This window comes from Micrasema longulum, unplaced genomic scaffold, assembly GCF_059751315.1.
Source record: "Micrasema longulum isolate JH-2025_06_02 unplaced genomic scaffold, ASM5975131v1 h1tg000225l, whole genome shotgun sequence".
Classification (NCBI taxonomy): domain Eukaryota; kingdom Metazoa; phylum Arthropoda; class Insecta; order Trichoptera; family Brachycentridae; genus Micrasema; species Micrasema longulum.
In genome coordinates this window covers 12,911-301,268 of record NW_028277430.1, presented here as the reverse complement: position 1 = coordinate 301,268, position 288,358 = coordinate 12,911, and the positions used below count along the sequence as shown (strand labels likewise).

Genomic DNA, 288,358 nt, shown 5'->3' with positions numbered 1-288,358 from the left:
CCTATAACCTACTTCCACTGTCTATAAAAAAAATTAGAAACGAGAAAATGTTCAAAGAGGCTATAAAAAATGGATAGTGGAGCTAGGTAGAAGTAAAATGGATTGTCTCATTCGCCTAAACCAATATTGAATCAACTGCTCCACAAATGTATAGTTTAAGTTATGTTTTTGTTTTTCTCATTGTACGTTTTACAATATAAATAATGTAGGTGTACATAAATTAAATATAAATTTAAATACGTAGTGTTTAAAACTGTCTGAATATTTTATGTATTAAGTCTTCTTTGTTTATTCTCAGATGTAAAAGTATTTTAAAAAGTTTATTGTTAAGCGTCCTCGGCACGGGTAACCCCAGTGAGGTCATTTTATTTTTATTATCAATCTTTATTTATAATGGAAAAAAAAAATTAAATAAATAAAATATTGTAAAGGAATGAAAAATTTAAAAATGTGTATGGGACGTTATGACGGCAACTCTTTAGAAAAGAAAGGTGCTCCAACCCTGGCCATGTGACTAACGTAGAATCGGATACTGCTGACCGACATAGCGTCTTTTACTCTGAACGATTTTTCTAGAAAAAAAAACATGGCGTTGAAATCATTGGTTACGAAGTACACACTATAAATAAGTCACATTTCCAACAATAAATGTATCACATTGTTAAACTGTGGTCAGTAATATCAATAAGCACGCTTACTACTATTATCATTATTACAGATAACTTACATAGCACCACTTTCGGAACAATAAACCTCAAGGGCGCTTAGTAATAAATTAATTATTTTAATACGAATAGAATTGAGAGTGATTAAAAAAAATCTGGAACAAGTAGAATACAAATTTCATTTGCTTATAAAGCTTCTTTAAAATTTCATAACCTTGATTCATTAACACACAGAAGAGGGATTTTCGATCGGATCCCGCCTTACAAAATTGTAGATAATAAATTTGATCCCCCAGAACTAATTAATATAATTACTTACCGTGTCTCCTCCAGACCAACCAGACTGTCTGATATTTTCTATATTCGTAATATTAAAACTTATCATCGGAAACATTCTACCATGCCTTGCATATATCGCACCCCTAGTTTTAGACTATGACAAGTCAAAAAATAGCATTCTGAGATAATTGAATTCAAAGTTTCATTTCTCCAAAAGAAACCAAAAAATGTATTAGGCTAACCGTGGTTTTTTACAATTTGTTTTCAGGATTTTTATTTTAAAATGCAATGTTTTAAAAAATAAAATATTACACGGAAATTGTGTTTATAGTCGTGTTTTTGAGATATTATACTCTAAAACTAGACAAATAAAATATTAAATCAAGATTTTGAGTTAACTTATCATGTATGTACATTATTATTGCACTAACAAAAGTAGGAAATAAGATAATTTTTCTTTAAGATATGGTGCTAAATAATAAACTTACATTATTTTGAACAATTTTATTTTTTTATTTTTGGGCAAAATAACCTATAAAAACAAAAAAAAATAACATAGAAACCATCTCACTAAACTTTAAAGGTTTAGTAATAAAACTGAAAAAAATAATAAGGACTTTTAAAGTCTCTTGCAAAATTACAAAGGTTTTCAGGTTCATCAATTAGAATAATTTTAATGATCGTTTTCTTCATAAGTCGATGGATTTTCTCTTGTTTAATGTCTTTTAAATTATTGTAAAAACTGTGGTATGGCGTAGGAATCAAATTTTTCTTGCATAGGCTTAAAAGATCTTTCTTTTTTTTTCATCAGAACTTGAATATGATGTGCATGTTGCACATTGGTCTTTTTTTTGAAGGTTGGAAACGCCCAGAATTTAGTATTAAAGATTGTAGAATACTACAACAATTTAACTAATGATATGTTATTTTGTTCACACTTTTCTTTGTATAGTCATATAGTGTTGCCAAATTCAAAGACCCATTCACTCTCTGGTAGTTTAGGCTCTCAGAAAATGGGATTCCACCTTCGGGATGCTATTGATGTGATCCCTAACATGTTGTTTAAATTCAGCATCAAATTTTTACGATTGTCATGTCTTCCAGCCAATTCAACAATATGTTTTCTTCTTAATGAACTCATCTTGAAAAATAAATAAAAAATTAAATTGTATGTAAGTGCTTAAAACAAAATCTTTGTACACAAATTAGCAAGTGCTTCAAAATATTGACCGTCTAAATGTAATGTGGTACCAAAACTCAAAATAAAGTAGTTTGTCCATTCCCGAACTATGATAATTCCAAATGTAATAGTCTAAAATTCATTAAAATGTTGTTTTCTGGTACAAGACTATAGCAACTCAAAATATCATAGTCTTGAAATATCACACAATATGATTAAAGAAAATTTAAAACTATATTTTCTGTTAGAAATTGAGAACTGTTCATTTAGACTTGTGATGGTTTTTGAGAAGGTAGTTTATGATATTATCAATACTTCTACATTATTAACTCAAAATCTCAGTGTTTTACTTGTCATAGTCTAATACTAGGGGTGCGATATGAAGCATTTAAAAAGAATTTAACACTCCATAAAATAGATACAGAAGAGAACTAATAGGCTTGATTCAGAATAATAGAGAATAGACGTTTTGTTTCTTTTCTTGCTGTTCATTCAAAATTCATTTAATCATTAAATCAAATACAATTTTCCATTCCTACTTTCCTTCAATCATCCTTCACCACTCCTCATCAATTTCCTTCTTTTCCTTCCCACTATCTCCTTGTTTTGTCCATATCTCTTTTATTTTAATAAATTGTATGTTCCATATACAGTTTGAACCGTCGTATAAAATATTGAACACTCTCGGTGCGATAAATAAGAGATGCCTCTGAGCAAAAGTCGTACGGGTTTTGGGTATGACATAATTCATGCTCTAGGAAAACCTCTTGCGGACATTTTGCTGAGACCTATAATTATTGTTTGACCAGAAGCGTTTTGGTTTTTGGCAAAGTTTTTTTTTTTTTAAGAAATATTTGCGTTTTTATGATTTACCCAGATATTTAATTTTGTGGGAAATTTTCAACGAGTTGCAAATAACTCACTATTAGAATATGGGAATCGAGTTGGTGTAGAGTAGGATTCGAACCACGGACCTTTGGTCCGTGAGTCCGAGACACTAGCACACAGGACAACAACCCGGTTCAAGGGTGGTTCTTTTATGATTTTATAATTATTATTATGATTGTTATCTTTTATGTTTTTTTTTTTAAATCCGTCTTCATTGGAGAGACGTAGAACTGAGATGGACCTTATATGCATTTTCAAAATACTTAATGCTTTAAGTGATGTCCCATCTCTGTTGCGATCAATTTCTTTTCATGTTCCCAACCGTGTCACCAGAAGTCAAAATCTGCTATTTATAAAATCTTCTAAGAGCAACTTTGGTTTTCATGCCCCAATGTCCAGAATGTGTAGATTAGTCAATTCGTCACACGACTTGGAATTATTTGGGTAGATCTTCCGGCTTTTCGTAGATCTCTTCGCGACTAAACAGTGTGGGATGAAGTTGGATTGGCACGGTTTAGCTCGAAGTGTTAGGTCTTTTGTTTTTATGAACATATTGTGTACAATTATTGTTTTGCCCTTGTTTGTCTTTGCTAAATAGTTTCATGTTCTTTTTGTTCAGTTTCTTGCATTTATGTTTCTTCATGTAACTGCTGTAATTGGCTTAGGCCGTATATATAACAAATAAATATATTTACTATTTTGTGTCCGAACTGCCTTATTTGAATATAATTAAAATGAATGTCTGGGCAACCAATGATATTAGTTAACGGTTTATCGGGACAAATATTTTTTATTGAAGACTACAAAATCTAAATAAAATAAATTACGTATTATGCGCTCAGTATCGTGGTTGAGAGAAATTATGGACTCGTACGTGATACGGATTTGATAAAAAATCATTGCATTCAACGGAAAATTGCGTTGTGTACTTTAAAGTAAAAAGAGAAGTTTGGCAAATTATGAACGGTACAATTTGCTTCCAATAATAGGGCTTCAATTAGAAAGTGACCAACTGCGTAAAAGACTCGTAAAAAAACTACAATTGACTCTAACTTTATGGAAAACGTAGAGCTGCAGCTTACAAGTATATGATTTTTATCTATTCAGGAAACATATTCATTATACATATTCATTTGACTTCAAAGCGGTATATGACAGTATCACGAGGTCGAAACTGTACGAGGCAATGGTGGAATTGGGGATTTCTAAAAAGCTAATAAGACTCACTAAGATGACAATGTCTAAAACACAATGCTTGGTGAAGGTTCAAAATAGCAAGTCAGATCCATTCCAGGCGTGCAACGGTCTAAGGCAAGGTGATGCAATGGCATGCCTGTTGTTTAATATTGCTCTTGGAAAATCCATAAGAGATGCAGGAGTAGAAACAATAGGAACTATTTTTAGAAAGACCGCCCAGATATTTGCCTATGCGGATGACCTCGACTTAATTACCAAAACTGTACCGGGATTAAAAGATGATTTATTAAAGCTGGAAATAGCTGCAAATGACATGAGTCTTAAAATAAATACATCTAAGACCAAATATATGTTTGCAAGAAAGTCACAAATAAACTATGTAAAACAGGCAATTGACGTTGCGTCACACCACATATACAATGTCAATTCCTTTAAATATTTAGGTACTGAAATGACTAATGATAACAATTATAGTACCGAGATTGGAGCACGGCTATCGGCAGCAAACAGATGTTATTATGGCTTGTTTAAACTTCTGGGATCCAAATTGCTGACTAGAGAAGCTAAGACCATTATTTACAAAACTCTGCTCAGACTAAAGAGATGAAAATATGGTATTAGTAATCGAAAGAAAAATATTAAGGGAGATATTTGAATAATATTCAGTACTCTGAATTCTTTGAAGAGCAAGTCACTTGGATAACGAAATGTTTTTTTTTAAATTACTCGGATTAAGGATTTCTGTGCAATTGTTACCGGTTCAAGGGTGGTTTTTGTGCAAGCTCCCCAACCAATTAGACCGTAAGTCAACGCAAAATTTGCCAGTGCATGGTATAGGTGTTTCAAGTCCGGGACTTTAAGGATATTTAAGTGGGATGAAAAAATGTATCAAGCGTTTAATTTTTGCAGTTATAGTTTCAATTTGTTCGTCCCACTTCAAATACTGGTCTATAGTTGTTCCCAGATATTTTTTACTTTGAACACAACTCAGTTTTTTTTTTATTTTCCACGTTATCCAGCCATCTTAATTTTGGTCTGCCTCTGCTTCGTCTGCTTGCCGGAGTGGTATAAATAATCTTTTTTGGGGTACGGTTATCATTCATTCTGTGCACATGACCCAACCATTGTAATCTTCTTATTTTGTTGAATTGTGCAATGTTAGATTCGCCATACAGTGCCTCTAATTCATGATTAAACCGTCTCCCTCACACTCCGTTTTGGTTGACAGCACCAAATATCTTCTTTAATATTTTTCTTTCAAATACTAATACCATATTTTCATCTCTTTTAGTCGTGACCCAGCATTCGGCACCATATACAATGACCGGTCTAAAGAGAGTTTTGTAAATAATGGTCTTAGTTTTTCTAGTGAGCAACTTGGATCCGATTTTGAAACAAGCCATAATAACATCTGTTTGCTGCCGATAGCCGTGCTCTAATCTCGTTACTATAATTGTTATCTTTAGTCATTTCACGTTACGAGAAAGAGACAATACAAAAAAATACACTGTTGGTGAGAAGAGCCGAGTTTGACATTTGCAAAAAGAATTCTATATTTGAAAATGAATTATTTTATGTTTTTGAGTTCAACCATTAACAAGTACCTAGGTACTTACTTATCAATGAAAAGTTTTTTCCAAGCTAATCGAAGGCAAGCCAACGTTCGGGCAGGACAACGTCTGTCGGGCACGCTAGTAAACTATATATTTGTATTAAAATATGTAAGTTTGTACAAATGTTTGTAGACAAAAGATTTATTGACAAACTCAAATATTGTAATAAAACCAACTGGTCCAAAGAGAAGTTTAAAAATTGGAAAATTGTTTTCAGGCGTTGCTTACTACGTGAAATTATTCAGTCAGAGGGATCTCTTTACAACAATAAAGGTTTCAGCTCTTTAAATTCACTTAAATCAACAAATGAAAGAAATTAATAAATATGGATGTTCAAACATAGGCAAAATGGTGAATGTTACACAGTGTGTAATTTGGCCACTGAAACCAGCCAATGACAGGTCATAAGCCCTATAAATGCCTAGACTTCCATATTCACTTTTCTAAGGTATTCTCCATCCCTCTATTTATTCCCTCTATGTATTCTCCTCCATGTTAATATATTTGTAAGATTTTAAAAATTTAAAACGTGTTTAATAATTAGGTTCATTTAAAGGTACTTAAAATTTAAATGCAAAACATACACTATTTCATTTAAATTATTTATTGACAATTCTTGATGGAATTCCAGATAGATTGGAAATTTTAGAAATAAATAGGATAAAAAATAATAGCCATAGAATTTGAATAAATCATCAGATATAATTCAAAAACTCACCCTTATTAGCCCCCTTAGTTGGCCCTGTACATTGTAATGAAACAATGAATGTTTTTCATATAATAGAATCTTCCCTTAAAGTACACCGCCAAACACATGTTTCAATAATTTGTCTCACTCTGTTTCATTGAAATATTGCGTATTGTATCTTTTTCAACTTATTTTTAAATGTACCTTCACTTAAGTTAATATTTAGTTTTACATAAATTATCCTTACACTGTATAATATTCACCAGTCTAAAGATGCCCATTAGAGGGTGAAAGCGCTAATTGTTCAAAATAAATAAGTGGAAGTGTACCGAGTATTTTAAAATTAATAACTTATATGTAAATAAAAGTAATTACATCATCGCAAATATACACATTTCGGGTATATATATAAGTTTGCGATTTGCGAGTTTTCGAGTTAGGCCAACATCTTGTTTCTGCGATTCATTATTAATTTTGAAAAAATCGTTGTGTATGTCGGAGTGTTGACATGGTGTAAAAATGAAAAGTGACATTTGTTTTGTTGTCCGCGTTCCATTCTTAATTCGATTTGAATCCCGGTGACGTCACGGTCGCCCATGGCAGCCCATGCGCCTACTGTGTCGTACAGATTTGGTCAGTTGGTCATGTGGAAACGTGACGTGGTGTGTGAATGGGGGTTTCGGTTCGTAACCGGGGCCTTGACATTGGTTATAGGCTGGTGTGATGCGGTCTGCACAATCTGTGAGCCATGCAGAGAACCATTCTCATTGCAGGCTAATTTTACTTTTAAGATCATTTTTTTGTTTATCTACCGCCAATTCATTTTTTTTTAAATCATCATTATTAAAATTTCACCATCAGCTCCCTGTGATGCATAGGGCACTGCATTAGTACCTACTCCAATAAAGAATTTCTGTGGTTTTTTCCCATTTAAAAAAAAATAAAATATTTTTATTTTTTCATATTTTTGACACACGAAAAATCATTCGTATCTGGTATGTTAATTATTTTTTTAAAACAATGCTTGACATATTTATTTATTTTATTTATTTATTAATTCATATTTTTTGCTAACAAACTATAATTAATAATAAAAATAATGTGACCTCACTGGGGTTTCCCGTGCCGATGACACTTAACAATATACTTTTTTAAAATTACATTTGAGAATAAACAAAGAAGACTAAATTAAAAAACAAGTATAATTAACAAATATTCAGACAGTTTCAAAAACAAGGTATTTATGTACATCTATATTATTTATATTACAAAACACACGATGAAAATGACAAAAATCTAACATAAGCTATACACTTGTGGAGCAGTTGATTCAATATTGGTATGGGCGAATAAGACAATCCATTTTATTTCTACCTAGCTCCACTATCCCTTTTTTATAGCCTTTTAAACATTTTCTCGTTACTAATTGTTTTAATAGATAGTGGAAGTATATAATAGATTTTAATTGAATAATACTCAAAATCCCTTTTTCGGAAAGTGGTATTAGTTTGTTTTTGTTTAAGTTGTCTTTATGTTGAGGATCTAGTGATTATATTATTTGAATGTGTTGTATTTTTGGGGTTATGTCTTTCATTTGAGTGAGAGTAGTTTTTTAATCTATAAGTGAGTACTGTTTTAGCGTATTGTAATAAGGTGCGATTTATGGAATATTTCTTCAGTAGATGTCTGTATCGGGGCTCTGAGTATGATTTTAATTATGGATTTTTGTGCAACAAATTCAGTATTTAAAACTGTGTCACTCGCACCACCCCAACCGATTATACCGTACTCCAAAATTGATTGGCACAATGCAAAATAAATCTTTAAAAGTTCCTGTACATTAATTATATTTCGAATTGTTTTGAATATATACGTTAGTCTTTTAAGTTTATTAGTAATATTTTCAGTCTGCTGTTTCCACTTTAAATTTATATTAATAATAACTCCTAAGTATGTGACATTGTCTGTCCTATCCAGTATTGGACAATACAATGAGCACTTTGAAGACAATTATTATTATTTAGTTTGATGTAAAGATAAGCATTTTGTGAATAGATTCTAGAACTGATTTGAATTGAAATGGAATGAAGTTAGTTTAAGATTTAGTAAGAGTTAAGTAATTAGTATCTAGCCATGCCTTTACTATATTCAGATATTTTTTGGATTTTTCATGTTCCCTTCCATGTCTTATCTTTGAACAATAGAACGGTGTCATCAGCAAAACTTACAACAGAACCATCGATGTTCAAATGGCACAGATCATTTATGTAGATTAAGAATAGGATTGGTCCTAGAAAACTACCTTGAGGTACTCCGTAGGTAATATTGGTTTGGTCACTTATTTTATTATTTATTTTGAAAACTTGTTTTCTGCCGTGCATATAACTTTGAAATAATTTTAGTTCTTTATTGTCGATAGACAATCAAACTAAGTCACATAAAAAAAATATATAAGTGAGAAATAAGCAAAAATATGTGGAAAAAATGTACATATGTATTTTGTACATATTTAAATTTTTTTTTATCATATTATTTAAATATCGTGTATTTATTTTTTGTTTCTTTAATTTTTCTCCGGGTGGTTTTTTTTATAGTTAAGTTAGCAGTTTTAATTACTATACAAATAGTGTAATTATATATTTTTGTCTAAAGAATCTTCACCGAGAAACCATATTAATAAAAAAAATAAAAAAAACTGTATGTTATTATATATTTTATTTTATTTTAGTATTTTATTCATACAAATACATACACATTACAGAAAAATATAATAATAACGTATCCCAAACTCTATGAGGCCAAGAGCCCTGTGTTGAGTTGGGATACAACTTAATGGAAAGTGGAAGCACGTACATTATTAAATGATAGCAAAAATATAAATTAAATATTATTACATAAACATGTTTAAATATAAAACGTTTATTTCAAAGGGTATCTGGACAACGCGCTTAGTAGTAAAAAAATATATGCAATATCTCGCAGCAGTCTCCTGCAATGGTCTCTTCCCTTAGACAAAATCCAGACTTGTACGCTCTTCCTAAAAATGGCTTTCGCTTTGGAGAACTTTATATGTTCATCCCGGACATTGAACACTCTTGGGGCCACAAAAGTGAAACTCCTCTGAGCAAACGTCGTACGTGCTTTTGGAATTAAAAAATCAAATCAGAGGAAAAGCTCGTACGAGCATTCTGCTGGGATCTCCTCTTGTAACCGCATGACCAGAAATGCGTCAATGACTCTTTAAAAAAAGTGTCTAATGTCCAGTACCTTCATGAATTGGGACAATGTTTCAGATGTAACTAATGTTGTTATTGTATTTAAATATGTTTTTTTTAAATAAAAACATTTATTTGAATAAATGTATTATCAGCGGTATGATTTTTAAAGTTTTGTAATTTTGAAATTACTCCGCGTGTGACGTCACAAGTTTTCTTCGGTGAGTTCTGTTGATCGGTGAATTGACTTTTTCTTATTCCGAAGAACTTGGTTTTTATGTAAATAAAGAAGGGGCGTCACTGACATTAGTGGGTAGATTATTCCACAATCGAGCAGCTACTACTGTAAAAGGGGATGCAAAAAAATATATTTAATTCTGTTTATGCGCTCTGTAGCTGCAAGATGTGCTGTAATCTACCCCCTATCTGTTATTAAAATCTATCATAATTTCTTGGAAACGAGGAATTTAAACCCTAACCCTCTATGCAAAATGTAAATGTAGCTGCCAAACGTGTTGGGATACTTATTTTACAAAGCATGGTAATTTTTACAAAAACAGTGCATTATAAATTACTTAACGATATATATTATAATTTCTGTTATTAAAAATCATTGTTTGACTCGTGTCGAGATAACGTCTAGTTCTGCGTTGGCTTGGACATGTGGAGTAAATGGACGGCGAAAGAACGACTAAAAAGATTTTCAATGCGGATGTCGATGGATGCAAAATAGACGAAAACGACATGGCATGACGAAACCCATCAAATACAAGATAGACTTGTCAAAAGCCGAAGTAATCGGGGCGCGTACATCTTCTTCTTCTTGCGTTCCATTGTCAGGTCCCCCGACGTTGGCGATCACTACAGCGAAAGCATCTCGGTCCTACTCTTATATTCTGCAGCCAACAACTGCCATATTGATTCCTGGGAGAAGATGACCAGAGTGGTTTCCCGTTGCCTTCTCTGGTGGATTTTTCTGTCGGAGTTACTTTCCCTTAGCTGGTTAGATTTGGTTTTGATGCGCCAGAAATTCGTCATTCATCCTTTTGTTATCTGCTGTGATCACACCGTTATGGACGCTAACGAGTTGAACTAGTCAGCAGTGTTGCCGGTGAAATGCAACTGGACGTTTGCCGCATTTTATAGAATCACACCCTCCAGCAACATGTGACTCTCTGCGACCCTGATGACAGTCCGTACCCCTTGCGCGCATGAGACGACTAATAAATGAAGAAGAAAGAAGATATTTATTCAATGACAGATGCATATGGCGTTCTATTTTTTCTGCCTACGGGGAAACGGTGTGTTGTTTCATTTGTTTGTTTGATTAAATCTCCTGCAAAAATCTCTTCATGACGCATCAGATATTTGGCCTTTTTACCCTGGATATATAAAAACGTCTTTCATTATTGTCAAATTTTAATAGAATAATCAGAGACCTCGAGCTTCACATTGAAAAACAAAGATATTAAGTATAGTTTGAAGTTATTATACATCTTTTTACCCGCCAGATATAAATGTTAACCGTTTTTCAGCCAGCATCACTGGGAATCGGGTAACAATAAGTTCACGGTAAACCACACAGCCGGTACCTACGTGCCGCGAACAGCGCACCTATTGACGTCACGTCGACAAAATGGCGGACGCGCGGAAGATGGCGTCACTTCCGGCGTGCAATCACGGCGCGGGATTTCTGACGGATGTTGGAGAATGTCTGATTGGTTCCCGCCCAAATTGTGTTTGCCTAATCTTAGCGTTGCGCGTTGAATCCGAATGCTAATTTAATAAATAATATCCATGGTTAGGTTTAGGTCGAGAAAAATCGGAAAATTTACTCAAAATACATTCTTAAATAATAACTGGTGTAAATTAATATTGTATAACTGTATAAAAAACTAACTATAACGTAGTAATGTTGTTGTTGATTTTCGCATAAAAATGTCTGCCTTAAAACAGGTTGTACCTAGTCAGACAGACTAGACATGATCCAGAAAAATCTATTACCTAAGTGTATATGTAGTAGATAAAGTAATTGTTATTTTGTTAATAAACTACTTCTTCTACTACTACTACCATCACGCCATTTTCCGTAGGGGTAAGCAGAAAGAATGGACCGCCACACACGTCTATCCTGGCATACATTGCTAGCTTCCTCCACATTCATACATCTTGTCATACATGCCCTTCGGTCCTGTCTGCTTTTGACATGACCAGACGTAAGATTCTGGTGTATCTGATCATGCTACGTCTTCCTTGGTCGTCCTCGTCTCACGTTAACGTTTATTTTCACCATATATACTTGTTTTACCATTATTTCGTCGTCCATTCGTTCTACGTGACCAAACCACCTCAGAGACCCTTTCTTAATCTTATCAATTATACTTGACTCAGATTTACACTCTCGCCTGATTTATATTATTATTAATAATAATTTTGTCTACATTTGTGTGCAAGTTTATGCACGAGTCTATTTGAAATATTAAACTGCTATGTTTGTCATCAACTAGACTATACCTTCTTCCGCATTCGGTGATGCATAGGGTACTGGATTTTTATTTGTTTTTTTTTGCTTTATTTTATATGCTTATTAATATCAACGAAATAATTTCAAATTAATTCTTTTTGACATCCCACCTTACCTACTCATTTTAAAATAGTCAATATTGCTCACAGCTGATTTATTATTTACATTTTTAATAGTATTTTTTTTATTCGGGATGAAAGATGATACCTGACTTGAATTAACAATCTTGCCTGATTTCATTGATTCTCATACATTCTTCGTACATCATCCTCATTCCCTTTCTACACCTAATGGTGCACCATTGGTACTGCATTGGTACACCGATCGCAGCGCATCTTGATATTTTTTGTTAAATGAAGGTAAGATGATCAGTCTTAGCATCAGGTACCAGTCCAGGAACTATGAAATATTCTGTTGTGAAAACACCCTTTTAAATAAATATTTCATATCAACCAATTCAAAAAAAAATTCATTTATGGGAAGATTACGAAATGTAATAGATTTAAAAAGTAGTATTCTTATATATAAAACAATAATATGTCCACACATAAATTACTGTTCTTCCATTATTTTTTTATGTAATGAAGGAGAAATTCAAAATATTAAAAAAATTCAAAATAAGGCAATGAGGATTTTACTAAAAAAAAATATATATTCTAATGTAGACAGAATGCACAAAGAAATTGGCTCGCTCACAGTAAAGCAACAAATTAAATATAATGTGGCAATTTTCATACATAAAATAATTAAGGGGATAAATTAAATAAAAACAGTGATAAAATTTAACCAACAATGTCATACATATGAAACAAGGGGTAAAAAAAAGATAAGATTACCAATGAGGAAAAAAACAGAATCACAAAACTCATTGTACAAGGAATTGAAGCTGTACAATGAGTTACCTGAAGAAATAGAAAATATAGAAATATTTTAAATTAATTAGAAAAAATATATAATTGAGAAATTTTGATAAAAAAATTGTAATATTATTAAAAGTTCATATGAGTTCTTAAAATGTTATGAACTAACTTAATAAAGCATAAATAAAACCATGTCATAAATATTTCATATCACAGGAAGGCTAACGCGCTGACCATTATACCAAGAGGCCGCCTCATTTGTCATTACTCAATATATAATATAAAGAAATTAACTAGAACACATCGTTCAATTAAATATATAAACCCCCATATAACTTTCTCGGTAGTATTTTTTTCAGTTGTGATAGTATTAAAAAGGATTCATTATTTATCATTTATTTGTCATTTATTTATTCATATATATGTACAGTACAAAATAAAATATCTTAATTCATACATATAGAAATAATTAGGTATATATAAAAAAAAACACATCAGTTTACATAATATCCAAAGAAAAATACGTTAAAAAAGTAAGAGAATCTTGTAACGAAAAACTCCCTCAGAGACGTGAAAAATGTCAATGTCCAAAGTGATTTATTTTATTTTAATTTTATTTTATTCAGAAAACATACAGTCATACAAAACAAGTATTAAAAACAACAATTTATTAACATAAAAAGACCAATTAAGTTTTCATAAATTAAAAAAATATAAACATTAAATGTGACACATTCAGCAACTATCCCAAATAATCGACCCCATGAAGAAATTTTCTGTACAAATGCAACGTGCAGTTAAAAATGTCTACATCAATACTGAGTCCGTTATAATTTCTACAGGTACGTCTAATGAATGAATTCGAGGTATAATTGTTTTTACAAGTTGGTACATAAAAAAGGGAATTTAATATAGTATAGCGAAGAGGAGAACGGCAACCAATATTTTGTAAAAGATACGGCGAATCAACTATATTATTGAGAATTTTGAAAAGAAAAATGAAATCATATGTAAGGCGTCTTTTTTGTAGTGATTCTATATTAAAATTGATCAAAGATGCGCCGTAATCATTTTCAATGTTGCCAAAACGATATTCCAGGCTCCTTATAAATTTCTTTTGAATGTTTTCAATTTGATTAATATTTACATTATATTTAGGGGACTATACTAATGAAGCGAATTCGAGTTATCTGATATTGTTATATGATATTGTTCAACATAGAGATAGCCCTTCCAACAGGCATAACCATTGGCAGGTTATAGGGCATAGGACCACAGCGCCAGAGTCGGTAGCGGAAAAACAGGGAAACAAAAGCCCCCAGAGAAACAAAAGACCGGAAGCGGTCTGAGATTTGAATTTGGAACCGATCCGTCATGGCGGCCGCGCGCCGTGCGCGGGAAAGGAAGAGCGGACATTTCGCTTGTTTTATTTTATTTTCACAATCACAGACTATCTGTCTATACAGCATGATTAACATTAAAAATATGTGTTAAAAAAATATTTACATTTTTTTTTTCATAAACATTTTTTGTTACTAGAGTTTTAAGTCATTATTTTTGTCAGGGTGAACGGTGCACTGAAAATCTATCTTGGCAAACAAACAGATTTATTTTTACATAAACGGTATTAATTGCCTTTAACATATATATAGAACATAAGTATGAAATAAAATATGTAATGAAAATCTTTGGGATCGTAGAACAAAGACACATGTAATTTTTTTTAAATTTTACTTGAGAGCGGTTAAAATATTTTTTGACACCATATGAAAAGTACAAAAGTAATCAAGTATGTTTAAATTTAATTTTTTAAATCAAAATGCTTAATTTAGAATAAGGTTTTGACACTTACTATACTTTTAAAAAATGCAATCAAAACATAACATTTTTAACTGCACATTACATTTGTTATTGCGATTATTTGGGATAGTTGCTGAATGTGCATCTTGAGTGGTTTATGCTATGTATATGTGCCGCATGTAATGTATATGTTTGTGTATGTTTTATATGTGCGTTCATGTGTGTGCGTGGATGGCTCGGAGTGTAAATTCGGTGTTTTTATTTATTTTAATTTATTATCTCCATGGGAAACGCAAATGTCAACAATTATTCTTTTTTCAGTTGAAATTCTTATTTATTTATTTTTTGTCACATTTAATGTTCATATCTTTTGCATAATTTATAAAAACTTAATTGGTCTTTTTATGTTAAAAAATTGTTGTTTTTAATACTTATTATGTATGACTGTATGTTTTCTGAATAAAATAAAATAAAATACAAGACTTGATATATCTCTCTTATTTATTAAAATGCTGTTGTTGTATTTTTTGTAATTTTCAAATGGACATTTCCGCATCGAATTAAGAAAGTAAAATTCATATAAATATGCAGGATTTTTTTTTTTTTTTAAATCATCCTTAAGGATGCGAATGAAAGTGATGCCAATACCAAAATAAATCTGTTTTACTGCGTAAGAAAGAGCACTAGAATAGAACTTTTTATGTAAAAATATTGTTGTTTTTAATACTTATTATGTATGACTGTATGTTTTCTGAATAAAATAAAAAATAACTTTACGTAAGAAAAATATTTTTTCAAAGGTTTCGAAAACAGGTATAAACTATTCATTTGTATTATTATGTTCTTTATAGTCAAACCTCTTATCTAGTTCTCTCCTATACACGTTTTAAGTTACTTTTTTTATTTACGCACCGACAAAACACATCCTCACACATTCATTCACACACATTCATATTCACACACATGACTTCTAACGTCGCACACATACAATTTTATTAACTCTTTTCTCATTTTTATTCTCGGGCTAATATGTGATAAAACGTGTGTATGATAGGAGCAAAAATATCGAGATCCGTGAACTACGTAAGGCTGAGACAAGCATTATCGACAGCATCAAGAAAGGTGCGAAGAGCGAATAGACAGCGAAAGAACGGCTTAAAGAATCTGCGATGTGAATGCTGATGGATGCAGAAAACTAGGAAGACTGAGAAAGACCCGGTGTGGCGTTCTATCGTCTCTGCCTACCCCTGCGTGATGGTTTGTTTTATTTGTGTAAATTTTGTCTTTCTGACGAAAAGAAGGAAATTGTGTCGTAAGATTTATCCTTCACATATTATAAAGACAGGTTCGTTATATTTCCTACTACATGTTCTAGTTAACTCTTTCCATACTGTGCCAAAAACAGCCGCGCGTTATGGTGCTTCTTCGGCCCGTTGCATTGCTGTAATCTCTAGCTGACTTCGTGTTCAATAATCATAGGATGTTTTTTCTCTGTATGGGCGACTCTATTAGGTTATTACTCTAAGATGCATAAACGATCTCTTCATTTATTTATGGCAAAATTATAGTATTTTTAATCTTATTGCTAGAAACTCGGAGAGTTACTAGCCGGCGTCTGACGCAAGCACTGGCAACTTTGCTGTTCGCGCGTGTGACGCATGAAATTGTCTCTGTCACTACCGAATACTCCTGCAGTGTCGAGAGTGAGACGTAAAGAGAGTGTGAGACAATTTTATATTCGGTACTTTGTTACTTCATACTTCGCAACATGCGACACATATAATTTTCTTTTGCATTGGTGATTTACATCCAATTTTTTATGTGTATGGATGTTAAAATTAAAACACATAATAATTTCTAATATTATTTATAAAATCCACAAAGACGAAACAACCTGTATAGTGAATAAACAGCAGACTTAAATTATTACTCTCCATGAAGGCATGCAAATTACGCGATCGAGTAAAAAAAATAAGCATTTGACTTGCGTATTTGATGGCATTTCGTAAATGAATTTAACATTTTTTTTACAGTGTTCATTCATTTTTTACCCATCTAACTAGTTCACCGAAAATTTCATCTGGAATAATTTGTATTAAATTGGTATAAAAAAAACAAATTGATGACGCCATGTTAAAGTACATAAATAATAATGTGAGAGAGGGAAAACATTATAAAAAAATTGAGCGGTGAATGGTATTAAAAGAGTTCTCTCGTTACGAGAACGTTTTGGCAAGCTAAAAATTGTTTTTTACTGTCTTAGAACAGGGTAACTTACCATAATTAGAGAGGCAATGTGACCTTATATTAATATTGTAATTTTATGTTTGTAAAATATGATAAATTAATTCAAATTAAATATCAACATGATTAGTTTCAGTGATCAAAGAATATCGGATTTATGAATGTATCGATCATTATGAATGAAAAGAATTATTGTACAGTTGAATCAAATTGTGGTTTGTCGGTTACGAGTGCTTACTCGTGTTGCTGAGAACCGGGGTTCGATTTGTGATTACTTTCAAGTTTATGACCGAATTTGTACGTGGGAGTTTGATATACAAAAGCGGTTATTTAGAAATGCGTACTTATTTTGTTTAAAACAAGTTATAAAAATACTTGCTTTTAAACGGGGTTCGAAAATTTCGTATTTATTTTTAATTTTTTTAATATTTTCGTTTTTTTTATTTTATATTATATCCTTTTTAAATATTTTTTATTTTATGGGAGATTTCTACATTTCTACATTATATATTTATATAAAATCCCTAGGGGGTTGATTCTAAATAAAACTCGAAATATTTCCAATTTTTGTAAAGAAACGAAGAAAGTTTTATTAAAGTGTAAGATTGTCGAGGCGTTTACTCGTGAGTTGTTACTGGCCAAATTGAAAAATTACAAACAGCTGTTTCTGCTTTTTACATCTAATTCTTGTGTGGAATATTTTTTATGGTTTTCTATCTGCCTACACCGCAAGGTATCTCGCCTCGTGTACAATCGCAGCCGCCAGTTGTGGTCGTGTGCAACTGCTCCTAATTACGCAGGCATCGAACCCACATCCTTCCTCGCCGAGGCGGTCACCTGTACCACTGCGCCACCCGCAAATTGCCAGAAGCCGCAAGGCTGTTCAGAAAATCAACGCAAGGTCGGAAGAAGCCAAGAAAAAATATTATGATTGATTTTATTGAAATGATTAAGAGTAACAATGGAATCCTTGGTTAATTTGATTGATGATTCACAGAAGAATCCTGAATCAGAATGTTTGTTTTTGGAAGGAATTAAGTAATAAAAAGAAAGAATACATGATTTTTTTTTTCATATGGGAGCTGCCTTGCCTTGTTAATTATTTACCTTGCTTGATGTACAATGTTTATGTTTATTTTATTTTTACTAAGCACTTTCGGCTTAAATTACATTTTATTTAATTTTTATTTTTCTGAGGTGGCCAGTTCTTTTCTTAAAAGCCTATTTAAAATACGAGAAAGAAATAAGTAAAATTTGAAGTCCAATTAAATTCTGACATAAATGTCAGTTTTGAATCCAAACGGCTAGATGCAGAGATAATATAGCTAAATACTGCCCCATTAAATTAGTTAATTAATTACCAAACATTTCTGGGATCTCTTCTTGTAACCACATGACCAGAAATGTGTCAATGACTCTTTTCAAAAAGTATCCAGTACCTTCATAAATTGAAACAACGTCTCAGATGGCAAAGTTAGGGGACATCGAAGCATCACTCAGAATGATTTTTTGTACATTTATTAGGGGGTTCGTGATGGACTCAGTGCAACCTCCCCAGCCCACTATACCATATGTAGCTACTGACTGGAAAAAAACTAAATACACAGTTTTTATATGGGTGCGCATCTTCAAAGTCCAAAACACCAAACTTCCGAGTTTTGAAAGTAAGTGCTTGAGACGAATATAAGGTATAAATTGGTTCGATTTTAAAACTAACGTTAAATTCCGAGAACGGACGCAGCAGCCTCCCATAACAAACGCCTTGATGATGCGGCGGTGGACCTGGCTTAGACGCGTGCTGTGCATCCCTCAGGAGAACCTAAACCCAAGTTGCCTTTTCTTTCAACCTGCGGGCTCTCGCCGTCCTGGAAGGCCGTCGATAACGACTTTATTCGGTGGAACTAAGATGCGCTGCATTAACGTGGGAGGAGACGCAAGTACTGGCTGCCGATAGGGATGATGTCCACATGCTCCACTTAGGAGCGGATGAGGAAAAGAAAAAAATAAATATATTGAATAATTCGGTTTTAGGATCAGTTTATCCTTTTTACTTTAATGTGTATAGAACTTGATAATATATTTTATTACGAGTATAACCTTGGTAGTTTTTAAGCGAAATCCTTGGCGTACAAGAGACATAGAGGCAAAAACGTTTAATGTTTCGCAAAGGCAACAAAAACGAGACACAATACATGCAATATTAAATACGTATACAAATGATTCGCACTTAGTATTATTGGAATATTAGTGCAAAATCTTGTGGACAAATAAAAATAATTTTATTGTACGTATTTTTTCCGATTAATCCGTGGTATAACGATCAACATAGGTGTAATGGGGAGTATTTTTAATAAAAAATATATATATATTTCGAATTAAACATAGGCATTTTTCCACCGGCCGGTTCAAAGCATACAAGCTTCTTCGTCAAGGTTTTACGTAACTGATTTATTTATTTGACGGACTTATGCAGTCCATTCTAACAATGGTAAATACAATTTCTTATAATAAATACAGGCACTAATAAAATAAAATACAATTAAATCAAATTAAAGCTAGGACGAAAAAAATTAAAATTACTACCTCAAGACAAGATTCGGTCTATCTTAGTGAATTTTTAAATCTATAAAGACTTACACCAAAAAAGTCCAGATCTTGTCTCGAGTTTACAATACGACACAATCGGGACATTGGTGCATGCAAGTGAATTAATTCCTTTTTTTTTTTTATCATGTTAACTAAATACTACACGTGGAACCAATAAATCAAGTGTTTTTTTCCTTGCAAGGGTGGGTGGTAATTTGATATCAATATTTTTGAATAAATTTATTTGGTTTTAATTATTTTTTTCTTATTATGAATCTATTATATAAATAAAACACGAGTGATTTATATAATAAATTACAATGAACTTCCATCAAGAATTTTCACTTACAAACTTAAATGTTTTATTATGAATCGCTTTTTTAATTTCTAAGATTTCTAAGTTGTCTAAATTTAATATTTTATTTTTAACATGAAGTACTTTTAATCTAGTGTCTTTATTGAAGTTATAATTATTTTCTAGCAGATGATTTTGCAAATTCAGAAAAATAATTATTATTTAAGCATCTTGTGTGTTCTTTTACTCTAATACTAAAGATTCTTTTAGTTTTTCCAATGTAGATTGAATGGCAATAATTACAATCATTACTTTATATTACACACAGGCAGCTTAAGTTGTTTTATCTTCCTGCTTGCAGAACCAAACTGCCGATGGTAATCCCAGTAGGAAGAGAAATGTCTTTACTCAACCGTATCTCTTCGAAAGCATCCTTTTTCTGGGGTATTTTTATTTTACCATCTTTGTATATTTAAATTTAAGTATTTTTTTTTCGTCTTATGTATGCATTGATATGTTTTTGAAATTTATAAATAAACTAGCAGACCCGACAGACGTTGTTCTGCTTGAACGTTAGCTTGCCTGCTATTTATTACATTGGAAAAAGATATTTCATTGATAATTTGATACCTAAGTACATGTTTGTGATTAAATTCCAAAACTAAAATTTATTAATATTCATATATTGAATTTGAGTAGATACTTGTTTATGGTTGAATTCCAAAACATAAAGTACATATTTTATCAAATATTGCGTTCTCTTTGAAAACGTCAAACTCCGGTCTTCTCACAAACACAGGGGTGTACTAGGTTTTAAAAAATACATATATATATTATTTTAATATTACCAAAAACCCAGTTAAAAGAAATAAATGTGTAAAAATCATTAGGAATTTTAGGAAAGAATCTGATTGAGATCCATAGAAAACAAATGCTGCTTGAAAACATTAAAAAACAAACTTTTTATAAACAAAAAAAAATCTTAATTTTTTTTGCAAATGCATTCTCCTCGAATGCAACCCTAGTAGATCGATGAATAATAGATTTATGCTCTTAACTTATTTTTTAAATATTCGATTGAATATTTTAATATCTACGAACACGCACAGCGCAAAGATCTATATTTCTCTGAAAACCGCACGTAAATCGGTTATGCTGTTTAGTAGGAATACGGTGACATCACACGTACAGAGGAATTATAAATATTATTATTATTATTATTATTACATGCATACAATTTATAAGGTTGAAATATTACAATAAAAGAATAGTTTAAAACATTTTTAAAAAAAGAAAGAAGCATTGACAAACATAGGGGACATCGAGACAAGATCTGGACTATTTATTTAGTGCTCGTTTAAATCGTTGTAAACTTAAACCAAAAAAGTCCAGATCTTGTCTTGAATTAACAATACGACAAAGACGGGTCATTGGAGAATTAAGGTCATAGTTTGTTCTATACTGATCGATGAACAGTACTTCATTGTTTCTCAATCTACGAGTCGTATATTGTATTTTACTTGTCCCAGTAATGATGGAACATCGATTATACCATTTAGTATGCCGAACATATATATGGAGTCAATATTAGTTCTACGTTTTTGTAGACTAGAAATATTTAACATTGGCTCTATTTTAGCAAAAGAATAATTATCTCTCTCTAGTCCAAGCATCCACACTATTTTTCGAAGCAAGCGATGTTGGATTCAATGTGATTTATGCGACTGCCATAGAATGGAGACCAGACCACGGAGGCATATTCTAGAAGAGGGCGAACAGTTGAGCAATAAAGAGTTTTGATTGTACAGACAACAACAAAATCAGAGGATATTCAGTAAATGAAGCCAAGTAATTTCAGTGATTTATTTACTGTTTAATCTATATGCTCGTTGTATGTCAGTTTATAGTCCAAAACAACTCCTAAATCTCTGATGGACTTAACAACATCAATTTTGGAGTTTTCTAATAGGTATTCGAAGAAAATCGGTTGTTTTGTTCTATGAAATGACATTATTTTGCATTTTAAAATATTTAGTTCTAATTTATTGACTTTACACCGTTGGTTAAAATAGTTAATGTCTGATTGAAGAAAAAACAGTCTTTAAAGTTTGAATTATTTTGAGAATTTTGTTGTCGTCCACGAAGAGCCAAAAACGAGAGTAAGAGGATGATTTAGCAACATCATTAATAAACAAATTGAAAAGCAGTGGTGCCAAATGAGCACCCTGAGGTACACTCGATGTAACATCAACACTGGTTGATAAATAGTTATTTATCCGAACATTTTGTTTCCTACCAGTAAGATACGATTTAATCAATGAGAGTAATGGATCTCTTATTCCCAAGGCATGTAATTTTTATATGAGAATTTTATGATCTACTTTGCCAAATGCCTTAGAAAAATCTGTATAGAGAACGTCAATCTGCTGACCATTTTCAAGTGCTTTGACAATAACCTGGGTATAATCTACCAGATTAAAGTGGTCGATCTGGCAGATCTTAATCCATGCTGTTCATCGATCAGTTTATTCTTAAACATGGGCGTGATTTTGCCAGCAATAATAGCAAAACATTTTAGGGATTATGATTCAACCAAATATTAATATCACAGTCAATTGTCACTTAACAGACGTAAAGAATCCGGAGTTAGCCGGACGCTGATAATCGCCGAAGGCAGGTAGGCGGTATGTATGTAAGAGTACCTCATAATAGATAATATAATATTAAACGATATTAGAATCGAAGCATACTAAGCGGTCTGTCATTGCGGTTGGTCGCCATGTATTTGTGTTTGCGCGTTATAATAGAAAATAGAGTAACCATGTTTTGTCTCAAAAATTTAATTGAAACTAATTTTTTCTTTAAATTTGGTGTTAACATGTACATTAGAGTGGGCCGATGATGTATGAAGTTTTTTATTTTTTTAGACATCAAAGTGAAAGGGGTCTAAAAAGTTGCTTTTTGGATCACATTAAACCTAAAAATTATTAAAAAAAATATTCCATACTACTTTTGGCCTTCAACCGAGGTTTGAAACTTATAAATTTATTTTATGTTCTCATCATCACTATGGCTGCATCATCTGCATGGTATTGCACATGCTAGGTTAATGACCTTATCTCCCTTAGTAGATTCACTACTTTATGTTTTATTCTTAAAAGCGTTTTAATTAATATGTTTATTCTGCTTGTGTAAGAAAAGGTTTTTGGCGTATTTTTGTTTAAGTAACATGTATTCTTGGCACATATTTTTTACATTTGATTAGCTAGACATTTATAATTAAGTAGTTTTAGTATTTCTTTTTTATGTTATTGTTTTATTATTATAGGACTACTTATGCTCTAAAGATAGAAAATCTCCATCTTAGAACAGGCTGTGCCATGTTAGATGGAGACTATCATAAACAGAGAACACCCCGTTTTTATTTTACATTAATTGGTTTAAGCTCGGGTTTCCTAGGACAGCGGTGCCCGTATTTTAACGGCCGTAGTGAACATTAATGCGGTTGACAGCCGTCGTAACGGTGACTAGAGAGTGGTTTCCTATAAAAATGGTGTTGATAACACCGTTAAAAAATAAAACCACTCTCTAGTCACCACTACGACGGCTGTCTACCGCATCACCGTTCACTACGACCGTTAAGATACGGGCACCGCTGTCCTAGGAAACCCTAGCTTAATACAGATTCCCTGTTATTAAGTATGTTTATTATTTTTTCGCAATAAGTTTGTAAATAAAATAATAAACAATAAACAATTTATTGTTGTGCTATATTTAGTTATAAAGGTATTATTTATTTATTGTTCTCAATATGTGTTATTTTTTTAATGTTAATGTTATTTATGTCCTGAATTGAGTTTTAATAACTTCTGGAAATGTAATTCAACGTATTATACTTGCAAAATACTTTATGAATAAAAAATAGAAAAATAACTGTCTGAACATTTTGTTAATTATCTAAATTGATAAAAAAAAAAAATTTTTTAGTAAGGATATAACTAAATCACATTACTAATTCGAACACGTTTTAAAACTACCGAAATGCAAAAAGTTTACACTCCGCGGAACTGATTCCGTTGAGCGCCTGGCGAAAATTGACGAAAACAATGGCTCATTAAAACAATGCTACCCATTTATTACAAAACAAAGTGCAACTTACGCCCTTAGATGCTTATTTCATAAGGTTTAATGCACATTATAAAATTTAGTTGGACTTATATCCAACTAAAATTTGACATAACAGCCGGTTTAACGCAAAAATATAACTTTTCCGAAAACTTCAAGCTCTTGTTGAGCGCCAAAAGTAATGTTAATTATTGATTTTAAATGGAATTGGCTAGTACTTACAAGCGTTGTGTTAAAATATTGTAGAATAAGGCTACGTATTGCGCAAAGTTGAAAATAATTGTTGTTTGAGTTGTTTTTTACAGAATCACAAGTAAAATAACCATTAATTATTATATTACTTCCAAATTATGTATGTATTTACATGTAGGTACAAATATATTTTTTTTTTTGGTAGCTTACTTATTTAAAAAGTCACCGCTTGCCACTGCTATACACATTACATGTAAATGTGATGCTTTACGATTTTGTTTCTCTATAACTCTTGGCCTCATAGAGTTAGGAATACACTATCATTATTTTTTTGTAATATGTATCTTAGTATGAATAAATAAAAAAAATAAAAAATTGAAGCTCTTTTACTTCACAAAAGTAAAAATATGAAAGATTTAAGGAAATGTGGATGTTCAAACATAGGAAAATTATGAATGATACACAGTGTGTAAAGTGGCCACTTTAACCAGCCAACGACAGGTCAATGGCCCTGTAAATGCCTTGACCTCCACATTCCCTTCTCAAAAATGTTTTTCCTTTGTCGCAACAAATTTAGAAAAAATATTTCATTATGTCCACTACTAGATAGTCTTAAAGATCGTATTCATCTTACTTCACACTTCCCATCTTTACAAGAACGACGTGACGAAAAGATCGACTTATTACCTCTATATACATAGTTGTAATATTTAGTCGTCACTGTAAAAATAAAACGGGATAAAATTGATTTGATTATAGAATTATATATTGGGCCGGTAGAAAAAATAATAAATAAGTGGATAAATACAAAGTAAGTGCTTCAAACATAAATTGTTTACAAAGTTTTTATTTTATTTTATATTTAACGCGTTATTTTACAATGTAAATGCGGAACCGAAAATAATTTTAATATAATTTGTTTCCCACGCGATTGTGAATTGGCGGTCACCGCATTTCGGCGCACCATGAGAAAGCGTTGCTACAATAAAAATACCAGTAGCTCCAATAATAACAGGTAAAGTATAATAAGGAATAAAAAACAGCGCGCCTAGTGGTAAAGTGGCCGGCTACCTATCTACGCAGAGGAAAAAACAAGACAAAAAAACCGCCCGGCAGTCCATTCATATTACTAGCGATCATAAAGATTGGTCGGCGCTACGCAAATGAAACATTACTTCAGAGACGAATAAGCCCGAGTGCAAGGAGAGCGCGTAATCGACTTTAAAATGAAACACCGTTTGCGTGTGTAAAAATGATAGTCAAATATGCGTTCATTATTTCAAGATTAATTTTTAATAATGATCCATTTAGTGGTCCCTTTTATCCTACAAAATTACATATTCAGTAGAAATAAACAACTTTAAATTTGTTTCAACAGAGGGAGAAAACATTTTTGAGAAGGGAATATGGAAGTCTAGTCATTTACAGGGCTTATGACCTGTTATTGGCTGGTTTAAGTGGCCACTTTACACACTGTGTAACATTCACCATTCTGCCCATGTTTGAACATCCAAATTTCCACAACTCTTCCATGGGTGAGATTCATCCGGCTGAATCTATTCACTTACTAGGAAACGCCTGATAACAACTTTTTAATTTTTAGACTTCTTCTTTTACCAGGTAGTTAATTCAACAATGTTTTTAGTATGTCCAAACGCTTGCAGACTGGCTGGGTTTCCTCACTAGGGAGTTATTTGTATTTGAATTTGTCGCAACAGAAAGGTAAAGCATTTTTGAGAAGGGAATATGGAAGTTTAGGTATATACAGGGCTTGTGATCTGTCATTGGCTGGTTTAACTTATAATTGTATTGGCTGGTTTAAGACAGGTTTTAGGCCCTGTTAATGTTTAGACTTCTAAATCCAGCCAGTCTGCAAGCATTTAGACATACTCAAAACATTGTGGTGTTGGAAGGGCTATCTCTGTGTTAAACAATATAGCTTTGGACATTGACATTTTCTCTGAGGGAGTTTTTCGTTACAAGATTCTCTTACTTTTTTAACAAATTATTCTCTTGATATTATTTATACTTATGTGTTATTTTTATATTTATTTATTTGTTTATACATTTAAAATGTTTGTATTCTTTTTTTATACATGATAATACAGGGGTGTTCAGTGCCGAGAAAAACATTTACAAAATGTGAAACATGCCTAAGATTAGCTATTTAACAAAGTTAACATAATAATAACAATAAAAAAACGTAATTAATTCAATTAACCTAAGTATCACTAACATAACAAACAATAAAAAACTTAAATAATCATAAAAACCATTACCAATTTATACTGACCAATAGAACAAATTTCATACACAGTACACACATTTTACTATTTGGCTTGATCCACTTATTGATCCGTGCGCAACCCGTCTCCAGTATCCAATTCATGATAGCAATTTTATATTATGAGAACTTACTAATTGTCCTTATGGATAACGGAAGTAGATTGTACACTTTAACCGAGTAGTAGGCCAATCCTCTTTGACCGAAGGTTGTATTTAAAAAAAAAAATTGCAGCATCAGGGTGGAGTATCTGGTAACTCTTGTATTTGTAACGGAAGGTAGAGAATAATGAGAATAATATATGCCTAATTTTACCCTTTTATTTAAATTATTTCGGAATGTATGAATTAAGATATTCCATTTTGTAATGTACATATATATGAATAAATAAAATTGAATTGAATTGAATTGTTGAATTGATTAACTGATAAAAGAATAAGTACAAAAATCGGAAAATTGTTTTTAGGTGTTGCCTAGCAGGTGAATTGGTTCAGCCGGATAAATCTAACACACATGATGAAGGTTTCAACTCTTTAACTTCACAAAAGTCAGCAGATGGAAGAACTGAGGAAAAAAGGATGTTTAAACATGGGCAGATTAGTGACTGTTACACAGGGTGTAAAGTGGCCACTTAAATCAGCCAATGACAGGCCACAAGCAATGTAAATGCCTAGACTTCTATAATCCCTTCTCAAAAATGTTTTCTCTCTCCGTAGCAACAAATTTAGAAATTATGATAAACCTACAATATTGCTTTTGACCTGATAAAGCTCAGTCTCCTCAAGTGAGGGTTATCACTAGAGCCCGCCCAGGGCACTGCAGATTGAACAAACACCTTGCTAGAATGAACCTTCCCGAAACTTCTAGATGTAGGTTCTGCAGTGCAGATGAGGAAACACCTATACGCATTCTATGTGAATGTGATGCTTAACATCATAAAAGAAGTTTCATCCTCGGGAGACCACTGGTTAAATCCGAGGATATCAAGGAGCTTCCCTACATAATTGCCGTTACTTTACGAATATGGGTTTGCAAGGGAAGACTTAGCAAAATGAGAACTCTTACTTTACACACAGTAGCCAGGCTCTTTAAAGAATTGAGCTTGGAGGGCGAGAACTTTTCTCGGGGACCCGTCACAATCGATCTTCACAGGTCGCAGTGACGTCAGGATCTTGTATAGCACTGACCCCCACCTTAAAGATTTCTCTAAGCAATCTTTTATGCAAAAGAGTGTAGTTATTTCACCAAAATGGGTCCATATCTCGGAATTCGGTTACAAAATCACCAAACTGAACACATTACAAGTACAAAGTATTTATTAGCTGTGGGTATTACTCCAACATTCGTTCGCTGACCGATTTCTATACAAATTCTGTGTTGTTTTGTCTTTTTTCTGCCCAAAAATAGAAAAAAAGCACAAAAAGCAAGCTTGTGCTTTTCCTTGTCAAGAAAATCACGATTCTGTATCAAAAAACTGTGGATTTCTAATACAAGAGGACCAGAATGAAAACAGCTTAAATCAATAGAAAAAATAATATTAAAATCTGAATTTAAAACATTTAAGTTTGTAAGTGAAAATTCTTGATAGAAGTTCATTGAAATTTATTATATTAATAAAAGACGAGTGATACTTTAATCCACAAATTTGGAATATTCAGTGATTGGTTTCATCGCTTTCGCAACATCTTCGACCAGTTTCGAAGATGTCGCGAAAGCGATGAAACCGGTAAATGGATTTTCCAAATTTGTGGATTAAAGCATCACTCGTCGATAAAAAAAAAAATAACAAAACACGTATTTTTTTACAATTTGCAGGGATACACCGCATCTATATTATGTATTTATTTATTCATATTTTTTGCTCACAAACTATAGTTAATAATAAAAATAATGTAATCTCACTGGGATTTCCAGTGCCGAGGACACTTAACAATATACTTTTTTTAAATTACATTTAAGAAAAAACCAAGAAAACTAACTTTAAAAAACGATGATAATTAACAAATATTCAGACAGTTTTAAAAACAAGGTATTTATGTACATCTATATTATTTATATTACAAAACACACACTGAAAAAAACAAAAACCTAACATAAGCTGTACACTTGTGGAGCAGTTGGTTCAATATTGGTATGGGCGAATGAGACAATCCATTTTACTTCTACCTAGCTCCACTATCCATTTTTTTATAGCCTTTTTAAACATTTTCTCGTTACTAATTGTTTTAATAGACGGACCGAACGCGCCTGGTAGGTAGTTATTTTTTATTATTCAAAATAAAAACTTGAACCAGTATATTTGTGAACCATTCGAATAACAGCTTGATCAGAAGTTTTGTCATCTAGAGTAAAAAGTAGAGTATAGGTCACAAAACATAGTATGCAAAATATTCTTCGTTCTCATAATTGAGTCCCTTTTTACACGCAGCAATAACTTATTTATGTATCATGTGTGTTTGGAGTACGTTAAAATTTTTATCGACTTCTATCGGCAACTGATAGTTTACGCTTTAGGTGGCAGACGTTCAAATTTATCTTCAATTTTATCTACAAAGTAAAATTCAGTTTTATGTATGAAAAATATCATTTTTTTGCAATTATTTTTTCTAAACATGTTCAGTCGCAAGTTACCGACGAAGATACTTCAAAATTTTAAACAAATATACAATAAATACAATGATAAATATAGATTTGGTAATGTATCAAAAATAAAAAACGTTTATTGGATTTTTTTTCTACTTTTTTTTTGAATTTGCAAGACCGTATATTGTGACGCGTTTTATTTTATTTTATTTTATTTATTCATATTTTTCGCTTACAAACTATAATTAATAATAAAAATAATGTGACCTCAATGGGGTTTCCCGTGCCGAGGACACTTAACAATTTAGTTTTTTGAAATTACATTTGAGAATAAACAAAGAAGACTAACTTAAAAAACAGACATAATTAATCAATATTCAGACGGTTTTAAAAACATGGTATTTATGTACATCTATATTTTGTCTTGTTAGGACATTTTCAAACTATCTTTAGTTTACGAAAGTTTGAAAATGTCCCAACGAGACGAAAAGCGTCACAATATACGCTCAACGCGCGCATCGTAGATCATTTTAGCCGTTCTTTTGCTGTCCGTTCGCTCTACATGTCCAAACCAACGCAGCACCCTTTTCTTGATTCTGTCGATAATGCATGTCTCAGCCTTACACAGTTCACGGATCTCGACATTTGTGCACCGATCATACATCGTTTTACCACACATTCACCGGAGGGATCGCATTTCGATAGCATTTAACCTACTTTCATCATCATTTTTTCAATTCCATACTTCGCTCCCATACATTAGAGTTTGCACTAGAACTCCATTGTGAACTGCTAGTTTAGCCTCCTGCGATAAACATTTGTTTGCCAAAGTAAATTACAGTGCACCGTTCACCCTGTTCCCGGCACTCACCCTCCTTTCCATCCCTAGTAAACATACTTCCCGGATACACAAATTCTTCTCCCTGATTCAGAATATCTCCGTTCACACTGATCTCACGTTTTGTTAGATTTTCATCCAAAGGAACAATAAAATAATTTTAAAAAGAAAGACCAATTACATATTTTACATTAATTTATTATGAATACAAAAGTTGAGGGGGAAAAAGTGTATCCTAAATTTTTTTTTAAGTTTATAACAGGGAGAAGACATTGTATAGTTCCAAATCTTTTTTTCTCCGTACCCCCTCTGCTTCCAAAAACATTTATATTTATTACTAAAAAATAATAATGTAAGTGAAACATTTAAAATGTTTCAATTTATTTCAAAAGAGAGGGAAAAACATTTTGATCAGGGAATATGGAAGTCTAGGAATTTACGGGGCTTATGACCTGTCATTGGCTAGTTTAAGGTCCACTAAACACACTGCGTAACATTCACCATTCTGCCCATGTTTGAACATCCACATTTCCTCAACTCTTGATTGATATCTGTTGATTTTCGTGAAGTAAAATACCTGAAACCTTTACCACATACTCATGTGGACATATTAAAACATTGTCATTTAAAGTTTATTCATCCGCGATGACAATTAAACATGTTTCAATTCATTTTAAATTAAAATATTTTATTTTTCAAACGGAAAATTCGACTTTACTTTATAGATAATTTGGCTGCCTCCGTGGTGTAGTGGTCAAGACGCTCGACTCACACACGGAAGGTTCCGGGTCTGATTCCCGGTGAGAACACAGAAATTCAAAGTGGTTTTTCTCAAGCCTGGGTTTCTGTGATGCAATTGAACGTAGTTATGCAGAAAGCAGCCAGCCATAGAAAAGTGAAACTGAGATAATGGCACCTTTGTGAAAAGAGTGAATAAACAAATCTCCACAACAGTTGGAATGTTTTTGACTAACAAATGATAAGCGAGGAATACATTAGTTTTTTTTACATTACAAACAAGAATTAAATTATGTATTTGACCAGTTTTAAGGATTTTAAAAATTTGTTGAGATTTTCTAGTGCTGTGGGTGTTTTATGCAAATTGAGAAATGCCGTTTTCGTGATGGACACCATTTTTAGAAGGTGATTTAAACAATTTTTGTATGAAAGTGGTCCGGCTATTTTTAGCAAGACATATAACTGAACGTAGTTATGCAAAAAGCAGCCAGCCATAGAAAAGTGAAACTGAGATAATAGAACTTTTGTGAAAAGACTGAATAATCAAGTCTACACTTTAACAAATGATAAACAATGAAAGCAGTGTTTTTTTATATGACAAACAAGAATCTAATTATGTTTATGACCAGTTTCAATAATTTTTAATGAACCGTAATATTTTTTTTATGCTGTGGGTGTTTTCAGCGAATTGAAAAATGAAGTTTTTGTAATCGACACCATTTTCAGAAGGTGATTATTCAGTTTTTTGTATGAAAGCGGTCTGGCTGTTTTTAGCAAAACATAGAATTGACCTCACTTCACCTGATAACATCAATGTCTCATTTTTTCAATATTGTGGACTGGCTGCTTTCTGCATAATCACGTTCAATTCATCACTGTTATTGGGCCTCCTGGTCTGTTGTGGTGTAAAAAAAAAACAAATCGGTAAGATTTATGTTTTCTTTAAAAAATAAAAAAAATAACTGTGTTATTCCCATTCCAATCGGGGCCTAGGCGCTATTAGGTTGTGATTTTTTTTTCTGTTACTATGTTTTATAGTTATTACAATTATTCACATTCCAAACGTGTTTACGAAACGAAATTTCATACAACATGCGATACGAGCGTGTCTCTGTAACAATTGGAAATTTTTGCGCATTCCAAACGCACGTTGCCAACACCCAATTAAGAGGCGTACAGTAGGAATGGGAGAAGGCACAATAGTCGATTACGAATAGAATACATTATATTGTATGGTGTTGTTATTGTTGCTTGGGAGATATATTTAGCGTAATGCCGGTTTTACGTGGTTCCAGAAATGGTACAAAAAGTGGCTCAAGATTTGAAAAATAAATATAGTGGACCCTACTTATAAACCCTGTATATAAACACGGTTTTTCGGGGCTAGACCGTGAGACTTTAGAGGAACATTCCTCATGGTAAGCTTTAAAAAAAATCGTGATAATTTTTTTTCAAAAATCATTTTTAAAAAAATTAAGGAAGTCTTTACTTTTTCGAACTTGCATCCCTTCCGCAAACCCCTACTCCACCCAGACAAAAAAAAATCAAAACGTATTTGACTAACGAAGCGATACGCATCAGACGCAGACAAGGGAAGCGGCTGGGTAGGAGAAAGGTAGGGGTTTGTGGAGGGACTGCTTGTCCGAAAAATTAAGGATTAACTACATTTTGAGATTAGAATTTTTTAAATTTTTATAAACGATTATTTTTCAAATTTTTATTAGGATGTTTTTTTAAACTTACCATGAAGAATGTTTCTCTGAAATTTCGCAGTCTGGTCCTAAAAAAACATGTTTATATATATATATATATATATAAATAAATATCTACAGAGCTCTACTTTTATCACTAGAGTACAGTTCCCGGCATTATATTCGTACATAAAATGAAGAATTAGAATGAGTATGTCGGCCATTTCATCAAAGTTGACATTGTAGAACGTCGTCTCTGTTGCACGATTCAAATTCGAAACAGTGCAGGCTGTTAAAGTTTTCAAACTTACAATTGTTAGCATTTTAAATAATAAATAACATTAAAAATAACTGTTAGTATTTTTTTAACTGATGACTTTATCATCATCAGCCGTCTCATGTCCAATGGTGAACATAGGCCTCCATATCTTCCATCATCCAACCACTTCTTGCAACCCGTCTTATATCATTAGACCATCTTGCCTGAGGCCTGCCGACACTTCATTCGAATGCATGCTTTCGTTTTTTTTATAACAAAATAAATAATTTAATTATGTATTTGACCAGATTTAATGATTTTATTGACAGCCACATCTAATATTAAATAAAAAACTTTACGAACTCTAAATGTATAAGGTGACATTAATTTTCATGACATTTGACACATCATGAAATTTTCTAAAGGTAGTTATTACAGTTTTTTGTATGAAAGCGGCCTGGCTGTTTTAAACAAAATATATAATTGACCTTTCTGAACTTGATAACACTAATATCTAATTTTTACAAAATTGTAGACTGGCGTCTTTCTGCATAACTTAAAACGCCTTTTTAAATCAATATTTTATGTCAACTATGTCGGAAATCTAACCCGAGACATGGTGAGCAAACGCGCTGACCACTACACCACGAGGCTGACACTAAAAGTATATTTTATGATAAGTGTCTTTTTTTATATGAAAAAATACCCGAAGCAATAAAAAATCGTTTCAGTATTTTGGCCAACAATAGTAGGTCACGCGAGCTTTGAGGTAAAATTTTATGTGCTGTGTTAAATGTCAGCAAACTTCGCTGACGACAACTCGTGACGTCACGGGCGGAGAATTTCAAAATTACAAAACTAATAATACACTAAAACAATTATACGCTAAATAAATACTTACGTCCAGATTCGAAAGCTACTCTTACTCAAATGAAAAACATAACCTCTACAATACATCACATACAAAAAATATAATCACTAGATCTTCAACACAAAGACAACTTAAACAAATACAAACTAATACCTCTTTTGGACAGGGGGATTTTGAATATTATTTCATTAAAATTTATAACCTAATTCCGCTATCTATTAAAACAATTAGTAACAAGAAAATGTTCAAAAAGGCTATTAAAAATGGATAGTGGAACTCGGTAGAAGTAAAATGGATTGTCTCATTCGCCTAAACCAATATTGAATCAACTGCTCCACAAGTGTATAGCTTATGTTAGGCTTTTGTTCTTTCATTGTGCGTTTTGTAATATAAATAATATAGATGTGCATAAATTAATTGTAAACATAAATACGTAGTGTTTAAAACGTTTTTATTTTTATTTATTTATTTATTTACACCTTTTATCAAAAATACAATTTTACGTTCACTTTGTCCAGCTAACAAGGGTACATACCCCGTTCCAAGCTAGGCAATTACATTCATATATATTAATGATAATAGTTGGCAAATTAATAGAGAGCACAGACTAATTAAATATTAACTTATTCGTATGCACATTTTTATACATATACATACGCACATACACATATATACACACATATATACACACGTACATACACACACACGTACATACACCCATACGCATACACATACATACATTCATAAAACATAGACAATTTATTTATAATGCGGAACTTCATGGTCTGAAAAACTGTCTGAATATTTTGTTAATTATTTCTGTTTTTTAAGTCTTCTTTGTTTATTCTCAAATGTAAAAATTTTTTTTTAAAGTATATTGTATCCTCGGCACGGGTAACCCCAGTGAGGTCACATTATTTTTATTATTGATTATAGTTTGTAAGAGAAAAAATATGAATAAATTAAAAATGAAAAACAAATAGGTTTCTAAATATTACGCTCTACTGAGGAAGTTGATAGTTTTTTTTTTCAAAAATGTTTGATATATTTTCTGGGATACCATCCGAAGTGTAAAAGCAATCATCTTGACTTTGCGTACTAAGCGTTTCCTTACAAAACTGTCGGTTATTACCGGTTCGACGAATCTTATTGGGGTAGGTAATGTGCAGTTCCTTTTTTAAATTTGACTTCCGAACGTCAGCCCATTACATTTAGTGTCCCTTTTTCCTGCAGTATTCTCGCAAAGCTCCATCCCACTCTTTCCGCAGGTAACATGGAACACATCTGGACAGGTGGGTTGTTGAACTTAGTTTGAAGTTAAATATCGAACGCGTTCTTAAATTCCATAGATAAAAGCTTATTATTAATAAAAATAAATGTATTGACTAAACGCTGTTTAAATTATATTAAAATCTGTGTTAACAAGCACAGAATTCACACAAAAGGATTTGAATTTAGATCAAGAGTGATTGATGCCTTAATACAGACGATTATTTACAGGAAGTGATAAGTGTTGACATTAGAAAAATATTGAATCAGATTGTGGTCCCGTGCTGCAGTGTTGCGGACTCTCGAATCAGAGGTCCTTGGTTCTAACTCCGCTCTAACCCAATTTGAATCCAATTTGATATAGTGAATTATTTACTACTCATGGAAAATGGCGCACAATGTTAAAATATTTGGGTAAATTATAAAATAGCTAATATTAAAAAAAAATGATAAAAAAACTACACGTATGCTGTTAAAAAAACAACTAGGCTGTTCGTTAAATGCTGGCATTCAACTGATTGGCTAAACCATTCGTCACTATTGTGTGGCTGTGGTGTAACGCGAGTCTACATAGGATAAAAATTTATAAAATAAATAAATTCCTTTTTTTATGTACCAACTTGTAAAAACAATTATACCTCGAATTCATTCATAAGATGTACCTGTAGAAATTATAATGGACTCAGTATTGATGTAGACATTTTTAACTGCACGTTGCATTGTATAGAAAATTTCTTCACGGGGTCGATTATTTGGGATAGTTGCTGAATGTGCATCTTGAGTGGTTTATGCTATGTACATGTGCCGCATGTAATGTATATGTTGGTGTTTGTTTTATATGTGCGTTCATGTGTGTGCGTGGATGGCTCGGAGTGTACATTCTGTATTTTTATTTATTTTAATTTATTACCTCCATAGAAAACGCAAATGTTAACAATTATTCTTCTCTCACTTGAAATTCTTAGTTATTTTTTGTTTTGTCACATTTAATGTTTATATCTTTTGCATAATTTATAAAAACTTAATTGGTCTTTTTATGTTAAAAAATTGTAGTTTTTAATACTTATTATGTATGACTGTATGTTTTCTGAATAAAATAAAATAAAATACAAGACTTGATATATCTCTCTTATTTATTAAAATGCTGATGTTGTATTTTTTGTAATCTTCAAATGGACATTTCCGTATCGAATTAATAAAGTAAAATTCATATAAATATGCAGGATTTTAATTTAAAAAAAGAATATCCTTAAGGATGCGAATGAAAGTGATGCCAATACCAAAATAAATCTATTTTACTGCGTAAGAAAGAGCACTAGAATAGAACGTATAACAAGGAAGACAGAGACGCGGTTTTGTGGCCGGTGTTTGTGTGAAATAAACAAAGACGAGAGTAGAAGTTCGTTCAATCAGCCGGGTATTGGCAGTAAGCGGGGGTGCACGCTCCTATGCACCATTGGGTGCGGAAAAGAAAAGATGATAATAACGGTAAAAAAATGTTATTCTAAGCGTGCAGAAGTAACCGCCATTTTTACAATTTGCACTAAAGTACTCGGTAATTATTTGACATTTCAACCAAAATGTTGGTTAGACAGGACATCAAATTGTAATTTAGTCTTAACACCTTAGGTCTTAACATCTTAGACATAACAACGAATCATTACATGTTGTATTTTATATAATTGTGCATTTTATCTAACCCTTATTTTTTTTTTAAATTCATACTTTATTTACTATGCATTAGTTATTAAAATAACTATATTTATAAATATAGATTCTTTTAATTTTAATATTCTTAATGCTGGTTTATGTTTGTAACATTTTAGATATGAGTCATATTCTATTATTTTTATAAGTTTTTTATGTTTTTTCTTGTATTTCGATTGTTTTTCAAAATATAAATATATTGTATCTTATGAAATTAATTATTATTTTTATTTACTTTGTATTTTGTTGTTGTTAATTATTTTGGCTTAACACGGGCACAGCTTAAAAAGCCGTAATATTTTATTTTTTTTTATTAAGGAAAAACAACAGTTGTTATATTTTAAGACTGAAAAGCACACATAATGAAAAAACTGTAATTATTTTTTAAATATTATTATAAAATACATAATTTACTGCCTTAGAACGGGGAAACTAACCCTAGTTAGGCAGCTAAGATGAACCAACAGCAAAAAAAATAATATATTTGTTTACTTTTACTACTTCATTAATTTGTTGTATAAATAATTACTTGTAAATTACTGTAATAAATATGTAAAAAAATAAAATAAGAATACAAAATATAAAAAATAATACATCCATCCAGTAAAAAAATTTCACAAATATAATGAGAGAACATGTAACACAGTAAAGAGAAAAATAATATATTATATAAGACATGAAAAAAAAAAAGAGATCGTAAGAGGGTTAAGGGATGAGGAAATAGAGTGGATAATGGTGAATATGTATACAAATGTCATTTGAAATTAGTAAAAAATAAATTTAATAAAACAATATGTAGGGTTTAAAAATAAAACCGTATAATTTTTGGCTATGTAAAGTGACATATGATTTATATAAACAAGTTTCTGTTTCAGCCGAAACTAGAACAAAAGCCGAAATATGGTTTCGGCTGAAAATCTTGTTTTGGTTGGTATTTTCTTATCTCTGATTTTGTAAGCCTGAGAAAAGCATTATCATCAAAATCAATAAAGGAGCTCTGTGCTGGTTTGGACATGTAGAGCAAATGGACAGCGAAAGAACGGCAAAAAATATTCATAATGCGAATGTTGATGGATGCAGACATAGAGGAAGATCGAGAAAGCCATGGCATGACCAAATCGAACAAATACTTGAAGATGGGCATGTTAACAGTCGGAAAAATCAGCGCGCGTGCATGAGAAGATGAATGAATGTAGAGGAAGCTTGATTTGTATGCAACGATAAAGTGGTGTGGCGTTCTAGTATCTCTACTTACCCTTACGGGGAAACGGCGTGATGGTTTGTTTGTTTGCTTGTTTGTTTTTTTTATTTTTTATCATTACCGCGCTTCTTCTACACGTAAAATCACTAAAATATTTTTCCCAACGCTGGCTGATGCAGCAAACTTCCGTCGTCATCACCAAAGTACTTTCAAAACGACCCAAAATTTTACCGGACACGTAGCTATGAGAAGTTACCTATATAGGTTTAAATTAAAGAATGATGACTATTGTCCGTGCGATGATATTTCTTCAATGAGTATCGAACATCTGTAATTTCAGTGCCCATTTTTCAGTTTACAACGCCATAATCTTGAAGCAGAATCCAGGAAAGATGGAATATCCTTAACAGATATCCACACTGTCGTTAAAAGTAGTTATCACGCGCCATTGTTCTTGGACTTTGCAGCAATAGTGATTGGACTCATAAAGGAAATAAACCAATATCAGTGATCGAACATCCCATTTCCAAGACAAACAAAAACGATTTTTTTCGAGTACCTTACTAAATACAGGGGTCCAAATATACATAAAACTAGTGGACACGACAGACGTTGTCCTGCTCGAATGTTAGCTTGCCTGCTATCATCTTGGAAAAATACTTTTCATCTAGGTACTTGTTTATGATTAAATTCCAAAACTAAAAATTAACCATTTTCAAAAAATATTGAATTTAAGTAGGTACTTGTTTATGGTTGAATTCCAAATCATAAAATAAATATTTTTTCAAATATTGCATTCTTTTTGCTAACGTCAAAGTGGTGTATTTATGTAGGAATACGATTTTTAAAAATGTATTGAATTTAATATCATTTTAGTGTAACCAAAAATCCACTAAAAAGAAATAAATGGGTAGAAATTTTAAGGAATTTAAGGAAAGAATCTGATTGAGATCCACAAAAAACAAATGCTGTTTGTAAACATTTAAAAACAAACTTTTTTTTAACACAAAAAAACAACATCTTTCCATTTTTTTGCAAATGCATTCTCCTTGAATGCAACCCTGGTAGATCGATGAATAAAACATTTATACTCCTAACTTTTTTTTTTACAAATTCGATTGGAGATTTTAATATCCACAAACACGCACAGCGCAAAGATCTATATTTCTCTGAAAACCGCACGTAAATCAGTTAAGCCGTTTAGGAGGAGTACGGTGACCTCACACGTACAGAGAAATTATATATATATAAAGAAAGATATATATATATATATATTATGGGGTTTGGGAAACATATGAATTCCCGGGCTCAACGTGTTAAGACATATTAGTTCAAAAGTAGGGGAAGGGATTGACAGGGGAGGGAAACAAGGTCGTTAGGAACCTGCCCGAACATCTGCTACAGGTCATATGCACTACCATACATGAACCCTCGACACGCTTTCATTCACCTGTTGAGAGGTTCGACACCCGAGCGTTCTGACGTAGAAACAGCTGTTTTGTTACGTCACAAAATAATAAATTAAAATTAATAAGAAATATATTTTTAAAAGTCATAGCTTGCGGATTCGTACATTCGTACATACATTTTGAAATTGTTTGATGTGATTGTTATGTTTTATTTATTTATTAATAACGGACATTGTCCATGTATACAATTTATAAGGTTTAAATATTACAACAAAAGAATAGTTTAAAACATTAAAAAAAAAGAAAAGAACCATTGACAAACATAAGGGACATCAAGACAAGATCAGGACTATTTATTTTTAAACTTGTCCTGGCGAATGACGAATACAGTTTTGAATATTGGATAAAAACGAAACGATTATTTATATTTTTCTTCAATTCGTTTCTAAAATTTGAAGTTTTTGCTTTCTTAAAAATATTTTTTTGTTTGCAACAGTTTTTTAGTTGCCTTTTTTCTCAATTTATTTAATGGTATTTTTTGTCTCTTTATTCACATCGTCTAAATTTTATTCATGTTCATTAAATTTTAATGCTGAATAATTATAATTACGTCATCATCGAGCTGAAACGAGCTGACCATAATATGCTTTTATATTTTCTCTCGAGAGAGGTGTCATGTTATTAAATATTTGTATATAACCACTTACCGACTTTTCTATGTCTACCGGTTTCGAGATATACCCATCTCTTCGTCAGGACACCAATCAAACCAACATGCAAAACCCACAGTACACCTTCACTCTAGTTGTTGCACAAAAATATAAAACCAACACGACATGCATTTTAATAAGCACATGCACTGATTTGGACAAACATGCACTGATTAAATTATGAAAATATTATTTTCGAATGTTGTTTGAGAAATAGTTAAAAAAGGGTAGTTGGTTTGCATGTTAGTTTAATTGGTGTCCTGACGAAGAGATGGGTACGTCTCGAAACCGGTAGACATAGAAAAGTCAGTAAGTGACTATATACAAATATTTAATAACATTTTGTGATATATAGTTCATTTGGTTATATTCAGTGTGTTATTTAAACCCTGTCACTTCCAAAACCACGATGATCGGTATGGGCAAGAAGACATATTAGCATATTTTGAAAAATATTTAGAACAAAGAAAATTGTTTAAAATAAAATATTAAAAAAAACAAATGGTTGCTTACTTCTGCAGGGGAGAAGTGAGGGGAGCGCGGCGCAGTATCAGACTCCCCTCTTCCCCCTTCTCGTTTCACCCCTTCAGAAGTAAGCAACCATTTGCTTTTTTGATATTTTATTTTTTTAAATTTTATTCATTCAAAAAAAATTTTTATCTGCCAATATGTCTTTTTGCTCATACTGATCATCGTGGTTTCGTATATGACAGGGTTTAAAGAACACCCTGTATTTATGTTTTTTATTTATAAATCGCTTTTTTAATTTCTTAGATTTCCGAATTGTCTGATTTAAAGAATTTCTAATCCAGTGATTTAATTGAAACTGTTTTTTTTTCTATCAGATGGTTTGTGAATTCAGAAAAAATATTATCATTTAGGCGCCTTAAGTGTTTTTTTATTCTAACATTAAAATTTCTTAAAGATAAATAGCTATTTTCCTTTCTTGGATCAAGACATTTCTTATTGACTTTTTCAGATTCTATTGAGAGAATTCAGAATAAATTTCTTAGATATATTAATTTTAAGATGGGTTTTTCTACTTATCAGTTAAATTATAACAAAATTTTAGACTCTCTTAAATTAACTAAATTGCAAGAACGAAGAACATCGACCGATCTTACGACTTTATATAAAATAATAAAACCAATGTTTGATACCCCCGATCTACTGAAGATGATTTCATTCTATGTACCACCTAGGTTAAGCAGAACATCTACAATATTTTATTGTCAAAATTCTCGAACGGTAGCTCAATATAACTCACCTATTGTTAGATTACAGAATACCGGGAATGAATATGCATCACATTTTGATATATTTAGTTTATCTCTGCCTAACTTAAAAAATAAAGTGACCAACATATTTTTATCAAAAAGAGCAAATCATCTTCAGAAGATTGGGTTGGAATAGTTATAATTTGATTGATTAATGTATTTTGATATTGTATAATTTCTTTAAAATATATATATATTTCAAGTAATTAATAATGTGTACAGTACGAGTATATTAATATTTCATACTCGATTTTTTTTAAATATTTTTATTGTTAAGCACTCTTTATACCACATATATGTAAATGGCAGAAATGCCGTATATAAATAAATAAATAAATATGTGCAGTGTACTCGGAGTCGTAAATGTATGTACATATATATGCTGTATTGTATATATGCCATGATACTGTTTTAAACCAATTTGCGTGATACTCCGCTGGTAATCCATAATACGAATGATAACGTACGTGATAAATATCGACGCGGTGACCACGTGTTAGTCAGACAGTGGTGCACTCTTGGGAAGAATTTTAAAAAGACATGCGGCGGAAAGGGGTTTGTCGAATAATTATTTGAATATTTTTTTGTTATTTTTATTTATTTAACACTTTATATACACATAACGGCGGGCATATTGTAAACTGCACGTCAGAAGGACTTTCAGTAGCTCAATCACAAATAACAATCGACTTGCTTAAAAACATACTAAGCATTCGAGCGATCACAATAAACAATAATGTACATGCTTAAGTTATCGCAGTCATAAGTCAACGCTCGTGTGGGTTTGTTTTTTTGTTTTCCTCGTAAATAAATACAGTTCACTGGCGAAAAATCGGCATTTACTATAAAAAATAATACAATATCTTGCATTTGCAAAAAATTAAGAATACGAAAAAGTGAAAATTAAATTACAATTACTATGGCGACCGCTTTTCTTGACATTTGGCTTGCCAACCGCCGGCTAAATGCAATAAATAGCATGATAAATAATACATAAAGAAATAAAAATATTCGTTTTGGAATATTTTCCATACTTACACCGGTGAAATTCAAATATGTGATTGTGCGGCAGGATTATACGTCGCAAAACGCAAATATTTTGACAATTAATATTCGGTGTTCACGGATGTTGCATTGTGATCGCGAATACGATAAACAACCATGGTGAAAAATTGTTATCAAGTCGCTTATTAGCACGCCGATAGTTATTTATGATTGCGCTGCAGATGGTCCTAGTTCCTATAAAAGACAATTTATCAAAAAAAAAATCGTAGGATGAATTGCCGATAGTAAAAAAAATGTTGAAAGAAAACGTTGATTTACATTTAATTTTAATTACAAAAAAAACGTCTTAAAATTAAGCTTTAACATAATTTGGAAAAAATGCCCACAAAGACTTTAGCGTCTGAGCGTGGGCCATTCCTTTTTTAATGACTTTAAAGTTTACAGCCTATAAATATGGTATGACATAACCATGAAAAAAAAAACAAAAAAATTAACATATGCTGATAGAACAAAAACGGGATTTATTTGCAGTATTTCATTATAAATTTTAATTATTTTTTTTAAAGAAGGTGTCTATCTATTCCTTCCATTCAAGACCTCAAACCTACTTTAAACGGTATCAGTGATTTAATGTTTTGTAATTCTTTAAGTAGAAGATTGAAGGATCTTGGACCCACATGCAAGGAGTGCCTCTGTGCGAATTTAGTTCTGCATCCTGGAACTGACAGTACACTGTCAGATCTACAGCTAATTATTATAATTATTACTAAATAATTCCCTATTCAAGCAAACATATTTCAGGCACTTAAATAAATATAATTTTCTAAAACTAAGGAGTCCACTCTTTACGTACAGTACATTACTAGGAAATAGTCTATGTTTTTTGTACATGATCTTAATAATACTTTTCTGTGCAATTTGTATTGAGTGACTATGCACGTCCAAGACTCCTCCCCATCCTATTATACCATATGTGATTGAAGTTTGAATTAAAGCGTAATATAACATTTTTATTTATTTTTTGCTTAAAATGTTTGTTTTAGCTACAAAAATATAAAAAATACAAAAACAGAGATGAATAACATTTAAGAGAAGGCAATATAGAATCTACCCGGTCCATGAAGAAGTATAGAAATTAAAAAAATAACATTTTCAGGCATCGCCTAGTATGCAGGTGAAATAATTCAATTAGATGAATCTCACCCGCATAAATAAAGGTTTTATCTCTTTTACTTCACAAACATCAACAGATGAAAGAATTAAAGGAATATAGGTGTTCAAATATGGGCAGAATGGTGAATGTTACACAGTGAGTAAAGTGGCCACTTGAACCAGCCAATGACAGGTCATAGGCCCTGTAGATGCCTGGATTTCTATATTGCCTTCTCCTTAATGTTCTTCATCTCTGTTGTAATATGTTAATATAAACAGCTCCCCAGGAAGTTGAACCCAGTCCTTGTCTACATAAATTTGGACAAACTCAAAATATTGTTGATAAAAAATTATGTTATTTTTCTTCAGTTTCTTGTACATATATTTCTTCATATAACTGATATAATTGCGTTTTATAAAAATGTTATCTTTATTATTTTTCATGTTGTCACCCTATTTGGGAAACGCTCGATAGTGGCAAAGAAAGTATGCTGTGTGACGATTAGTGACCACAGACTTATCTTTCCAACGCTTGTACGGAGCCCAGTTAGTAGTGACTAAAGCCAGCGATTTAAATGAGAGAGATTTTTACACAATATGATATTAAAGTAAAGCCAAATGAATGCAGACACCAAAACAATATTAACACACGTTTTACAAATGAATTTATCATTTTATTTTATTTTCATTTAAAACACACAATAAACGATTTTATTCGGTTAGGGTCCCGTGGCCGTGGCTAGTGTCTCGAACTCACTGATCAAAGGTCGGTGGTTCGAATCCCACTTTACTCCACCTCAAGGAATAACCCCCTAAGCCTCTATTTTGAGGCTTGTCAGCAGGTGGGATAGAGGGGATATGGAAGAAGGTAATGAAAAATACACCACAACACCCAGACCAATTGAGAAAAAAATATTTCTTGGATTTTTTTCTTGCAACTGGCGGGAATCGAACCCGCGACGCCAGTTTCACAGATAGCCGTCTAACCAACTGCGCCACGGCGCCTGTCAAACCTTGATTCCCATTTTCTAATAGTGAGTTATTTACAACTCGTAAAAATGGCCCTCAAAATTAAATATTTACGTAAATCCTCTTTCTTCTCTAACTCATATAGTGTTCATGGGGCTCGACTGTGGAATCATCTCCCATCCACCATCAAAGATGTTACTACATTATCTCTGTTTAAATCACGTCTGAAGAAACATCTCCTTTCTCTTCCTTAATCTCTCCTCCATTCCTTTTTCCTCTTTTTTCCTTTTTTCCGGTTTTCCCATTGAGTAATAGTTTTGATTTGAGGTAATTTAAAAACAAATACGTTTATTTTTATTTTTATACATCTTTAGCTTTATAATCTTTATTTTCTATTGAATTTGTTTTGTAACTTGAATAATAAAAAAAACTTTTATTTTATTGGTTGGTTGGAAGACATTTTTTGATTACAAAAAAGTTAAATAAAAAATAAATCATAAGAACATAAATATTTCTTTAAAAAAAAAATATAGCACATATATATTTTTTTTATGTCCTGACTCTTCTATTTACATTAATTATTTTGAGACATCGCTAGTGAAAACTTTGCTGCATTTTATGTTTAAAAAAAAGAAAATAATATCTTACTCAGAACAGGTATTTACTCTATGTCCAAATGCTTGCAGACTGGCTGGAATTCCTCCCTAGGGATTAAAATTTCATATTTAAATTTGATGCAACAGAGAAGAATAACATTTTTGAGAAGGGATAATGGAAGTCTAGGCATTTACAAGGCTTATTTTTTTATATATATGCATTGTGGGCATTTTTAAGGAAATATTTATACATAGAAAATTATTATAAAGGAAAGTAGAAAGGCACAATGGAATATAGTAGACTTTGTGGGAGTGGAAGCGGGAGAGGTGTTTATAATTGAATTCGATTCAGTGATCGTTTGAAAGAAGATAACTTGTTATCATAGAAATCAAGACTGGTATGTTTGTTGGCAGACCTAAAAATTCTGGGCATAGGGGAATGAAAACCATAGTTAGTTCTATGGTTATCGGTATGAAAGAGTATGTTTTTTCTGAGGTTTCTAGTTGGGATATTTAATTTTATTGAGCTCAGTGGTTCAGGCGCATCAGAGTGAGTTGAGAATTTTAAATAGGAGCAACTCATTAACTCATCAAACGTATATTGGTTTCTGGATAAACTCAACCTCCAGCCTAGCTTTTATGACCAATCATTGGCTGGTTTTAGTGGCCACATTACACACTGTGTAACATTCACCATTCTGCCTATGTTTGAATATCCATATTTTCACATTTCGTGGACCACAAATGAGGATGTTCAAATATAGGCTATAGGTTATAAGATTGATAAGGCCCTGTGTATTTAGAATTTGTGCGGTGTCGCAATCGTGGTCTTTAAAAGTCCTTGTCAAAAAATTTGGCAAACTTAAAATACTGTTTATATTATTATGAATAAATATTCAGACAAAGAAGGATATTATTCGGGATATATTGTGCGATTCTATTCATTTGTATAGCTTACGTCCTGTCATTTGGTGGTGTTATCACTTTATATGTGACACATTTCCGCCTATCTTATTTATTTATTTATTTATTTATTAACGGACATTGTCCATGTATACAATTTATAAGGTTTAAATATAACAATGAAAGAATAGTTTAAAACATTTTTTTAAAAAAGAAAGAAGCTTTGACAAACATAAGGGACATCGAGACAAGATCTGGACTATTTATTTAGTGCTCGTTTAAATCGTTGTAAACTTAAACCAAAAAAGTCCAGATCTTGTCTTGAGTTAACAATACGACAAAGGCGGGTCATTGGAGAATTTAGGCCATAGTTTGTTCTATGCTGATCGATGAACAGTACTTCATTGTTTCTCAATCTACGAGTCGGAGAATGATTCTAAGAATCCTCAATCATATTTTTTATGCTTAGTTGGACGTTCCAGATATTACTTATTTTCTTATCTATGTAGATCCTTTTCGATCTAGTTACAAAATTACTACAATCGTCGAGAAAATACGTTTTCATGTTAACGGCGGCAACTCTGAATTATAATAAGCTAACTCCCATTTGTATTTCTTAAACAAAAAGGGTTAATTCTTTAGTAAAAATAAACAGTATTTTCTGTTTGTCCATATATTTCAAGGACTGAATTTCACCCCCTTGGAATTATAATAATTTCTAAAAAATAGTTATATTTGACATTTACATTTTTTTTACAAATAGAAATTAATTGATGTAATATATTGATAACAATGAAATATTCTGTAGCTCAATCATAAATAACTATCAACGTTCTAATAAGAGAGGTGATAACATTTTTTTACCATGGTTGTTTATCGTATTCACGATCACAATGGAAGATCCGTGACACCTAATATTAAATGCCAAAATATTTACATTTCGCGACGTATAATCCTGATGCGCAATCACATATTGTAATTACACCTGCGTAAATATTGAAAATATTCCAAAATTGCTATTTTTATTTATTTATTTATTATGCTATTTATTGCATGAGAAGTCAAAATAAACAGTCGCCATGGTAATTGCAATTTAATTTTCACTTTTTTGGATTAGATACTCCTTACTATTTTGCAAATGCAATATATTGTATTATTTTTTATAGTAAACGCCGATTTTTCGCCAATGAACTGTATTTATTTACGAGGAAAACAAAAAAAAACTAACACGAGCGTTGACTTAGAGAATACACTCGCGATGACTTTTGACTGCGATAACTTAAGCTTGTTCATTATTTACATTTATTGCAACAGAGAGGGAAAACATCTTTGAGAATGAAATATAGAAGTCTAGGAATTTACAAGGCTTATGACCTGTCATTGGCTGGATTAAGTGGCCACTTTACACACTATGTAACATTCACCATTCTGCCCATGTTTAAACATGCACATTTCCTCAACTCTTCCATCTGTTGACTTTTGTGAAGTAACGGAGCTAAAACCTTTTTATGCGGGTGTGATTCATACGGCTGAACCAAATCACCTTCTAGGCAACGCCTGAAAACAATTTTCCAATTTGTATACTTCTTCTTTTACCAGGTAGTTAATTCAACAATGTTTGAGTATGTCCAAATGCTTGCAAACTCGCTGGATTTCCTCCCTAGGGAGTTATATATTTTTAATTTTATTGCAACAGAGAGAGAAAACATCTTTGAGAAGGAAATATGGAAGTCTAGGCATTTACAGGGCTTATTACCTGGCATTGGCTGGCATAATTCCTGACGACGAGGTAGTAACCTCGAAACCGGTCGAAGTGTAACTCTAAATTAAAGTGGTTTATACAAATTTATAAACATATAAGTGTAAAATGTCATACCACAAAGTAAAAAATGTTTTTGATAACAATAATATAAAAGAGTCAACTTTATTATTTAATAATTTATGTAAATGGCATACTTCAGATACAGTGCGTCTATTTTCAAGGGTAAAAATCCCATTTTGTTTGGCAGATTGGCTGTAAGTACAAAGCGTTTTATTGTTTTTATAATCTAGGTATTTTATACGCATTAACTATGGGGAACAGGAAACAAAAATGACATAAACAGACGACAACGACAGCAAAATAAAATACTGAAGCTAGTATATGACCCCCCTTATCTAACACCAACTAAAGAACTCTTTAAAGAAGCTTAACAATTAAATGTGAATGAACTTTTTTAACTAGAATCTTTAAAATTAATTATAAGTTAGCCACTGATATTATTGTGGACAAATATCAAAAACTAGAAAAAATTATAATAAACATGGACATAATACAAAAATATCAGAACACTACCACATACAACATTTCAAAACAAGACAAGGACAATCGAGACTAATAAATCAGGGACCGAAATTTTACAATAAACAACCAGACAAAACTAAACAAAAGACTCAGACAAACTTTTTAAAAGACGTCTAAAATATTATTACCAACAGAGTATGAATAAAAAGTATACACTTTTTTTGTAAAATGAATGTAATAATCCGTAAAGGTTCTTCTTCTTCTTCTTCTTATGGTTCATCTCCCCGATGGAGGTTGGAAAACATCGTTGCGATTCTTACTTTATTGGCAGCTGCCCTGAACAAGGACTGAGTGCTGCAATGGAACCAGTCGCGCAAGTTCTGAAGCCAAGAGATGCGCCTTCTACCTGCACTGCGTCTTCTTCCAATCCTTCCCTGTAGAATGACTTGTAAATCTTTTTATCTTTCGCCTCTCATCACATGCCCAAAGTACTCAAGTTTTCTTTTCTTTATGGTCTTCAGTACCTCTTTATCTTTTTCCATCCGTCGGAGAACATCGTCGTTTCGGACTCTATCCACCCAGGAGATAAAAGGGTTAATAAATAAATTTCAAATAAAAAAAAAACGAAAAATATATTTTTTAAACAAATCTAATGGGAGGTCTAAGCATTTACAGGGCTTATGACACTATAAATACTGTGTATCATTCACCATTCTGCCTTTGATTCAACATTAATACTTCTTTAATTCTTGCATCTGTTGACTTTCCAAAAGCAAAGGATGCAAAACCTATTTTGATGTGAATGAAATTCTCATGACTGAATAAAAGCTTTTACTTGGCAAAACCTAAAAAAAAAATTTTCACTGGATTTCTTCTTCGTTAGCCATTGCGCTACCTTGCATTATAATTTCGAGTTGAAGCAGTATCGCTTTTGCGTATTATTTACTCAGTAAGTACAGTATTTGCCCGGGGGTGCGATTACAACAAAGACTCGATGGTTTTATCTACTTTATGTAGAGAAATATGATATACCAACCCATAACGGGTTTCTCGGCAGTCGCTTTGTCATTATTCTTCAGCCTTGTGGCGTAAATAACGAAAAAATGTAAACATTTTACGTTTGTCTTTGCTACATGTTCTGATTGTATAGTTTCTCGCATAAATTTTTATTTGCGTTGTAATTATTTTATATCGTAAATGTAATAAATAATTAAAATGAAAATAATTTAACGATGTCTTCTAAATAATCAATCTTAACATATATGTATGTATAGTTTATGTTATGTTTCTGTTCTTTTATTGTGCGTTTTATAATATAAATAATAAAGGTATACATAAATGAAAAAAAATACGTAGTGTTTAAAACTGTCTAAACATTTTGTTGATTATCTCATTATAGGTATAATAAGTTTTTTTTGTATATTCTCACATGTTTTACATTTTGTAAAATGTTTCCCTCGGCACGGGACACCCCAGTGAGGGAACATTATTCTGTATAAAAAAAGAATACAAACTATGTAAAAGTATAAATAAATGAGACAATAAAATAAAAATCTAAACTTATAGAGGTAAAAATTCATGTCTTTGTGTCTTCATGAAGGTATGGGTGAGGAATGAGCACAGTGAAAAACCACAAAGTAAGTGCTTAAAGTATACATTTTATAAAATAAGATAAGCACAGTAAATGCCTGGATATTCTTATCCCATTTTCAGAATTATTCTCCGTTTTTATTGAAGTAGTCAATATAAAACGGTCATCAGTTTATTTTAAATAATTTTAATTAGTTTTAGTTAGTTATGGGAGAGTTGAATTGATTTGTTTTCCAACAATTGATTCAAACGGTTATGTAATCACTGGCAAATTAATGAGAATTTTCCTAATTAAACTTCATCAGAGAAGTTAATCAGAGTTAAAGGTCTTTTAAGGTCTAGTAATACCAACTTTATATTTATTTATCAAAAACATGCTAAATTTAAATACAAATTATAAAGAATGTTTGAGTATATCCAAATGCTTGCAGTCTGGCTGGATTTCTTCCCTAGGGAGTTATTCACAACAACAAAAAACAACACCGGGGAAGAGTTAGTTAGTGTTAGTAGTTAGTAAGTTAGTATAAGCACGTTTTGTATTTGACAGATGTGTTTTTTTTAAATAAAAATTTCATTAATAAACTATATTCTTTAGATTATTACGGAACACTTCTTTATTATTTGTTATTTTTCATTAATTTTGTATTTAAAAACCCTTTATAATTTTTTTTTAAATCACAAAAACATAATTTATTGTTGTAAAATAAAAATAAACTAAAATAGCGAGCTAAATTTTACAGGAAAAATTGACTAAGTTTTTAATTTTTTTATTTTATTTAAAAGTGATAATGTCCGTGCGGCTCGACTGTGGAATCATCTCCCATCCACCATCAAAGATGTTACTACATTATCTCTGTTTAAATCACGTCTGAAGAAATATCTCCTTTCTCTTCCTTAATCTCTCCTCCTTTCATTTTTCCTCTTTCCTCTTGTTTCCTTTTCCCATTGAGTAATCGTTTTGATTTAAGGTAATTTATAAACAAATACGTTTATTTCTATTTTTATATATCTTTAGCTTTATAATCTTTTTTCCTATTGAATATGTTCTGTAACTTGAATTATAAATTTCTTTAACTTGGCGGCCTCCGTGGTGTAGTGGTCAAGACGCTTGACTTACGCACGGAAGGTTCCGGGTTCGATTCCCGGTGAGAACACTAAAATTAAAATGTGATTTTTCTCAAGCCTGGGTGCTCTGTGATGTAATTGCAAAAAAAAATATAATAATAATAATAAAAATAAAATAAAAATAAAACTTTTATTTTATTGATTGGTTGGAAGAAATTGCCATTTGGCAATAATCCCGCCAATGTACAAATAACATTATGTACAAAAAGTTAAATAAACAAAAAATAAGTTTTTGAAATACGTTTATACTTTACATTAAAGTTGAAAGTACTGTACATATAATGTACAATTATCAACCACCTACTTGAAAAATCTGATCTTTGAGAAGCAATTGAACTCAAAACACAAAAACTCCCCTGAACATGATTGATTTTGTCACTTGGTCAATTTCTCTTGTATGCCTACGATATGTGTAAATTTTTGTATTTCTGGGACAGCGACGGGAAGGTTTGACCGTCGATATTTTAGTAGGTACGTCCAAATGTTTGTAGACAACGTCTGGAATGTACTACACATGTTTTCCATTTGTTTATATTAAATAATCACGCAAATAAATCGGTTTTTAATTTGCCGCCAAATACTGTGACGTGGCGTCGCCGACGACACGCGCTGGTGAAGTAATGTGTCTTGGTTCAATTTCTTTGCTCAGCGAAGGGTGGCTCTTATATTCCATGAAGGCCACAGGCAGTGGTCGAGTGGTCACTAACAGTACTCGGGTCGCGGGTTATGGGTTCACCTCCCACGCGGAACAGCAACGAAAATTTTCCGCACGACGAGCAACATTAATAATAAACGCCCCGAGTAACACATGAAACTTATGAAAATTCGATTATTGTTCTTATATTTATTTATTGAATGTTATATTTTAAAATAACAAACGTGATTTAGTTATAATGTATTCCTCACTGGGATGACCCATGTCGAGGCACTTTTCTACTTTTTTTAAAAATTGATAAATGACCTGTTAATTTTTTTTTTTAAATTAACTACCTATACACACATTTTTGTAATTTTTTTTTACAAAAGTTTTTTTTTTAAACTTGGTAAATTACCATCATCATCATTCTCTTTCCGCACGTTGTGGTGCACTGGATTAGTACACCAATCGCAGCGAACATCGATAATTTTTGTTACACAAAGGTAAGATGATCAGTCTTACGCTTCAGGTACTATATTTTTTTTAAAATAAATATTTGCGTTTTTTATGATTTACCCAAATATTTCAATTTTACGACCATTTTCAATGAGCTGTTAATAACTCACTATTAGAAAATGGGAATCTGGGGAAGTTGGGGCAGAATGGGCTTCGAACCTCGGACCCGTGATCCGCGAGTCCGCAACACTAGCCACGGGACCACAACCTGATTCTTGTGAACCTAAAGCGTAAAACTGATCATCTTACCTTTGTGTTACAATTTTTTTCGAGGTTCGCTGCGATTGGTAAACGATTGGTGATGAGGGAGAGGATCCAGCCAGTCAGCAAGCGTTTGGACATACTCAAGACATTGTTAGTTTTAGACATTGTTAGTTTTATTCGTTCATTCTTTTATATTTTGCTCTTTGAAAGGACTAATTTTATTATATATGTTATTGTTTTTGTTTCGTTGTAAACATTCGATATAATTTGTGATGCTTAAACTTAAAAGGCCTGATTGTGTAGTGGCCAGCGCCTTTGTCTACCATGCAAGAGGTCTTGGGTTTGATTCCTGGCATGGATGACCGAAAATATTTATTTTAAAAGATGTTTTTACACAAAAATATTTCTTAGCCCTGGACGGGCACCTTAAGCGTAAGACTGATAATCATGTACCATTGCAGTGCCCTATGCATCATTAGGTGCAAAAAGGGGATTATTAAAAATAAAAAATGAAAACCTGGGCAAAAAACTGCATTTTCCAAAAAACTTAAATTTTAAGTTGGGATTCGAACCCGCGATATTAACTCAAAACACTCGAAAAAGATGACGAATGGGAAAGTTCACTCTAGTAACCCATCAGTGGGTGGCAACTAGCAACCCGTGACTGCTGGCATTCGAACCGGGTCACTGTGGGTTCACACGTTAACCACTCGACTACGAAGCGCGCAACGTAACTCTCGCTTTCTTGGGTCATGCTTGGCGCTTAATTGGTCGGAGTACGAAGCGAATCTCATGCAAAGTACACCCGGTTTGAAACGCTTACGTCACAGGTAACATTATCTAGCAGAAATAGCCTAATTTTACAACAGGCCAGAACTCAACCACATAACTATCGACGTGCTTAAAAACATGCTAGGCATTTGAGCGATCACAATGAACGATAATGAACATGCTTAAGCTATCGCAGTCATAAGTCAACGCGTGTGTAATCTCTAAGTCAACGCGCGTGTCGGTTTGTTTTTTGTTTCCTCGTAAATAAATATAGTTCACTGGCAAAAATCGGCGTTTACTATAAAAAATAAAACAGTATATAGCATTTCCAAAATAGTAAGAAGTATCTAATACAAACAGTGAAAATGAAATTACAATTGCTATGGCGACTGCTTTTCTTGACATTTGACTTGCCAATTGCCGGCTAAATGCAATGAATAGCATGATAAATATTAAATAAATAAATAAAAATAGCAGTTTTGGAATATTTTCCATATTTACACAGGTGAAATACAAATACGTGATTGCGCAGCAGGATTATACGTCGCGAAACGTAAATATTTTGACGTTTAATATTAGGTGTTTACGGATGTTCATGGTCTACCTCTTCGCTCTCATTCTCAAGGTACTCTCTTAATACCCATACACAATTCCTCTTTCTTCTCTAACTCATATAGTGTCCATGCGGCTCGACTGTGGAATCATCTCCCATCCACCATCAAAGATGTTACTACATTATCTCTGTTTAAATTACGTCTGAAGAAACATCTCCTTTCTCTTCCTTAATCTCTCCTCCTTTCCCTTTTCCACTTTCCGCTTTTTTCCTTTTTCCCATTGAGTAATAGTTTTGATTTAAGGTAATTTATAAACAAATACGTTTATTTCTATTTTTTTATATTTTTAACTTTTTAATCTTTTTTTTTATATTGAATATGTTCTGTAACTTGAATTATAAAAATAAAACTTTTATTTCATTGGTTGGTTGGAAGAAATTGCCATTTGGCAATAAGCACGCCAATGTACAAATAACATTTTGTACAAAAAGTTTAATAAATAAATGTTCTATTGTGATCGCGAATACGATAAATAACCATGGTGAGAAATTGTTATAACGTCGCTTATTAGCACATCGATTGTTATTTGTAATTGAGCCACAGGAGGCCCAATAGGGAAATATCAGATACTTCGAATACCGATAAAAATATGTGAAATGGATTGAGATGTATTTTCAAAATCAAAATGGATATTCTGTAAAAATGTTTTTATATATAACTTTCAAAATAAAATTGCTAAAGTAAAACAAAAACGCGACATGTTTGACCTCGGCAATTGTGACGTCTAGATTCGTGACGATCTTCAATTAAAATTTGAACGGTCACCAACAAAGTTAAAAACTTAATCAAATCTGGAAGAATGACTAGACAGGTGCCACCGTTTTGTAGCAACAATTCACGGACAGTGTATACTTGTAATGCAGTATTAAATAGACTTCATGAACTCGGCAATAGTTATTCCCACGTATCTGATATATTTAGTGTAGGGTATTGTTCCTACAGAACAAACCTTTTGAACTTTTTCAAAGATAATGAATGGTAATTATATTTATTTATTCATGCATTTCATAATATTCACAGTTTTTTCTTCACTTTCCCTAGCTGTATGAAACAGTACTTATGATTTTCTTGTTGTTTTACTGTAGAATGTTTTAATATTTAAACTTTCTACTGAATATGCTGTATAATTTTTAGGTTATTTTTTTAAATATAAATCGTGTATAATTTTTGGTGTGATTTTTTTTAAATCTTGTTTTTAATATTCATGTTTTCGAAAAAAAAAATACTAAGCCAAATATGTTAATATTATAAATATTTGTAAAAGGCAGAATTGCCGTTTATGTTGATAAAATAAATAAATAAATAAAATAAATCGTGACGTATTTGGGGCGTAGCCAATAGAATGACCATTTTTGCGGGAATTCAAAATTACAAATTTAAAAATATATTTTATACTAGATACTAATAAGAAGGAAAAATTTTTTTTTTACTGGACAGCATTTCATACACCCATATTAGTTTAAAAAATATTTTTTAAAAAGTGATATTTCCCAATTGTGTTAATTTTTCACACGGGTACATACGAGCGTAATCCGACACATCCCGACCGCAGGTTTCGACTGAGCCGAAGTTTCGGCCAATTTTAGCCGAAACCGGAACCGCGACAGAAACTTCGGTAGGTCACTACCCTGGAGTGTTTTTTTTTGTATAGTTCAATCGTAGTCGTTATATCGTATCAACCACGCAGGGAATCGAACTCGAGATCTCTTGCGTTGTAGGCAAATGCGCTGACCACTAGACCGCGAGGCAGACATGATCTTAAAACGTTGTTTCTGAAAACTCTGTAAATAAAAGTATGCATGATTGATAGTAATAATGAATGCATACATCTACAAGTAAAATATTCCAAAGCCACCCGTTCTAACGGCCGTTGGGGTTAATTTGAAAAGTCGTTATTCTAAGTTTAAATGCCGATTCCATTCGATAACGAAAATGGCGGCACTTGTTTCCAAGGGGAAGTAAATTGTCTCCGGACTGGTTCTCAAACATTTAATTATTCATTTTTATTATATTATAAAAAAGCCTAAAACGTACCCTTCAAATTAGATTTTTGAAGAACTACATATACCTTCAATTGATAACATATTAAAAAAAGTATCTACCATACAAATTTTTAAAGAAAAAAAACCCCACTAATTTACAAAATTCTCGAAACCCTAGATTTCTAAATAATGAACACAAGTTTATGAATTTAAAATAAAAATCAACACTACTCTAGTTCAAAAGAAAAATAATTTATATTTAAAATAATTGTCCAATAAATCAAGTGAAATAAATAAACGGGGACAATAAGCATAACCGTAAAAACCATAAGCATATTTTATTATTTAATTTGATTTTTACACTTAAAAAAAAAAAGTTTTAAAATTCTACTGAATGTTTTGTATAATTTTAAGATTTAATTTTTGTTTATAAATCTTGGGTAAAAAGTATTGTACGCGTTTTTTTATGAAACAGCGCTTTATGATTTTCTTGTTATATTAATCCTTTAAAATATTTTATTTTCTAATTTGATTTTTTAATTGTTTTAAACATCTTTTGAATTTGTTACATACTTTTTGTTTCTAAATCTTGGGTAAAACGTATTGTACGCGTTAATTAAACCAAATATGTTTATATTAAAGTTTTGCAAAAGGAATTTTTGCCATATATGTTAATAAAATAAAATAACTGAGTAATTTAGGTAATTTATTTTTTTATTTATGGACTTATACAGACTATTTAACAATGGTAAATTAATTTCTTTAAAATACACAGGTACAATAGAAATAAAATATTGCTAAAGTAAATTAAAGCTAGGACAAAAAAAATAATAATGTTAACTACCTCAAGACAATCCCATGCTAAAAACGTTCACACAGCCAAAAGTAAAACTTCATTCGATATATTTTGTATTTATTTTTAACATTTTGAGAAGCGGTGTAAGATGGGGTGAGTGTAGGAACTAGAAGACAGTAAGTAGAGGAAGTTTGAGGAAAGAATTAACGGAAGAAAGAATCCGTTGGGTAGAGGAACCGATAAGAACAGGTAACAGGTGGGGAGTTCGGTAACCTTCGGCACACTTCGGCAAGGGTCGCGTAATGTGTTATAATATTATAGATGTTAATACTCCGGACGATTGAACTTAACTACAGTGTGTTAAAAAACATAACCTTAAATTTAATAAAATAATTTATGACGTTTTTAAAGTAACAATTGAACGCAGTTATGTAGAAACCATCCATAATTTAAAAAAAGGTTATGTTGGTGTTGTCAGGAGCAGTAAGGTCAATTCTATGTTCTACTAAAAACGGCCAAAAACTTAATCACTTTTATAATATGTCATTTTTATGTTATTGTATTTTAAGCACTAACTTTGTGGTTATTCAAAATTAAAGAAATAAATATCTATTGACTTTGTTTTTAACCACTTATTTCTTTTTACCGACCGGGTTCGATGTAAAATTTAATAATCACACACAATTTAAACCGGTCGGTAGAAAAATAAAAAATAAGCGTTTAAAAAAAAAGTTGTTTTATGCATGCATGTATACACGGTTTTTCAGGGCCAGTCCGCGAAACTTCAGTGGAATATTCGTCATGGTAGGATTTTAAAAAAAATCTAGTAAAATTAATTTAAAAAATCATTTTCATTTTTTTTTTAAATCTCGATATGGAGTTAATCTTTATTTTCTCGGACATGCATCTCTTTTGCAAACCTCTATCTCTCTCCGACAAAAAAAAATGCGATAAAAACGTATTTGACCAACGAAGTGATACGCACCAGACGCGGACAAAGGAAGCCGCTGGGTAGGAGAGGGGTTGGGGTTTGTGGAGGGACTGCGTGTCCAAAAAATTAAGGATTTACCATATTTTGAGATTACGATACATATTTTTTTTAATGACTTTTTGGAAAAAATTTATAAGAATTTTTTTTAAAGCTTACTATGAGGAATGTTCCTCTGAAGTTTGGCGGTCTAGCCCTGAAAAACCGTGTATTTATTTGACTAAGCAAATACGGGTTTGAGTTTATAAGGTAAATAAAATATTTTAAATATTATGATTACTTTTAAAAAGTGCATTTATTCCACAACCATCCTGTTATATTATGACTACCTGTTACGAGGAATTAATGAATAAATATACCCCCTCCAATCGTGTTGGTATAAATGGTGTAACAGGTGGAAGGGCAGGTGCCAAGTAACGAACAATATGTAAAGGGATGCATTTTTATTATCCCTCAGTTCATGATCTAGCAAAAAACACATCATGTATAGTATTATTATAGCTCATATATATATATTTATTATCTTAAACGTGTAATTTGGTTATTGGCGTTATATTAAATAAAAAATAATTATTTCTTTTGTTTTTTTGTTTTGTTTATTTTCATTATAATATTTATTTAATTCCTAATTTAAATTTTCTATTTTTTTTTAATTAAAATTTTTTTAAATATTTTTTTTTATTTTTAATTTAATTAAAAAATTTAATTTTAAATTTATTTTTAAAAAAAGTATATGTTTCGGCAATTTTTTTTTCAAAGAATGTGTCTATCCGTTCCTTCCATGCTAATCCAAGACCTCAAATCTACTTTATACTGTACCAGTGATTTAATGCTTTGTAGTTCCTTGGTTAGAAAATTGAAGGATCTTGGACCAACATGTAAGGAGTGCCTCTGGGCGAACTTATATCTGCATCCTGGAACTAAATAATAACAATAATAATAACTGAATAATCGACGCGCGTGCATGAGAAGATGTATGAATGTAGAGGGAGCGAGGTCTGTCTGCAAAGATAGAGTGATATGGCGTTCTATCCTCTCTGCCTACCCCTACGGGGAAACGGCGTGATGGTTTGTTTGTCTGTTTGTGTTTGTATCTTGTCGAAACTGGTCAATTTTTTGCGCGGCTTAAAAACTCGAGGAAAAATGTTAATTAGTTCATTGTACTCAATAACTCGTATCCTTGACGCTTGTACTCCGGTTCGGACAAGTCGTGTGTTGGTCCTCGCCGGGATTCGAGCCGGGGGAGAGTGGTCGGGGGTTCCCACGCGTCCTGACCACCGAGCCGCGACCGTTTCCGGTGACGGGTAGGAACCCGACACCCTGGGCTCGAGAAGAACCGATTCACACTGACTTTTGTGGTGAACGAAATATAGATCAAAGTGTTTTTACGTAACATTTTTCAATAGAGAATAACAATTTTTAGAAATCTAAGTAATGTAGGAGGCTTAACTTTTTTGTGAATATTATTTCAAGAAGAAAAACTAATGTGCGTATCACAACAGAGACTGAGAACATTTTAGAGAAGGGAAATTTTAATTTTAATAGTTTATTACAACGGGAAATTGGATGCAAAAAATGTTTTTTTACGCGCGATAAAAATTAGATTTTTTTTAAACTTGTCAAATTTTTTTGTCGTAAAAAAAACAAATGTGTGCATTTATATAATATTATTTGTGAAAGTAAAAATCGTTCCGGATCGTGTAGGATTATTCACTTTTTTTTTCACAAAATATATATAGTGATATTATCTCAGTTTTGCTTTTCTATGGCTGACTTTTTTTTTTCTTTATTGTTTCTTATGTAAGCTATGACCACCCGAAAACCTAAAAAAGCTAACAGTTTTATCTGCCTGCTTTATTTAAATATGATAAATATTTTTCCAAAACGCAAAAGGTTCCGTCACATTTTTTATTCTCTTTTATAAAAAATATCCAAATTGGTTCATTTTTCGGGTGCGGAAAACGGGACAGCCAAACGTCGACTTAAGTTAATCAAAATTAGCCCGACATGCGGTTGTCTTTTTTGCACAGTACTGAGGAGCCATTTGCGAGAGAGTGAAAACAATGTTAAAATACCTATTTATCGAAGTAGAGGTATATCGCTTTTTTAACATTTTCAAAGTAATAAAAGTCTATGAAATACTGAAAAGTGAAAAAAATTTTTTTGCTAATTATTCTTCATCATCATTCCCTTTTCGCACCTAATGGTGCATAGGTACTCTAATCGCAGCGTATCTTGATCATTTATTTTGTTACATGAGGGTAAGATGATCAGTCTCACGCTTCAGGTACCAGTCCAGGGACTATGAAGTATTCTGATATGAAAACACCCTTTTAAATAAATATTTCATTTCAACCATGTCTGAAATCAAACCCGAGATCTCTTGCATGGTAGGAAAACGCGCTGACCATTACGCCACGAGGCCGACAAAAAAAAGTAGCATAAAAAATATTTTTAAATTTGTAATTTTGAATTCCCGCTAAACCACCACGCCTCTAATACGTCACGAGTAATGTTTATTTGTTCATGTTCATTTAAATTTGTTTAGAACATTGTCACAAATCTTGACGTTACAACTGCCTAGGCCATACATGTTGCGTTTTTCTGGCAACGTATTTTTATTGTTTTTTTTTATTTATGTATGAAAACATTTCTCTACAATATCCATATTGATTTTGAAAATACAATTAATTAATCTAAACCCATTTTATATATTTTTATCGATAATCATAGCATGTGATATTTCCCTGTTATGATTTTCAATTCGCGACAATGTTATATTTAAATTTAAACGGTTACAAAAAAGTTCGAAACTAACACGAATCTGCCGGAGAAATCGCATTTCGACAGCACTCTGCCTACTTTCGTCGCTGTTTTTCCAAGTCCAAATGTTTTTCGCAAGAAGCAAAATTAGCAGTTCACAATGGAGTCCAGCTGCCCACTCTGATGTATCAATTATTTCAAAGTATGTGATCTTCTTAATATTTCTTTTTCGATTCTTTAAAAATCGAGTTTCACCGCGATCGGTGTAAAAATGCAGTTCCCTATGGACCAATGCGTTCGAGCAACGGAATAATGATTATGAATTTAAAGGAATTTACAGAAGAAGTTTGAAATCATTAGAGAGCTGATTTAGTCATTATAAAGAAGATTTTACCCGCGTTCTTTAATCAAAAGCAATGATAATTAAATATCGAATCACGACCAAGATAAACGAATTTGATTGGACGCAAATAGCTTTTGTTTGTTGAACCCTGCCAATGCGGTCAAAGCTGCTTCTTAAATCCCTGTTAAACATCGGCATTTATGGGAGAATATTTCAAATAAAATCAATTGATAATTTTGGTCTTTCCTAACTTAACGTTTTTCTAACGACCATTTTGGATTTTTCTCACTTAATATTTGACAAACGCGTGTAGCCATCAGATGCAGACAAGGATTTAACTTGTTCACCGATACTTGGTCAATTGTATATTTATCTACCGACTGAACAACTAGAGCGATGTGCGTCTTCTCTAGTGCCCTGACCTAGACATCGCTAGACGCAAGTTAGGCGCGTCTGTACTACATAATATTAATGCGGTAATAAGTAATATCATGCCGTGGGAAAGTGGATTATTGTACCCCGTCTTGCCCGCCGCTACCCCTTCAATTACTATGGGAACTTTAAAACTAAGAGTGCATTGTGTCGTGGGAATGGGGCAGTGCGGGTGAAAGTGGACGAACGCGATCAAATAATCATACGAAAATAGTACACATGTTTATTTTATTTATTTATTGATACATATTACAAAAAAAGAATAACCTTTTTTTCAAATTTCAAATTCAAACTTTTTATTTATTATTTATAGCAACATGGCAAATAACAAAGGATTTAAGACGTTAAATTGGAACTTTATATCAAACCAAGAACCCTTGAGCAATGGTTCGACATTATTAAGGTATAATACTTTCTAATAGCAAGAGTATTTGCCTCTTAAACATAGTTTCACCAATGTGAAAGATGTCGATCTCCAAAGTGATAATGTTCAGCTGCTTGACTGCTCTTCCCATCGGCATGACCAGAGGCAGGTTGGTTCTGGAAACCGGGAGGTAAAACAGTCTGTGCTGACGCTGTCGGAGATAGCCATCAGGAACATAAAAATTGATACTCTCTAAAATGGCCGAGTTATCGATGAAACCCCTTAACAGTCTGAAAAAATGGTTAAGTGTAGACCCATCCCTTCTAAGTTGCAAACTATTGGTCCCAAGCGTACCCAAGAGGAACCCAGTGGGATAGAGCCACGGATAACTACCATACTCCCTCATGTAGAGATACCATGAATTTGGACAATTACCAACACAGTTTGCTTATCGATCGTCTTTATTTATCTACTGAGCGGTTACAAAGCCGGATGTTTTAACGTCTCGATATGTACTCTCAGGGAAATAGCAAAACAGATGGAAAAAATACAATAACAAAATTATTTTTTTGTAGTGGTAACATTTTACGCCTAGATATCCTTATATGTTAATACGGCAGAATCTATGTTACATGAAGGTAAGGTGATCAGTCTTACGCTTCAGAAACTAGTCCAGAAACAGAGAAAAAACTCCATGTTAAATCACGTCAACCCTCCCAGGAATCGAACCACAAACCCTCAATATTGCAGGCGAACACGCCGACTACTACACCGCAAGGTGGAATTTTCAATAATCGATTTCATTTGGGATTTTTATCCGAGGGGTACCCATCGAGTCGAGAACACTCGTCCGGGATTCTAGTTCTTTTGCACAAACAAAACTGTATTCTCCATCCACATGGACTCAAAACGGTGAATGGTACACAGTGTGTAATGTGGCCACTTAAATCAGCCAATTACAGCTCTGTTAATGCCTCATCATCATTCCCTTTCCACACCGAATGGTGCATAGGGCACTGCATTGGTACACCAATCGCAGCGTATTTTGATTATTTTTTTGTTACATTAAGGTAAGATGATTAGTCTTACGCTTCAAATGCAAGTCCAGGGACTATAAAATATGAAATATTCTAGTTTGAAAACACCTTTTTTAAATAAATATTTCATTACAACCATGTCGGGAATCAAACCCTAATTTTCTAGCCGCTTGGTTGTGGAATAATCTACCCACTACTGTTAGAGACTTCTTTATTTACATTTAAGTCAAGATTGAAATGTTACTATATAAATATTTAAATTGTTTCTTTATCCTTTTTCTTTCCTTCCCATCCCCTCTCCTCTCTTCATAGTATGGTGTTAATTATTTTTTTTATATATATTTATTTTTGTTAATCTTTGCTTTTAATTTTTGTATAAAATTGTAAGATTCAATATGTCCATGTATTTATAATTTTCTCAAACTGAACGGTTTGGGTAGGTAGGAAGAAATTGCCTTAAGGCAATATGCCCGCCCTCATATGTATATTTATTGTACATGTATATAAAGTGTCACATAAATAAAATAAATAAACTCGAGACCTCTTGCATGGTAGGCAAACGCGCTGACCATTACACCACGAGGCCTGTTAATGCCTAGACTTCCATAATCACTTCTCAAACAAGTTTTCCCTGTTTTTGGCATTTATTTATTTATTTCAATTCTAAATCTCATATTTATTTTTTAATCGCATATTTTCAGAAAATAAAAATTCTGGCCCCGTGATGAAATATTCCCCGATTGCCCCTTTAACCTCCTAAAGAGTGCGATGGTGAAAAAGAGGACAATAAATGAAACGAAACGCGTTTACTAATGATGGGAAAACATGGAAATAACCTGTTACAATGAATATTTGAGGTTATCTTATGCCATCGCAGTCCAAGCGCACTTGACACTGAGCGCCTAGTCCAAACCGCGATTAGACTGGGACTTTTTTTTATTCCACAGTCAACAATATAATTAATTTATGAACTCCCGTTTGTGATTCTTACACCTTTATTCTCATGAATCCAATGGAAAGGATCAGGGTAATAATGGGTTTAGTAGTAAGACTTGTCAGAGAAGATTACACAAGTTTCTTTTTTGGTCGATTAAATCGACGACATCACAATATTATAACGATGTGGATAAAGAACATACGTATGTGTATATTTATGTTTTTTTCTTTTTAAAAAATGTTATTATTTTATTTTATTTTTACATCTAAGCATGTTTTTCATTCTTTATTTTAATTCTCAACTTTTAATTACTTTTACAAATTTTCTTCATTTTTTCACTTTAATTTTAATTTTTAAACAACTTCTATTTATGTTTATTTTCCTTGTCTTTTTTGTACTTAAATTAATAACCTTACATATAATTCAACAATATTTTGAGTTTGTCCAAATTTCTGTAGACAAGGACTGGATTCAACTCCCTGGGGAGCTGTTTATATTAACATATTACAACAGAGATGAAGAACATTTAAGAGAAGGTAATATAGAAGTCTAGGCATCTACAAGGCTTATGACCTGTCAATGGCTGATTTAAGTGGCCACTTTACAAACTGTAACATTCACCATCCTGTCTATATTTGAGCATCTATATTCTTTCTATTCTTTCATCTGTTGATGTTTGTGAAGTTAAAGAGCTGAAACCTAGTATGTTCTTCTACCCGTTCCGGGTCGCCATTCCAGGACTTTTTTGGCCCATCTAGAATCTGTATCATTAATGTATAAATCCGGTGCTCATTTGGCACCCCTGCTTTTCAATTTGTTTATTAATGATGTTGCTAAATCATTCTCTTACTCTCGTTTTTGGCTCTTCGCGGACGACAACAAAATTCTCAAAATAATTCAAACTTTACAAGACTGCTTTCTTCTTCAATCAGACATTAAATCTTTTAACCGATGGTGTAAAGTCAATAAATTAGAACTAAATATTAAAAAATGCAAAATAATGTCATTTCATAGACCAAAACAACCAATTTCCTTCGAGTACCTATTAGAAAACTCCAAAATTGATGTAGTCAAGTCCATCAGAGATTTAGGAGTTGTTTTGGACTATAAACTGACATACAACGAGCATATAGATAATACAGTAAATAAATCACTGAAATTACTTGGCTTCATTAACAGAATATCCTCTGATTTTACTAATGTCCGTACAATCAAAACTCTGTATTGCTCAACTGTTTGCCCTCTTCTTGAATATGCCTCAGTGGTCTGGTCTCCATTCTATGTCAATCGCATTAATCACATTGAATCAGTCCAACATCGCTTGCTTCGAAAAATAGCGTGGATGCTCGGACTAGAGAGAGATAATTATTCTTATGCTGAAATAGAGTCAATGTTAAATATTTCTAGTCTACAAAAACGTAGAACTAATATTGACTCCATATATATGTTCGGCATACTAAATGGTATAATCGATGTTTCATCATTACTGGGACAAGTAAAATTCAATATTCCGACTCGTAGATTGAGAAACAATGAAGTACTGTTCATCGATCAGCATAGAACAAACTATGGCCTAAATTCTCCAATGACCCGCCTTTGTCGTATTGTTAACTCAAGACAGGATCTGGACTTTTTTGGTTTAAGTTTACAACGATTTAAACGAGCACTAAATAAATAGTCCAGATCTTGTCTCGATGTCCCTTATGTTTGTCAATGCTTCTTTCTTTTTTCTTTAAATGTTTTAAACTATTCTTTTATTGTAATATTTAAACCTTATAAATTGTATACATGGACAATGTCCGTTAATAAATAAATAAATAAATAAATAAATCTGTAAATAAATTATTTGTTAGGGCTCTACTTTGGTACAAATTAATTTGTCAGCATGCATCGCACTCTGAGTATAAACTCAAGTTGGTACATGATTACAACACCAGGTTTACTAGTATGGAAGGGCTAGCTGTTCCTAGATACTGCAATAAATATGGCAAAAGAACACTGCAATACAGTATACCTAAAATATTTAACATGTTACCAAACAATATTAAAAATACTGAGTTAAATACAGGAGTGCGACGTTTGCTCAAATTATGGTTATTAGAAAAAAGTTTTTTGTATTAGTGATAGTTTTTAATTTTTCATAATGTAATCTGTAATTGTTTTTCAAGTAAAATTATTGTTAATGTAGGTTAAGTGTAAATATTCGATGTAATTTATAAGAACCTGCTGACGAGTTGTATGTATGCAACTCAGTTAGACATTAATTTAAGACTATTTTGTAAATATTTTTGGAAAATAAATAAAAAAAGATAAAAAATGTCCTAACAAGACGAAACGCGTCATATGTATCTAAAAAAATAAATTAGAATTAAATCCAATAAAAGTGTTTTATTTTGGATGCCTTGCCAAATGTTAATGTGGAATTCTACAAATTATCTGCATACATAATAAATACATTAATTATTCATTAAAAAACACAAAAATGCTTAAATCACCTATGCTTTTTAACGATAACAAGCGAAAAATAATATTTTAAAAATTAAAAAATGACGTTCCAGCGAAAAGTTCATCGAATTTAAAATTATCTGTTGTAATATTATACCGAGAACGTGGATTTACCGCGTCACTAGGCGCTATTAATTCTGCCGCTATTGTTTGTACGTGATATGTACAAATTTTCCTATCTACCGAATTATAATTTGGCAATTAAATTCGGCATCGACCTTCAAAGTCGACACTCGAAAAGGATGCAGCACTATCTAGATGTCCTTCCCTTCACGCACACATGTAAACAAATTAATTTGCTTAAATTTGAATTACGAATAGAACTCAATTTGAAATATTTTTAGTGGATGAAACGAATGTTTTTTTTATTATAAAGTTTATATTTGAAGCACTAACTTTGTGGTTATTCATTATAATAAAATAAATAAAACAACTTTTTTTTTAACCACTAATTTTTCAGTGATTTCAGAGATTCATCCGGCTGAACCAAATCACCTACTAGGCAACGCCTAAAAACCATTTTCCAATTTTAATACTTCTTCTTTTACCAGGTAGTAATTCAACAATTTCCATGATGTGTAACATCCATATTTCTTCAACTCTCCCATTTGTTGATTTTAGTGAAAGTAAAGAGATGAAACCTTTATTTATTTTTTTATTTTTTTTATTTATTGGGGATATCAACAGTAATACATGTAATACAAATATAACAAATAACATATACAGAGAATAAAACCAATGACAGATATCCACAGAAATACATTAAATACACGTACAATACATACTAGTGTGTTTGTGTGAGTGTAAGTGAGTGAGAGGGTGGGTGTGTGGGTGTTATATTGGAAAGAGGGTGTCAGGTATCGAAAATATAAATATATATAAAATATTAAGAAATAGAGATAAAATTTAATAAAATAAAATAAAACTTTATTATTGAAACTAAGTATAAGACAAAAAAGAATGTTTTAAGACGCGCATTTTAAATGTTATTTTTTTACAATCAAATGGATCAATAAGGGGAAAGTTCAAATTATATTCACTAGCAAAACGTATAAGTGGAGAGTTCTGGGCATAGTTCGTACGAACTGCTGGCACATGAAATAGAGAGCTCGACGTGTGACGGGTGCGGTAGCCGGGGACATTTAATGATAACTCTGACAAAAGAGCCGGACTATCAAGGCGTCCACTGAGTGTGTCATGAAGCACCCCCATGTCCAACAGTAGACGGCGATCTTCTAAAGTAAGCAAGTGGTGTTTTTTGCAGGAAGACATATAATTGAGATCGGTATACCTGCATCTCCAGTTAAGATGTCTAAGAAATGTCCATTGCATAACTTTGTTGTGAAGAGATGCATCTGACTGAATTATTTCACATACTAGGCAACGCCTGAAAACAATTTTTCAATTTTTAAACTTCTTCTTGGACCAGTTGGTTTCATTACAATATTTGAGTTTGTCACTAATTTTTTATTTTTTTTCACCGACTGGTTTCAAAGGAAATAAGTTTCTATGTCAAGGTTTACGTAACAAATGAATGAATTCCTATTTTATTTTTATCGTGTTCACTAAATACTACACGTGGACACAATAAATCAAGTCTTTTTTTCCTTACAAGTGTAGTAATTTGATATCAATATTTTCGAAGCTAAACAAGTTTTTTTTAAATTTCATTTTTGTATTTTGATTATCTCGAAACAAGTTTATTTACTTTAGTTAGACAGCCCAAACAACTTTATATTAGTGTATAATTTTATGTGCATGAGAAATAAATAAATAAACTTATTTCAATATTTGAGTTTGTCCATATGTTTGTAGACAAAAGACTGGATTTCACCCCCTCGGGAGTCATTAAGATCAACAAATTACAAGAGAAAAGGAGAATACCTTAAAGAAAGGAATATCGAAGTCTAGGCATTTACAGGACTTATGACCTGTCATTGGCTGATTTAAGTGGCCACTTTACACACTGTGTAACATTCACCATTCCGTCCATGTTCAAATATCCACATTTCTTCAACTCTTCCATCAGTTGACTTTTGTGAGTAAAGGAGCTGAAACCTTTATCATGCGGGTGAGATTTATTCGGCTGAACCAAATCACCTACTAGGCAACGCCTGAAAACAATTTCCAATTTTTATACTTTTTCTTTAAGAGGTAGTTAATTCAACAATGTTTGAGTATGTCCAAATGCTTGCAGACTGGCTGAATTTCCTCCCTAAAAACTCACTAATTTCTCAACTTTTATATTCCCCTATCAATGATGTTTTCCCTCTCTGTTGCAATAAATTCAAATATGAATGACTCCTTAGGGAGGAAATCCAGCCAGTTTGCAAGCATTTGGACATTCTCAAACATTTTTGTATTTTTTTTGGTTTGTTTTTGTATTTTGACTGTCTCGAAATCGGGTTATTTACTTTAGTTGGACAGTCTAAACTATTTTATATTTGTGTAAAAAATTTCATATATGAAAAATAAATATATTTTTTTTAACTGAATATTAATATAAATTTTCTTTTGTTTCAGATGGCTACCTTATCCGGCAAACTTTTTTTAACACCGTTATCTCATCCGCCCCAATGGTGCATAGGGCAGCACGTTAGGTACATGTCTCAGTCCAGGGACTATAAGGGCACTGTTAAAACTGTATTTTAAATGTATTCAAACGATTGTAGAGAATTGTAAAGATTAAAATTTATTGCAAAAAAGAAGGAAAACCATTTTCTAGAGGTCTAGGCGTTTACATGGGTTTATGACCGATATAAGTGGACACTTTACACACTAAATAGTGAACTGCATCGACCGCGCATGACAGGACTACGACAATATGAAAATTCGTCTATTGTTCATACGTGAACGCTGCAAAAATGAATACGCGACGACGTGCTTTACTAGCTACTTCTACTGACTACGAAAAATACTGTAATATGATCTATTGGAATTGTTGGAAGGTAAACTAAATACTGAAAAGGCATTTAAAATATATATTTATTAAAATAAAAGAACACTTAAGGTGCCTAAATAATAATATATTTGAATTCACAAACCATCCGATAGAAAAAAAAAACAATTTTAATGAAGACACTGGATTAGACATTCTTTAAATCAGATAATTCGGAAATCTAAGAAATTAAAAAAGCGATTTATAATACGAAAACATAAATAAAAATGAACTGTAATTCACTAAAAGTTATTTAATATTTGTACATAGCCACTTATCGACTTTTCTATGTCTACCGGTTTAGAGACGTACCCGTCTCTTCGTCAAGACACCAATTAAACCATCGTCTAAGTAACGATGTATGCAAGAAAAGCGATTTCCTTATGAATGTTGATAAATCGAAAATTATGGTTTTTGGATGAAAATATAACTAAATGTGACCAAATATAACCAGCGTGAACGGTGTCCACCCGGCCCGACATTCTGAATCAGGTAGAAGAATTTGTGTATCTGGAAAGTATGTTTACTAGGGATGGAAAGGAGGGTGAGTGCTGAAAACAGGGTGAACGGTGCACTGAAATCTACTTTGGCAAACAAATGTTTATCGCAGGGGGCTACACTAGCAGTTCATAACGGAGTTCTAGTGCCAACTTTAATGTATAGGAGCGAAGTATGGAATTGGAAAAATGATGATGAAAGTAAGTTAAATGCTGTCGAAATGCGATCCCTCAGGCGAATATGTGGTAAAACGATGTATGATAGATGCACAAATGTCAATATCCGTGAAGTGTGTAAGACTAAGACATGCATTATCGACAGAATTAAGAAAGGGGTGCTGCGTTGGTTTTGACATGTAGAGCTAATGGACAGCGAAAGAACGGCTAAAAGGATCTACGATGCGCATGTTGATGGATGCAGAAAACGAGGAAGACCGAGAAAGACATGGCACGATCGAGTTCATCAAATACTTGAAGATGGACATGTCAAAAGTAGGAATGATCGGCGTGCGTGCTTGAAAAGAATTATGAATGTAGAGGAACCGAGGTCTGTATGCCAAGATAGAGTGATATGGCGTTCTATCCTCTCTGCCTACCCCTACGGAAAACGGCGTGATGGTTTGTTTGTTTTGGTCTTTATTTTATTCCATTGCAATTTTAATTGAAATATAAATAATATTGATTTCTCAATAATCGTTAATATTAAAGAAATCAGTTTTGTATGCTCGTTTCATAACAGTTTTTTCTCTTTTCAAGGTACGATTTTTTTGAAATTACAATTGCATATTACATCAAGCCGTGACTAATGGCGTTTTTCACTATATTTCCAATAAAAATGGACATTTTTAACCGTTGACTTATATAATGAAGCAATATTCAAATATAATAAAACATTTTACATCAGAGATATGGAACATTTTTAAGAAATAAATATGGAAGTACACCGAAACCTCTTTTCTCGCTTTTTTTATATTTTTTATTAATTAAGTGAATTTTAACTAACTAACTAACTAACCATCACGCCATTTCCCGGGGGGGTAGGCAGAGAGGATAGAACGCCACACCACTCTGTCCCGGCACACTTCCTTTGCTTCCTTCACATTCATACATCTTCTCATGCACGCACGTCGATTATTCCGACTTTTCACATGACCACTTTCAAGAATTTGTTGTACTTGATCGTGCCACGTCTTTCTCGGCCTTCCTCGACTTCTACAACCAGACACATTCGCATCATAAATCTTTTTAGCCGTTCTTTCATCGTTCGTTCGCTCCACACGACCGAACCATCGCAAAAGACCTTTCTTAATTTTGTCGATAACGCTTAACTCGGCCTTGCATTCTGCTCTAATTTCGACATTAGGGCGCCTATCATACATTGTTTTTCCGCACATTCGCCTGAGGGATCGCATTTCAACAGCATTCAGTCTACTTTCGTCCCTTTTTTTCCAACTCCTTGCTTCGCTTGGTACCAGAACTCCATTATGAACTGCTAATTTAGCCTCTTGCGATAGACACTTATTTGCTACGACAGACTTTAAGGCACCATTAACTCTGTTACCGGCACTAACCCCCCTTTCAATATCCTTGTCCATATTTCCATCTCTAGTAAACATACTACCCAGATATACAAATTCTTCGACCTGTTTCAAACTATCTCCATTTACTACAATCTGTGAATTTTATTCAAGGCTAAAGGTATGTTCCTTTTAATTGTTCTGACCATAGTGTGAGGATCTGGTGGGATATTCGACTATGACCTCGTAAAGGGATTTCTCCGCATTTGTTTTTTGATTTTTATTTTATTTATTGGGGATATCAACAGTAATACATGTAATACAAATATAACAAATAACATATACAGAGAATAAAACCAATGACAGATATCCACAGAAATACATTAAATACACGTACAATACATACTAGTGTGTTTGTGTGAGTGTAAGTGAGTGAGAGGGTGGGTGTGTGGGTGTTATATTGGAAAGAGGGTGTCAGGTATCGAAAATATAAATATATATGAAATATTAAGAAATAGAGATAAAATTTAATAAAATAAAAAAAAACTTTATTATTGAAACTAAGTATAAGACAAAAAAGAATGTTTTAAGACGCGCATTTTAAATGTTATTTTTTTACAATCAAATGGATCAATAAGGGGAAAGTTCAAATTATATTCACTAGCAAAACGTATAAGTGGAGAGTTCTGGGCATAGTTCGTACGAACTGCTGGCACATGAAATAGAGAGCTCGACGTGTGACGGGTGCGGTAGCCGGGGACATTTAATGATAACTCTGACAAAAGAGCCGGACTAAGCGGAGAAAACCACCGGAAACTATAGTCTTAAAATATAAGATGATTAGAATGACAGTTGTCGGAAAAACTGACGTCATAATTTTGTACTAACGTCTAAGGAGTGATTTATATTGACACACAAAAAATCATTTGTATTTGGTATGTTCATTTATTTTTTAATACAATTCTTGACATATAAATCAACATAAATATATAAAATCAGCTTTAAAACTAAAAAAAAAACTTAAATAAATCTAAATTTATTTCAACAGAGAGGAAAAAATTTTTTGAGAAGGGAATATGGAAGTCTAGGCATTTACAGGGCTTATGACCTGTCATTGGCTGGTTTAAGTGGCCACTTTACACACTGTGTAACATTCACCATTCTGCCTATGTTTGAACATCCGCATTTCCTCAACTCTTCCATCTGTTGACTTTTGTGAATAGTAAGTAGAAAGTAGGTGATTTGGCTCAGCCGGATGAATCTCACCCACGTGATAGCGGTTTCAGCTCTTTTACTTCACAAAAGTCAACAGATGGAAGAGTTGAGGAAATGTGGATGTTCAAACATAGGCAGAATGGTGAGTGTGTAAAGTGGCCACTTAAACCAGCCAATGACAGGTCATAAGCCCTGTAAATGCCTAGACTTCCATATTCCCTTCTCAAAAAAATTTTTCCCTCTCTGTTGAAATAAATTTAAATATGAACAACTCCCTAGGGAGGAAATCCAGCCAGTCTGCAAGCATTTGGACATAATCAAACATTGTTGAATTACTACCTGGTAAAAGAAGTATAAAAATTGAAAAATTGGTTTTCAGGCGTTGCCTAGTAGGTGATTTGGTTCAGCCGGATGAATCTCACCCACGTGATAAAGGTTTCAGCTCTTTTACTTCACAAAAGTCAACAGATGGAAGAGTTGAGGAAATGTGGATGTTCAAACATGGGCAGAATGGTGAATGTTACACAGGGTGTAAAGTGGCCACTTAAACCAGCCAATGACAGGTCATAAGCCCTGTAAATGCCTAGACTTCCATATTCCCTTCTCAAAATTTTTTTTCCCTCTCTGTTGAAATAAATTTAAATATGAACAACTCCCTAGGGAGGAAATCCAGCCAGTCTGCAAGCATTTGGACATAATCAAACATTGTTAAATAAATCTAATTATTAACGACGTTCTTACAAGGTTACGTCATTTTGCAAAATTGATCAATGTAATTTGATTGAATTAAAAAATAATTCGTTTGATAATGTTCACGAAAAAAGTATAAATGTCTTATTTTTGGTAAATAATTGTATTCAACACACCATAATAGGCTTGTTTTTGCGTTTTTTTTATCAATTTTCGGAAACATAGTTTCATGTTTGCATGAAAAAACTGATAAAATCGATTTGATCGGTACATGATCAGTGATCAGTAATTTCCCATCACTATTGATATGAGTTTGACAGCTGTCGTTTTAATCAAGCTAAATTTTAACGACTATAATTCATGATAAGCCGGAATATTGACAGACATCAACAAACCTTCTTTACCACTTTGAGAGCGTTCGGCATTTTGTGTCCTGTTTTTATTTATTTCAACAATTACCTTTACTATTTTTACCATGTTTGGTAACCTCATGCGGTAAGTCCTTATGACTTTTTACTGTTACGATATACTCTAGGTCCTCATCAAGACTTGTACATCGCGCCTCCAACTGCATTCGCTCTAAACTGAAAATAGGACAATGCCTCAACAAATGAAGGACATCTTGGGGAATCTCTGTCAGCCACACTATTTTAACAAATTTACATTCTACATACAATTTTTTTTTTCGCAAGTGATTTTAGTTTGAAATCTAGGGTAGAAATGAGCGTGCAATCAATAAATATAAAGCGAGATAAAATATAAACAGATAACACTTCATTCAAATCCGAGCTAAAAAGTCGTCCCCATAGGACAGGGATTGACCAGCGGAGATAGCAGTATAGCCACATCGACTTTGACTAGCAAAAGTAGTAAAGTAAAAAGCACGGACTGTTAACATCGGCCTACTGTAAGTTCTATTGAGTATATCGTTCCCTTCCGCATACGCGTCACCTTTGTTTGTCGTTTTGCTTTACGGCCGACTAACTGAGCAGGACGGAGACAGGAGATAACTCACGAATTGTAACATATTAATAGGAAGTTTTTTCACATTAAAAAAGGTAAAAAAGTCTTGAGTAAGATAAGAACATTACGTGCCGGTGAAAGGTTATACCATCGCTTTCTCAATACGATTTGTGCAGTATCTTAGCATACATATAAGCATTTTAGTAATTGCGAGGAGAAAAGTAGCCAGGAAATGCTCGCCACAGACTAAAGTACATTCTATTAAACATAGACCAATTGGCCTCAAGTTGAGGTAACATATTTCAAATGCTAATGTTTACACTAATTATATACCTCAATGTAAATATACGCGATTTCTCTACCCTTGACAAAAACCAATAGATAGAATGATTCAAGAAATATGGATGTTCAAACATACGCAGTATAATAGATATTACACAGTGTGCAAAGTGGCCACTTAAACCAGCTGATGATAGGTAAGCCTATGCCTCGACTTCTACGTTCACTTATTAATGATTTCCTTTAAAAAAAAAAACAGTATGAGTTCTGACGATGCAGTAATCACCTCAAAACCGGTTCACTAAATTAAAATTTAAATTTGGGTTACGAAACGCTTTTGGTATTTAAAATAACAACTAGTTTCAACTTTTTTTAAAACGAAAAAATTCGTTTTTATAATTGACGCAAATATATCAATTTTGGGGGCTGTTTTCAGCGAGTTGTAAAGAGCTCTATTCCATAGAAAACTATTATCCAGAGAAGTGTCAAAAGGACAAGGTCGCGTGGACGTCAACCGACAAGATGGAGTGGCACAGTCACTGAGTTGTCAGAATCATCACTGACGAATGCCTATAGAAGAGCACAAGACCGGGCCAGATGGAGGGAGACTGTCCACAGATGAGCCATGCCTGGAGTCAGGCGTGATCACCATCCTCAAACATGAGGCACGGATTGAAGAGTAAAGAGCTCACTATGAGAAAATCAAAATCAAGTTAGGTGGAGTAGGGGTTGAACTACAGATCTCTGATCTGTGATTCCGCGACACTAGCCATGGGAACACAACCCGATTCAAAATTGTAACTTCCGTAAATCATAGCTTACAATCAGTTTCACCAAAATCCTCTTTTGAATTTTGTGAAATAAAAGAAGTGAAACCTTTATTGGTGTACGTGAGATTCTTTTAAATTATTTTACATACTGGAAAGCCTAAATCTTTACTTTAAATAACTTACAGATTACATAAAAATCTTTATAATCAATCCGAATTTATTGTACATACCAGTTAAAACAATGTTTACAAAATAGTGAACATAAAGTAAATAATTAAGAATGCGTTAATAAAAATGTTTGGTGATTTATTTCAGTAAGATACTTGTGTCGATTTCAAAAAGTGTTATACAAAAGCAGTCGTTATGTGTTATTGTTATGTCAGAATCAGTCACAACAGACGCAAGTGAATCACAATCGTTCTTAAGCCAGTCACAATTATTCACAAGCCAGTCACAGCTATTCCCAAGTAAATCATAGTTATTCTCAAGCCCGTCAGGATTATTATCAAGCCAATCATAGTTATTTTGATCCGGTCAGGGTCATTCCCAAGCCAGTCATAGTCATTCTCAAGCCAGTCAACGCAACACCGTAAAACTGGATCCATCGTGACATATGGAGCGCGTGATGGAGCTGCACTGCCACTCGCCCGGGCAGCAACAGCACACCATGCTCGAGCGGCACGACCTGCACGACCGGCACGTCTTGCACGACCGGCAAGATTTACACGACCGACAAGATCTGCACGACCGGCAAGATCTGCACGACCGGCAAGATCTGCACGTCCGGCATGACTTGCACGACCGGCACGATCTGCACGAACGGCACGAGCTGCACGACAGGCACGAGTTGCACGAACGGCATGATTTGCACGAGCGGCACGAGCTCCACGACCGGCACGAGCTGCAAGATCACCATGACATGCAACAGCAGCACGTGTTGAGCGTGCTGGGCGCTGGACTGGACACGAATGGCGATCTTATGGGACACCATAAGTTGATGCACGCGAACACACAGGATATGATGGGAGGGGGGAGCGGAAGCGGAAGCGACCCTGGTGGCGGTGGTAAGCACATTTTTTAATCAATCAAAATTAATTTTATTATTTTTAGGTATACATTATAATTTTTTGATTTTTTTTGCAGAAGATGGATACCATTCTCACAACAGTCAAAGCGGTGATGGTAAGTGTCTTTTTAAACTATATATTATTACTAGCTTTTACCTGCAGCTTTGCTCACATGGTATTGAGTGGCTCTCACATGGCTCACATAAAAATGAGTTATGTAATTTATTCGTTTTGTCATTTATTAAAAGGAAATTGTCCGATAGAATTCTTCGTTTTTTCGAGATAAAGAGTAGCTTGTATCGATTACCGGCCCTCCAAATATGACTTTTAAAAAAATACTACGACACATTAGTCCATGATAGCGTTATTCTGTTTACAAAGCCAAAATCTAATCAAAACGGAAAGCAGACCATACTAACGATAACAATAAAAATATATGATATGGATTTAGAAAAATTAATCGTATTTTCAAAATCTGAAATTGATGTGAAATGTTTTCATACATAACTTTTAAAAAGAAATTAATTAAATCATTTCTCTACAAAAACCCGATATGTTTGGCCTCGATAATATAAAAATATAACTTTTTTTTACATTTTTAATGTAATAAAGTTCTATAAAATACTGTTCAGAAAAAAAAAATTATAAATTTGTAATTTTGAATTCCCGTACAATGGGTCGTCCATTAGCCACGCCCCTAATACGTCACGATTCATGTTTATTTGTTCCTGGCCATAGAAAATTGTTTGGAACATAATCACGAGACTTGACGTCACAACAACCAAGGCCAAACACGTCACGTTTTTCTAGCAACACATTTTCACTAAATTTCTCTTTTACATTTATGTATGAAAACATTACTCCACAATATTTATATTGATTTTGAAAATACAATTATTTATTCTTAATCCATTTCGTAAATTTTTATTGGTATCTATTCATAGTTTGTGATCTTCTTAATATTTGTTTTTCGATTCTTCAAAATTCGAGTTACACCGCGATTGGTGTAAAAATGCAGTTCCCTATGGACTAATACGTTCGAGCAATGGAATAACGTTATATTTAAATTTAAACGGTTACAAAAAAGTTTGAAACTAACATGAATCCGCCTGAGAGATCGCATTTCGAAAACACTCTGCCTACTTTCATCCCTGTTCTTCCAAGTCAAAATGTTTTTCGCAAAAGGCATAATAAACTGTTCACAATGAAGTCCAGGTGCCTACTCTGATGTATCAATTACTTTAAAGTATGAAACCTGGATGTGTCATACTTTGTTTTTCCTCACAAATCCCTAGACGAGTTACTTAAAAAACTTTAAAAAAATAACGAATCATTTTTCGCACTGAAATATTGTTTTTACTGCTTTTTGCTTTACATCGAATAGTTAGAATTATTTTATTAGAACATTTCTTCATATTTAATTAATTTTGCAACTTTCGTCGAAATGCTGCGTTTGTGCTTATGATGGCAGAATTTACCTACATTTGAACGTATACAAAACGGAAGTTTCCATAGAAAGGACTTAGTAGTTTTTCTGATTAAAAATATGACTTTTAATGACGTCATCAATCCACGTCATCGCGCGCTTTGAGAGAAATCACTCAGGACGAGGGTGGGGGAATTCAAATTAACTAGGTACTTTGTTTATGTTGTATCTTGATGATTAATATGGGGTGGAGTTTTGTCACTTTTGGGGGTTATTTTCATGTTTACTGAGATTGTTAACTACTAAATATACATGTTTTTATACTTGCAACTCATATCTTTATATATATATATTTCTTCTGTACGTATGATGTCACTGAACTTTTCCTAAACGGCTTAACCGATTTACGTGCGGTTTTCAGCGAAATGTAGATCTTTGCGTTGTGCGTGTTCGTAAATATTAAAATGTTCAATCGAATCTGTACGAAAAAAGTTAGAAGCGCAAATCTTTTTTTCATCGTCCTACCAGGTTGCATTTGACGAGAATGCACAAATACAAAAAATAATAAAGGATGTTTTTTTGTGCAAAAAAAAATTTTGATTGTGAATGTTTACAAACAACAGTCGCTTTTTATGAATCCCAGTCAGATTCTTTCCTTACATTCCTTACAATTTCTTCCCATTTATTTATTTTTAAAATAATTACATTTTTGAAAATCACATTCATGAATAAAGTGCTCCCCTGTTGGTAAGAAGAGCCGAGCTGGAGTTCCGAAATTGATTTTTTTTTGGAATTCAATAATAAACAAGTACTTAGGTAGGTACCTACTTAAATTCATTATTTGAATAAAAAATATTTTTAGTTTTGGAATGCAAACGTAAACAAGTCCCTAGGTACCTATTTAAATTCAATGTTTGAATATAATCCAAAATCTTATGTCTGGTCATGTCAAAAGCAGACAGAACTGAAAGGCATGTATGACAAGATCGCAAGATGTATGAATGAGAAAGAAACAAGGAATATATGCCACAATAGACGTGTGTGGCGATCCATTCTCTCTGGCTACCCCTACCGGGAAATGGCGTGATGGTAGTAATAGTAGTAGAAATAGGATTACTAATGCATGAACATCTATATACTGGCGAGCTCATACTTATGAATTAAGTCGCAAAATATCTTTCACTCATTTAGAAGGTTGCAAAAATTCGTACCCATTAATACTAAATGCACCCTTACACAAGCATTACTACTACCCATTCTAGATTACGCTGATGTTTCCATGACTGATTTAAGCTGTGAACAACTTGATAAACTTGAACGACTTCAGAATACATGCACAAGGTACATTTTTGGTCTTAGGAAATATGACCACATTTCTGATTATCGTAGGCAAATGAAATGGCTCAAAATTATACAGCGGAGAGAGCATCACTCCCTCTCACTTCTGTTCAATGTACTTCATAGTCCTAACGCTCCTATATACCTCCGCAAAAAATTTCAACGCTTATCAGTTCATGGTTTACCTCTCGTTCTAATTCTTAAAGCACTCTCGTAAAACCCATTCACAATTCCTCTTTCTTCTCTAACTCATACAGTGTCCATGCGAATCGACTGTGGAATCATCTCCCATCCACCATCAAAGATGTTTCTACATTATTTATGTTCAAATCACGTCTGAAGAAACATCACCTTTCTCTCCCTTATGTCTCCTCCATTCCTCTTTCCTCTTTTATCCCTTTTCCCATTGAGTAACAGTATCGACTTAATGTAATTTATAAACAAATACGTTTATTTCTATTTTTATACATCTTTTGCTTTTATTTTTGTTTTCCATAGAATACGTATTGTAACTTGAATTATAAAAATAAAGCTTTTATTTTATTGGTTGGTTGGAAGAATTTGTCATTTGGCAATTAACCCACCAATGTACAATTAACATTATGTACAAAAAGTCGGTGATGCAGATTATAATATTTATTTAAAGACGTATATTATAAATCAGCATCTTATCGCAAGAACCACAAAAAAAGTATTACAAAATTCTCTTCTATATTCTAAGCTATTATTAAAGTGAAAAGGTAAATTTTATAAATAAATAATACAAGGTAAAAAGGATATGGTATTTTGAATTACATATACATACGTAATACAGCTTAAAATATTTTATATATAATACAAGATTTTAATATTTGAGAAATTAATATTCCATATAATATATTAAAATACTGGAAGCTTTTACTAAAATGTGTGCTTAATATATAGTACATAGTTATAAATATTGTGGGGGCTCGTTTGAAATAGATAAATGCATATATATAAAATGTATTTGAAAACTAGGGATGACCGCTGTACTTTAGAATTATAGTATGGAAGTATTTATAGAATTAAAATATTTGAGTTTGTCCAAATGTTTGTAGACGAAAGACTGGATTTCACCCCCTTGGGAGTCATTAAGATTAACAATTTACAACAAGGATGGAGAATACCTTATAGAAGGGAATATGGACGTCTAGGCATTTACAGGGCTGATGACCTGTCTTTGGCTAGTTTAAGTGGCCACTTTACACACTGTGTAACATTCACCATTTCGCCTATGTTGGAACATCTAAAATCAAGAAATGGAAGAATTGAAGAAATTTTTTTTTACAAAAAACATCGCCATCCCATTAAACGATGCGATAGACCCAGTATCCGTAATTTCTTTTGGCCACTTATTAAACATTTTAAGTCTTTATTGATACAGATTGTTTTGAGTTGCCTGGATTCTTGTTTAGGGGAGTCTGAAATCTTCACCCTCCCTCGTAGGATAGCGATTAAATTCGTTATTACGCAGAACATCACAAAACATGTATTCGGGCAACAATTTATTTTTAAATTTAAATATTAACAGTTAAGTATTTAACATGATCCAGCAAAGAAGAAGAACATTTTAGAGAAGGAAATAAGAAGTCTAGGCATCCACAGGACCTGTCATTGGCTGGTTTATTTAAATTTTATTTTTTTATTAGATATTAATAAAACATATAATACAAAAATTACATATTATACTCCCAGGAGTTATTAGAAACTCATTTGGGACCGTAAATAAAAAAAACAACTTTTTTGACAATTCATAACATCATACAAATTAATACATTCAGTGGCCACTTTACACACTGTGTAACATTCACCATTCTGCCTACATTTGAACATCTATATTCCTTCAATTTCTCCATCTGTTGACGTTTGTTAAGTAAAAGAGCTGAAACCTTTATTGTTTGTACCTTCATTTGATGTTACACAGTGTGTAAAGTGGCCACTTAAACCAGCCAATGACAGGTGATAAGCCCTGTGGATGCCAAGACTTCTTATTTCCTTCTCTAAAATGTTCTTCGTCTCTGTTGTACTGTGTTAATTTTAACAGCCCCCTAGGGGGTTGAATCCAGTCCTTGTCTACAAAAAATTGGATAAACTCAAAACATTGTTGGTAAAGTATTTTATTTAATATAATAATTTTATAGTACTGTTTTCATTTAATTCTGAAATTTACAAATTGGCACAACCCTGAATTTTGGCGTTGACACATCAAAGGATTCTCTAAAGTCAATGCAAATTGGCAGTTTGCGGTTTGTTAGACGCTCTCAAACAACTTAGTAGATTGGAACGGCCATATTGGTCTATGGGACCCCCCTGTCTATACTCAGGGATAGATAAGTGCTTTAATCTCCGTTAAGGGTGGGGAAAATATAATATTATAAATACAATATCTTATGATGGAAACAAAAAAAAAACAGTGATAAGCCCATTAAACATTTATTTTGAATACATGTAAACAAGAAAATTTTTAGGAATTAACGAATTTTTAGGTCCCGAAATTTTTAATGAATTTTGTAAAGCATTTAAGTTTTTATGTGAAAACTCTTGATGGAAGTTCATTGTAATTTATTATAGAAATAAAAGATGAGTGATATTTTAATCCACAAATTTGGAAAATCCATTTACCGGTTTCATCGCATTCGTGACATCTTCCAAACTTTTAAGGAAGGAATTCAATGTATTTACACAAAACAGAGATAAGGATAGAGGATTCAAAAGCGGAAGCTTTTAAAAAAAATTAAGGCATACAATTATTTTTTGTTTTTTAGGTAGCTTATTATTCAGTTTTAAACTTTTGTATAATGTGTTTTAACACTCTGTTTTTCGCCTTGTTAAATCTTACCTTTTTTGTATCTAGTTTTGTATGTATGGGGTTTTTTGTATTTTTTATTTGAACTTAATTTATTGACCTTTTCGGATTATCACATTCATTCAACAAAATATTTATTTTAAATTTTTTTGATACTATTTTGTTGGTGGTAACATTTTTAACATCTTTTGAAATGGTTGTTTTGAAGTGTTTTGTTTAGTTTTTTTTTATAGCTGATTTATTTTTTGTTGAATGTTATATGTGATGTCGTTCTGATATTCTCGTAGTATGTCAGTGTTTATTAAATTTTTCTAAAATATTACATTTTTTGTCTACAATAACACAAGCGACTAATTTACGAATAAATTTTTAAAATTATATTTGAAAACGTTTGGTTAAATTTGATTGTATATTTTTTTAAACAATTTTTTTTTTTAAAGAAATATTTGCGTTCTTATGTTTTATCCGAATATTTAATTTTGAGGACCATTTTCAACGAGTTGTAAATAACTCACTATCAGAAAATGGAATCAAGTTGGGGTAGAGTGGGATTCGAACCACAGACCTTTGGTCCGTGAGTCCGAGACACTAACCACAGGACCACAACCCGATTGGTGTTAGATAATGGAGATCATAAACCAACTTCCATATTTTATTTTGCTGGCTTTGTAATCTGTTTATGTCATTTTGGTGTTCTGTTCCCCGTGGTTTATACACAGGCTTGAAAAAATATATATTTTTTACGTTTTTGCAGCCAATTTCTAGATTTAAAAAAAATACTAATTATGCTATTTTTCTAATTGAATTATTGATAAAAATTGTCTATTTCAATTGTATGTCTATTGTTAGTACTAATTATTCTACATGTTAAATTTCAATAGGTCGTTCATCGTTTATTTTAGCATCTGTTTTATTCCATTTTTTTATTAAAAATGTTTTTCGTTTTTTTTTACAAAGTGTAAGTAAGTTTGTGTTTGTCCGGGCTATGTATAGCGTGTGAGCTCGCCAATATATGACAGTAAAAAAAATATTGTCTTTGAATTTCCTAGAGTTATAACCATCGAAAAAAAAGAAGATTGCAAACAAAATCAACAGACAATGGAAATTTTATGTGTATTATTTTAATAGATTGTTTATAACAGAAAAATACATAGAGAAATATGCATTTTTATTTTTTGTAATAAAAACAGTCTAGTAAATTCGAATAAATAAAAATACGCTTTATATTAACAATATTAATTAAAATGCAAAAATAACATTGAATACTTGAAAAATAAATATTACTGAGTGTTACAAACAAAATTTAAAAAACGGATAGCGATTAAAAGTAAAAACTATCTTTTGTTTAATTCTTATAGCGATAAATACATAAACATTATAAAACAGGAGTTATACAAATACAAAAATAATATTGTAACTAGGCGGCTACCTACACGGTTAAATTTCGAAACACCACGCAATTTCTTATCTCGGCTACGCTATGTAAAATGAAAAAAATATTTAAATTAATAATTTCATCACGTCATGAAGTCGCCCCTGGGTAGCGCCTGCTAACGTCAATCAACAAAAACATCCTCGTTTTAATTACAATATTTCGGCTACGCCATGAATCTATTTTTTTAAATAATTTCTCACGTCACAAAGTCGCCCCTGGGTAGCGCCTGCTAACGTCAATCAACAAAAACATCCTCGTTTTAATTACAATATTTCGGCTACGCCATGAATCTCTTTTTTTAAATAATTTCTCACGTCACAAAGTCGCCCCTGGGTAGCGCCTGCTAACGTCAATCAACAAAAACATCCTCGTTTTTATAACAGTATTTCGGCTACGCCATGAATTTCTTATAAAAAATGTCAAAACGTCACAAAGCCACTCTCTAAGTGTCGCTACTGACATCATTTACAAAAACATAATTATTTGTGCTTTTTTCAGGTACGCAACATTTTTTTTAAATACACCTACCTAAACGATAAAATACTATTAGTAATTAAACCAAGGTGTGCTTTAAAGTTCCGCATGGCCAAATAATATTATTTATTATTAGAATATTATTGACATGTAGTTCAAGCATTGCTGCATTCACGTTGCTTTACTTCTGAGAGCTTAACTGCTATGTTTTTCTATGGTTATGTTAATGTCATCTGTCATGTATTGGCGAGCTCACAGGCTATACTTACGCCGTTTGTCCATTTAGTCAGCATGGTTAGTTCATTGTTTATGTCTTTATTACTAAAAGCAATTTTGATTTAGCCCCTTAATTATTCATGATACCATGTATAAAGTATAATATATTATATTATAAATAGTACTCACGACAAAGCACTTTTACAGTAACTTAATGTTCTTAAAATAAATATTTAAAAAATCTTTGATTATTGAGTACATGAAAATAACATTTTTATATGTATAAATTGTATGTATTTATTTGATATGTAATATATTTTATTTACTAACTTTGTATACTATGTGGAAATCTGTTATTAGTTTTGAGTTTATACACTATATCTGTTTGTTTACTAAAAATATGTATGTAGAACTGTTGATTTCCCAAATAAAATTAAATAAAAATAAATAAAAATAAAAATAAAATAAAACAACTCGTTTACCGCAAACGTTTGCAATCTATTTACCATATAAATAAATTAATAAATAAAATCAAGGAAAACTCTTAACTTCCTTCTGTATGTACACAGAATGATGCAGCTGTCAGAATTTGTACCGTTTGTGATGGATTGGGTATTCTACACCATGCGACAGAACGAACAGTTAATTTTTTTTATTTTTATTAAAAACAAAACATTAAATAAATATATCAGAGACCATAAAATACTAAAAAAATATTCTCATATTTAAAAAGTTTTTTTTATCTCTATTGAATCTCAACTCCGTCAAAAAAGTTGTACATCAATACGAATAATTCACCCAAAAAACGGTTATTTTCTGTGTGTGAGTAATTAGGGATTTTTTTCAACGCATTTATCCATTCCCTTTCCGCACCTAATAGTGCATAGGGCGCTGCATCATTTTTTTACATGAAGGTAAGAAGCACCCAGTGGGCCACATGGCGATCGTATCTACCTGCTGTCTACAGAAGCTTCTCTTCGGACGTCTATCTCCTTTTGTTAACCATAATGTTGAAACAGTGCTTTATTTGTTAAGTTTTTTATTGCTTACTTCTTGGTAAGAACACTTGACAAATTTACTACTTTGCTCTATGTTTTCGTTTTTTTTTTTGGAAATTTATTGATCTCATTAATTTTATCTTGCTGGAATTCTACTCCATGTCCATGCGTCTTGTAGCTGCACGATGATTGGTTATCTAGCTTCTATATATCAACTATAAAATACCCAATTTTGTATTTGGGGTCTAGAATCCCAATCGTCCATGCGCTTCATATTATTATTTTCAAATATCATTAAATTTATTAGTCAATTTTTAAAATGTGTAGATGGGGCTAGATTTCTAACCGTCCGTGCGCTCTGTAGCTGCAAGACATGCTGTAATCTAGCTCCTATCTGTTATAATTTTTAATTGGTATTAATAGGTATTGGAAACGAGGAACTAAAATCCCAGCCATCAATGTGCTCTGTAGCTGCAAGACGTGCTGTTATATTTATTTATTATACAGTGCCCTTGAGGTGATTTTCGCAAAAATCGTGCTTGATAAATCATCCAACTATACACATAAAATGATCAATCTTGTGCTTTAGGTACAAGTCCAGGGACTACAAAATATTCTAGTGTAAAAACTTCATAAATAATTGTATGATCATATTTTTTTTCGTTATGGAGTTTCGAATATGCAAAGAATAAATGTTATTATTTTATTATTTTTTCCAATGTTCCGATCAACAAGGGTTTTTACCTTAATAGCTAAAACGCATTCAACCTAATAAAATAAATTATTTTATCTATAAACAAAAATAAATATGTACCTTAAAGGATAAAACACAAGAGTCCACTTTTTGCCATTGTAAATAAAACAACAAAGCCCATTTTGTTTTAAAAATGCTTTTTTAAATTGAAATGAAAATCTGAAGTCCACTTTGTTATAATGCAAAAAACATCAGTTGTCCCGGGTATATTATTTTAAAATGTGCTGCTATTATTTAAAAAATAATTCATTTTCTTTGAAAATTCTTTAGAGGTTGAAATGATTTAATTTGGTTCAAAAGTTATGATGTTTTGGAAATCAGAAAATCTCGTTTCCTGAACATTTTTGTTGACCTGTTGACTTTTGTGAAGTAAAATATCTGAAACTCATATTCATTTCTGCAGCTTAGAGGATAAATCACATTGAACCGATTGTAACTTTAAGCTAATTTATCATATTGAGCCTATTCCTACAACAAATAAATTAGGTTAAATTATATTCTGTGTCATTTTTTTCCTTCAATAAATTGTAAGCGTAACACTCACCCTGTCCATAAACCCACCCTCACACGCATATACACTCACACACGTATTCACATGCCTACCAAATCTACACTCCAATCACTTACACACGCATCCTCACACAAAAAACTCGCACACATGCACTTCTATGAATTAATATCTAACTGAACTGGATTTTTATAATTTTATTAATGTGGACTACTGATTTGGCTTTATTTTATATTTTTTTATAATGTGAATATTTTGTTGTATTGCTGTTGTTTTTCTGAATAAACAAAATAAATGAAAAGTAAATAAATAAATATTCTTCGCAAAAGTGTTTTCCGCCTCCGTTGTAATATGTTAATATCACTATTTTTTCTTGCCTTCAAGTTTTGTTCCACCCAGTATTTCGCTCCAGCAATACCTAAACCACACGAATTTTACAATGATTATCCAATAAACTTAACAATTTGATTTCCACCTGTCAAAAACCGCTTTCGAATAAAAAATATGAAACTCGTAAAATATGGATCCGTCTCGCTACTTTCTCAGTAGCTTCAATAAAACGAGATAGTTTTTATTATTACTGTAATTATTACGTTTCGCAATTATTTAAACAAGGTTTTTTACAGTTACGATAGTTTTCTTTTGATGCCCCGGTTTGCAAAAACCAAGATAATTATTTTATGAAAGATAGACATCATAACAAATGCGAATTTATTTTATTATGGAAGTTAAAGATGAATGATACGAAAGAAGATGCGAGGTCTGACTTTTTTTATACGAACATATTTTTTTTTGTTTTTTATTTTTTTTATTCAGGTAACAAATATAAGTATACAATATCACTACTTAATACAATTTTTGTATTGATTAAATACGTATATTTAATGATAAAAATAATCATAGTTTATTAACAAAAATAACAATAACTTTATCTACTAAATACACACTAATAGTTCTTAAAATTTAGCTTGATTAAAATGACAGCTGCCAAACTTATGTCAATAGTGATGGGAAATTACTGATCATGTACCGATTAAATCGATTTAATCAGTTTTTTCATGCAAAAATGAAACTGTGTTTCTGAAAATTGACGACATAACTTTGCAATAGTGACGACATAACTTTGTAGTGACGTAGACGTCATAGTCACACTCACACACGTCACACTCCTTAGAAGGAGTGATTTATATTGACACACGAAAAATCATTCGTATCTGGCATGTTAATTATTTTTTTATACAATGCTTGACATATAAATCCACATAAATAAATAAAATCAGATTAAAACAAAAAAAAAACTAAAATAAGCCTAATTATTAACGACGTTCTTACAAGGTTACATCTTTGTGCAAAAACGTTAGAGATGGGAGAAATTGATCGAATAACAAAATAATTCATTTGATTTTGTTCATGAATAAAGTATAAATGTCTTATTATTTATAATATTTGAGTTTGTCCAAACGTTTGTAGACAAAATACTGGATTTCACCCCCTCGGGAGTCATTAAGATTAACAATAAGCCCTGTAAATGACTAGACTTCTATATTCTCTTATTTAGGGTATCCTTCATCCCTGTTGTAATTTGTTAATCTTAATTACTCCCGAGGGGGTAAAATCAAGTATTTTGTCTACAAACGTTTGGACAAACTCAAATATTGTAATAAAACCAACAGGTCCAAGAAGAAGTTTAAAAATTGGAAAATTATTTTCAGGCGTTGCCTAGTATGTGAAATAATTCAGTTAGATGAATCTCTTCACAACAGTAAAGGTTTCAGCTCTTTAACTTCACTATAATTAACAAGGCATACAAAATGACTGGATTTATCATGCGGCTGTGTAAATCTTTTAAAAATTTAGGTTCATTTATATTGCTTTACATAACATACGTACGCCCCCATCTTGAATATTGCACTGCTATCTGGTCTCCTGTTTATAAATTAAATATTAATAGAATCGAGAATGTTCAAAAAAAAATCCTGAAAAAACTAGAATACAAATTTCATTTGCATTTTCCAAATTATTTAGCTTCGTTAAAATTTTATAACCTTGTTTCATTAGCACACAGAAGAGATATGTTTGATCAGATCCTGCTTTATAAAATTGTCAATAATAAATTCGATTCCCCGGAACTCATTAATCTACTTGCTTACCGTGTCCCCTCCAGGCCAACTAGACTCTCTGATATTTTCTATATTCGTAAATTTAAAACTAATCATCGGAAACATTCTACGATCCCTCGTATATGTGAAACATTTAACAAAAAAATTAATAGTCTCGATATATTTAACACTCCATACAATATGTACAGAAGAGAATTAATAGGCTTGATTCATGCTCTTCATTCATAATTCGTTTAATCATTAAATCAAATGCAATTTTCCACTCTCACTTTCCTTCAATCATCCTTTACCACTCCTTATCAATTTCCTTCTTCTCCTTTCCACTATCTCCTTGTTTTGTCCATATTTATCTTATTTTTATATTTATACTTATTTGGTATATTTATTATTTATATAGTTTAAACTTCAAGCCGTCGCCGCTTTATTACAGTATTATTTAGTGAATACATATAATTGGATGGCAGGCCCTACTATGTATACATTTTATAAATCTTTTTTTTTTAAATATTCATTTAACCTGTACATCTGTTTGTATTCGAAATAAATAAAATAAAAAAAATAAAATAAAATCAACCAATGGAAGAATTGAAGAAATATGGATGTTCAAAAATAGGCAAAATGGCGAATGTTACACAGTGTGTAAAGTGGCCACTTAAACCAGCCAATGACAGGTCATAAGCCCTGTAAATGCCTAGACTTCCATATTCCCTTATTTAAGGTATTCTCCATCTTTGTTGCAATTTGTTAATCTAAATGACTCCCGAGGGGGTGAAATCCAGTCTTTTGTCTACGAACATTTGGACAAACTCAAATATTGTAACTTCTTAATTATTTGATCTTTTTCATTAATTTGTATTTCTGTGTTTATTTAACCTTCATAAATATAAGAAAATGGATTGTTGAAATAAAAAATCCCAAAAACACAATTTATAGTTATAAAATAAAATACTACCTCCCTCGATGAACGAAACAAAAATGATTATTTGCCAAATTTCATGACAAATTTTACAGGTAAAATTGACTAAGTTTTTCAATTTATTTTTTTACATCAAAGTTATAATGTTTTTTAAATATATTTATACTTTACATTTAAGTTGAAAGTACCGTACATATAATGTAAAATTACCAACTTCCCACTTGAAAAATCTGATCTTTGAGAAGCAATTGAACTCTAGAAAACCACTAAAATGGCTCCTCTGAACATTATTGAATTTGTCACTTGGTCAATTTTTCTTGTATGCCCACGATGTATAAGTTTTCTCAATTTATTTACAATATTATTTATTTGCCTCTTCCATTTTATATTTTTATCAATTATAATGCCTTAATATTTAATGGTTATTTTTACATTAATTTGGGGGAAATTAGCATTTTAAAAAATTACAAAATAAATTACTCATTAGCTCCATGTGTATCAATGAAAATGATTTAGAAATCACTAAAAAAATAAATATGGTAAAATTTATTAGTTGAGTATACCTTGATAAAGAAGCTTGTGTAGCTTTGAAACCGGTCGGTGGAAAAAATAAAATAAGTGGTTAAAAAAAAAAGTTGTTTTATAACAATGAATAACCATAAAGTCAGTGCATCGGATATAAATTTAAACTAAAATATTGTTGGCAAATTAATAAATGCATCAATAAATTAATTAAGATTTGTAAATATTTCTGATCAGTATCAGAGTATTTCGTCTTCATTCATAAAATTCCCATTCATGGTATTATACACAATTGGTATCAGTTGCGGTTAGCGACGGCCCGACCCGGGATTTGAACCCGAGACGGCAGGAAGTAGCTTGTGGTCGAGTGGTTGAGCGTCGAACCGGTTACCCTGGTTATATTGTCCGGGAAACGTTTAGTTGACCACTAAAATGGTCGGAAAACGAAAACAAGGCGAAAAATATTTTCGGTATTTACAATTTTTGTAGACAGCTACTTGTTTTAACCCCAAAAACAATTTATTTATTTATTTATTTTATTAGGTAAACAAACAGTATGTACACATATATTGCCAATTTCTTTGTATATTAGAGTAAGAAACTCATGCACACACCAAAAAAATTGTTTACACTTAATACAATAATTTAAATTAAGTTCAATATAATAAATGTAAACGAAACGAAATGAAAAAATATTTATACAATAATAATGTTAAATGTCTGCTTCTCTCAAAATTTCAATAATTTTTGACCTAAATTTACATACATTGTCACAAAAAATATCAGCCTCGGTAAATATATTGTTATATTGGTCGCATATTCTAGGTATTGTAGATTGTTTAAAATAGTTTGTTGACGCGTTTTCAGTGTAAAACAAAAGATTTTGTCTTGTCGGTCTAGATGGCACACGGAATGGAAGTCTTTCTAGTAGGTTAGGAGAATCAATTTTATTATTTATTAATTTGAATAAAAATAACTGGTCCAACATTATTCTTCGATTTTTAAGAGAGTTTATTCCATGGTACTGCATACTTTCAGCATGATTAGAAAGGTTAATGTTTAACCGGTAGTCGACCTGCTTAAAATTTTTTTGTTGGACCCTTTCTAGTCTATTAATACTTACATTATAGTAAGGTGACCAAATAGGAGTACAGTATTCTACCTGGGGACGAACAAATGTTTTGTAGAGTTTTTCATATGTCTCTGCATGTTTAAAACCGACCATTTTATATGTTTTTTTTAGGACTGATTCAATATGAATATTAAACATTAGTTTTGAGTCAATAATAACACCTAAGTCGCGAATTTGACTATCTGTTATAGAGATCGGGGTATTATTAAAAGAGTAAGGAAAGCTGATTGTTGTTTGTTTGCGCGAAATACAAAATGAATGACATTTACTAATATTTAATTCCAGTAAATTTTGATTACAATACTGAAAAAGTCTGTCGAGATCTTCTTGCATTTTTGTACAGTCAGTGTGAGATTTAATGCAGGCGTAAATTTTCATGTCATCAGCAAAGGATATGAATTTACAACATAATCATAATTTATATATATATTAAGGCAGAATTGTGAATGCTACAGTGAGAATTGCCAGCTTAAACCAGCCAAATTTTCGGACCATTTCCTAAAACTCATAAATAACTTGTGCAGGAAAAATACAAATCGAGTTGTAGTAGAGTAGGATTTGAACCTGGAATCTTTGGTTCGAGAGTCCACAATACTACCACGACCCAGTTCATCATGCTCTGTAGCCTCGACTTCCATATTTTATATATTATTTTATTCAAAAAGCATTTTATTGCAAGCCTTGGCAAATAAATGTTTGTCGCAAGAGACAAAATAAGCAGTTCACACTGGAGTCCTGGTGTCAACCCTTGTGTATGTGAGTGAGGAATGGAATAGAAAAAACAAGGATGAAAGTAAATGCAACCTCTTAGGCGAACGCGTGGTAAAACTATGTATGATAGGTGTAGTAATGTCAAGATTCGTGTTTTACGTTAAGCTAAGACAAGCATTATCGATATGGATATGTAGAGCGAATGGATAGCGGCTTAAAGAATTTACGATGAGAATGTTGATGGATGCAGAAAACGAGGAAGATCGAGAAAGACATGACATGACCAATTCCAACAAATACTTAAGATGGACATGTTAAAACTCGGAATATTCGGCGTGCGTGCATGAGAAGATGTATAAATGTACAGCAAGCAAGGTCCGTGCGCAAAGACAGAGTGATATGGCATTCTACCATATTCAATTCAATTCAATTCATTTATTTAAGTATAAAATATACATTACAAACATACATTCAATGCGTAAATGTAATAAAAAATATAAAAAATAGATGAAAGAGACTTATGTCAAAGTAGTATGAGAATCCTGCTCCGGAAAACCCCTCCGGGTACATGAAACAGATCAATATCCAGAGCGATGTTGTTCAGCATAGCGGTAGCCCTTCCAACAGGCATAACCATAGGCAGGTTGGTCCCGTATATCGAAATATGAAACAATCTATGCTGACGCTGTCTTAGGTAATTATCAGGAACATACAAAGCAATGCTCATCATAATCTCAGGATTATCAACAATCGATAAAAATGTGTTGTCAAATACACATTCCTTCTAGTCTCTGAACTGTTGTAGCCAAGCATACCCCGGAGAAACTCGGTCGGGTAGAGCCAAAGATAATACCCGCACTCTCTCATGTAGAGATATCTCAGAAACTTCTTTTGGATTTTCTCTATCATAAGAGAGTACTTCAGCTCATGTGGCCCCAAAATCATCGAGCCACTCTAGAGTCCACTTCGCACGAAGGAGTTAGTTATAAAGCGTTCTCAGTACGCGGGTATTTTCAAAAACCCTGTCAGTACGCAGAACGAATCCTCACATCTTCAATGCATTACCACTGATTGCCTCTATGTGTTCATGAAACGTCAGGGTACTCACAAATCTAACGCCCAGATCCTTAACATTTGATGTTCGTATCAGATTCTGGTCATATCTGTCTACAGACAGCTGAAATAATTAAGTAGAATCTCACATATGAAGAAAGGATTCGCCCGTTTACTTTATGAAAACCAGGTGAAGGAATAAAATTAATAAAGATATTCAAAGGGTAAATATTTAAGCCTTTGAGGTCTATATACTGAAGAGAAAGACCTAGAAATTGAGTAAGAAGCTTGGATTTGTACTTCGAAAATCTAGATGTTTCAAAAATACTATTGCAATTCGCACATTATATGATGCACTAGTCCGCAGCATACTAGAATACTGTTCCATTATTTGGGAGCCTTCTGAATCGAACCACATCCTTTAAATAGAAAAGGTTATAGTGATTTTTGCGATTCTTATATCTTATAAAATAATAATTATCCATTCTTCCATCCATCATTCTTTCAAGCCTGGATGTTGTATAACAACTCCCTCGAATCTCATCGTTAACTTTTTCTTGGGAAACATTTCTATAAGCTGATTCCTATATATATTATAATCCAAATATACTGAAAGAGATCAGTTTGTATGTTCCCAATAATTATACTATAGTCCTTCAAATGTAAGATGATTAGAATGACAGTTGTCAGAAAAACTGACGACATAACTTTGTAGTAACGTCTAAGGAGTGATTTATATTGACACACGAAAAATCATTCGTTTTGGTAAGTTAATTAATTTTTTTAATACAATTCTTGACACATAAACCAACATAAATATATAAAATCAGTTTTAAAACTTAAAAAAAATAGAATAAATCTAATTATTAACGACGTTCTTACAAGGTTATATTATTTTGCAAAAACGTTAGAGATGGGACAAATTGATCTATGTAAATAGATCGAATTAAAAAATAATTCGTTTGATGTTGTTCATGAAAAAATTATAAATGTCTCATTTTTTGGTGAATAATTGTGTCAAACACACTATAGGCTTGTTTTTGCGTTTTCAATATCAATTTTCCGAAACAGAGTTTCATGATTGCATGAAATAACTCATTCTAATCAAGCTATATTTTAACTCTTAAAAGACGGTGCTGAATAATCCCTTTGCAGCCGGTGGTGTAACACAATGTGACCACAAGCATAAGTCGAGATATTTTGAAATGTAAGCTAAAATACCAAATTATTTACAATGGTATGTGTTAAAAATGATCTTTATTCAAAGATGTTACATAAAAAATATAAAATTAAAGCATATTTATGCAAAATAAAGTTAGAAATTGTGTTCATTCCTTTTAAAATCCCGCCAGCAAGCGCTGCCGCCCGCGTCTGGTTGTCGACTGAATTCCGAATTACACTTACGACTGGATTTAGCGGAAATATATCAACCGGGAGACTAGAAAGTATGCTATGCTAATACAACTCTTATTTGAATGCAAAAAAGAATATCAAATTTTTATTGCAAATAAATACTAGATTTTATAAGAATAAATAAAAACGCTGTTAAAACATATTCTTAGAATAATATTGAAATAAAACCTAAAAAAAAAGCAAAAAAAACTTGTAAGAAATAAAATAATAGTACGTAATACGTGATATAATCAAATCATAATTAAACATACACAAAAATGACAACGTAAACACGTTTTTTAAAACTAGTTACGAACAAATTTTTTGAACACTTTAAATGAAATAACTTTGCACACTTCCTTGGGTACACTTCCACTTATTTGTTTGACCAATTAGCGCTTTCATCCCCTAATGGACATCTTCAGACTGGGGAATATTATAAAATGTAAGGATGATTTATAGAAATCAAAATATTATCTTAAGTGTGGAAATGAGTGGAAGTGTACCAAGTATTTTTGATTAATAACTTATATGTAAATGTATGTAAATATTACATCATTACAATGAAATTCCATCAAGAATTGTCAAAAAATAATTTAAATCAGATAAATTGTGAATAAATTGTAGAAACATTTCGGAAACACGGTGTGTTAAATACAGCGTCAGCTAAGTATACTACAAAAAACTTCACGCGACTGATGTGTTCTCTGTCCCACAAGTGGTATAATTCTGTATCGTGCTCTTTCGGTATTGTTTTCTCGGTCACTCAAGCTCCGCCCCTAACGAATAGTGTCCTTGTCGGTCTTCTGATATGCTTTATTCTCGTGCTCTTTCTTATAAAATTTAATAAACCACTTATAATACTGGCATCTCTTTCGTTTGTTTTAATTTATTTTACAAAATGAAGAAAATGTTTTTTATAGAAAAAGCCCGTGCATTTTTTATAAAAATGTTTCCTTATTTTGGTGTAAAAAAGTCCATATAAGAATTACAAAAAATATGAGTTGGTTATTTAAAAAAATAAGAGAGTTATTAAACGTTTTTTACCCGAGGTAGACATCCGTTACCGCATAGCCACACATGAGTTAAGGACTATAGTTCTGAGTTTATACACTATATCTGTTTGTAGAACTAGAACAAACCTAATTATTAACGACGTTCTTACAAGGTTATATCATTTTGCAAAAACGTTAGAGATGGGACAAATTGATCGAATAAAAAAAAATCGTTTAAAGTTCACTAAAAAAGTATTTTATATGAGTAAAATTTTCGGAAACAGAGTTTCATGTTGGCATGAAAAAACTGATAAAATCGATTTGATCGGTACATGATCAGTGATCAGTAATTTCCCATCACTATTGATTTGAGTTTGACAGCTGTCATTCTAATCATCTTACATTTTAAGGACTATAGAGCGAGATCTCATGCACTGTTTACACACCCAGTAGCTCAATCACAAATTTCTATCAACATGCTTAAAAATATGCCAAGCATTTGAGCGATCACAATGAACAATAATGAACATGCTGAAGTTATCGCTTTCATAAATCAACACGTGTTTAATCTTTAAGTCAACGCTCGTGTCGGTTTGTTTTTTTGTTTTCCTCGTAAATAGAACAGTTCACTGGCGAAAAATCGGCGTTTACTAAAATATATATATATATATATATATATATTGCATTTGCAATAATAAAAAAAATAATAAAAAAAAGTGAAAATTAAATTCCAATTACTATGCCGACTGCTTTTCTTGACATTTGGCTTGCCAACCGCTAACTAAATAAACTAGCATGATAAATAATAAAATAAAATAAAAAATAGCAGTTTTGAAATATTTTCCAATTTTTTTTAATTAAATCTTTTTTAAAAATTTAAATCTTAAAGTAGGGCACACATATCATACATATTGTTATGTGTGTTCTAATAATAACATTGCAAATATATTTAATTTATAAATTGTTTATCACATATGTCTTGACCATTATTTTAAATTTTGATATGTTTTTTTTTCTTCATAAATATTTTTTTCCATTTCTTAATACTTTTTAATTGCTTTAAATAAAATTGAATTTTGTGACTTTGCCTTTTTCCTAAATGGAAGTCTAATTTTGTTATTTTCTCTAGTATTGTGATCATGTTCATGCTGGTTCCGATCAATTTTTTTCCAAAATTCTCTTTTTTTATTAGAGTTTATAATTTTATGAACAAATATCATTGTATTGTAAAATATTCTTTGTTTATATCTTAATAATTTCATTTCATTTACCATCGACTTTACCCTCGTGTATCTGTTTTTTTTTCAAGATGATTCTAAAGGCTTTATTTTGTAATACAGTTAGTTTATCTATGTTTTCTTTGTTTGATAAAAATAAAATGCTACTACAGTAGTTAACGTGTGGTTCAATAATTGCTTATTTACACCGGTGAAATTCAAATATGTAATTGCGCAGCAGAATTATACGTTTTTATTTATATCACTACAGAGATGGGTAGAATTTTTGTTTCAAGATTATGGATATTCGAGCGTTTACAGGGCTTATGACCTGTCATAGGTTGGGTTCAAGTGGCCACTTTTATGTAGATACTACAACATTCCCCATTCCGCTTATTAGCGAATATCCATATCGGTGACATTTTTGGTTTTTGTATATATGTCATGAAACAAGGAAAGCTTTCGCTAGCGCGTTTGGAACGCCATCTATGTATTTGATATTGAGGTTAAGTATTATACGTCACGAAACGTAAATATTTTGACATTTAATATTAGGTATTATTAATAATTAAAGCATTAACTTTGTGGTCACACATTTTAGTCAATGATTACGATAAAATTACAAATAAGCTTATCAAGAAAACTTCTTGGTTTAGTTTTACTTTTTATTATTTTGACCAACGAGCGCTTTCGCCTAAGTAGGCATCTTTAAGACTGGCTTCAAGACTTGACCAGTTTTGAAGATGCCTGGATGAAGGCGGAAGCGCTCGTTGGTCAAAATAATAAAAGGAAAACTAAGCCAAGAAGTTTCATTGATAAGTTTATTTATAATTTAATCATAATCATTGATTATGGAGTTTTATCAAGAAATATCGACAAAAAACATTAATATTATTTTACTTAATGTTATTAGATTTTGTATATGACCACTTACCGACTTTTTTATGTGTACCGGTTTCGAGACGTACCGTCTCTTCGTCAGGACACCAATTAAACCAACAAATAAACCAACATGCAAAACCTTCACCATAGTTGTTGCACAAAAATGTAAAACCAGCACGACATGCATTTTAATAAGCACATGCACTGATTAGGACATTGCATGTTACGGACATTGCATGCTGTATATGAGCATCAATGAATAAAATAAATAGTACATAAATACCGCTTTCAAAAGAAAAAGTCGTATCTATTTTATTTTTTTTAATCTTTCAATCGTAGATCTCTTTGCTTTCACCATTCTGCCTCTGTTTTAACTTTCGAGCCGTATTATTGTATCATAAATCATAGGATTCAATAGTTCTTATTGACAGACCATTTAACACTTTTAATCCTTGATACGGAAACACATAAAACAATACAAAAAACCAAATTGAAAAAGTTGGTTTATAAATCTCCACAATGCGATTAAGCGTATTTCCGATTGGTTGTTTTTGTTCTTTTTTCGAACTAGAGTAGGTACTCACCTGTAGAGTTCTCTTGTTTTATGGACGCGATTAGTCAGCTTGTACCTGGTGAGATAAGTACCTACGTAGGCACTACTAAAGTCTGAAGTTCACTTCCGCTTTGTTTTTATTATATTTTATGTTTTTTTAATCCCTTTGCGCATGGAAAAACCAATATTTGTTCATTATTTTCACTGACGTACATCTTTTAATAAAATATACATCATCAATATATACAAAAGATTAGAAAATATTCAACACAAAATTATAAAATACCTTAAATACAAAACCGGTATTTTTTATGTATCTACTCTCACTACCTCCACCTTTCGTGGAATCATTTCTCTACAATACCGCAGAGTGTGTGCGGACCAACTACTGCTTTACAAAATTATGACAGGAATGGTTGACTGTACAGAGCTGCTTGGTTTAATAACAATACATGTGCCAGCCAGGATTTGTAGACGGTACCACCTGTTTCATGTACCAATAAGTAAAACATCGTATGTTAAAAATGCTTTTTTCGTAGGACTTTTTCAATGTACAATACAAAATTTAAAAATATAGATTACACAAACATCACTCTGTCAGACTTAAAATTTATACTAAAAATGTATTATGTAACTTAGTAGACATTATAATAATAAATGTGTACATCTCCCCTCCCCTCCTTATCCTCTCTTCAAGTCTTTTTGTCCTTATCCCGCCCAATTTACAGTAACTCAATGTTCTTAAAATAAATATTTAAAAAATCTTTGAGTATTGAGAACATAAAAATAACATTTTAATATGTATAAATTGTATGTATTTATTTGATATGTAATATATTTTCTTTACTAACTTTGTATACTATGTGAAAATCTGTTATTAGTTCTGAGTTTATACACTATATCTGTTTGTTTACTAAAAATATGTATGTAGAATTGTTGGTTTCCCAAAAAAAAAAAAAAAAACCGCCCTTAAACCTGTAGCAATTGCACAGAAATCTTTAATCCGAGTCATTTAAAAAAAACATTTCGTTATCCAAGTGACTTGCTCTTCAAAGAATTCAGAGTACTGAATATTATTCAACAGTATATATTGAGAACGGTAGTGGTTACACACATCAATAGAGACATTTACCCGAGCGTCAACCACAACCGTAATACAAGATACTCTAATAGGGATCTGATACTAAGTGAAGGGGTCAACACTGTTCTGGCATCGAGACAACACTATTACGTAGGCAAAAAGGTCTATAACCTTTTGCCAGAATCGTGAAAAGACGGGAGTGTTATCAAGTTACGGAAGGTGTTGACCTCGCTCTTTCATGACATTGGTCGTAGGGAGTCAGAAAAGTTGATGCATGCCACGGATTGGAGATTCTTACTGGATGCCAAAAATAAAATATAAAAAATAAGGAATAATTTTAAAAAAATATATTATAGATGACAACCATGAAGTTTTGCATAAATAAATTGTCTATGTTTTTATGAATGTATGTATGTGTATGCACATGGGTGTATGTACGTGTGTGTATGTACATGTGTATATATGTGTATATATATATATATGTGTGTGTATATATGTGTATGTCTGTATGTATATGAATCAAAATGTGTATCCGAATAAGTTTATATTTTGTTTGTCTGTGCTCTATATTAATTTGTTAACCATTATAATATATTAAAATGTAATTGCCTAGCTTGGAACGGAGTGTGTACCCTTGTTAGCTGGGCAAAGTGAACATGGAATTGTGTTTTGATAAAGAGTGTGAATAAATAAATAAAATCTAACTTTGGATTTTTATAAAGCCTTCGATACGGTACATGTTGAGACAATGAAGAAAAAAACCAATGATATTGTAGTAAAATTTCAAGAATATAAACTACTAAAATCATACTTAACAAATTAAAAGCAGTATACATAATATGTAAATGAAAAAAAAGCCAAATACAAAAAGTAAGTTTTGGAGTACCACAAGGATCTATTTTGGGTCCACTTTATATAATGATTTTGATGAAATTATAAATAAAGTTAACAATGAAACTTCTTGGTTTAGTTTTACTTATACATATTTAAGACCAGTCTTGAAGATGCCTACTTAGGCGAAAGCGCTCGTTGGTCAAAATAATAAAAAAAGTCAAACTAAACCAAGAAATTTCATTTATAACTTTATTTATAATTTTATCAAAATCATTAACTATGGAGTTTTATCAAGAAATATCAAAAAAAAACATCAAAATTACCACTATTATATATTTAATATATTAATGACTTATCACAGTACAATTTTAAAGATTTACCTATTTATTTTTCGTTAAAAAGAAATATTCGCGTTCTTATGATTAACCAAAATATTTCAATTTTTGTGGAATTTTCAAGGAATTGTTAATAACTCATTATTTGAAAATAGGAATCAAGTTGGGGTAGACTGGGGTTCGAACCTCAGGCCTCTGATTCGTGAGTCCGCAACGCTAGCCCCGGGACCACAATCTGGGCCGCGATTATAAACGGCTATCTTCACCGGTATATACAAATACGGTATAGATTAATATCGGTATTTATGTATAAAGGTGTGTATATTTGTATAAAAAATCAATTTCTTCGTCGGTAATCGGTAATTAGACACGTTTAGAAAAAAAAATGTAAACATATTCTGTTTTTCATACTGTACTGTACTTATTTTGTAGAAAAATTTTAACTTCCTATCAGAATACACACTGACACACTGATCAAACAAATAATAATTTCACCAAAATCTTTAATAAAAATTATCTTAACAGTCCCAATCAGAACTAACTCCCTCGGTATATTCGTAAATATTAATGTAAAATCTGTAAAACAAATTTATGTAAAAGCTCTGTTACTATACGCATATAAACATTATTCACTACCTTCCATAACTTCTTTCACAAATACAAGAGTTACTAGATACTCCACCCTGATGCTGCAAAAAAAAATTAATACAACCTTCGGTCAAAAAGGATTGGCCTACTACTCGGTTAAAGTGTAAAATTTACTTCCATCGTCCATAAAGACAATTAGTAAGTACTCACAATATAAAATTTCTATTAAGAAATGGATAGTGGAGGTGGGTTGCGCACGGATCGATGAGTGGATCAAGGAAAATAGGTAAAATGTGTGCATTGTTTATGAAATTTGGTATATTGGTCTATAGAAATTGGTTATGTTTTTTATAATTATTTTAGTTTTTATTGTTTATTATATCAATAATAATTAAGTAAATTAGATTAATTACATTAACAAAAAAAAAATTATGTGAACTTTGTTAAATAACTAATTTCAGGTATGTTTCACTTTTTGTAAAATGTTTTCCTCAGCACCCCAGTAAGGGAACATTATTCTTTATAAAAAAGAATACAAACAATGTAAAAGTATAAATAAATAAATACGTACCGTCATTCAAATATTAAAAGGACACTTAAGGGGCCTAAATAATAATCATTTGGGCAACGTAAATTTAATTTTGAATACAATACTGTACGCCCTCTTTAAAACAGGTGTTCTTAATGAGGTGGACTCGTTAATTCATTTGAAATATATTTTTTTTAATGTAGTATAATAATAATTTTAAAAAAAAAATATGATGAAAAAAATATATATAACGTACGATATGAGATTTAAATATGAAGTGGAAATACAGAGAGAATTAAATATGATTTGCTTTCAAATTCGGGCAATGAATTAATAATTATGTAAGCTTTATAACCACCATAGACAGCGTAATCCCCATAATAACTTAATCAGGCTCAACCAATGGGGTTGATGTCTATCACGCCCCGCAATGCGCGCGCAAAGTCATCTCATTCCACCCCTGTAGATGTGTAGGTTAGGGGTGACGTTGCGGCGGTGTGAGTGTGGCTCGGCTTACATTGTGAGGCCAAATGCAGCGAAGCGGGCTGAGGCGAGGGTAGGCAAAAAATATCGACTGTGGAAAAGAAAAAGTTCCTAATCGACATGTAGCAGCTTTTCAGAAAAGCCAAATAATGTTTTTTTTTTATTAATGAAAAAATCTCGTATATACTTATTATTTTGGTGATTTGCGTGATTCCAACATAATTAAAATGTTTTAAAAAATCAGAGTTTTTTTTATTAAATTTTATTAAATATTTATATAGGTATAACCACTTACCGACTTTTCTACGCCTACCGGTTTCGAGATAGAAAAATCGGTAATTGGCTATATACAAATATTTAATAACATTTAGTCAAATGTTTGACCACAAAGTTAATGCTTTAAATATTAATAAGATTTTTTTATGAATTAACAAAAAACTTATATTGGCTCTTCCATAAAATTGACTACATATCACTTAGGATTTTTTTTCTTTCCACCGTTGATGAAAATACATTGAATTTATTTTTTGCATTAAATTTACCTTTTTTAGAAAAAGGAAATTATTGCGTTCTTATAATTTACCTTAATATATCAATTCTTAGGGCCATTTTCAAAGACTTGTATATAACTCGCTATTAGAAAATGGGAATGGATTTGTGGTAAAGTGAGGTTCGAACCACGGCCCTCTGATCCGTGAGTCCAAGATACTAGCCACGGGACCACAATCCGGTTCTTTCTTTAACAACTTTGAGGTCGAATATTTCAATAAATGTTAGTGGAGTCTATATTTAACCACTTACTGTTTTTTTATGACTATCGGTTTCGAGGCGTATCCGTCTCATCGTTAGGACACTAATTACACTAACATGCTAATTTCTTCTACTTGGTAAGTATACAAAAATACACAACTAACATCCTGATAGGACACATGCTTTTAGAAGCACGGAGTATAGTGGGATTTTTATGTTAGTTCAATAAGTGTCTGATGAAGAGACAAGTGTGTCTTAAAATCAGTAGACAAAGAAAAGATAGTTAGTGGTTACATACAAATATTAATCAACAATTAATTATGTACACAGTGTTTATGATAAACTTTTATTTTTGAGAGAATTATTCGTCCAATAATTAATAAATATAATTTAACTCACAAGCAATATTAAATAATGATTTAATTTGACCGGAATATATTGGTTTTGCGTAAATACCTTTTTTTAAATACCTTTTTTAAATACATATATAAAAAGCAATGTTTTTAAGGTGTTTTGAAATTGACGGGTCTAGCGTTCAAATACCCAGTTTAAACACAACATTATTCTAGAAAAAAAAAAATAAGATGCGTTTTAATTAGCATAAAAATATGGTGCTTTGAGCATTTTACTTTTATATAATTACTTATTTAAATTTTAAAAATATGTTAAAATACGTCATTCTTACGAAACCAATAAAATAAGCGAAGTAAAACATATACAGAAAAACAACATACCGATTTTTAAAAAAGTTTGCGTGCTGTAACGTAAAACTGATATATCATGTATACCTAGGCACACGCTATGCCTACGTGGGTTTTAGTTTTCACAGTATTTTATTACGTTTTATGTTATGTTTGTACCTATGCTATGTTATGTAAAAAAATAATTTTAAAAAAAAGTAGCTGCCTGGAAATATTTATGTATAATGGTGTTGAACACTAGGATATTTAAAATTCCTTGGACTGGCATCTGAAGCGTAAGACTGATCATTTTACCTTCACGTAGCAAAAACGATCAAGATACGCCGCAGTTGGTGTATCAATGCAGTGCCCTATGCAGCATTGGGCGCGGAAACAGAAAAATAAATTATACTGTAAAAGCTTTTTTTAAAATAATTATTTTGCTGTTACTTCAAGCGCCTAAACCTATTAGCGTGATATCGCCCTTTGTCTGAAGGGTTCGGACGACAGAGTACACATCTTTTTCTGTATTACACATGACAAAATGAAATCTTTTTTTATGCAAATTTCTAAACAATGTTTTTTTTATATGAATTATTGCGTCCTTTAACGAAAAGTGTTTGACTAAATAAAAATAAATTGTAAAAGCAAATTTCCTTTTTTTAAAACTATAAGAAATATAATTAATCTAAAAGAACTTGTAAAAATATATTACGCAATAATTCAATCAGTTTTGAAATATGGGATAATTGGATGGGGATGTGCAAATGACACACTAATCATGCAAATAATAATTGCACAAAAAGCTTCAATAAAAATTATTTTAAGAGTCCCAATCAGAACTAGCTCCCTCGGTATATTTTAAAATCTTAATGTAAAATCTATAAAACAACTTTATGTAAAAGCTTTGTTACTTTACGCACGTAAACATTATTCTCTACCTTCCGTTACAAATACAAGAGTTTCTAGATACTACACCCTGATGCTGCAAAAAAATAAAAAAATAAATACAACCTTCGGTGAAAGAGGATTGGTCTATACTACTCGGTTAAAGTGTACAATCTACTTCCATTATCCATAAGGACAATTAGTAAGTTCTCACAATATAAAATTGCTATTAAGAAATGGATAGTGGAGGTGGGTTGCACACGGATCGATGAGTGGATCAAACCAAATAGGTAAAATGTGTGCAGTGTTTATGAAATTTGTTCTATTTATTTATAATTTTACATTGTTTGTATTCTTTTTTATACAGAATAATGTTCCCTCACTGGGGTGTCCCGTGCCGAGGGAAACATTCTACAAAATGTGAAACATGCCTAAGATTAGCTATTTAACAAAGTTAATATAATAATAACAATTTTTCAAAAAATTAATTAATCCAATTAACCTAATTATCATTAACACAATAAAAAACTAAAATAATCATAAAAAACATATTGGTCTATATAAATTGGTTATGTTTTTTATGATTATTTTAGTTTATATTGTTTATTATGTTAATGATAATTAGGTTAATTGCATTTATTGCGTTTTTTTTATTATTCTTTTTATGTTAACTTTGTTAAAAAACTAATTTGAGGCATGTTTCACATTTTGTAAAATGTTTTTATTTTTTTATTCACTCGATTTACATTGATCAATTTGTCCCATTTCTAACATTTTTGCAAAATGACGTAACCTTGTAAGAACGTCGTTAATAATTAGGTTTATTTTAGTTTTAAACCTGATTTTATATAATTATGTTGATTTATATGTCAAGCGTTGCATTAAAAAAGTCAATTAACATGCCAGATATGAATGATTTTTCGTGTGTCAATATAAATTACACCTTAGACGTTACGACAAAGTTATGTTGTCACTTTTTCTGACAAATGTCATTCTAATCAAGCTATATTTTAAGGACTATAACTCCGAAGTTCTTTACAAGTCACAAATATAATTCAGTTGATTCTTGTTCGATTGACATATTTTTATCGGCAATCATTGCTCTTAGAACGTCTGTCATTTTACGGCCCTAATTAACGGCCGTTCATAAATAAATAATTATGGATATTTTGTTTCGTAAGTAAATTTTAATATTGAGAGGTTTGTATTATTTTACGACACAAAATAATTTGTTAGCTGTGTATGACATTGACCCGAACAAAGCACAGATCGATTATCAAATCATCCGAGACGGCTTTATCAATACATTATTTGACAGCGATTTTGGCGGGAGACCGACGCCATCTTGTTCTCGAACTTGCTGGCCGACTAGCCGCTGCATTCACTCCGATCTGCGACATTTTATTGGGGCTAGGTCTAGAGGCACTTAGTAAGAAAGGTAGCGTACTGCGATTTTTTTTGAAAATCCATGAAAAAATAAATGAAATTATTCCATGTCCGCTCCGTAGTTGGAGCATATGGTGTCCTCAAAGATCCTCCAAGCATCTCTATCAGCTGCCAGCTCCTGTGCATCCTCCCAAGTCAGGTTCACGTCCCGTAGTTCTGACTGTTTTTTTTTATGTTAGTGTAGAACTACTTATTCCTTAAATCGTTTATTTTATTTATATATATATATACGCCCAATGGGCGTTTTTAAGGACATATTCATACAAAGACAATTATTATAAAGGAAAGTAGAAAGACACAATGGTATATAGTAGACTTGGTGGGAGTGGAAGCGGGAGAGAGGTGTTTATAATTAAATTTGATTCAGTGATCGTTTGAAAGAAGACAACTTGTTATCAAAGAAATCAAGACTGGTATGTTTGCTGACAGACTTAAGAATTCTGGGCTTAGAGGAATGAAAACCATAGTTAGTTCTATGGTTATCGGTATGAAAGAGTCCATTTTATCTGAAGTTTCGAGTTGGAATATTTTATTTTATTGAGCTCAGTAAAAAATAAAATTAAAAACTCTCTATCTTACTACAGGCTGAGCCATGTTATATGGAGACTATCCTTACCAGAGGACGCTTCGTACTTATTTTCTAATTCACTAGTTTTACATAGATTTATTACTTAACATTGACAAATGTAAAATAATATCTTTCTCGCGACGAAAAAAACCTATACAATTCAACTACAAACTAAAAAATACTTCCCTTTCAATGGTTTCGTCAATAAAGGATCTTGCCATTACTTTAGATAGTAAACTCTCCTATCGTGAACACATTGCTAATATTGTAAACAAATCTCTCAAACTTCTCGGTTTTATCATTAGAGTGACGGCGGACTTCAAAAATATTAATACCATCAAAATTCTTTATTGCTCACAGTTCGACCCCATCTAGAATACGCTTCTCCTATCTGGTCTCCATTCTACAGGACTCATATTGACCATATCGAGTCTGTCCAACACCGTTTTCTCAGAAAAGTGGCATGGTTGCTCGGATTGCAAAGGTGTAATTATTCCTATTTTGAAATAGAGCAATATCTTAATCTGTCTTCATTGGCGAGACGTAGAACTGAGATGGACCTAATATGCATTTTCAAAATACTTAATGCTTTAAGTGATGTCCCATCTCTGTTGCAATCAATTTCTTTTCATGTTCCCAACCGTCACCAGAAGTCAAAATCTGCTATTTATAAAATCTTCTAAGAGCAACTTTAGTTTTTATGCCCCAATGTCCAGAATGTGTAGATTAGTCAATTCATCACACGACTTGGAATTTTTTGGGATAGATCTTCCGACTTTTCGTAGATCTCTTCGCGACTAAACAGTGTGGGATGAAGTTGGATTGGCATGGTTTAGCTCAAAGTTTTTTTGAATATATTATATACAATTATTTTTTTTCCCTTGTTTGTCTTCGCTAAATAGTTTCATGTTCTTTTTGTTCAGTTTCTTGCATTTATGTTTCTTCATGTAACTGTTGTAATTGGCTTAGGCCGTATATATATAATAAATAAATAAATAGATTCCCTAGTATTAAATACGTATGTTTATATATGCAATCAATTTATAAAATAAAATAAATAAATCATGTGATTCGACGCTTTCGTGTAAAAACCCGCTGGGCGTGTTTAATAAGAACAATAAATAATAAAAAACATAAATTAAAAAAACAGCAATCTCTGAATCCTCCCTTTTATCACTGCTCCTTCTTTCCTTATCTACCCCCAACTCACACCACCGCAGCACACACGTACACCCCTACAAACACAACGACACATGATCTGTAGATAGCTCAGTAGCGCCCTGTGACAGAGAGAGGCGGACGCGACCGGGAACCCCGTTCCCGCCAATATTCTGTACCCGCGAAAAGTGGGCGCGAAAACGCACCGGTTTGACGTGTCCGCCATTTTTTTAATTTTCCGCGAAAATGACGCGCGCTTTCTACAGACATTAAAAAGTGGTGTTTAAACTTTGATTACTTGTAGTGTTCGACATTGATTTTTTGACATTACCAACAAAAATGTAACGGTGACATTTTAAATATTTTTTTTAATTAAAAAACATAGATTTCTTCGGCTCGTCAATATTTTGTGTATGTACCAATAATGATGGACGAATACCGCATTTATCGTTATCATCATTCAATCAAAGCAGCGTAACTCGATCATTTCTTACGGGAAGGTATGGTGATCAGTCTTACGCTTCAGGTTATAGTCTAGGTGCAGTCAAATTCGTCAGTGAAAGTACATTCCGACTGTACTTTCGACCGTAGATCTTTGTACCGGTTTCACTCATTCAAAAAGCAGGCGCCGTGGCGCAGTTGGTTAGACGGCTATCTGTGAAACTGGCGTCGCGGGTTCGATTCTCGCCAGTTGCAAGAAAAAAATCCAAGAAAGATTTTTTTCTCAATTGGTCTGGGTGTTGTGGTGTATTTTTCATTACCTTCTTCCATATCTCCTCTACCCCACCTGCTGACAAGCCTCAAAATAGAGGCTTAGCGGATTATTCCTTTAAAAAAAAATTTTTTGTCAATAAATGAGTTACTATTTCAAAATTTTCAGTTCCACATAGGTATCGTACGTTTAATTGAATTTATCTCTACTACTTTCACTGCTCCTTTTACTGTGAGTTTGGCAGATTATATGGAGGGCCTATGTCGAATATTGTCGTTCATCTTTATGTCCGTATTGAAAACACGAACGATAGCAAAACCTGTATTTGCTTGTATTACAATAGCCTATGTCTATTATTGTAATTTTTTTAATTTAATAATATCGGATTGAAGTATTATTAACATTACTTTAGAATTACTCAAATCCAGAAAAAATCAACGAAAAAAACACAGTATTTTTTTTTTTCTTTTATAATTTACCCAAATATTTCAATTTTTGTGACCATTTTCAACGAGTTGTAAATAAAATACTATCAGAAAATGTAAATCAAGTTGGGGTCGAGGGGGGTTCGAACCTCGGACTTCTGATCTGTGAGTCCGCAATACTAGCCGCAGGACCACAACCCGATTTTTGTCAATACCTCCAGTAACGATTAACTGTCCCTGGATCGGCACACAAAGCATAACACTGATCAACTTGCCTTCCTGCAATACATTATCAAAATTCACTGCAGTGCCCTATGCACTATCAGATGTGAGTTAGAGTTTGATGATGATGAGGGGATTCATCCGGTAGCTACTCGTGTTCAGATTTGGAAATACTCAAAATATTTTCAATTACAATTTTTATCAATTACTATTTTACAATTTTTATTTTTGTGGCTTATCTTTAGAACTCTGCGTCAATACATATGTTTTTTGTATAAGTATATTATTTACAAATCATATAAGTAATTACATATACATATAGCATAGGTAATTATTTATCATATTATAGTTTACATAGAAGTTTCGTTCCAATCAGGAAATGCCAATAAAGGGGTCAATTTAAATATAATATTTTAATTTATTAAGAAAAACATAAGGTCATTCGTATTAAAAATATTTAAATATACTGAAATTTAAAAAAATCAATAGGTGATGTATTAAAAAATAATGAAAAAAAAAAGGAAATTTTGGTGTGGTAAAAAGGTGAATGATTTTTTTTAAATTTCTTAAATATTTTATTTATTTACGGACTTATTAAGTCAATTTAACAATGGTATTATTAAAATAAAATACAATAAAGAAAATTAAAGCTATGACAAAAAATTAAATAATAATTACTACCTCGAGACAAGCTCTGGTCTATCTTAGTGATAGTTTAAATCTAGGAAGACTTTTACCAAAAAAGTCCTGATTTTGTCTCGAGTTTACAATGCGACGCAATCGGGACATTTGTGTATGCAGCCATAATTTGTGCTGTGCTGATCAAGGAACAATAGCCCATTATTATTTCGCAACCGGCGGATAGGAACTTTAAATGCCGTTTGATAATATAAAAAAATAAATTAATATCTTATATAAGGTACATTTTTTAAGCGTTTTATCATGCTTGTACCGAATTCAAACTTAAGTTAATAAATAGGGGCGTGCGGTGAGGTTTTCGATCAGGGAAGCAGTAACTTAATACTACGTACAAAGGTGAATATTTACCTACAACAAACACAGTAATTAAAATAAAGTTTTTTGAAATAAACAAAAAAAGAAATTTTTTGTCATAATTTCAGCAGGAAAAAGTTTTGTTTCATCGTGCCAAACTGCTTAATTTATTTTAAAACATTCACAATGCGTGAAAAATAAATGTTGATTTTTTTGTTAAAACCGCTTCCAAATAGCTTCTAAAGACCTCAATTTGCGCATGCGTTTCTAAGAATTAGAGCCAAAGGAAGCTATTCTCTGTGAACTTTCTTTCAGTAACATAAAAGTTCTCGATATCTGAAGAAAGGTTGTGGTCCTGTGGCTAGTGTCTCGGACTCACGGACCAAAGGTCCGTGGTTCGAATCCCACTCTACCCCAACTCGATTCCATTTTCTAATAGTGAGTTATTTACAACTCGTTGAAAATGGCCCTAAAAAAAAAAATGAGATACGGTTGAGTGTATATTTCTCTTCTTACTGGCATTACCATTGGTAGGCATGTCTGCAGCAGGAAGATAAAACAGCTTAAGCCGCCGACGTAAAGATAATGAACATGATGATACTGACATATTTCAGTTTCTAGGGATTTTTATTAAGGCATAAACGGAGTTTGAACCTCGAACGAAATTAGACGGTGCCCGCGACGCTACCACGGTACCACAATCCGTTAAGACTGCCATATCAAATCGATTCTTTGTCTTCGTGTTAAAATGTGTATTATGAATAGGTGACCGCGACCGCGCAGCTTAGTAGCCATGTTGTTACGACTTCCTCGGTAGAAACCGAATACCCTTGGTTCGACTCCGAACGACGGTAACCGATACCTTTGTGAACGGACAGACTATACACGTTATATACTATGTTTTCACACGGCAAGACAGGTGTATCAAGAAGGCCTTTACTACGGAGCTCAATGTACAGGGCGCTTTATTCTAATCAGATCATGTATTTATTTATTTTTTTTAACTTCATTGTAAAATCAACAGATGTCACCCATGAGCAATATCACAATAATGTAAAATCACGCACACTCTAGTTCTCTGGGGCGAATCGTCAAAATAAGCGATTATTTACAGCATTTGACAATTATTGATGGAATTCCATTGTAATTATGTAACTAGTCTGAAGATGTATTTAAAATTATTAACTTTTATGTAAATAAAAGTTATTACAGCATTTGACCGTTATATTTGACTTTCGATAATTGGCTTCACTTTCATTCGTACCTATATCCTTCGCATAGTAAGAATTTAAAAAATTGTATCAAAATCCAGAATATTTATGCAAATTTTACTTTCCAAATCCGATGTGAAAATATCAACTTGAAGATTACGATAAATACAACTTCTTTTAAATTTCGAATCATCCTATCTTCTTTTGCGGCTCCTACCGTAGGGTGACGACCATCATTCTGAATTCATCACGATCCTGAGCCAGTTTAATCAGCGCTGCTGGTGCTGCATCTGGCACACCGAACTACTGTCTGAGATTTCTGATCCATGGTGCTCTTTTCCATCTCATAGCCCGCCTGCCCTCTATCTTTCCTTCCATAATAAGCTGGAGAAGGGCACTTTTCTCACTGAGGAATATGTGACCAAAATATGAGGCTTTTCTTCTTTTGGCAGTGGTCAGTAACTCCGTTTCTTTGTTCATAATGCTTAACTCTTGTGTGGCTGTGATGTCGCACAAGTCAACATAGGACACAAGACTTGATATGTCTCATTTATATATTAATGTCTTATTTTTTCAAATGATAAACTCGTATTTTTTATAATGTCCAAACTCGTATGTTTTTATAATGTTATTTACTTAAAATTGCCTCTGGTTCAATTGACTGTCCTGAACTACTTTGCAAACTTTCTATCAATGTTCCTTCCAAAGTTTTAAGAAATAACCCTCTTCTTCACATACCTCTTGTTTCATCTAATTATAGGCAAAATTCATATTTATGGCGAACTTTTAATAATTTTAATGTACTAAATAAATAATTTAACATAGATTTATTTGAAAATAATCTTAATAACGTGCGGCGTTCGCTTTCAAAATAACTCGTAGTATTTTTTTTCTTTTCTTTTAAATTTACATTTAATTACTATTCATTTTATGTTCGAGAATCTTTTTTAACTTACTGTGATGCTACTTGTGAAAACCTGTAATTGGCTTATTTGTTATTTGTTTTGTTATATAAATATGATATAATTATAGCTGTTGGTTATCCAAATAAATTTTTTAAAAAAATTAAATAGAAATTTTCACACCAGATTTGAAAAATAAAATTTGTATAAATATGCTGGATGTCAAAACAAAAAATATTTATCCTTGCCACGTGAAAAATAAATGTCCGCTAATTCAACGACACATCTGTATGTACAAGGAAGACAGAGACGCTGTTATGTGGCGGGTGTTGTGTAAAACAGATTCAGTATTCAGTCGGTTGATGACAGTGATGGGGGACGCACGCGCGTAATATGAGCGTGGTATTTATGATTTTTAAATATTTTTTTCTATAACAGAACTAAATTCTATGTTTATTTGCATAAATTATAGGAAAGGAATTATTAAACAGTATGTCGCTATTTTTTTTTTCCTTTTTAAATGTCTGAACTTAGAATATTCTGACTTTTGCTTGTGGTAACACGATGTTACATCACCGCGCGCAAAGGGATTATTTACCACAGTCTTTTAAGAGTTAAAACCGCTTTATTGGAGACACGATCAGTCCATGAGATTCGAAGCATTCTTCTGCACAACTAAAATTTAAAACCATCCAGTGACAGGCCAAAAGCCCTTGACCTACACATAAAACTTTCAGTGCACAATGAATTTTAATTCAAAATTTTTACTGACTTTAAACACGCTGTGTACGTTTTCAAATTGACGAATAAGACATTCAATCCTCAAATAGAAATGTATTGACTTCAGTTTCTGTCTTTGCCTGTAACATACTAGTTGTTGACCATAAATCGTTTCAAAATTATTTTGATTAAAGTCCTGTGACGTCATTATAAGTTTAGAGAATAACTACACGCAAAAAAACTGTTTTGTTGAAGGGGAAAAAATGGTGTAAATATAAAACTGACTTAAGAAAAAAACTATTATATTATAATATTTTATTTTATTTTATTTTTATTTGGGAAACCAACAGTTCTAAATACATTTTTTAATTATTTTTTTATTAATAAATTTCATAAAAGGTACATGTTTTTTCTAAAATTCTATACATGTCTACTTTTACACATCTAGTAAATGTTATCACTGTAACTCTCCAAAAAAGAGACTAACTCTTGTGCTTGGAGAGTGACTTACACTGTTGTAGTTGTTTACTGTTTATTATACGAGTTTATATAATTTAAAATACGAGTACATGAGAAAAAAATAAAAACATAGGATATATAAAGAAAAAACATAAAATAATAATACATTCATACTTATTTATTGTGTATGCCGACAATTGGTAGAATTCCATATTTAATTTGGTAATGTATCCAAAATAAAACAAGTTTATTGGATTGTAATTCTACTTCATTTTTTTATAAAATACCCTTTGTATATTTTATAAAAAAATATAGTAGAATTACAATCCAATAAACTTGTTTTATTTTGGATACATTACCAAATTACATTCATACTTATTAAAATTTAATTTAGTTTTTACACGTGTTCTAAAAATTTCTTTAGACCAACTTTTAATTTATTTATTGTTATATTATTTTTAATACTTTTTAGTTCAATGCGAAGATTATTATGATTTTTTACACCTTTGAAGACAAAGCTATTTTGACCATGACTTGTGGGGAATTTAGGAATTTCAATATTATGTTGGTATCTGAGTGACTTATTCATCTCAAATTCTTTTTTTTTTCTTTTTTATATATTTGTTTAATACAATTTATTTTATAAAGAGTGTCTTCTGTATGAACCTTTAATATTTTACATAGACTTTCCGTGTTGAATGTTGAGGGTTTAATATATTGGCGTCGGAACCACCCCACCCTACAATACCATATTGTAACAAAGATTGTACAATTGAGTAATAAGCTATTTTTAAATTATTGATTTTTAAAATATTCCTTAATCTAATAAATATGTATATACATTTTCTAATTGCGCCATTCTTTTCGTCAATTTTTATTTTTTCAATTTCTATACTTCTTCATGGACCAGGTGGATTTATTTTATTATTTATTATATTGATAAATATACCTGGTCCATGAAGAAGTATAGAAATTGAAAAAAAAAAATTTCAGGCGTTGCCTAGTATGTAGGTGAAATAATTCAATTAGATGAATCTCACCCGCATAAATAAAGGTTTCAGCTCTTTAACTTCACAACAGATAAAATAATTGAAGTAATATAGATGTTCAAATATGGGCAGAATGGTAATAGTTACACAGTGCGTAAAGTGGCCACTTAAACCAGCCAATGACAGGTCATAAGCCCTGTAGATGCCTTGACTTCTATATTACCTTCTTTAGAATGTTCTTCGTCTCTGTTGTAATATGTTAGTGTATTTATCTTATTTATTGAGGATATTTGTGCTCCTGTCGTAGATAGTTTTACCACATATAAGCAGTCAGCCTTCTTTCATTCTCTCAGCCAAACTTCAATTCCGCACATTAGGGTCGGTATCATTCTACGAGAAAGATATTTCTCCAAATTTCACGCCAATTTTATGTGTCTCCTTGTTGGATTTTCCGTGCTCTGCATGCCTCGCTGGCGCTTCCGACGGACCTTCGTCGCGGGAAGTGGGTAGCCTGAGAATCGCTGGAAAATTGAGAGTTACAGATCTTTCGGAGTTCTCACTTCGGCGCCACGAAAGCGCGTCAAAAATCTGATTCGTCGGGCCTGCAGTGAAAAAATTAAATAAGTAATCGCATCATCAAATCATCCACTTAATTAAAGAACAGGTATATAATAAACTTACCTTCCTTTTAATTACCAGTTCGAATAAGTAAATCGTCACATTTTTTCTTGTATTTCATTGCAATGACAAATTATTAATTTAATCTCCTTAATGCAAATTAGCTTTTACCCGCGACTTCGTAGGAGAAATTATTTCACATTTTTTATTTTATTAAAAAAAAAATACATAACCCTTACGGATTACTTTTTTTTATTGATTAGTAACAAAAATAATCATGGTTTATTAACAAAAAAATCGATTTCTCTATCTACTACATACATACGTATCTGCACGTTTTCACAAACTGATTAACCTTGAAAAAAGGAGAACATTAATAGACCTCACATTCCTCAATAAAATTATTAACAGTCTAGCTGATTCGTCCCAGCTCCTAAATAAAATTCAAATTAACTGTCCATCACGTGCCCTACGAAATCACCCAACCTTTAGAATACCTAGTGTCAATACGAACTATTGCCAGAATTCGTTTTTGCACAGATCGTGTTCCACTTTTAACAGCTTTTTTAACCATATAGATATCTATCATACAGGATTACAATTATTTAAAAATAGTGGATTGAAAACTTTTGAATAAAACTCCCGTTGGTCCCTTTTTCTCGTATATCACTCAAATTACATACATTAATATTATTATTATAAATCAAATTTCTCTTTTGAAATTTGTATTACTACTAAAATCGCTTTAATGAAATTTTATCGACTTCTCTTGGTTTAAAATCTTCTCCTTATATTGCTTTTTCAAATTTTAAAGATTATTTGCTATACTTGTTATTCCTTCTTTATTTTTTCTTTTTTCTCTGCTGCATTGGCATGTTTTTATACTTTTAAACTACTTTTAATTACTTATATTATATATGTAAATAAAATCAATATATTGCTGCTCTTACTATAATGTGTCATTAATTTTGAAGATGTTTTTTAAATTGACCTAAATTTATTAACATATTACAACAGAGATTAAGAACATTTAAGAGAAGGTAATATGGAAGCCCAGACATCTACAGGGCTTATGACCTGTCAATGGCTGGTTTAAGTGGCCACTTTACACAATGTGTAACATTCACCATTCTGCCTATATTTGAACATCTATATTACTTCAATTCTTTCATCTGTTGATGTTTGTGAAGTTAAAGAGCTGAAACCTTTATTTATGCGGGTGAGATTCATCTAATTGAATTATTTCACCTACATACCTACTTGTTTACCAAATAAAATAAATAAATAAATTGTAATGATTGCGATTCAATCTACATTGGAAAAACTAAAAGAAACTTTTATATTTTAGTAAAAGAACACTTAAGGTGACTTAATAATAATATTTTTGCTGAATTCGCAAACCATAATTTTAATAGAGACACTGGATTAAGAGTTTTTCGTGTTGAAAATAAAATGTTAAAATCAGACAAATTGGAAAATCTTTGACATTAAAATTATCATTCCCATTACGCACCTAATGGTGCATAAGGCACTGCATTGGTACACAAATCGCAGCGTATCTTGATCATTTCTGTTACATAAAGGCAAGATGATCAGTCTTACACTTTAGGTACCAATCCAGGGACTAAGGAATATTCTGGTGTAAAAACACCCTTTTAATTAAATTAACATTTTAATCATGTCGGGAATCGAGCCCGAGACCCAGCATGGTAGCAAACGCGCGAGGCCGACGGGAAAATTAATAAATGCGGTAAAATGTTATTTTTTTGTCTTGCACATTTTACATATATTTTATATTGCCCTTAATAAATAATATTTAATAAAACTTTTTGAAAAAGTGATATATTTGCTACTAAAGTTTATTTTTTGCAAATTTCTACAAAAATAGTAATTATCCAAATAAAAAAAAAGACGCAAACTTTTTAATAAAGCAGATAATGCAAAAATACATACCTGGATATTTTTATAGTGTAAATTAGACCATGAGCTAAGTTTGTCGGTCAGTCGGATAAATAACAATGTCTACATTAGAAGTTAATCTGTGCATTTGATAACGTCTTTTAAAAACATCTGTGAGTTTTAAAAACCCGAGTGAGGCCCCCGGGCCATGCGGACCCGATGGGTCTCGGCCCTCAACATCTGAACTCCGAGGGGTGCGGTGCGAACGTCATCAACGCCTGCAGACCCTGCACCCGAAGGGACAGCAGAAACTTCAGCCAAGAGGTCAGAGGAACCAGTAAACCTTACGAAAGAACCGACAGCGGACTGGAAACTCCTAGCTGCAGACTAGAAACCTTTGCCAACCACAGGACGCACCCTGGAAGAACTAGCAACAACTATCGTTCCAGATTCGAAGAGACTTGCGGACTGGAAAACTATAGCTGCAGATTAGAGCACAGTCGAGTTTATGGCAGGATCTCCAGCGTTAGTGACAAAATTAGATCAGATCAACAAAGCGTCAAAGGCAGTGAAAATAGACGCAGCGTTAGTGATATCAGATTTAATAACAGGGCTTATTATAAACAAGAAAATAAAATACGCGCAAGTGAATTTAGACAAGGCATCCGTGACAACGCAGGATTGGATGTGACAAATAAAATCAACACTACTAAATTGGGAGATATCAACGATACGAATCCAATTAGTGATATAGGCGGTAGTGCAACCGAATCAAACAGTAAAGAAAACAGCGTGAGCTTGATCAATAGTGGTAATAAATTAGCCAGTCAAACACTCAAAACTTTTGGATTAAGTAGTTTGAACAAGTTAGACGCCATTGATAAAGCAAAAGTGGGTCCAAGTGTAAGCAAACTAACAGCAAGTGACGTAAGTGTAAACAGACTGGACGATAGTTATAACACGAAATTGCGGGCAAGTCTAGCTAAACCAGACATCAGTGAAAACGTGAGATTGAGCGCCATTAGTGCCAACGCAAGATTGAATACAACAACCCGGCAATACTTAAGTAATTACGCCAGATTGACAAGTGTAACTAAATTAGGTAAACGTGACTCCTTTAATCCAGTTGACAGTGCAGTATTAGCTTCAAGAGTCAGCAGTGAGCTGGACGACAGTGTCGAAAGACTGGATATCAGTGGGAACACCAGTTCTGATTGTTCACTCAAGCTGGAGGCTTCTGGGAAGTCCACGTTTGCCGCCCTGCTCGGCATCAGGGCGGCAGGTGGAGTAGACCTGACTACAGCCTACCGATACAACCAGAATATGATGGAGTACTACACTTGTAAGATATTTTGATCATTTATGTAGAAAGTATTATTTATCCTTACAATGCCCAATGGCTACGATCTGCTACATACCGATAATAGGTGTATAAAAGTGGTTTCAAGCATGTTTATCACTCGGCGCCTTGTTTATTATATTATATACAAACTAGCCATTAAAATTTATTTTAAAAAATCGCTGCTAGGATAAATTTTGAAATAAAAAGTCAGTTGCACGTATTATGTCAAAAGTGTAATTTTAAAAATATGTATTAAGTGTATTTTGTTGATAAATCGAAAGTGATGATTTTTTAAGGGATGAATATAAAACTGACGTGAAATCAGTGAGAACGGAGATATTGTGAATTAAGTAGAAGAATTTTTCAGTAAGCTGCTTGTTGTATGCTGATGATGCAGTTCTGTTAGCAAGCAGCAAGGCTGATTTACAGCAAATAGTCTCTAGAATGTATGATGTATGTCTGGAGAGCGAATTGGCGATGAACGAAAGTAAGTCAAAAGTGATGGCATTTGAAAGGGCAAGTGAGGTTACTGACTGCATAATAAATGTAAACAACAAATGTCTCGAGCAAGTAGAAGAATTTGTGTATCTAAGAAGCATGTTTTCAAGAGATGGAAGAGTAAAAAAAGATGTTGAAAGGAGAGTGAATGCGGGCGACAAAATGAACGGAGTACTAAGCACAGTAATTTCTAATAAAAATATGTCAATCGAAGCTAAACTGGCAGTGCACAACGGAGTTTCAGTCCCAACACTTATGTATGGAAGTGAAACATGGAACTGGCAGAGGAAGGATGAAAGCCGAGTGAACGCGGTTGAAATGCGATCTCTTAGACGAATGCGTGAGAAATCATTGTATGACAGGGTTACGAATGATGAAATCAGGTCAAGCATAATTGAAAAGATTAAGAAAGGGTCTCTGAGATGGTTTGGTCACGTAGAACGAACAGACGACGAAAGCATGGTAAAACAAGTATATATGTCGAAAACGAACGGCAACGTGAGACGAAGACGACCAAAAAAGACGTGGCATGATCAGATAAACCAAAATCTTAAGTCTGGTCATGTCAAAAGCAGACAGAACCGAAGGGCATGTATGACGAGATGTATGAATGTGGAAGAAACTAGGAATGTATGCCAGGATAGACATGTGTGGCGGTCCATTCTCTCTGCCTACCCCTACGGGGAAATGGCGTGATGGTAGTAGTAGTAGTAGTAGAATTTGTGTTAACTAGGGATGAAAAGACTGAGAAAGATATTGAAATGAGGGTGAGTGCCGGTAACAGGGTAAGCGGTGCACTAAAATCTACTTTGGCAAGCAAATGTTTGTCGCAGAAGGCAAACTAGCAGTTCACAATGGAGTTCTCGGTTCTAGTGCCAACTCCATTGTATGGGAGCGAAGAATGGAATTGGAAAAATAATTATAAAAGTAGGTTGAATGCTGTCGAAATGCGAATGTGATTTAACACTTTATATGCATATACAATATATATTCTACATATAAGGGCAGGCATATTGCCTTAAGGCAATTTCTTCCTACCTACCCAAACCGTTCAGTTTGAGAAAATTTCAAGTACCTACATGGACATATTGAATTTTACAATTTTATACAAAAATTAAAAACAATGATAAACAAAATAAAAATATGTAAAAAATTAACACTGTATGATAGGTGCACTAATGTCGAGATCCGTGAACTGTGTATGGCTGAGACTGGCGTTATCGACGGAATCAAGAAAGGGGTTCTGCGTTGGTTTGGACATGTAGAGCGAATGGACAGAGTAAGAACGGCTAAAAGGATCTACGACGCGAATGTTGATGGATGCAAAAATAGAGGAAGACCGAGAAAGACATGGCATGACCAAATACCTACTTGGACATGTCAAGAGTAGGAATAATCGGCGTGCGCGAATGAGAAGATGTATGAATGTAGAGGAAGCGAGGTTTGTATGCAAAGACAGAGTAATGTGGCGTTCTATCGTCTCTGCCTATTTTTTTAATTTATACTTATATGAAAACGTTTCTCTACAATATTCATATTGATTTTGAAAATACAATTAATTATTCTTAATCCATTTCAACTTAATTTATAAAAAAATTGTACCACAACAGGCCAAGAGGCCCATTTACAGCGATGAATTACAGCACAGAACACCCAGGCTTTAGAAAAATCCAATTCAATTTTTGTGTTCTCACCGGGAATCGAACCTAGAACCTTCCGTGCTTGAGTCGAGCTTCTACACCGCTACACCACGGAGGCCTTTCATATATTTTTGTCGGTATTCGAAGTATGTGATATTTCCCTATTGGAAAAAGGCAGTGCCCTATGCACATTCGGGAGCGGACGGGGGGGTATAATAATGAGAAATGTCACATCATGATTTGTAAGATAGACGGTACATAACCGAACAAAGACGTGTATTTTGTTAATAATTCTAGACGGTTCTTTTGCCAAAAAATCTGCCTAATTTATATTCCAGCCAATGACATCATCGTATTCAAATTTAAATTTGGAAAATAGAATCACGTTCCACGTTCTATAAGACAATAGCAGTAGACCCTCCTTATTTGAAATAAGAACAACATTCTATACCGACAGGTAACAATAAATATGCTAATAACTTCATACATAATAATTATATTGAAAATTGTCCTTATAACCTTAGCCATAAGACTCAAAATTGCTCGAGTAAAAATATCTCACATATCACACACTGACAAGGGATTTTGATCCCTGTGACAAATATAAATAAGGCCGTTAGTCGCGAAGGAGAGACGCATGGAATAATAGCTTCTATGATCCTGGTTATAAAGATCATATCTGCGTGACATTAAATGACGCGTCTTCTGTGTAGACGTTGCGGTCGAACGCCTCAAACTGGCAATTTTTCAATATGGAAATTATTTGATTTATGAATTCTTCGTCGGGTATATTTTTTATTTTATAGGAAAATCGCATGTCTTAATCGTTATTTACGCACTGAGCTCTATTCAGTGGCGCACATCTTCATCTTTTCATTACTTTATTTTCATGGAAAATCTATTAGATATTTGCACTACAACAGGCCAGGAGACCCAATCACAGGGATCAATTACAGAACAGAACGCAATCAGAAAAATCATTGTTTTTATGTTCTCACCGGGAATCGAACCCGGAACCTTCCATGCATAAATCAAGTGTCTTAGCTATTACCCCGCGGAAGCAACCTGTAAACACTTTTAATTAATAATTTGTACCACAAACATGCATGTAATATTTACATTATTTAAAAACATCTGTCAAGTCATTGTAGGTAACTTAGTATATTTTCAACTAAAAACTATCTGTGTATTTGTAATACAAACAGTTTCAATAGTTTATTGTGTATGCAGACAATTGGTAGAGTTCCATATTAAATTTGGTAATGTTTCCTAAATAAAACACCTTTATTGGATTTTAATTCAACTTTTTTTTTTAAATAAACAATTTAAAATATATAGTTTGAAAATGTCCTAATAAGACGAAACGCGTCACAATACCCTCTTGTACATTTTAAGAAATAAAGTAGAATTAAAATCCTATAAACGTGTTTTATTTTGGATACATTACGAAGTTTCAATTGTGTCAAGATACATTAAAAACAAACGCTTAAATAATAAACATGATCTCAAAACTAACATATGAAAAATAAACTGCCATCACAACATTTAAAACAAAAGTATATTTGGATGGCGTGAAAACAATAATGGATTAAAATAGATACAAAAATTACCACACGCCTCTGAATGTTTTAGTCGTGCAAGCTATTTTATTGTTCATTTTACCTACTTTCACTTGTGTAGATACAGATCTTGTTGTAAATGAATGAATGCTTACTTCTTACAATGTTGCATTGGTACTAAATTCATCCTTTTTATTCATGTTTTTATTATTAATGTTAGAATCGTAATTAATTGGTATAGCACTTACTGGTAGAAAGTTTTATTAATTTACATCAATTACTAGCCTATCCGCCGCTAAAATAGATACCTACACACCATAATGTGACTTGCGAAAGGCATAAAACATTTCATTTACTGAATATTGTTTTGTTTAAGTACGCTGAATTAAAAAAAAACATTATAACGATAACAATCTGATGCAAGTACCTTGATATAATTAGGTAAGTAATACATTAATAATACATGACAACAAAAAATAATATTGGGTCGCAATTTGATTGGACCATAGTTTTTTCTATACATAGTGGTGCGTAACAGACTATTTTAGTAGACTTATCGAATGTATCATTAATGTATCGTTTGTGAGTTATGCTTGATTTGGTGAGAAAAAATTTAAACCAAATCTCTAGAAAATTACACAATTAACTTAATGTAATTTTTATAAACTTGAATTCATCATTTTATTTTAAAAATGTAAACATTTATATATCAAACGTGTCTGCTTAATTTATTAATGAAGATTTTATCGAGTTTATGCTAAGATACATTTTTTTATAAATACGCCAACTTTAGAGATAAATAAAATTAAAACTGCAAATAAAATCAATACTACAAATTAATATTTTTAAAAAAAAATACAACAAAAAAATATATAAAAAAATAAAAAATAAAAATACTACTAATAAAATTAAAAATTATTATGTATAAATTTACTTAAGTAATGATATGTTATCTTTTTAGCTGGCTCAGTATCATTTGAGTTGGAAAACTAGAAGGAATTTGAATTTACATTGGGACATTATTATAGAAAATATTTCAATGATAATGGCTCTGTTTAAATGATTGCTCTGGCATTTAATTTTTTATTAGAGTAAACAAAAAAGATTATGATTACGGTAGGATTTGTATTAAGACGTCCTTTTCCACTATTTCTCTGTGGTGTGTAGGTAAAAATAAATTCCGTGTGCATTATTGCGCAAACAACGTATTGCATTGTAGAATAATTATGGTTATTACAATTAAATTTAAATTTAACTAGGCTCTGCACTGAATATTACATGCTGTTATCTATCATATTATGTAAATGTTATCAACTATCAAATATCTAAATTTAGTAAATGGGGTCTAGAATTTCAACCGTCCATGCGCCCAGTAGCTGCGAGACTTGTTGTTATCCAACTTCTAATTTTACAAATTTGCTTTTTATTTCTAACTAACTAACTAACTAACTAACCATCACGCCATTTCCCCAGAGGGGTAGGCAGAGAGGATAAAACGCCACACCACTCTGTCCTGGCACACTTCCTTTGCTTCCTTCACATTCATACATCTTCTCATGCACGCACGTCGATTATTCCGACTTTTCACATGACCACTTTCAAGAATTTGTTGTACTTGATCATGCCATGTCTTTCTCGGCCTTCCTCGACTTCTACAACCAGACACATTCGCATCATAAATCTTTTTAGCCGTTCTTTCATCATTCATTCGCTCCACATGACCGAACATTTTTATTTCGTTTTTAAAATATCACATAAACTCTAAACATCATTGTCAAATAAAAAGATAAATTGGGGCTAGATTTCTTATTGTCCATGCGCTCTGTAGCTGCAAGATGTTCTGTTATCTAGCTCATATATATCATAATTGTAATATATCATAGTTGGAGACGAGGAACTAGAATCCCAACCGTCCGTGCGCTCTGTAGCTGCAAGACGTGTTGGGATATTTATTTATTGTACAGCGCCTTTGAGGTGATTTTCTCAAAAATGGCGCTATATAAATTATCCAAACATTAAACATTTACGTAATAAAAAATCGCCTTTGGTTTAACTCAACAGTATTGGTTCCATTATTGTATATTTTTAATTGCCATACTTTTTTAATTAAACTATTTTCATACAAATTCCGTCAAAAATCCTGAATGCAGATTTGAATATAATATTAATATTTTGTTGGTTGTTATAACATGCTCTGTATTTGGAAATCTCGTTTCTTGCGGAGAAGTGGGAATTTTTTCCGAGATCATAAAATATAGAATGTTTTTTTTAAATCAGCCAATGAGAGGTCATAAGTCATGTAAATTCTTAATGAAGGTTCCATTTTTTATGAGATATTCGGATTTCTTTTATTTTTTTTTATTACTTATTTAGAAGCATTCTTGAAAATATTTTTAACTACTGAAATTAGCTTTGTGAAATTCGGATGTTTAACAATAGAGATTTATATTTATTTAATTATTCGAAGTTATTAAATAAAATAAAAACACACAATAATAAGTTTACTTACACACACAATATGGGTCAGTTAAAAAAGATGAAAAATATCTTTTAAAAAATATTGAGTAACTTATATTTTTTTGAAAATGTCCGTGATTATTATTGTAATCTCTCAGAATTCCAGACGTTTCAAAATATCTCCGAATTACCGCTTCACACTTTAACCGCAAACAAGCGGTCCAACAGGCTCACTAACACATCTACAACTAGCCGCCGATGCGACACGTATACGTACACCCCAAACCCCAACACCAAGACAAGTTCCATTGAATTCACAGTCACATTGTAAAGACGGTCACGCCCACTGCCTCGCATTGGTTGGACGGTTTCCGCTCGACCAATCACAGACAGCCATTTAAACAGTGCACACCTTCTTCTGTGACTTATGCGCCATAGGAATTCCATAGACGTTTGAATATTATACATATTTGAATAATGCAATAATAATTATGACTGATTTGGAACAATAACGTAACTCCAAAATCATAAAATATAATAGTAAAAATTGCAAAAAATATTCGCAAATAACAACAGAGTGTAAAACATTTTAGAGAAGGAATGTAGAAGTCTAGGCATTTACAAGGTTTATGACCTGTCATAGGCTGGTTTAAGTTGCCAAAAATGTTTAATTTGAAATTAATTGTTTGTTTTTTAAAGTCGAATTTGAATTTAAAGTAATAATGCTAATATTATTAGTATATTTATATTTCAATTATCTATCTATATACCTCTTTTGGGCATTCTATGTTAAGTGAGAAAATGACTTAAATTTTGAATTTTCATTTACACATCTAATTTAAAAATAACGTAGCTTAATGTCTTTAGTTAATAAATCTATGGACAAAAATATTTTTCAAAATAATAAATAATTACTTTTTTGTCCATGAAAATTCTCACTTCACACAGATTAAGTAATTATTTTTTATTAGGAATTCGGCAAATACATATATGTACCTTAAAGGATAGACCACGGGAGTCACATTGAACGAAATGTACAGAAAACGGATTTTGCGATTGTGCTATTTCCAAACATCATAACTTTTGAACAAAATGAGATAATTTCAGCCTGTTAAGTACTTTCAATGTGAAACAATGATTTGAAAAAAAAAATACATTTGGAAATAGCGTATCTGATGTTTTTTGCACTAAAACAAAGTGGGCTTCAGATTTTTATTCGAACTTAAAAAAGCATTTTTATTACGAAAATGAAATTTTCTGTTTTATTCACGGATAAAATAACTAATTGCGATAATTTCTACATTTTTAACTTCAAAACGGCAAAAAGTGGACTCTTGTGTTTTATTCAAGTATAAAATAGCTTATTGCGATAATTTCTACACTTTTAACTTCAAAATGTCAAAAAGTGGACTTTTGTGTTTTTTTCGAGTATAAAATAGCTTATTGCAAAAATTTCTGCATTTTTAACTTCAAAACGGCAAAAAGTGGACTCTTGTGTTTTATTCAAGTATAAAATAGCTTATTACCAAAATTTCTACATTTTTAACTTCAAAACGGCAAAAAGTGGACGCTTGTGTTTTATTCGAGTATAAAATAGCTTATTGTGAAAATTTCTGCATTTTTAACTTCAAAGCGGCAACAAATGAACTCTTGTGTTTTATTCAAGTATAAAATAGCTTATTGCCAACATTTCTACATTTTCAACTTCAAAACGGCAAAAAGTGGACGCTTGTGTTTTATTCCAGTATAAAATAGCTTATTGCGAAAATTTCTGCATTTTTGACTTCAAAGCGGCAAAAAGTAGACTCCTGTGTTTTATTCAAGGACTAAATAGTTAGTTGCGATAATTTCTGCATTATTAATTGTAAAACAGCAGAAAGTTGACTCCTGTGTTTTATTCAAGATTATTGCGAAAAATTCTGCATTTTAATTTTCAAAATGGCAAAAATTGAACCCTAGTGTTTTATTCAAGTATAAAATAGCTTATTACCAAAATTTCTACATTTTTAACTTCAAAACGGCAAAAAGTGGACGCTTGTGTTTTATTCGAGTATAAAATAGCTTATTGTGAAAATTTCTGCATTTTTAACTTCAAAGCGGCAACAAATGAACTCTTGTGTTTTATTCAAGTATAAAATAGCTTATTGCCAACATTTCTACATTTTCAACTTCAAAACGGCAAAAAGTGGACGCTTGTGTTTTATTCCAGTATAAAATAGCTTATTGCGAAAATTTCTGCATTTTTGACTTCAAAGCGGCAAAAAGTAGACTCCTGTGTTTTATTCAAGGACTAAATAGTTAGTTGCGATAATTTCTGCATTATTAATTGTAAAACAGCAGAAAGTTGACTCCTGTGTTTTATTCAAGATTATTGCGAAAAATTCTGCATTTTAATTTTCAAAATGGCAAAAATTGAACCCTAGTGTTTTATTCGAGTATAAAATAGCTTATTGCGAAAATTTCTGCATTTTTAACTTCAAAGCGGCAAAAAGTAGACTCCTGTGTTTTATTCAAAGACAAAATAGCTTATTGCGATAATTTCTGCATTTTAAATTTCAAAACGGCAAAAAGTGGACTCCTTTGTTTTATCCTCTAAAGTAGGTACAGATATTTTTGTTAATAAAAAAATCATTTACCCACTAGTCAAATATATATTTTTTTAAATTCAATCACTTCTATATACGAGTATTTGCATATAAAACAATAGGAGCTAATAATTTCCGTTTATTTAAAAATTAAAAAATAAATATTTATTTGTCCTCCAAGGGGTGTCAATGAGAAACTTCAGCCCTACGGGAAATTGGATACAAAAAAGTTTTCTTGAGCGTGGTAAAAATTAGGGCATTAAATTGGACGACAAAGTTTCTTAAAAATTTACGAAAAAAATATATATTTATATTTCATAAAAACGCACTAATTTGAACGACGGTTGGTTCATATGAACCAACCAATGATATGAGAGCTGTGAAGAATATCCGATTTGCTTACCGTAAACAAATCTGACTGAGACTGAAAAAAACTGACCGAGAAGAAAAAATTTTGAAATACTTAAGGTGAAAAAAAATTGAAATTGTATTTTTTTTTTTTAAAAGAAGATAATTCTGGTTGAAACATTAATTTATAAAAACATCTTATTTACGTTGTCATGACCTTCAGACCAGCCCTTATCGTTTTCGGTAGTTTTAAAATGTCAAAATCGTATGATTTCTTAATTTTGCGTTCGTTTTACCAGACTACAGCCTTCTCTCACTGCTGGGAGAATATTCCATGCCGTAGGGCCTGCGACCGCAAATGCGCGTTGGCCAAATCCAGTGCGCTGTTTGCGTAGAAGTATAATAACTTTTCCTCTCGACGTAGATCTAGCTGATTTAAGCGTAAGACGACTGTCAGCTAGTGCATATGGAATGCAGAGTTCCCTTAGATATTCTGGAGCAGAGTTGTGCAGTGATTTATACATAAGCCAGCAGAGTTTGTATTTTGCCCTCTGTGGAAAACGTAGCCAGTATGATTCCCGAAGTAGTAGAGTGATACGACTGAACTTAGAGACTCCAAAAACTTACTCTTGCGATGTCAGACCACCTACTTGTTTTAATATTTGTGAATGTTTAAGAACGTAGAGCGATTGTTTCATTCGGCACCTGGAACTTTTGACACCACCTTCCTTTACGAGCATTTTCAATCACACTAGTTTATTTTTTTTATTTATAATATTAGCCCAAGTGAACAGTTACATGAAGAAACATGAATACAAGATATATATATAATAAATTACAATGAACTTCTATCAAGAATTTTCACTTAAATACAAGAAAATGAATAAAAAGAACATAAAACTATGTAGCAAAGACAAACAAGAGCAATACAATGATGGTATACAATATATTCATAAAAACGAAAGAAATAAGACTTCGAGCTAAACCATGCTAATCCAACTTCATCCCGCGCTGTTTAGTCGCGAAAAGATCTACGAAAAGCCGGAAGTTCTATCCCAAAGAATTAAAAGTCGTGTGTCAAATTGACTAATCTACACATTCTGGACATTGGGGCACAAAAAAAAAATGTTATTTAATAAATAGCAGATTTTGACTTCTGGTGACATGGTTGGGAACATGAAAGAAAACAGGTTTCAACAGAGATGGGACATCACTTATGGCATTAAGTATTTTGAAAATGCATATAAGGTCCATCTCAGTTCTACGTTTCTCCAATGAAGACAGATAAAGAGATTGCTTTATTTCAAAATAGAAATAATTACCCCTTTGTAATCCGAACAACTACGCCACTTTTCTTAGAAAACGGTGTTGGACAGACTCAATATGGTCAATATGAGTCCTGTAGAATGGAGACCAAATAGGAGAAGCGTATTCTAGATGGGGTCGAACTAGTGATCAATGTGTTCACGATAGGAGAGTTTACTATCTAAAGTAATTCCAAGATCCTTTATTGACGAAACAAATAAAATGGAAATGTTTTTTAGTAAAAATAATAGTAATTTTAGGAATATTTTGGTTGAAAATATTTCATTTCTACAGGTGTGTTTTTAGCAAAGTTTTAAAACAGTTGAATGGCCGATATGATTATTAAAATTTTCCTTACTTTTTATCAGACCACAGCCTTAATATACCTCTATGCTATTATGAACAACAACGGCCCGTGCGCTCTAAAAACAGGGGTAGTCTCTAGATACCCACAGATTACCAGCAGCCTCCCTGGTTATAAAACAGAGAACCGGAAGTGGCGCTGTGCGGGTCAGGGGGGGCGTCTGGAGGAAGTTGTCTGTGCGGCGTCACTTCCGCCGGAAGCCACTCCGGCCGGAAAGTGCAAGAGTCGTTGTAGCTAGCTTCGGAGCGGTCATGTGACATAGAGAAATATGCTGTAGGGAAGGAGGCAATATTCGCCGTGGAGAAATAATGGCTCGTATGGAAAATTCCGGCATGTCTTCGTTGTATAATTTTATTTGTACGCTGCAAAATTAATTAATGAGATTGTGTATTTCTTAGCTCGAGTAAATTTGATAGTATTTTATACTTACACATTTGTGAGCTTATTCCTAAGAATATTTTAACTACAAAAAAAATTGACATATTTCGAAGTAGACGGAGAATATATGTAATTATTTCTGCACTTTAAAGGATAAACCATGGGAGTCACATTGAAGGAAATGTAGTAAAATAAGATTTTGCGATTGAGCTATTTCCAAAATAAGATATATTTTGAAACAAATGAGTTTCAATCGATAAAAAACTTTCCATGTAAAATAATTATTCTTATGAAAATAAATGTGCATATTAAAATACCGTATCATGAACATATACCAGGGGCGAACCGTGTATAGAAGCGATTATGCGCAGCTTACCATTATATTTGACTAACCATAATAACGTTTTACTGTATAACTTTATTTAAAGAAAAACATATGAATAATTAATATTTTTTAACAATTTCCATCGTTTGTATTTTTATCCTAATATAAATATTGATATTAATAAAGCGCGCCCAGCGCCTGCGGTGAGCCAAGAAACTAGCCGATTATTCCAGCTTAATTTTTCATACAAATAAGTATACTTTAAACTTGAGATTTCACAAATTATTTGAAGATTCTTGATTTGGAAAACAGTATTTCAAACATTATTTCTTAAGGGCTATTTTTCTTTGAGATAGTACTTTTGACATAAGACCATAATTACTTTCATGCGTCATATTGCCGGACATGTGGCGCTCGATGCGACCGTTTTTAGCACTATTAATTTCTAGATCAGTTCGGCCAGTTGACATTTCGATTGAATACCTAATATCGGCTGAATTCATAGTGCTATTTTTTAATGGGTTGTGAATTAAAGTCATCTATAGTATAATATATCACGAAGTTACGTCGATTGAGTTGATTTCACAGATGAGAGTTGTTGTATCGCACAAAACCACAGAAAAATATCAATTTATAGTATATATTATATTTACCTTCTATGTAGGTACAAATACATTATATTTTTTTATAGCTTACCAGTAAATAAAATCACCATTCGCCACTGACATATACGCATACACAAATGCACAAACATACGCGTACATATATATATATATATATATATATATATATAATTAATAATAAAATAATGAAAACTAATAAATAAAACGATAAAAATATAATAACTTAAATTTTTGTTCTTGTGACATCTCTATCGCAATTTAGATATATTTTTTAAAACAGCGTTCTCTTTCGTTGAAAAGATCTATCGCGCTAAAATTTTGCGATTATGATGGTAGTTACTTCATAACTATATAAATCGGATTGTGGTCCTGTGGCTAGTGTCTCGGACTCACGGATCAAAGGTCCGTGGTTCGAATCCCACTCTACCCCAACTCGATTCCATTTTCTAATAGTGAGTTATTTACAACTCGTTGAAAATGGCCCTCAAAATTAAATATTTGGGTAAATCATAAGAACGCAAATATTTCTTTTTTCAAAAAAAAATAAAAAAATATGTAGTTTTATAAATCGAACTGGGTTATTGTTCCGTGATGGTATTGTGGACTTGTGAACCAAGGGTCTGAGGTTCACTCCGCCAAAACTCGATATCCATTTTTTCCATCACAAGTTATTTACGACTTTTATGAAGTGGTCTGAAAATTTAAATATTTGAGTAAATAATTAGAGCTTGAGTATTTCTCTTTTAAAATCAAATCAATCTTTATATATATAATTCCTCTGTACGTGTGATGTTACCGAACTCCTCCTAAACGGCTTAACCGATTTACGTGCGGTTTTCAGAAAAATATAGATCTTTGTGCTGTGCGTGTTCGTGATATTAAAATCTTCAAATTAATATGTAAAAAAGAAGTAAGAAGCACAAATATTTTATTCATCGATCTACCAGGGCTGCATTCGAGGAGAACGCATTTACAAAAAAATGGAAAGTTGTTGTTTTTTTGTGTATAAAAAAAAGTTTGTTTTTTAATGTTTACAAACAGCATTTGTTTTTTGTGGATCTCAATCAGATTCTTCCTTAAATTCCTTATAATTTCTACTCTTTCATTTCTTTTTACTGGATTTTAAGTCATACTAAAATAATATTAAATTGAATACATTTTAAAAAATCGTATTCTTACATAAGTACACCCCTCTGTTGGTGAGAAGATCCGAGTTTGACGTTTGCAAAAAGAATGCCATATTTGAAAAAATATGTATTTTAGGTTTTGGAATTCAACCATAAACAAGTACCAAGGTTCCTACCTAAATTAAATATTTTAATATTAACAATTTTAAGTTTTGGAATTCAAACACAAACAATCACCTAGGTACCTACTTATCAATGAAAAGTCTTTTTCCAAGATAATAGCAGGCAAGCCAACGTTCGGGCAGGACAACGTCTGTCGGGTCCGCTAGTTTAAAATAAAATATTAAACAAGTTGGTACCTACAAAAGAAATCGATTGATGGGTAGGTTGGATGGATGGTGTTGTAGGCTGTAGCGGCCCGGAAATGCGCTCATCTTGACCGCCATGTCTACCTACGTCATTTCCGGCTGTTTACCTAAGCTTATTGGTAGTTGTGTACCATTGTCGGAGACCATTATTCTTACGATTATTTCCTCCTAGCGTTTTCACTAAAGTGGTGTATATACTTATTGATATCTGTAATTATTCTAATGAGGAAGTTCAGTGTCTTTTTTATATTTTTTTATTTGTTAACTAGCGGACCCGACATACTTTGTCCTGCCCGAGCGTTGGCTTGCCTGCTATTAGCTTGAAAAAGACTTTTCATTGACACGCGCCGTGGCGCAGTTGGTTAGACGGCCAACTGTGATACTGGCGTCGCGGGTTCGATTCCTACCAGTTGCAAGAAAAAAAAATACAAGAAAGATTTTTTTCTCAATTGGTCTGGGTGTTGTGGTGTATTTTTCATTACCTCCTTCCATATCCCCTCTACCCCACCGGCTGACAAGCCTCAAAATAGAGGCTTAGCGGGTTATTCCTTTTAAAAAAAGTTTTTTTTTAAAGTACATAGGTACTTGTTTATGATTGAATTCCAAAACGAAACATTATTAATATTAAAAGATTAAATCAAGGTAGGTACCTAGTTACCTAGGTACTTTTTTATGGTTGAGTTCCAAAACATAAAATAAATATTTTTGGAATACAGAATTGTTTTTGCAAATGTTTTTGTTTGTCCAAATTTTAGTAGACAAGGACTGGATTTAACTTCCAGGGGAGCTGTTTATATTAACATATTACAACAGAGATGAAGAACATTTAGGAGAAGGTAATATAGAAGTCTCGGCATCTACAGGGCTTGTGACCTGTCAATGGCTGGTTTAAGTTCTGCCCATATTTTAACATCTATATTCCTTCAATTCTTTCATCTGTTGATGTTTGTAAAGTTAAAGAGCTGAAATCTTTATTTATGCGGGTGAGATTCATCTAATTGAATTATTTCACCTACATACAAGGCAACGCCTGAAAATGTTATTTTTTCAAGTCCTTGTCTAAAAAAATTTGGACAAACTCAAAATATTGTTGACACTCTTTAGACGTTACTACAAAGTTATGTCGTCACTTTTGCTAACAACTGTCATCCTAACCAAGGTATATTTTAAGGACTATTATTTAAACATATTTCCTGCGCCACAGCTGGGAATCAAATCTCGTACCATGCATCCCCTTTGAGAACCTTTGTCATCCCAGCCGATGTAGACCCTAGATTGAGACCAGAGGCGGAACCCCCAGACCCCTTCCCCCAACCCTCTACCCCCCCCCTCCGTTTACACTGCGAAGGTGGGGGTGATAGGTATCTATCTTAAGAAAGATCGATTTTTGCGGTCCCCGGGGGCGAGTCTTCTTGGCATTGTAAAGCTTCGAAGATTGCAGTGCTTTATTTATTTTTTACTTTTTGTGCCGTGTGAAACATGCATACTCACCAAACTCACTTTTTGGAGAAGGCTTTATTGAAGTCTAGTCATTTACAGGGCTTGTGACCTGTCGTTGCTGGTTTATACAAATACTTAAGGCACTGTCTAACACAAATATTCGTAAACATTGTTATATTCATTTTTATTGTTATTGGCACATATTGTAATTTGTCATCATTCCCTTTCCACACCTAATGGTGCATAGGGCACTGCATTGGTACACCAATTGCAGCATATATTAATATTTTTTGTTCTATAAATGTAAGATGATCAGTCTTACGCTTCAGGCACCAGTCCAAGGGCTATAAAATATTCTAATGTGAAAAACACATTTTAAATACAATATTTTGAGTTTGTCCAAATTTTTGTTGACAAGGACTGGATTCAACTCCCTGGGAGCTGTTAACATTAACATATTACAACAGAGATGAAGAACATTTAAGAGAAGGTAATATAGAAGTCTAGGCATTTACAGGACTTATGACCTGTCATTGGCTGGTTTAAGTGGCCACTTTACACACTGTGTAACATTCACCATTCTGCCCATATTTAAACATCTATATTCCTTCAATTCTTTCATCTGTTGATGTTTGTGCAGTTAAAGAGCTGAAACTTTTATTTACGCGGGAGAGATTCATCAAATTGAATTATTTCACAATTTCTATACTTTTACATGGACCAGGTGGATTTATCAACAATTTTTTGAGTTTGTCCAAATGTTTGTAGACAAGGACTGGATTCAACTCCCTGAGGAGCTGTTAACATTAACATACTACAACAGAGATGAAGAACATTTGAGAAAAGGTAATATAGAAGTCTAGGCATCTACAGGGGTTTTTTAACTTCACAAACATCAACAGATGAAAGAATTGAAGGAATATAGATGTTCAAATATGGGCAGAATGGTGAATGTTACAGTGTGTAAAGTGGCCACTTAAACCAATCAATGACAGGTCATAAGCCCTGTAGATGCCTAGACTTCTATATTACCTTCTCCTAAATGTTCTTCATCTCTGTTGTAATATGTTAACATTTTAAATAAACATTTCACATAAACCAGCCATTGACAGGTCTTAAGCCCTGTAGATGCCTGGACTTCTATATTACCTTATCTTAAATGTTCTATATCTCTGTTGTAATATGTTAGTATATGTTGTTGTTGTATATTTAGTTATGAAGGTGCTAAACTTTCTTTGTTTCTTTGTTGTTCTCAATATGTGTTATATTCTAAATGCTAATATTATTTATGTCCCGAATTGAGTTGTTGTAACTCCTAGGAATGTAATTCAACGTATTATACTTGTACATACGTTACAACGTATTATATCTTACTGTCAGTTGCCTTCTGTACGCCGATGACGCAGTCCTCCTAGCTGACAGCGAAGAGGAACTGCAATCCTTGGTTACAAAGGTTTACGAAGTGTGCAAGGAGAGTGATTTGCTAATGAATGTGCAAAAGTCGAACGTCATGGTCTTTGAAAGAAATGTAACTATGACTGAATGTAAGATTGTAGTAAATGGAGATAGTTTGAAACAGGTCGAAGAATTTGTATATCTGGGTAGTATGTTTACTAGAGATGGAAATATGGACAAGGATATTGAGAGGAGGGTTAGTGCCGGTAACAGAGTTAATGGTGCCTTAAAGTCTGTCGTAGCAAATAAGTGTCTATCGCAAGAGGCTAAATTAGCAGTTCATAATGGAGTTCTGGTACCAACCCTAATGTATGGAAGCGAAGCATGGAGTTGGAAAAAAAGGGACGAAAGTAGACTGAATGCTGTTGAAATGCGATCCCTCAGGCGAATGTGCGGAAAAACAATGTATGATAGGTGCCCTAATGTCGAAATTAGAGCAGAATGCAAGGCTGAGTTAAGCATTATCGACAAAATTAAGAAAGGTCTTTTGCGATGGTTCGGTCATGTGGAGCGAATGAATGATGAAAGAACGGCTAAAAAGATTTATGATGCGAATGTGTCTGGTTGTAGAAGTCGAGGAAGGCCGAGAAAGACATGGCATGATCAAGTACAACAAATTCTTGAAAGTGGTCATGTGAAAAGTCGGAATAATCGACGTGCGTGCATGAGAAGATGTATGAATGTGAAGGAAGCAAAGGAAGTGTGCCAGGACAGAGTGGTGTGGCGTTCTATCCTCTCTGCCTACCCCTCCGGGGAAATGGCGTGATGGTTAGTTAGTTAGTTAGTTAGTTAGGCATCTACAGGGGTTTTTTAACTTCACAAACATCAACAGATGAAAGAATTGAAGGAATATAGATGTTCAAATATGAGCAGAATGGTGAATGTTACAGTGTGTAAAGTGGCAACTTAAACCAATCAATGACAGGTCATAAGCCCTGTAGATGCCTAGACTTCTATATTACCTTCTCTTAAATGTTCTTCATCTCTGTTGTAATATGTTAAAATTTTAAATAAACATTTCACATAAACCAGCCATTGACAGGTCTTAAGCCCTGTATATGCCTGGACTTCTATATTACCTTCTCTTAAATGTTCTTCATCTCTGTTGTAATATGTTAGTATATGTTGTTGTTGTATATTTAGTTATGAAGGTGCTAAACTTTCTTTGTTTCTTTGTTGTTCTCAATATGTGTTATTTTCTAAATTCTTATATTATTTATGTCCCGAATTGAGTTGTTTTAACTCCTGGAAATGTAATTCAACGTATTATACTTGTAAAATACTTTGTTTTATATGATTTATAAATAATTTTTTTAAAAACATATATATAATACAAGATACTCTAATAGGGATCTGATACTAAGTGAAGGGGTCAACACTGTTCTGGCATCGAGACAACACTATAACGTAGGCAAAAAGGTCCATAACCTTTTGCCAGAATCGTGGAAAGACGGGAGTGTTGTCAAGTTACGGAAGGTGTTGACCTCGCTCTTTCATGACATTGGTCGTAGGGAGTCAGAAAAGTTGATGCATGCCACGGATTGGAGATTCTTACTGGATGCCAAAAATAAAATATAAAAAATAAGGAATAATTTAAAAAATATATATTTATAGATGACAACCATGAAGTTTCGCATAAATAAATTGTCTATGTTTTTATGAATGTATGTATGTGTATGCGCATGGGTGTATGTACGTGTGTGTGTATGTACATGTGTATGTCTGTATGTATATGAATCAAAATGTGTATCCGAATAAGTTTATATTTTGTTTGTCTGTGCTCTACATTAATTTGTTAAGTATTATAATATATTAAAATGTAATTGCCTAGCTTGGAACGGGGTATGTACCCTTGTTAGCTGGGCAAAGTGAATATGGAATTGTATTTTGATAAAGAGTGTGAATAAATAAGTAAATAAATAAATAAAATATAAATTCTTGCATAAAAATAAATTTTAATAAACATCTGGGAAACACGCTTAATAGAGCAATGTCTCGCAGCAGTCTCCTGCAATGCTCTCTTCCCTTAGACAAAATCCATACTTGTACACGTCTCCTGAAAATGCCCCACGTTTCGGAGAAGTTCATCCAAAATATTATGAATCACTTTTTTAATTTCTTAAATTTCAAAGTTGTCTAATTTTAATATTTTATTTTCAGCGTGAAGGTTTTCTAATCCGGTGTCTTTATTAAAATCGGTCTTAAGAAAAAATACACAGCAGAGCACCTATTCGTATTTAATCGACCCTTATTACTTTAAATGTAAAAAGATAAAAGAAAATTCCCCTTTTACAAAATTAAATCATTTCCTTCTATATACATATACACTGTAATACACATTCCTCAGGGTAAGTTAAAAAAAAAACTATTTTTTTTTCCAAATAGTCATTAAAAATATATATATATATAATTTCAAAATTGAGTAAATCTTTTATTTCTCGGATAAGCATCCCTTCAGCAAACCTCTAACCCTCCTCAACAAAAAAAATGGAGGTGAAAACGTATTTGACCAACGAAGCGATATGCACCAGACGCGGACAAGGGAAGCGGCTGGGTAGTAGAGGGGTAGGGGTTTGTGGAGGGACTGCTTGTCCGAAAAATTAAAGATTCACTACATTTTGAGAGCATAATTAAAAAATAAAAAAAAATGACTTTTTGGAAAAAAAAAAAGATTTTTTTAAAGCTTACTTAGGAACGTTTTTACTATCATCTCCCAGGGAACAGCCAAATGTGAACCAAGTGTTTTTACAGTTATTTACTAGGAAAAAGACAATATATCCTGTTTACTGACACCAAAATAAAACAGGGACGAGTTTTAGTTCGAGTAAGTTAAAGAATGGTTTAGTCTTTTATATTTTACTTTTTGTGCTGTTACATGTTCACTTAATTGCCATACTTACTAGTTCTTTGCTCAATGTATTATTATTGCGTTTCTTAAAATTATTTTTTATTATTAACTTTTTTAAATCATTCTTATGTTGTTGAAATTCCATTTGTCGATGCGTTTTGAAGCTGCTAGACTTTTTGTGATGTTAGCTATCATATTATTTTTATCATATTATGTAAATGTTATCAACTATCAAATATCTAAATTTAGTAAATGGGGTCTAGAATCTCAACCGTCCATGCGCTCAGTCGCTGCGAGAATTGTTGTTATCTAAATTATAATTTTATAAATTTGCTTTTTATTTCGTTTTTAAAATATCACTTAAACTCTAAACTTCATTGTCAAATAAAAAATTAAAAAATTAAAATTTAAATAGGGGCTAGATTTCTTATTGTCCATGCGCTCTGTAGCTGCAAGACGTGTTGGGATATTTATTTATTGGACAGCGCCCTTGAGGTGATTTTCACAAAAATGGCACTATATAAATTATCCAAACATTATTATTATTAATGTTTATCTGAAATTTCGCCGTCTGACCCTAAAAAACCGTGTGTATATACAAACCACTACTCAATAAGGCACTAGCACTCATAAAAGATTTTGGTTCTATTTCACAGATAGAAATGTATTCTTCTTGGACCCTTACTGTATTTTTTAAGTCTTTTATAAATATGTCGTAATTAAACTATAACGATTTTAACTTCTAGACGGATAAAAAATGAAATACGAGATGCGCCCCTAAAACTTTTTCACTCGCCTTTAATTCCCATAATTTCCCCATTTTTTAGGGAAAAGCAATTAACCGTAGATTGTACGTCCTCTTCCGAAGAAAAAATATGTCGTCTCGGAAACGGCTCGAGTCGAGACTCCAGAAAAAGATCCCCGCTTCCGGTGGCAATTAGCGCGGGAAAACGAAAAAACGCGGGAAATATTGTCACAAGATGGCGGCGGCGGCAGAAAATCTCTCAATAAACTCGAGTAATTAACATTCAAATCATATCACTGGCAAATATTGAACGCTAAAAAAGGTAAATATTATTATTTCGACAGTTATCTCAACTGAGATGGTGATTTTCTTAGGAAAATACGGGAGTTTAGGTATTTCTAAGTCATTAAGTTTGTAACCTGACATTAAGAGGAAACGCGGTTTTACTTTTTTTAATACAAATATAGTCCTGTATTTTTGGAATAATGGCTGATCGATAGCCTCCTGCCCTACAGGGAAGGAGACATTGTGTGGTACTCTGATGGCTCCAAGAAAGATGGACAAGCAGTTGCTGGGATACACGGAGTTAGACCCGTTAAAATGTTTTTCATTGGCCAGGGCTCTATTCCACCGTCTTCTAAACCGAACTTTATGCTATCTATGCCTGCGCATATAAAAAATTGCGCAGTCTCTCAGGCAGTTAGGCTGCTCTAAAAGCACTGAACTCTGTCGAGATCAATTCTAAATGAATCTTGGAATGCCTACTTACTACTAGCCCGATACTTTACGGATTTGGGCTTGGAGGGGGAGATTTAGCAAAATGTATTTATTTATTTATTTATTATCATTATATTACATACACAAAATTATAATTTATGTAAAGTTGCTTTGACTGTCTAACTAGGGTTATTTACCCCGTTCTAAAACAGTCAAAAAATATAAAAAACAGTAATCAATTTATAGAAACAGTTATAAAGATACAGGACAAAGTGAAAAACAAAGTAAAAAATGGAGTAAAAACACGGTAAAAAATGTAGTAAAACCATAGTAAAATGTAATAAAAACATGGTAAAATTGTAGTAAAAACATAGTAAAAATGTAGTAAAAACATAGTAAAAATGTAAAAAAAAAAAACCGTAGCAAAAAAAAAATATATAAAAACAAAGTAATAAATGCAGTGAAAACATAGTAAAAAAAACCATGAAAATATATAAATATGTCTATAAAAATATTTTGAAACTCAGTAAAATGCGAAATAAAAACAGAATACATAGTAAGAAACAAATTTTAAGTCATAATAAAAAAATGAATGTATGTTGTATAGCAAAAAGCGTGTTTAAAGAAAGAAAAAAGAAAAAAAAACAGCATATTAAAAAATAAAGTAAAAGATGTAATAAAAATTGAAAAAATAAATAAATAAAAACCTTAATTCAATTTTAATAATTTTGTTTTTAAATTCAATCAAACACAAGTATCTGGGTACGTACTTATCAATAAAAAATTCTTTTTCTTTTTATCCGGACAGTTTTTAAAAACTTAGAAATAATTTAAGATAAATTTACATTACATCACAATGGCAAAAACCGCGAGAAAATTTCAAAATCAGAATAAAAATGTTCAAATTGAGGAAGATGGCGCGTGGCGTTTCTTTTTCAAATGAAAAAAATATTTCCCACTCCTAATGGCATCCGACGGACTAGAATTAACGGCTTTGAGGTCGACCCCAAAATAAAATGAAATCACTCATTTTACAGCCCTATTTTTGTTTTCACGAGTTGAATAAGTCAGTGTCCAGAGCCATTTGGAATTGATAATTTTATCCTCCTCAAATTTTAATAATTTTTGTTAACCGATTAACATTTTTAAATTTGATGTTTTTTGATCCTTAAATACTAAAAAATATTTGTTTTTTCAAATGAAATGCTTTTCCCTTATTTATTTTATTAAATTTTCTTTATTTTTTTTCATTTTTAAAATTTTTATTTTATTTTTTTTTTTTTTTTAATTATTTTTTTTTTTATTATTATTTTTTTAATTTTTTTTTTATTAGGTAATTTAACAAAGGTACTTGAAAAGATAGATATAATAGAATATCATGAAAAATGTCATTTTTTTATTACGGCAGTATATATTATATTCCCGACACATGCGGGCCATAGGTGTGCGGTATGTAGCATTACATTGTTTTCAAGGCGAAACCTTATGTTTACAGTCTTCATTACGTGATGGGTTAAACAACAAAAGAAAATAAATATAACATACCACGCATGCGAAATCATGAAATGGACGATGGAAGAACGGCAAATAATATTTACGATGCAAATGCTGATGGATGCAGAAAAAGAGGAAGACCGAGAAAGACATGCCATGACCAAATCCAACAAATACCCAAAGATGGTCATGTTAAAAGTCGGAATAATCGGCACGCGTGCATGAGTAGATGTATTAATGTAGAGAAAGCGAGATCTGTATTCTTAGATACAGTGATGTGGCGTTCTATCCTCTCTGTCTACCCTTACGGGAAACGGCGCGACGGTTTTGTTTTGTCATTTGAACGACGTCACTCGTTCTCTGAAATCAACCAATGACAGAGTGTCGTGATTCGTTTCCGGCTACCGGGAAGCCAACGCACCAATTAGGACAACTCACCGTAGAGAACTTGAGACGTCACTGGCGGAGTAATTTCAAATATATATGTATTTATTTATTTATTCATTCAAAATCACATTCGTTTAAATATTAATGAACTTAGTAAGGGTGGGCCCGAGTTAAGCCATAATAATTAACAATAAAAAACACATAGTAAAATAAATTAAATTAAATTGTAATGACATGTGATGCAATAGAACAACAATCCAGAAAACATACATAATGTACGGATCTCAACATTAGTGCATCTATCGTACATAGTTTTACTACACATTTGCCTGAGAGATCACATTTCGACAGCATTCAGCCTACGTTCATCCCTGTTTTTCCAAGTCCATAAATCGCTCCCACATATCAGCGTCGGGACCAGGATTCCATTGTGAACTGCTAATTTTGCCTCTTGCGACAAACATTTATTTGCCAAGGTTGATTTAAGTGCACCGTTCACTCGTTTCGGCACTCACCCTCCTTTTACAGTCATTCCATCCCTAGTAAACATACTTCCCAGATACACAAATTCCTTTGCTTGTTTTAGTCGAAAATCATCACATTCGATTTATCGACCTTTATCAGCAAATCGCTTCCCTTGCATACATGGTACACCTTTATTACCAAGAATTGCAGATCCTCTTTGTCGTTAGCAAGAAGCACGGCATCATCAGCATACAAAAGACAATTGACATTTAAATCACCCATTTTTGCTCCCATTCTTTCAAAAAGCCTTTCAGTTCTTTCATGCAGTTATCGACATACACGTTGAACAGCCATGGTGACATCACACATCCCTGCTTGACTCCTTTATGAACATCAAACCACGATGTGTATGATCCATTTAACCTAACACATAATGTGCTGTCATTATACAGAGAAGCAATAGCACGTGTCAGACTTTCGCTCACTCCATACCACGATAACGCCTTCCATATTTTTTCTCCGTCAACTCTATCAAATGCTTTTTGCAGATCGACAAATGCGCAGAAAAGCTGTTGGTTTTTAGCAATATTTTTTTCTGTCATGTTTTTTAACGCAAACATTTGATCCATACATCCTCTTCCATTCATAAAACCACTCTGTATATTCCACACTCTATCCTGAGTAACTTTTCTTACTCTCTCAATCAGTATTCTTCCATACATTTTGCCTTACATATGTTGTTTAAATTAAACGTTTTTAACTGTTTCCTTTGTTTTGTTTTTAGGTCACGGGGGTGTGAATCAACTAGGGGGTGTTTTCGTCAACGGGCGGCCTCTTCCCGATGTGGTTAGGCAGAGAATAGTAGAATTAGCACATAATGGCGTCAGACCATGTGATATATCCAGACAACTAAGAGTTTCCCATGGCTGTGTTTCAAAAATACTATCCAGGTAAGAAATTTACTTAATATTATTAAAGCGTTTAATTTTGTTAATGAAAATTGTTGGAAGTTCATAGTAGAATTTAAATTCTTTAAAATAACATTACATATTTTTATTTATTTATTTATTCATATTTTTCTCTTACAAACTATAATTAATAATAAAAATAATGTGACCTCACTGGGGTTACCCGTGCCGAAGACCCTTAACAATATATTTTTTTGAAATGTTTTTAAATTTGAGAATAAACAAAGAAGACTGTCTTAATAAACAGAGATAAATTAACAAAATATTCAGACAGTTTTAAAAACTAGGTATATATGTAAATCTACATTATTTATATTTAAAAACGTAATAAAATAACAAAAACATAACATAAACTTTACATTTGTGGAGCAGTTGATTCAATATTGATTTGGGCGAATGAGACAATCCATTTTACTTCTACCCAGCTCCACTTTACATTTTTTTATAGCCTTTTAAAACATTTTCTCGTTACTAATTGTTTTAATAGATAGTGGAAGTAGGTTATAGATTTTAATTGAATAATACTCAAAATACCTTTGTCCGAAAGTGGTATTAGTTTGTATTTGTTTCAGTTGTCTTCGTGTTGAGGATCTAGTGATAATATTATTTGTATGTGATGTATTGTAGGGGTTATGTCTTTCATTTGAGTAGAGTAGTTTTTGAATCTGTAAGTGAGTAATGCTTGTATCCTATTACGGGTAAATCGTCCATATAAGCGATTATGCGCAGCTTGCCATTATATTTGACTGTGGATAATAATGCTATTTAATTGTTTTAATTATCATCATCATTTACTTTCCGCACCTAATGGTGTATAGGGCACTGCTTGGTACACCAATCGCAGCGTATCTTGATCATTTTTGTTACATAAAGGTAAGATGTTCAGTCTTGTGCTTCGGGTACCAGTCCAGGGACTATGAAATATTCAGGTGTGAAAACACCCTTTTAAATAAATACAATTTTATATCAACCATGCCGGGAATCGAACCCGAGACCTCTCGCATGGTAGGCAAACGCGTTGACTATTACACCACGAGGCGGACAAAAAAAATAATAACTTCAATGTTTTGAGTATGTTGAAATGCTTGCAGACTGGATGGATTTCGTCTTAAGGGAGTTGTTCACACATACATTTGTTGCAACAGAGAGGGAAAACATTTTTGAGGTGGGAATATAAAAGTTCATAAGCCAATGACAGGTCGTAAGCCCTGTAAATGCCTAGACTTCCATATTCCCTTTTCGAAAATGTTTTCCCTCTCTATTGCAACGAATTTAAATATAAATTATTTATGTTTATTAAAAATTACGTCACAGTTTAAATCTTCTTCAAAATAAATATAAACACCTATAAACGCACCTAGCGCCCAGCTTGTTCCCAAAAAAAGCTGGACGATTACTTTAGCTTATTTCTCCATACAATATATACTGTATTTTGAGGTCTCAGAACCCAGGTGGTGTTGTTTTCTTTCTTTTTTTTTGATAAATCCACCTGGTCCATGGGAGTTGAATCCAGTCCTTGTCTACAAAAATTTCAACAAACTCAAAATATTGTTGATAAATTACCTGGTCCATGGAGAAGTATAGAAATTGAAAAAAAAACATTTTCAGGCGTTGCCTAGTATGTAGGAGAAATAATTCAAACAGATGAATATCATCAGCATAAATAAAGGTTTCAGCTCTTTTACTTCACAAACATCAACGGATGAAAGAATTAAAGGAATAAAGATGTTCAAATATGGGCAGAATGGTGAATGTTACACAGTGTGTAAATTGGCCACTTAAACCAGCTAATTACAGGTCATAAGCCCTGTAGATGCCTAGACTTACACATTTATTTAATCAATTTCTTTTCATGTTCCCAACCTTGCGACCAGAAGTAAAAATCTGCTATCTTTTCAATCTTATAAGAGCAAATGTTGTTTTTACGCCCTAATGTCCAGAATGTGTAGATTAGTCAATTCATCACACGACTTGGAATTCTTTGGGATAGATCTTCCGGCCTTTCGTAAATTTTTTCGCGACTAAACAGTGTGGGATGAAGTTGGCTTGGCATGGTTTACTTCGAAGTCTTATGTCTTTCACTTTTATGAATATATTGTATACCATTATTGTATTGCCCTCGTTGATCTTTGCTACATAGTTTTATGTTCTTTTTGTTCAGTTTCTTGTATTTATATATCTTCATGTAACTGTTGTAATTGGCTTAGGCCGAATATATAATTAATAATATATACGGCCTAATAAAATTGGTATTAAAAATCTTTTTCTTAAATTCTATGTTGATTGTGTAAAAAAAAAGGGGGGGGCGAAACCATACAATTGAAAACAGTGTCAAAAAAGGTGTTTGTTTTTTATTTTTTAAATATATTTCGGGATAAAAAAGACTTGATTTTTTGAAGCTTTTATTTTATTGATATATTTAAGATTTTTTTATATTTTTGTATAAACATCATTATATTGTGTTACGAAAATGTTTAAAGAGAGAAATCCCTGCAAAAAACGGTTTTTTTTCTTTTGCAGTTTGGTGGGAATTAAAAAAAAAATTTAGAAGAATTCTTATGTAAAAAAAATTACAATTAAAAAATTGAAAAATTACCTTCTCTTAAATGTTCTTCATCTCTGTTGTAATATGTTAATACTTTGAACTGTTGCACATTACGTGACGTGATTAGTTCTGCATTCGTCCGCTCCTCAAATAAGTTTGTTGCACTGTAATTAGAATAAAGTAGTTACCGTTACTGCCGGCAGATGTATCTTGTGTCGCATGAGCGACGCGCGCCGTCGCGCCATCTTTACTTTTGAAAATGGAACGCAGAACAAATTCAAGCCAGTTTTCGCGCCTAGAGAAGTTATTTGTATTTAAGTTATTGCTATTCTTGAAATTCCATCAAAATAATTTTATTGAGAGAATGAAAACGGAACTCTGGCTACGCACTAAGCTGGTGCCCATATTCAGGAACAAAACTGAGGGTGGGTAAGACACACTTACGATTGAACATATTAACTCTTGTGTGGCTGTGATGTCACACTAGTCGACATAGGACATAAGACTTGATATATCTCTCTTATTTCTTAAAATGATGTGAAAATAAAATGTCACTATCTTAATATTTAAATTGTTCCTTTATCCTTCTTTTTTCCTTCCCATCCCTTCTCCACTCTTAATAGTATAGTGTTATTTTTTTTATATATTTTTTTAAATTTGTTAATCTTTGTTTTTAATTTTTGTATAAAATTATAAGATTCGATATGTCCATGTATTTATAATTTTCTCAAACTGAACGGTTTGTGTAGGTAGGAAAAAATTGCCTTAAGGCAATATGCCCGCCCATATATATATATATATATTTTTTTTATTTTTTTAATTTTTAAAATAAAAACCTTTATTGGCATAAATAAGCAATTAACAATACATTCAGTATAAAAATGGGACACGTAAGGTTGAACTTGCCATAAAAGAGTCTGGCTCTTGTGTTTAGCAAGTATACAAAATAACATAAAAAAGAAACAAAAAATGCAAAACAAAATAATAGTTGAATAAATAAAAAATTAAACAATTTTTAAAAAATTGAGAAAATATAACACTAAAAAATATTAAAATAAAAGCACAAAATTTATAAATTTTTAAACTCAGGCACATATTAAACATACATCTCTATTTTCAAAATACAGTTAATGTATATATATATATTGTATATGTGTATAAAGTGTCAAATAAAATAAATAAATAAAATTTTAAAAAAATAATAATCTCATATGCAGATAATATCTTAAGAGTTATCTTGAGTTTAGTCTCTTATAGTAAATAAAATAAAATATAGTCTAATCGGTGAAACCGTCAATTGAACAAATCATCGATAATTATGTCTGTATTGTTTTAAAGAGAAACTCCTTATAGAATTAATTATGCAGGGAATTACGTCATTTTGTTATGCTTTTTCCAATATTGAGTAACGACTTTCTTTGTAATCATTTTCCGGAAGTCTGTAAAATAAAAATGCATCTATTGTAACATCGAATTACCGGAAATATTTTTCGATTCATTATTTAGATTAAAATATTTAACATTTTTCAAAGGATGTCAAGAGTATCTATTTATTTGTAATTCCTTTTTTTTCTAATTAAAAAGGAAAAAAAGAAAGAAGAATTATTTTTAATTTTATTTTTAGTTTTTCTTATTTACTTTATATGCTTACTGTTTTTTTATATTTTTTTAATGCATATTTTTATACCTTACTATTAATGATACAGTATACAGGGTGTTCTTTAAACCCTGTCACATCCGAAACCACGATGATCAGTATGAGCAAGAAGACATATTGGCACATTAAAATCTTTTTTTAGAACGAATAAAATTTTAAAAAATAAAATATCAAAAAAAGGAAATGGTTGCTTACTTCTGCAGGGGTGAAACGAGGTGGGGAAAGGTGGGAGTCAGATACTGCGCCGCGCTCTTCTCACTTCTCCCCTACAGAAGTAAGCAACCATTTGTTTTTTTTAAATATTTTATAGTTGTGTTTAGAAATTAGTTTAGAAATTGTCTAGTGTAAAATTACATTTTTAAATTATTAAATTAAAATACGTTTCTTTTTGGTATTTTGTTTTCTGTACTAAAATATTTATATTGTGTATTTTTTACATGTATATGGAACTGTGTGAAAAGGATGTATGGATGTGTATAAGTGCATGTATGTATTAGTATGTAAGTGTATTTTTTTCCATAAATTCGTGCTGTCACGTTAAACCAATATCCCCCACGCACAGCAAAAAATTTTTCTCATCATTTTGTTCTTTTCTTATTTATGTGAACTGTAAACCAATGTGATTGTAAACTATTAATAAATATGAAAAATTACAAGGATTGTGTAAAAAATAAGGTTCTCTAATTTTTTTTCAGGTTTAAGGCATTTTTTATTTGAACTGTAAAATACATCATTAGAAAGCTTAATTTCTTAACAATTTTTAACATAATCACCAGATTTTTCAACGCATTTTTGCTGACGACTAATCCACTTTTGGGATCCAGCTTCAAAGAATTCGCCGCCAGTCCGTGGAGGAATTTGGTGACCGTCCTGCTGGTTGAGATTATGACTCGAGGGACCACAATAAATTCGGAAATTATTGCGGGACCTTGAAAAAACTCAGAAGAGCCATCCAAAATCCCCGGAGAGGAAGACTGACGAAAGGCGTTAGACTGCACCACGACAATGCGCGCCCGTACGTCTCTCGCCAAACCGAGGATTTAATCGAAAATTTTGGCTGGGATCTCGTTGAACAGGCTCCCCTACAGCCCTGATCTTGCACCGAGTGACTTCCACTTGTTTCCAAAACTAAAGCAACACTTGGGTGGACAAAAGTTCGAGACTGATGAAAGAGTGCAGGAAGCGGTCATCAAATCCCTCCACGGACTGGCGACGGACTTCTTCGAAGCTGGATTCCAAAAGTGGATTAGTCGTCAACAAAAACGAGTTGAAAAATCTGGCGATTATCTTGAAAAATAGTTGAGAAAATAAGCTTTCCAATGATGTATTTTTCAGTTCAAATAAAAAATGCCTTATACCTGAAAAAAAATTGAGATACTTATTTTTTACACAACCTTCGTAAAAATAAGTATTTTGTGTCAACCGTGTCGGGAATCGAACCCGAGACCTCTTGCGTGGCAGGCAAATGCGCTGATCACTACACCACTAGGCCGACAATATTAACGAAACATTTTATCGTATGCACGTATTTTAAAAATCAATAAATACAATAAAATTGTTCTCGTTGGTACACGTTTTACAAATCTGTAGTGGATGTAAGTTACCGATACAACCCTTAATGTATCGATAAAAAACATATAAATATTCACCCTTTTGATAAAAGTACATAAAATCAGAAGGGTAGATTTTTATTGACTAATATTTAATGTGTATTTTATTCAGTTCCTACAAAGATCGTGGACTTATATTCATATTATCGAACAAATATACGTCATAAAAATAGTTTTAATATACTGAATGGGTAAACGATTGTGTTATTAAAAAAACTAATGGAAAATAGGGGTACTTTGATGCAAAAAATATTTGCGGACTTCAGCTGAAACGGGTATTTTTGAGAAGGGATTATAAAGTGTTCATTTATTTAGTTCTTTGAGCAAGCAGCAAGGAGGTTTTCAATAAATAGTCTCTAGAATGTATGATGTATGCATAGAATTAAGAATAGTCCAGAAGCCGCATACGCGCATCAAACAGAAGGCGACTAAACTAATCTCTAACGAGTAGTTTTAAGTTTTGACCCATTAGTTTCTTTGTAGACGCCGCTCAGTACGCAACTCCCGATTTGAATTCAACTTTGACGTTTTGTGTCGTTTTAAAGTGTAGAAATGCTGCTGGGATAAAAAAGAAACAGGATGGGATCACAGTTTATGCGCAAGTAGCAAATGCATGTGTAAGTAGCAAATGCATTACTCAAAAGTTTTATTATTTTTCCACCTGTCAGATTGTCTAAGAAAACAAAATGGACATTTAGCTAGTTTTGCCAGGGTAGTTATTTTTTACGCTACTGTTTATTAATAAGAGTATTGGTTTTAATTGAATTATAGAAATTTTAGCTTCTTTTTTGCTTGTCTAATGAGAACATTAACGAGAATTGGACCTCTCGGATTAAACAACGCCGCGGTGGATATTTGACTGACATTATGTTTAAAACATCTAATATTATTTAACATGACATAAAAATATCCGTTTAATAAGTCAAAAGCTTTGGTAATTGAAAGGGAAGTGAGGTTACTGAGTCCATAATAAATGTAAACAATAATTCCCTTGAACTAGTAAAAGAATTTGTGTATCTGGAAAGCATGTTTACAAGAGACGGAAGAGTAGAAAAATATTTTGGTAGCAGAGTGAGTGCGGGCTAACAAAATGAACGGCGCACTAAGCACAGTGATTGTTAATAAAAATATGTCAATCAAAGCTAGACTGGCAGTGCACAGCAGAGTTTTTGTCCCATCACTCATGTATGGGAGAGAAACATGGAACTGGCAGAGTAAGAATGATAGCGTGAATGCGCTTGCTTAGACGAATGTGTGGGAAATAAAAAAATGTTATTCTGAAGTATTGCTGTATTGCCGTAAAAAACCGTGTATAGGGACGTACATTATATCTATTTAAAACTTTATTTCACTGTCATTTTTTTATTATAATTAAAATGTATTTTTAAACATTATTTTCTGGAAGGTTAAATCCATTGAAATTAAACTAAGATTTGGACATAAATATTTATAAAATAATTTAAAATTAAATTTTCTGAAAATCTTCGTATTTGTTAAGTTGGTTATAATATCGCACATCCGATTAAATAGAGTCCCAACTCAAAAAATCTGATATTTAATTACACAATAAAATTGTAAATTCAATATGGGATTGCCCTGAACTATTATCTCATCAGGGTGGCTGAAAGAATGACTAGACAGGTGCCACCGTTTTGTAGCAACAATTCACGGACAGTGTATACTTGTAATGCCGTATTAAATACACTTCATGAACTCGGCAATTGTTTTTCCCACGTATCTGATATATTAAGTGTAGGGTATTGTTCCTAAAGAAACAACCTTTTGAACTTTTTCAAAGATGGTGAATGGTAATTATATTTATTTATTCATGCATTTCATAATATATATATACAGTTTTTGTTCACTTTGCCTAGCTGTGTGAACAGTACTTATGATTTTCTTGTTGTTTTGCTGTAGAATGTTTTATTATTTAAACTTTCTACTGAATATGCTGTATAATTTTTAGGTTAATTTTTTTAATATAATCTTGGATATAAGGAAATTCATGTTAAAATAAAAATATATATTAAGCCAAATATGTTAATATTATAAATGTTTGTAAAAGGCAGATTTGCCGTTTATGTTAATAAAATAAACAAAACAAATTACATTTAAAAACCCTCATATAGGTACTTAAAAAAATGACATCATTCTTGCTTTACGATTTTTTCACATAATGGCTGTATAAAATACTCGTACGCTAACACTTATAGTAGCACGTGACAACAAAATAAATTATTTTAATTAAATTACAAATTTAAAAGCTTCAATTAAATTAACTTAACAATAGAATCACCATATAAAGCGCCCTTGAGGTATTTTATTACGAAAATGGCGCTATATAAGTTATCCATAATTAATTAATTAATTAAGAGAAAACGCGGTCTCACTTTTCCTCATACAAACCTATTCCTGTATTTTCTCTCTGAATTGCGGCACTAGAAAAATGTTTTTTTAACAGTATATATGTATATATATTTGATCGGCGCGTTTCTATTGTATTTATTTTTTGATGAATTGTTTTTTTATGGGAATTATGATTATCAAAAAAAACGAAAAAAGGTCCCAGTTTTATCTGCCGTCTTGGGACGAACGGTACAAAAATATGATCAATTATTTTGGAAGCAGAAAATTTAATTCTGATACTATTTCTTAAAAAAATAACCAAGCCGGTTTAATTTTGGGGTGCAGAAAACGGGATTCTTAATCTTAATATTCTGTTCATATTGTATTTTATATCATTATGAACCTAGCTGCTTTAAAACTTTAACTGCATTTCTTTAGCTTATTTAAAAATAAAGAATAAAATATTGTTATAATTTTTTTAATTATTTTTTTTTAAACCCGCTAAACTTCTAAACACAGTTCTATATTTTATTACTTTATATTGTATTTTTTAAAATTTATGTTGATACATTCATCGTTTTATTTTTATACCAACTATACTTCTTAACACTGTTTATTTTATTTTATTTTATTTTATTAGGGAAATCAACAGTTCTACATACATATTTTTAGTAAACAAACAGATCAAGTGTATAAACTCAGAACTAATAACATCAGTATACAAAGTTAGTAAAGAAAATATATATTACATATCAAATAAATACATACAATTTATACATATAAAAATGTTATTTTCAAGTACTCAATAATCAAAGATTTTTTAAATATTAATTTTAAGAACATTAAGTTACTGTAAATTGGGCGGGATAAGGACAAAAATGCTAGAAGAGAGGATAAGGAGGGGGCGGGGGAGATGTACATATTTATTATTATAATGTCTACTAAGTTACATAATACATTTTTAGTGTAAATTTTAAATCTGACAGAGTGATGTTTGTGTAATCTATATTTTTAAATTTTGTATTGTACATTGAAAAAGTCCCACGAAAAAAAGCATTTTTAACATACGATGTTTTACTTATTGGTACATGAAACAGGTGGTACCGTCTACAAATCCTGGCTGGCACATGTATTGTTATTAAACCAAGCAGCTCTGTACAGTCAACCATTCCTGTCACAATATATGTTCATATATATTATTCCTTTATATTGTTTTTTTTTTTTTTTAAATATATGTTGTTTATATACTCATCTTCTTTTTTTATACCAACTTTACTTCTAAACACTGTTCTATCTTTTATTGCTTTATATTGTATTTTTTAAATTTTATGTTGTTTATATGCTCATATTTTATGTAACTTTCATGTGTGTAAAAGCCTCATGAGCGTGAAAAATTAAAAAAATAAAAACTATTACCACCAGTAATAATAAGAACAAGGTACATAAATGTAACTCACATTAAAAAAAAAACATAAGACTTCCATAGTTCCTTCTCAAAAATGTTTTCCGTCTCTTTTGTAACAAATTTAGATCTAAATAACTCCCTAGGGAGGAAATCCATCCCGACTTAAAACATTTAGACATGCTCAAAACATTTTTGAAAAATAAACAGTTTTAAGATAAGGTGATTTTAATTGTTGGGCTCACCTTGAAATTCTGCTTTTTTTAACTATATGACTCTATTTTATTGGATGTATTTTATGATTTCCTAGAAGCGGAAACGGCCGTGGAAGGGTTAACATAAAATGAATCACAAAACAATAAAACTTAAATCATTCAATTACAGTTTAACTGACGTTCTTCGATTTCTATTTGCGAGTTTAACCGTTGACTGGCCGTTTTCACAATCAATTTCCTTCGGTGTAGTCTTGAGTTTAAGTGAGATTTACATTTAAATTGAAGTAGTTAACGTCTAACAGTCATTCATAAAGTTGTAAGAACAAATATTGCAAGTCATTTTCTTGGCTACTCCAGTTAGGTCCGGGTTAGACTTACCTCAGTATTTTTTTTACCCAAATCCAGGTATAGTCAACTTTGCACCTAAGTTTCCGTTTGTCAAAACATTTTTTATATTTTTTATTTTAAACTAGTTTTTTCAGCGATTTTTATAAAATTATTGCTAGTAACCTCGGAGTAATAATACGACACCGGCTAATAGAGTCGCCCAACCAGACAAAAACCACAATATGATTATCAACTATGATCATCAACTGAATCGGGTTACGGTGTTGTGGACATACGGATTAGAGGTCCGAGGTTTGAAACCCACTCTACCCCAACTTGACTTCCATTTTCTTAAAGTGAGTTATTCGCAACTCGTTGAAAATGGCCACCAAAATTAAAATATTTGAGTAAATTATAAGAACTTATTCCTTTAAAAATAAAATTGCCAAAATAGCTACAATTTATTTATTTATTAATATGCACAGCGCACAGTGCATTTTACCTTACAAAAATACCTATTTAATAGAATATAAACACTTATACATTATGTGAAAAAGAAAAAATGAAATAAGTAATAGGTTACAAATATGTGTACTTATATGTTGTATGCGTACAAATATTTGTACTTATAATTGTACTCTGTCGGCTGCCAGCTCTTGTGCATCCTCCCAAGTCAGGTTCGCGTCAGTTCTGACACGAACTGCCGACGAACAGTCAGCAGTGGACGTCCAGGACGTTGAGAACCTGATGCCTTGTAAAGTAGGCAAGCATGGTAAAAACTCTCAGGAGGCTTCCGCAGCACATGACCAAGCTGACCGTATCGCCTCCGCTTGGTGACAGTTGTCACCGGAGTTTGCTGCGTCCGTTATCTTATAATTTCATTCCTCACAAAGTCAAACCGCACACCCAATATTATTTTATCTAATTACACGCAGGATTATACGTCGCGAAACGTAAATATTTTGACATTAAATATAAGGTGTTCAAGGATGTTGCATTGTGATCGCGAATACGATAAACAACCATGGTGAGAATTTGTTATCACGTTGCTTATTAGCACGTTTATAATTATTTGTGATTGAGCTACAGAATATCAGTTCATGGATTACCTCTTCGTTCTAATTCTCAAGGCACTCTCTTAATACCCATCCACAATTCCTTTTTCTTCTCTAACTCACATTGTGTCCATGCGGCTCGACTGTGGAATCATCTCCCATCCACCATCAAAGAGGTTACTACATTATCTCTGTTTAAATCACGTCTGAAGAAACATCTCCTTTCTCTTCCTTAATCTCTCCTCCTTCCCTTTTTCCTCTTTCCTCTTATTTTCCTTATTCCCATTGAGTAATAGTTTTGATTTAAGGTAATTTATAAACAAATACGTTTGTTTCTATTTTTATATAATTTTAGCTTTTTAATCTTTTTTTTTCTTTAGAATATGTTCTGTAACTTGAATTATAAAAATAATACTTTTATTTTATTGGTTGGTTAGAAGAAATTGCCATGTGGCAATAAACCCGCCAGTGTACAAATAACATTATGTACAAAAAGTTAAATAAATAAATATTTCATTGATATTAATATATTTAATTAATTGAATTCTGTTTGTAAAAAATGTGTCCCGCAACCCAAAGCTTTCACTCCCCTGTAATTATCAACGCAGTCTTTTTGGTGGTCTGTTTTGGACCAAAATTAACTATTTCAATTGTACTTTTTGATGTTATTTGTAATACCTACGGATATATATTTTCTTTTTGTTTTAACCACTTCCGGACTAATCAATAGAACCTTTTTTGAGTGTGGGAACCACAGACGAGAAATGGAACCTAAATAAACTGTTACTTTGTCTATAAGTGATTGTTGCAGTGATCTATGATCAAGCTTTTGCCAATTGAAATAATAATATATTTTTTATTAATATCCCTACAGAGATGAGGTAGAATTTTTTCAAATTCAGGATTATCGATATTCGAGCGTTTACAGGGCTTATGACCTGTCATTGGCTGGGTTAAGTGGCCACTTTACGTTTTACAACATTCCCTATTCCGCTTATTAGTGAATATCGACACAGGTAACATTTTGATTTTTGTATATATATCTTATTAAATGAGAAACCATTCACTAGCGTGTTGGAGCGCCATCTATGTATTGATATTGAAGTTAAGTATTTTTAATTAGCATATTACTTTATTATATGTATTTAAGACATTTAAGATCAAAATATTTCTAATACCAAAGAATCGGGTTGTGGTCCTGTGGCTAGTGTCTCGGACTCACGGACCAAAGGTCTGTGGTTCGAATCCCACTTTACCCCAACTTGATTCCCATTTTCTAATAGTGAGTTATTTACAACTCGTTGAAAATGGCCCTCAAATTTAAATATTTGGGTAAATCATAAGAACGCAAATATTTCTTTTTTTAAAAAAAAAAAAAAAATCTTTTTTTTATCAATAATTCTATAACTGGTAATATTTTATTATTTTATTCATGTGTGAGCGTGGATGGCTCGGAGTGTACATTCGGTATTTTTATTTATTTTAATTTATTACCTCCATGGAAAACGCAAACGTCAACAATTATTCTTTTCTCACTTAAAATTCTTATTTATTTTTTTGTTACATTTAATGTTTATATCTTTTTAATTTATATAAACTTAAATGGTATTTTTAAGTTAAAAAATCATTGTTTTTAATACTTATTTTGTATGACTGTATGTTTTCTGAATAAAATAAAATAAAATTTTAAAAAATATATAGTTCATTTTTTTTAGACTTTCTTAATTTGTTAATTAATAATATTGTTTTAAATGCTCTGTATTACTTATGCTTACATGTATGTATATTTAATTGTATTTGTAACTAATATGTAAAAGGCACTAAGTACCGTTTATTTCAATAAAATAAAATAACATTACTACCTACTAAATAATTTACTATACAGTTATACAATATTAATTTATTATTTAGGAATGTATTTCGAATTAAATTTTCCGATTTTTCTCGACCTAAACCCAGTAACCAATTTTTTACAAATTTATAAAATCAAATTCGGGTCATGGTTTTGCAATGTTTGGGTAAAATATTGAATATTTTGGAGCCCAGAAACCTGAAATTTAGCCCGAATTCAGAGTTTGTGATAGATCCCATGACCCATCCTCTACTTTGACTTCTGGTAGTGTGGGAGTGTTCCTTTTGGGATTTTATAGAATAATTTACTTTCACAAACATTATTATTCTAAAAATATATAATTGCCTAATATCTAAGATCTCAAATTCCTCAAATAACTTGACGCGGGGGTACCTGAAGGGCTTTTTAAAAATTATTTTAATGATTGATTTTGGGCAGATTCGAGAGGTTTTAATTTTGATTTATTAGTGCCTCCCGGTCGTAATCATCAGCCGCATTACCTCCTTGGCATCTGATGATCCATAGAGCACTGAATTGGTACTGAATTGGAGTATAAGGAATATTAGATTTAATATGTGTATTTTGTGTACAAGTTTGGATTTTGTCGAAGGGAAGAGACCATTAAAGGAGAAAGGAGTCATAGTCCTGTCCGAACGTTGGCCTGCTTCTGCTGGCTTCAAATATAGAATTCTTTTTGCAAATGTCAAACTCAAAAGTGAACAAAACAAAAAATAAAATAAGCTATTTTTTCATTTGTACACCATTTTTCGAAAAGGAGCTAAATCATATTGTAATGATATTTACATGTATATAAATGTTTGTATAATTTATATAGCGCCATTTTTGTGGAAATCACGTCAAGGGCGCTGTACAATAAATAAATATCTCCGCTGTCTAATTTTGACCCATTTCAGTTGCCTACGATATTCAGAAATGTGGTCATATTTCCTAAGGCCAAAAATGTACCTTTTGCATGTATTCTGAAGTCGTTCAAGTTTATCGAGTCGCTCACAGCTTAAATCAGTCATGGAAACATCAGCGTAATCTAGAATGGGTAGTAGTAATGCTCGTACAAGGGTGTATTTAGTATAAATGGGTAAGAATTTTTGCAACCTTCTAAGTGCGTGTAGACTGAAAAATATTTCGCGGCTTAATTCATTAGTATAAGCTCGCCAGCATAGATAATCATCCATTTGTACTCCTAGATTTCAACATCCAGTACCTTCATAAATTGAAACAATGTCTCAGATGGGACAAAAATTATTCTCGGATTACCAATCACGAAGTTAGCCATAGTTTACAGCATATAAATTGGCTGTAGGTGTTATGGTCGAGAATAACAAGCGCAGCGACGAAACCGTCCGTTATACATTTGCTGTTAAACCAAAAACCAAAAAAAAAAACAAATGTGTTTTTTTCTTTTTATATACTTTTTTTGGCTTGTATACATAATTTCAATTTTTTCAACGTTTTTGATAAAAAAATTAACCTGTATTGGGTGTGCGCATATTTTGTTAATTAAAAAAAATTATTTTATTTTGTACTAGTTCAGTATGTATATATACATCCATGTAATTTTTAAACTTTTTCAATTTTCTTTCCCAGATTGCATAATGTAAACATTATTTTGAATTTATTTCCATGCCTAGTATTCTGTTTATTCTGTTATTTTCGAGTATTTTTCATACCCTTTTTAATTTGTAGTATATCATAATTTTAATTTTTCTGCTTTTGTTAAATAATATTATAGTTTAAAATTTAAAAACGTCTCTAAAAAAAATATTATCTGTATGTCCCTAAATGAGTTTTTTTTTAAAAAACTCCTTGGGAATATTGTATATAATTATGTATAATATGTTTTCAATATAATAAAAAAAAAAAAAAAATAAAAAAAAAATATATTTGCAACGTTTTTGTTTTATGCAATATCTATAGCTGTAACGCGTGTATGTATTTTGAGTTTCAGTCAGTCTCACCTTAGAAAACCAGAAATTACCTCCACTTCTAACTACATACTTGTGGTTCTTACCATATTTAATATCATATTCATATTTCATGAATCTTATGCCGGCAATCAAACTCAAGACCTCGGGCATAGTAAGCAAAAGCTTGAACCAGCAGACCTGATGTCCTTTATCATTCCATTTTGATGCCTATTTTAAGTAATGAAAATCTCTATTCACCCTAATGAGTGCAAAAACAACCCTTATTTACGGAGGGGGTGGCAAATGACATTTTGGAATGTAACATTAGATTAATTCAATCAGTTCTAATAGCATCGCAATCGCCTCCCGCGGGATTCGAACCCTAGATCACCCCTTTTACAAACCCGCCACTTGGGACCAAACCCACTGGACTACTGGGGAACGAAATGTCAGACAATTGATTGTCTTTTTGTATTGCGATTATGTATTATATTTTAAAGTATTTTTATTTTTATCGTTACATTTTATTTTGAACATTAGGTGTTACCATAAAATGTGTCCATTATTTCCCAAATTTAAATACAACCACAGAAAATATATTGTTACGGTTATACGTCATTCAAAATACAATTTTCTGCTTTACAAGATATTGTGTTTGCTTTTACGTGTCATTAAATTTTTTATTTGATTGCAAGCACATAAGGCCTACGTGGTGTAGTGGTCAAGACGCTTGACTCACACACGGAAGGTTCCGGGTTCGATTCCCGATTAGAACACAAAAATTGAATGTGATTTTTTCTCAAGCCTGGGTGTTCTGTGATGCAAATCACCACTGTAATTGGGCCTCCAACCTGTTATGTTGCAAAAAAATAATTGAATTGAATCGTACATAAGTTTTGATTTTGCTTTATAGACAGTCGAAAAAAACTCTGAATAATAGGCGCGCGCACATGAGAAGATGTATGAATGTAGAGAAAGCGAGATTTGTATGCAAAGATAGAGTGATGTGGTGCTCTATCCTCAGCCTACCCTTACGGGGAAACGACGTGATGGTTTGTTTTTTGAAAATAACTCTGTTAACTTCCCATTGTAATTGAGCTCATCGACAATAAAATTTTGCAGTGATTAATCTCTAAGTAAATATTTTACTTCGAACCAGCCAGAAATCGATCCGGGAACTCAAGCGTGATAGGCGAATCCGCCAACCACCACACTACAAGGCCGACTTATCTTTACTTGATTTCCATTTTCAGGATTTTTACCTGAGATTAGCAATCGAGTCTAAAACATTCGTTAAGGATTCTGGCTCGATTTAACACACAGACCTGTATTTTTCATACGCCTAAAATGGAAAAAATTTCTATAAAATTAAATCAAATTAATTTAATTTGTTTTTTACACCCATTCGCCAAATAAATTGTTCCGTCATCTGAATTGAACCAAATACCCTTCGATCAATGACAAACTACTCACCCCTGGGGCCACTTCGACATTCGAACTGAAAATAAGTTGAATCAAAAACAGGGTTTGTTCACAACTAGGGTAGGTATAATAATAAGTGTATCATCCCCTAACACCAGTGTTAGCACTTAAAGTATTAGGGTGTGAGACTTGTAGCCAAAAGTCTAATCTAGTACTTGCTTTTTCATTCTATATATTTTTTTGTATATTCGTTACTGATTTTTCCAGCTGTACATATTTGTAAATTCTTTTTTTTTTATCTAGGTCATATTATAATAAATTAGTATTATATAAATCTCCACCAAAGCCAGTGGCTACCATTGTGATCTATTTGCATTCGAACAAGCCAGATTCAGAAAGTTTAATGTGCTATACTACTACCACTGAGAAATGCCACTTAGCCAAAGTGTTTATAGTTTTTGGTATATATACTAATTTACGCTAGAGGAATAACTCGTTTTTTTGTGTTTTTCCCAAATATCCTAAGACGTTTTGCGGCTACTAAGCGCATAGACGGTTTGGATTCTAATTCCTCGTTTCCAATTATGATCGGTTTTAATAACACTTGAGACCTAGATTACAGAACGTCTTGCAGCTACAAAGCGCTTGTAAAGCTCCCATTCAAATTACTATTTTAATTGATTATGTAGAGGTTTTTTTTATTTTTAAATCGTTTACAAAAACAGGAGCTAGATTTAAACATATTATCATATTTCTTGTCTACCAATCTCTATAATTTGTTGTCTAATACATTGAGGCAAAATGATCAGTCTTGATGACTTTAAAATATTGCAGAGTAAAACTATTTATTTAATCAATATTTTGAATAGATTGATGTTAATTCATTCATACCACCGGTATTTCTTATGTATCTACTCTCACTACCTCCACCTTCCATGGAATCATTTCTCTACAATATCGCAGAGTGTGTGCGGACCAACTACTGCTTTACAAAATTATGACAGGAATGGTTGACTGTACAGAGCTGCTTAGTTTAATAACAATACATGTGCACGCCAGGATTTGTAGGCGGTACCACCTGTTTCATGTACCAATAAGTAAAACATCGTATGTCAAAAATGCTTTTTTTCGTAGGACTTTTTCAGTGTACAATACAAAATTTAAAAATATAGATTACACAAACATCACTCTGTCAGATTTAAAATTTACACTAAAAATGCATTATGTACCTTAGTAGACATTATAATAATAAATATGTACATCTCCCCTCTTCTCCTTATCCTCTCTTCAAGCATTCTTGTCCTTATTCCGCCCAATTTACAGTAGCTTAATGTTCTTAAAATAAATATAAAAAATCTTTGATTATTGAGTACATGAAAATAACAAATTTATATGTATAAATTGTATGTATTTATTTGATATGTAATATATTTTCTTTACTAACTTTGTATACTATGTGGAAATCTGTTATTAGTTCTGAGTTTATACACTATATCTGTTGTTTACTAAAAATATGTATGTAGATCTGTTTATTTCCCAAATAAAAATAAAATAAATAAATAAATAAAATATAAAAATACGTATTGCAACAAAAAAAAACGTATTCCTAACTCTATGAGGCTAACAACCCTGTGTTGAGTTGGGATACTACATAATGGAAAGTGGAAACATGCATATTATTAAAGAATACTACAAATAAAAACTATGCCATAAACATATTTTATATTAAACATCTGAACAAAACGCTTAGAACACAATAGTACTATATATGTATAAAAGTATACAATGCCTGGCAGTTCTGTCTATTTTACATCGACCTTGCGTGGATATGATATGACTATGATCTAACCTAGGATATGATGATTTGATGGTTTAGCGTGTATTCTGACTCATTCAATAATTCAGAATTTTCTCGAAGAACTGTCCAGATTGAAAAGGTAAACGCGAATTAAGTATGAAGTATTGTATATAACAAAAAGTTGCACGTGCCACACGCTGTGACGGCTCGCGCATTAAATAGCACCTCGTACAATGGGAAGTTGGGTCTTGATCAGCGTCACCAACTGAAGAGCGCTACAAAGTTGGCAACCTGACAGTGTTTACTACAATATTAATCATAGTATGCAAACGCCATAATTACTATAGATATAGACGGACAAATTTCCGTGCATTCATTCTATTTAAGTTGTAAAAAAAATACCTTCATAAAAATGCCCCATGTTGGGCGCCATTTGGGCTAATCCACTTTGGTATGAAAACACGACGGGATGGCTTACAACACCGCTAACTGGCTTACATCTCCCTGTACTGGGTGCGATTCACAAACCGGCACTTGAGTAATAAAGCTCTAACTACGGGAGGGGTGAGGCAATGCATATGTTAAGGGGAGTAACGAATACAAGATTACAGGGTGGTTGTGGAAACAATAATCCACTTGCAAGTAATATGAAGTGGATTCGGTGAGCTTGCAAGTAAACATCTGATCTATTTTAGATATAATACTCGTACGTATAATTAATGAAAAGGAACTTTAAAAAAATTATTTTGGATTCTGCCAATCAATTTTGGAGTACGGTATAATTGGATGGGGTGGTGCAAGTGACACAGTTTTAAATAGTGTATTTGTTGCACAAAAATCTTATAAAATAATATTCAGAGTCCCGATACAGACATCTACTGAAGAGATATTCCACAAATCACAACTTATGACACCAAAACAATTGTGCGCTAAAACAATAGGTACTTACTTACAGATTCAAAAACTACTTTTACTCAAATGAAAGACATAACCCCTACAATACATCACATACAAATAATATAACCACTAGATCCTCAACACAATGACAACTTACACAAATACAAACTAATACCACTTTCGGACAAAGGAATTTTGAGTATTATTCAATTTAAATATTTATCCTACTTTCACTATTTATTAAAACAATTAGTAAGGAGAAAAAAATAAAAAAAACTGTAAAAAAAAGGATAGTGGAGCTAGGTAGAAGTAAAATAGTAAAAAACTCATTCGCCCAAACCAATATTGAATCAACTGTTCCACAAGTGTATAGCATATGTTATGTTTTTGTTCGTTCATTGTGCGTTTTGTAATATAAATAATATAGATGTACATCAATTAATTATAAACATTAATACCTAGTTTTTAAAACTGTCTAAACATTTTGTTAATTATCTCTGTTTATTAAGTTAGTCTTCTTAGTCTCATATGTAAAAAAGTATATTGTTAATTGTCCTCGGCACGTGTAACCCCAGTGAGGTCATATTATTTTTATTATTAACTTAGCTTGTAAGAGAAAAAATATGAATAAATAAATAACATTAAATTAAAATAAAGTGTAATATAATTAATTCCTTTTTTTGTTTATAAGGTGGTTTTACACAACAATATTTTATTATCCCTTGACTGGTATCTGAAGTGTTTCAATGTAAAAAATAATGTTTAAATAAATATTAACTAACTAACTAACCATCATGCCATTTCCCCGGAGGGGTAGGCAGAGAGAATAGAACGCCACACCACTCTGTCCTGGCACACTTCCTTTGCTTCCTTCACATTCATACATCTTCTCATGCACGCACGTCGATTATTCCGACTTTTCACATGACCACTTTCAAGAATTTGTTGTACTTGATCATGCCATGTCTTTCTCGGCCTTCCTCGACTTCTACAACCAGACACATTCGCATCATAAATCTTTTTAGCCGTTCTTTCATCATTCATTCGCTCCACATGACCGATCCATCGCAAAAGACCTTTCTTAATTTTGTCAAATATTTCGTTTGAATTATGTTGGAAATTGAACCCATGACCTCGCGCATGGTAGGCAAACGCGCTAATCATTAGACAACGAGAATGAGTACAAGTAATGAGTAGACAGAAGTATAGTACCCATTTTTAATATTTTCTTTACTTAGTACATATTATGTTTCCTTAAATTTTTAATTATATTTTTTTAATTTATTAAGCGCCCAGAGGGCTTTTACAATACAGAGTTGCTTATTAAATACATGTTTACAAACAGTATATATTTTACTTTCTGAAAGTAGGGCCCACATAAACATATTTTTACGTGGGCTCTTATAAAAATAATATAATAGTCGTTTTTAAATATTATATTTATTTCAAATGAAAATATATTTACTGACTTAAAACGATAAAGCTATCCATAGTTAGGCAGTAATTTCCACACCTAATGGTGCATAAGACACTGCATTGGTACACAAATTGGTACACAAAGCGTATCATAATCAGTTTTGTTACATGAAGGTAACATGATCAGTCTTACGTTTCAGGTGGCAGTCCAGGGACTATGAAATTACGTAGAGTAGAGGCACCCTTTTAAATAAATATTTCATGTCAACCATGTCGGCAATCGAACCCGAGACCTCTTGCATGGTGGGCAAACGCGCTGGCCATTACACCACGAGACCGACAATTTATGCATTAATTAAATTAATTAATTCTGTTAAAAAAAAAATCGTATTTTTAATGACAAAACCAACGATTAGAATCACTTTTTTTTATCTTTTCACTTTGCTGGGAAAATGAAAGTTTTTATCAAATATTTTTTGATTGATTCAACCAGTGTTAAATCAGTAATATTTATATATTAACTAGATACTATTAGAAAGTGCATGCCATTAAAAGACATGTGATAGCATTTTTTAACACCTATCCATACTAAACTGCAAAAGTGTGTTTGTTTGTTTGTTTGTGTGTCCCTCACGCCTCAACGGAGCAAGCAACGGAGAAAGAGGGAGTTGAAAATTTTAAATAGGACTAGAAGGTCAGATTTATTTCGACGGTCTTAAAGAGAAGACATATTTAAGCTAGTGGCTACTAGCTAGCTTTACTCATTATACGTGTATTGGTCTCTGGATAAGCCCAGCCTCCTGATTATCTTTCTTAAAAATCGATGTTGAACTGATTCGATAATGTTTATGTGAACATCGTAATATGGAGACCAGAATATATACAGAACATGTCGAAATAACTGAGTTATTCCAAATTTACTGTTATTCAAATTATTTCGCCTAGCAACAAAACATCACATTATTTCACTAGTGTATCATCCCCTTACAAAAACACTGTCATTGTTCTTTTACCCTTCTCCAATGTGAGTAGTATTTTATAAGGATGCAAATCCCTTGCGCCCGACCTTTAGGCTAGTCCTTCAATTGATTTTCTCCTCCCGAAAGGTCTCAACCCAGATGAAATGCGCACCCCAAAACGCGCCTTGGGTATCGTTAAAATAAGGGCTGTTTCGACGTGGAATGATTGCGTGATATGCACCCTGTTTTGACTAATTTCATACGTATTTGAATGTCAGGTTTGATGGATTATGGTATTAGGGATGTTTTGGTTTTTGATGCGATGCGTTGAGAGCTGGGATACACGTCGTATAAACTCCAGGAATATGATAGATGTTTTGCCTTTTCTTCTGCATCCCCTGAGGATGCGTTTATAATTATGTTGACTTCTGGAAAAGAAAAAAACAGGATATTAAAACATCATTCTTCGTTTTGATTTATTCACGTCATTATACAGATATTAATTCGATTTAGAAGTGATTTTTTTGAAGGGCCAATCTAAAATGGAATTCCAGTAATAATAGTTTAAGAAAATACAATATTATTCGACATTTTGCAATAAAAACAACAACGAAATACGAAATAAAATAACAACCCTTTTTAAATAATTAAAACAATTAAAAAGTATTCATATCATTATAATAAACCAATAAACAATTTGAAATTATTCGCTTTTCTATAATTTACAAAAAACTTATAATATAAAAAATCAAAAACTGATTTGAGTCTACTGAACAATTAATTTTATTTTTACAGATACAAAAATGAAAATTTCGTGACAACTGTTTGGCCTTGTTAGGGCATTTTTTATAGGTCTATAAAGAGCCTAGCTACTGTCTGGAAGGCGAGAGTTTACATTTTTCTAAATCTCCCCCTCTAAGCCCAGATCCGTAGTATCGGGCTATAAGGTAGAGGGCGAGCTCTTTAATTTATTTATTTATTTTATTTATTAGTGTATACACGGCACAAATGCCTTTTATAAACATAATTATAAATACAATTAACATACAGTGTTCTATTACAAAATTATGAAATAATATAATAACAATATATCTACACAAATTACACAGTTGTTTTATAAATATTATATATAATTACTTTGGAATTTTAATACTTAACATACTTAGGTAAAAAATAATAAAAATAAAGATAACGCAATATATTCGAAATAGCAAAAATCATAAATCATTGATTTGTTGGTATTGTTGCAATGTAAATTGAATGCCCTAGGAATAATACTAACTGTCTCCCGATAAGAGCTCAGGGGTTCTCAACCGTTTTTAAAAATAAAATATAAAAAGAAACAAAATAATAAACCTTTTAAAAAATGAAATTTTTTTTTTTTTTTTAAACATGTAAAAATTTTCATTTTAAAAACTAAAAAACAAATTACTAGTCGTACATTTATAAATATATTTGTCATTTTTTTGTTTATATATATATTTTTATTTTTATTTATATATTGGCGGCCTCCGTGGTGTAGTGGTCAAGACGCTTGACTCACACACGAAAGGTTCCGGGTTCGATTCCCGGTGAGAACACAAAAATTAAAATGTGTATTTTCTCAAGCCTGGGTGTTCTGTGATGTAATTCACCACTGTAATTGGGCCTCCTGGCCTGTTGTGGTGCAAAAATTAAAAAAAATATATATATATATTTTTTTTATCAATGAACATAAATACTTAAACATCAGTCAAAATTTTAAATTATTTATTTAATAGCAAGTTTCAACTTCATTTGGCTAATGTGAAAAATGTCAATACAACTGATCAGGTTCCCTAGGCTGTGCAATCTTGAAATAGGTGAATATCATCAGGTTTAACCAGTGGTCCCCGAGGAAGAGGCTCCTTTTATGATGTAAAGCATCCCATTCACATAGAATTTGTATAGGTCCTCATCTGCACTGCAAAACCTATATCTAGAAGTTTGGGAAAGGTTCATTCTAGAATGGTTGGTTCAATCTGCGGCGCCCTGGGCGGGCTCTAGTGATAACCCTCCCTTGATGAGGCCGAGCTTTATTTGGTCAAAAGCAAAACTTTTCGAGTACCCTTTTATCAGTTCCTTCGCATAGTGCTTACCGGGTACTTTTTGCCAGAGCATTACTTATTTATTTATTTAACTTTTTGTACATAATGATTATTTGTACATTGGCGGGCTTATTGCCAAATGGCAATTTCTTCCAACCAACCAATAAAATAAAAGTTTAATTTTTATAATTCAAGTTACAGTACATATTCAATAGAAAAAAAATATTAAAAATTTAAATATATATAAAAATAGAAATAAACGTATTTCAACAATGTTTGATTATGTCCAAATGCTTGCAGACTGGCTGGATTTCCTCCCTAGGGAGTTGTTCATATTTAAATTTATTTCAACAGAGAGGGAAAAAGTTTTCGAGAAGAAATTTGGAAGTCTAGGCATTTACAGGGCTTATGACCTGTCATTGGCTGGTTTAAGGGAGGAGGAAATCCAGCCAGTCTGCAAGCATTTGGACATAATCAAACATTGTTGAATTACTACCTGGTAAAAGAAGAAGTATAAAAATTGGAAAATTGTTTCCAGGCGTTGCCTAGTAGGTGATTTGGTTCAGCCGGATGAATCTCACCCACGTGATAAAGGTTTCAGCTCTTTCACTTCACAAAAGTCAACAGATGGAAGAGTTGAGGAAATGTGGATGTTCAAACATGGGCAGAATGGTGAATGTTACACAGTGTGTAAAGTGGCCACTTAAACCAGCCAATGACAGGTCATAAGCCCTGTAAATGCCTAGACTTCCAAATTTCTTCTCGAAAACTTTTTCCCTCTCTGTTGAAATAAATTTAAATAAACGTATTTGTTTATAAATTACCTTAAATCGAAACTATTACTCAATGGGAAAAAGGAAAAAAGAGGAAAGAGGAAAGAGGAAAAAGGAAAGATTAAGGAAGAGAAAGGAGATGTTTCTTCTGACGTGATTTAAACAGAGATAATGTAGTAACATCTTTGATGGTGGATGGGAGATGATTCCACAGTCGAGCCGCATGGACACTATATGAGTTAGAGAAGAAAGAGGAATTGTGTATGGGTATTAAGAGAGTGCCTTGAGAATGAGAACGAAGAGGTAAACCATGAACTGATAAGCGTTGAAATTTTTCACACAGGTATATAGGAGCATTACTCTCTGCTTCCTGGCCTATGACCTAAGCTCATTAAGAGGAGCATATTTACTGACATATTTTATAAACTTATCTCTTTCAGTATATGGTATTTAAATTATATATACTTTTAGAAATCCGCTTATTAAAATGTTTCCCATATATACACATATCCACATACATAGTTATGTATTATGTAAAAATTAATTATGCTTTACACAATATTATTTTTGGTATGTGTATATATATTTACATATTTATACACACACAATTCTGGGTTTTATCCCAAGGGGGAGTAGGTATATTTTTTATTTATATCACTACAGAGATGGGTAGAATTTTTGTTACTTTATTATACCTACTCCCCCTTGGGATAAAACCCAGAATTGTGTGTGTATAAATATGTAAATATATATACACATACCAAAAATAATATTGTGTAAACAAGATCTGGTCAAAAAATTAAGTAAAATAAATTGCAGAGTCATCTGCAGGCGATTACTAGTAATTAATTTAACTCGGATAGAGTCTTAGCTACATAAATAAAGTAATTTGCTTTAAAACTTAACCTCAATATCAAATACATAGATGGCGCTCCAAACGCGCTAGCGAAAGCTTTCCTAGTTTCATGACATATATACAAAAACCAAAAATGTCACCGATATGAATATTCGCTAATAAGCGGAATGGGGAATGTTGTAGAGTACCTACATAAAAGTGGCCACTTGAACCCAACCTATGACAGGTCATAAGCCCTGTAAACGCTCGAATATCCATAATCTTGAAACAAAAATTCTACCCATCTCTGTAGTGATATAAATAAAAAATAATTATGCTTTATTTAAACAACAGTATAATTTTTCACACATTTTTCTTGTACTGTCACAAAGTTGTGATGTTTGTCCTCAAAAATCAAATTATGATATTTCGAATGCCGTTTTTCAGACCGATCGCCGATAGGCCGAGCAGAACTGACCGTGTTTCTTTGCTCCAGGTATTACGAGACAGGAAGCTTCAAGGCTGGAGTGATCGGAGGCAGCAAGCCCAAAGTGGCCACTCCTCCGGTCGTGGATGCCATTGCTGCATACAAGAGGGAGAACCCCACCATGTTCGCTTGGGAAATCAGAGACCGGCTGCTTTCTGAGGGAATCTGCTCTCAAGACAACGTACCAAGTGTTTCGAGCATCAACAGGTAAGATATTATTACTAATGGGCAAAAATTATTTTTTTTATTAGCCAATAAATTAATCTAAAAAATCACAAGCCGATCGGTACTATTTTCATTAAAATCTGTTTAGAAATAAGGGAGTTATAAAGGACTAAATTCTAGTCATTTGAAGGGTGCCAAAAACAAATAATTTGTGACGTCAACAAGTATGACGTCTTCGGATGTTTTGTGACGTCATCAGATTGTTTTCATCAGTGTCTATGAATTTTATAAAATATTGTAAATAGCTTCCTTTTTCTATGTGTCGTTTGTTTCCTTTTTTGGCGTCCTGTCACTTATCAAACGCTACGAGATAATTCAATTTATCATTATCATAATAAATTAATATTTAGGAGAGGTTGAAAACCATAAAATATAAAAGAAATTCGAAATGTAAGATGTAATCCGTTTTCACTTTCATTTGTCAGTGCCTGGAACTGGAGTGTGGAGTGGATAAGGGGGGGATTTAAGATAATATGCATAGACAACTCTCCTTATATTTCTATCTGTGGCCCGTGACACTACCAACATTCAAATGAATGCATTACTCGTGAACTTCTGTGACAAAATTTAATACCAACTTGAGAAACTATCGTTTTCGAAAGACCTTATTTTCGAAACGAAAATAATGAATGAAAATATTCATTATAAGGGTTTATATAAACACTAGGAGAATCTTTAAACAATCTTTTATTTGTGGAGTAGGTTAAATCTGATATTCCTCCCGAGTGATAATATCCTATTATTCTCCAGGGTATGCTTGGCTACAACAGTTAGGAGACTAGAAGGAATGTGTATTTGGCTACAAATTTTTATTGATTGCTGCGCGGTATGTTTCATAATCCTGAGATTATGATAAGCATTAATTTAAATGTTCCTGATAATTAACTAAGACAGCGTCAGCATAGATTGTTTCATATTCCAACACACAGGACCAAGCCGTTGTTGGAAGGGCTAACGCTTGATGCTGAACAACATCGCTCAGTAGCTTAACCACAAATAACTATCGACGTGCTAATAAGCGACGTGATAACGATTTCTCAACACGGTTGTTTATCGTTTTCGCGATCACAATGGAACATCCGTGAACACCTAATATTAAATGTCAACATATTTACGTTTCGCGAGGTATAATCCTCCTGCGCAATCACATATTTGAATTTTACCTGCATAAAAATGGAAAATATTTCAAAACTGCTATTTTTATTTATTTATTTATTATTTATCATGCTATTTGTATCATTTAGCCGGTGGTTGGCAAGCCAAATGTCAAGAAAAGCAGTCGCCATAGTAATTGTACGTAATTAAATGTTTACTTTTTCGTATTAGATACTCTTTACTATATTGTTAATGCAATATATTGTATTATTTTTTAAAGTAAACACCGATTTTCCGCCAGTGAACTGTATTTTTTTACGAGGAAAAAAAAAGAAACTGACACGAGCGTTGACTTAGAGATTAAACACGCGTCGACTTATTTTATTTTTTAATTATGAAAGTATAAAAAAGAGAAGGAAAAAAAACATAAATGAAAGTTGTTTAAAAATTAAAATTTAAGTAAAAAAAGATATTTTAAAGTTTGTAGTTTGTAGTGAGTTTACAAATGGAAATAATATTCAAAATGAAGAAAATTTATAAGAGTAATTAAAAGTTAAGAATTGAAGTAAAGAAAGAAAAACATGCTGAGATGTAAAAATAAAATAAAATAGTAAAAACATTTTGAAAAAAAAAAGGAAAAACATAAATATACACATATGACTGCGATAACCTGTTCCAGTAACGATGGTACACTAATTAAGCCATTAATAACATATTAATATATTTACCTTGTTAAGAAAATCTAGACCATACCGTGAAAGGTTATTGCTAACACAGTCGCCCATTACGAATCAATAACGAACTATTCTCAGAGTTTGCTTTCGGTTCCTGAAATTCGGAAATCTGTATTATCCTTCTGAAACCGCTAGATGGCTGCCATTCTCTCGCCCGCGACTTCCGCGCCGCACGTTTAGTTGTCACTTCCGGTTCGCCATCTTGATTCTAGTTTCCGCTTCCCACCCTTTACTGTCACGGCACAATAAAACGCGGGAAACCATCATTGTTCAGAGTTTATGGTTTAACTAAAGTTTATAGTGAAATTAAGGGCGCTTATGCTTACCGAATACACTCTTGGGTTTGCATAATTATTTATGAAATTTCATTCAAATTATAAAGATCCTCATCAAATGCTGAGCGAAAAAGACAACTGCACGTTAGAATGATTATGCTTCACTAAAATCTACAAAAACAAAGTCTCGCATTCCCGTCTTCAACTCTGCAAAACTGTACCAATTATATTTTTTTTAGGAATGTGGATCAGATCGAATTTTACTGTGTAGGCACGTTTTGCTTTTTTCAAAAATAGCTAATCATCATCATCATTCCCTTTCCGCACATAATGGTGCATAGGGCACTGGATTAGTACACCAATCGCAGCATATCTCGATCAATTTTGTAACATGAAGGTAAGGTGATCAGTCTTATATTCAAGTACCAATCCAGGGACTATGAAATATTCTAGTGAAAAAACACCCTTTAAATAAATATTTCATATCAACCGTGTCGGGAATCGAACCCAAGACCTCTTGCATGGTAGGCGAACGTGCTGATCATTACACCACGATGCCGACAAATAGCTTTTACTTTTTAAAATTATTTACTCAAATATTTTAATTTTTAGACCATTTCCTAAAAGTCGTAAATGACTTGTGCTGGAAAAATAGGAATCGAGTTGTGGTAGAGTGGGATTTGAACCTGGGACCTTTGGCCCGTAAGTCCACAATACTACCTCGGGACCACGACCCGATTGGCTGGTTTAAATGGTCACTTTACACACTGTGTAACATTCACCATTTTGCCTATGTTTGAACATCCACATTTCCTCAACTCTTCCATCTGTTGACTTTTGTGAAGTAAAAGGCTGAAACCTTTATCATGTGGGTGAGATTCATCCGGCTGAACAAATTCACTCACAAAAAGTATAAAAAATTGGGAAATGGTTTTCAGGCGTTGCCTAGTAAGTAAATTGGTTCAGCCGGATAGATCTCACCCACGTGTTAAAGGTTTCAGCTCTTTTACTTCACAAAAGTCGACAGATGGAAGAGTTGACGAAACGGGGATGTTCAGACATAGGCAAAATGGTGAATGTTACACAGTGTGTAATGTGGACACATAAACCAGCCAATGGTCAGCCAGGTCATAAGCCCTGTAAATGTCTAGACTTCCATATTCCCTTCTTAAAAATGTTTTCCCTCCGTTGCAGCAAATTCATATATGAGAAAATCCAGCCAGTCTGCAAGCATTTGGACATACTCAAAACAATGTTTATTTGGTTCTTTTACAGTCAGAATTGCGAATATATTTAATCCCGGCTGGATATATATACAAAGTAATAATTTTGTCGGCCTCGTGGTGTAATGGTCAGCGAATTTGCCTACCATGCAAAAGGTCTCGGGTTCGACTTCCGACATGGTTGATATGAAATATTATTAAAAATGGTGTTTTTACACTATAATATTTCACAGTCCCTGGACTGGTACCTGAAGCGTAAAACTGATCACCTTACCTTCATGTAACAAAAATGATCAAGATACGCTGCGATTGGTGTACCAATGCAGTGCCCTAGGCACCATTAGGTACGGAAAGGGAATGATGAATCATGATGATGATAATTTTGTACGTTTGTTTTTAAAAAAATCATATTCTTTATAAATTTATTTAATTTTTAACCCTCGCGAATCTCGCGAAAACCCATTATGGATCAATTTTCAACCTCGTGCATACTAAATCGCATTAGATCCGCACTCCATCTACGACGGAATGCAATTTGTGCATTAAAATAACGAAATGCATAATCGCGAACTCAAAAAGTAGTGCATTAGTCTGCCTTGCCATGTCGAAATGCGCCACGTGCCTGGACCAAGGAGGGTTGGCCAATTATTACTGTTATGATAATAATTTATTTGCGACCCCACGCGGTCAATTTGGGGTTGGAACGAACCCCCGAGATATCTGGCGTATTAAATTTGAGTTTAAAACGTATTAATTAGATTATCTAGCGAATTATTAGGGATGATTCAGTTTAAAATATAAGGAAAAAATTATTATTGTACTCCCTCATACTAAGCGAGTCGAGAAAAGGCTTTTTTGGTAGTAGAAATTAATGTTCTAATCAAAAATATTTTGAGTTTGTCCAAATGTTAGTAGACAAAGATTTATTAATTTATTTATTTATTTACCAACGGTCATTGTCCATTTATTCAATGTATAGGGTTTCAATATTACAATAAAAGATGAGTTTAAAAAAAAAATGAAAAAAAAAGAAGCATTGACAAACATAAGGTACATCGAGACAAAGACGGGTCATTGAAGAATTAAGGCCATAGTTTGTTCTATGCTGATCGATGAACAGTACTTCATTGTTTCTCAACCTACGAGTGGAATTAAGATTTTTTTGCACCCCAACAGGCCAGGAGGCCAATCTACAGTGGTGATTTACAGCACAGAATACCCAGGTTTGAGAAAATTCACATTTAATTTTTGTGTTCTCACCGGGAATCGAACCCGGAACCTTCCGTGCGTGGGTTATGTATCTTAGCCATTACACCATGTACGTCACCAAGATAAACTTATTACAACAGAGATGAAGAACATGTTAAAGATGGGAATATGGAAGTCTAGGCATTAACAGGACTTTTGACTAAACAAATCACAAAAATCAGCAGATGGGTGAATAACAGAAATATGCTTGTTCAAACATAGGAAGAATGGTGAATATTACACAGTTTGTAAAGTGGCCACTTAAACAAGCCTATGACAGGTCATCGACAGGACTTCGATATCCCTTCTTTAAAATTTTATCCGTCTCTGTTGTAATATGTTAATTTAAATAACTCCCTAGGGGGTTGAATCCAGTCTACAAAAATTTGGGAAAACTCAAAGAACACATTTTTTTTTTATCCAGGAAACATACATTTAAATTTCATTGTTTAAGAGTATAAAAAATTGACTTAATTCTAACGGACCAGTATATTATATTACATGCTAAAGTTATCAATAAACTATTTTTATTATTTCAAGTACAATAATAATCCTCATCCAACAAAACCACACTCACGAAGGATGAGACACCAAAAATAAAATAAAATACTTAAACTCATTAAAATGGCATTATATCAATTCATTAGTTAACCCATAGAAAATTTGTTGATAATGATCCTTAAGATAAAAATAACTTTATTTAATTTACTTACATATAACTTTGAATTATGTATCCTTACCTCTGTACTGTATAAATACATTTAACTTTTCAATAAAGATACCAGTCTCAAAGATGTCGCGAAAGCGATGAAACCGGTCACTGGATATTCCAAATTTGTGGATTAAAGTATCACTCGTGTTTTATTTATATAATAAATTAATTAAGTGAGTACATAAAACATGTTCAAATGCAAAAATCATTATTATTAAACCATAGAGTAGAAAATATACATACATACCATTGACAAGATATTTAATATGTAAACATTTTTACTATTAACTATCAAATACCAAGGTCCAGGAAATATAAGTTTCCAGATACATTTTTCCAAGGACGGGGTAGGGTTATCTGAACTCCACAGGCGAGGGAGAATTGTTGAGAGTTCCATTGTTTCCTTGTGTCCTATTTACCGAGACAAAGGAATACCGCAGGGACCGACTTTTGGTCCTCTATTATTCTAATTCAAATTTAAAATAGACTACGTTGTGTAACTCTGGCACAGCTTTAATGCTTTTTAAAAACGTTAACTATTTAAATGGGGGTTCTTCATGACGTACTAAGTGGACGCCTTGATAGCCAATCGCTGACATCAGTGTTATCATTAAATGTCTGACATAAGTCCTCCGTGCAATTTGCTCAACTTAAAGTGGATCAGGCAATTAAAACAGTAGAGTTAAATCAATCAAAATCACGGTTCATAATATTGAAAATAAATAAGGATTAGTGATGAAATAGATAGTGTTTGGCCGGATACCGGATACCTGTTAAACCTTTAAGCTAGATATTCAGCTAATTTCACCTCGATACTTTCATTTCTCTCATAGTTAAAAACAAAAACTTAAATGTATATCTATCGTATTCTTCCAGTAGCCTTTATTTCAATTTAAAATAAAATGTGTACCCACACACGGGTCATGCCTTTGAAATTTTTTTTTCTGTGTTTATGTAATAGTTTTTTTTTGTATTTGTAACTTATGTATACCTATTGGAAAATGCAAAGAAAAAAATATAGTGAAAATTTTTTTTTCAAAATATGTGCATAAAATAAAAAATGGTTAAAATATTTTCACGATATTTTTAATCAATGAGTTGCATATCAATATTTATGTTTTTACTTACATTGACCATTTATACAATCTATAAGGGTGGATATTACAATAAAAGAATAGTTAAAAACATTAAAAATGAATGAAAGAAGCATTGACAAACATAAGCGACATCGAGACAATATATGGACTATTTATTTAGTGCTCGTTTAATTTGTTGTAATCTTAAATTTTAAAAGTCCAGATCTTGTCTTCTGATATATAAGTTTTTTAATTAAACAATAATAATGATTCTAATTAATTTCACTCCGTGCGCTTTATTTTTTCAAGACAATATAATTTGAATTAAACAAAAAATGTTTTAACATATTTTCTTTGCGGGTTAAATTATTTACTAAGGGCTGAATACTGACGAACGTTTTTATATAAACCGTTCCGTTTTTTAAATAATGAGGGTAACTTCGTTCTTTTCAAACACGGTCGATATCAATAGATCAATTTAGTGGCATTCATTTTTCGAAATTTTTTCAGTTATATGAATATAAGGTATCCACCGAATACTAAGCAACTATCCGGTATCCGGCCGGGTACTAAAATCAGGCCGGATACTGATTAATTACCGGATAACTCTAATAAAGATACTCGAATTTCAACAAAAAAAAGATAGTTTTTTTTTTATATGAGCCAAACCGACAGAAAGACCCTTGGTAATTAAAACGGTTTTCGAGTATGTGGAAGGAAGGCTTCTACTGGGGGTAGAGGAATATGAAAATCTTACTGGGCTTGTCTTTGGTTTATGTGATCACTTTACACGCTGTAACATTTACTATTATGTCTTTTTTTTTTATTTGTAAACTGTTATTGTCATTCTTACTATTTGACTTAAGTTACTTTATATTTTTTTTAATTAATTATTATGGCTTAACACGGGCACAGCCTAAAAAGCCATACTAGGTTAGTGAACAAGTATGTTAACAAATGCAATTTGAAATAAAAAAATGAAAAAACAAAAAAAAAGATGTAAATTACTTCTTACCTGTCTTTTTAATACCCACCATTCTGCCTATATGTACACATTCTGGGTGTACGATTCCATTGGCTTACGGCTCGTACGAGTGAATAAAACTACAATTATACTTGAGTTCAGTCAATGAAATAGAAATACTCGTTGCATAAGTATTCTAAATGGATTTTAAACGTTTCGATAAGGGGAAGTGATCCCATCTTCCGGCGCAAGTGCCCTTTGTCCGCTGAAATGCACCCTTTGGACGAAATGGGAAAATGATAAACACAAAAACAACCCCTGAAGTAATACATTGTCTACCAAAATGCTAGTGGAGTTTACCCACAAAGTTTGATAAAATTGTTTTTAGTATTATTTTATTCAGAAAACGAACATACGTTCATATTTAATATATATAAATATTATTTTTTAGTAATTATTTTTTCATATCTATTGTATTTTCCGTATGTAAACGGCTCTTTTAGATATATTTTGCTAAATAATTCAAACAATGTTGTAATATTTTGTTGTCACTAAAACTGTCATGGAAAATACCCTGTGTTCTTTGAAAAATACTTAGAAAACAAATATTTTTTTATTTGACCTATGCAGCTATATATTATTGTAAAGTACTTATGTACTTAATGGGTATGTCATGAAATTCGGCAATAGCCATGGGTATGAATCGCCACGTGTCAGACACGTGTCGTAGCGCCGTTTCCTGTTGTCGATTCATTGGTGACGTTTTTGAAATATTTAGGGTAGTTTCACTCTTGGGGTTGTTGCGTGAGAAGGGGTTTGCAGAAGAATGATTGAAACAATTTTATAGAGAAGTCTTTTTTTGAGAAGGGTAAATGGAAGTCTATGCATTTGCATTATGTGTCCAGGCGAATAAAGAATACAGTTCTGAGTGTGAAATAGAACCTGAATCCCTGAGCTGCGATTTGAGTAAAAATGAGCCGTCTAGAGAAATGCATTCTTACTTGTGTAGTTAAAGAGGAAAATATTTATTATTATATTATTGTTGGATAATTTACACGGGGTCATTTTTGTGAAAATCGCCTCAAGAGCGTATTGTATCATAAAAATCAACAAATGAAAGAATTGAAGAAACATGGATGTCCAAATACCGGCATTATGGTTAATGTTATACAGTGTGTAAAGCGGTCGATTAAACGTCAATATTTTCTTTAACAGTAAACTTTTTATTTGCCATCGTATTTTTTCTTAATTAAATTATCTACATTTATTTTTAAAAAAATTCTCTACACCTGATTCTTATTTTACCACTTACTCGTATAAAAAAAAAACCTGAATGTAAAATCCAATTGTTATTTTATACGTTTTTTTAAATATATATTAATACATCTACATCATAGATTTCATAATGTATGTGACATGATTATGTGGAATTTTTTGTTTTGATAAATATAGTCAGTACTATGTAATAAAAAAAAATACAAAAAAACAAAAACAGATCACAAACCATGCTAATACCTATACTTTCATATTGTTTATCTCTGTTATAATGTATGAATCCAATCCTCGTTTACCTGGATTTAGACAAACTTAAAGCACTGTCATCATTAATTTGACAAGAGTCAATATTACCGATCGAAAATTCTATATTCTATAATTCTAACGTACGTAATACATATCAGATTTGAATGGATAATTTCCTTAGTAAGCATTACACCATATGGTATTATGAAAACGTAATATTTTTATCGGCTAACTGTAATAGTAAGCAGATGAAAAATATGCGATGATAAGGTTTTATGAATTTTTTTTAAGTATTTTTTTTTTATAGCCCTTAAAAGTTTTAAAAAAATATTTTTTTATTTGGAATGAAACCAAATAACGACTCAAAACTGTATTATAGGATAAAATACCTACTCTTGAGCTATTTGTACAAAATAAAATACTCTCGTAGACTTAATAGTTTGACTACACTTGGGACATCCAGCCTAAAATCGTATTTTTACTAAAAATTCTTAAAAATCTGAATTACTTAAAAACCACTGAATATCGCTGAACATACATGGGGGTTAAATTGATAGGCATTGAGGTCTCCCATCGCTCTGCCACCGATGATCCACCCCCCTAGTTACAGGCTGTATATATATACTAATAAAATAAATGCAAAAGTGTGTTTGTTTACCTGTTTATGTGTCCTTCACGTCTCAACAGATCGACCGATCGACTTGATTTTTTTGCACAGGGATAGCTGGAGAGATGGAAGTAAAATGAGCTACTTATTTTTTATCCCAAAAATTTAAAAAAGTACACTAAAAAAAATCATGAAATATAGTAACAATTAGCAACATTATTTGAAGTGTGTAGGCGGTTAGGTGGGATGTCAAAAAGAAACTATTTGAAATCAATTCTATAAATTTCTAAAATTTACTTGCTTTATTTTTATTTATTTATTTTTATTATATTACGTACAAAAAATTTTTTTTTTTTTTTTATTTTTTTTTTAAATTTTTTTTTTCAAAAATATTTACAAAAAATTCTTAATTAAAGTCCTGCTGAGTTAATACAAAGTTGCTTTGACTATATAACTAGGGTTATTTACCCGGTTCTAAGACAGTCAAAAATATATAAAAAAACAGTAGTCAATACATTGAAACCATAATAAAGATAGTGGACCTAGTGAAAAACATAGTAAAAATGTAGCGAAAACATAGTAAAAAATTTGATTAAAAAAAAATTCAAAACCCAATAAAATACGTAGTATAAACAAAATACAAAGTAAGAAACATATTTAATTTATTTTTTTAGTGTGCATTGAACCTTATTAAATAAGCATCTAAGAGCGTAAGTTGCACCTTGTTTTGTAATTAATGGGGAGCATTGTTGTAATGAGCCATTATTTTCGTCAATATTAGCCAAGCGCTCAACGGAATCAGTTCCGCGGAGTGTAAACTTAATACAAATATTTCGGTAGTTTTAAAACGTGTTCGAATTTTTAATGTGATTAAGTTATATCTTTACTAATAAAAAATAATTTTATCAAAATGTACACACAATGATAAACTTCAAACCTCGACTTAGGGCTAAAAGTAGTAGGGAATATTTTTAAAAATAATGTTTACGTTCAATGTGATCCAAAATGCACCTTTTTAGACCCATTTAACTTTGATGTCTAAAAAACTAAAATACTTCATTCATCATCGGCCCACTATACCGCGCAAGCTTATTGTGTAATCCAGTAATGTGAATTTTGGTTGCGCTGGCTCGCTGAATGGAATGAAGCTTTAAATTAAATATGATGTAAATTTTCTAACCCAAGGAGTTCAAACGAGGGTTGTGATATATTTTCCCCTAATAATATGTTAACATACTGTATTTTCGATGTTTAAAAAATGTGGAAAGCTTCAAATAATCACTTATTAGGACGATTCGCCCCTGGAAGATAGCAGATATGTATTGTACTTAAACCTCATTTGGAAGCTAACGCTCGATATGAAAGTATTTCGTAATATATTGCCATAGATAAGAAACACTTATCAACCGATTTGGCTACCAAACGACAGATGTCACTCTGTTTATATCTGACTTATTAGTTTCAAATCGATTCAGCTAACAGTTTTATTACTGATTATGATAAGCTCTTTTTGCATATGCCTAGATAAAAATATGTGAACACATCGCATCGTAGGCAACTGAAATACCTAAAAATTAAGGTACGTTTCCACTGAGGTAACAATGAGAAACATGTGGCATGCTGCACGTGTTATTTTGTTTCTGAACGTGCAGTGTGTCTACATTTTTTTTAAATATGGGAGTTATATTTGTTATTAACTTACTGTACAAGGATTATAATTCATCAAATCGAGTTTTTCTGCTTTTAACAAGCTTCTGTTCATGCTTCTACCAGCTGAGACAAATTAAATGCATACGCAAAAATTTGCCGGTTGATGCCGCCCGTCAATTAATAAATGCGTTTGTAGTGTCTAGAGTCGATTATTGTAATGGTATCTATGCAGGTCTACCAATGAACAACATGACTCGCCTACAATCTGTATTGAATGCCGCAGCGAGACTTATTTTCGGAATCTCTAAGTTCAGTCATATCACTCCACTACTTCGGGAACTACACTGGCTACGTTTTCCACAGAGGGTCGAATACAAACTCTGTTGGCTTATGTATAAGTCACTGCACAACTCTGCTCCGGAATATCTAAGGGAACTATGCATTCCAGATGAACTGGCTGACAGGCGTCTCACGCTTAGATCAGCTACGTCTACGGCGAGAGGAAAAGTTATTATACCTCTACGCAAACAGCGCACTAAATTTAGTGAACGCGCATTTGCGGTCGCAGGCCCTATGGCATGGAATGCTCTCCCAGCAGAGGTGCGAGGCTGTGAAAGTGAAGTGATGTTTCGGAAAAAAACTTAAAACCCACTTGTTCTCTAAATCATTTGAATAAATCCGTAGCACGTGACAACAAAATAAATTATTTTAATTAAATTACAAATTTAAAAGCTTCAATTAAATTAACTTAACAATAGAATCACCATTTAAAGCGCCCTTGAGGTATTTTATTACGAAAATGGCGCTATATAAGTTATCCATAATTAATTAATTAATTCTATTTTATCTTTAAGTGTTGGGATCATGGGCCGTATGCTTGACTCATTCGTCTGTAGAATCGTATGCGACTTCCGTAATTCGACAAGTGACAGCATTCCTGAACAACCCATACGAATGCATTCGATTGAAAACCAATCGACTTTAACTCGAGTGCCCCAAAGCACTAGACATTGACAATCGAATGCGACATCGTACCTTCGGCTGTCAAACTTTCTTCTTGTGAAATGCTTGGCATTCTTGCTTGAGCGACACGATATTCCAATATCCTTATTGTATAAACATATCAATATTTTATCCGTTAGAGATTTATTATGGTCCAAGCTGGTTTCTCAGCGTGCGTCTCTATCTGAATACATAAATAAATTGGAGCATGTATATAATACTCGGTTCACTAGTGTAGACGGACTAGCTCTCCCTAAATTCAATAATAAATACGGGAAAAGAACACTAGAGTACAATATACCAACAATTTATATTATGCTCCCATTAAATATTAAAAATCAAAAAAAAATATCTGTCTCAAGAGAAAGACGTCTGCTGAGAATCTGGCTTTTAGAACGTGGTTTTTATATTAAGATTTTTTTTATATTTGTTTTTCTTTTTTAATTCGACAATTTTTTATTTTAGATGTACATAGTTTTCTTATTTTCCATAGTAAGAGTTTTTATACGTTTATAGAATTGAAGAGATAAGATTATATATATATATATTAGAACTCAACTATAAGTGCCTGCTGACGAACTTTTTCATTTAAAAAAAACATAGGCACCCCTATAACTAAATTGTTTTGTAAATTTATTTGTATAAGGACTTGATAATTTATATGTTAATTTTTGTATGCTTTTGATAAATAAATAAATAGTAAAAAAAAAACGAGTAGGTAGTTTTTGTTGTATTTTAACTAAAAATTTACAACATTGGTCAATGTTATAATGATGACGTATCAACAAATGTACAACAAATATAACTGTACCTATTTTCAATCCATTATCAAATAAAGTTTCACTCGAAACATGATTTCAAAATTATTTTTTCGCTCGTCAATGCCAAAATACGTAATTGAGATATTTATTAAATAATATGTTTTTAAAATCCATTACATGAATATGAAATATTTCTAATAACATGTAGATGTGTGTTACGTCAAAGGCAAATAATAATTATTAATGTTGCAGTGTCTCAGTAAAACATTTTCTATTATTTAAAAAAAATATTTCATGCACAAGCCTGACAAGAAACAATAAAAGGAGAGTAAAACACAACGCGTGCGGCGTTCCAGTTTGAAATTCATACTAAAAAAATCATTGATAGCAATCTGATAAGTGATACTGGTTACCACTCAACTTTTTGATAACAATTATTACACGAAAATTACACATGGGGTCGCACGTGCGAAACACCCCACACGTGCATACACGTCAACACGTAATTATATTTTATTAAAAACAAAATATGTTTAAATTTGTTTTACATATGCATGGGTTTAATTATAGTATATATTCAGAAAAACAACTTTATCATTTTTTTTTAAATTCCGTAATTTTCACAGCTATATAGTTAAAATTGTTCAATAACCATATGTATAAAATGGCAGCTTTCAAAAATAACTGGGAAAAAATAAGTGCGGTTAGGATATTTACTCAGCGAGAACCAAATGCCGCCTATGTAACGCCTACATAACACCTATTCTCCTCTATGGATGCGAATCGTGGCACCTCTCTAGGGCCCAAAACAGCAAAATACTGAGTTTTGAGAATAGTTGTCTCTGAATGGAATAATTAAAAAACGGACGCAGCAAGCTCCGATGACAACTGTCACCAAGCGGAGTCCTAACGCTCCTATATAGCTGCGTGAAAAATTTCAACGCCTATCAGTTCATGGTTTACCTCTTCGTTCTAATTCTCAGGGCACTCTCTTAATACCCATCCACAATGAGGAAGTTCAGCGGTTTTTTTTATTTTTTTATTTGTTAATAAACTGTTAAACTAAGTCAAATTTGTTTTTTTTTTATTTTTATATATCGCATTATCGGCGCTATGATTTTTAAAAGTTTTGTATTTCTAAATTAACTCCGCGTGTAACGTCAGAGGTTCGTTTCCGCTTATTCTCATTCAGTTCTTCCCATTGGTCCAGAAGCAACAAGCAGACCGGAAATCTTCCATAGCTCTCAGATCATAGGTTGAATCACATGAACCAGTGACGTCATTTAAAGTAGTGCGTTTTTATCAAAATATTTTCTATTATTTTTTCTGTAGATTTTCAAGAAACTTTGGGGTACAATTTAATGCTCTAATTTTTACCCCGCGTAAGAAAACATTTTTTGTATCCAATTTCCCGTAGGGCTGAAGTTCCTCATTCCTCTTTCTTCTCTAACTCATAAAGTGTCCATGCGGCTCGACTGTGGAATCATCTCTCATCCACCAACAAAGATGTTACTACATTATCTCTGTTTAAATCACATCTGAAGAAACATCTCCTTTCTCTTCCTTAATCTCTCCTCCTTTCCTTTTTCCTCTTTTTTTCCTTTTTCCTATTGAGTAATAGTTTTGATTCAAGGTAATTTTGAAACTAATACGTTTACTTTTATTTTTATAAATCTTTAGCTTTTTAATCTTTATTTTCTATTGAATATGTTCTGTAACTTGAAATTTAAAAATAAAACTTTTAATAATATTAATGTTTTTTGTTGATATTTCTTGATAAAAATCCATAGTTAATGATTATGATCAAATTATAAATAAACTTATCAATGAAACTTCTTGGTTTAGTTTTACTTATTATTATTTTGACCAACGAGCGCTTTCGCCTAAGTAGGCATCTTCAAGACTGGTGAATTGTTTACAACATTTATAGTTTTTATACTATTCTTATCATATTTCGGAGATAAGATCAAATAAGTATTTTAACAGGGGACAGGAACATAAATATTTACAACTAGTTTGCTAAACAGTTCATTTTTGGAAGTTTTTAGACCGAAATTGGGATTAAACTTTTATTATTTAAAAGGATGGAAAAGAACACATGGCAAAATACAACAGAGTGGAAAATACAGATTTTAACAGATAAAGTTAGCACAATACTTGATTTTTGACAGGGAAGTTTACATACTTATATAAGAATGACAAAATATTTTAAGATACATACTTAAATAATACATTGTTAATGGAATGAAGTTGTTCATTTTGATAGTTAATTTTATGTTAATTATATTATTTTAGTAGTAAATAATTCAATCAAAAGGAGCGTAGTTATATATTAAATTAATGGTTTCAGTTTACTTAGAGTTTGATAATTCCGATTGCTGGTTATTTATTACTGCGCTTAATAATGAAAGCGCTCGTTGGTCAAAATAATAAAAAGTAAAACCAAACCAATGAGAATGCTTGAATGCTATCACATTAGAAAATACATTTATTCATTGATAAGTTGGTACCTAGATACTTGTTTATGATTGAATTCCAAAAGTAAAAATTGTTAATATAAAATTAAGTAGGTACTTGTTTATGATTGAATTCCAAAACTAAAAATTGTTAATACTGAATTTAAGTCCTTATTCCAAAACACAAGTGAAATATTGTTTCAAATATGGCATTCTTTTTGCAAACGTCAAACTCCGGTCTTCTCACCAACAGAGGGGTGTACTTGTGTTTAGATACATTTTTTTAAAATGTATTGAATTTAATTTAGTATTACCAAAAATCCAGTAAAATAAAATAAATGGGTAGAAATTATAAGGAATTTAAATTCCTTGAGGAAAGAATTTGATTGAGATCCATAACAAACAAATGCTGTTTGTAAACATTCAAAATCAAGCTTTATTAATGCACAAAAAAACAACTTCTTTCCATTTTTTTGTAAATGCATTCTCCTCAAATGCAACCCTGGTAGATCGATGAATAAAACATTCATGCTCCTTACTTCTTTTTTACATATTAGATTGAAGATTTTAATATCTACGAACACGCACAGCGCAAAGATCTATATTTCTCTGAAAACCGCACGTAAATCGGTTAAGCTATTTAGGAAGCGTTCGGTGACATCACGCGTACAGAGGAATTATATACATATAAAGATTAAATAAATACGCATAAGTTTATAGATATAAAAACGTTATTTTCATGTACTCGTAAATATTTTTCAATAATTAATAATAATGATAATATTCTATTTGTTTATATTTGCCTGTTGTAAAAATTCCCTTAGGGGATAAAAAACTGAATAAAATACGCACACACATACGTTTTTTTTAACTTCATCAAACACAAATGATATATACGTCTCTTCCCGTCATCAGTATTCCATTTAAGTATTCACATCATCAAAATTGTAATTGTAATTCAGTTTAAACGAAAAACCCGCACAGGGGATGAAGCACTCTATCACAGGGGTGGCTTTATGACAAATTTTGATAGGGGGAGTCGAGACAGTTCGCGACCAGCACCATCATTTATTTTAGGCTACATTTTTTTTGCAAAACAAGTTTCGAAAAAAGCTATTTATTTTATGATCATATGAAAATAAATACTTGTGATTACTCTGTTAGTCTAAAGTCCATTAAATTAGTAAGGTTTTGTGCTAATCCAGATAAGCCGAGTACTTTTTTTTAATCGTCAAAAACGCAATGAAATATTACAAAATTTTAAGTTTGTCCGAATGTTTGTAGTTTCAGTCAGTTTAGTCACCATTTTGCCTATGTTTGGACATCCATACTTCTTCGATTCTTCCATCTGTTGATTTTGGTGAAGTAAAAAGCTGAAACCTTTATTATTGTGAAGAAATCCATCTGATCGAATTATTTCACATACAAGGCAACGACAGGTGACTTCCATGTTCCCTTCTCTTAAATGTTCTCCATCTCTGTTGTAATAGGGAGATATCACATACTACTAATACTGATATAAATGTATGAAATGGTTTTAGAATAATTCATTGTATTTTAAAAATCAATATGGATAATGTGGAGAAAAGTGTTCATACATATTTTTTTTAAAATATATATTTAAAAAATACGTGGCAAGAAAAACGCGGCATGTTTGGCCTTGGTTGTTGTGACATCAAGATTCGTGATATTGTTCGACACAAATTTTTATGGCAGGAACAAATAAACTTGAATCGCGACGTATTTGGGACGTGGCCAATTGAATAACCGTTTTTGCGGGAATTTAAAAGTATTTTTTATGCGACTATAGTCCTTAAAATATAGCTTGATTAGAATGACAGCTGTCAAACTAATTTCATTAGTGATGGGAAATTACTGATCACTGATCAAATCGATTTTATCAGTTATTTCATGAAATCATGAAACTCTGTTTCCGAAAATGGATATAAAACACGCAGAAACAAGCATTGTATAGTGTGTTCAACACAATTATTCATTAAAAAATGAGACATTTATACTTTTTTCATTAACAACATCAAATGAATTATTTTTTTATTTGATCAATTTACATTGATCAATTTGTCCCATCTCCAACGTTTTTGCAAAATGATGTAACCTTGTAAGAACGTCGTTAATAATTAGGTTTATTTTAGTTTTTAAGTTTTCAAGCTGATTTTATACATTAATGTTGATTTATGTTTCAAGCATTGTATTAAAAAAATTAATTAACACGCCAGATAAAAATGATTTTTTGTGTGTCAATATAAATATGTTACTCCTTTGACGTTACTACAAAGTTATGTCGTCACTTTGTCTGACAACTGTCATTCTAATCATGTTACATTTTAAAGACTATAATAATGAGCAATTTTTTTATTTTATTGGACAGTATTTAATAGACCTGTATTACTTTAAAAATGTAAAAAAAGTTATATTTAACATATTACAACAGAGATGAAGAACATTTAAGAGAAGGTAATATAGAAGTCTAGGCATCTACAGGGCTTTTGATCTGTCAATGGCTGGTTTAAGTGGCCACTTTACACACTGTGTAACATTCACCATTCTGCCTATATTTGAACATCTATATTCCTTCAATTCTTCCATCTGGTGATGTTTGTGAAGTTAAAGAGCTGAAACCTTTATTTATGCTGGTGAGATTCATCTAATTGAATTATTTCACCTACATACTAGGCAACGCCTGAAAATGTTATTTTTTCAAGTCCTTGTCTACAAAAATTTGGACAAACTCAAAATATTGTTGACACTCCTTAGACGTTACTAAAAAGTTATGTCGTCACTTTTGCTTACATTTGTCATTGTTTGTCAATATAAATAACTCCTTTGACGTTACTACAAAGTTATGTCGTCACTTTTTCTGACAACTGTCATTCTAATCATGTTACATTTTAAAGACTATAATAATTAGCATTTTTTTTATTGGACAGTATTTCATAGACCTATATTACTTTAAAAATGTTTTAAAAAAAGGTGATTTTTCCCGATTTGTTAGTCATAATGAAATATATCAATAAGGCAGCATGTTGGACAGAAAATTAAAGCCAATAACATGAATGACTATTTGTTTCCCATAAGCAAACATTATCATAAAAATATGAATGAGAGGAATTTTTATACATTGTTTAAGCTGTATCCCAAAATCACAATTTTGGACTTAACTGGATACACACCCCGACATCCCCGACTCAGGAATTACAAATTACTTTGATAACGATCATTAAATTGCGATACTCTAAGGATTTTCAATGATTTTTAACCATTATTAACATGGAAGATCATCAATTGAAATAAAAGATTGAAAAAATACCTGATTAATACTTTGAAGTGACTTTTGAAAGAAAATAAATATATGCACATAATACGTAAGTGTGTAAAATAAACCTGTCCTGAAAAGTTGTGTCCCACCAAAAATCTTTAGACTAAGTGAATAATTAATAATAATATTTATTTCAAAGATGTTTTGAGTGTGTCCAAATGTATGCAAAGAGGCTGGATTCTCCCTTGGGAGTTATTTAGATCTGAATTTGTTGCAACAGAGAAATAGAGAAAACACTTTTGAGGAGGGACTATGCAAGTCTAGGCATTTACTTATAACAATTGGAAAATTGTTTTTAGACGTTGCCTAGTAGGGGAATTGGTTCAGCCGGATGAATCTCAGGCACCTGATAAAAGTTTCAGCTCCTTTAATTCAGAAAAGTCGACAGATGAAAGAGTTGAGGAAATGTGGATCGTTGGATTGGAAATGTTTTCCCTCTCTGTTGAAATAAATTTAGATTTATTTATTTACTTGCAAACAGTTTATTACACGTTTTTTGAGACTAAGTTCTAACACCGTGGGACCAAAAGACCTGTATTGCGTTGAGACGAGTAATTAGTACGATTATATCACCACAAATAGAAAATAGGATCAGTCACATAAATAAAATGAAATATATATATATATGAGGATGAGGGTGATATATTATATTTGCTTCTGGACTAAGTAGTTATTTATTTATTTATTTCGACGGCTTAGGCCTTTAACAAAGTTTAAAATAATCATTTCAAAAAAAATAAAATTAGAATTAAACAAAATACAAAACACCTGTACACATGTGAAGAAAATATATACATAAAATCAGCATATAATAAAGAAATAATAAAGGAAAATTAAACAAGATATTACAGCATAAGTTTGCGTCAAATTAAACAATAAATAAATAGTTTAAATATAAAATGTATTGAAGTAACAGAGGCGATGTATCATACACTTTGATAATCCAAAATCCCTAAATTCATTATATTATACGTTCGTTTGAAGCCATTTGGAATAGGCATCTCAGATATGGAATCCCCAGTATGCCATGTACCTATATAACAAGAATAGAAGATATTCAGAACAAATTTATAAAGTACCTAAAATACAAACCGGTATTTCTTATGTATCAACTCTCGCTGCTTCCGCCTACCATGGAATCACTTCTCTACAATACCGCAGAGTGTGTGTGGACCAACTACTGCTTCACAAAATTATGTCAGGAATAGTTGACTGTGCAAAATTACTTAGTTTAATAATAATACATATCCCAGCAAGGATTAATAGATGGTGGCACCTGTTTCATGTAGCAATAAGTAGAACATCGTATGTTAAAAATGTTTTTTTTTTGTAGGATTTTTTCAGTGTATAATACAAAATTTAAAGACAGACTACACATACATCACTTTGTCTGATTTTAAATTTACACTAAAAATGCATTACTTAACTTAGTAGACATTATAATAATAAATATGTACATCTCTCTTTTCCTTCTAATTCTCTCTTCAAGCATACTTGCCTTAATCCCGTCCAATTTACAATAGCTTACTTACTGTTCATTCAAAAAAATATATTTTCTTTGATTATTAAAAAATATATGGATGAAAATAACATTTTTATATGTATAAACTTATATGTATTTATATAATATGTGATATATTTTCTGTACTAACTTTGTATGCTTTGTGGAAATCTGTTTTTGGTTACGAGTTTATACACTATATCTGTTTGTTTACTACAAATATGTGTGTAGAACTGTTGGTGTCCCAAATAAAATATATAAACAGTAAAACAAGTACGTTAACAAGTAACTTAGTACGTTTTTTTAATTTAGAAAAGAAGTGATCCGTTTTTATAATTTAATTATAAAACGAGCCTGATTTTTTTATCTCTCAGTATAATTACTATTTTTTTATTTTTTTTATATATTTTTTGCTTTTTCATATTTATGTATATATTTCATTAATATTTTTGGTTATTTATGTGTATTTATGTGTTACTATTATGATAGTTATACAATTTATCATTTTTTATGTATTTATTTATGCATGTCGCCCTCGTGGTGTAATGGTCAGCGTATTTGCCTTCCATACAAGAAGTTTTGGGTTCGATTCCCGGCATGGTTATTATTATTATTTATTATTTTACACTTAACATACATATAATATATATATATATATACATAGAAGGGCGGGCATATTGCTTTAAGGCGATTTCTTCCTGCCTACTCAAACCGTTCAGCTAGAGAAAATGACAAGTACATGGACATATTCTAAGGAATTATACTGAATCTTAAAACATTCACTCTATACTATGAAGAGAGGAGAGGAGTTGGGGAGGAAAGAGTAAGAAGAAAGGAACAACTCAAATATTTAGATAGTGACATTTAAATCTTGATTTAAATGTAAATAAAGAAGGCGGCGTCTCTAATATTAATGGGTAGATTATTCCACGATCTAGCAGCTACAACTGTGAAAGAGGAGGCAAGAAAATTAACGCAGTGAAAGGGTGATATGAAATATTTATTTAAAGGATGTTTTCACACTAGAATATTTCATATTCCTTGGACTGGTACTTGAGGCGTAACGTAACAAGAAGAAGCGTAGACGTATGTACGCTTATCCTTGTTACATATCGATGTACCTACCCGAAACTTGAAGGGTGGGGGGTCGGTAGGGTATCTTCGTAATCGCTCGAGAGAATTTATCTTTAATTATACCGCCACGGTGAAGGTATGACGTCCTTAGCTTCCCATCATAATCGCGGCCCTGTTTTACGGGTATGTTGGAGGGCGGCTAATATTATTCTCAGTAATAATTTCTGTAAAATGTTATAGATTTGTTACTAAATGTACTGAATAAAAGCTGTTTTGCAGCACTGAAACAGATTACGGGTATGTGGAGGTGGTGCTTTCATTGAAAAAATAAAAAGATTTAGTCTGAGATTTTTTTAAAATGGAAAAATGAATCTTGACCTACCCTGTATCGCATAAAAATACTTTTTATGGGCAGGGGTGGAGCGCGAGTAGACCGGAACACCCTGTTGTTACTTATGATGAATCGCATTAATTTTTGAAACATCCTGTACCGCAGGGGGTCGGGTTGTATACTTTGGGGTTGAAATGCCTTCCGGAATGTGAAAAGGAAAAATCGTTTCGAATATGGCTAACCCTGTTACGATATTCTGTAAAGAAAAATAGATTTTATTAGAGAATAAAAAGATGGGATATGATTTTTTTTAGGAAAATATATAGATATTTGCTACTACTACTACTACTATTACGCCATCTTCCCGTAGGGGTAGGCAGAGAGAATGGACCACCACACACGTCTATCTTGGCATACATTTTTAGCTTCTTCCACATTCAGACATCTTGTCATACATGCCCTTCGGTTCTATCTGCTTTTGACATGATCAGACCTAAGATTTTGGTTTAGATATTTGCCCTTACAATATTTTGAGTAAGTCCAAATGTTTATAGGCAAGGCTGGATTCTTAGAAAACCCCTTAGACAATTGAAAATTATTGCAACAGAGAGTGGAAACATTTTTGAAAAGGGAACATGGAAATCTAGGCATTTACAAGTCTTATGTGTATTTCAATTATTTAAGGTATTTTAAAATCATAAAAAAATAATTAAAAAACGTAAAATAAACAATTATTAAAAATAAAAATAATGTGACCTCACTTCTTCATTATCATCATCAAAACCTTATCATCAGTCGATGGTATCATCAAAAGGTAAGGTGAACAGTCTTACGCTTCAGTTGCCTGTACAGGGACAATAAAGTACTTCAGTGTAAAACCACCATTAAAAACAAATATTTTATGTCAACCGTCCCATAAATCGAACCCGGGACCTCAAGCATGGTAGGCAAACATGCTAACCACGACACTACGAGACTACGTTTCTCCACTCGATTACCATTTTCAGGATTTTTACCTGAGAGCAGTCATCGAGAAAAAACGTAGAACTGTTATCTTCATTCACAGACAATTTGGGCATTGTAAGTCAACGTGTTGTAAATTACTTGCTATTAAAAAATAAGAATCAAATTGTGATATTGGAGGGTTCGAACCTCTGGCCTCTAATACTTGATTCCACAATACTACCATGTAAAAAAAAATGTTTTTTTTTACTGTATTTTATAATATTTCATGGTCAAATTTTTCAGAAAAATAAATATCAACGTTCTTATGATTTACTCAAATATTTCAAATTTGGGGCCATTTGAGTAGTTGGGTGGGATGGGGTTCGAACCTCAGACGTCTGATCCGCGAGTACGCAACGCCACCCACGGGATCACAACCCGATTGTCATTGTCACAAAAGTCAACATATGAAAAAATAAAGAAAATATGCTTATCTGAGCATGGAAAGAATGGTGAATATTATACAGTGTGTGGTGTGTAAAGCAGACACTTAAATTAGCCAACGACAGGTCATACGCCATGTAAATGCCTTGACTTTCATAATCATTTATCACAAGTATTTTTCATCCATGAATCGAACTGTGGTTCCTTGTCCAGTGGATCACTCACGGATCAGAAGTCCAGGGTTCGAACCCCACTTCACCCAAACTTGATTCCCATTTTTAAACATTGAGTTACTACAACTTTTAAAACTGGCCTGAAAATTTAAATATTTAGGTTGATCCTAAGACCGCAAATATTTTTCATTTTTCATGTTTTATTTATTTTTATTATAAAGCGTAAGACTGATCATCTTATTTTCTATGTTACAAAAACGAACAAGATACGCTGCAATTGGTGTACCAATGCAAAGCCCTATGCACCATTAGGTGTGAAAAGAGAAAAATCAATGAATAAAATTTAAATAATTTAAATAATAATCAATAATAAAAAAATTTCATGTCTATTTAAAAAAACATGTTTTTGTTAAATTTTGATGTAAAATTTAATAATGCAACAGAGAGGAAAAACATTTTTGAGAACGTACAATAGATTCTACAAACATTTGGACGCACTCAAAACATTGTTTAATGTAATGTTATTTAAGGTTCATATTTGTTCTTAAGATGTTATGAACTGACTTAATAAAGCATATATAAATAATTTGTAGCATAATAATTATATTGCGAGGGTGATATTGTATTGTGTAATCAAAGTGGAATAGTTCTGCCCTGAAAACGGGGTGTAATGGCAGCCGAAACGTGCGTCAGGAGAGTCAATCCATGTAGCCGCGAGTGGCATTCATAAGTCAAAATTTGTCGCCCACAATTTTACCCTAAGCGTCACTCTGTCATTAATTAAAAATATGTTTTAGACGGTAAAAATATATAATTTCATCTTGTGTTTTAAAATATTTTTATTTTTATTAATTTAGTTACATAAATGCCACATGAATTTTTTCTATTACAATCTACTTATTTATATTTAGTTAATGTTATAACCGTAATTTTCCATAAAAGATACTAGCTCTTGTGCTTGGAAAGTAACTTTCGCTGTTAAAGTTATTAAGTCATTTGATATTATATAATTTTTAATACACATGAGAAAAAAATATATGCGAATTAAAAAGAAAAACAGAAAGTAAAATTACATTAAAATTATTTAACAAGAATATTGTTTTTACTCGGGTTATTTAAAAAAAAAAATTTACTTGAATTTTTTACTAATATATTAGTTTTAATAGTTGTTTGTTCATTGGGGAGATTATTGTAATTTTTTATTCCTTTGAAAACAAAACTTTTTTGACCATGACTTGTGTGGAATTTATTAATGCTGATATTGTATTGGTATCTGGGTGACTTATTGATCTCAAATTTGTTTTTTTTCGTCTTTGTCTTCCGACTTTTGACATTTCCATCTTTAAGCATTTGTTGGATCTGGTCATGCCATGTCTTTCTCGGTCTTCCTCTATTTCTGCATCCATCAACATTCGCATTGTAAATATTCTTAGCCGTTCTCTCGCTGTCCATTCGTTCTACATGTCCAAACCAGCGCAGAGCACCTTTCTTGATTTTGTCGATAATGCTTGTCTCAGCCTTACATAATGTACGGATTTCAACATTTGTGCATCTATCGTACGTAGTTTTACCACACATTCGCCTGAGAGATCGCATTTCGACAGCATTCAGCCTACTTTCATCCCTGTTTTTCCAAGTCCTTACTTCGCTCCCATACATCAGGGACGGGACCAGGACTGCGTTGTGAACTACCAATTTTGCCTCTTGTGACAAGCATTTATTTGCCAAGGTCGATTTAAGTGCACCGTTCACTCTGTTCCCGGCACTCACCCTGCTTTCAATATCTTTCTCAGTCATTCCATTCCTAGTGAACATACTTCCCAGATACACAAATTCCTCTACTTGTTTTAGTATAACTCCATTCACAGTGATTTCACATTTAGTCATACTTTCATTTTATTTATTTTTTTTTAAAAAAAGAAATATTTGCGTTCTTATGATTTACCCAAATATTTCATTTTGAGGGCCATTTTCAACGAGTTGTAAATAACTCACTATTAGAAAATGGAATCAAGTTGGGGTAGAGTGGGATTCGAACCACAGACCTTTGGTCCGTGAGTCCGAGACACTAGCCACAGGACCACAACCCGATCTTACCCGATTTAGTCATACAGTCATACTTTTTATTTATTACAAGGCGAATAAATAATTAATAATGACGTACGAATGAGGAGTTGAACTAGCTGCACATGAAATGTTATAGTATTTATGTAAAAAAATACTATTCATTTTGATTTTTATGTTTTTCACATTATATTGAAATGTTTATACAATTTTTAATATGTATTTTGGTATGGTAAAAGGCACTGCGTGCCGTGTATATTAATAAATATATATACATATATTTTCAACCTTATCTTAAAAATATATTATGTTTTTTCTTTTTATAATAAATATTAATAGTGTAATAATTTACAAATTATAAATTTCCGTTAATAAATTCGTGTATTCTGTTGAATAAAAAGTCTATAAATGTAAATGTTACTCCAGAAAAAGTCAACGATTTTTTTCAGTCATTTTTGAATTTTCGTTTTTATCTTTAATTTATGACAACAGGGTGTTTTTCTTATTTCTCTAGTGTTTTATATGATTGTGTTTTTTTTTAGGATTGTAAGAAATAAGGCAGCGGAAAAAGCGAAACACGTTCACCAACAAACACAGCAAGACCCACAAGATGGACACAACCAAACCCATGGATCTGTTGTTTCTGTAAGTATAATATTTCGTTTTTGTTACTTCAATTAATTTGTAGTTTAATATTATTATCCTAAATGTTATTTTATATTTCTATCTCACCACTTACCGACATTTCTATGACCGCCGGTTTTGTCGATACGCCGATTATTAAACCAACGTGCAAAACAATACACTTTCACCATAAACAGTCCAACATCGCTTGCTTCGAAAAATAGCGTGGATGCTTGGACTAGAGAGAGATAATTATTCTTACGCTGAAATGGAGTCAATGTTAAATATTTCTAGTCTACAAAAACGTAGAACTAATATTGACTCCATATATATGTTCGGCATACTAAATGGTATAATCGATGTTCCATCATTACTGGGACAAGTAAAATTCAATATTCCGACTCGTAGATTGAGAAACAATGAAGTACTGTTCATCGATCAGCATAGAACAAACTATGGCCTAAATTCTCCAATGACCCGCCTTTGTCGTATTGTTAACTCAAGACAGGATCTGGACTTTTTTGGTTTAAGTTTACAACGATTTAAACGAGCACTAAATAAATAGTCCAGATCTTGTCTCGATGTCCCTTATGTTTGTCAATGCTTCTTTCTTTTTTTTAAAATGTTTTAAACTGTTCTTTTTTTGTAATATTTAAACCTTATAAATTGTATACATGGACAATGTCCGTTAATAAATAAATAAATAAATAACATAAAACCTACATGGTATGCATTTTAGTAGACATCCCTTATACATGCATTGATTAGGTTATGAAAATATTTTTTGCTGTGGAAGAAACAGTTTAAAAAAGAGGGAGGAGATGAAAGAAGGGGCGTGAGTTTAATAGGTTTGAATAAACGCTTTGAAAAGGCCAGTGGGTGTTTAAAAACGGACGTAGGAATGAAATTGCAGGAGACTGCTGCGAAATATTGCATAGATGTTTATTGAAATATATGCAAGTTTACGTAATAATATTTTTTTTCATTTTCATTTTTCATTATTAAATAGGATAATATCACATACTATGAATACCGATAAAAATATCGTGGGTATACTGGCAAAAAATGTTAACTCGAAAATATGCGGATTTGACCTAATGATGAAGTTTTGTAAAGTTTTTAACGCTCTACAAACTGGCAAAATACACTAAGTCGTATTTAATTTCATAAGTCTGTAATTTTAAAAATAAATTTAAGGTTAAGTCGAATACCGAGTATTTTATTCGGGCTAAAAGCTTTAACTAACTTAATATTTACTAGAGATAAAATTAAGAAACAGAAAAATTAAAAACATTTTCTTAAATGAGCACTTAACACCTTACTATATTTAAATTAGATATAAAAGAGTAAAATGGGAACAAAACTTAAATATATGTAGTTTTAAAAATAAATTTAAGGTTAAGTCGTATACCGAGTATTTGATTCGGGTTAAAAGCTTTAAATAACTTAATATTTACTAGATATAAAATTAAGAAACAGAAAAATTAAAAACATTTTCTTAAATGAGCATTTAACACCTTACTATATTTAAATTAGATATAAAAGAGTAAAATGGGAACAAAACTTAAATATGTGTAGTTTTAAAAATAAATTTAAGGTTAAGTCGTATACCGAGTATTTGATTCGGGTCAAAAGCTTTAAATAACTTAATATTTACTAGATATAAAATTAAGAAACAGAAAAATTAAAAACATTTTCTTAAATGAGCATTAAACACCTTACTATATTGAAATTAGATATAAAAGAGTAAAATGGGAACAAAACTTAAATGCTTGATTTCTCAAAACAGGGATTTGAGAGTTAAAGCTTTTTGCCAGTATACCCACAATATATATAATGGATTAAGAATAACTTATTGTATTTTCAAAATCTATATGGATATTGTGGAGAAATGTTTTTATTTTATTTTATTTTATTTTATTTTATTTTATTTTATTTTATTTTATTTTATTTTATTTTATTTTATTTTATTTTATTTTATTTTATTTTATTTTATTTTATTTTATTTTATTAACATATTCGGCAAATCTGTCTTTTACAAATATTTATAATATTAACATATTTGGCTTAATATTTTTTTTTTTTCAAAAACATGAATGTTTAAAACAATATTTATAAAAAAAAATTAAAAATCACACCAAAAATTATACAAGATTTATATTTTAAAAAATAACCTAAAAATTATACAGCATATTCAGTAGAAAGTTTAAATAACAAAACATTCTACAGTAAAACAACAAGAAAATTATATAAGCCTGTAAATGCCTAGACTTCCATATTCCCTTCTCAAAAACATTTTCCCTCTCTGTTGAAATAAATTTAAATATGAACAACTCCCTAGGGAGGAAATCCAGCCAGTCTGCAAGCATTTGGACATAATCAAACATTGTTTATTAAATATTTGGGTAAATCCTAAGAACGCAAATATTTCTTTTAATTATTTTTTTTGATTAGTGAAGAAAAGGAATTTTTTTATGAGAATAATCCATTTTTGACAAAGCGATTTTGACAGAAAAAAATTATACCTTTTATACGACATGTCTCGTGACACCATAGATGGAATGCATTTTTTTTATTTTCTGGCGTATCAATGATCACTTCACCTTTAAGATTTTTTATTCTCTTAGGGGTTTTTTTTCTCGGAAAAGCTTTCGGAAGCGGACGTATCTGTTCTAGAACTAAATTTTGTTTGAAAATTTCTCTTTTCAATATATTAATGATATATTAATGTATATATTGATGTATATTTCCAGGTGATAACGCATTCTGGCGTGGCGACTGGGGAGCCCCAAGTCAGCAGCACGGGCAGCTACAGCATCAGCGGGATCCTGGGGCTGCAGCCAGCCGGGGCGGGGGCTGCTGTAGTGACGCCGGGAGAGCACGCTGCTCATCATAGGAGGAAACGCCATGACGACAATGGTAAGTCCCACCAGCAGTGGGGAACCCTCGATCTGCAAAATGAGAGGATTAAGACCCGAAAACGAGTCTATTTTTTAAGCGTCGGCGTTGGTCGTATATACGAGTAAATCATGTTTTTTTAGGAGCAAGAGGATTATAAATTGAATTAATAAAAACACAATTTAACGAAATTAGCAAAATATATGTTTTTAATTTGGAAGAGAATATTTTGCCATTTATGATTTCCGAGATATGGCCACCACGGAACTGTTTGAAGAACAGCTTCCTGTAGCTCAATCACAAATAACTATTTACGTGCTTAAAAACATGCTAAGCATTTGAGCGATCACAATGAACAATAATGAACATGTTAAGTTATCGCAGTCATAAGTCAACGCGTATGTAATCTCTAAGTCAACGCTCGTGTCGGCAGGTTTTTTGTTTTCATCGTTAATAAATACATTCCACTGGCGAAAAATCGGCGTTTACTATAAACAATAATATAATGGTGAATGTTTCACAGTGTGTAAAGTGGCCACTTAAACCAGCCAATGACAGGTCATAAGCCCTGTAAATGCCTAGACTTCAATATTCCCTTATTTAAGATATTCTCCATCCCTGTTGTAATTTGTTAACAATATATTGCATTTGCAAAATAGTAAGGAGTATCTAATACAAAAAAGTGAACATTAAATTACAAATACCATGGCGACTGCTTTTCTTGACATTTGACTTGCCAACCGCCGCCGCCGGCTAAATGCAATGAATAGTATGATAAACAATAAATAAATAAATAAAAATAGCCGTTTTGGAATATTTTCCATATTTACTCCGGTGAAATTCAAACATGTGATTGCGCAGCAGGATTATACGTCGCGAAACGCAAATATTTTGACATTTAATATTGGGTGTTCACGGATGTTCCAGTGTGATCGCGAATATAAACGAATATAAATAAACAACTATGGTGAGAAATCGTAATCACGTCGCTTATTAGCACGTCGATAGTTATTTGTGATTAAGCTACTGACGCTATAACTTTCCACCACGTTTTCAAACATTTTATGCCATATTATGTCACATTTAGTGTGTACGCAAACGTTTTTTATTTTGACATTATGTTTTTTTAAATATTTTGTTAAAGGCAAAAGCCGTTGAATGAATAAATAAATTTGAACAACACGTGATGTTAATCAACAATTTAACTAATTTCACAATTATTTTTTAAATATTTATATCTCTTAAAACACGAGGCACGCCTAAAATAACGGATAAAAGCCATTCATTACTTGGTTATTATCAAAATGTTTCGCAGTAAAAAATCGTTAACGTAATTTTGCTTCAATTAATTCTTGAAATTGTTCCTACAGTGTAATTACAGATAAAATACGCGCGTAATAAAATACTTGAAGACACAGTTTAGTTTCAAAATGGCGCATGGCGTCCACTTATTTGAGGGGGTATAATAATTTACTTAAACCCCATTCTAAGTTCACTTAGTTAAGTTGCTACGAAGTTCAGTTGAAGAAGTTTGCAGAAATCGAGGAATCGCTAAAGTTAGCTAAGACTCGTTCTGGTGGCTATACTTAAACTTGGCTTTTAGTTGAACTCTTAATGAGATTATCTATTATTTATTTATCAAGCTTTCGAGCTACAAACATTTTGACATACTTAAAGTATTGTTTAAACAACAATACTCCGTGTAGACATCCTCAAATTTTGTAGATAAATATTGGCTTTTTTAAAATAAAAGTTTCTTATTTTTTCCTTGACTGAAGGGATACTCGCAAATGTTTGTTTTCGATCTAATGAAACTTAGCCAAAACCACGTGAGGATTATTACTACAGTCCTTAAAATATAGCTTGATTAAAATGACAGCTGCCAACCTAATGTCACTAGTGATGGGAAATTACTGATCATTGATCATGTACCGATCAAATCGACTTTATCAGTTCTTCATGCAAACATGACTTTGTATCCGAAAATTGATATAAAAACGCAAAAACAATTCTATTATAGTGTGTTTAAGACAATTGAAGGCATTGGAAGCAAAGATAGCAACCTCCAAAAAGAAAAATTCTTTTGGGCTATGATGTCATTCTGTAGTTTATCAACTATATTTTTTTTTAATCACGAGTAGTGTTGCAAATGTAGTTTAAAATCATACTTCTGATCGTTTAAAAATAGTGTTAAGCAAACATAGCAATATCCATCTGCCATTTTATTTACTAATGACAGGCTTGAGATTTAAATTTCCAAAATGGCCGTGCCATACAAATATTAAGAAAGTTTTTTGAATTCATATTTCTATTAAAGCCAATTTATTAGTATCATAAAGTTTAGGTTCAGTGAAAATAACATTTCTAACATGAAAACTCTCTTTGGCATTAGTGTGGCAATTTTTGTTATTTTTCTCGAAAACACCAAAACGTGAGTTTGCTAGTTTTGCTTTTAATGCCCTAAATTATTTACTAAAAAATAAGACATTAAATACTTTTTTTCATGATCGACAAGAAATTAATTATTTTTTATTCGATCGATTTACATTGATCAATTTGTCCCATCTTTAACATTTTGGCAAAATGACGTAACCTTGTAAGAACGTCATTAATAATAAGGTTTATTTTATTGATGTAATAACTTATATTTACATACAAGTTATTAATTTTAATAATATAAATATAAAATAAAAACATATGAAAAATTAACACTCTACTACCAATATAAAAAAAAAAACACTATACTATGAAGAGAGAAGAGGGGATGGGAAGGAAACAAGAAGGATAAACGAACAATTTAAATATTTATATAGTGACATTTCAATCTTGACTTAAATGTAAATAAAGAAGGGGCGTCTCTAACATTAGTGGGTAGGTTATTCCACAATCGAGCGGTTACTACTGTAAAAGAGGAGGCAAGACAATTTTAGCGATGACAGGGTATTAAAAGGGTTCTCTCGTTACTAGAACGAAGATATAGTCCGTGTTGTGAAAGAGGTTGGAAGAGCTCTCTCAGATAAACAGGCGAAGTGGGATTATTTAAAATATTGTGAAGAAGTTAAAATGTGAATGTTTCTTCTATGCCTGATACTGAGCCAGTGTAGTTGCGACTTTGAAATATTCTAGTGTAAAAACACCCTTTTAAATAATATTTCATATCAACTATGTCGGGAATCGAACCCGAGACCTATGCATGGTAGGCAAATGCGCTGACCATTACACCACAAGGCCGCCCTCACCTAATAGCCTGATACTTTCAATACTTGATATGAAAGCACTTTCCTTTAATTCAGTAGCTCGACTCTTTAAAAACATCGGCTTTAAAAGCGAGAATTAATTTTCGGGGACCACTCAAAATAGATCTGCACAGGTCGCAGTGACGTCAGAAGCTTGTTTTACACTGATCCCTATCTAAGTTTACTTTATGTTTTTATTAATCTTCAGAGCTATTTTTTGATAAGTTATATTATATTTATTTCATATTATTTTTTTAACCAACCAATTATATGTTTTGTACCTCCAAATATTTTTAGCAAATATTGAATTATATATTTTATGCCCTAGGAAATCAAAATCAAAATAATATTTTATATTAATATCAATTGACATAATAACACAATTTGTTAAAAGCCATAATTTTGTTTAATCGATAAAGAAAAACAAATTTATTTAAGCGTTGAATCAATGTTCATTGCGTCTTAAAATAACCCGGTCAGAACTCATTCTCCCCTACACCAGTTAAGGGGTAAGTAAAGTTTTCTCCTCACGGGACGATTCCTAATAAATTCCAAATTGTCCTCTTTTAATTGGTCGAGGGTCTAGTTTAGGAACACCCCATGTCCAATTTCCAACAGGGCGTCCCGCGGAGACCATAACTCCCGTAGGTTAAGAAAACAAATGTATTATTCTAAAATTTATTCTTGGCTCCTTTGCCAAGTCCTGACTGAAACAATTTTATCATTTTCAGATTCCCTGAAAATACTTCGCGGGTATTCAAATACACAGAAAGTTTAAGATTTATTTACTCCCGTGTGAACTGTTATTCACTTATTTATTTATTTGCAGATGATAACCGAGAATATACCAGCCAAACAGACGAAGACATCAAGAGACAGAGAAGTCATTATAATGGCGATCAGCTCTACTCAAATGTAAGTTATATGTTTAAATGTTTTAATTTTACACTTAAACAGTTTTTTGTCTCAGAAAGAAAAATATGTTATTCTGGTAGAGTTTTTTCTCTCAAATTAAAATAAAATATCGGTTTTCCCCATCACACAAGGTTTCCAAAAAATAGGCATTTATAATTTCTAACATTTTGATACTTTCTGCATTCTTCACTGGTCGATATTCAAACATTCCGACTTACCTAGAAACAACGAGTAACATTTTTAATGCTAGGTAAGCTGCATTCTCCAGTAGATTTAATCGTTCTTTAAACGTTTCTTTGTGCATTTGTGATTTTATTTGTGAACCCACAAATAAGCAATTATTATTATTATTATGAATAACTTATATAGCGCCATTTTCGTAATATAATACCTCAAGAAAAAATTAACATTGACATTTATCATGATAGAGCAAATGATTATTGTAAAAAAAAAAATACTAAAGTGTCTTAAAGGATATTTATAAAGAATGTTAGTAATGCTTACTTAAAAATGTATGTATTTTATGTATCCTTGTTGAACTTCCAAATAAATAAAAGAAAATAACAAAAAAGGGCGCTTTACATAGTGATTCTATAGATAAATAAATTTAATTGTTGCTTTTAAATTTGTAATTTGATTAAAACAATTTATTTTGTTGTCACAACCATCACTAATTTTAGGAAACTTCTGTTTGAGGTACATGAAACCGGGAGTATCGTCCATGGCTTTACCAAAATTCTGTGGGTGATGGAGAAATACCAAATGCATATTTGAAAAAAAGATAAAAAAAACTGCATTAAGTTCACTTATTGGTACAAGTGAGACAAAAATCATGTTGACCAATGTTGTTTTGCACAATATACGAATATTTTTTTATTTTTTTTTACATTATTAACAATAATTAATAATTAAAATAATGTGCCCTCACTGGGGTTACCCATGCCGAGGACATTTAACAACATAAGAGTATTATATATTTTTTTACGTGTGAAAATATACAAAGAAGAATACTTAATAATATACAGAGAGAAATATTAAAAGGTTAAGACAGTTTTAAACACTACGTATTAATAATTTAATTTGATTTTTGCATTCCTACATTATTCATATTATAAAACGCACAATAAAAGAACAAAAACATAACACAAACTATACATTTGTGGAGCAGGTGTTTCAATATTGGTTTGGGCGAATGAGACAATTCATTTTACTTCTACCCAGATCCACTATCCATTTTTTATAGCCTTTTAAAACATTTGTAGTTATTAATTGTTTTATTGGACAGTGGAAGAAGGTTATAGATTTTAATTGCATAATACTCCAAATCCCTTTGTCCTGTAAAATAATTCAATCAGATGAATCTCACCCCCATCAATATCAATCACAGGTGGAAAAACTGAAGGAATATAGATGTTCAAATAAAGACAGAATGGTAAATGGTACAGAGTGTGTAAAGTGACCACAACAAGCCAATGACAGGTCAGAAGTCTTCAATATTCCAACCATGGCATTGCGTTCAATTTTTAACACAAAACCTCAATTGCTCCATCATTTTCGCTTCCAAAAAGACGTTTTCCGTTTCTTCACAATTCTGTCAAAATTATGAATTTATTACTGTATAAAGTGATCACAAACCAGCCAATGACAGATAAGCATATATAAAGCCTCCTCAAATTCTCACACAGGTTTTCCATCTTTAGATCTCTCAAATGCCGTATATAAGGTAGATACTCTCGTATACATAATATACATATTATTCCACGTCCCCTAATTCGGTACGCGGTAATAAACCTTGCAAGTAATGAATGCTCATTTAAGTGCAATAAACCGTTCCGACCACTCATGTCGCAAGTTGTATGTTAGAAGGCTAACTCACACCATTAGGTTTGATTCATAAAACCGAAAAAATAACATGTGAAATTAAAATGAAAATACTAATCTATTGTTTCTGGACTGGAGCTAAAGCGTAAGACTTACTTTCCATATCTTCCATGAAACAAATTATAAATTATTAGCAAACAAAAACAAAACAACAAAAAATAAGTAGCTAACCACTTCCCGACTTTTCTATGTCTACCAGTTTTGAGACGCACCCGTTTCTTTGTTAGGACATTAATTACACTTACATGATTATCCCACTATACACCTTTGCCATAGTAGTTGCACCAAAATATAAAACCAACATGCAGATAGGACACATGCTTTTAGAAGCTGAAATTAACGTGCACTGATTATATATTTTATTTTAATATGTGGGTTAGTTAAAAAGGGTAGAGATGAGGAAAGCTACGTCTTAAAACCGGTAAACATAAAAAAGTCAGTAAGTATAAATATTCAGATACAATCATTTTTAACAAATCAATGTGTTTACGCCACTTGCCAGTTGGCTTTTAAACGCTCGAATTGGTCTGGTTCGCGGATATGAGTTATCTTTACTTACTTTGCCACCGAACCCTAATACAATGAATGCAATTACCTACCTTGTTCTGGGGTTCTGGCCCCTTATTGTTCGTAACTTCTCTCGCGGCAGTCAGGATCAGATCAGATCCTGTAGGAGGAAAGAGGGTTATTGACTTGGATTCTTGATTATTATATGTGATTGCATGATACAGTGGATTAGATGAATTATTTATCGCAAAAATAACTTATTTGCGATCGGGGTGAGAATATCAAAAGCAAATGTACACACGATGACAGTACACTTGTTATTCTTGGGCCAGAGACAGTATTGGACACAGTGGATTAAATTAATTATTGGTCGCAAAAATAACTTATTCACGATCGCGGTGAGAGTATCAAAGGCACATGCGCACAAGATGACAGTTCTCTTGATATTCTTAGGCCGGAGACAATATTGGTCCTCATGGTAGGAATTGCAACATTTTAACCCGGATCCAGTAGGTAGCGAATAAATTTGAACGACAGTGAATTGATGAAAAAAAACTTATAACCCACTTGTTCTTGAAATCATGTGAATTAAATCCGTAGCATGTGATGGTGAAGTAAATTGTTTTACTTAAATTACAAATTCAAAAAGTTAAAATCAATTTTGCATATTTATATAATCACTTTGTAAAGCGCCTTTGAGGTATTACATAGTGGAAATGGCGCTGTAAAAGTTTTCCATAATAAGCAAACGTGCTGACCACAACAACAACGAACTAAAAAGCACTAAAAATAAACAAATTTACTAATTAAATGTATGTCTTTTTTTTCATCGTGTACTTTATTTAACAATTGTTTTAATGAACTTGTAAACTTAAAAAATAATAACGCCTAATTTTGAGCGTTTTGGAGGAACTTTTTACTGATTTCGACATGTTTCAGTTTCGGCTAAAAGTAAAACAGAAGCCGAAACTAGGTTTCGGTTTCGGGTGCAAATTTTGTTTCGGTTGGTCACTAAGTATTATATTAAATAAGCGAAAAATATTTTTCCAAAATGTAACCCCTCTTTGGTCGTACACGCGTTGTTTTACTTGTATTTAATGTCGGTAAAGTAGATTCCTTGAATATGCTCGCGCAGAAATGGCAGCCGTTAGTGGATGAGACATTTATTACAAATTATCCATAAAAAGTTAGAGACACCATCAAAGTTGACTACGGGAGTCAGGGGCGGGCGGTGACACCCTTGTTTTTATTAAAAAAATATTCCTCTTAATATTATTATGTATACTAGCTCTCAGGGGCAAACCATATCTAGAAGCGATTATGCGCAGCTTACCATTATATTTGACTAACCATAAAAATGTTTTATTGTAACTTTATTTACAGAAAAACAAACAAATAATTACCATTTATTTTAAATCATATCCACCGTTTGTATTTTTATCCTTATATAAATATAAATTTAAATGAAGCGCCCCCAGCGCCTGAGGTGAGCTAAGAAACTACCCAATTATTCCAGCTTATTTTTTCATACAAATAAGTATACTATATTTTGAATGTCTTAACCCCAGTGCGGGTTTTTTCTCCTAGATTAAACTTGCAGATTACACAAATTATTTGAAGATTATTGATTTGGAAAACAGTATTTCGAACATTGTTTCTTAAGGACTATTTTTCTTTGAGATAGTACTTTTGACATAAGACCATAATTACTTTCATGTGTCATATTGCAGGACATATGGCGCTGGACGCCGCCGTTTTTAGCACTATTAATTACTAGAATAATTCGAGCAGTTGACATTTTAATTGAATACCTAATATCGACTAAATTCATAGTGGTATTTAAAAAAAAAAAAAATATGAATTATTTATTAAAGTAATGGATTATATATCTAAATAATATAATATATCACGAAGTTACATCGTTTGATTTGATTTCATGGATGAGAGTTGTTGTATCACACAGAACCAAAGAAAAATATCAATTTATAGGAAATATTACTTACAATATTACTTACAATATATTATGTACCTCCGATGTAGGTACAAATATATGTTTTTTTTCCTAGCTTACCTGTAAATAAAATCACCATTCGCCACTGCTAGCTCTTACCCGCGGCTTAAAATGAAGAAATTGTGTAGGCAATTAATTAATTGTGTCTTTTATCAATAATATTTTCTGTTTATTGATAAGAATTTTCCCGATGGAATGATATATTGTATTATTTAAGGAAAGCATGCAGTCTTTATATAAATACAAGGTAATAAAGAACAATTTAAAAAAGTAAGACCAATTACAGATTTCACATTAATTTATTATGAATGCAGGAGGAGAGGGAAAAAATAATGAAATTCTAAAAAAATAAATATATTAAAATATAAATGTTAAATAAACTACATCAAAGGGAGAAGACATTGTATAGCTCCAACTCTACTTTCCTCCCCTCTATCTCTGCTTCCATAAACATTTATATTTCTTAGTAAAAATTCACAACCAACAATAATCAATTAGATGCAGATAGTAGATGTACATATGAATAAGTAAGAATTAAGAGATGAAATTAAATTATAAAATCAAAATATTAATAATTATTATTAATTTATAATAATATTATATTAATTTTAAGCGATAAGCTTAAAGGTGATATGCATGAATCTGTTTTGATGAAAGTTAGCTGTTGGCGCACTTTAACTTTTCTGAAACAAATCTAGTCCATTTTTGAACCCACTGAGACTACACATTGAGATCAGCTCTTGTGGAAGCTTATTCCAACCATCAACAACCCTATGCTCAGGAAGTGCTTCCGTGGATTTAGATTGAATCTCGTTTTCTCCAGCATGAGACTGTGGCCTCAAAGACGAGCATCTTGTTTAAGCTGAACATGGGATCCAAATTTGGGCAGCTACAGTGACTGTTGAGTATCTCGTATGTCTCTATCAGATCACCCCTTTCTCGCCGTTCCTGCAGAGTTGTGAAACCGAGAGTTTCCAGTCTCTCCACGATTGAAAGTAGCTTGGTCTTTCGACTATCGTTATGAAAGAAATACGATGATCCGTTTATCTACGGTGACGTAGTATTGTTATTCTGTTCACAAATCCAAAATCCTACTAAACAACTCAAGTCAAAGTAAAACCAAACTAACCATAGATAAAGCAAGTCAATCGTTAAATTTAAAAAAATGTTTTTTAGCTGATAATTTGACGCATAAAAAAAAATTGTCGTAGCTTAATAGTGTATTGACTAATCAAAAAAATAATTAAAAACTACTGAACTTCGTCGTAATGTCACAGACATCAAAGTTCTACTTACATTTTTACTACAAATTTTAAGGATATTATTCTTATTTTTATTCTTCTCCTCTGTGGCGGTCAGTGCTTTTCACGCTCCTGACGTCACTGCGACCTATAAAGATCTATTGCAACGGATCCCCGTGAATAGTTCTCGCCCTCTTACCTTAGGTCTATAAAGAACCTAGCTACTGTGTGAAAGACGAGAGATTACATTTTGCTCAATCTCCCCCTCCAAGCCCAGGTCTATAGAGAGCCTGGCGACTCTCTGGAAGGCGAGAGTTTACATTTTGCTAAATCTTCCCTTCCAAGCCTAGATCCGTAAAGGATCAGGTTTAACCAGTGGTCCCCCGAGGATGAGGCTTCTTTTATGATGTAAAGCATTTATTTATTTATTTAACACTTTATTTACATATACAATGTGGCCAAAACAAAGATGATAGTGTTTAGCCGAAACCCTCACAATAATGCTGTATTGCGAATAAATGGTCAAACAATAGAGAGAGTGACTAACTTTAAATACCTCGGCAGTCAAATCACTTCTGATCTGGATCCAGATAAGGAAATTAGATGCAGAATAGAAATAGCACGATCAGCATTCAATGGCATGAAATCATTCTTCTGCAGTGATAGTCTTAATTTAAAACTGAGACAGAGGATGAGCAAGTGCTATGTGTGGTCAATACTGCTCTACGGGGTTGAAACATGGACTCTCAAGGTGAACTCCATGAACCAATTAGAGGCTTTTGAAATGTGGCTTCACCGGAGAATGCTGAAAATCCCGTGGACAGATTTAGTGACCAACGTGGAGGTGTTGAGACGAGCCAGTGCCGAAAAAGAACTACTGTCCTCAATAAAACAGAGAAAACTGGCATATCTGGGCTATATCATGCGCGGAAGCAAATATACGCTTCTACAGCTTATTATGATGGGAAAGATCGAAGGAAAGCGTGGGGTTGGAAGGCGACAGATGTCCTGGCTGAGAAACATCCGCGACTGGACGGGAGTGCGTGGGGTTGAGGCGCTGTTCCAGTTGGCGCAGGACCGGAATGCCTACTCTAGAGTGATCGCCAACGTCGGGGAGACCTGATATGGCACAGAAAGAAGAATACATATAAGGGCGGGCACACTGCCTTAAAGCAAATTCTTCCTACCTACCCAAACCGTTCAGTTTGAGAAAATTATAAGTACATGGACATATTGAATCATACAATTTTATACAAAAATTAAAAACAAAGATTATCAAAATAAAAATATAAAAAAATAACACTTTACTTTAAAGAGAGGAGAGGGGATGGGAAGGAAAGAAGAAGGATAAAGTAACAATTTAAATATTTGGATGGTGACATTTCAATCTTGACTTAAATGTAAATAAAGAAGGGCGTCTCTTAAATTAGTGAGTAGCGTCACATTCACATAGAATGTGGATAGGTGTTTCTGAACTGCAGAACCAACATCTAGAAGTTTCGTATGCAATTTTAGGGATCACTTAATCATTATTATACGTAAAAATTATGAGACGTATTAAAAAACCATCAATGGTTTTGGGCTTAAACTACGTCACAGAGTTGTCACACTACGCCTCTGTACTTTTGGCTTTCTTCGGCGCTACTTTTCGCTCAAATAAAGTGCCCAATAACGAATTTCTCGCGTATTGATATTTCCTTTTTGCAGCCTCACTTTGTTCTAGAGGGGAGATTTTACGGTAATTCCCCGCGTAATATAAGAAAAGGAAGAAACGGGAAGAAAAAGGGGGAGCAGGAGAGAAGGCGGGGGATGAAACCACGTAACGTTATTCCGAGGAAAATGGAAAAGATTTGCGATTTCACCGAAGTGACTTTTAAGTTAAGTGGTGAGCGGGAAATTGTTGACTAACTGCAGGAAAACTCTGCTCGTCTGGGTCTTAATATTAATACAAAAAGACTCCGATTATTTATTTATTTGGGAAAAAAACTGTTTTTACGTATATTTCGTACAGAAAATAAGAATATATGAGGGCATTGGAAGCAAAGATAACAACCATCAAAAAAATTTTTTTTTTGTGATAATATCATTCAGTAGTTTATCAATTTTATTTTTATAAAAATCGTGAGTTGAGTTGCAAATGTAGTTTCAAATTATACTTCTGGTGGTTTGAAAATAGTGTTAAGCAAACATAGCAATATTTATCAGGCATTTTATTCGAGCAATGACAGGCTTGAGATTTAAATTTTTTAAATGGCCGTGCCATACAAATATTAAGAAAGTTTTTTTAATTCGTGTTTCTATTAAAGCTAATTTATTAGTATCTTAATGTTTAAGTTCAGCGAAAATAACATTTCTAACATGAAGACTCTTTTTGGCATTAGTGTAGCAGTTTTTGTTATCTCATATAGAAACTGAAATTGTGAAAACAGTTAATATATTTTTTTTAGTAATGTAAGCTATTGATTAAGTACATTATAGATATCAAAATAAAATCAATTTAAAAATTCAGAAATGTTAGGCACTTAGAAGTCGCAAATAAAAAAGAAAGTAAAAATACGTTTACGAATATAGGTATATACTAATAAAAATATGTCATCATAAATTTAAAGACTAAGAAAAAAATACAGCTGTACAAAAATATTGTAGAAGGTACAAAATATAATAATAAGCGTACATAATTAATGACATCGTATAACTAAACGGGTGTTTTGTCTATGAGGAATCTTATATATTTCAGATAGGAGAGATAAAAAATGTCTGTGTGGAAAAATCGTTTTTTCCTTGAGTTACTCCTAGGTTTCAGCAAATTAAATGTAGTGTGGAGTCTTGTTCTGTTGCGTACAATATATTCTAAAGAACCAATGAGTTAAGGGCAGTATGACGTTGTTAACCAGTAAACAGGAATAATTGATCTGCAATCACTCTTCTATAATCCAGAGTTTGAATTGTATTTGGTGTGCAGTAAAATTTGTATTTTATTAAATTTATGAATTTCTTCTGTGTCCTTTCAACGTTGTTTATATATATTTTATATTGGGGATTCCATATAACTGAAGCATATCTCATTGACTTCTCACATATGAGTTATACCGCAGTGTAAATGTTTTAATGTTTTTGAAGTCGTTCGCGTTAAAAAACCTAGCATTTTGTATGCCTTATTAAATGCAATAAATCCTGTCCTGGCCCTGATCAGTATCTCTTTAATAATGGACAGAGGATCGAGGAAGTTGACAGCTTTTATTTTTAAAAAATATTTAAAAAATACTCTTATGTATTTTTTATGAATAAAAAATAAGTTATTTAAGGGTTTCATTAATATGTATACAGTTAAGTGTCTTTGGTGAAATCACCGCCAGAATGCTGGTAGAGAAATAAGGGTAAGAATGATATACCCGTAGGATTTTTAGGGGGTGTTCTTTGAGTGCCTTTCTAGGGGGTAGTTTTCTGTGCTTCTTGGTGCTTTACGGAAAATCTGGTAATTCTGTGAATTTTCATGTAAAGAACGGTTGATTAAAAATGTATTTCTGTGTCCGTGCGGATGAAGAATACAGTTGAGTTTGGTAGAGAACCAGAATCCTGGACGAGTCCATTTGACTCGATGGCTGCTCTCATGTAAAAAACCTGAATAAATAAATCTAGTAGAAATATGTCCGCCTCGTAGTGCAGTGGTCTGTACATTCGCCTACCACGATTGAGGTTCCGGGTTCGATTCCTGGGAAGGTCAATATGAAATGTATCTTATGATCTTTACAGAATATTTTCTTTTCTCTTTCTTATATAACACAAAAATATTATACCTGTCTTTTTATTATAGGAGCAAAAATTCATAAACATTTCTTGTTTTTTTGTATACTATTTTTACAGTTTATATATATCTCATTAATATGTATTTCATTGCTATGTAATTATCCTTTTTTAAATACTCTGTTTTACCTCTTATGTATATTAAAAAAAAACAAAAAAAAATATTTAAAAAAAATAATAATTAAAATGTATCAATTAAAAAAGTGGTTTTACACTGCAGTACTTTATGTTCCTGTTCAGGCATCTGAAGTGTAAGTCTGATCACTGTACTTTCATGTAACGGACGATCGATGAATGTCACATTGAGTGTACCAATGTAGTGCTCTATACACCACTGGGTGCGTACAGGGATATGATCATGAGGTAAATCAAACATTTAGACGAACTCTAATTATTGTTATGTTCATTATTTAAAAAACATAATTTTACTGCAAAAGTGTGTAAAAATGTGTCTTTGTACAATCACACAGACACAGAATTCGCGTGAATTTAGTTCGCTTAAGCATCCCTTATTTAGGGGCGGAAAGTGCCGTGAATTAAGGCAGATTCGGGGATGGGTTTCAGGGAGGGTTGCAATTTACGAGAACGGGAGGCTGCTCTTATATTTAAGGGTTGGGGGCGATTTCCCACCCCACTGTTCCAAACCTCAACGTGTTTAGGCAAATTGCACTTACAAAGAGGGTACGTACCTAAAACAGGCGGTGCCGTATCTAATAGGCTATACATACGTATGCCTACACAGAACATAGCCTCTAGTATTGCCTTATGACTATATGATGAATAATATGTTGTCATATAAAACAGGGGTTTTCAACTTTTTGGATCAGATTTCATATTACAAAAAATAAGAATTGTGATTTCGTAAGGTATTTTATTTTATTTGGGAAATCAACAGTTCTGACAAAACAAAAACAAACCATCACGCCGTTTCCCCGTAAGGGTAGGCAGAGAGGATAGAACGACACAACACTATATCTTTGCATACAGATCTCGCTTCCTCTACATTCATACATCTTCTCATGCACGCGCGCCGATTATTCCGACTTTTGACATGTCCATCTTTAAGTATTTGTTGGATTTGGTCATGCCATGTCTTTCTTGGTATTCCTCTATTTCTGCATCCATCAACATTCGCATTGTAAATATTCTTAGCCGTTCTCTCGCTGTCCATTCGTTCTACATGTCCAAACCAGCGCAGAGCTCCTTGCTTGATTTTGTCGATAATGCTTGTCTCAGCTTTACATAATGTACGGATCTCAACATTTGTGCATCTATCGTACATTGTTTTACCACACATTCGCCTGAGAGATCGCATTTCGACAGCATTCGGCCTACTTTCATCCCTGTTTTTCCAAGTCCATACATCGCTCCCATACATCAGGGATGGGACCAGGACTCCGTTGTGAACTGCCAATTTTGCCTCTTGTGACAAGCATTTATTTGCCAAGGTCGATTCAAGTGCACCGTTCACTCTGTTCCCGGCACTCACCCTCCTTTCAATATCTTTCTCAGTCATTCCATCCCTAGTGAACATACTTCCCAGATCAACAGTTCTACGTACATATTTATAGTAAACAAACAGATATAGTGTATAAACTCAGAACTAATAACAGATTTCCACAAAGTGAACAAAGTTAGTAAAGAAAATATATTACATATTAAATGAATGCATATAAGTTTATACATATAAAAATGTTATTTTCATGTACTCGTAAATATTTTTCAATTATCAAAGATTTTTTTATTCATTTTTTAAGAACAGTAAGTTATTGTAAATTGGGCGGGATTAGGACAAGGATGCTTGAAGAGAGAATAAGGAGGGGAAGGAGGATGTACATATTTATTATTATAATGTCTACTAAGTTACATAATGCATTTTTAGTGTTAATTTTCAATCTGATAGAGTGATGTTTGTGTAATCTATATCTTTAATTTTTTTTGTTGTACACTGAAAAAGTCCTACGAAAAAGGGCATTTTTAACATACGATGCTTGTGATTTTTCTATTTGCCTCTGTTTTGGCATTATTTTTTTCGTACATTTTGATTATATTATACAGCTTACCCACCGCATACCTTAGACCGCATCCGAGGACATAAGCCTCCTTGGCGGTGCCCATATACGCGGAAAAGTTGCTCGTTGCCGAACGAGAAAAGCTGCCCGAAGGAGCTCTCTGTAATCTGGTAGCCTTAGCATCTTTGTGCTGAAAGAAGGTAATCCAGAAGTACATAATATGCACTTCATTGGATTGAGAAATAAGGGATTTTTTCACTGACTGAGATTAAATTTATTAGACATGATCAATTCGCCGAAATTATTACAAAACTTTTTACAAGCCTTGAAATTGAACGTAGTTTTGCAGAAAGCGGCCAGCTATAGAAAAGTGAATCTAAGATAATAGCACTTTTGTGCAAATAATGGATAATCACATCTACACCGCAGTTGGAATGTTTTTGACTTTAACAAATTATAAACAATGAACACGTCAGTTTTTTTTAACATCACAAACAATAATCTAATTATGTATTTGACCAGTTTTAATGAGTTTTAAAGTACTGTTAGATTTTCCTAGTGCTGTGTGTGTTTGCTGCAAATTGAGAAATGCCGTTTTTATGATTGACAACATTTTCAGAAGGTGATAAAAACAGTTTTTTGTATGAAAGCGGCCTGGCTGTTTTTAGCAGAACATAGAATTGACTACACAATAATAATATATAACATTAATATCTTATTTTTTCAAATTTGTGGACTGGCTGCTTTCTGCATAACTACGTTCAATTATTTTCGGAAGCCACCAGATCTGTATATCCGACAAAACCTATAACCGGGCCACGGATAGTAGCGAGAAGCTCCGTTTGGTGAGCATAGAGAGGGGGAAAGGGACAAGACCACAGAATTTGTTTAGAAAATTGATTAGGATATCCGCAGCAGCACAAAGGGAAATCAACAATATTGAAAACAAATAATGTGTCATTAAATTTACCATGACCTGATAAAACCTGCGTAGTCCAGAGATCGGGGATTACCCAAGAAGATTTTAAGCGCTGACGGATTGAAGAATAAAAAAGAAAGGTGCCCTCCCTGAAGGGGAAGATTCTCATCGCGATTGCCAAGCATCAAGAAGAGCATTTAAAGACATTTTTTTATTGCAATATTTGAGTTTGTCCAAATGTTCATAGACAAAAGACTGGATTTCACCCCCTCGGGGGTCATTAAGATTAACAAATTACAACAGGGATGGAGAATACCTTAAATAAGGGAATTGGAAGTCAAGGCTTATGACCTGTCATTGGCTGGTTTGTGTGTAAAGTGGCCACCTAAACCAGCCAATGACAGGTTATAAGCCCTGTAAATGCTTTGACTTCCATATTCCCTTATTTAAGGTATTCTTCATCCCTGTTGTAATTTGTTAACATTTTTTTTATCCGATTAAGACATTCCTTCATTTGGGAGTAGACGGACGCCATCAATAACAGAGGAACGCTTTTTTTTTCTTTTTTTTTAGTGGCAATTTGCTGATCGTCGCTGGACTGGTTGTCGAAACGTTGGAACGAAAAAGATGCTATCGTTCTTTTGAGTTATTTTAGTCACAATGTAACATCTTGTTTATGTAAATAATTATCATAATCATAATAATGGTTTATTGACAAAAAAAACAAATTCTTTATCTACTACATACATACTTTTGTAATAGATTTCTCTGGATTATGTCTAGTCTGCCTCACTAGGTACAACCTGTTTTAAGGCAGACATTTCTATGCAAAAATAAACAACAACATGACTACCTACTAGTTAATTTATTATTAAGTTAAACAATATATATATATCATTTATTATTTTAGAATGTTTTTTAGTAAGTTTTCCGATGTTTCTCTACCTTCCACTAACCATTTTATTACAAATTTATTTAATTGAATTCAAGTCATGGTTTTGTAATGTTCAGGTAACATATTGAATATTTTGGGGCAAAGAAACCTGAAATTTCTTTGCCCGAATTCAGAGTTTGTGGTAGACCCCATGACCCATCCTTTAGTTTGACTTCTGGTAGTGTGGGAGTGTTCCTTTTGGGATTTAGTAGTTTTCACGTAAAGCGGACGCAAACGCTTTAGGGGATTTTAAAAAAATAAAATGGCGATCACGGGCCGATTAAAGTCCGCGGGCCGCAGTGTGGAGACTCCGGATTTAAGGGTTATAATGCGTTCTAGTTATGGTTACGGATGGATGTTTCTGGTCGTAATAATTGGAATTTGTAACGTTAATCGAATTGGGGGTGGTTCTACAGATGAAACAGATAGGGGATGATCGCGCTGCGTGCTTTTAGTTGCGACTAATTTGCAGGATAGATTTATTCGCAATTGTTAAATAAGGCAGAATATTAAATGAGAACCCAGGACCTCAAGCGTTTTTGACGATCGCACCAACAACTAGACTACGTGGCGGAGTATATTTTATTATCTGATCTCCAGTATATTTTATTTTTTAGTATTTTTATCTAAGAGTAGCTATCGTCTTGACAACACTCATTCACTGTTCTGGCTTTGAGCAAAAATACGTCACGGTTTCGGACAAAATTGACAATTGTTTAATTTACAAATCGCACCCTCAGAAATACACTGTAGTATGTCTAAATCGGCTATTTTGCAGCAGAGTAAAAAAATCATCCAATCCACATGTGTTTGATCGTGCCATCCGACATTTAAAAAAAATATATCTTAAAACTTCAAGTACAAAGAATACGTACTTTGGCGGACTTATTGCATGTATATTATTTCTTAGGCATCCAGATGCTGTCAAGGCTTTACTCGTTTCTTCCCGCACTTCGGGGTTTGGGACGCTGTGGCTCGAGATTTTAAAACCTAAATATTAAAAAATGTTTGAATTTTTTGTTTTACTGAGATAGACAATAGAAATGTTCTAATTTATTTATATATACGCCCAATGGGCCCAATTTTAAGGACATATTCATACATAGAAAATTATTATAAAGAAAAGTAGAAAGACACAATGGTATATAGTAGACTTGGTAGGAGTGGAAGCGGGAGAGAGGTGTTAATAATTTAATTTGATTCAGTGATCGTTTGAAAGAAGATAACTTGTTATCAGAGAAATCAAGACTGGTATGTTTGTTGGTAGACCTAAGAATTCTGGGCATAGGGGAATGAAAATCATGATTAGTTCTATTGTTATCGGTGTGAAAGAGTAAGTTTTTTCTGAGGTTTCTAGTTGGGATATTTAATTTTATCGAGCTCAGTAGTTCAGGCGCATCAAAGAGTGAGTTGAGAATTATAAATAGGACTAGAAGGTTGGATTTATTTCGACGGTCTTGAAAAGAAGATATATTTAAGGTAGTTTCTAACTCATACGTATATTTGTTTCTCGATCAGCCCAACCTCCAGCCTATGTTTCTTTAAAATCAATCAATCAATCATCGGGAATTGCTACCAATTGTTTTTTATTTGCATCTTGTTGTGGTCAGAAGGCCTAATTACACCCAGGCTAGAGAAAAATCACATTCAATTTTTCAGTTTTCTCCGGGAATCGAACGCGGAACCTCCAGTACGTGAGTTAAGCGTCTGAACCACCACACCACGAAGGCCGCCAAATTAATTATAAAGGTTGAAAGTAATAGGGTTTCATTACTTATGAGATTCTTTTTCTTTTCAGCTCTGGTCTTCGAACAAGTGGAGCTTGAAGGACGAGTATAAGCTCCTCTCAGAGCTGGGGGCCCCCGCCTACTACGAGCAGGGCGGAGTGCCCCTGTTCGCGCCCTCGGCCGCCCCGGTGGCAGCAACCCCCGCCCCAGAAGCCTTGCCTTCGTACGACGCCCCCGCCCTGTACAACCCGCCCATCGGGACCAGCCTAGGTAAGAAAAATTATATATGCATATCTAGTTTGGTTCCCACGGTACAATGCAGTATATATATAATACATATGAACATATATATCTTTTGATATATATTTATGTTTTTTTGGTCCAAAATTTTGACCAATCTCTTCTTCTGACCAGTCTGTTTTTTGGTTGGTCGGAAGATAGATAAAGGTACTTATTTTTTTAATTATTTTTTTTATTTGAAAATTTATTTATAAACCCTTATTACATTCATTTTACAAAAAATAATATGAACATTTTTCATTCATACTTGTATAATTTGTATAATTTCAGTCCCTGGTTCATTAGTCTTAATTATCCTTGTCTTGTTTTAGAAAGTTGTACATGGTATTTGTCTGATATTCTCGTATTATGTCCATGTTGACTACAATTTTTTACAAGATTTAGTTCTTCGTCTACAATTACATCAGTGGCTAATTTATGGATAAATTTTAATGATTCTAGTTGAAAGAGTTCAGATATATTTAATTGCTTAGTTTGTTTAAAAAGTTCTCTAGTTGCAGTTAGATAGGGAAGGTCAAATACTAACTTTAATATTTTATTTTGTTGTCTTTGTAGTCTGTTTATGTCACTATCCTGCTCCCCATAATAGTTGCGTATAACATATTTTAGTTTTTACATAGGCTTCATACATTAGAATTTTTTCCGTTTTTGGAACAAAGTTTTTGATTTTTAAAAAAAGACTCGACAATGTCGCCACTTTGCTAATTAAATTGTTGACATGAATTGTCCATGTCAATTGTCTGTCTATTGTTAGTGTTAAGTATTTAACATGTTCAATTTCAGTTAGTCGTTCATTATTTATGTAAGCATCTACTTTATGACATTTTTTTCTAGATTCAAAATGGATAATATTGCTTTTTTTTTCATTAAGTGTAGGTAAGTTTGTGTTTGTCCATTTAGTCAACATAGCAAGGTCTTTGCTTATGTCATTGTTTGTCAATACGTCTGTTTGATTTTTATAGAATAGTCGAATTCAAGGAAAAGTCCGATGCTGGGACTGGACAATATTGTCCTGTCTTCTTTTGGACGCCACTTATGCATTTGCGCTTCGAAATCCTATCTGAGGTTATTACGTGATAGTAAATACTTTGTCAAAGCCTCATGCCTTCGAACTTTTCTCTGAGACCTCTGTATTATCCGACTAAAAGTGTGTCTATTCAGAATAATAAAAATACTGTCGCTAAATGTAAAGATTAAAACCACAAGATTTGATGACGAGCACAAGACGGAAGGCTTCCGCACTTCCTGATGATGGGGGAGGAGGAATTTGCGGTTGATAATCGTGGCTCAGTGGTTGGCACAAAGGTCTAGGACGCCACGACATCAGGGGTCAAATAGCAGAACTGTAAATAACTGTATTTATTTTTTTTATTTATTTTTTTTGTTTTTTAACAATAAACATAAATGATAAAACAGAGCATTAAAAAAATAAAGCATAATTACATAGCAATGAAATACATATTAATAGTAAAAATAGTGAACAAAAAAATCCCACAAAGGCGTGGCCTGTTCGTGGGTATACAAGAAAATTTTAATGAATTTTTGCTCCTATAATAACTAATGGACAGTTATAATATTTTTGTGTAACATAAGAAAGAAAAAAATAAAATATTCTGTAAAAGATAACAAGGTATTTTTTTTTATAGTAATTAAAAAAGGAAATAAAAAATATTTTTTAAAAAACACAAAAATATTCCTTATTATTAAAGGGTAACAAAATAAATCATAGAAAAAAAGAGTTCATATCTTTAGTTTGAATCCAGGATAGTGCGTGTTTTTTAAAAGAAGGAACATTTTGAAAGTTTGGAATCAATGCAATATTATCAGTAAAAAAGAATTTTAACCTAACTTCCTTTTAAGTTAAATTCCTGACGATGAGGTAGTAACCTCGAAACCGGTCGAAGTGTAGTAAAAAAATGAAAGTGGCTATTTTTTTGGTTTTATTGGTATATTTTTTTACACCTTTGAAGACAAAGGTATTTTGGCCATGACTTGTGTGGAATTTAGGAATTTTAATAATATGTTGGTATCTGAGTGACTTATTCATCTCAAATTCCTTTCTTTTTTATATATTTGTATAATATGATTTATTTTATAAAAAGTGTCTTAAATATTTTAAATAGACTTTCCGGATTAAATGTTGAGGGTTTTTTTTAGAATTACTTTAATAATTAATCTTTGTACTATTTTAAGGGGGTTTAACATATTGGCGTATGAACCACCCCACCCTACAATACCATATTGTAACAAATATTGTACAATTGATGTGTAAATATAAGTTATTACATCATTGAAATAAAAAAATACTAAAAGATCATTGAGCTTCGTCATTTTGTTTAATTTCCTTTACAGAGATAGGCCTATTACTCTGGGGACGTTACAAATGAACTGTGGTCGGGTTAGGTTACCTCGGCAGTCTGTTTTGGCGGGAAAACAAACTGGGTGTAAAATAGAACCTATCAACGACTCCAAAAGATAAATTAGACTAATTAAAGGTGTTTTTACAGTCAAACTGTTCTGTTTAAATGTGTGATTGCCGGCTGCTACAGAAAGGTGGACGATTCAAACATCAGGGGTTATTTTGAATTTGTATTTTTTTTAAATAGGAAAGCTACAGCGAATCCCCAAATTAACAGGGAGAGTACGAGAGATGATTTATTCGATGAAAATAATCGAATGCATTAAATTACCAAATTAATTTAATTTTTTATTTTGATTTATTTAAATTGAAAACATACTATACGTAATTTTACATAATATTCCCAAGGAGTTTTTGTAGGGACATGCAGATAACATTATTTTTTTACAGACGTTTTCATATTTTAAACTATAACATTATTTGACTATAACATTATTAACTGACGTATGGTCTGATTGGCGCATTTGCGGTCGCAGGCCCTATGGCATGGAATGCTCTCCCAGCAGAGGTGCGAGGCTGTGAAAGTGAAGTGATGTTTCGGAAAAAACTTAAAACCCACTTGTTCTCTAAATCATTTGAATAAATCCGTAGCACGTGACAACAAAATAAATTATTTTAATTGAATTGCAAATTTAAAAGCTTCAATTAAATTAACTTAACAATAGAATCACCATGTAAAGCGCCCTTGAGGTATTTTATTACGAAAATGGCGCTATATAAGTTATCCATAATTTATTTATTTAATTGGCTGGGGAAGCTGCACTAAAACGACTATGGCTTCAGCAGCTATAACTCAAAAATCAGTGATAAGAGTTATATTAAACAAACCATACCGCTACCCGAGTGATTCGCTCTTCAAAGAATTTCAAGTGCTGGATATTTGTCAACAGAATATATTGAGGTCAGTAGCAGTCACGCATCTCAACAGGGAAAATACGCAAGGGTTTGTCATGTTCATAATACTAGACACTCCAATAAGGATCTGATTCTACAGAGAGGAGTTAATACTTTTTTGGCTCAAAGGCAGCAATATTACATAGGCCCGAGGGTATATAACTTTATCCCAGATTCATGGAAATGTGGTGGGATTGCCAGGCTGAGGAAGGTGTTGACTGCATTTTTAATCCATATTGGTCGGAGGGAGTCAGAGAAATTGTTGTCCGATGTAGAAGGACGTAAGCTAGTTTCTTGTTTTACTAGTAATGACTTAGGACTTAGGATATAGAGATTTTGGTATTATTTATGTTTTCATTGTAGATTTATTATTTACTTTTAAGACTGAAAAAGCACACATAATAATTAAACTGTAATTACTTTTTAATATTATTATAAAATACATCATTTACTGCCTTAGAACGGGCAACTCCTTCTTCTTTCCTTCCCATCCCCTCTCCTCTCTTCATAGTAAAGTGTTATTTTTTTTTATACATATATTTATTTTTGTTAATCTTTGCTTTTAATTTTTGTATAAAATTGTATGATTCAATATGTCCATATATTTATAATTTTCTCAAACTGAACGGTTTGGGTAGGTAGGAAGAAGTTGCCTTAAGGCAATATGCCCGCCCTTATATGTGTATTTATTGTATATGTATATAAAGTGTCAATAAATAAACGGGGAAGGTTTCCCTAGTTAGGCAGTTTAGATGAACCACCAGCAAAAATAAAAAATACGTATGTTTACTTTTACTACTTAATTAATTTGGTATATAAATAATTCATTGTAAATTGCTGTAATAAATATATAAAAATAAAATAAAAAAATTACAAAAGCAGAATAAAAATTATGATTCACTACAAATTAAAAGGGTGTGAAAAGGTTTTAAAATTACAAAATAAACATAATACAAGGTATGGAAATAAATTCAAAATGATATGTACATAATACAATCTGTAAAGGAAAAATTTAAAATATAAAAAGTTAAAAAATTACATGAATAAAAAAGTTTTAAAAATTGACAAAATATATGTACCCAATACATTCGTTTACTAATCCGTTATCATGATAAACGAATGGAATAAAAATCAAAGTGTATACAATTCAATAGTTCGAATGAAAGTCTGAATGCAACAATTCAGTCGTATGTAAAAAATCGAATGCAATTGATTTATAAAATCTTTCGAATGGATCAATTCATTCGAATGAAAATAATCTAACGCATTCGATTGCTAAAATCATTCGAATTAAAGTACGAATGCTGCAATTCATTCATATTAAAGTAATCGAATGCATTCGATTACTAAAATCATTCGAATGAAAGTCCGAATGCAGCAATTCAGTCGTATATAAAAAATCGAATGCATTCGATTTATAAAATCTTTCGAATGGATCAATTCATTTGAATGAAAATAATCTAACGCATTCGATTACTAAAATCATTCGAATTAAAGTACGAATGCAGCAATTCATTCATATTAAAGTAATCGAATGCATTCGATTACTAAAATCATTCGAATGAAAGTCCGAATGCAGCAATTCAGTCGTATATAAAAAATCGAATGCATTCGATTTATAAAATCTTTCGAATGGATCAATTCATTTGAATGAAAATAATCTAACGCATTCGATTACTAAAATCATTCGAATTAAAGTACGAATGCAGCAATTCATTCATATTAAAGTAATCGAATGCATTCGATTACTAAAATCATTCGAATGAAAGTCCGAATGCAGCAATTCAGTCGTATATAAAAAATCGAATGCATTCGATTTATAAAATCTTTCGAATGGATCAATTCATTTGAATGAAAATAATCTAACGCATTCGATTACTAAAATCATTCGAATTAAAGTACGAACGCAGCAATTCATTCATATTAAAGTAATCGAATGCATTCGATTACTAAAATCATTCGAATGAAAGTCCGAATGCAGCAATTCATTCGAATGAATTGGTAATTAAATGAATGAATGGCTGACTGATATATGAATTTTATACATCAATAATAAAAAAATACCAAAAAAATAAATAAATCTTATGTCTATTGTGTACATACATCTAATTTTTGATTGTCGACATTTTAATCTCACCCACATGATAAAGGTTTCAGTTCTTTTACTTCACTAAAGTCGACAGATAGAAGAGCTGAGAAAATGTGAATGTTTAAACATGGGCAGAATGGTGAATGTTACACAGTGTGTAAAGTGGCCACTTAAACTAGCCAATGACAGGTCAAGCCTTGTAAACGCCTAGACTTCCATATCCCTTCTCAAAAATGTTTTCCCTCTCTGTTGCAATAAATTTAAAAAGGGAAATATCACTTTCATTTTTTACATTTTTAGGGTAATATTTTTACATTTTTATGGTAAGTAATAAGGAGGCCCGAAAGGCCGAATGTACCAGCATGTATCAGTCGGCCACAATTGACTTAATGTTTATAAATGACTTCAGCATTCTTTTCAAGTCTTTTATTTCTAATTTTAATGGCTTATCAGCCAAAATTTTTACGTAGATATTAAATATTTCTGTAAATTGTTTGTGGTTTAAGTAGCATTATTTTGAGCGAGAGATCATTCTTTATTACATTAAGATTACTCCGATCAATAAAAAAATGCGAGGCCCAAAGGGACGATACTTCTAGGGGGCCCGCAGGGCCGATAAAACGAGGCCTTGAGTGCCGAATTCTCTAGCATGTAACAGTCGGCGACAGCTAGCTGTTGTCTGCTAGGATATGGTAATTTCTTTTGTAAATTAATTATTGTTGAAATAACAAAAGCAATATATTTTCGTGTACAGGCGGCGCTGAGGGCAACACGTTCGCGCTGGCCGGCAGCCCCGGGCTGCCGCCCCCGCAGCCGTGCCCTTCCCCGCTGCTGGCGCCCCCCGGGCCCCCGCAGCCGCTGCAGCAGCCGCCCCCGCACTACCCGCTGCCCGGCTTCGCGCACTACGCACCCCCCGGCGAGTCGCCGCCCCCCGCATTGCTCACGTGTAAGTAGTCAATTTATTTTATTAACATTTTGTGAATGATACTAGAAATGAAAAATACTTTTTTGTTCAATTATCATTGCTGATTTATTTATTTATTTATTCACGGGCTATACAAATAATAAACAGGCAAAAAACGTTATCTCGAAAATATTCGGATTTGACTTTATGATACAGTTTTGTAAAGTTTTTAGCGCTCTACAAACTGGCAAAATCATATTAAATCGCATATATCTGTAGTTTTAAAAATAAATTTAAGGTTAGGTCGTATACCAGGTATTTTATTCAGACTAAAAGCTTTAAATAACCTAATATTGACTTAATATAAAATTAAGAAACGGAAAAATTAAAAACGTGTTCTTAAATGAGCACTTAACATCTTACTATATTTAAATAATTTATTATATAAATAAAAGACGAGCGATACTTTAATCCATAAATTTGGAATACCCAGTGACCGGTTTCATCGCTTTCGCGACATCTTCGAGACTAGTATCTTTATTACTCTAAGTCTTAATTTATTTTTAAATAAATTAAGGCGCATGTAAAACAAATCAATAGATGAAAAAAAAACATTATTGTTAGAGCAAGAACGATAGTGGAAAGAGGAAAGTGCTACAGACTGGCAGATGGAATAAATACTTATTTCTTGTCACGCGAAAGGGGACACTAAGATTAATTTTGGAGAGTGGGTTAAAAGATAGGCTCATCGAAAAGAGCTGGTGACGTCACGCACGGAATTATTTTAAAAAAAAATCATTATCATCATTCCTAATCCGCACCTAATGATGCATAGGGCACTGGATTGGTACACCAATCGCAGCATATCTCGATCAATTTTGTTACATGAAGGTAAGGTGATCAGTCTTACGCTTCAGGTGCCAGTCCAGGGGCTATGAAAATATTCTAGTGTGCAAACACCCTTTAAAATAAATATTTTATATCAACCATGTCGGGAAACAATCCCGAGACCTCTTCAATATAAATCAATTAATTTATTTAAATATAACATATACATTACAAACATATATTACAAAAGGAAGGCACATATTATAAAAAATAAACAAATACACGAAAGAGACTCATGTCAAAATAGTAGGAGAATCCTGCTCAGGAAAACCCCTTCGGATACATGGAACAGATCAATATACAGAGAATTGTTGTTCAGCATGCGTCAGCCCTTCCAACAGGCATAACCATCGGCAGGTTGATCCTGTATATCGGAATATGAAACAATCTATTCTGACGCTGTCTTGGGTAATTATCAAGAACATACAAACCAATGCTCATGATAATCTCAGAATTGTCGATCATACCGCTCAACAATCGATAAAAATGTGTAGTCAAATACACATTCCTTCTAGTCTCTAAACTGTTGTAGCCGAGCATACCCTGGAGAAACTCGGTCGGGTAGAGCCAGGGATAATATCTTGCATGGTAGGCAAACGCGCTGACCATTACACCACGAGGCCGACAAAAAAAACAAAACCTTAAAAAAATCGTTGCGACAATAAGACGATACATGAAAATATATTTATTTTTTATTGCTTAGTTTTTAAAAGAGAAAAATGGTGAACTTACGCATTTTGTCATCATTTGTATAATAATGCTCCCTGGTTAGAAGTCGTTTAGAATATATTTCTCCAGTCTGGTCGCTGGTCGCCCAATTATCGTGTACATTCTGATTCACTCGAGCGCGTCCAGAAGAAATTTCTAAAATATATTAATTTTAAACTTCATATTGCAGCTGCTTTATTTAATTATAATCAATTGTTATCTTCAGCAAATCTTTTAAGACTTTCTGATAGAAGAATCCTGACTGACCTAATAATACTTTATAAAGCGATCAATTCATATTAATTTACTGTCCAGATTTGCTGGAGTTGGTGTGTTTCCGTGTACCTGGTTGACATACCCGCCACAGATCTCCTTTTTGTTCTGCAAGTTTTAGGACCAACTATCACATGCACTCGCCTATCCCTAGGCTCCATAGATATGGCAATCAGTATGAGGACAAGGCTGATATATTTGGTTCTGGACTTGATAGTTATAAAACGAGTCTGATTTTTTTTTCTCGCGCAATTATTCTTAAACTTTTCTTTATATTAAAAAATGTTTTTCCTTTTTTTGTTTTTTCATATTTTTGTATTTATTTCGTTAATATTTTTGGTTGCATATGTGCATTTACCTACTTGTTGCTATTGTTATAGTTATGCAATTTTATATATTTTTGTTTTATATTTGTTTTTTTTTTTTCATATTTATGTTCAATTTATGTTAAAGGCAATTTATGCCGTTTATGTAAAAATAAATAATTACTCAAAATATATCCATAAATTTTCTGTGAAATATCACTTCGTATGTAATTCAATATTTCTGTTAGCCATACTGCCGTTTATACCACAGACAACAGACATTCAACGTACATTAACAGATTGGCTCGCTCTATGTAAACTAATCTATGCTTTGCAATAGCCTCACGTTTGCTAATATGTTTGGTCTGGGGCACGTTATGGTCTATGGTTTGCATGTATCTAGCTCGTATATTCGTGTATGTCTACAAGTATCTACATTTATGTATGTCTATATGTCTATTGTCTATGCGTCTCGGCTTAGGGGAGAACACAGAGTTTGAAAATATCATGATATTAATATAAATATGAAAATATTCGACATATATTCCGTTACATACATATCCGATATATTACATCAAATATTGTCTTCTGAAAATCAAGTGTCTTCAACTAACATTGGCAAATGTAAAATAATATAATCAAATAGGTCAAAATAGTTTTGTTTTCAAATGAATAAAATAATATAATAATCTCCCCAATGAACCAAAAACTGTTAAATCACTAAATAAATTCAAAGCAAATTTAAATAAATTTTTTGAACCCGAGTAAAAACAACATTTTATTTAAATAAGTATTACTGTATTATTATTTTCTGATTTTTCTTCTTATTTTCTTTTCTTATTATTATTATTATTATTCGCATGCATATGCGAAATTTTATAACAATACTTGAGTATGTCCAAATGCTTGCAGACTGGCTGGATTTCCTCCCTAGGGAGTTATTTATATTTAAATTTATTACAAGAGAGAGGGAAAACATTTTTGAGAAGGGAATATGGAAGTAATATGAATGAACTACCCGGTAAAAGAAGAAGTATAAAAATAGGAAAACTGTTTTCAAGCGTTGCCTAGTAGGTGATTTGGTTCAGCCAGATGAATCTCACCCACGTGATAAAGGTTTCAGCTCTTTTACTTCACAAAAGTCAACAGATGGAAGAGTTGAGGAAATGTGGATGTTGACACATGGGCAGAATGGTGAATGTTACACGGTGTGTAAAGTGGCAACTTAAACCAGCCAAAACAGGTCATAAGACCTGTTTTACCTCTCTGTTGGAATAAATTTAAATAGAAATTTTATAACTTCAAAATACTAATTTTTTGTTACAGTTTTAAGATTAACTAAATATATAAAAGTAGACTGTTATAGAAAAAAAGACTTAGACTTAGAATATCATTTTATGTAAATATATTAATTAATACCAACCCTAATGTATGGAAGCGAAGCATGGAGTTGGAAAAAAAGGGACGAAAGTAGACTGAATGCTGTTGAAATGCGCTCCCTCAGGCGAATGTGTGGAAAAACAATGTATGATAGGTGCCCTAATGTCGAAATTAGAGCAGAATGCAAGGCTGAGTTAAGCATTATCGACAAAATTAAGAAAGGTCTTTTGCGATGGTTCGGTCATGTGGAGCGAATGAATGATGAAAGAACGGCTAAAAAGATTTATGATGCAAATGTGTCTGGTTGTAGAAGTCGAGGAAGGCCGAGAAAGACATGGCATGATCAAGTACAACAAATTCTTGAAAGTGGTCATGTGAAAAGTCGGAATAATCGACGTGCGTGCATGAGAAGATGTATGAATGTGAAGGAAGCAAAGGAAGTGTGCCAGAACAGAGTGGTGTGGCGTTCTATCCTCTCTGCCTACCCCTCCGGGGAAATGGCGTGATGGTTAGTTAGTTAGTTAGTTAGTTAGTTATTAATTAATTTTAAAATATATCTTTCTCGCGACGAAAAAAACCTATACAATTCAACTACAAACTAAAAAATATTTCCCTTTTAATGGTTTCTTTAATAAAGAGTCTTTGCATTACTTTGAATAGTAAACTCTCCTATTGTGAACACATTGATAATATTGTAAATAAATATCTAACACCTTGGTTTTATTAATACAATGACAACTGACTTCAAAAATAGTAATACCATCAAAACTCTTCACTGCTCACAAGCTCGACCCCATCTAGAATATGCTTCTCCAATTTGGTCTCCATTCTATAGGACTCAGATTGACCTTATCGAGTCTGTCGAACAGCGTTTTCTAAGAAAAATGACATATTTAACATGGAAATAAATTTTACGTATATATTTTTTCACTACCTAATGAAAATGTATTTTTAACGTCAATTTGCCGATTGCCGAGTAATTCGAATACATAATAAATATCACCATTTGATATATATTTGTGCGTCGGATGTTTTTTATATATATATGTATAAATAACCATCCACATCATATAACAATAACCATCCACATTAACTGTGACACAAATTTTCGCTGTCCATATAAATTAACAAAAATTAAATAATTACTCAATATTTTGACAAACAAACATTGTGAGATTATAAAGTGCTTAGTGTAAAATACGTACAAACGTTATTTCGGTGTTATGTGTAAACAATTCACATCTAAAGTCGTTTTTTGTTTATATTCTGCAAATACTTATGTGCTAAGTGCTTGTATCTAACGAATGGTGACAATACTAAGTTATCAAAATAAAAACACCTATTACCTCCATGTAAAACGCAAATGTCAACAATTATTCTTTTCTCACTTAAAATTCTTATTTATTTTTTGTCACATTTAATGTTAATGTCTTTTTAATTTATGAAAACTTAATTGGTCTTTTTATGTTAAAAAAATGTTGTTTTTAGTACTTATTTTGTATGACTGTATGTTTTCCAAATAAAAAATGTTAAAAAAAAAAAATTAAAAAAAATAAATATAATATTTTCGTACTTTGGTGTAAAGCAATCAATCAACCAATTGTTCTTTTATCTAGGTAGAAATATTTTTTATCTTATTTTAAATACGCAGAAAGGATAAAACGCCAAAAACATGTTTTAATCCCATTTTTTCTTTGTTGACCTGACCTTATGAATAATAAAAAAATTCCACGTTTTTAATATGATTTGAGGCTTACAATGTCTTGTCTCGCTTTGTTTTATGTTGCTACTAGTAATTTTGTCCTCTTCCCCCCGGTCGCCATAGAGACTAGAATGGCGGCTTGTGATTGGCTGGAACCACCCCCACCCAACCCCCCCGTCGCCATGGCGACCAAACCTACCCCACAGCGCTTCTAAACATATTTCATTTTTCTGAAAATGTGAAAAAGTCTTGTCTTATATAAAATATGTAGGTGAAATAATATCAGACGAATATCACCCGCGTCAATAAAGGTTTTGGCCCTTTAACTTCACAAAAATCAAAGATTAAAGAAATGTAGATGTTTAAACACAGGCAGAATGGTAAATTTTATTGTGTGTAAGTGTCTACTTAAGCGATTCAACGACTTGTCATCAGCCTTGTTAATGCCTTGACATTCATATTCCCTTCTCTAAAATGCACTGTGTTGCAATATAAATAACTCTCTTGGGGGTGAAATTTATACCTGAGCGTCGCACATTTTAAAATTATTTTTATTTATTTATTATTTTCAAAAACCCGTTAAGGTTATATAAGGTATATTAAAAGGTCTAATGATGTTATGTCTCGTCTGTTTAGTGTACTTTTAATGTTGATAAATCGAAAGTAATGGTTTTTGAAAGGGATGAAAGTATAATTAAATGTGAGATCAGTGTGAACGGAGATATTCTAATCAGGTAGAAAAATTTGTGTACCTGGGAAGTATGTTTACTAGGGAGGGAAAAACTGAGAACGACATTGAAAGGAGGGAGAGTGCCGGGAACGGGGTGATCGGTGCATTGAAATCTACCTTGGCATACAAATATTTGTAGCGGGAGGCAAAAATAGCAGTTCGCAGTGGAGTTCTGATCCCGGCCCTAATGTATGGGAGTGAAATACGGAATTGGAAAGTTAATTATGAAAGTAGGTTGGATGCTGTCGAAATGCGATCTCCCAGGCGAATAAGTGGTAAAACGATGCATGATAGGTTTACAAATTTCGAGATCCGTGCACTATGTAAGGCTGAGATAAGCATTATCGACAAAATCAAGAAAGTGGTGCTGCGTTGGTTTGGACATGTAGAGTGAATGAACAGCAGAAGAACGGCTAGAGGGATCTATGATGCGATAGATGCAGAAAGCGAGGAAGGCCGAGAAAGACATAGCACGATCAAATCTAACAAAGACTTGAAGATGGACATGTCAACAGAAGGAATAATCGGCGTGCGTGCATGAGAATAATGTATGAGTGATATGGCGTTGTATCCTCTCTGCCTACCCCTACGGGAAACGGCATGATATTTTTTTTGTTCGTTTGTGTCAACATAAGTTTTGCCTGTTTTGTTCCAAATTTAAAAATAAGCACTAAAAGTTTACGTATACGTCATTCCAAAGATAATTTTATGCTCTACAAGATACATATTTAATATTTTAATAGTTTTGAATATTCCGTTTTATTAAGCTTATCCAAGTGAAAAAAATGGCATTAATATTTTGAAAATCTAAAAAATGCAACGTCCCCGTTTTAGCCGTGTACCATTCAAATATATTGAGTTATAAAATATATTTATTTTTGCATAAAAATGTCTGCCTTAAAACAGGTTGTACCTAGTTAGGCAGACTAAGCATAATCCCGAGAAATCTATTACCTGAGTATGTATGTAGTAGATAAAGAAATTGCATTTTTTCAATAAACCATTATTTTTATTATTATTAAACTGAGTCTTTAAATAAAAAAATAATCTCATGTAATTAATTCTAATCGAATAGACGAAGTCTAAATATTGACATTTTATAAAGTATTTGTATTAGTCTTACTTAAAATCTTACCATATTTACTATATTCTTCAGAAATTTTCAAATATTTTTCTTTGAAAGTAGATTTTCATAAATCCCACGATTTATTTGGCATTTTCTGGGATTTTTCTGGTCTCGTCGGGTGTAAGGCCACCCCACACCGTAAACCAATTTAAAATAAGAAGCGCGATTTTCGGATTTGGAACAGCTTGGAAAAGACAAGGGATGGAATAATAGTAATCCTAAATAAACCGTGAGGTATCGGGTTCATTTCCTGATTGGGTACACAATGTATAAATGACGTTGGCATTTATTGGAACAGAGAGGGAAAACATTTTTAAAATGGAATATGAAAGTCTGTGCATTTACAGAATATTTTTTTAAATTATATTAATTACTTTTATATAAATAAATATTTTTTTACAAAATTAGTTTATTAGTCTCACTAGGGAAATCTGTTCTAAGGAGGACTGTACAGTTAAGTTTTTTTATGTATTTCACATGGATGTCCATTTTTTTTTCACTCTGTCTTTTTATTTTATTTATTTATTTATTATTATATTATAAACATAAAATTATACATTTATACAAAGTTGCTTTGACTATCTAACTAGGGTTATTAACCCCGTTTTAAGCCAGTCAAAAAATACAATAATCAATACATGGAAAAAACAGTGAAGGTAGAAGACAAATATAGTAAAACACATAGTAAAATAAATTGTAAAAAAAAATAGAAAAATACGTACTAAAAAAACATATTAAAATACATAGTAAAAAACATAGTAAAATACGTAATAAAAACAAAGTAAAATACATAGTAAACAACATAGTAAAATAAATAATAAAAAAACATGGTAAAATAAATAGTAAAAAACGTAGTAAAATACATAATAAAAAACATGGGAAAATACATAGTATGAGTATAAAAGTCGGAATAATCGGCGTGCGTTCATGAGAAGATGTATGAATGTAGAGGAAGCGAGATCAGATAGGTGATAGGTGCACAAATGTCAAGATCCGTGAACTGTGTAAGGCTGAGATATGCACTATCGACAGAATCAAGAAAGGGGTGCTGCGTTGGTTTGGACATGTAGAGCGAATGGACAACGGAAGAACGGCGAAAAGGATCTACGATGCGAAGGTTGATGAATGCTGAAAACGAGGAAGACCGAGAAAGACAAGGCACGATCAAGTCCATCAAATACTTGAAGATGGACATGTCAAACGTCGGAATAATCGGCGCGCGTGCATGAGAAGATGTATGAATATAGAGGAAGCGAGATCTGTATGCAAAGATAGAGTGAAGTGGCGTTCTATCTTCTCTGCCTATCCTTACGGAGAACGGCGTGATGATTTGTTTGTTTGTTGGTATTTTTTTTTCTGTTTTACAAAATTTACGGCGTTTTTTTTATGGATTTAAAAACATTAAACTTTTTGTGAAAGAACGGCAAATGTTACGCAGTGTATAAATATATTTTTAGATTTCTGAATACAAACGTACAGAGTTATATAAAGGGAGTTTAATTCAAACCCCATATATGCAAAATGCAATCAAAAATGTCTGCCATAGAATGGTATACCTAAATAAATGTATAAATACGTGCATGCATTTTGATGTATGCGGAACTTTTTTACTTATGAATACCGAATGTTGGAAAAGCTGACGGAGTTACCCATAACTTTTGATAATCCCACTTTTTGTTATATACCATTTATTTTGTTATTAAATGTTATTATTATTGTGGATAATTTATATAGCAGGGATGGGGAACATTTTAGAGCAGGGAATATGGAAGTCTAGGCATTTACATTTACTAGGGGGTGAAATCCAGTCTTTTGTCTACAAACATTTGGACAAAATCAAAATATTGTAATATACCAACTGGTCCAAGAATCACTTTTTAGCATAAACATTTTTAACATTTTCTAGTATGCTGAATGTTTATTTTGTAAATTTATTAATAATTTTAAGTTGCTATGATTTCACTCGTCCATACACTTTGTAGCTGCAAGACGATTAGTCATCTTGGTTCAATAGGTAAATGTTATCAATTTTTAAATATTTAAATTTAGTAAATGGGGTGTAGAAAACCAACCGTCCATTCGCTTAGTAACTGCAAGACTTGTTGTAATCTAACTTCTATTTTTATAAATTTGTTTTTTATTTCATTTTTAAAATATCACTAAAACTCTTAACTTCATAGTCAAATACAAAAAAAAAATTAATGTAAATAGGGGCTAGATTTTTTGCTGTCCATGCGCTTTGTAGCTGCAAGACGTGCTGTAATCTAGCTTCTATATGTCATAATTGTAATATCGTATATCATAATTAGAGACGAGGAACTAGAATCCCAACCGTCCATGCGCTCTGTAGCTGCAAGACGTGCTGGGATATTTATTAATTGTACAGCGCCCTTGAGGTGATTTTCACAAAAATTATCCAAATATGTGTATACATAAGAAGTTTAAAAATTGAAAAATTGTTTTCAGGCAATGCCTAGTATGTGAAATAATTCAATCAGATAAATCTCTTCACAACAATAAAGGTTTCAGTTATTTAACTTAACTTAAATCAACAGATAGAAGAATTGTAGAAATATGGATGTTCAAACATAGAAAAAATGGTGAATGTTACACAGTCTGTGAAGTGGCCACTTATTCAGGCAATTTACATAGCGCCGTTTTTGTGAAAATCACCTCAAGAGTGCAGTTGGGATTCTAGTAACCAGAAAGGGGTTAGATTACAGCACGTCTTGCAGTTAAAAAGCGCATGGACGGTATGAAATTAAATGGGTTGAGGAGGTTGCACGACGTCTGTTACGAGCCCCCTAACAAATTTACAAACATCAATACTTAGACTCAGTGTCCTCCAATTTTGCCATCTGAGAGATTGTTTCAATCTATGAAGGTACTGGATATTAGACCTTTTTTTAAAGAGTCGTTGACACATTTCTGGTCATCAAGACAAGAGGAGATCCCAGCAGAATGCTGGTACGAGGTTTTCCTGTAATTTTAATTCTTAATACTCAAAACACATACGACATTCGCTCAGAGAAATTTATCTTCTGTGACCCCAAGAGTGTCTAATGTCCTGGATGAAAGTTCTCCAAAACGAAAGCCATTTTCAGGAGTGTTAGATTTTAGGATATTAACAGAGTAATACCAGTTTTTAAAAAATAGTATGCAAATTATCAAATTATTATTATTAATAACTATTATCTCTCATCAACTTCAGGGTGCCTGAAAGAATGACTAGACAAGTGCCACCGTTTTGTAGCAACAATTCACGGAAAATAGACTTCATGAACTCGGCAATAGTTATTCCCACGTAACTGATACATTTAGTGTAGGGTATTGTTCCTATAGAACAAACCTTTTGAACGTTTTCAAAGATGGTGAATGGTAATTGTATTTATTTATTCATGCATTTCATAATATATATATATATATTTACAGTTTTTTTTTTTACTTTGCCTAGCTGTGTGAAACAGTACTTATGATTTTCTTGTTGTTTTTCTGTAGAATGTTTTGTTATTTAAAATTTCTACTGAATATGTTGTATAATTTTTAGGTTAATTTTTAAATATAAATCTTGTTTAATTTTTGGTTTAATTTTTTTTTTTATAAACCTTGGGTATAAGGAAATTCATGTTTTTTAAATATATATATATATTAAGCCAAATATGTTAATATTATAATTGTTTGTAAAAGGCAGATTTGCCGTTTATGTTAATAAAATAAAATAAAAAATAAAATAATATGGAAAGGCACAAAAAAAATTATGTTTCGTGGAAATTAAAAAACTACTATGAGCTATTAAGCGTCCCATGTCGGACTCACTAGAAAATTAGAAAAAAAATCTTAAATAAATCATACATGCATTGAACGTGAGGACAGCACCATGAAAAATAAGAGTGTTTTTCCTTTCTACACTAACCCCTTTTTACCATTAGCATCCAATCCGCAAGGCACCCCTAAAGCTTACATATAACCCCGTAAAACAAAGCAGGTTCACTGGTTGTAGATACTCACATGTGCCATGCATATATTGCATAGGGATGCACGCCTTGCATCAAAATTATCGATTCATTGTATCGTTAAATAAAGAAAAAGTGTAGCCTCGATTACAATGAGAAGTTAAGAGAGTTTCCTTCAATGACGAAGTTCAGCCGTACGGGAAATTGGATCTATGTGTCTTATGTGTAGGATAAGGTTGTTGGGGGTTGGAAATTCTACCCCAGTTAGAGATTGACAGAGAAGACACGAGGTTTCTGTTTAATGCGTATTTATTACATGGCGAATGAGATACAGCACTCGGTTGTGTAGTGCGAGCGTAGCGGCGATGATGCGTTGAAGAGACTGCACTTGAACTACATGGAATTGAGTGACGTCGAGCTGGATTAAAGTGAACTGAACTTGTTGGTCTGACTGACTTGAATGGCGTTGCGTTCTGTGGTCTCTTTATTGACGACGTTCCTTTGTAGTTCCGTAGATGCTGGAACTGAGTAACGTAGGCGTCGTCGAGCTGGATTGAAGTGAACTGAACTTGTTGGGCTGACTGACTTGAATGGCGTTGCATCCTATGGTCTCTTTATAGACGTTCCTTTGTAGTTCATTTCTTCATGGTAGGGACGATGTGAACGTACTGCAGAACAATGCTCCCAGTTTAGCGTGCAATACTATAAGAGTTGCATTATACGAATGTATTGGATTCGATAGAAAATGATGACATTATATCGTCGGTCATTAGTCTACTTCAGGTAAACTAATTTAATACGTGTGTGTCATCGATTATAGACTATAGACCCTACAAATGTATTCTTACGCGCGGTAAAAATTAGAGCATTAAATTTAGAGCATTAAGTTTCTTAAAAATATATGAAAAAAATCATTAAAACGAGGTCACTAGTTCTTCCGAATCAGCTAATAATAGGAGAGTTGTGAAATATTTCCGGTTTACGGTAAGTCAACTGACTAATCAGCACAACTCACCGAGAAGAAAGAAAAGAGAACTTGCGCCTTCTCACGCGGAGTAATTAAAAAAGACAAAATTTCAGGAAATCATAACGCTCGTAATACGATGTGCAATTTTTTTCCTAATTTTGGCTTGGTTTAATAGTCTATTTATTTATTAATAACATTGTATAAATGTGCATTTATAACGGACAGAGACACAGTTAATAGTGACACAATCAGGAACAACCCGTGCCTATGAACTTGCCCCGACTCGCTAGAAAATCTGTGTTTAGTCGGGCCTCATTGCGTAACATTCGCCGTTCTTTCACAAAAAGTTCAATGTTTTCAAACTTCACTAAAATCAACAAATGGAAGAATTGAAGAAATATGGATATTTAAACATAGGGAAAATAGTGAATGTTACACAGTGTGTAAAGTGGCCACTTAAACCAGCCAACGACAGGTCATAGGACCTGTAAATTCCTAGACTTCCATATTACCTTCTTTTAAGTATTCTCCATCCCTTTTGTAATTTAATTTGTTAATTTATAGAAAAGCACTATAAATTTTGTAAAGCAGAAATTTATACGCCATTTTATTAAAAAAATATCTGGGTCTAGGTGATTGAAGAGTACAGTTCTGTGTGTGAGGTAGAACCAGAATCCTAGAAGTGTTTTGACTCGATGTCTGCTCTCGGCTAAATATCCTGAAAAAATAAATCAAGTAAAGAAACATCCGACTTTTTTTACCGTCGACTTGCAAATAGTGTCAATTTTTAAATTTGTATTTAAAATAAAAATCAATAAAAAAAATAGTAGAAATTGATTTCAGTTCTTAAGCGTTTTTTTTAGTCGATGTTCATTCAAACGTCGATTTCTCGATAAATCGATATTTTTACGTGCGACGTCGCATCCCTAATATCATATATGGTACAGATAACGCGAACTGCGCCACCTAGCGGTTTCAACTTCAAACGCAAAAGCGAATTCACTTACCCACCACCTTCTACAACCCCACCCCCCCCAATCCAACCATCAACTACCCCTAGATATGTAATTCCACAATCCCTGCATTAATGGAGACCAAATTGGTCGTCGTCATCATCATAACTTCTATATCTAGTTTAGTTCAGATCAATTCAGTGCCACTCCGGCGTAGGTCATAATGGCAAAAGGTGAGTGGCAAAGGGAATCCGAGTATGATGCAAATATACATAGTACAATGGTCCATTGTTTTGGGTTGTGTTTGGTTACTTATATGAAAGGCGTTAGAGTTAAGAAATTTTATAAAAAGGATAATAATCTGGTATTATTAATTTATGTTAAGCGTTAACTTTGTGGTCAAACATTTTAATTAACTTAGTTAATATTTGTATATAACCACTTACCGACTTTTTATGTCTATCGGTTTCGAGACGTACACTAAAGGGGCCGATGATGTGTGAATTTTTTCAATTTTTTCAAACACTTAAGGAAAGGGGTCTAAAAGTTGCATTTTGGATCAAATTGAACGTATTTTTTTTTTTTTAATATTCCATACTACTTTTGGCCCTCAACCGAGTTTTAAAGTTTATAACTGTCTGAATATTTAGTTAATTATCTGTACTGATAAAATTATTTTTTTGTTAGTAAAGATATAACTTAATCACATTACAAATTCGAACACGTTTTAAAACTACCGAAACGCAAAAAGTTTACACTCCATGGAACTGATCCCGTTGAACGCCTGGCTAATATTGACAAAAACAACGGCTCATTAAAATCATGCTACCCATTTATTTTTTTCATTCAGAGTAATCCAAAAGACAAATTATTAGACTCCTTTCAATTCAAAATTTGGAAAAAAAATATCGGCCCACCCTAACGTACACGTCTCTTCATAGTGAAAGGGGGGTGAACATAGTAGAGTTAAATTTAATTGAAATTCAATTCAAAATTTTTTTTAAAAGAGTAACTCGTTTATTGACAACAAAAAAAAATATTTTTTATGTTTCCCTATAGAATTTTATATAAAATTTTTATCATTTCAATTTTCATCAAGTATTTTCATTTGGTTTTCTGACTCGATGACTATTCTCTGTCAAAATGTTTAAATATATCTCAACATGTTTAAATATCTGTCGAAATGTTTATATATCTGTAAAGATGTTTAAATATCTGTCAAAATGTTTAAATATCTGTCAAAATCTTTTGATATCTGTCAGCATATTTAAATATATGCCAACATGTTTAAATATCTGTCAAAATGTCTAAATATCTGTCAAAATGTGTAGATATCTGTAAAGATGTTTAAATATCTGCCAACGTGTTTAAATATCTTTCAAAATGTTTAAATGTCTCTCAAAATGTTTGAATATCTGTCAACATGTTTAAATATCTGTTAACATGTTAAAATGTCCATCAAAATGTTTAAATATCTGTCAACATGTTAAAATATTTGTCAAAATGTTTAGATATCAGTAAAGATGTTTAAATATCTGGTGGCCTCCGTGGTGTAGCGGTTAAGACGCTTGACTCACACACGGAAGGTTCCGGGTTTGATTCCCGGTGAGAACACAAAAAAAAATTAAAATGTGATTTTTCTCAAGCCTGGGTATTCTGTAATGTAATTCACCACTGTAATAACGCCTCCTGGCCTGTTGTGGTGCAAACATTAAGTTAATCTGTCAACATGTTTAGATATATGTAAAGATGTTTAGATATATGCCAATATGTTAAAATGTCTGTCAACGTGTTTAAATATCTGTCAACATGTTTTAATGTCTATCAACATGTTTAAATATCTGTCGACATGTTCAAAAGTCCGTCAAAACGTTTAAATATATGTCAGACTTTTTAAATAGTTTTTTTTAAATTACTATTTCAGGGGGCACAACCGGAACTTCGGAATTCAGTTACAGCTCACCTTATACAGGGCAGTACTCCAGCGCCCCATACGGACACTCGGCTTATGCGCCTCCAGCCGGTCCCTTACTCTCAAAGTGGTAAGTATAGTATATTGCCCGTGTATTTTGTTAATAAGAAGACAACACGCGATATTTTTTTACAATAAAACAATAATTAACAGCAGGGGGCGTTTAAAAACGCTATGTTCATCAGTACGGTATACTAAACTTTTTTACTTCAAAACTCTGATATACAGTTGTGCATCTTCGTAATTGTTTGGAGTATTTATCTTTCAACTACACCGTCAAAGTAAATGTATCACTTCTATGTTTTCATAAAAAGCGTACTTCAAAAAAGGCTTATTATGGACTAAATGAGTACATGGTAGATAGCAGTGTGTGGAAATAATAGTATTATTTTATTTGTGTTAATTTATTTGATAATTTTTTAAAGATTTACTTTTAATTATCGTGTAAATTTTACCTATATTGAAGAAAAAATATAAACTAAAAACTAATATCTTCTGACTTTAATCGGGCAGCATATTTGTAAATACCCGAAGCGGTATCCGTTCTGGATGTTTGAATCCACCCTAAGTGGCTTCGTAAACAGCTGACGTGTCGGATGACGATACCTGACGTGTTATCCACCCCAGTAATAATCGAAACAAATCAAATTCTTGCATTGGATATTAATGGCGCAGCCAAGATACTATAATAAAAACGAGAATGTTTATGTTAAGCGACGTTAGTAGGCGCTACTCAGGGATGATTTTGTGGCGTTACGAAATTAAGCGTGTACTAATTAACAACAAGCGCCCGAGTGATTCCGAAACCTCCCGAATGGGAGACGTTTTTTTCTCTCTTCACTAACTTGCACGATTCCAAGCCAGAGGGGCCACTGTTCCGAGTGATACCGAAGCATCCCGAATGGATAACGATTCGGGTATTTACGAATGTGCAATCTAGCAGGTGTTATAATTAAAGCTCTAGAAGCTTCTAGAGCTTGGTAGCTACCAGAAATCGGGTTGTGGTACGGTGGGTGTTGCGGACTCATGGATCAGAGGTCCGGAGTTCGAACCTCAGTCTACCCCAACTTGATTTCCATTTTCTAACGGTGAGTTATTTACAACTCGTTGAAAATGCTCACCAAAATTTTAATATTTGGGTAAATTATACGAACGCTAACATTTCTTTAAAAAAAAACATGCGTGTTTTTCTTCGTTAAGGCTTTTTATCGTACATGATTAAATTGTCCAATTTTTTTTTTCACATAAAATATGTGCTTTATATCCGACAGAAACCACGTACTTTGAAAGTGACAAAATCGAAATTGATCAAGAATAAAATATTGTTTTTAAGTGAACAATAATTATAATCTAAAAAACTTCCAAATGTTTAATAGATTCCCTACTGCTTAAATACTAACAACTACCACCACGCCATTTACCCGTAGGGGTAGGCAGAGAGAATGGTCCGCCACACGCGTCTATCCTAACATACATTCCTAGATTCCAAGCCTCTTCCACATTATTATCTTTGCCATATGCAATAAAATTATAAATAAATAGTGGTGTTTGCATTATTATGCACGTAATATGTTTTTAAAAATACAAATCATTTATAAATATAAATTTTATATTTGAAGCACTAACTTTGCGGTTATTCATTATAATAAAATAAACAAAACAACTTTCTTTTTGAACACTAATTTAATTTTTTCCCCCTGACCGGTTTCGAAGCAAACAAGCTTCTTCGTCAAGGTTTATGAAACTTATAAATTATTTCCTGTTTTATTTTATCCTTAGTTAAATTGTAATAATTTTGATTCAATCTACATTGGAAAAACTAAAAAAAACTAAAATAATTATAATTTCAACAAAGACACTGAATTAAAAGTACTTCATGTTGAAAATAAAATATTGATATTAGACTATAATAAAATATTGATATTGAAAATCTTAGAAAATAAAAAAACGGTTTATAATAAGAAAAAAATCATTAACAACCAAATAAACAATATTTGTTTTAGTCCACTCCTGTCTAGTTTCGAAAGTATTCATCTCAAAATAATAATTAGTTCCACGTGTAGTATTTAGTAAACATGGATAAAATAAAATAGGAAAGAATTCATTAGTTAAGTAAACCTTGAAAAAGACGCTTGTTTAGCTTTGAAACCGGTAGGTGGACAAAAATAAAAAAATGGTGTTTAAAAACAAAGTGGTTTTATTTATTTTATCATCTATAAATGGTTTTTTTATTTTAAAAAATGTGGATTTTTTTAAAGCTGTTTTACACCCCTAAGACTTTTTATTCGTTATTTTTAAGGGGATTATTTGCCCTGAAATATCTATTGAAATGTATCGATTGAATTTATCCGAAAGGTTTTGACCTTTTTGGAATCGCGGGTACTTACCCTTCCTCTCTGGGGATGTTATCCGTCTGGGATGGGGTGCTTCCCAACAAAGGGGAAAATAAATATTAAATGCTGGACCATTCGCCATTTTATTGCATTGAGACCTGTTTTTCTTTGTGTTTTCATTTTAAATTGACACATAAAAATCTCGACATCTTTCTCCTGTATTTAATGGTGTTTGATGTAAAGGAACACTTAACATAAGTAGATACGGTAGAAATTCTGTTAATTCGTCTTCAAAATTATTTACCAGAATATTTATGAAAGTGTTTGAAAAAAGGTATTATCTAGCAGAGGCGGTTCCTAAGTATGTGCATAAGTACAGTGCACTGCCAAGTAAAAATATGTGGAAATGGATTAGTAATTTTATTGATAGTAAAAATATGTTACAGGTACAAAAAAACAGGGATTCGTTACAATATAATACTCGTAAACATCATAATATTCAATACTAGCGCCAAAAGATCTAGCTAGATCGACTCTAGCGGACGATTTTCTCATCTTGTCTACGCATGCGCAATCGTCCCTGTGCATGTTCTGTTTTGCACAATTCTTCACCCTGAATTTGTATGAAATATTTAATTTCTCCTAAGATCGTCATTTGAGCGAGATAGACAACGCTTTATACCGGTGAATCGTGCGTTAGAGGGAGAAGGTCATATACATACTCCGGGCATTGCCAACGCATGCGCAGATTTGAAGTTCGTTTGCAATGTCACTTTGAACATGCGTAATGACATGATATTATAACGAATTTAGTTGATTTAGTATCCTATAACGTGCGTATAATGTTAGGCGAATTTAGCGTTCCCTGTTCCGATGCGCGGGTTGTCATCTGTCATACGATTGCCCGTTTATCACGTCAGACCTCTCATATTGTTATAATATTATTAAACTTCATATATAAGTTTACAAAATGTGACCTAACCTAACCTGACTTAACCTAACCTAACCTAAACCCAAGTTGCCTCTTCTTTAAACCTGCGGGCTACGGTGGAACTAAGGGGCGCTGGATTGACTTGGAAAAAGGCAAGAGTGCTGGCTGGCGATAGGGTCTCCTGGATGATGGTGATGTCCACATGCTCCACTTAGGGGCGGATGTTGAAAAGAAAAATAAATATCTTTGTTATTCTATTTATGTTTTAGGTTTTTTTATAATATGCATATTAAAAATATACATATATTATTAATTTTTAAAATAATTGATACTTTTCCATTTTAATTTCTTGATAACCATTCATTGTGTATTATTTTATTTCTAATTATTCGTACATACATTTTATCAGTTTGGTATTTGAATTTTTAAACATTTAACCCCGTTTTGACTGCCCTAATCAAGCTGTTTTCTGTATTCCAGATCCGAGAGAAAATGTCACCTGGCAACACTGCGGTCTTGAAGAGAAGAGTTATAAAAGTTTCTGTCAAAGAGTGCCCATTTGGTGATGTTTTTTTAAAATAAAAGATAATCTTTTAAAGTGACGCTTCTTATCGATGCATTTTAGGTGATCAGTGACGTAAAAAACGAAAAAGTGTTTTGTTTCAATTTTATCATTTTTGAAACATGGATATTGAATGAAAAAGTTTTTAAAAAAACAACAGAACGTGGATTATTCGACGTTCAAATTATCGAACTGTCACCTGTACAAACTAAATTTTAAAATAAGTAAAACATTATTATATTATAACGTACTTAATGAAATGTTGCAATTTTTTAAATGTTATTTAGAAAATAATGTCATGCGATTTTATAATACCAAAAACCTGTACATTTCAACTTTTTTAGTTCTCATTATCTTATTTATAATAGTTTATTAATAATTGTTTTTTTTTTATATATGAATAGTTTTAAGTTTTTTATGTGAAAATCATTGATATATTTTGTGATTTCAGAATCGTTTTGAGTTATCACTGTCCAGCGTAAATAAATCATATGAAGTAAATAAACAAAATAGAACATTATAGTAGAAATGCATAATTAAAATATTTTTTTTGAATAGGCTCCATCGAAGTTCAAAATATCATATTCTTAATTCTTGATTGTAAACCACTCATATATATGTAAAAAATGTTGTTTCTCTTAGTTAAACATTGAAAAAAAAAACGAAAATCCAGCCAGTCTACAAGCATTTGGACATACTTAAAACATTGTTGAAAAAAAAAACAGTTATATCTTTAGATTATCAAATCAAGTTAAATTTGAACCAAAAACGATTCAATATTTTTATTATTTTATGTTTCAAAAACTGTTATCATCATCATCTTCAAACCCCTGTCCACACCCGGTGGTGCATAAGGCACAGCTTGGTTAAATCAAATGCAGCGTATCTCGATCATATGTTACAGGAAAGTAAGGTGATCAGTCTTACGCTTCAGGTGCCAGTCCAGGGAGAGTGAAATACTTCGGTGGAAAACCACCATCAAAAACAAATATTTTACGTCGACCTTTCCGGGAACCGAACCCGAGACTTAGTATGGTAGGCGAACGCGCCAACCATTACACTACACTACGAGGCGGACGTTCCTCCACTCGATTTACTGTTTGGGATTTTTACCTGAGAGCGGCCGTGAAGTCGAACATGCTCGTCCAGGATTCAGGTTATATTTCACACATATAACTGTATTCCTCATCCGCCCGGACGCAGACCATTTTTATTTTTTTTAGTAAATATAAAACTGCATTTTTTAATCACATTGAGGAAATTCAGTGGCATTCAAAAAAAAAAATTAAATAGACTCAAACTATAGCAATTTTTTATATTTTTATGTATCGTTGTATCAGTGCTTTGATTTTTTAAAGTTTTGTAATTCTAAAATAACTCTGCCCGTGACGTCACAAGTTCTCAACGGTGAATTCTTCCGATTAGCGAGTTGGCTTCCCGGAAACCGGAAATCTATCACGACGCTCTCTCATTAGTTGATTCAGAAGAACTAGTAACATCGTTCAATTTAGTTTTTTTTAATACATTTTCAAGAAGCTTCGCCGTACAATTTAACGCCCAAATTTTTACCGCGCGTAAGAAAACATTTTTTATACCCAATTTTCCATAGCACTGAACTTCCTTATTGATTTATGGTAGCCCCGTACCGGCTCTGTGATTGAAAAAAAGATTTGACCTGCTTTGATTCTAATCAGCAAAAATTAAAAATACAGAATCTTTTTCAACCCAATTACGCTCCAATAATAAGATTTATCGCAAATTTAAATTACGAAATAATCATTAAAAATTGTAAATAAAAAACATAATATAAGATTGCACAAATGATATGTTTAAGTTTTACATAATTTATAAGATTTTACTTGATATTTTATAATTTATTTATTATGTTTTTTTGTGAATGCCTGTGTACATTTTTTCAATTTTTAACTTTAATTGGGTCACACAACAAGCTCGCTTAGTTGTCCAGACATCCTATTCAAATAATTACATTTAAAAAAATCGATAGTTTTACTTGTTTCCTTACAATATTAATAATTACATTGATAAAATTGTTTTGGGCGAATTTTAGAATCAAAACTACGAAAGTATCTTTTAATCAAACCAATATCATTGAATTCAGATTAATTAATTGCTCAACCTCATTAATAACATTAAACCCCCTTTATCTCATAAATAAATTGATTTGGTTATACATATTTTATAGCACATTTTTGTTAGAAGCACACTCGGGGAGAATGACGTGTGATCTCAAATTGACGTGTCATGTGAAATTGACATGTCGCTAAGTGCGAGCCGTTACTTTATATATTTTCAATGTTATTTCTACTACTACTACTACTACCATCACGCCATTTCCCCGTAGGGGTAGGCAGAGAGAATGGACCGCCACACACGTCTATCCTGGCATACACTCCTAGCCTCTTCCACATTCATACATCTTGTCATACATGCCCTTCGGTTCTGTCTGCTTTTGACATGACCAGACTTAAGATTTTGGTTTATCTGATCATGCCACGTCTTCCTTGGTCGTCCTCGTCTAACGTTGCCGTTCATTTTGTTATTGTTTTGAATGTTATTTCTGATTAGTGAAAATACTTTATTAGCTTTTAGTTCTGAGATAATTATTAGCAGCTTGCTTACCACATGCCGCGCACCGCATCTGAGGACATAAGTCTCCTCGGCGGTGCCCACATACACAGAAAATTTGCGTGTTGCCGAACGAGAAAAGCTGCCCGAAGGATCTCTCTGTAATCTGGAAGCCTTAACTTCTCTGCGCTGAAAGAATGTAATCCAGAAGTACATAATATGCACTCGTTGGATTGAGAAAGGAGGCAAGTGAATTCTTTACTGACTGGGATTAAACTGATTGGGAATGATCAATTCGCCGAAATGATTCGGTCACTATAAACATGTTTGTCTGCGCTGCGTCCTTCACACAGCAATGTGAACACAACACTAATCGCGTCGCTTCTTCCCTATTCTGTTCTGTCCTATTCCCACCCCAATGTTGCGTTTTTTTTAATGCAGAAAGATGGATAATGTTCATTGAACTCGTTTTGTGATCTTAACTCATTTTAAGATTTTTTTGAGTCAAGTCGTTTTCGTCCTAAAGATGCAATATCCATAATAAGTGATGTTTTGAACCAATAGGCGAGTACGGATGTACGCATTAGGGTGGGTCGATATTTTTTTTTCTCTAAATCTTGAAATGAAAGGGGTCTTAAAAGTTGAATTGCAAAAAATATCAAAAAAACATTTCATACGACTTTTAGCCCTCAACCAGAGCTTAAAGTTTTCGAAAAAGCCAATTTTTCGCGCTAAACCGGCTGTCATTTCGTATTTAAGTAAGAATATCAGTTCAATTAAATTTTATAATGTGCATTAAACCTTATTAAATAAGCATCTAGGGGTGTGAGTTGCACTTTGTGTTGTAATAAATTATTAGCATTGTTTTAAAGAGCCATTGTTTTCGTCAATATCAGCCAGGCGCTCAACGGAATCAGTTCCGCGGAGTGTAAATTTTTTGCATTTCGGTAGTTTTAAAACGTGTTCGAATTTGAATTGTGATTAAGGTATATCGTTACTAACAAAACAATAATTTATCAATTTACAATTAGTTGAGGGCCAAAAGTAGTATGGAATATTTTTAAAATAATTTTTACGTTCAATGTGATCCAAAATACAATTTTTAGACACCTTTCATTTTGAAGTCTAAAAAATAAAAAAACTTCATACATCATCAACACACTTTTCTTCGGGTGTATTGGGATGAACCCAGATTTCAGAATATTTGATATTTTACTGAACACGACCCACACTAGTCCTCTTCTTCTTTGTAATTCAGCTTCCAAATTTCGGACAACAGACAAATGGACAGAAAAAAATACGACCACTCTACTATTTTATAATTTATTACATTTATAGATGCATCTCAGAACATAATGCTAATAATTCAAATGTTATATAACTCCATTACTGTTGGTGTGCGGCAATGCTTCATACATATCTGCTAATTTTCTTCTACATTATGTTCTTAATTCTTCTTTCATTGTTTACATAAAAGGCAATCAAAATGGCTGCCCCGAGAATGCAAACAGAACCTAAAAACATATTTCGTTATTTATGCATGTAAAATGGAGTACTACAAAAAAATTACCAATTTAATATTTACTCTTTCAACTTATATTTAATTAATGTTTCTTAAAATCAACAATAACAATATAATTAAGGGGACAAGAAAGGTTTCAACGGCTGAAAACTGGGTGAGATTCGAATGACGTTTGTGGACGAACAAATGAACATAAACAATTTTTCTTTTCGGCAAGTTTTTTTGTGCATTCTTGAAAAACAAAACAAGTTTCGAAATTTTCAAAAATACTAATAATTGGGAGGTATATTTATATCTAAAGGCGACCGCAAACTGCTTTCTTCTTGCCGCGATTCCGGGTGAACGAGTTGAAGTTTTTATTTTATTTTCTTAGCGCCATTTTGTTGATGAGAACTCTTTCTGTAGAATGAATCTAAATTCTATAAAGAATCGTTAAAATTAGAGCAATGGCGACCAAGAAATAAAAAAAATAAAGAAGAATTTATGTTATTTGTGGTTAAAACGGTATTAATTTATTTTTTTATTTGCAGACATTGGTTTGGTTTATGTAATACATCTTTATCTTCAATTTAAAAAACAATCAATTCGATATCTTTAACCGTTCTTGATTCATCGCGGCAAAACTAGCGGAAAATGATGTTCTAAGCAAAACGCTGTCAAAGTTTTGAAACAGGATGAGAGGCACTCTGCCGGTCGCGCACGGCCCTACATTTTTGGCTCTCCTGAACTCAATTTTGCTAATATCAACGTTTTTATGCGTCAAATGTTCTTAAAAGATTGTAAAACCGATTATGGAAAAAATCAAACACCGATTTCTTCTAAATTTCAAACCTCTCTGGTCCCCCATTGATGAAATTTGTATATACATATTTAGACTTGTATGTAATACATATTTTTTTCATTCTGAAATTTTGACCTTAAACAGGATCCTTTACTGCCCAAATTTTCGAAAAATACGTACTATTTAGGATACCTTTATGTAATTAAAAATCTTACGTAAAAAAAAAATATTTTTATATTTTCCTCTGATTTAATCCGTCCTACCATATTTTTACTTTTGAATCTATTTACATCGAAGTTATTATTTATTGAATTGATGTTATTTGTAAATTTAATTTTAAGATTATTATTTTTATGTTATTAGACATCAGTGTGTAATATCTAGTAGAACCAAAAAATGTTACGCAATTTTTAAAGTATATAATCTTTGTATGTGCAATGAAATAACAAAAAACAAAGCTGAAGTTTTAACATGTTATTATATTGTGCCGGTTAGGGTCAGATATTTGAAATATCACTTCGCGTCCTTCCAACAGAAGAAATATTACTAATGATTGACCTGTTAATTCTATACGAATAGTTAGGTAAATATCTAAGGTATGCAGTGGTTGGAATTTCAAATTGAAATGTTTAAAATTCCATGAGAAACAAATGCAGGAACTTAAGTAAAAACTCGCGAATATGCATTTCTTGTCATGATCCGTGCGCCTGTTACGGACTATGAAAAAGTACTTTCGTAATCCCAGATCAAATATGTTTAAAAAATACCCAAAACACATCAAAACCCCTGAAGTAATTAATTTTTCAAGTACATTACAAGTACATAATAATCTACTGATTCCCTTCATCAAATTAAATATATTTAATTAATGTGTAAATTTGATTTTAAAATATTATCTAGTAGAACAAAAATCTGTGAATGATGATTTTATTTAAAAAAATATATTTTTATTTTTATTTCCTTACGTTAATTAATGAACACTAATATTATTAATTAATATTACAGTATACATTAATTAACTAATGCTTACAATAAACATAACATCTTTTAGATCTAAATTTGTTGCAACGGAGAGGTAAAACATTTTTGAGACGAGGATATGGAAATCTAGGCATGTACAGGGCTTACGACCTGTCATTGGCTGGTGTAAGTGGCCACTTTACACGCTTTGTAACATTTGCCATTCTGCCCATGTTTAAATATCCACATTTCCACAACTCTTCCATATATTCACTTTTGTGAAGTAAAAGAGCTGAAACCTTTATCGTGTGGATGAGATTCATCCGGCTGAACCAATTTACTAAGCAACGCCTGAAAACAATTTTTCAATTTTTGTACTAAACTTCTTCTTTTACCAATTAGTTTGATCAACAATGATTTGAGTGTGTCCAAATGTTTACAGACGTGCTGGATTTCCTCCCTAGGGAGGAAATCCTGCCTTCCATTTGGATATACTCAAAGCATTGTTGATTATTTTTATCGGTCATTTGGTTAAAAATAAACACGCCCATTAATTAATTTATTTATACATTATTTGAGACATAAATCCCACCTCCGTGGAATAAAAAGTCCTGCGTTGAGATGGGACGAGCAATTAGTTGACACAGACACATGAGTATATCACCACAAATATAGGATCTGAAACATAAAAAAATATTTTTTTACGACATATATATGACATATCAATATGGTAAACAGTAAACTCAAACATTCGGAAAATCATCAAGGAGTTTCCTACTCAAATCCCTCCCACTAAGGAAAATCCAGTCCTTAACTCCTTTCTTGAAAATATTTTTTGTCCTTGAGAGCTTAATACGCTCTTCCAAAATATTGAACACCTAAGACTCCTTTTGGTACCCGTGATGATGAAATTCTCTGCACGTGTCCGGCCTATCTCAGCCTGTTTAGTCTATTTATACATATGCAATACAGTGGTGGATTTTAGTATCCTCAAATATCATATATCATTACACTCCGTACCCATAATTTGGCACGTATATTAACATGTTAAAATTTTAGCTGGTTTTAAAACATACATCCCCAATACATCTCAAAAAGAGTTACAATGGGAGTTATTATAATATATATCGTATAATTAATGCTTTATATGTGTTTTATCACCAAAGAGTAATAATTTTACATCTGAGAAAAGTTTATAATTTTTAAGTTTTCATCAAACATTTTGAATCGAATAATGTAAATATAATGTCTCATATATAAATTTGTTATTTATAATAATTTTCATGCTTCGAATTGTCGTATTTTCTTTGCGCACATGAATGATAGAAAAGTTAATAGCTATCGTGGTTTCTTGATATAAGTCCTTTGTATGCAAATGTTGAAGAAACAATTTTTTTGTACTTTGTCAAAATTATAATTATTTGTTTAATTCTTTTACCTGTTCCAATCTGTTTTGTTAAAAATCTAAGGGTTTTAAGCACACTCATATAAAAATGTGAGGAAATAGGGGGTAAGAATGGTCTCATCAGATTACGTTAATTTGTCATTTAAAATTTTCACAATATTGGTTATCACAATATACACAAAACCAAGAGTGGTTTAAGATTTCCAAGTCAGGGAAACTGATGCCAACACCTAATTGACCAATTATTTGTTTACTGTTGTAATAAAACTTTCTTTTACTACACAGATAGAACGTGTTATCAACAAATCCTTAAAACTCCTTGAATTTATTAACAGAAGCACAACCTACTTCAAAAATATCAATACACTTAAAATTCTCTTCTGTTCCCTAGTTCGCTCGCACGAGTATTCCTTTGTTATCTGGTCTCCGTATTATGATGTTCACATTAAAATATTGAAGCAGTTCAACATCGATTTTTAAGAAAGATAGGCTGGAGGTTGGGCTTATCCAGAGACCAATATACGCATAATGAGTTAGAAACTAGCTTAAATATGTCTTATCTTCAAGACCGTCGATATAAATCCGACCTTTTAGTCCTATTTAAAATGCTTAACTCACTCTTGCGCCTGAACTACTGAGCTCAATAAAATTAAATATCCCAACTAGAAACTTTAAAAAAGACTTACTCTTTCATACTGCCGATAACCATAGAACTAACTATGGTTTTCATTCCCCTATGCCCAGAATTCTTAGGTCTACCAACAAACATACCAGTCTTGATTTCTTTGATGACAAGTTGTCTTCTTTCAAACGATCACTGAATCAAATTCAATTATAAACACCTCTCTCCCGCTTCCACTCCCACCAAGTCTACTATATACCATTGTGTCTTTCTATTTTATTTTATAATAATTTTCTATGTATACATACGTCCTTAAAAATGGCAACTAAGCGTATTTATAAATTAATAAATAATAAAAAATAAGTCTTACCCATTCAAAAGTCTATTAGATGTTGTCAGTTTTAGAGACTCGTCCCGACTCATCTTTTTTACCTTTTTTCTCACATGACAGTTGACAAAACAATTAAACTCTATAATCTCTTTTTATTATGCTCTTTTTTAAATAAATTGATAATCATAAACTAGCTAAAACAATATGTTAAAACATATTCATTTAATTGAATAGTTTAAATAACACTATTTTTCTTTTTTTATACTTCAAAGGATTGATGTAAATTTCATTTGAGAGTCTTTAAAATTCAAATATTGTTTTTATTGCTACAAAAATGGAATATACAGTGGGACCTCTATATTTGTTTAGATTTATTGTTTGATGTTTTTCTTTTTACATCCAGTTTCTAAGTGTTTAAACATTGTTTTACTGACCTTAATTCAAAAATCAATCGTGCATTTATGTTATTGAAAATATATTGTTTAATTTTATTATTTGTTTTTAAAAAAAACTAGCGAATGTATGTTTATTTGAAAAAGTACATTATAAATATGTTTTATTTAAAACAACGACGGAACGTACCATTGTCTGTTATTTACAAGGCACTTACTTCAATATTTTATTTTATGGTTTCACTTGAAAGCACTTGAACATGTTATAAGCTTGTTTTTCAATCAAAACTAGTGAACAAAGAAAAAAAAGTATTTTTTATGATTTTTATGAAGTTTTTTGTACTTCTTAAATTTAGCGGTGTATTATTTATGTGATTAAATCATTTTTTCAAAGTAATGTATTGATTCTAATCGAGATGTCGCATTTTTACCTACCAAGAGATTCTTTTAAATGTACTCATTTTATTGTATTTTTAAAATAAAGCCTGTAAAATGTCACATTTATCTATTGTAAGGGCATAGTTTCGATAAATAATGAATTATCAATTATAATTCTAGTATAAAATATAATTATGTAATAAAGTCTAGTTGTAAGGTATTAGAAGTATCTAAAGATTATAATTGGTATTTATTGTACCAATCTCACCAATTATTATTATAATGAATAATGAAAACACACAAATAAATAAAAATAAAATAAACTTGTTTTTCTTTCTGCCGTAGGTATTGTTAAATGCTAGTACACATGAACCCATAGATTTAAGTCCATATATCATCTTAATCCGAATGGCACGGTAAAATTGTAGTGAATTGACGTTTATTAGATTCGTTTGTACCTATTTAAATTTGATAATATATGTGTTTTTTCTTTTTTTTTCTAAACTCCATATTTAATGTTTTTTTAAAAAAAAACAATAAAAATGTCCAGGTTAACATAGTAATTAAAAAGAATAAATATGCATTAGCGTTTTTATAATTTACCCAAATATTTCAATTTTGGTGTCCATTTTCAACGAGTTGTAAATTGCTCGCTATTAGAAAATGAATATCAAGTTGAGATAGAGTGGGGTTCGAACATCGGACCTCTGATACGTGAGTTCGCAACACTAGCCACGGGACCACAACTCGATTTAAATAATATAGTAAAACTAAACAAAAGAGATTTTGATGACAATTTTATCTTAATCATTGTTTAAATTTAGTAAGTACTCTCAGGTAAAATCCTGCAAAAATGGAAATCGACTGGAGATTAGTCGGTATCATGGTGTAGTTAATGCATTTGCCGGGCATTAAATAAACAAATAATTGTAAAACAATTGATCCACCCTACTGTATTTTATCATGCCGTGAAGATTTTTGCTGTGGTATGAAATGTAATGAAAAGGTAAGTTTCTTTTTGAAAATTTTTAATTACAGAAATTACCTATTGGGAAATAAAAAAACGAAAATGGTCAATGGTAAAGCAGTTTACTACATGTTAGCAAATAACACAACCAAATACTAAAGATGCTACTCTTTTCAAAATATTTGTCGGTATAACAAATTTCTTCAAAAATGGTAACAGTTTTTCATCAAGAGGTGGCGGTACGATGCAGATTTCACATCAATATGAAATGTCAAAACTAGCAATTGTAGACAATAATAATATTTATGTTCATGTGATAATGTAATATGTAATATATGCGTGAATACAATAAAAAATTACGTTTTTGTAACTTCTGTTTAAATTCTTAATTCAGGGTTAAAAATAAAAGTAACTGCTGAATTATTTGTTTCTATATTACATTGTGAAATCTCGCAGCAAATGAAGTCATTAAAACTTCAAAGAAATATTCTCCCTTATCTAAGTAGATAAACGAGTTTTAAGTCTTTAACCTCCAAAAGTCACCTCTTGAAACTAATCTGAAAGCAATTCGAGTCTCTGATTAATGTTAGCATTAAAAATACAGCGACGTTAACATTTGATATTCTAAAAACTTTTTGAGAAACTACATAGTAGGTATGTAAAATTTTTTGTATTTAATTTACTACTCAATAAAATTATACTCGAGTGTTCCTAGTTCCATTTACAATTTTTAAATTGTTTATAGCAGATATTAGCTGTAGCCCTCTAGCTTTTGTACTAAAACAAACTTTTTAAACAAATTTACGACGCTATGTAAAAAACAATGTTTTACTTTATTCTTTTTTATTTCGAATCTTGAAATACGGCACACATAAACATCATACTCTTCTTATTTTTATTTTTAGAAATAGGGGTCAGTGCTATACTTTAAGCTCCTGACGTGACTGCTACCTGTGAAGATCTATTGTGACGGGTCCCTGTAAATAGTTCTCGCCCTCCAAACCCAATTCTATAAAGAGCCTGGCTACTGTGTGGAAGGCGAGAGCTCTCATTTTGCTAGCCCAGATCTGTAAAGTATCAGGCTATTAAGTAGGGGACAAGCTCTTTAACATCCTCATGTGTAACCAGTGGCCCCCCGAGGATGAGGCTTCTCTTAAGTAAAAGCATCACATTCACATATATGTGTATAGGTGTTTCCTCATCTGCACTGCAGAACCTACATCTAGAAGTTTCGGAAAGGTTCATTCTAGCAAGGTGTTAGTTCAATCTGCAGTGCCCTGGGCGAGCTCTAGTGATAACCCTCACTTGATTTCGGCTGAGCTTTATTAGGTCGAAGGCAAACCTTTGCATGTACCCTTTTATCAGTTCCTTCCCATGGTGCTGACCAGGTACTTTTTTCCAAAGCATTACGATCTGCTTCCTGGCCCATGACCTTAGCTCGTTACGAGGAGCGAAGTTACAATGCGAGGGTTGATGGATGCAGAAAATTAGGTACACATGGCATGACAAATTGCAAATTCAACAAACACTAAACTTGAAGATGGACATGTCAAAAGCCGGAATAATCGTGTGTGTATGAAAAGATGTATCAGTGCAGAGGAAGCGAGGTCTGTATGCAAATACAGAGTGATATGGCGTTCTATCCTGTCTGTCTATCCCTAAACAAACTGCGCAATAGTTTGTTTTTGTTATTATTATAATAACTGAACTGAGCACTGTAAATTCCTAGACATCCATTTTCCTTTTTTATAGAGTCTCTGTTGCAATACCCACTAAGTTCATTTATTTATTTACAGCTTTTAACAAACATGTCCGTCACCAGGCCACCGATTTCCACTCACATTCTGGACATTTCTCAAGGTAAACCGGTCTCCGGATTAGAGGTGACTCTTTACTCATTAAAGGGGACTGATGAATGGACAGAAATAAAGCGGGCAACTTCGTCTGATGATGGAAGATGTGCTTCATTTTTGACCAGGGAAGATTTTAAGGCTGGGACTTATAAATTCAAATTTGAAGTTGGAAAGTATTTTAAAGCCAAGGGGATTTCAACATTCTATCCATTTATTGAGGTAACTTTCAATTTTATTTTTGATTTATAAAAAATATTTTCCAACCAATAATGCATAATGAAACACACAGGTTACATGCGCAAAGTCGATGCCATTTTTATCCATGGATAATGACCTTCTTTTACTAATCTCTTCACAACCATAGAGGTTTCAGCTCTTTCACTTCACTAAAATCAAAAGATGGAAGAGTTGAGGAAATGTGGATGTTTAAACATAGGCAGAATGGTGAATGTTACACAGTGTGAAAAGTGGACACATAAACCAGCCAATGACAGGTCATAAGCCCTGTAAATGCCTAGACTTCCATATTCCCTTCTCTAAAATGTTCGCCATTCCTGTTGTAATTTGTTAATCTTAACGACTCCTTGGGGGGTGAAATCCTGTCTTTTGTCTACAAACATTTGGATAAACTCAAAATATTCTAATTATATTATTTCGTAGATTCTATTCCAATGTTTGTGTACAAAATAAATGTGTTTATAGGTAAATGGCAATTCATTCCATATAACAAAAAAAAACATAGCCTTTTTTCTTCTTCTTTGTGGTGCCTTATCAGGTCCCCCCGACGTTGGCAATCACCAAAGCGAAAGCATCTCGGTCCTGCGCTAATCCGAGGCCAGGACAACTGCTTGTTGGATGTACTCGCCATAGTGATTCCTAGGATAAGATGACCAGAGTGGTTTCCCGTTGCCTTCTCTGGTGGATTTTTCTGTCAGGGTTACCTTCCCTTAGCTGGTAGGTTCTGGTTTGGAGGCGCCAGAAACTCGCCTTTCATCCTCTCGTTAGCTGCTGTGATCACACCGTTACGAGTATGATCCCATTGCCCGGGGTTCGCAACGTGGACGCTAACGAGTTGAACTAGTCAGTAGTGTTGCCGGTGGAATGCAACTGGGCATTCGCAGCATTTAATAGAATCACACCCTCTAGCAAAATGCGATTCACTGCGACCCTTCTGGCGGTTTGAAGCCTTCTTCAATAATGTAATATTATACACTTAATTAAAATACATTTTTCATTATTTATTTTTTCAGATATATGTAAATTGTACCTCAGCTGAAGAACACTACCACGTACCGTTACTATTGAGTCCCTTTGGATATTCAACTTATAGAGGAACATAAAACATTATATTAATAAGTTAACAAATAAAAATCCTTAATTGTTGTTTATTTATTTATTTATTACACGGCACAAGTACCTTTTACAATATAAAACACAACACTATAGTGAGTTAAGTTACAGAAATGAATATAAAAGACTTTGGTCTATGCCAGTTTACTGTAAATTCAAAGTTGTATATCGCGTCTGTTTACGCTGCTCCACGTTTACTGACCGCTGCACGTATAACACTATTTCCCACCAAATGAAAGATAAGTTCCGAAGCCTCAGGTTGAAAGGAACCCAAGACGGGTGGTCAGTGCCACATATAGTGTATACCAGTGCGAGCCGTGATCTATTTTATAGGTAATCTACAAAAAAAAATATCATTAATTTGTCCCTACATATAAATACGTAGTATGTAAATTATTATTTTTTTATTATTTTTTTATTTTTGTTTTTTACAATATACATAAGAGATAAAACAGAGTATTAAAAAAATAAATCATAATTACATAGCAATGAAATGCATATTAATAGTAAAAATTGTAAACAAAAGAATCCCACAAAGGCATGGCCGGTTCGTGGGTATACAAGAAAATGCAAATGAATTTTTGCTCCTCTAATAAATAATGGACAGTTATAATATATTTGTGTAACATAAGAAAGAGATAATAAAATATTCTGTAAAAGATTATATGGGGTTTTTTTATAGTAATAAAAAAAGGAAATAAAAAAATATTTAAAAAAACATAAAAATATTCCTTATTAAAGGGCAACAAAATTTATCATAGAAAAAAAAGAGTTCATATCTTTAGTTTGAATCCAGGATAGTGCGTGTTTTTAAAAGAAGGAAAATTTTGAAAGTTTGGGATCATTGAAATATAATCAGTAAAAAAAGAATTAAAAATTTTTGGGCCTATAAAATATGCATGTCTCTGTGAAAGCCTCGTTTTACAATGTGGTATTTCCAACACACGATTCCTTCTTTGACTTGATTTATTTGAATTACTTGTAAATAAATTTTGGTTCTTAAATAAATATATATATTTTAAACATTGAAAACAATATGTTTGTCTTAGGTCTAAAAGTTTAGCTTCTTGGAACAATTGGAAAGAGGGAAAAGTGCGATTTTTGTGAATTTAACGTTTAATAATTTGTTTGGTTCTGTGAAAATCAGCTCAAACAACAATAAAGCTACGTATATCGTAGCTTTATTCTATACTATTTTGATAAAATACTTGACCACAATGACATTCAGCGGATATTTCCATTGTGATTTCAATGTCAGCACTGAGCACTGGCCGATTCCTTTTGAAATGAATTATGCCAAAAACAACCACTGTGAACGCCACATGTCCTATGTTATACATAATATGTCAACGGTATCCTATCAAAGAAAAATAGTCCTTCGGAAATAATCGGAGAAAATCTTCAAATAATATTTGTAATCTGCAAGCTTGTTTTAGTACTAAAAAAATGCGACTAGGTTAAAGACGTAAAATATAGTGTACTTTTTTGTATGGAGCAATAAGCTGAGGCAATCGGCTAGTTTCATCATTCACTGAGATAACATAAATATTTTTTGTTTTCTACACCATTTTGTGAAAAGGACCGAAATTATATTTTTATCGTATTTGTTACAATCTATATAGTGTAAAATTTCCGGGAACCAAGTTTTGTAAAATTTCCATTGAAAATAAATGTAAAAATAACATTTTTCAATAAAAAATTATAAAAGCGCCATCTATGAATAATTAGTTTCTTATTTTCGTTTAGAATTAACAACACCTAGGTAGTAACCTAGGTACATATTACAACAGAGATGAAGAACATTTCAGAAAAGGTAATATAGAAGTCTAGGCATCTACAGGGCTTATGACCTGTCATTGGCTGGTTTAAGTGGCCACTTTACACACTGTGTAACATTCACCATTCTGCCCATATTTGAACATCTACACCGCAAGACAAAAAAAATTACGAGTTTACCTGCTACCGCGCCCCTTGACTTTACTGAACCCTTTTTCTAAGAAATCCTTTATCGATACCTCTTTCTTTTGTTTAATAAATTAAGGACACTATGTGTCACCTTTCTACAATATTTACATTTTAAAATGTCTCAACAGTCTTGTTTTACCCGCGTTTGAGTGAACATAACACAACAATCATGGAAAGTGCAAAGCAAATGTCGATTGCGATAAAATCCAAAATAATCACATTGTCGCAAGAAAACATATCTAATTGTGAAATATCTCGTCGAGTTGAGTAGGTATTCAGAAGGTGCAGTGAGGTTTTTATTTAAAAAAATCCAAGAAACTGGATCCATAGAACGGAAAAAAGGAAGCGGACGGGGGCGCGTGACATCTGCCCGAGATGATCGCTTAATAAAAAAAATTGTTATGCGCGATCGATTTTTAACGGCACCTGAAATACACGCAGAGGTGCAGTCTACCAGCACATCAACATTTTCAGTAAAAACAGTGTCCAGGCGGCTGTTGGAGCATGGTTTCCAAGCACGGAGTCCCGCAAAGAAACCATTACTCACGGACAAAATGAAGAAGGCTAGACTGGATTGGGTTCGCCTCTTTCGAGAGCACCAGAATTGGACCTTGGAGGATTGGCAAAATGTTGTTTTCTCTGATGAATCAAAATTCAACCTTTTTGGTCCAGACGGCAGAAAGATAGTTCAACGAAAACGTGGGGAAAGATATCATCCGTCGTGCGTCACTCGAACCGTTAAACATTCACCCTACGTGATGATTTGGGGGTGCATGACAGCATACGGTTTAGGACCTCTAAATTTTGTACAGGGTACGATGAATGCCATTCAGTACAAAAAAGTGTTAAAAAAACATATTATTCCAACAATCGAGGACATTACGCAGTATACCGCGGACCCAATTTTTCAGGACGATTCTGCGCCGTGCCATAGAGCCCGCACTGTGAGTACAAATATATATTTTTTTAAATGCATTTTGTGACCACATGATAAATAATTTATTGTTTTTTTATAGATCAATGAATTCAAGGAGAAAATTGGCTTAAAATCGTTGACGTGGCCCGGGAATAGCCCTGATTTGAACCCGATAGAAAATTTATGGGCGATTATGAAAAAAAAAGTCGGGAAAAAAAAATCAAAAAACATTGAGGAATTAAAAAAAAACTTAATTCAAGTTTGGGAAGAAGAAATAACATCAGAAATTTTAGATTCGCTTTACGCTTCTCTAAATAATAGAATTTTACATGTTATAAAAAATAAAGGTGAATTCACTAAGTACTAAATATTTTTAAATGTTATAAATATGTTTAAATGTAAAATACTTTAATTTAAAATAAAGCGATAAAAACCTACTTCTTAAATATGAATTAAAAAATAACATGTCTTTTATTATTCCATCACAAACACTCGACCATAAATGAACCGTTATGGGTCTCTAAGGTTCGGGTAATCTGATACCTGATATATAATGGCAATTTCTAAGTACAATTCATGAGTAAGATTTTTTATTTTAACCTTGAAATAACGAGTAGTCATCACATATGTCAAACAATATAAAAAAAACTAATTAAATATCAAGAATAATTCATTATATGTCAATTTTAGTTTTTTTTGAGAACTCGTAAATTTATTTGTCTTGCGGTGTATATTCCTTCAATTCTTTCATCTGTTTATGTTTGTGAAGTTAAAGAGCTGAAACCTTTATTTATGCGGATGAGATTCGTGTGATTGAATTATTTCACCTACATACTAGGCAACGCCTGAAAATTTTATTTTTTCAATTTCTATACTTCTTCATGGACCAGGTGAATTTATCAACAATATTTTGGTATTGTTGATAAACTCAAACCAGACAATGACAGGTCATAAGCCCTGTAGATGCCTAGACTTCTATATTACCTTTTCTGAAATGTTCTTCATCTCTGTTGTAATATGTTAATGTTATCAGCTCCCCAGGGAGTTGAATCCAGTCCTTGTCTACAAAAATTTGGACAAACTCAAAATATTGTTGACACCTAGGTACCTCAATAAAACCGTCCGTATTTTTCAAATTTATTTCGGTGTTTTATTTGACAATACATTTTATAAAAAAGGTTTATAAATTAAGGTGCAATATTTTAATATTATTATGGTTATTGACAGTATTTTTTTCATTATTAATGAACGGACCATTGTCCATGTATAAAGGTAAACCCATTAGTAAACCAAATACATTTTAAATAAAGCCAAATTACAAATATAAGAGACAAAACAATAGAGCTTTGACAAAACATTTATTATTGACAGTTGTCATAATATTTTTATTTGGGTCAATTTGGGTTTGATCCGAGGGTCCGTGTATTACCGATCCTTACTTTTGTTTTCCTTGTTTAATTAGGGTCCTTTGTGACGATAATTAAGGACGGATAATTAATAATTACCCACAGATCCCTCTTTCAAGTGAGGTCAAAAAAGGATCCGTATTGTTCATTGTGAGATGAGTGTTATTTCACACCCAATTGTTAAAAATTATAGGCTACCTACTGCTCTAATTTACCTGCTTCATCCTTTGATAAAATAATAAGAAAGGTCTGTACAATGTGTAGTGTGTGTGTTAATTAAGTATTTTCTATTAATATATAAGAGGTGTTTTCACGTGTTTTTATTCTTATTTTTAACTAAGCAAAAAATAACGGTGCTATAATCTTTGTCCGCGCGACGTCGGTGTCGGATAAATTTAATCTTCTACGATGGTTTAAAATACGAATTTTATAAATTACCTAAAAACTAGAAGTTTCGCACCCTATGAGACAAATGGCACATATTACGTCACCGCACCATACTTGTACGCAATGTTTGTTAGAAGCGCAGTCGGGGGGCATGACGTGTGAGTGCACTGCGACCACTCATGTATTGATGCTTCACAGAATGTTATTTTAAAATTATGTTCCGAAAAATGAGCGTTGTCGCAGGAACATTGTCGTGCAAAACGCATAGTAGAGTAAAAAGGCTAACTGTCTATGCCAGTTTACTGCGAATTCAAAGCTGTATGTCGCGCCTTTTTATGCTGCGTCACGTTTACTGACAACAAAGTAAATTGTTTTATTTTAATTACACATTTTCAAAGTTTAAATTAAATTTATTTACTTATATAGAATCACTTTGTAAAGCGCCCTAGAGGTATTATATTACGAAAATGGCGTTATATAAGTTATCCATAATAATAATACAAGTTAGGTTTTTTTCATTATTATAAATAAACCATAAACAAGAACAAGATATTATAGTAATACAGTCCCAGTAGTGCTATTCTGATGCGTTTTCGCGGCCATAGAAAACACTTTTATCTCGTGCATTTACATTCAAATTACGCGAGATAAAAGTGTTTTCTACGGCCGCGAGAGCGTTTGGAATATCACTCCAACGGTCAGAATTGGGAAAATTTGATTAACGTGACAGACAAATTGACTGTACAAACTTAGGTTGCTCTTGACGGCAATAGGGGCATTGAAAGTAGTAAATATAAATTCAAAAAAATAATAATATGCTAATCTTTTGTAAACAAAGTTTATTTTACTATTTTATACCAAGAAATCTTGTGAAAAAAGTATTCTTGAAAAACTCCAGTGTATAAAAAAAAAATAAGTCAAAATAAAATAAAATAGCGTTATGATCTTCCAGAAGAATATTTTTCACGATAAATTAATAAATGCAACACTTGTTGATTATCCGTTCCTCTCTTATCTACTGAAAAAGTATCCGCTATCTCGTTTCCTCGCTCAAAAAATCGCAATGACAATAGCAGTATCGCTATCTTACTTTTTTCCGTTGTATTCATATACTGCCGAACACTACAATATGTCTGAAGTACGTTTAAAAACGACAATTTTCTATCGTATTTTGACCAATAAGAAATCAAAATAGTGACGCTTCTTTAACTTTGGCTCGGAACAGCCGAAATAACAACTGACGTCAAATTGTACGCGATTTTCAGTGCTGCCATCTTGTGGAGAAGACTGAAATCGCTCATACGTCGAAGGAAGGTGAAAACAAATGTTATTGAAAATGGATTCGTAAATCGTAAGTAATAAAATAAATTATAAAATATACTATACGAAATTTTTCAATAAAATTTACGGGCTGTCATTCCATATTAAGCGTAAAATTAAATTCCGAAGTGTAAGAATCTGATGGCGAAGCGTGGAACTAAAAATGACCGGCACGCTCCCGGTGTCGGTTTTGCAATTTACAACAAAATATTGAGAACTAATGGTTTAATTGACATTTCCCTTATTTATACAAATTTTAGAGACTGGGCAATGCTTATTTTGTATGTTTTATTATCATTTATTTTAACTTTATACGCCAGTATTTTAAAATTACGATAATGTTTAAGGCATGGCTTCGCTTTGTTTTGAGATTCGATTTGTTATTTGTTGATTTAAATCTAGAATCGAACTTTTCGAAGTTTGAATTGACGTTTAGAAATTAGTGTAATGTTTTATTTTTACAAACGTATCGTTTATAATATAAAAGAAAATAAAGCTATACATAACAAATAATAGTATTTGTCTTTACCGCAATGTTTTACCGTGTAAATTGTACTTTTTATGAATAGCATTTTGAGGTTATGTTTTATACTAATTCGTTCATATTTCTCAAATCGAATAATCTTTGTACTTAAATTAACAACATTTACCTTAATGTTTTTAACAAATCATTGACATTATATCAATAATTATGTTTTTTTCAATTACTTTTGTTTGTTTTTGTACATATATTGCGCAGATTGCGTTCATGGTAATTTAAATCGAAAGAATAACGAAATCATTCAAAAATCCACTAATTCCCATCACTCTGTATAAATTTCTATGCCGAAGTATTCTAGAGTTCTCCTCCATCAAATGATGGTCTTAATTTTAAAATTCACTCTGATAGATTGAAGCTATCCAAATAAAATTACTTCGGACTCTTACAAATCAAGATGGTTTGAGTGACACCTTACACACATACAATGATAAGTTAACACATTTCTATTTAATTAGTTTATCTAACCGGCGTAATTTATCAGACATACTTAACCTGCATAAAATAATACATTCATCCGTAGACGCACCAAACTTAACCATACAAATTAATTTTTCTGCACCAAGTAAAAGAACACAACATCACCAACCATTGTTTTGCCAATCTTTAAATCAAATATTGGTTACCACTCACCCCTACCAAGAATTCAACGAACGTTTAATCATTTATTCTATGTGGATGGAGGTTGGATATATTTGAGGAATCTAGACTAGGGTTGCCATCCGTCTCAATATATCGGGACTGTCACCGTTATTGAGCCCTTTGTCCCGACGTCCCGATGAAACCTATAATGTCCCGATTTAGAATTACACAGTACAATGCTGTTAATCAACATAAAATTTCTACGGCCGTACTGACTATGAATGTGTAAATATGGTTGCAAATGCTTCCAGCAATTTATGTATTTAAAGAAATTCATTGAAGCTCATCTTGCCTCGATAGAGTGGAAGTTAATAGGCTCTGTGAAATATATATATTTTTTTAAATTTTTAAATTTAGTGAGTATTTAATTTTCATTCCTACTCATAAAACCACATTGAAAAAAAGTAATATAATTTATGTAAGCCCAGTAAAAAGTAACAATAAAAAATGTCATCTGCTGCCATGGACTGTAGAATCAATATTGCAGTATTGCGTTAATATTAAGTCAGAAAAATTATATAAATATAAATTGAAGCACCAAAAAAATGTAAGAAAAACATATCTACTATATTTCTTATAAAATTGCTTTTTTTGTTGCTGCATATCCCCATTCCAGAACGTCCCGACGAGACCCTAGCGAAATATGGCAACCCTAATCTAGACATTAAAAAAGAAGTTGTTAATGGTCATTATAGGTTAATTTGTGTTTGTTGCCAACGTTACTATGTTGCTATACTCTCTATAAATACTTTGTCTTCTGTATTGGGAACTTGTGGGCTTTATGCCTGTTTTCCTGATCATGCAGGGAAAAAAAAACAAAATGTGTTAATTAATTATTGGTACATACATCAATCCCAATGTATCCCGTCATATGTCTCCTTATATTTTACGTTAAGTGTAGTTAAGATGATTAGTCGTATGTCTCAGACGCCAGTCGAGGGACTATGAAGTATTGTGTAAAAAATTAGGTCTAAATAACTCCCTAGGGAGGAAATCCAGCCAGTCTGCAAGCATTTGGACATACTCAAAACGTTGTTATTTAAAACAATCTAAAATACTTAGAATATGCGAGCAATATAACAATAGATTTCCGAGGCTGATATTTTTTATGAAAATATATGTAAATTTTAGTCAAAAATCATAGACATATCGAGAGAAGTAGATATTTAATGAACTTTATTATTATATACATATTTTTTCATTTCTTATCTTTAACATTTGTTATATTTAATTTAATTTAAATTATTGCCTTAAGTGTAAACAATTTTTTTGGTGTGTGCATGAGTGTCTTACATCAATATACAAAGAAATTGTCAATATTTCTGTACGTACTGTTTATCCAATAAAATAAATAAATATAATGTTGTACGAGTATAATGTAATGTACCATGCTTAAAGTCTTGGGTTTGAATCCTGGAAAGGTCGTCATGAAATATTTGTTTATGAAGTGGTTTAACACTGCAATATTCCATTGATCCGACTGGCACCTAAAGCGTAAGACTGATCACCTTACCTTCCAGTAAAAGCAGATCGAAATACGCTGCATTTATTTTGACAATGCATTGTCCTATGCACCATCAGGTGTTGATAAAAAAGATAAAGAAGGAAAGAAATTAAAATAATAAAAATTAAAACCATTTAAAAAGAATTACAATTTGAAGTATGTGGCTAGTGTTGCCGACTCACAGATCAGAGGTCCGAGGTTAGAATCCCACTTTACCTAACTTGATTTCCATATTCTAATAATAGTGAGTTATTTACAATGCATTCAAAAATGGCCCCAAATATGAAGTACAGTCGAACAAGTTATTACGAGGAAGACGGGACCGACCGAATTTGCTCGTTATATGCATTACTCGTTATACCAGAGAAAGTTTTTTTAAATCCAATCGCCATTGCATATTGCCACCATTTTAAATTTTAATAAATGCTTACAAAAATACCAGTTTCTAAATTTCAAATTCGGATAAATAAACATACCTATTTTTTTACAATTTTGACAATGTGATAACGATAGAGAAATCTTTTTTCACACTTCAACATATTTTGCGCTACGTTCTATTATACAAATAATTGCCACTTTTTCTAAAATTGAAACGCTTGTTATTAGTCATGTTTACAAATCAAGAATGAGGTGCCGAGCCTGCGCTTACTAAGTTCACAAAGCTTAGATTTTTTACACGCGATTGCAACCATATGTGTGATACTTCGTCAATGCTGTCAGCGAAAACACCAATTAGGTACTTAGACACTTACATAGTATCATAAATGTAAACCAATCCCAATGCCCAGTGGCATCGGCAATAAGTTAGTCCCCCATTTGGATTTCATTATTGAGGTTCTTGTTTCAAAAATGATGTTTTTAAACAATTGAAGAGTTTTTGCTCATCTGTTGACAATTTTTTTTTCCGTATGTCCGAGTAAAAGCTCGTTATAAAAATGAATAAATGTATGGAGAAAACCGCAAACTAAAATGTCAACTAATGTTTCCTCATTATATCTGAGATTTCGCTATTTCCTATCTGCTGTATTTTGATTTTACTTTACCTTTTGATGTAAACAATAAAAGAATTCATATTTCTTGTCAGCGATTAGTTTATTCTTTAATAGTGCATATTTTGGCATTTTATTGTGTATATTTGCATGCACACTTTAGCATTTCGATAGTGGATGTATAATCTTACGTCTACTAATGAGTATTTTTATTTTTTCAAATATGCATAAATTGACATGGAAACAGTTTAAATGTAATAATTGATTTTTTCTAGACCATCACTCGAGCCATGCATTGACTACTACCCAACATGGCGACAGATTATACCATCAGATCTTCTTCTGCCTCGGAAAGAGCCCATGCCCTGCTAGAAACAGGACTCTACTCCGATCTAGAGTTAGTAGTGGAGTATGAAGGAGAGAGGAATAGTCTCAGAGCGCATCGGTGCATTCTGACCCTGTCTAGCGTAGTTTGGGCCTCAGCCATCCAATGGGCTGAAGACGGAGTCATCAAAATCACGGAATATCCATTTGACATCATAAAAGCCATTGTGTACTTCGCATACACCGGACTCGTCACCATTCAAGACTTAACGCAGTGCCAAAACATCCTTATCGCCGCTCACTTCTACGACATGCAAGAGCTCCAAATCAAATGCGGCGAATACATCCAGAATCTATTCTTAAGCAACAAAATCAGCGTAAAAGATATGATCGACATCTTCAACAAGGGATCCCTGTACAACAATCAAATAATTAAACTCAACTGCGTGGCATTTATCGAAGATAATACGAAAAAAGTTTTCGAAAGTGCCGAGTTCTTAAACTTATCAACGGACTCAATTAAATCTATTCTTTTAAATGATCGATCGTTGTGCCCCGAAGACTACTTGATATGCTCAGTATTAAGATGGACCAAAAACTCAATACTGAAATCAGGATTGGAAGTAAACGAAGAAAATGTGTACAAGTTTTTAATTAAATCCGAGCTATTACCGCTTATTCGGTTAGACCGACTGAATGAAGAAGAATTGAAAGCTTTCCGACAAGACTATCCCGTGATATTTTCAGGTGAGGGCAATTCAGAAATTAATTTAGATGCAACATGTGACGAATTAGCGAGTGGCGTGCATTCGAGAAGCGGCCGCAATGAAATTCTCGATATGCGTGTTATTGTAGAATGTCCACCACTGGAAATTTGCGAGGAGTTCACGTACAACGGTCCATCTGTGCCCTTTTCCATATATTCCCTGGAAATAGAGCCGCGCATCAACCTATGTAATTCCTATCTCTCCGGTCCGTACGAAGAGAAATTCACGGTGACCTTAGACGACAACACTGCGTACTTTGACGGTGTTGTCCATAACAGATTAGGAGCCATTGTCTTCTTCCCGCGGCCGATCAACCTCACTCTGTTTGACAATCTAGTATTGCGATTTCATATTAAACTGTACAAGTGCGGAATGTACTGGAAAAATTCTAATTTTTCATTTTACGGCAATGGATTATTAGTAAGACTCAAAAGTGGCTTAATAATGAAAATAAATGATAATGTGGAAAAGCCTTCTACTTCCACCGAACTGCCCGTTTAATTAATTAATTTATTTAACAAAATCACACGAAAATATGTTTACGAACATATTGATGAATTTTTAAAATTACGCATAATTGTGTATGACTTTTGAAAGATTTAATTTTTATTTACTTTTATCTGTAATTATTTAATGACATGCGCTGGCGCTTTCAATATTTTAAAGTGAGATTTAAGATTTTTTTTTCAACTTTCAAATTTATTTCAACAGAGAGGGAAAACGTTTTTGAGAAGGGAATATGGAATGGTAGTCTAGGTATTTACAGGGCTTATGACCTGTCATTGGCTGGCTTAAGTGGCCACTTTACACATTGTGTAACATTCACCATTCTGCCCATGTTTGAACATCCACATTTCCTCAACTCTTCCATCTGTTGACATTTGTGAAGTAAAAGAGCTGAAACCTTTATCACGTGGGTGAGATTCATCCGGCTGTACCAAATCACCTACTAGGCAACGCCTGAAAACAATTTTCCAATTTTTATTCTTCTTTTACCAGGTAGTAATTCAACAATGTTTGAGTATGTCCAAATGCTTGCAGACTGGCTGGATTTTCTCCCTAGGGAGTTGTTCATATTTAAATTTATTTCAACAGAGAGGGAAAACGTTTTTGAGAAGGGAATATAGACTTTATATTAGACTAGACTTCCATATTCCCTTCTTAAAAACGTTTTCCCTCTGTTGAAATAAATTTAAATATGAACAACTCCCTAGGGAGAAAATCCAGCCAGTCTGCAAGCATTTGGACATATTTAAACATTGTTGAGATTTAAGATGTCTATTTATTTTATTCTAAACTCTTGATTCTAATATAAATTTTTTGCATAAAAACATAATATGAAATAAATAATCGCATTGTTTTTTAGACAACATACAAATTTATTTCACAAGTTTCAGATATGTAGAGAAATATTTTGGAACTTTTTCCAGTATTTACTTTGTGAAATGACATGATTAACTCTCCCTTCCCGGTGATGTGTAGCCGCACACATTGCATCTAATAACTTTAATATCTCTATAAATATTTCAAAAGCCGGGTTAAGATTTTTGGTATCTCTCAGCTATACGTTTATGTATCAATTGTAATATATCAAATAATGATTGGGCACAGAAAAAGCATTTTGTAACAAATCGGAGATGAATCTGTAATCCATTCAAAAGATTACCAATGTGTCATAATAAGAGTACCGAATATACGGTTGTCCAAAACTCTTCGCGTCTCACTCTCGATGCTATTGGTATATTCGCGAACGAGAGAGACAAATTCATGCGTCTCGTAGACCAGTAACCTGTACCACTGCCTCAGTGCGCCAGTTGCGCAGTTGCTTTCGAGCCTTTGTTAGGGGCGGCCTCTTTGTTAGAGCTGTGAACGTCACCCAATGGTTTTTTTATGTTTTTAGAAAAAAAATATTATCGCTTTTGATTTCAACTAAAAACTATTGAAGCAATTGCCTTTGAATATTCCATTTTTTCCGGTTTAAAATCACTCATTTTTTCCTTGTGTATTGACTACGCAGCGCCGTAACGCGCGGTTGTTGTTTTTTTTTACTTTCTGTATTTAGTAACCATTTGGCCAAAAACGGCTCAAATGTCGATTCAACTCTCCTGGCTCTCAATCTCTACATTAATGTCTCTACAACTCGCATGAAAAATCATGTTTTTAACCAAATTATCCTTTTCCTCTTTTATTTATTAGATAAACTGCTTCAGGCTTGAACCGCTTGAAAATATCTAGGTTATTTTAGCTTGTATTTGAACCGTTGGTACTTTTGAAACTTATGTACTAAATTAACGCAATTACGTAATATTTATTAAATATTACTTAATTTGTATTAATTGTCATTTTTCTATCCAACGGATATAGTTTCTAATAATTTTTCATATTGAATAAATACATTTTACTGCCCTATGGGTACATTGTTAATAGAAGATTTAGTTAAATGAACATATATCTTTATTATTAAGTTTTATGTTAATACTTCAAGTGACTATATATTGTCAGGTCCATGCGGAAATTGTAATTCTGGCATTTATCAACAAAAAAAATGTGATGTCGAATTTTATACGATAATCTATTGATTTTATGAACGTCGTAAAAGAGGCTTTTTGACATAAGCGCCAAAATTTGCGTCTAATATTCGTGGGTGTCGGCTCATACAATGCAGCATAAAATTCTGAGAAAAGTTGTATATTTAACTCGAGTCTTTTTTGGCATCGATATGTTTCAGACACCTGGTTGACATTTTGCAGATTTGCAATATTCGCATGGATGTGACATTTACATCCCTCACCACGCCTATGTTGAGCTAGACTCAACATTATACAATACGATTTCTAAAATTTATATGTAAAAATATACTTTTTTCATTCAATACTAAATGTGTCTTATTCGGAATACTTAAATTTGTAAAACAGGACTGTATTTGTAATATTTCGTCTTTCTACGCTATTTTAAAAAATGATTAAGGAGTGTAAAAAAATATATTGATGCATGCGATTTTACTGAGTTATGATTTATTTTACAAGACTATCGAGATATTTATTTTTTATGTCTCGTTTTTTGTATCTTTGTTTTAATAATATATTTCAAGATTTAGCATGTCATTTTTACAACTATCAATTTCCCTATTTTACAAATTTTAATCTGTGTAATGAAATAAATACTTTTAATGTTTAATTAACTATGATAGATATATTTTACAAACATTCATTTTTATAATTACAATTATTATATAATGAATGACTGTTTTTACAAATATTGTTTTTCATAATTTATATAATAATTTATTCACACTGACTATCCCAAGTCACTGCGTGACATTCTTCACTTCACTTTGTCTTCATTTCATTTTGTCTTCATTTCATTTTGTCTTCATTTCTTTTTGTCTTATTTCCTTTTGCTCGCATTTTATTTTCTCTTCATTTAATTTTGCTGACATATTATAATGTCTTCACTTCATTTTGTTTTCATTTCATTTTGTCTTTATTTTATTTTTCCTTCATTTCATTTTGTCTTTATTTTATTTTTCCTTCATTTCATTTTGTCTTCATCTAATTTTGTTTTCATTTTATTTTTCTTCGTTTCTTGTGTAATCATAACCCATCTTGCGGCGAATCTTGCGATTATGATTGCGAATCCTGCTATTTCCACAATGCGTTTCTTGCGATTGCTTGAAGATACCAACTCTCCTTGGTATTCAATTATATTAATTTAATGTAATTCCCATATATTGTTCACATTTCGGTTGTTCATTTGAATAACCATGAAATGTATTATTAAAATGTAATTATAGACTGCAATTTTCTATTATTCCTAGACTGACATACGAAGCGTAAGACTAATCACAATGTTATGTAAAAGATGATCGATGTATCGTCACCCTAACTTGTAAAACTCTGAAGTCGACAAACGGTAAAAAATGATATTTTAGCTTTTTCTCTTAAAATAACACCACACCAAAAAAAAAACTAGTTTTTTGTCTCAAAAAGAAAAATATGTGATTCTAATAGTATTTTTCTCCTAAATTCAAATATGATATCGGTTTTTCTCACTCACCCAAATTTTCCAAGAAACATGCATATATAATTTATTTATTTTTTATACTTTTTGCATTCTTAACTGCTCGATATTCAAACATTCTGACTTACCTAGAAACTACGAGTAACCGTTCGAAATGCTTGCCAAGCTGCATTCTTCGGTGGATTCAATAGTTCCTCAAACTTTTCATCATGAATTAGTGATCGTATTTGTGGACCCACAAATATTCCTTCTTTAATTTTTGCATCACTAATTTTAGGAAACTTCTGTTTGAGGTGCATGAAACCGGGAGTATTGTCCATGGCTTTGACGAAATTCTGCCGGTGATTGAGAAATTCCGAATACATATTTGAAAACAGGATAAAAAACTGCATTAATTGCCTATTGATACTCTAGAGACAAAAATCATGTTGACCGGTGTAATCTATACTGCCGTCATAAGAAAGACGGACGTTTCTACATAAAACAAAAAACGGAGAAAATAATTATTTTGTAACTCGGAGGTTGAAAAATTTGCTGTGTGAAAAATACTACAAAAATTAAGTATATTATGCGACAGTATCCATTATGGTTTGCTCTAACGGAATATATATATTAATTTTAATCAATTTTACATTATAAATATAAAAATTTTCATTTTCTTGTTAGTAAAAAAAAATACAAGAAAATATGTTATACTGCAATGAAAAGACGTTTCTAGCTAGAAATGCCCTTTTCATTTAGTAATTTATTTATTTTTTATTAAATTGAAAACATATTATACATAATTATATACAATATTCCCAAGGAGTTTTTTTTTAAAAAAACTCATTTAGGGACATACAGATAACAAATTTATTTAAAGACGTTTTTAAATTTTAAACTATAATATTATTTACAAAAGCAGAAAAATTAAAATTATGATATACTACAAATTAAAAAGGGTATGAAAAATACTTGAAAATAACAAAATAAACAGAATACTAGGCATGGAAATAAATTCAAAATAATGTTTACATTATGCAATCTGGGAAAGAAAATTGAAAAAGTTTAAAAATTACATGTATGTATATATACATACTGACCTAGTACAAAATAAAATCTTTTTTTTTAATTAACAAAATATGCGCACAATTAAGTAAATGTCTTTCTTTCTTAGTGTTAATATGCCAATTGAGTCTACTCAACTAAATAAAATAGACGTTACTGGCCATTTACTGCTTTTCAAACTAGTAACGCCGACCTAATAATAAATTAACTTCAAATTACCAGCAGATCTTAAATTTTATTGAATACGAGTAGGTACATTCATTTCAGATGTTTTTAAAAACGGAATAGAAGAAAAAATAAGTATTTTAATCAGTCTTTTATAATTATATAAGTCAGAACAGCCTTTTATATTTAGTAATCTTCAAGACTTTTTGCAGTTAAGTCTCATTTATTAGTGAAAATAACAGGGTTGTGGTTATTTTAAGAAGATGATTCAAATACCAGTAGTTGCGTATTTTTTCCTGATTATGAATATGTATTTAACTCGTTTTCGAAAAAAATGTTAGATGCGTCCTTCTTTCTTATGACGGCAGTATATGCGTCTAAAACTTCGTGTCTATATTCGTACAGTGTTGCTTTAAAAATATATCAAAACGCTGCAATTCTCTACTAAATTAAAAACTGTTTTTACTCTCCCCTGAACCTAAGTAAATTTGGGAATTACTAGTACAATTATAAATATTTTTTTTATACTTGTGAAATATACTGTTATGTTTATTTTATATTACGATGGTATTATGTTATTTTATCTCACTTAATTTAGAAATAATGACATTTAGTCCCCTTCACTGTAAAGTATAATAATTTGTGAATATCGAGACTACAATTTTTATTGACACTCAACCTGGCAGCGTCACAACTCTGCCGCATTCCTTTCGTGCCCCGTGGATGTAGACCCCAACGTGGCTTTGATGCGACATGTAATACTATATAAATATTTATATATTGTGTAATATTTGTGTGTTACATGCATTCAGTAGCCGGCAGTGAACAAAGGACATCGGGCTTAAAGAGACTGCCAGCCTAATCGGCTAACTTCGGCTTTGTAGAGCGTTGTCTTTGCCATTCATACAGATATCGGACAGAGACGACGCTCTACAAAGTCGGCAGTCTCTTTCTTAAGCCTGATGTCCTTTATTTACTGCCGGCTACTGTACCTTAGTTAAGAAATTAGCGTTAAGAGATTTCATTTTGTTTGTTGTGTAATAAAATGTTACAACATTATTTTATTGTTTTCGTTTCTGCAATATGTAAATTCCTTGCTGTTTTGCTAAACTTGACATTAATTTCCTCTTCTGTCAAGTTAAATCATAGTACCACTTTGTGCTTAAAATATTGTGTCTTTTGTCATTAAATCATAGTGACTCTTTGCATTTATATTACAAATAATGGCGACTCTTTGCATTTAAATTACAAATCATAGTGACTCTGCATTTGTATTACGAATCATAGTTTTAAAGGGCTCCGGTATTTTGACCGTACAAAGGTAGCATATAATTATTTTTTTAATTGAAATTTTGAATCATTAATATTTCTATTTATATAGTTTTAAAAAAATTATCTTTTCATGATAAAATTAAAGGTTCGACTCTTAGCATTTAAATTTTAAATCCAAATTACTCTTGGCATTTAATTCACTGTGCCTTTTGAACTAAATTCATTGTCATTTGTCTTTAAATCACAATGATAAATCTGCCTCTTGATTTTACTTGTCTAAGTATTTCATCAAATAAAGTGACAGGTTATAAGCTCTATAAATGCCTAGACTTTCATACCCCTTCACAAAGATGTGCATTTGCATTGATTTGGGTGGTGGTGGGTTGCCACGATCCACAGGTCCGAGGCTCGAACCCCACTCCACCCCAACTTGATATCTATTTTCTAACAGTGAATTATTTACAACTCGAAAATGGGCCCAAAATTTACATATTTGACTAAATCATAAGAAAGAAAATATTTATTCAAAAATATGTTATCTGAAATGCGATCATGCGATCAAATGTGCAATTTCTTATTTTTTAATTGCACACCCAAGTGCTTGGCGGGTTCATTTCTTTATTGCAATTTCTCGGGACCAACCTACTGTTTACTGCGATTTGATGCGTTTTCAAGCTTTCTGAATTAATTTTCTGAAGTTTTTCTTAATTAATTTCAGAACAACTCAAAGAAGCTTGAAATTATCTACCGGAGAAAAAGACGACATTCAGACGTTGATGTAAAGTATGTTCAAATCGGAACAGAGTTATTTCTTCAAAATATCAATTTATTTAGCTTTTTCATTTTGATTTTTCTGTTTATCAACTTTGTTGGCATCGTAAGTTATGAAAAAACTTATTAAATATAATATTTTTTAAATTAGTGTTTATTTTGAAAATACTTGTGCTAAGGTCTACGGTCGCAGGCCCTACGGCATGGAATGCCCTCCCAGCAGAAATCCGAAACTGTGAGAGTGAAGTGATATTTCCGAAGAAACTTAAAACCCACTTGTTCTCTAAATCATTTGAATAAATTCTTAGCATGTGGTGGAAAAGTAATATGAAAAAGTACATTATTTTTCTTAAATTAAAAAGTTAAAATTAAATTTATATCTTTATATAATCACTTTGTAAAGCGCCCTTGAGGTATTATATTACGAAAATGGCGCTATATAAGTTATCCATAATTATTATTATTATTATTATTAGACATGGAACAACATTTAAGAACATCTTATTGATTTTTTTTTTGTTTAAAAATATATATAATATTTTTCGGATATCCTTGATCACTACCATCAGTTTTTATCAGGTCATGGCAAATTTAAAAAAAAAAAGATTTGTTTTTAATATTGTTGATTCTCTAATCCTAATCAATCTTCTGAACACGTCTTTTCCCTTTCCCTCTCTCTGTGAATGGAGCTTCTCGCTACTACCCGTAGCCCTTTTATAGGTCCAGTCGGTTATACACGTCTGGCAACTTCAAGAAAGAATTTTAAAGCTTTTTAAAATAAAAACAAAGAAATATTTTAAAAAGTAACAAAGGAAAAAATTACAAAAATAGAGTGAAGAATACATGAGCGATAAGCATATCTTTTACATGGGTAACAAAAAATACTAAAAGTAAAAAATATATCTTCCGTGCGCGGGAAAAGGGGTTTAAGTCAAAAAAGTCGATTTTTCAGAAGAGCCAATCAAAGTTTTGAGTGTGTTTAAAAATCGAGAAAACTGCAGCCAAATCGTAAGGATTCAACTGTTTCGAGTATTTTTTTTTACATACTTAGAAAATTACTCTTGACATTTTGTGTTTTTTTAATTTTATTTTTTACATGACTTAAATCTTTTGGATCACAACTTTTTGACCTGTAATGTAACGATTGATTAGTATCAATAACTTACGACAAATAAACCAAAAAATTTGCAAAAAAAATAGCTTCTTAACTGTTTACTTCAGTAATTTTGACCATTTATGACTTAAGCCCTTTTTCCCACGCACGGAAGATATATTCATACACTTGGGAATAAATAATACAACTTCTACATAAATAAAATAAATATTACATCTAACAAATAAAAATTTGGTAAGTACCTTCGACCTAATAAAGCTCAGCCGAAATCAAGTGAAGGTTATCACTAGAGCTCGCCCAGGGCACTGCGGATTAAACAAACACCTTGCTAGAATAAACCTTTCTCAAACTTCTAGATGTGGGTTCTGCAGTGCAGATGAGGAAACATCTATACACATTCTATGTTTATGTGATGCTTTACATCATAAAAGGAGCCTCATCCTCGGGGGACCACTGGTTAAACCTGAGGATGTTAAGGAACTCGCTCCCTACCGATACTTTATGGATTTGCTATGGGAGATTTAGCAAAATGAGAACTCTCGCTTTCACACGGTAGCCAGGCCTTTATAGACCTGGGCTCGGAGGTCGAAAACTATTCACGGGGATCTGCCATAACAGATCTTTAGAGGTTGCCGTGATGTCAAGAGCTTGCATAGCACTGACCCCCACCTCTAAGAATAAGTACTTATATTAAAAAATAAAATTAAGCCAATGAAATTGACCCCATCATCCACTACAGTTTGACTTACCGGCGAGAAATATCTTAGGCAAAGTTTCTCTGTACGTGTTGGGGAGGAAATCAAGATGGAAAAAAGGGAAATGTATTATTGAATATTAAGGCATGTGTTATATTGTCGCATTGGGGAAACAAGGAACATAAAAATGCAGATTTACAATTTTTTTGAGACATTATTTTATCTAATATTTTTTATTGATTTTGTCTTAATAAACTTAATAATAATTAAGGATTGATTTAATTTTTTTTTGGAATTTTAATGCAGATATAACTGATATTTAAAGATAAATACTATATAAGTTCAATGTAAAAAAAAAAAACATAATTTGTTTGATAGAACCTTGTTTGGCAAATGCAATGATATGTACACAGGTAAAATCGTAAAATATCTTTATATTTTACTATTTAAATTATCTCAACACAGTTGTACAAAATTAAACAACACATATCATGAAAAAACAATCCGATAGAATCAATATAAAACATAAGATATCTAGCTTAAATATATTAGGATGAGGAAATAGGGGAGAAGAATGGTCACACCAGATTACGTTAATTTGTCATTTAAAATGTTCACTATATATCTGGTGCCAACACCTAATTGACCCATCATTTGTTAACTATTGTAACAAAACGTTCTTTTACAACTCATATTGAACATGTTATCAATAAATCCTTACAACTCCTTGGATTTATTAACAGAAGCACAACTGACTTCAAAAATATCAATACCCTTAAAACTCTTCTGTTCCCTAGTTCGCCCGCACCTAGAGCATTCCTCTGTTATCTGGTCTCCATATTATGATGTTCACATCAAAAATATTGAATCAGTTTAACATCGATTTTGAAGAAAGATAGGCTGGAGGTTGGGCTTATCCAGAAACCAATATACGTATAATGAGTTAGAAACTAGCTGAAATATATCTTCTCTTCAAGACTGTCGAAATAAATCCGACCTTCTAGTCTTATTTAAAATTCTCAACTCACTCTTTGATGCGCCTGAACTACTGAGCTCAATAACATTAAATATCCCAACTAAAAACCTCGGACAAAACTTACTCTTTCATACTGATAACCATAGAACTGATTATGGTTTTCATTCCCCTATGCCCAGAATTCTTAGGTCTGCCAACAAACATACCAGCCTTGATTTCTTTGATAACAAGTTATCTTCTTTCATATGATCACTGAATCAAATTCAATTATAAACACCTCTCTCCCGCTTCCACTCCCGCCAAGTCTACTATATACCATTGTCTTTCTACTTTCCTTTATAATAATTTTCTATGCCCTTAAAAATGCCCATTGGGCGTATATATAAATATGAACAAATAAGATACATTTTAACAGAAGGAGAAGGAATAGGAGCAAAAGATGGGATGGAAAAATAGGTAAACAAAAGAAAATACAAGTACAGGGAGCGGAAAAATGATCTGATAGTTTTAAAGTAAAAATAACACACAAATGAAAAGTGATACAAAATGTTTTATTGCTTATTACAGAAAGGTGTTTTATATTCTTATATTTTTTACTGTATTATTTATGTTTAAGTAACATTATGTATTCTTAGCACATATATATACATATGTACTTATTATTTATATAATCATTATTATTATTAAATTCTATTATTTAGCTATGCATTTAAAATCAAGTAGTTTTTTTTGGTTATATTAGTATAGAACCACTTAGAGGATTGCAACAACTGTACCATATAATCTGTGTCTGTGGTGATTGTCACAGACTAAAGATATATGTATACTGAAAACTTAAAGTGATTGCAACTAGTAATAGTTCTATATTGTCTCTGATTGCAACAATAACTGTGAATGTCTGTCAAAGTGCTTTTCAGTTTTTGGTGTTTTTTTTAATGTTTCAAGTGTTCTTTAAGTATTAAAAATTGTGATAATCTTTTCTTTTGGTGCATCAGTATCCTTTGCATATATATTTTTTACTTATTTCGTTTTTTTAAATAAATTCACAAACTTTATTCAGACTTTAGTTTTTTTTTTCTATTTTTTGTTCTAATTCAATACCATTTTAATCTTCTAACTATGGATGGAAATGAGAAATCTCCAGACCCCCTGATGGAATCCGAATTCCAAATAATCAATTTTTAAATGATTTGTATGACGGGATTAAATCCCCAATTTAAAATCCAAGCTCTTCCCTCAAAGTCGGCAAACTTAAATTCTGAACACACTTTAGAGGAATATATCGTCACAATCGTAAATTTAGCTCCATCAATAGAATCTTACATTTAACAAACGTATAATACGACAAATATGACAGAATATGACAAATTTTAGTAGCATCGTTTCTATAAAATCTCTGTATTGTGCTCTGGTTCGATCACAACTGGAATATGCATCGTCAATCTACATCCCTTTGTACAACTGCAACTCTTTTAACTTGGAAAGAGTTCAGCGGAAGTTTTTACGCTACATACAGTTCCAAAAGGGTAAACCTATAAATGAAATTTGCTACCAAACTTTGATGTCTGAGTTGAGGTTACCATTGCTCTCCACCGGAAGAACAATTGCTGACCTTACTCTAATGCACAAAGTGACATGCACCATAATAGATTGCCCAAAATTAGTGTCTCTGATAAACTTTCGTGTACCTACAAGGACCACCAGACTCCGACACATGTTCCAGTGTGAGTACAACATGACAAACTTCACCCACCATTCTCCCCTCCCCTGGCACGCATTCGCAGAACAGCTAATAATTATGCTGAACTGTTGGACTTACTCCACACCACTCCTGCTGCTATCAAATTAGCTATCCTATCCATCAAATGGCCATCCCCTCAATTCTCCCCTATTTAATGCGTTTCTCCATTCATCTTCACTTTATTTCCTTTTTTTTTTTTTAATGAATTACATGTTAAGTGTAATAGTTATGATTTTATTTTTGTTATTTTCTATAATACTTTATGTACTTTTGACTGTATATTGTAAGAGCCCTCTGGGTGCTTATTAAATAAATAAATACTGAGAGAGATTGTGGACCATTTCTGGTTCATGTTCAAAGGAATGCTTTGGAAAATTCTGCAGTTACCATAAACTGCAAAGAGGTTGGAAAACAGCTTCGTACAAATGGTGTTACAGATGTTACCAGAGGGGGCATAAAAAAGATAGGCCGCAATAGAATATCCATTGAATTTGATAACTTTTTGTCAGCAAATAATTTTGTTAAAAATCCAGTGCTCAGTCAACTAAACTATAAATCATTAATTCCATTTTACATGGTTTCTTGTATGGGTCTGTCAGAGAAATCCTCACTGAATGGATTCACGAAGAGATTGTAAATAATATTGAGCTACCAGACAATTGTGGTAAAATAATAAAAAGTAGATGGCTTTCGAGAAAAGTATTTTCTCCAGATACTTCGACAATTACATGGGTCTGACACAAACGGTAGTTCTCACATTTCAGGGACAGTTCTTGAAAAGGTATTTTCCTTTTTTTCCGCAATAATTGTCAAAAATTATATTTTTCCAACAACACAATATTTTAAGTGCTTCCGTTTTGGCCACTCTAAAAACCTCTGTAGATCCGGCCCTCGCTGCTACAAATGCGGAGATGGACATCTCGGGGAATCTTGCATAACTCTGATTGAAAATAGTTTCTGTGTAAATTGCTCTGAAAGTCACACTGTTACTAATAAAATTTGTCCAGAATATGTTAAGACAAAATATATTTTTTTAAATATCTCTGAACTAAACATTTCCTATTTTGAAGTGTGGAAAATGACATATAATAAAGGAAAATCTTATGCTGAATCTCTCAAAACTGGAAAACTTTCAGAAGATGTTAACTCCTAATCCCCAGTTTATAAAGAAAATTTCTCCTGGCCCAATGTGTCTCCAAATATGACCAAATCCACTCTAGTCAGTCACTAATCTCTTAGTCATTAATCTTGACGCCACAAAAACCTAATTCTCTATCTTATTGATCTCCCTATAGTAGCCTTATCTGGGGGGGCTGCGCCCTCCATCATCGTGAATCCTCTCCCTCATTAGATACTGAAGATGTCTCACAAAGTCTGGCAAGTCTAATTGCCCTTATTACATCCCTGATACTGAACAACGCCGCCAAAACAATTCATCAACTTACAAAACAACTTCATACTGACTTGAACGTGACTCGGATCTTCCCTGGGGTAGCCCGATCACCAAATAAATCTTCCATTATGCGGCACAAAACTGCTATGCATGCCTCAGGAGAACCTTAACCCAAACTGCCTCTCTTTACACCCGCACTGTCCTAGAAAGTCGTCGATCGAAAGTGCTGGCTGGCGATGGGGTCTCCTGTAGGCGACTGGTGATATCCACATGCTCCACTTAGGAGGCGGGTGAGGAAAAAAAAGAACAAGAAATACAATATAGATTTTATTAAGTAATATAACAGTACATTATCATAAGCAATTTTATTGAAACAAAAATTTGCCTTTTTATCATTTTTTTTCCCCAAGTAATTTTTTTTTTTAGATTTTGGTATTTGTTTGTGTCTAACAGTACGTAAGGCACTGTAAAAAAAAACTGAATTTGAGATGGTTAAATTATGCTTTAAAAAATAAATAATATACATTATTTTTAAAATACATAAATAATGTTATCAAAGGACAAAAATGATTGTTTTCAATATATTTTTATTAAACAGTACATACATCTCTAAAAAGTATCAAAGTATTTTGAAAAGATTTGTGAGATTAAAGATATTCATTAGAATTATACATACTTAGTAAAGGCAATTTTTAGGCAATTAGTAAAATATTTTTGAAATTCCATTACATGTATGTTATAATATTATTGCAGGTAATGTCACATGTAGATTATAATGTTATAAGCACTAAATATTAAATATAATAAGAAATATGGCATTAAAAAAAAACACATTCTTTAACTAAGCCGAAACAAAATTTTTTTGACCCCACTATGATTTTTCAAAGAATTAAATTTTAAATGACATATTACATCTAAAATAATTATGCATTCCAGATGAACTAGCTGACGTACATCTAACGCTTATATCAACTACGTCTACGGCACACTAAATTCGGTGAGCGCGTGTTTGTGACAAAATTAACTGTTTTACTTAAATTTAAAGTCAAATTAAAATCAGTAGAATCACTTTGTAAAGCGCCTTTACGACATTATATTACAAAAATGGCGTTATACATAGGGGGCTTATAAGTTATCAATAATAGTAATAATAATGTGACATCACTATTTGTCAGCGCCGCTAGCTGTTCTATGAAATCTGTTAATTGTTTTCAAATGGTGTTTATTATTGGCGAATTTATTTGTCAATGATGACTACATAAGAGAGAAATAACACGTAATTTTTTTTAAACATTTTTAAAGGATCTATGAAATACTGCCCAGAAAAAAAAAAATTGCCACTAATTAGTAGCATAAAAAACATTTTTAAATTTATAATTTTGAATTCACGCAAAAACGGTCATTGCATTGGCCACGTCCCTAATACGTGACGTTCATGTTCATTTTCAACTTTGTTCCAAACCACTCAAATTATTTTTTTTACATTGTCACGAATCTTGACGTCACAACTATCAATATCGCGTTTTTCTAGTGACATTTTTTTGTATTTTATTTTTTAAAGTTATATATGAAAACATTTCTCCACAATATCCATATTGATTTTAAAAATACAATTAATTGTTCTAAATCCATTTCATATATTTTTATCGGTATTTGTAGTACGTGATATTTCCCTATTGGGTGTATTTATTATAATGTCTTTGTTTTAGAATATATTTAGACATTTTAGAGAAGATCTGTACAGTTAAATCTATGTTTGTCTAAAAGACATTTTTAATTACTAATCGGTCGGCACTAAACTTTCTCGTTATTATATTATATTTAAGATAGAAACGCCTACATTATTAGGTTTATGAAGAAGGAAAAATAGTAAAAATGTTGGTTTTAGAATAGCCTAGTATATTATTAGTCAGTTATTAAAATAAGTACATAATTAATTAATTCAGAAAATTTATACCCATGTGCCCAAATGGCTCTTTTTAAAACAATAAATTAAGATGTAAAGAAAAAAGATAGAGTACCGTAAAAGCATACAACATGAAAACCTGAATGTGATTGAGACGAAACTTCCGTGGCACATAATATTACATGTGGGGAGTAGCAATGGCTACTCAGGCAGAACTGGTAATGTCCTTCCAAAGTTTTTGATTGTGAACGTATAATTGTTGTCAACATGAAATTTAGACAAAGCAAGTAGTATTTATTGAGAAATTGACATTGATTTTTAATTCAAATATATTTCTGAATTACATACGCCTCAAAACTCTATTATTAGTAAAAAAAAAACTGAATCGATATCAAATCGATTTAATAATACGATCTCGTGAGGCACTTCTCCGTAAATAAGTCAATGCCATGTTTGACACTTTCGGCGTAGGTTGATAGAGTGAAACCAAAAATTCCCAGAAATGAAATCATTTTTTTTGGAAGGCAAATTGAGACTTTGTCTCAAATTAGGCATAAGTCTCAAATTGTCTCAAATCTCTACTGATAGTTATGTTTAATAATTAGGAGAAAACGCAATTATTTTATAATTAGATACGACTACAGTAGTTATTTTATTACAGAAAAGACTGTGAAAAGATTGTGCATGCATTTTAATTGTTTATTATTCTAGCATTAAAAATGTCTCAAATTACACAGAGTCTCAATTTTGAGTTTTAATAAAAATAAAAAAATAATGATTTTTGAAAGAGGTTTAATGTTGTTTTAATTGGATTTTTATTTTTATTTGATAATGTAAGCGTTTTAAATTATATCATGCTTTTTAAAGCTGAAAATTTGTTTTATTTAATTTCTCTAATTTTGCATGACATATCTACAATTGAAATTGATTTTTTTGAATTGAAACTGATTTTTTCAAAAAAAAATGTTGTCTCATGGTTAAAGCAGTAAAATGCTGCATGAAAAACTACGACTTTCTTATTGTGTCTCATGTTTGCAACATTTGCAGTTAAATTGGGAAAACAACAAAAAATATATAAAAAAATGAAGGATAACAAATGATTAATATATGTGCACACATGTGGTATGCTTCTGTAACCTGAAAAATAGACTCAAATTTATGTTAAAATTTGAAAGCGTAATATGAGGCATTGGAAGCAATGATAGCAACCTCCAAAAAAATGTTTTTGTTTGTTACTATGTCATTCTGTAGTTTATCAACTTTATTTTTATAAAAATCATGAGTAGAGTTGCAAATGTAGTTTAAAATCACACTTTTGATGGTTTGAAAATAGTGTTAAGCAAACATAGCTATATCCATCAGCCATTTTATTCGACTAATGACAGGCTTAAGATAAATTTTCAAAATGGCCGTGCCATACAAGTATTAAAAAAGTTTTTTCAAATTCGCGTTTCTATTAAAGCTAATTTATTAGTATCTTTAAATTTAAGTTAAGTGAAAATAACATTTAAATTAAAAATAAACTATGAAGACTCTCTTTGGCATTAGTGTAGCAGTTTTTGTTATTTCTCTCGAAAACACCAAAATGGGAGTTTGCTATCTTTACTTCCAATGCCCTCATATTAAATATATAAAAAGATATAGTCAGTCCAAGTTGAAAACTGTCTCAAATTGTATGCTTTTACGGTATTAAAAAAAACAATAAAAAATTCATACATATTGTCTTTTTTTATTGATCCTGTATGGGTTGAATTTTTTATTTATTTTATTTATTTATTATCATTATATTACATACACAAAATTATAATTTATGTAAAGTTGCTTTGACTGTCTAACTAGGGTTATTTACCCCGTTCTAAAACAGTCAAAAAATATAAAAAACAGTAATCAATTTATAGAAACAGTTATAAAGAGATACAGGACAAAGTGAAAAACAAAGTAAAAAATGGAGTAAAAACATGGTAAAAAATGTAGTAAAAACATGGTAAAAAATGTAGTAAAAACATAGTAAAATGTAATAAAAACATAGTAAAATTGTAGTAAAAACATAGTAAAAATGTAGTAAAAAATATAGTAAAAATGTAGTAAAAAAAACGTAGCAAAAAAAAAATTTATAAAAACAAAGTAATAAATGCAGTGAAAACATAGTAAAAAAAAACCATGACAATATATAAATATGTCTATAAAAATATTTCGAAACTCAGTAAAATGCGAAATAAAAACAGAATACATAGTAAGAAACATATTTAAAGTCATAATAAAAAAATGAATGTATGTTGTATAGCAAAAAGCATATTTAAAGAAAGAAAAGAAAAAAAAAAAAACAGCATATTAAAAAATAAAGTAAAAGATGTAATAAAAATTTAAAAAAATAAATACATAGTTAAAACAAGTTCGTTCCTAGTTTACCTTGAATGGTTTTAATTTAAATTATCTCCTGCAACGATAGCCAAAATGTCGAACGGATTCAACCTAGACAGGATCACCCAAAAAAGGGATTCTATAATATATAGGATTTAAGTTGGGCAGAACTCCAAATAGATATATCTTTTTCTTTTAAAGAAATGAGTACAGAATCAAATACACTATTTAATTTTTACTCTATTTTTCCACTATCCACACATATTAATGCATTATCTATAATCCTTAAAATATAGCTTGTTTAAAATGACAGCTACCAAACTATTGTCACTAGTGATGGAAAATTACTGATCACTGATCATGTACCGATCAAATAGATTTTATCAGTTTTTTCATGCAAATATGAAAGTCTGTTTCCGAAAATTGATATAAAAACGCAAAAACAAGCCTATTTTAGTGTGTTTAAGACGATTATTTACTAAAAAATAAGACATTGAATACTTTTTTCATGAACAACAACAAATGAATAATTTTTTTATTCGATCGATTTACATTGATCAATTTGTCACATCTCTATCATTTTTGCAAAATGAAATAACCCTTTAAGAACGTCGTTAATAATTAGGTTTATTTTAGTTTTTAAGTTTTCAAGCTGATTTTATACATTAATGTTGATTTATGTTTCAAGCATTGTATTAAAAAATTAATTAACACGCCAGATAAAAATGATTTTTTGTGTGTCAATATAAATATGTAACTCCTTTGACGTTACTACAAAGTTATGTCGTCACTTTTGCTGACAACTATCATTCTAATCAAGCTATATTTTAAGGACTATAGATATTATTACATTATCACTACACAATGTTATAGTTACGAATATTGTTAAAAAATACAACTTTAAATTACAAAGTATGGATTACATATTTTTTCTTAATCTTATTCGTCACAACATGAATCTACTCTTTTTAGGCCGGTGAGAAACATACTTGCGTCGATAGTTAGTGAATCTTATTATAAATTTCTAAAGCTAATTATAAAAATAATGTTTTGGTTTGTATACGTAAAATATATTTAATTTTTATGGATTGGTTTATTTACAATCTAATAGGACTCTTCTTACCTGGTAGTTGACTTAGACTAAAAGAAATATATTAGAGGTACGGTCAGATAGGGAACAGTGCAACATAAGAGTTTAATTCAATTTTAGAAAAATGTATTTTTATTTAATGAACACTTTTCTCACAGCATATCAATAGTTTATCCTTTAGCTTGACTTTGGTAAAAAGAAACAATAGAAAATATACTTGTGAATTAAAATGTAAGTTAATTACAATATTCTAATTACACTGTACCCCAGATCTGAAGGGCCCCAGAGGGGTTAAAATTATTTGCTTTCAATTTCAAAAATTATATATCATCATCGTAAATAGGCCATCAAAAATTATAATTACAAAAGTAATATGCAAAAAGTTTCGCCTGCATTGAGTAAAAAATGTATATCCTTCTTGTATATGTATTGTAATTTTATTTATCTTTTCTTTCTTTAAAATAAATTAACTTGTGAATTCAAGAATGGGAGCAAAAATGAGTGGTATAACTGTTAACTGTCTTCTGTATGCTGATGATGCCGTACTTCTTGTTAGCAGCAAAGGAGACCCGCAATTCTTGGTAACAAAAGTCTACGATGTATGCAAGAAAAGCGATTTGCTTGTGAATGTTGATAAATCGAAAGTGATGGTTTTTGAAAGGGATGAAAATATAACTAAATGTGAGATCAGTGTGAACGGATTTTTCTTAATCGGGTAGAAGAATTTGTGTATCTGGGAAGTATGTTTTACTAGGGATGGAAAGACAGAAAGATATTGAAAGAGGGGTAAGTGCCAGGAACAGGGTGAACGGTGCACTGAAATCTACTTTGGCAAACAAATGTTTATCGCAGGAAGCAAAATTAGCAGTTAACAATGGAGTTCTAGTGCCAACTCTAATGTATGGGAGCGAAGTATGGAATTGGAAAAATAATAATGAAAGTAGGTTAAATGATGTTGAAATGCGATCCCTCGGGCAAATGTGTGGTAAAACGATGTATGTTAGGTGCACAAATGTCAAGATCCGTGAACTGTGTAAGGCTGAGACATGCATTATCGACAGAATCAAGAAAGGGGTGCTGCGTTGGTTTGGACACGTAGAGCGAATGGACAGCAAAAGAACAGCTAAAAGGATCTACGATGCGAACGTTGATGAATGCAGAAAACGAGGAAGACCTTTATTTTAGAAATTTAGTTTAATCCATTATTTTAGGCTAAGATTTATAATATATTTTAGGAATACTAATTTATATTAGTGTGTGGTCTAATTTAATATTTTTATAAGTGCAGTTTGACAATTTAATATTAATTTGTAGAGGGATCACATCTATTGAAGGCTATAATATTTTTTACATATGACTACAGTTTTTTTGTAACCGTGTTTCAACAAATTTAAACATTTTTAAAAAAACACGTTGAATTTTCACATAAAGATATGTTCAAATCTATGTAGAATGTTTTTAACCCACCAAAGAGATGTTGTTAAAATATTTGAATGAACAAAATAAACAGTGTGAAACATGGTAATTTATTAAGCATTTAAAAAACAGTAAAATGTGGAAGTTTAGTGCTATGAGAAATTGAATATAAAAAATATTTTCTTACATACAGAGCATTTCATTGTACAGCAAAGTTTCTCAAAAATGTATTAAAAAAGGTATGAAAATGAACTAATTTGAAATGCCACAAGTTTTTGTGAACAATAACCAATCAATTATAGATTTCCGGTGTCCGGCTAGTAATATTTTTCAATGTTTAGTGTATTTTTAAAGCTACGAGGGTTCTACTTTTGAATGGCAGCACAAATTATCGACGGCAACTAGTTTCGACTCAACAATTTCAAAATTACAAAATGTTAAAAAATTATAGTGATACATAAAAATTTAATAATATATTTTTGCTTAGTTCAATAGTCTACAATTTTTTTTTAGTCCACTAAACTTCGTTGATTATTTATTTTAATTTTCTGTTTTAAACAAGATGTTTTAATGCAAAAACAAAATATTTTACAAATAAACAATATTGTGAGTATGTTTAAATCTGTAGAACTAATACTGGAATTTAACCCTCTCAGGATTTCATATAAAGAGACCAATATCTCAACGGAGATGAAGGAAAATTTGGGGGATGTGGAAATCTTGGACTTTACATGGCTTATGATCATTGGCTGGTTTAAATAATCACTTTACTTATTGTGTAACATTCACCATTCTGCCTAATGTTTGTTATTTTCGCACCCCCGCAATAGGGTCTTCTCACGTTTTAACTCTTAAAAGGCTGTGCTAAAGAATTCCTTTGCGCGCGGTGATGTAACATCGTGTTACCTCAAACCAAAGACAGAATACCCCGAAGCTCAGAATTTGGAAAAAAAACGTAAGAGACATGTTTAATATAATAATTCCTTTTCCACGATTTAAAAAAATAAATGGGCTGCATTGGTACACCAATCTATCTTGATCATTTTTTTTTTTTTTTTTTAATTTTATTTTTGCACCACAACAGGCCAGGAGGCCCAATTTCAGCGGTGAATTACATCACAGAACACCCAGGCTTGAGAAAAATCACATTAATTTTTGTGTTCTCACCGGGAATCGAACCCGGAACCTTCCGTCTGTGAGTCAAGCGTCTTGACCACTACACCACGGAGGCCGCCATTTTTGTTACATGAAGGTAAGATGATCAGTCTTACGCTTCCGGTACCAGTCCAGGGACTATGAAATATTCTAGAGTAAAAACACCCTTTTAAATAAATATTTCATATCAACCATGTCGGGAATCGAACCCGAGACTTCTTGCATGGTAGACAAGGTAGGTAGGTGCTAACCATTACACCACGAGGCCGACGTCAGCCCTATTATGGCAAAGTAAATTTAAAATCGTAAATACGCCGGTCGTCTTAGTTGCGTCGTCTTAGCTCACTGCCAATAACCGTCTAAATCTCCTTCACACAAATACCCGCCACAGAACAGCGTCTCTGTCTTCTTTGTTACGAGTTCTACCTTCGTGTTCTCTCTTATACAGATTTATTGCTGCATAGCAAGGATAAATATTTTTTGTATTAAAATCCTACATATTTACATAAATTTTTCTTTCTAAATCCGGTGTGAAAATGTCCATTTGAACTTCATCTTATGAAGACTACTGTGACATCACAAAAGTTAAAAAATAAAATGGTAATTATTTTATTTTTTCCATGCAACGTTGGATAAATTTTCCATAAAGGTTTAAAATACTTGAAATTCCTGTAGGACAAACGTACTTACACGGTGTGTCCGGAAAGTAATATCAATGAGTCGATTACAAAGAATTTATTGAAATTTTCATTACAACACATCAAAATTCTTCATATAGGCTCCTACTGCGTTGATGCATCGGCTCCAGAGATTTTTCCAGGCATCGAATGCGCCACGGTAGGCCTCCGGAATGCTTCTTAAGGCCGCGGTACAAGCTGCTCGGATCCCCTCGATAGCCTTGAAATGCTTTCCTTTCATGGGTCCTTTCAGGCGTGGAAACAAAAATAACGTCGGGAGGAGCCAGGTCCGGACTGTAGGGGGGCTGGGAAATCTTTGAAACCCCTGCCTTGGGCCAGGTAGTTGGTGACGAGGAAGGCGCTGTGGGCCGGTGCGTTGTCGTGATGCAACTTCTAGCCGTCTACGATGTCCGGCTGGATGCATTGAATCCTGTGTTTCAGTCTTTTTAGCACTTTAATGTAAAATTTAGCGTTCACAGTTGTACGAAGTGGTACAAACTCGTGATGGACCAGTTCTTTAATATCAAAAAACGCCATGGGCATTGTCTTGATTTTGGATCTGCTCATCCTGGCCTTTTTGAGGCGAGGGGATGCCGACATTTTGCCGATCCGACAGAGCATATTCTTTAAAGGCTGTCTTGATCATTTGAACAGTTTCCTACGCAGTCTTGCCAAGTTTGACGCAAAATTTAATCACCATCATTTGCTCTACCGAGCGCTGCTCTTCGACTTATACTCCTTATACAGAAACGGCTGCCCTCACTCTACTGATGGCTGGAGAAGACTGAGCGACCCAGCGCTCGTTAGCTGACTTCCCCCACTACCATTCCCAACCAGTCCCCACGCGCACCGGCGTACAGTCGCGTTGAAAAAAAATCATTGACATTACTTTCCGGACACACCATGTATTACATACCTGCTCAATACTTGTACGCGGTGCGGATAGGGAAAAGATTATAAATCATCATAAATAATAATACAAAAAAACGTCTCAATTTCTAGTCTGAAAGAGTAAAAAATATATTTAAAAGGAAAAAAAGGAAATAATAAATAAAAACAAAAAATAAAAATATTAGTGGACTTTCTATTTATTTATACAGAAAACGTTTTTATTATTATATAAATATGATTATTTTATGTATAAGTATAATTGTCACATACACTGATAAAGCTTTGAATAAACTATTTTATTGATTCCATCAACATACAGCCAAAAAGCACTTTTTGGGATTTTTATATAAATTTTACAGATAGATTTTTTTTTTTAAATATTCTGCTTTATGTAGCTTTGACTGCCAGAAAGCAATAGTTTTTCTGAAATCTTTTTTGTATCCTTATCGGCACCTAATGGTGCATAAGCCACTGCATTTGTATGCTAATGACGAACTTCAGCCCTACGGGAAATTGGAAACAATAAATGTTTTCTTGCACGCGGTAAAAATTGGAGCATTAAATCGTACGGCAGTTTCCAGAAAATGTACGAAGAAAATATTTTAATAAAAACAAACTACTTTGAACGACGTCACTGGTTATGGAAGATTTCCGGTTTGATCGAGAATAAGCGGAAGAGAATCTCTGACGTCACACGCGGAGTTATTTCAAAAACACAAAACTTAAAAAAATTATAGCGTCGATAATAAATTACATAAAAACAGTGAAAAAAATTTTTGGCTTAATTTAATAGTCTAATTAACAAATAAAAAAATATAATAAAACCGTTGAACTTTCTTATTGCAGAGTATCTGTCCGGGCGGATAAATAATACAGTTCTGAGTGTGAAAAAGAACCATCCAAAAAGAATCCTGGACAAGTACTTTTGACCAGGTAAAAATCCTGAAAAAGGAAATCGAGTGTAGATAAGTCCGCCTCGTAGCGTAGTGGTTTGCTGGGTTTGATTCCTGGCAAGATGGACGTGAAATATTGTTTTAAAGGTCGTTTAAACTGCAATATTTCTTTGTTCCCTAGACTGGCACACAAAGCATATGACTGATCACCTTGGCGTAAATTGATATACGCTGCATTTAGTTTACAAATGCTAATGATGATGATGAAAGAGTATTGATTAAGCTCTTAAAAGATTGTGCTTAAAAAACTCCCCAAACGGTGCTGTAACATTGTGTTCATTTAGAAAAAGGGCAGCCTCCGTGGTGTAGTGGTCAAGACGCTTGACTCACGTGGGGAACCTTCCGCATTCCGATTCTCGGTGAGAACACAAAAATTTTATGTGATTTTTCTCAAGCCTTGGTGTTTTGTGCAAAGTTGAAGCGCAGAAAAAAAAAGATGAGATATTTGGAAATAAATAATAATGATTTTTTATGATAAACAAACAAATAAAATTAAAATAAAAAAACAGAACATCATAGTCACACATAGTAATTAATTTAAACAATTTTAATCACATTTAAATAATTAAATTATTTTTAATATCTTTGCAGAATTTTGGCTGTATGGTGCGTGGCAATTTATTTAATAGTTTCATAATTACATTTGCATTATAAATACATATTTTGTATTAAA

At 32.2% G+C, this 288,358-nt stretch overlaps 3 protein-coding genes and 1 long non-coding RNA gene across 7 annotated transcripts; 3 read left to right on the top strand and 1 right to left on the bottom strand.

The window, feature by feature from the left end:
• The first annotated feature begins 75,183 nt into the window (after positions 1–75,183).
• Positions 75,184–221,404, top strand: LOC148283520 (uncharacterized). Its single transcript, XM_088243694.1, has 9 exons — positions 75,184–75,634; positions 75,714–75,752; positions 140,851–141,016; positions 166,631–166,828; positions 192,582–192,684; positions 195,417–195,582; positions 199,627–199,712; positions 214,820–215,018; positions 221,205–221,404. The coding sequence occupies exons 1-9, from the start codon at positions 75,184–75,186 to the stop codon at positions 221,402–221,404; spliced, it is 1,608 nt and encodes a 535-aa protein (XP_088099820.1).
• Positions 221,405–242,798: 21,394 nt separating this feature from the next.
• LOC148283519 (uncharacterized) lies at positions 242,799–249,253 on the bottom strand. The gene is made up of 3 exons (XR_015825570.1): positions 248,384–249,253; positions 246,579–246,664; positions 242,799–244,237 (listed from the first exon to the last, which is right to left on the bottom strand). It is a non-coding gene; the product is annotated as an uncharacterized LOC148283519 (long non-coding RNA).
• A 1,342-nt stretch (positions 249,254–250,595) lies between these two features.
• LOC148283518 (5-hydroxyisourate hydrolase) lies at positions 250,596–253,317 on the top strand. The gene is made up of 3 exons (XM_088243692.1): positions 250,596–250,735; positions 251,878–252,153; positions 253,185–253,317. The coding sequence occupies exons 2-3, from the start codon at positions 251,890–251,892 to the stop codon at positions 253,272–253,274; spliced, it is 354 nt and encodes a 117-aa protein (XP_088099818.1). The 5' UTR covers positions 250,596–250,735; positions 251,878–251,889; the 3' UTR covers positions 253,275–253,317.
• Positions 253,318–257,531: 4,214 nt separating this feature from the next.
• On the top strand, positions 257,532–271,464 carry LOC148283517 (BTB/POZ domain-containing protein 19-like). Of its 4 annotated transcripts, XM_088243695.1 has the most exons (4): positions 257,533–257,818; positions 259,224–259,309; positions 263,227–264,022; positions 271,265–271,464. In XM_088243695.1, exons 3-4 carry the CDS (start codon positions 263,263–263,265, stop codon positions 271,282–271,284), a joined length of 780 nt encoding a protein of 259 aa, XP_088099821.1. In that variant the 5' UTR covers positions 257,533–257,818; positions 259,224–259,309; positions 263,227–263,262; the 3' UTR covers positions 271,285–271,464. The 4 variants fall into 4 exon arrangements, with proteins under 4 accessions (XP_088099822.1, XP_088099821.1, XP_088099823.1 ...); XM_088243696.1 differs by lacking the exon at positions 259,224–259,309 and having other exon boundaries at positions 257,532–257,818; XM_088243697.1 differs by lacking the exons at positions 257,533–257,818; positions 259,224–259,309 and adding an exon at positions 259,472–259,559.
• Positions 271,465–288,358: the final 16,894 nt, after the last annotated feature.

What these genes read in the sequence shown, in the direction of transcription:
- LOC148283520 (XM_088243694.1), top strand. Translation starts at nt 75,184, where the DNA reads ATGGAGCGCGTGATGGAGCTGCACTGCCACTCGCCCGGGCAGCAACAG. An exon ending in AGTGTTTCGAGCATCAACAG is followed by an intron (nt 166,829 to 192,581) that starts GTAAGATATTAT and finishes GTTTTTTTTTAG; the next exon opens with GATTGTAAGAAATAAGGCAG. An exon ending in CCCATGGATCTGTTGTTTCT is followed by an intron (nt 192,685 to 195,416) that starts GTAAGTATAATA and finishes GTATATTTCCAG; the next exon opens with GTGATAACGCATTCTGGCGT.
- LOC148283518 (XM_088243692.1), top strand. Translation starts at nt 251,890, where the DNA reads ATGTCCGTCACCAGGCCACCGATTTCCACTCACATTCTGGACATTTCT. An exon ending in CATTCTATCCATTTATTGAG is followed by an intron (nt 252,154 to 253,184) that starts GTAACTTTCAAT and finishes TTATTTTTTCAG; the next exon opens with ATATATGTAAATTGTACCTC.
- LOC148283517 (XM_088243696.1), top strand. Translation starts at nt 263,263, where the DNA reads ATGGCGACAGATTATACCATCAGATCTTCTTCTGCCTCGGAAAGAGCC. An exon ending in CTATCCCGTGATATTTTCAG is followed by an intron (nt 264,023 to 271,264) that starts GTGAGGGCAATT and finishes AATTAATTTCAG; the next exon opens with AACAACTCAAAGAAGCTTGA.